The sequence below is a fragment of the Equus quagga genome, chromosome 14, assembly GCF_021613505.1.
Source record: "Equus quagga isolate Etosha38 chromosome 14, UCLA_HA_Equagga_1.0, whole genome shotgun sequence".
Taxonomy (NCBI): Eukaryota; Metazoa; Chordata; class Mammalia; order Perissodactyla; family Equidae; genus Equus; species Equus quagga.
The window spans coordinates 51,441,369-51,729,726 of record NC_060280.1 but is presented as its reverse complement, the minus strand read 5'-3'; the positions used below and the strand labels follow the sequence as shown (position 1 = coordinate 51,729,726).

At 37.5% G+C, this 288,358-nt stretch overlaps 1 protein-coding gene across 2 annotated transcripts; it reads left to right on the top strand.

Moving 5' to 3' along the window:
- Positions 1-67,910: 67,910 nt before the first annotated feature.
- On the top strand, positions 67,911-188,693 carry TRPC6 (transient receptor potential cation channel subfamily C member 6). Of its 2 annotated transcripts, XM_046638475.1 has the most exons (13): positions 67,911-68,581; positions 143,476-144,250; positions 154,927-155,112; positions 157,112-157,276; positions 162,481-162,697; positions 169,727-169,960; positions 171,894-172,158; positions 173,377-173,572; positions 174,548-174,751; positions 176,410-176,484; positions 184,306-184,389; positions 185,888-185,963; positions 186,501-188,693. In XM_046638475.1, exons 1-13 carry the CDS (start codon positions 68,412-68,414, stop codon positions 186,650-186,652), a joined length of 2,799 nt encoding a protein of 932 aa, XP_046494431.1. In that variant the 5' UTR covers positions 67,911-68,411; the 3' UTR covers positions 186,653-188,693. The 2 variants fall into 2 exon arrangements, 1 of the variants encoding a protein (XP_046494431.1); XR_006885098.1 differs by lacking the exon at positions 186,501-188,693 and having other exon boundaries at positions 176,410-176,481; positions 184,302-184,389.
- Positions 188,694-288,358: the final 99,665 nt, after the last annotated feature.

Genomic DNA, 288,358 nt, shown 5'->3' with positions numbered 1-288,358 from the left:
TATGAAGACATAATACTCCATGCTGATTTTGAAAGAGGGAATCAGATAAATTATTATATGGGTAAATTTATCCTATTTTTCCATTTTATTATGCTCCTGGATAATTAACTTTCTGTCTAGAACTGCAGTCAGTATGTACTGAAGTACAATACACCTTGTACTAAGGTGACAATTTATAAGTCTTTCAATAAACGCAGGAATTCATTTCTATGTGCGTTATAATCTACTTACTGCTCAAAGTTGTATCCAAAGCCCTAGACTAAGAATGCCCCTTACAAATCATGTTGTCTAGTACTGTTTCCAGTAATGGCAGGGTAGCTTATCTCAGGAACTTGAGAGTCACAAAAGGCTGGGCAGAAACTGTAGAGGATCTGACCCTTAAAGGAGGAAAACCTCACTGGATGGAATACACTTTAATATGCTTTTTTTCTCCAAGGGAACTCTCTAGTCTTAAAGGCATAGAGCACCTGGAAATAAGCAGAAGGCTGTTGTGTTTTTGACTTGAGATGTAAGAAGACAAAGTTGAAGGCTGCCAGAGGGGCTGGAAATTTACTAGATAAATCCTGGCAAGGAGAAAGCCACAGAAGGAGGAGCTTCAAAATCTGTACATAAAATCCCCTCAAATCTTTGGCTAACCTATAATACACATATACACAGGGGAGACTCTAAGGAGCTCAGCAGAATGCAACAGCTGAGAGGCTGAAAGAGATTTCAATTGCTGCTCTCCATAAGGGAGATAGAGTTTGAAATTTGAGTCTGGCTATGTTGGAGGGCTTAGTAAACTCAAGCTATTCATGGAAATCCTGTAAGTTTCATGCTGCAGGAGTAAAGACTATGCCCCAGATCGAAAGGGTTCACCTTAGGTCAAGCATGAACCATGAGACCCACTCCAAAAAGCATAAAACCAAGCCTTTACAAGTTCAGTGTGATCAGCCAACAATTTAACTGTCTGTTAGAACAAAAATCAACACCATCCAGAGGATAACAGAATCCAGAGTCTCTGCAATGTAGCAACCACAATATCTAGTACACATGAAAAATTAGTAGGTGTGCAAAGAAACAGGAAAATGTGACTCATAGTCAAGAGAAAAATGAGTCAAAGGAAACCAACCCTAAGATGACAAAGATGTTGGAAGTAGCAGACAAGAATTTTACAGCAGGTATTATAAGTATGTTCAAACTGGCAGTTATCAACTTATTGTTTCTCAGCTCCAAGACTACCTTTCTTTGTCCTGCTTTGTGATATGGGAGCCAGAGTCTATAATCATTTCTCTTTTGCCAGCTGGCACAATGTTAAGCTTTGTTAGTAGAAAGTACTGAAGGGTCATGGCAGGATAAAGGGGCTTCTCTTCCTGGTTCTGGTGCGCTTTTAATTTTTTTAAATTCTGGCTCCTGCAGCATGAGGCAGCCAGTAGAACATGTGACACCCAGAGGGTGGCTTTCCAATGAGTTTCAGCAGCACCTCAGCAGGTAGCTTCCACTAGTCTCACCACTGGGCTAGGCATCCCAGCAGGTGATTTTCTGCATGCCATCCCCAGGCTGAAATATATCATGTACTTTCCTGCCTTCCACTGGGCCAAAAGTACACTCTCTGCCGTGATGTATGAATCTCCTTCTTGCAGGTGGAAGTGACTTATACAATGTTTGTTTATGCCTCAGCCCTAGAGGCAGTGGCTGCTCCCTCTATCTGCTTTTATATGTCCCTTAGAGTTCTCTTTATCTCTTAGTGGTTAATCCCCTGGAACTAGTTAATAATTGTCTATATCACATTTTTCCTATTCAAATTATTAGTGTGTTTTCTACCACCTGACTGAACTCCGAACTACAAAATATGTTCAAAATGAACACAAAAGCATCAAAAACATGTTGAAATGAGTAGGAAATCTCAGTAGAGATTCTAAAGTTAGAAAAATAAGCTAGCTGAAATATAAAATAAATGTAATAAAAAGAAATTATATAAAATGTTTAAAATAAAAATTCATGGCATAGATATAACAGCAGATTGAACTTGACAAAATAACAGGACTGAAATTAAAGATTGGATAATGGCTATGTATTTCTCTGAAGAATTGAAAGAAGAGAGAATGAGAAAATGACTAAAGCTTTAGGGAGCTGTGAAATATTGTCACAAAAATATACGTGTAAGTGCAGTCTCAGAAAGAGAGGAGTAGGAGAAAATGGAACAGAAAAAATATAAGAAATAAAAATAATGGATGAAAAGTTCCCAACTTGGGAAAATATATAAATCTATATATTCAAGAAGTTCACCAAACTCTAAGGAAGATAAGTATAGAATGTCATCCTTGGGCACATTATAGTCAAATTGCTGAAAATCATTGATAGAAAATCTTGAAAGCAGACAAAGAAAAATGATACATAAAGGGTAACAATAATATAAATGGCTGCTGACTTCTTATAAGAACTCAGAGAGACCAGAATACAGGGAACAGTATCTTTAAAATACTGAAAGGAGAAAAAAAAATCAATTCTGAATTCTGTATCCAGTAAAAATATCCTTGAAAAATAAACAAAGGAAAAACAGAAGAATTTTCTCAGGTAAGTGAAAATTAAGAAAATTCCAGCAGATCTGCACTATAAGAAATGCTAAAGGGATTTCTTCAGGCAGAAGAAAGTTACACTGCATGGAAAATCATATCTACAGTTGGGAATGAAGAGTACTAGAAATTTTAAACATGCAGGTAAATATGAGACACTGATTTTTCTCTGAATTTTTGAAAAATATGTAGAATTAAGTAAAGTAAAACAAGACAAAATTTATAATATGTGCAGATATATGAAAAAAATACACAAAGGAGGGAATAGATAGAATGATAATGTTGCAAGAGTCTACATTTTATAAAAAGCACTATTTTAATTCTAAGTAGAATGTGACAAGTTAAAAGTGCGTGGTATAATCTCTAGAGCCAGAATTTAAAAAGAAGAGAGAAGTATACCCACAGCCAGAAGGAATTAAAATGCAATAATACAACTATTCAATTAATCTAAAATAAGGTGGAACAGAAGAGGAGAAGATGGAGGGACAAATAGCAAAATGATAGACTTAAGCACAAACATGTAAATAATTACATTAAATGTAAATGAACTAAGCACTCTAATTAAAAGGCAGAGTTTATCAGACCAGGTGAAAAAAAGTAATATATGACTCCATGGAGTGTACAAGGGATATGCTATCAATATAAAGATACAGTTGCATAGAAAGTAAAAGAATGGAAAAAATATATTCAAAAAATAAATATATGAAAGCTACTGTGGCTATATTAATATTAACAAAGCAGACTTCAAGACAAGGAATATTAACAAAGTGCATTTCATAATGATAAAAAAGGAAAATTATCAAGGAGATCAAATCATATAAAAAATAAAAACAAAGCTTCAAAATACATAAAGCAAAACTGACATGGATAAAAGGAGATATAGACAAATTCAAAATCATAGTCGGGGGATTTACCATCCTTCTCTCTTTAATAATAGGAAGACACAATAATAAAACAGTAAGAATGTAGAATGCATTTAACAATATTAACAACCACCTTGACCAATTGACATTTACAGAACAATTGACAGTTACAGAACAACTGAAGAATACACATCATTTTTGCCACGGCATAACTCGTGGACTCTCTGGACAGGCTGTTGATCAATGAACCCAAGAGCTGAAAGTGTGTAAATACAGGTTGCCTGGAGGAGGTATGAAATTGAATGGGAAAACTGAGCACATCCCAGCTTGGAAGGTAGGACCACGATCCAAATCCAGTGAGACTAATAAATAGCAAGACAGGTCAAGTGCAGAAGAACCTGAGGTGCCAAGCAGGTAGTGGCGCAAGGACTTGGTCTAAGAGTAGCAAGATTTTTTTAAAATGGTGCATGTTTTTTTAAAAAAGCATGCACCTGAACAGAGTAACAATTTCAGAAACATCAACAGTATGAGGACCTTGATGTTGTATCACTTGAGCAAGTGCTGGAGCTCCTTCACTCTTTCAGGCTAAGGACCAGGGTTGAGACTTAGAAAGCTCCTAAAAAGGCATTCACCAATTAGCTGATAATTGAGAGTCACATCTATGAAAATACAGTTAATTCAGGCCTGCTGGGCAATAAAACTAAAACCTGACTAGTGGCCTAGTGCCCTGTGATCTAGTCTGTATCAAGTAAATTAAGACAGCAAAATATAAATATTATCATAAGACCAAAAAGAAACTGCCAGATCTGAAGGTCATCATCATTTTATGAGTGAGATTGGTCAACTACAATTGGAAGCAGTGAGTGCTAACATGGATACTTATATTGTACGTTATTCATTGAAGTTATTAGGTGTTTAAAACTGTAATTCGTCAATTGACAGTTTGTGTCATCTATACCTTCTCAGTCTCGGAGGAATTCTCCAAGGCAGAAACGGTGCAACTGCAGGCATTCAGAAAGATGACTGTGCCCAAGCAATATTGAATAGCCTTAAACACTACCATCAAGGCTTTTACTTATGGTTAAGCACTGTACTCTTATAAATTCTTAAGAAATTAAGCATTCTTGAAGATTTTAGACAGGAAATCAATAGCACCTTAGTGTAAATATGTCTACTCACTCTATTAGTTATCTGTAGATGTGCAACAAAATACCCCAAAACTTAAGTGGCTTAAAACAATGAACCTTTATTATCTCATAGTTTCTGTTGGTCAGGAATCTTGGTGTGTTTTAACTGGGTGTCTCTGGTTCAAGTTCTCTCATGAAGTTACAGTACAGCTATTGGCCAGGGTTGCGGTCACCTCAAGATTTGACTGAAGCTGAAGAATCTACTTCCAAGATCACTTATATAGTTGTTGGCAGGCCTCAGTTCCTCACTGGGTGTTGGCCACTTCCTTGCCACGCGAACTTCTCCTTGGGTTTCTTGAGTGTCCTCATAAATGGCAGATAGCTTCCCCTAGAGTGAGTGATCCAAGTGAGAGCAAGAGAGTATGCATGACAGAGTTCCCTGGATGGAAGTCCCAGGCTTTTTATAACTGAATCTCTGGCATACCATTACTTCTGTTGTGTTCTATTAGAAGAAAATCACTAAGTTCTGCCCGAACTCAAGGGGAGTGGATCACACAAGGATGTGAATACCAGAAGGTGGGGATCACTGGAGGCCGTTTTCGAGGCTGCCCACCACACTCATCATTTTACTCAATAAGAGGCATTAATCTTTAGATGGCAGGTGGTGAGGTGGAAAACGGACACACATTTGTGTTGTAGTTAAAAATGTCACTAGCGCTGATTAAGTGCCACCTCTGAAATAAATCCTATAATATACATCACTATAGAGTCATTACAATTCAAATGTTATTATAAACCTGGAAACACACTGAAATCATGGACATAATAAAATTTGAGCCAAAAACTAACTTGTACAATCTAAATTCTTACCAAAACAGGTGTTCAAATGTTTCAGGATGTATAGAGAGATTATTTTTTAAACTTGCCATGACTATATGTTTATAAACAGGAGCTATAAAAATACTTCTCAGAATATAAACAACTTTAAGCAGAATATTTTTAATACATACATAGCTCACATACCTTATCCTAATATTAAATATTAACAGAGAGAATGCTAATTCTAATTTTTAAAGAAATCAACCTTCTAATCTAGTATCAGATTAATAGGTACTATCTCAGCGTCAGCACCTTAGGCCCTAAATAAAACCACTAAAGTAAATAGTCATGCCCCATTAATTTCACATTCAGTGTCTTGGAATACTTTTAGCAAGGAGTTAGGTTACATAAGTAATGAGACATGCTTAGTTCACAGTAAGCTGAAAAAATTTGGAGTAAATAAAGGGAAGAAGAGAGGACAGCAACAATCAGAAATCAAGCCCAAACAAGTCATCACAAATTCAGTTTCTTTCTAGATTGGTCATGGACACTCCAAGCCTGGGGTGATGAATGAACCAAGGCATGGTGTTAGAAGTATGTATGGACTATTGGCCCTGTCAGTGTCAGATATCAAGTTGGGTCATTCAGTGGGCGAAACTGGTCAGTGAGAAAAGGCAGGGCCCAGCCTTACTTTCCTACAGGCTCAGTAAGGAATCTTTCTCAGACTTATTTGCTGGCTCCTTCTCTGTGGCTTGAATGCTAAATATTGTAATGGTTCAGGGCTGGCTCAAGAGCCTTCTTTCCCTCTTTAGCTATAGCCTCTCCAGAATCAATCTTATAAATTCCATCACTTTAAATATCACTGATACCCTAATGACTTCCAATTAAATCCCCACACCAGACAACTCCCCTACATTTTTGACTTGTGTGTCTAACAGCCTATTCAACATCCCTATTTCTACATCTAGCAGGAGTTGAAATTTAAATGATCAACACAAAACTCTTTTCTAAAAAACATTCAGCTTTATTGAGACATAATTGACATATAAAATTGTAAGATATTTAAAAGGCACATCATAGTGATTTGATATACATATACATTTTGAAAGAATTTCCCCTATCTAGTTAATTAACACATCCATCACCTCATATATTCATCTTTTTTTTTTTGGTGAGAACTTTTAAGTTCTACTCTCTTAGCAAATTTCAATCATACAAATGTTGTCAACTATAGTCACCATGTCTTATATTAGCTCCTTAGACCTTCTTCATCTTATAGCTGTAAATTTGTACCCTTTTACCAACCTCTCCCTATTCCCCCCACCCCCATAAAACTCTTCATTATTCCTTTCCTTAAAATCTGTTTCTTCCCAGGCTTCCCATCTCAGTGAAAGACATCATTCATCAAATTGCTCAAGCCAAAAAACTATGAGTTTTTCTCACCTCTCATATCCAATCTACAAGTAAGTGGTATTAGTTTTATCTCCAGTACACCTTTAGACCTAGGCAAGTGGGGAGACTCCTACCCCAGGCTTTTGCCCCAGCGGACCCCACTAAAAGTATTTACCCAGGAAATTTCCCCCAAATTTCCTGGAACAAGCCTGGGTTGGCAGTGCCATCCTCACAAGGTACTCCAAGCCTAGATTCAGATGCGTATAGTCCCCATTCTCCCTTTCTCTCCTTTGGGATGCTCTCCACTCCTTTAACCCCCTAACACACATAGACTCCATTAGTTGCCCTCAGAAGCTCTGGAACTTGCACCTATGGAACTATCCCAAGGCCCCATGGACAGACTTTGATTCCAGTGGCCACTTCTGATTCCAGTCTGCTGAGCAGATCTCTCACACTGGCCTTAAGTTTGGACCATCAGAATCAAGCAGCAACATTGATTTGGAATGACTCCCACTGGTTGACACAGGACAAGTTCAGGGCTTGAACCGTAGGTTTGTGCACAGGCTCCTGTCATTTGTGTTTTGACCAAGGTACCACCTCTGGTCTATACTACCTGGAAATTCCGGTGGTGGAATCAAGCAAGCATCCTTTACCATTTGTGTCTCCACCACTGGAACCCAGGGTGATCACCCATGCCCTCTGCACGCTCTCTGGCACATGTCAGGCAGGGAATCTTTCAGAGGTGGCTATACTTACTACTTTCTAGGGCCTTCAGGACTACTGTCCTGCAATGCCGACAATTGATGTCTTCTCATGCTTCTGATTAATGTGAGGAATCTGTGCTTTCTTGGGTTGGTCTTCAGTCATGCTGGAAGAGAGATGATCATTTCTTTTATGAATAAGTCTACACTTGACCATATATATATATACGACTTGTCTTTTCACTTTATGTGATGAACTCATTATTAAATTTAATTAAATAGAATATATCAAATTTTCATTTAATTTGTTTTCTGTCCTCTCTAAGAAACACTTGCTTATCCCCAAGCTCATGAAGACATTCTTTTATTTTCCTCCAAAATCTTTATAGTTTTGCCCTTAACATTTAGATCTATAGTCCATTTGGAATTGACTTTCATGTTTAGTGTCAAGTAAGAGTCAAGATTCATATTATTTTTATATAGATATCTAATTAACTTACCCTATTTATTGATCAGAATATCCTTTTCCCATTGTTTTTCAATACCAACTATGTCATAAATCAAGTCACCAAATGTATGTGCAGGTTTGGTTTTGGCTCCTGTAATTCATTTCATTGGGCTATTTTTCTATCTTAGCATCAACACCATATTATCTTAATTACAGTAGCTTTTTAATAAGTCTTGATATATGGAAGTTTAAGTCTTCCAATTTTGGTATGCAACTTCAATGGCTACCATTGGCATTTGATATTTTCATGTAAATTTTAGAATTGGCTTGCTAATTTCTTTAAAACAAGCTTCCGGGAATTTATTATTTTTTTTGAGATTGCATCTAAGGTATATATCAGTTCAGGGAGAATTGCCATCTTAAAAATTTTGGCTCTTCTAATTCATGACAGTGTTATATCTATGCGTTCATAAACAGTATTTGTTTTTCTAATAATGTTTTTTCGTTTTGAATGTAGCAGTCTTGCACATCTTTTGTTAGATTTATTCATAAATAACTGACGTTTTAATGCTCTCTTCAATGGCCTCATTTGATTTTTAATTGTGTGTGATATTATAAAAATGTAATTATTTTTTTACATTGACATTGCATCTAGCAACCTTGCTAACATCATTTATTAAATATAACAGGCTTGGGGCTGGCCCCGTGGCCGAGTGGTTAAGTTCGCGCGCTTCGCGGCAGGTGGCCCAGTGTTTCGTTGGTTTGAATCCTGGGCGCGGACATGGTACCGCTCATCAAACCACGCTGAGGCGGCGTCCCACATATCACACCTAGAAGGACCCACAATGAAGAATATACAACTATGTACTGGGGGGCTTTGGGGAGAAAAAGGAAAAAAAATAAAATCTTTAAAAACTAATATAACAGGCTTATCTTTTGGATTTTCTACTGACAAAATTCTGTCTTCTGAGAACAATCATAGTTTATCTCTTCCTTTCCAATTTTTACAAATTTTAGTTGTTTTAATTTTTGTATAATTTTTTTGCCTATTGCAGCAGTTAGGACCTTTAGTACAGTGATGAATAGAAATGATAATAACAAGCATTTTTGTCTCATTCCTGACCTCAATGGGAAGATTTCAATATTGCATGTTAAAGATGATTTTGCTCTTGGTTTATGTGGATTAAGGATATTCCTTTACGTTCCCGGTTTCCTAAATCATGGATAGGTATTGAATATTATCATGCTTTTTCTGCATCTTTTGAGATTATTTTATCATTTTTCTCCATTATTATTCTAATGAGATCAAATACAGAGATTGCTTTTTGATTGTTAAATTATCCTTACACTGCTGGAACAAACCTAATTTGGGTGTGATGTGTTATCTTTTTATTCCCAAATTTAATTTGTTAATATTTATTTAGAAGTTTTGCATCCATGGTTTTTGAGACACTATTCTATAATTTTTATTTCCTTTTCTGTTATATTGGTGGCATTTCTTCATTTAGCGTTTGGAGGAATTAACTGTTGAAGCCATTGGGCCCAGAAGTTTTTTTTACAGCAAGATATTTTTTTTCTGCTTTGTCTCCGCATATCCCCCCAGCATGTAGTTGTATATTTTAGTTGTGGGTCCTTCTAATTGTGGCATGTGGGACACTGCCTGAACGTGGCCTGACGAGTGGTGCCACGTCCACGCTCAGGATCTGAACCAGGGAAACTTCAGGCCGCCAATGCGGAGTGTTCGAACTTAACCACTCAGCCACAGGGCGAGCTCCTATGGCAAGATTTTTAGTTACTTTGACATCTGTAACAGGTATAGACCTATTCAGATTTTTCCATGTCTTCCTGAGTCAAGTATGGCAAATTTTGTTTTCCAAAAGAATTTTCCATTTAATCTAACTTTTTACTTTTCGGCTTTATGTTCTTTAAAAAATATTCTCAAAAAATCTTCTTAAAATATGTAGGATTTGTTGGGATGGCTCTTGCTTGCAGTGCTTATATTAGAAATTTGTATTTTCTCTTTTTTTCCCCCCTGGGGATTTATCAGTTTTACTAATCTTTTTGAAGGAATAACGTTTGGCTTCAATGATGTTCATTTGTTTCCTATTTCCTTAAATTATTATTTTATCATTTTCTTCTTTCTAATTTCTTTGAGTTTATTTTATAGTTTTCCTTCTGTATTCATGAGATGAATAATTAGATTATGGATGCTTAGCTTTTCTTCTTATCTAACACATTACATGTAAGGGTACAAAATTTCCTCTTAAGGACAGCTTTAGCTGAATCTCATGAATTTTCTATTGTCTATTTTTTCTTAGTTGTCAGTCCATTCTTATATATATATATATATATATATATATTTCTTTCTTTATTTTTATTAAGATTATGATAGATTACAACCTTGTGAGATTTCAGTTGTACGTTATTGTTAGTAATGTTGTGGGTACACCACTTCCCCCTTTGTGCCCTCCCCCCACCCCCCCTTCCCTGGTAACCACCTATCAGTTCTCCATGTCTATATGTTAACTTCCACCTATAAGTGGGGTCATATAAAGTTCGTCTTTCTCTGTCTGGCTTATTTCGCTTAACATAACACCCTCAAGGTCCATCCATGTTGATGCGAATGGAACAATTTTGTCCTTTTTTATGGCTGAGTAGTATTCCATTGTGTATATATACCATATCTTCTTTATCCAGTCGTCAGGTTCTGGGCATTTAGGTTGGTTCCACGTCTTGGCTATTGTAAATAATGCCATTCTTATATTTTTAATGCCTATATATTTTGGGATCGAATGACAGCCTTTGTGTGTAAAAAAATTAGAGACTATATGAGGCTCTTGTAATAGTATATACATCCAGAGAGGATTTACTTTTTCTTCTAGCAGGCTGTTAAATTAATGGCTGACCACTTTATTTCAATCAGGAATTAAGCTAATTTGAAACTGGAATTTTGTCTTAATGAGGGCTCAGATTATTTCCATTTCACTTTTACTCCTGGGGTATGTAGTCCTTTGTGTGTCCCTGCTATAAGCAGCTCCTTACCTTGACAAGCCCCAAACTCCAATGTTTTGTTTCTTCAGCACAGTCAGACTATTGAGAGCTCTGCAAGGCTTGCTAATCTCTAGGCTGCCACTTGAGAACTGGCAAAGTGCTAGAGGAGACAATTAGCACAGAATGTTTGGTTTACTTCTCCTTGCTACGTTAGCATTTGATGTCTTGGCCACACGGTGTCGGTTGCTTTTTTAATGTTCTTTTGCCCTCAAACATACATTTTAAAATATTTTAGGACCGGCTCTGTGGCCGAGTGGTTAAGTTTGCACACTCCACTGAAGCGGCCCAGGGTTCGGATCCCGGGCGCAGACATGTCACCACTCGTCAGGCCACGTTGAGGTGGCGTCCCACATCCTACAACTAGAAGGACCTGCAACTAAGATATACAACTGTGTACAGGGGTGGGTTGGGGAGATAAAGCAGAAGAAAAAAAAAGATTGGCAACAGTTGTTAGTCCAGGTGCCAATCCTTAAAAAAAAAAAAATATTTTATTTACCTTTGTTAGTTGTTCTTATCTTTAAGGTTAGTCTGATATCAGCTGATCCTTCATAGATGAAAGCAGAATTCCCTATCACCTTCTTCTACAGAGCAACCAAAATCTTTTCAAGATCAGATCACTTGTCTAATTAAGACCTTCTGAAGGCTTTTCAGGACACTTAGGATAAAACCTTAACTCCTTATCATAATCAACAAAGCCTGACATGATCTGACCTCTGCTTACCATCCAATCGCATCTAACAATGGCTTCATCTTTTACTATGCTCCTGTTATGATGGCTATCTTTCTATTCTCAAACACACCAAACTCCTGCCTGCCTTGGAATCTTTTTCCTCTTACCTGGAATTCTTCTACCCTAGAAGGTCATACAGATGATACCTTCTTGTTATCCAGGACTCCTCAAATGTCATCTCTTCAAAAAGGCCCTTCCCTGATAACACAGAGTTACTGTATAGCACAGCTTGAGAAGACATTATTCACATTATAGTATTTTCAAATGGCACTGGAATTGGACACTGCATAGCCTGGTGCAGCTTTATGAATCCATTCTGGATCATCCTGTCTAAAATTGCTCCCTACCACTCTTGAGCAGAGAACTGTATCATTATTTGAAATTATGTCATCTATTCATTTACTTTACAGAATGTCTACTTGCATGCTGCCACTCTTATCCCAAGAAGGCAGGGATCTTGTCTTACTGTTCTGATTATTGTCTATATTCACAGAGTGTAGAACAGAAGCTGGAGCATGGTTTGGCACTTCATAGATAGCTGTATAATGAATATGGGTGTTAGGCGTGTCTCCATGCTGATCACAGGTCTTGTCCCCCAGGTCTGTTTTGCTCTGTTTCCATAGGGCTCCAGTGGATCATATTGGCTTCTTGTAGATGCCAGGTGGTTAATAAATATTTATTGAATAAAATTACATAAAGATACAGTAATTAGGATGATATGGTATTCATGCAAGGATAGATAAACAACTCAATGGAATAGAGAGAGACACCAGAAATCGAGCGCAGAAACGCAGACAATTGATTTTGAAAAAATCCCAATGTAACTAAAAAGCAAAATGAATATTTTATCAATTAATGCTACTGGAGAAATAGGAAATTCATAGACAAAAAACGTGACCCCTGAACCCCTAACTTATACAATATATAAAAATTTATTTGAGATGGGTTATAGAGCTAAATGTGAAAGCTAAACTATAAAACTTCTAGAAGAAAACAGAATAGCTTTAAAACTTGGAGTTTACAAAGATTTCTTAAACAGTAAACCAAAACACCAGCCATAAGAGAAAAGATAATAAATTAGACCCCATCAAAATTAAAAATCTGCTTGTCAAAAAACATCGTTAAGAAAATGAAAAGGCAAGTCACAGGCTGGGATAAGATATTCATCATTCATAAATCTCACAAGATTCTTGTATCCAGAATATATAAACAAAAATAAGGATAATCCTATTTTTTAAACACAAGCAAAAAACTTCAAAGTACTTCACAAAATAAAATATCCTCAAAGCTGATAAACATATAAAAAGATGCTCAACATCATTAGTCATCAGGGAAATGCAAATTGAACCTATCATAATATAGCAGCACACACATCCAAATGACTAAAATGTAAATGGCTGACAATACCAAGTGTGTTTCCAAGAATTTGGAGCAAATAGAAAAGCTTTCTCTTTTTTTTAAATAATAGTCCCAAACTGGAAACAATCCTAAATGTTCATCAACAGGAGAATAGATAATGGTGTGCAACCATGTGGAAGAATCTCAAAACATGATGATGAGTGAAAGAAGCTAAAAGAACCCACAGTATACGACTCCTTTTATATGAAGATCAAGAACAAATAAATTGATCTGTAGGATTATTGACTGGGAAGGTGCATAGAGAGTAAGGAAAATGTTCTATATAATTTTTTTAAATTGAGGTTGTGCTTACATGGAAGTACACATAAGAAAAATTCATTGAGCCTTTTACTGCACATAAATTATAATTCATTAACAGACTAAATAAAAAAGAAAATATGCTTTGAATAAAAGAATAAGGAAATTATTTAATACACACAAAAATTTTCAACAAAGGCTGTAATACATTTTTCTTTTACAATCACATTTATCTCAATTGATTTCAAGTACTTATTAATGCTGCATATTGTTTTAAAATGGTAATTATATATGCTAAAGAAATATCAATCTCTATTCAGAATTTCAAGTCAAAAGCTTAAATTCTTTTTAACTGAAGAAAAAAGAAAGCCATGATTTCTACTGTACAACAGAAATTGCGCTAATGTCAGACTACGGCAAACAGACTGTGTCATACTGTGGACAGCAGTTATGAACCTATAATAACAGCAAGCTGACCCTCCCTTCTGGCTCCCTGAGATAAATGACTTAATACCCTAAAGAATTTACACAAATGCTTCCCTCAGACAGCAGCGACAATGGAATGTATTTATAAACCATGCTTTGTACGTTTCACATTCTCTTTATGGTTTTCAAATTCTGGCATTTTCCTTCTCACTGTATCTCTCATATTTATCTCTTTCTTCTCATTTCCCAGGTTCACATCATAATTCAAGACCTCGAACATTTCTCATGGAGAGTGAAGATGCTACAATAAGGAAGCATAGTGACACTTTCCCCAAATTACATTTGATTCTACTTTCAATGATGGCATCCACAGATGGAGGGGCCCTTTGGTTGACCCAATTAAGTATATATTATGACCCATGATATGAAACCACATCCTCACCTTATTCTCCATCTTTTTCACTTCTTCATTTAAGCTCTCATAATATTATTGTCCCAATTTTTTTCTATTATTTTTCTTATGATTTCCTAAACCACACTCTACAATTCAAGGTAATGACTTCCTATTGCATTTTCTACTGGTGCCTTTTCACTCAGCCTTCCTGGATCTGTCTAGTATTCTGTTTTTGATATGCACCTTGCCTTGATAAATGGTAGATATACAGGATCACCTAATGTTCTGGATATCTCTGTTTGCTTCTCCAACTTCACTCTCCACCTTTGCCACTGGGCTCTGTGCCTTAGGCAACTGTCTCCTTTAACTGTATCGCTCACACTCCTTCACGCTCCAGCTTCTATTGGACTCTGCAGGTGACTGTTATTGGCTAGATATTGGTAAGGGGGCGCAGAGAGATGGGAGTATTGATTTGGGGCAATTGCAGTGGCTGCATTTCTCTATCCCAGACCATTGTTACTGTCAGGTGACCACTCTCCCACAACTATAAATTTTGCTGAGTTCTTTCCAAAGCTACCTGCATTTACCCCTTGAAGCCAAATGAGGGTAGAAGATTCCTGCCGTTTCTAGTCCCAGGACTCCTCACCACTCCTGTGGGTTCCTGGCGCTTGCCTCTAGCCTCTCAAATCATCTCTTCACGAAATTCTCTTTGCTTTCCTCTTTGGGTGTGCCATCTCCCAAGACCCTGATGGATACACTTGTTTAATGTAAAACAATAAAAAAGAGGCTTGATTATATGACCATCTCAGAGGACATGGATTGTTTTCCTCAATTTTAAAATAATTTGTCTTTGTTGCATTTCTAGAGGCTATGTGTCTACAGTGCAGCAGCAGCCTGGCAGCATTTTATTAAACTGGATTTACCCAACCTGTGGCATTGGGGTCCAGATTTATTCGAGATTTGAATCACAGAAGATCTGAATCAGAACCAGAAGGGACTTTAGTGATCGTCTAACATCGTAGTGGTTTTCAGCTATATTCACTGGAACCAGGTAGGGCCCTCGGCTGTGGGACTGATGGAGGAGCTGAGTAGACAAGACTCCAGTACCCCTCATAATCTCCTCTGCATGAGCTGCTTAAAGATAGAATTATGCTTTTTAAAAAACTTGAAAACTACTGAAATTATCCAATCCTTTTATTTTACAAGTGAGGAAACCAAAGATAAAATTTAAGAGTGGCCATGAAAACCAAACACAGACCAGTGCTTTCTTCACTTTTGAGCTTCATTTTTAGTAGTTTGCATGATCTCATTAGCACCTAATAATCTCTGTGAGATTGGGATTACTTGTTATTATGGGCTAAATTGTGTCCCCCTCAAATTCATATATTGAAATCCCAATCCCCAGTACCTCAGGATGTGACTGTATTTAGAGACAGGACCATTAAAGAGGTAATTAAGGTCAAATGAGATCACCAGGGTGAGCTCTAATCAAATATGACTGATGTCTTTATAAAAAGAGGAAATTAGGACGCAGACACACAAAGGGAAGACCATGTGAGGACACAGCAAGAAGGTAGTCATCAACAAGCCAAGGAAAAAGCCTCAGAAGAAACCAACGCTGAGGATACCTTGATCTTGGACTTCCAGCTTCCAAAACAATGAGGAAATAAGTTTCTGTTGTTTAAGCCATCCAGTCTTTGGGTACTTTGCTATGGCAGCCTGAGCTGACCAAGACATTTGTATCCTCATTTTGCAAAAGAGGAGGCAGACTCAGAAAGGATTGGACTAACCTAGGTCTTGTGACACTATTTCCTGTGTTCTTGCTATTCCGCAACACTCTTACCTGGACCCATGTGGTTTATGGTACCTTCCTATGGCGGGAGGCAGTGAAGGAGCCAAGTCTTTGCAGCTAAAGCAATGATGAAGAAACACTAGATCTGGAGCCAGAAGAGCTGAGTTTAAGTCCTAGCTCAGCCACTTGAGAAGTATGCACGCTTGGGCAAGACAACCGCCTCTCTGAGCACCAGTTTTCTCATCAGGAAAAGAAAGCGATAAAACAAATATTTGTGCAGTGCTTACTATGTTCCAGACACTGTTCTGCATTTTACTTATATTAATTCACATAATCCTTACAATTAGCTTCCCTGTTTTACCGATTAACAAGTCATTCAATCAGTCTAGACCTCAGCTTCCCAAGGCTGCACAGCTAGTAAATGTTAGAGCCTGGATTCAAACCCAGTCTGTCTCCAGAGTCCACATTACTAACTTCCATGTGGTGCCTTGCAGGACTGTTGTGTGATGTTAGGTCTCAGTGTTAGGTAACAACTGAAAGGGCAGGAACTGTCTCCACTCTCTTGGAGACAACAAATTGACATCTCAGCACTTCCATACTATAGTGGTCCTCTCAAATCATCCCAGATTGGAGACATTTCAATCCATTCAAGTTATAGCAACTAGGCTTGGAGGCAGAACAAAAGAAAAAAGAAAATAGCCAGGGATGGATGATTGTTTAGAGTAGTTGAAATTAGGAATGAAAACATGGAACATAGAGAATTTTTTTTAAAAATGACACTGTGTTCCCCATAAAAGTGACCTATACACTTGCCTAAAAGTTGACCTACATGTACTATGAAAGCAAGCAATTCTACCCTGAAAAAATACAATGCACTTATAGGAACACTCTTATGGATTTTGGAGTGGTGAAGTAGAAGACTAAAATCTCCAGGTCTAAGCTCCTCTCATACTTCAACTTCTTCTTAAACAAAGATCAAGCCACCCCAGAACAACCACCAATATAGAAAGAATGCATAGCCATGAAAGGAGTGGGTGTTTAGTTTTCCAGCTAGCCATCAAGATTAAGTTCATGAGATTCGCATGCTCAAATTCATGAGGTTACTTCAGTAATTCCACTAATTAGAGATGGGGAATTAATCCTGCTATCACCTAGAGATCCCTGGGATTAGCATTATTATGGAGATCCATTAGACATCCTCCTGGAAGGAATGATACGTGCAGTGAGCCATGTCATTTAAAGTCAAACTTCTGGACACAAATGTTATCGAAATAGTAAACAATAGCTGGCATTTATCAATTGCTTAATTGTACATGGGGATGACTGCTTTACATTCATTCTGTAATTTAATTACGACCCCTCCTCCCTGCCAAAAAAAAAAAAAAGAGTAATGAAAGCTCACCCCGACTCTGGGTATTTTACTGCATTTAAGTCTATAACTATGTTGTAATATTCGGCCCCTTCTGATGGCAGTTATCTTGAGGATGAGAAATTGAAAAGGGTACATACCAAGATATCTTTAAAGCTTACTCATTTAAAATATTTTGTTTCTTTAATTAAAACTGTCACTGAAACAGTATACCTACATGAATTTTCTTCTTGGTGAACTGACTTGTGATGAGGGATCATTTTCAATTAATATTCACTGAGCATTCACTGCCTATCTGCTATGTGTAAGACACTGTTCTTTCAGTGATAGAAAGGTGGGCAATGCAAACCCTGTGCCCTCAAAGAGCTCACAAACATGAACATCACAAAATGACCATGCAAATGTAAAGTGTTACCTAGGTCCCCAGATTGTAGGTCATGAAGGACCCGTGGAAACCATCTAATACGTCCTGCTCATTTTATACATTAAACCCCACTGTAAATGGCATATGCAGGTACCAGGTCTTCTGAATTCATGGACTGTTTAGTTTACTATCTTCATCACTCATATTGGGGGAATGGTGTGTCTTGCCCAAGGTAGGCAGTTGGTCAGGGATTTACATTTTTATGTTCCCGTTCCACAGTTTCATGTTTTAGGAACACTTGGTCTTATTCCATTCTTCCTTCCTGCAGCCGTTCTGTCCTCTGTTTCTGAGCTGTTCAAGACACGGAGCACAGTCCCGCATCTGTAATGTCTCAGAAGCGTCACCCACACAAAGCAGTCAGCAGTTTTGAGGATAAGAGAGAGATACACTGCAGCATACCAAATCCCATAAAACTTAATATCCTGGTTCATAAAGTCACTTGGACATTCCCTATATGAGGAATTATGTGGAAGAAATAGCATAATAAGCTGGGCCTCAGAGAACAATAGAATTTTTACAATTAGAAATTGGGGAGAAGGGCATTCAGAAAGGAAACATTAAAAGCAAAGGTAAGAATAAAGGATGGGGCATGAAGAAAGATCTTTCACGAAAATGCCTTTCCAGATAGTCCACTGCCATTCTTACATACACACTGTTCATCTAGTCACAATAGGGGCCTAAATTGGCATAGGGACAGTGGCTTGGCTAAACTGAAGATGCATAAGTGAGTACCATGGGTAAAAGTTAGAGAAGTGGTCCGGAGAGAAATAATGGAGAACTACTCAAATTTAATTTTATTGAATTTCTTAGCCAGATGGAAACCTATGAAGATTTTTGAGCAGTGGACTGTCAAGCCTGGGCTATTGGAAGATTAATATGTGAATAATATGTGTGGTGGATTACATTGTGGAGAAGGTGAAGGCAGGAAAGCCAGCTGTGGTGAACAATGGGATGTGCTCCCCAAATTGGGAGAGAGCTGCTGAGAGCATTGTTTATAGATAGCCTTCAGTTGTCAGAATTGCCATGGATTAGCTCACTTGCAGAAAGCTACCTTGGCCAAGGTCAGGCCCCTTTCAGGAGCAGCTCATAGCCAATGACTGCTCTATGTAGATCTATAAAGGCTGTGACAACTTGTTCCAATTTAGGACTACTCTGAAGGGCCATTCTGGCTTCTGAGCTTCCCATGGTGTTGGGGGGCGGAGAGTGGGCTTAGGTTGTCCTTGGACCTGACTGTAGCCTAACCTCTCTCTGTTCACTCCTGCTTTCTTTTCCTCCCTTAGCAGTATTGATCCCAAGACACTTCTTAATAAATATCTTGCATCCTAAATTGCATTCAGGGTCCGTTTTCCAGAGACTTGATTTGCGACATTAGCCAGAACATGATTACACTAGTTTAGGTGATAGTTAATAAGGACCTAAATTAGAGTGGTGTCATTTGGGATAGAAAGGTCAGACATAAAGGAGGAGTCAGCTCATCCATGGAATGGTTTTGCTGTCATGTAGGTGTTGTTGGGGATTCTGTAATTAGAATTCACTAGGACCAAGTCTATGTGGCTGCAAAAATGATTCAGCCTAGTCCATTCAAAGCATATGTGAAAACATGAATGAGTCAATAAATCAATGAATAAATCAACAAGTGAAACAGATGTGGTAAGTCCATTTATAGTTCCTTGAATAGAGTGGGTCCAGAAAAACAGATTCTAGTGTTCGTATGGCTATGGTAATAAGCCATAGAGAAGCCGACTGGCTGTCTTTGTTGTCACATCTGATTCTGCTGTACTTGTATATACAAAGACTGTGATGAGGAAAGCAGTGCAGAGGATTTTCAATGAGATATTTACTGTGCTACAGTTGCAAATCCCATGAATGCTAATCAGGGATTTGAGATACCCTAAATAGGTGCATCTTACCACAGTCCACTGCCAGCTGGGAAACCTGAAACGGCCCTTTGTTTCTCATTTAAGGCACCATTTATAAAAGGGTAAGCTGAAGCTTCACCTAACCAGAACCAAATATTTGTAACTATGAAAGAGCCAGGAATTTTTTTTTTTATTGCAGTAGCATTGGATTATAACATTATATATCTTTCAGATATACATCGTAATATATTTCAAATTCTGCGTAGATTACATCGTGTTCACCACCCCAAAACTAATTATAGTCCCTCACCACACATGTGAGCCTAATCACCTCTTTTGCCCTCCCCTATGGTAACTACCAATCCAATCTCTGTTGCTAGCTGTTCAGGAATTTTTTGTAATCAACACTTTTATTTTATGAGCTAGTAAAAATAAAACAAGATGATAACCAGAATATACAGTAAATTAGCTTGTTCTGTTACAATTTGTCTCTTTCTACTAAAGACAGAGAGCAAATAAAACCTAGATAATTTTAAATATTCTTAGTAGGGTACTGACTAATTGGCTTTTTGTTCTGTAAGAAAAGATAATTCAAGGGATGGCCTAATTTCAACACTGATCCAGGCAACTTTTTTACCTGAGTATGTCCATAGTTCAGACACAATAGTCCTTAGATACTAAAACAGACTCAATTCTCTAAGAAAATTTATTTTTGCTTAATATGTTAGCCATCTCAAGGCCATTTTCAATTGCACAAATATTTATTGAATACTAAACATCTACCAAATACCATGCTAAGCAGTGAAATTTGAGGTTATTAAAGAATAAAATCAGCCAAGGAGAAGGGGAGGGGGAGGTAGGTGGGAGGGGGGAAAAAAGAAAGAGTGTTTAAGAGGAAGGAATTCTTGACAGTGTCGATGTTTCTAAGGGTTCAAATACCATAAGAACCCAAAGCATCCATTATATTTAGTATCTTGCACCTTATAAGTAAGTTTCAAAAAGCAGTTTCTACAGGGTAGAGGCCAGAATGTGGTGGTTTCATACAAAGGAAGGAAGTAGACACAGTAAGTTCTCAGTAGCTTTCAGGGATCTTGATGTAAGCAATGGAAAATGCAGAGGGGTGACTTGGGGAAAGGAACCAAAGCAGAAGAAGGTTTTTTTCAGATATGAGAGAACTGATCTTATATGCTAAGAGGAAAGAATTATGGCGAAATAGTTCTGGAAACTAGGAAAGAAAATACAGGAGGGAGATGAGATAAATGATGAAATGAGGTCCCCCAGGAGGCAGCCTGGGATGGGACTTTGAGGACAGGTGTTGGGATCAGGTTTGGACAACAACCATCATAATAGCAGTAAGGATAACTAATGAGTATTGATCGCTACATGCTACACCTGTGTAAGTATTGCATATGTTATTTAACATTTCCCCCCAAAACATTATTAGATGTGTGTAATTATTATTCCATTTTTATAGCTGAGGAAAGTGAGACACAAAGAGGAGTAGTGTAGATGTGACAAGTTTTTTGGGTAGGGAAGGAAATTGAGGCATTTGCTACTTGTGGACCTCACTTTGGCCCTATATACCAGAAGGCAAGGAAATCTGCTGAGAATGAGGAGGAAGCTGACACAGGAAAGGACTAGAGTTGTATTTTGAAGGTTGGAGAAAGTTGTGAAGGGTTGGAGAGGGTGCTGTAACTACATATCACAGGAGGCTTCCTGAGAAGCTCTGAGGAACCAGCTTAGGTTCAAGATCGTGGATTTTCACTAATCAACTTAGCCATGCAGCACTTGACTCCGAGCAACAGAGGAAGCGAACACTTGGCACTGACACCAGAATCACCTCTAAGAACTTCCAGCCTCCTGGGGATCAATCAGCATCCACATGATGGCCCGTAGACTGCTCCATCATCAAAGTTCCTTGATCCTCTCTCTTCCAGTTTCCTTCTTTGCCACTCCATTTCATCCACTCACTCTATAGACATTTCATGAACATTTTTAGGAAACTTATTCACACCATATATGTTCTGGAACCTCATTAAGACTTCCAGTAACTTAAATCCTCCATTTTTCCCCAGGCTGTAAGATTCCTCCTATCCAGCCCTGATCTCGAGCTTAATTATTTTAATCATTCCTTGACGCTGTCCAAATTACTGCCTCCAGATGTCCTTGCACATGCTCCTCACTCTGTTTAGTATTTACTTTTCTACCTTTTTGTTCCTAGAAAGTTGTCCCATATTTCAAGGTCAGCTCAGTGTCAGCTCCTCCAGGAAGCCCTGTGACTCCCCTCATTCCTAAGCTTTTTTCAGTACATGTCTCCTATAGGCTCCCCCTCCCATAGGTCTCCGCATGACTCCTCACATCCTGCAAAATGATTATTAGTTCATTTTCTGGTCTCCTACACAGCTAAGTCACGAGGCTCTTGAAATCTAGTATTGCATTATTTTTAAGTGTCTGTATGCATGTAACCTTGCATAGTGACTTAAACAGATCAACTGCTTAATAAACATTTGAAAGATACAATCAATTTCTTTTTAACGCTAACTTGAGACTGTACAAATTTCCACTATTCAATATTTCCTAAGCTTGAAAATAAAATTCTGAAGGTAGATACACATTCATTGTGTAGGGACTTCATAGACTAGAAAAATATACTGATTTTTCATAACCTCCCCAAGCATTCAGGAGCTTGATGCTATATTCATCCTCTTATTTATGATTTCTTAGACAGTCACATCACATGCCATTCTTAAGAAAATATCTCAATATTAACATAAGCGGACTTAGCAGAGGATTGACAAAGTTACTATACTTCACAGAAAGTGTTTTTTAAAAGATAATTATCTTTAGACTCCAAAGCATTGTGCTAAGTTTTACAACCACAGAGAAATTAACTATGAGATCCGACAGGGCCCAGCTTCATTCTCTGCATTCTTCTCTCCCGGTGTTGCTCAAATCTGTCCTCGATGGAGATAAAACTGCATTTTTGCTGTTGATAGAACATTTTGCTATTTAAAAATGGTGATAAACAGTTGGTCTTTAAAAGTTAAACTTTCACTGATTGAAGAGTTCATAGCATTTCTAAGACAAAAGTAACAGAATAGAAGTAACAATCTAGTATAAAAGCTTTAAGAAGTTTATAATTGCACCATTTAAATCTGAGAGTTTATGATGAAGCCACCTGATATGTCACTGTCTCCTTCTATATCAGCTGATCTATGTACAGAGCTCATAGAATGAAGGCCCTTTTGACCCAAGAACCATCCAGTTCTAGTCACTGAGCTGCCTGCAGATGTCACTCAGAGACGTGGCTACTGGCTCTGCAACCTGTCTTTCTCTCTTCTCTCTGGGCCACTGTTTCCTCAGATCTAGAAAGAGGAAGAGAACTGGCATTCTGCTGTCTATTGTGTGTCAGGCCTTATTCTAAGTACTTTGTTTTATGTTATCTCATTTTATCCTCACACAGTACTGCAGTGTAGCTATTCCCTAAAATTTAGAGACAAAGAAATTGGAAGCTAGCCACACTAATTAGAAGTAGTGGGACCCAATGAAAGTAGCCCAGGCTTTGGACTCAAGCATTGGCCTTAATCACTTGCCAGGATATTACCTTAGACAAGCTATTGAATCTCTCTAATCCCTGCTTTTAAATATGTTAATGATGATAATAAAGAACTCCCTTAGAGCATGGTTGTGAGGGTCAAAGCTAACGTATAAAGCACCTAGAAGAGTGCTAGGAACATAGTACTAAAAAGATATATATTATTATACAAAATAATTTAGACTAACATTCTAGTCGATAGCCAAGCTAACTCCAGTGTCTGAAGCCCAGGTGCCTGCCCTCCACAACTTCGCTGACCTCTCCAAACACCACGACTAATACAGAACACGTTTCCCATTAAGGGCTATGACTATAGGGCCACTTGTGGTAGTGGAAAACAGAGAGAATTTAGAATGTGAAGACACGTGAGTCTCATCTCTGGCACTTATCAACTTAGTCTTGAGTAGGTGATTTAAGTTTTATAAGTTTCTGTTTCTTCATCTGTAAGATGGAGATAATGCAACTATTATAAAGACATAATGAGATGGCTTATGTAAAGGTATTTATAATAATACGATTTCAGTGTCTTCCACCAAGATTACCATAACTGCTTTCACTACTGTTATATCTAGTAACTGTACTTCTATAATCATGCCAACAGCTTTCTATACACTGTCTCATTTAAACTTCAGAAACCCCGTAACATAAAGATGGTTATTATCCAATATTTACAGATGAAGAAATGAAAGCTTAGGGAGTTGAAATCACTTTCTCAAGCTATTAAGTGGTAGAGTAACTTGGTACAGAAAGGCACTATACAAAGTAGTTTGCCACCAGAGACATGACATGATGACAGGAGTCACATGTATCAAGTAACAGAATGTTTAATACTCTTAAGGATGCATTTGGAAATTTTCTCAAGAATTTGTACCGAGGCTACTTCCCTCTGAATTAACAGGAGCTGCGGGTAGTTATGAGCATCTCATCATCACTCACCCTGGAAGGATAAAAGGCCCACTGCTAAGGCAGTAGGAGGGAAACTGTCACACATTCCCAGAGCAATGAGGGCTCAGACACTGAGGGAGGCAGTGTTAGGCATTTGGAAAGAGCATCTACTTTGTTTGACACACAGATGGACTAGAAACCAGCTTTGCCATCTATGGCTTTAGTAAGTTAGCATTCTGTACCTCATTTTTTCATTATCTATAAATAAGAACGACTGTATGTTAATGACTTCATTAACCTGATAGTACCAACAGTGACTCATAAACCAGAAGATTTGCAGGAAAATAATTAGAAGGCCATGGCATGTATGCGAGCCCTCACCAGGAAGATGTCATTAAAATAATCACTCATCAGGGGCCAGCCCCATGGCCTGGTGATTAAGTTCAGCCCTCTCCACCTCAGCAGCCCAGGTTCAGTTCCTGAGCGTGGATGTACACCTCTCATCGGTGGCCATCCTGTGGCAGTTACCCACACACAACATAGAGGAAGATTAGTCCAAATGTGAGCACGGTGGCAGTCTTCCTCAAGCAAAAAGAGGAAGATTGGCAACAGATGTTAGCTCAGGGTGAATCTTCCTCAGCAAAAAAAAAAAAAAAAAAAAAATCACTCATCAGTGTGGGCCACTTTGTGATCCAAATATCCAAACTGATCTGGAACTTGTTTCATGAAAGGCAGAAGAGCCAACATGAAGGGGAAAATGTAATCACATACATGTTGTAGTCTGAGGAATGTGAGCAATACAGAACAATATTGGTTACTTAAAAGCCCCACAAAGTGTGGTCTGCTTGAGATGTGTCCAATCTGTTGGGACGAGGTATTATATGACAGATTTTCTTGTTGTTCCATGTATGTGTGCGTGCACTTATCATTTTTTTGCTTCATTAATACATTAATACATATTAACCCAAATCAGTTTTTCATGACCTTACCGCTACCTCACAGAATGCAGTAGAAGAGAGAGGGCCTTTTGAGAACGAGCCTTCAGACAGTACTAGAATCAGGCTCCCTCCCCTTGTTCTGAGCCAAGGTTCACAAACGAATATCTTGATTCACCTGTAGGTCTAACTAAAGGGAAAAGTATGTTGACAAAAAGATCTTCAGATATTTTTGTTCTCTGAGGCAAAGATTTTTCATGGTTTTTCAACAGCTTCCCATGTTCCTTACTGCAGGAAGAGAATGTGCTTGCCCTAGAGCTTCTGTCATTGTGGCAGTTGTTTTCCACTGGGTAACACTAGTTTCTTGTGTATTTTAGTGAGCATGAGTCAGGTTGCCAAGGTCTGACCACCTCGAGGCACTGACCCAATGTTGTCTGTGAGCCTTCACAGCAGAAGGCTATGTCCAGTGGTATTTTCTCAGAAGGCATTGCTTCCTCACACACATCAGCATACACCCACACACAGAACATGGACATTTTGGACAAGAGAAATAAATGTACTTGGAGAACTGCTTACGTGCCATGGAAAGGAATCTTGGACACTAAAGTCAGCATGCGAATGACCAGAAAATTACAAAGAATGTGCTCTTAAAATAATCCATTTTTTTGCCCTAGGCATGCCGTGGAAAAACTGATCTCTACTAATATTTCCTATCATCCCTTCTGTGATCTTGTTCCCACTTCCTGATTCCTCAGATCTCTGTGAACCAGACTGAATCCCAGTGTTGCAATAAAACTTCATAACATAAAACTCAAAATTCACCAGAATATTTTAGCCTGACAATCATGTTCCAACTCTAGAGTTGGGTGAACACTGAACATACTCACTGCACACGTGCCCACATCACATCTCACGACAGGAGATGGCCATCTGCATGAATGAGTGAAGACTTCTATTTACGCAGCGTTCCATATATTCAAATTCAGAAGTGCACAAAGTGGAAAATATACTCGTGGAAGCTCGGTTAGACACATTTTTCTCTTAAGAGCTGTCCCCTCATTTATCAGCCTTCTCCTGTCAGCATGAATTCACTTACATACAATTCACTTTGAATTCACTTACACAAAAATGCGAGTAAAATCCACACAATTTTCTGAAGACTTCCTAGATGAGACAGAAGAGATTTACCTGACACATCCCACAGCCACTAATTTACAAGAAAAGACAGCTGACTTTTTTTCAAGTTCTTTCTTAGCCAAGGACCCTGGGGCTAGAGGGAAGGGAGTGTTTTCTCTCTTTCCTTCAAGAAGCATCACTGGCACCTCATTGTTGCTTCTTCTCTTCTTCTCAGATTTTCCCTTGGGAATTTAAAATAGCCCAGCACTTTTGGAGAATTTCATTTTCTATCTCAAGAAACTTATAAGCAGATTGCCAACAGAGGCCAACCTTGCCAAGTAAGGAATTCTTATACTACGTCCTACGAGACAAATAGCCCTGTTACTTATTATGTAGCAACATAGAGAATATTCTTATTGTGATGTGAGTGTATTATTATTATGCTATAATAATTATGCTATAGTGAGAAAGGTTTTTGTAAACATTTAGTACAATTCAAAATAAATATAAACCACAGACTTCCACTATTTATAGATTAGATATCTATTTAGAAATATTGCTTTATATTCTTCTGAGAAATGACTGGTCAATTATACTCCATAACTGAAAAATAATTTAAAAATCTAGTATGCAATGTCATAACTATTTATCATCAATAGTGATTCTAAAAAAGGGAAAAATTGTAATAGCTGTGGCTATATTTTGGAAAAATTTGGCAGTAGTTGAGTCTGTTTCTCAGAAAGAAGACATTTGATTAAGGTTGATTTACTTTGGCACTGGAATCACACATTACATGTCATCATATAAATATTTTATGTGAGATGGATGCCTTATCATTCAGGACCCAGCTGGGAAAGGAGAAATCATCTTAGCTTTTTCAAATAGAGTAAATTTAATTAAATAAATTGGTTATACAGGGATAGAAATGATAAAAAGCCAATAGGAAGAGGTGAGGCAACCCAAAGATTGGCTATAACAGGCAGATAACAAAAGAAATGATGTGAGTCTAGATGACAGGGTCTTTGTGGAAAATGCCAGAAAGATGGGAGTTGCTAGTTGAGAGCTGAGAACACAATTTTTTAAGATCTTGAGCCATGGTAAAGATGTGACTGCTGCCAGATGCCATAAGTGGCAGAAAGAAAGAGGGAGGGAAAGAAATACCCTAGTTTATCCCTTCCTCCTACCCTCCATCCTTCTACCAGTGACACTACTTACTCAAAGTTACCATGAGGGCAGAAGAAAGGTCCTAGAAAATGTAGCTGCCTATAATAAAAGACATAGGAAGGAAAGGGTAGGAAATGGTTCTGAGAGTAAATAGAATGTTGACCTGCAAAAATGATATTTTAATAACCTGGAGCTAAGCTAACAAGAGGCTAATAAGACATAAATTTGATGAAAAGCATTTAGAAGGGACCTAGTCATAAACTTTTCCCATTGCTCTTCTCCACTCTACCAAATTCTTCTTCATCACACCCACTTTCATAAATCTACTTGTACTCAGATGTCATCCTGCCATAATTGTATTTTATTAATCCACGTATCCTTCTCTAACAAACACCCTACTTCTCACTCTCTTTTTTCATCTGAGATTGTAAATATTTATTTACTCAACATCAGAGCACGTAAATATGTAAAGCAAATACTAATAGAACTGAAAGGAGAAATAAACAGCCATACAATAATTGTAGGGGACTTCAATACTCCATTTTTAACATTGGATAGATCATCCACATAGAAAATCAATAAGAAAAGTATGGACCTGAATAAAACTATAGATAAAATTGCCTAACAAACATATACAGAACATTCCATCCAACAGCACCAGAATATACATTCTTCTCAAGTGCACACACAACATTCTCCAGGATAGATCAGATGTTGGCCACAAAGCAGTCTTAACAAACTTAAAGAATACTGAAATCATATCAAGCATCTTTTTGACCACTATAGTGTGAAACTAGAAATCAATAATAGGGGGAAAACTGGAAAATTCACAACATCTGGAAATTATTTTCCTGAACAACCAATGGGTCAAAAAATAACTCAAAAGGTAAATCAGGAAGTATCTTAAAGCAGATGAAAACAACTCCACAGCACTCTGGGATGCAGCAAAGGCAGTTCTAAGAGGAAAATTTATAGCATTAAATGCCTACATTAAGAAAAAAGGAAGATCTCAGATAAACAATTTAACTTTACATCTCAAAGAACTAGAAAAAGAAGAACAAAGTAAGCCCCAGTTAGTAGAAAGAAGGCAATAATAAAGACTAGAGAAGAAATCAATCAAATAGAGAATAGTAAAGGAGTGGAAAAGATCAACAAAAATGAGTTAGTTTTTTGAAAAACTGACAAAACCTTAACCATACTTACAAAGAAAAAAAGAAAGAGGACTCAAATATATAAAATTACAAATGAAAGAGGAAACATTACAATTTGCACCACAAAAATCCAAAGGATTATAAAAGGCTACTATGAAAATTTTATGTCAACAAATTGGACAATCTAGAAGAATTTTATAAATTCCTAGAAAAATGCAATGCACCAAGTCTAAATCATGAAGAAATAGAAAATCTGAACAGATCAATCATCAGTAAGGAGATTGAATCAGTAATCAAAACCTCCCAAAAAAGAAAAGCCCAGAGTCAGATGGTTTCACTGGTGAATTCTATCAAACTTTTAAGGAAGAATTGATTCCAATCCTAAATTCTTCCAAAAAATTGAAGAAGAGGGAACACCCAAAGTCATTTTATGAAGACAGTTTACTCTGATACCAAACCCAGATAAGGACACTCCGAGAAAAGAAAACTACAGGCTAATATCTCTGATGAATATAGATGCAAAAGTTCTCAACAAAATACTAACAAACTGAATTCAACAGCACATTAAAAGGATCATACACCATGATCAAGTGGGATTTACCCCTGGGATGCAAGGATGGTTCAATATACACAAATCAATAAATATGATACATCAAATTAATAGAATAAAGGATAAAAATCATATGAGCCTCTCAATAAACATTAAAAAATTGACAAAATTCGACACCTTTTCATGATAAAAGCTGTAAACACATTGGATATAGAAGGAACACATCTCAACATAATCAAGGCCATCAAACCCACAGCTAATATCATCCTCAACAGTGAAAGACTGAAAGCTTTATCTCAAAGATCAAGAACAAGGCAAGGGTGGCCACACTCACCATTGCTATTCAACACAGTACTGGAAGTCCTAGCCAGAGCAATTAGGTAAATAAATAAATAAAAGGAAATAACAGGAAAAATAGGAAATAGGAAAGGAAGAAGTAAAATTGTCTCTGCAGATGATCGGATCATGTATATAGAAAAACCCCAAATTCTCTATCAAAAAATGTTAGAATTAATAAATGAATTCAAAGAAGTTGTAGAATACGAAATGAATATACAAAAGTTAGTTGCATTTCTATACAACTAACTATGAATTATCTGAAGAAGAAGTAAAGAAAACAATTCCATTTACAGTAGCATCAAAAAGAATAAAATACTTAGAAGTAAATTTAACCAAGGAAGTGAAATCTCCATATGATGAAAACTATAAGACACTGATGAAAAGATTGAAGAAGATACAAGTAAATAGAAAGACATTCCATGATCATGGATTGGAAGAATTAATATTGTTAAAATGTCCCTACTACCCAAAGCAATCTACAGATTCAATGTAATCTGTATCAAAATGCCAACGACATTTTTCACAGAAATAGAAAAAACAATCCTAAGATTTACGTGGAACCACAAAAGATTCCTAATAGCCAAAGCAATCCTCAGAAACAAGAACAAAGCTGGGAGCATCACGCATTCTCATCTCAAGCTATATTACAAAGCTATAGTAATTAAAATAAGTATGGTAGTGGCATACAAACAGATGCTTAGACCAATGGAACAGAATCAGAAGGCCTAAATAAATCCATGCATATGCAGTCAACTAATGTTTGACAAGAGAGCCAAGAATACCCACTGGGGAAATGATAGTCTCTTTAATAAATGGTGCTGGGAAAACTGGATACTCCTATACAAAAGACTGAAGTTGAACCCCTATCTTATATCACTCACAAAAATTAAATTCAAATGAATTAAAGACTTAAATGTAAGACCTGAAACCATAAAATTCTTAGAAGAAAACATAGGGAAGAAATTCCTTGATACTGGTCTTGGCAATGACTTTTGGATATGATACGAAAAGTACAAGCAACAAAAGCTAAAATAAACTAGGGGGACTACATCAAATTAAAAAGCTTCTTCATGGCAAAAGAAACAGCAAATTGAAAGGCAATCTATAAAATGGAAGAAAATATTTGCAAACCATATATCTGATAGGGGTTAATATCTAAAGTATGTTAGTAACACATACATCTTAATAGCAAAAATAATAATTTAATTAAAAAATGGACAAAGGACCCGATTAGACTTTTTTCCCAAAGAAGACATACAAATGGCCTACAGGTACGTACAAAGGTTGCTCAATATCAGCAATCTTCGGAGAAATGCAAATCCAAACCCCAGAGAGAGATCACCTCATACTTGTAGAACGGATATTATCAAAAAGGCAAGAGATAACAAGTATTGGTGAGTATGTGGAGAAAAGAGAATGCTTTTAAACTGTTGGTGGGAATATAAATTGGTAGTCATTATGGACAACAGTATGGGGTTTCCTCAAAAAACTAAAAATAGGACTACCATATGACCCAGCAATTTCACTTCTGTGTATATATCTGAAGGAAATGAAATCACTATTCAAAGAGATATCTGCACCCTTATGTTCATTTCAGCATTATTTATAATAGTCAAGACGTGGAAACAACGTGTCTGTTGATGGATAAATGGATAAAAAAGATGTGGTTATATATACATATATTATGTACATTATATGTATATTTGCAATGGAATATTATTCTGCCATGAGAAAGAAGGAAATCCTACCATTTGTGACATCATAGATGGACCTTGAGGGCATTATGCTAAGTGAAATAAATCAAACAGAGAAAGGCAAATACTGCATGATATTAGCTTTATGTGGAATCTAAAAAAGCCAAACACAGAGAAACAGAGAGTAGAGTGGTGGTTGCCAGGGACTGAGAGGTGGGTGAAATGGGGAGATGTTGGTCAAACAGTACAAACTTTCAGTTATGAGATGAACAAGTTCCTGGGATAAAAAGTAAAGCCTGGTAACTATAGTTAACAATACTGTATTGTATATTTGAAAGTTGCTACGAGAGTGAAGCTTAAATATTCTTACCATAACAAAAACAACAACAACAAAATGGTAATTAAGTGGAGGAAATGATGTGTTAACTGACTTTACTGTGGTAAACATTTTGCAATATATACATGCATCGAGTCATCACACTGTACAACTTACACTCACACAGTGTTATATATCGATTATATCTTAATAAGGCTGGGGAAAAATAATCACTTTTTTGCTGAATTTGAGTCTATTGATCTCTCCCTCCTTCGTATTCTTTCCTTACTTGTCTCTGTGAGACCAGTTCCTCAAAGTTTTCCTCTTTCCTCTTAAATAGGGAAGTGATAAATTTATTACCTTGGTGGGAAGGAGGTAAGAAAAGGAAAACAAGGCCAGGTGGAGGAAACAATGGACAATCTTTTTTGCAAAGAAAGGATCTGGAAGGTAGGTCCCAATATCTCCAGTAATCTGCAAGGGCAAACCTCCCATCTTGTTCTAACTAAATGGATGCTAGTAATTGTGAGATTCCTGGGGAAAGTGCCACATTTGTCTTGAAAAAGAAAGGATATTTAATAAAAGATCATGCAGTTCTGAGTAGAGTGGATGCGGTCAGCCCCCACCCTCAGACCTACCTGCAAACCAGGCACCATATGCAAGTTGTCCTCATAAAGCAGTAGAGCTGAACTGGGCATGATGTCACCCCCACCAGAGTTTGAAAAGGGTCTTATATAACTTCATATCAAAGGGCTAAAATATTGGAAGAAGTTAAATTCTTTAGCGTGAGTTCTAGCAACACTAACAATTGACCACTCCCATGGAGGACAGTCTGCCCAGTCTTTTGGGCTCCAGAATCTCTCTCTCTCTCTATGAGGCTCCATCAGGCATCTTGTAAGGTACCCAAGCCAGCTGGCTGGGACTTGCATTCCTTTCTCATTCCTGCCTGGCTCTGTGTCTTTGAACTCAGCCTTGTTTTGAGTATTCCGTGGTTCATCTCAGGAGATTATCCAGGGCATGTCTCTGCCGCCTGGCTGCCATGTCTGTCTCTTCTCCGCCCTGCTGAATCCAAACCTTTGTTTTGTTTCTTGATCTGGATGCTTTGCTACTTGATATGAACCCTGGTGGCCACCCTTTCCCAGGATCAGACATTTCAACTCCTGATGGTGTCTCCTCACTCCTGCTAATTCTGTCTTCTCTCACAAGTCTTCCTGTGTTTTACGGGATGAGAGAACATGGATGGGAACAAGCAACTGAAATAGTTAAAGCGCGCGTTTAGAAAATGGTTTCCTGGGGCTGAATGCTTCTTATACAATAACTCAATTAATCATTCAGTATTATCGAGCCTTTACCCACACTGTTCCCAATTGTGGAGGAGAAATAAAAAGATATAGGAAGGAGACATAGACCCAGACCCTAAATAGTTTATGATCTAATTGAATAGATGAATAAACAAGAGAAAAGGAGTGAAAATTAGACCTTAGTTCCGATCTGGACTCTGTCACTAACTTTGTGACTTTGAAGCTTAGAGAGATGAAGCACTTTCCTTTCCTATAGCATCTGAATATAAAACCCACCCCTTTGGATTATTGTGAGGATTAAATAAAACCATGAATATAAAAAGTGTGGTGGCTAACAGACACAGTGAAAAACTCCCTTTCTTTTGAGCGCTGCTTCAGTAAGGGTCCAACCAAGTAAACAGAAACCACTTTTTGAGTTTTTGGAACAGTAAATGTAATGCTCACAATTAGCTACCCAGGTGATAGAAAACCTGCAAAGACCACAGGGGGTTGAGGAGGCAGCCCAGGGACTAGCAGCTACAGGAAGCCACTGCCATCCTTCAGCTGGAGGGAGAAGGGAAGAGTCTGTGTTAAAATCAGGGTCACCCACTGAAAGCTGGAACCACAGTGGGCACATGGAGCAGGAGTGGAGCCACAGAGAAGTTGCCCTTGCTGCTGGAGAAGGAGGCCTTGCCACAGAGAAAGGGAAAGAAATACTCTGATTTCTCCTTTCTTCTGCCCTCAAATCTTTAGGGAATTCCTCCCCTTAGCAGAATCCATCTGGAAGCCAGCTTACAGGGAACTGAGAAATGTAGCTAGAAAGGTTTATCTCCCACTTTCCTGCTCTCCTCTGCAATACAGGCATATAAGAACAGGGAAAGAAAAAGATTTAAGGGAAACCATTCCTGGAATTGGCACAAGCACTTGCTGTGGGTATGTGTGTGTAGGGTGGGGTTGGGGATAGGGTGAGAGATATATAGCATGTGTGCTGGAGACAGAAGGTCATGTGGGGGTCCTAGGGAGAGTAAACCTAGGCTGGTAGCCAGTGATCATATTTAAGAAAACCAGATTAAAGGGATAGGCAACAGCAAGTCGTTATTGATTACTGAGCAAGAGCAATGGCAGGATATAGTGTCTAAGCCAGGGCCTTGAAGCACTCATTGTGTTTAGAGTTAATAGATTAAGTACTTAAAGTTTAAATGATGGCTGTTCTTAATAACCTACCTGCTGGTATATTTGGGTAGTAAGAAACTAAAATCCATACTTTCTTTTAAGACAATTTTTTTAGAGAAGTTTTTAGGTTCAAAAACCCATACTTCTCATGGGAATAATATAGGAATGCAAAGGAGACTCTCTCAAGAGTTTTTATGACTTAGTCATAATCAAATATACTTGACTTTACTCAGTAAATATACGACAAGATTAATTATCATTTTAATTAAAAGATTATTTACAGAACTTTTTACACAACTGCCTTGAAAATTTATACTATCATAAAGCTCAACTCTATTTCTAATGAATTTTCTTAGATGTCTCTGGGTAACATAAATCTGATTACCTCAAACGACAGATTATGAAGCAGAAAAATCTATGTGTTTCCTCCCACACAGTGAATTGGCAGTGGGGAAGTTCATACTGCAGACATTCTGTGCTGCTCTACAATGCTGTTTCCTCACCATCTGTCTTGCTCATCAGCTAGGCACTGAGCTCCTCTGGGGCAGGCTGTGTCTAGTTTATCTTCTGATGCCCAGGGCCTAACACAATGTCTGGCACATAGTAGGGCCCAAAGGCATGTCTGCCAATTTGCTATCATTAAATTAACTGCAGGATGTTCTTACCAACAAGGTCACAGGAGGATGCTGTTTCTGTCTCCTCTGTTTCTCTGAGGAATTATCCAAATGGGACTTGAAGTAGTGCTTCTGACGAAGGGCAGACTCTTGTGCTCCTCTCACGGTTTCTGACCTGTATTCAGATTTCCACTGTACCATGTGAAGTTAGCTTCTCTGCACCTCAGCTGTCGTGCTTGTAAAGTGATCTACCCATAATTACATTCAGAGAGTTGTGCAGGTGAAAGAAAATCAATAGCTGGAAGTGAAGAATAAGTAGTAAGCCCTAAGCCTAGTACTGTGTCACTCAGCCTTTAATCTGCTAAAACACTATTCAAGCTCAACGGGCTACACTTTGCCCTGCTTTCCTCATGGTCATATGGCAGTCTCACCGAATTTGAAGCTACACAGTTAGAAACTTCAAGGAAGTTGGCTAGATGTATTATGGCTGCTTAGCTAATTATGCCATCACTACATGCCTTTAACAATTCTTTTCTTCCATTCATTCCTCATGACACAAAGTCCTACTGGTTCTTCCTCTGAAATGTGCCTTACATCCCAACCACTCTTTCTGTTGCTTTTGCCACCATGTAACTATAGGCTTTTAACCCCATGCTGGATTACTGCAATAACTTGTTACCATCCCTGCAATGCCTATATTTCTGTCCTTCCTTTTCTATACATGCCTGCTAGATTTGTCTTCCTGAACCATCTACTTTCAACTTTACTTTGGTTAGAACTATGGTTACAAAACTTTAGAATTTCAACGAGTGTTTCCACCCAGCCTCAAAAACAACACAAAATAAAGCCTAAAAACTATTTTTACTTTTTTATTTAACATTTTATGCAATGATTTTGAAAATAGCAGGATAGGCATCTTTCAGGATATAGGATGTTACATTAATTTGATACTTTTAGTTTAATGTAAAATTCATTAGATAGTGTCCTTATTTTTCTCTCATAACTGGGATCATTAAAAACTTTACCATAGACCAGTTTTCAGAAACACTAAAATATACATCTCCTTTAACAAGTGTTTGGAACCAAGGGCAATCTCTAAAACTATGCCCCAGTGAGTAGTTGAGGAAGTGGGGGCTTGGGGGAGAGTAGTATAAGGAATAGAAATAATTTCTCCTATAAACCCTACTAAACTAGTCCCTTTGCCCTCCTCCTCCCTTCCCACCTCTCTAACCTAATGAAATGTCTCATTGTGTCACTTACCCACTGCCACTGGGTAGATTTCCATCCCTCACTATTTCTGATCACACACATCCTGCCTAGCCCATCACTTGTATTGGGGGAAAAAATACAGAAAGGCCGTCTATCCCAGATCATGGGCTTTGGACTCATCCAGCTTTGTGTTAGAAACCTCAGGTCTACTGCTTAACTATCTGACAGGCAAGTTTCCTAAATTATCAATGTAAAAATGTCTAGTACATACAGTTCCTGGTATATCTCAGTTGCTCAATAATCGGTAGCCCTTATATTATAACTTTATTTTAGGACATGAGAACAGGAATGCAAAAGGTGAAAATGTTGTTTCAAAGCTGTTTGTAGGTGCTTAGTCATGAACAAAATAGAATTAAAGATTCTGAGTCATCGTCTTGACTTCCTTTTTCTTGAACAATTTTGTTGCTACTTACTTTGTCTGCTATTGTACAGAGCAGAAGCTATTTGTCCTCTTACCAACACGTAGAAATTGAGTTCCCGATTTTCCTAACATCTATGTTAGCTGTCACCAGAGCTCTGACTTGTTCATGGAATATGTCACATCATTTCAGAGAGACAAAAATTAATCTAAAATTTTCCCTTAAGTATTAGCTATACGTACATGAAAAGCAAACCAAGGAGGATGGGAGCAGGTAAGTCCAGGACATAAGGATCATAGGACTAGTGGGGGGACGTCCAATAAACCCTCAGAGGGAGGCTCAAAGGAAATAGGTTCTGCTTAAGTGGAGTGGTAAAGGTCACCCTTGCTTATTTTTGCTGCTTCAAGGAGAAAATAGGCAGACTTAAATATATTTAAGGGCTTAAAACAGAATGAATTTGAGGCTGTCTGTGTTGTCTGACTCCTGGACTTTTTCGCTTCCACCGGATTTTAAACAGAGTCCATCTGTGTGAAGTATTCAAAACCCACACTGAGAAAACAGTCATAGGACACAGAACCACAAAGACTCTGTGTAAAACAAACCAAATTTAAGAGAGCTGATATGCAGGGTTTATGACCTGGCATGTGTAAATATCACTTGTAAATGTCACAAAACAAGGTACATCCTGAGCCTAGCATCATATGAAAGTTACTGTAACTCTCTTCCTGAAAAATCTGTGAATATGTGAATTTCTGATACAAAATCTAGCAAAGAAAGTTTTGATACATTGAAACATACCAGCAAATTTTCATGTTAAATCTGTTTTTAGAGTGAAGAAGATTGATCTAATATGACTGATCAAGTTCTGATTTGTCCAGGATGTAATTTGAGATATTTACAGAACAGTATATTTATTTAAATATGCGTGTGTGTCTCATACATTATCAAGGTGCTTGACAGTGAAGACTGGACGGCGAGAGAGATGTTGGTGGCTCATTCCTCCACCAGCAGGAAAGCTGCCAAGCATAAAAAAATAAGTCTCAGGGGAAGGAGCTGGAGTGAAGGCCAAGAGTGACAATCACTTAGATCAGATCATGAACTGACCTGAGATAGCTCACATTTATGCCCTTCACTCTCCTGGAACGTTAGGTCCTTTGGGTGAACCATAGGATCCTAGGTCAAACCCAGGAAGAATGAAATTGAGGGACCGCAACTAGCAGGGAACATAGAACTCTAAACAGCTTAGAACACCACACTGGAAGTAAGTGAGTTTTAAGACCCCAAGTGGGTGATGCAGAAAGGCAGGATGTGATTAGAAAACATTTGTGATGTGCTTAGAGCTGCCCTGGATACTTCCCCCTGGGGACTTAAAAGTACCCTTACATCTTCTTTGTCATCATCTTTGGTCTGTACATCCAGGTAGAGGAGTGACCTCACCAGACACCCACTCCTGCCTATGAGCCAGTGAGGGCCATCATTAGTTCTATTCCATCTTGAATCAGTGTACATCATCGTGCAAAGATTTAGTTATGAAGTGAATGGATAAGAAAAACCTAAGCTAGAGGACTACAAAATGAAAATTTGATAGAAAGTTTCTGAGGCAGTTTTGTATTACCAAAATGGGGACTTGAGGCTGTTATCAAGATAGGTTAGACCACTGAATTCCCCTCTTATGGTATCCATGTAATGAAAAACAAGATTTAAAAAAATTTTTATTTGGCAGTCGGTTAATTATCCATTTTATTTTCCTCAAAAGGGTTTAGGGTAAGGGTAGGAATAAGCTTTGGAAAGCATCCTGAGCTTAGATCATACCATGTTAGAGTTACAGGCATCTTAGAAACAAAATAATCCAACATTTTCACCTTGCAGTGGAGGGAAAGAAAGCCCAAAAAAGATGAAAGAGGCTTAGTCAGAGTCATATAACCCATTCACTTATTCCTAAGTATTTTTATGACCTACAACGTGCCAGGCATGTGTGCCAGATAGTGACAAAGCCAGGACAAGAACCCAGGTATTCCCTGCCCTAACCCAGTGGCCTTACTGCTAAAACATAGATTCTAGGTAGACCATGAGGCCCCCAAATCCTTCTGGTTACACCATCTCCTTCAGAGAAAAATGCCAAGTAGTTCTTTTACACATAAAGAGTCAAGTAATTGAAATCTGCCTCTCTGGCTGTTGAATCAAGTCAAAAGAAATCTACACCAGGTTGCCATAATTCAATATGAAATGACTTGATTCAATCAAATTTGCCCTTTGGCAAGAATAGATACTAGGAGAAAGTAGGTAGGTCACTCCAGCTTTGTTGCTCAGTTTAGAGAGCATTAGGCCCAGATTGACTATAAAGTAAATAAGGCAATTCCCTGAGCAACCTGCATCTCTGTCGTCTCTGCCATAAATCCAGGGGTGAAAAAGACAAGGCATTGCATCAGGGACTGAGGGATATGAAGGAACTGCACAGATATGTTCAGAGGGAAAGGCTGCAAACTGAAAGGAAGGTATGCAACAAGAGGTTGAAGGAGTAAAAAAGAAGCCAGAAGAGGTAACATGTAAGTTTTTCGAGCCACCCTAAGGAGTTGGTTTTATTTTGCCAAAGAATAATAAGATCAATTTACAGCTTTAAAGGATCTCTCAATAAAACCTAATGCAATATACAACTTAAGATTTAACATTGAATTTCTATAACATAGTGAGCAATTGTTATTGATTGCATGTGGAGAACGTGGAATTTCATTAAATGTACAATTAAGATGAAAAAGCAAAAATGTATTTCAAGTGACAAGACACTAGAGAGGAAAAGAGATTTTGGCAGGTCTTGTGACCTCCTCCAATCCAACAAGTTCCTTTGGGATCCAGCTTCAGATATTCGTAATAACGTACATAAAGCTTCATCAGTGATGTGATCAGCTTCATCAGTAGCAGTGAGAATTTAGAAGAAAATTTCAGAGGAAAAGCAATAAGGTTATGGCTTAAGTTCAAATATTATCAAATAAGCTTAATTTATGACACGTAATAAATCTTCTGTCTACAGCAATCAGAGGAGCTGCACTTAGCCAGAAAGCAGAGAATGAAGAAGTTCACACCTCTTGTATTAAAAACTTGGATGATTATCTTCTCAGGCTTCACTTAAATTCCCTCTCATGGAAAATGCATATAGTTAATAACTTTTGAGATTTTCTACCTTATTAGAATAGTGAGAAAACAGGTAGGTCTTCAGAGACCTAAATTTCTCACAATATTTGGGTATTATTCAAATTCTACTTGAAACCTCAGGCAGACCTGACCCTCCAGAGAGAGTTTTCTGGTGACATTAAGTAACATGGGAGGAGAAATTGGGAGAAAGGAAATTTATTTTTCCTTAGTAGATTTCACTTAATATATGGAGGTACTATCTTCTTTCTTTCTGGTGGGATTCCTGGTAGATCGGCAATCCTTTAGATTTCAGTAGGCATTCTGATAGCACTGTGGTGAATGGGGAAATGTAGGCAGGAATTAGTGTACTGAGATGGTTTCAAAACTGACTAAGAAATCATATCCAAAGAGTACCTATGAGTAAATTGATGCCAGCTTGGAAGGTGGTATCTTGTGATATATCAAAAATCAGCCTTAATAGAAATAGTATATGATCCAGTTATCCCACTACTGGATATTTATCCAAAGAAAATGAAATCTACAATTCAAAGAGATTTTTGCACCCCTATATTCATTGCAGCATTATTCACAATAGGCAAAACGTGGAAGCAACCCAAGTGCCCATCAATGGATGAATGGATAAAGAAGATATGGTATATACACAAAATAGAATACTATTCAGCCTTAAAAAAAGACAACATGGATGGAACTTGAGGGTAATATGTTAAGTAAAATAAGCCAGACAGAGAAAGAAAAACACGATATGATTTTACTCATTTGGAAGGTAAACACATGGATAAGGAGAACATATTAGTGGTTATCAGAGGGGACTGGGATTGAGGGGTTAAACGAAAGGGGTAAAGTGGCACATATGTATGGTAACGGACAAAAACTAGATTATTGGTGACGAGTACGATGTAGTCTATACAGAAACTGATATATAATAACATATATCTGAAATTACACAACGTCATAAACCAATATGACCTCGATAAATTAATTTTTTTAAAGTCAGCATAATTTCAATTGCCTTGAATCAGAGCATTGGAGTCAGTATTCCTATCAAGGTTTATTTCCTTCTAGTCCACTCCAGCATTCATAACAGGGTACTATTTCTAAAACCTAACTCTGTCACTTGCCCCCTTAAAACTTTTCAAAGATGAACATATACTTCAGGATAATGACTCAACCTCTGGGGACAGTTTGACCGTGAGTATTTCTGCAGACTTATCTTTCTTGTCTTGCCTCACTTTCACACTTTAGAGAGACCAAACTAGTTCCCTGATAATGACATTTTCTCTTATCAAGGTGGTTTTGGACATAGGCTGTCTCTGCCTGAAATACTCCTTCCTCTCACTCTTCACCTGGCTAACTCCAAGACTCTTTAAAGCTCAACTCTTCATAAGGATCATCTCTAAGCCTTTCTTCCACCAGTAGAGCAGGATTAAAGAGAGTTAAGATTTCTTAGTAATTGCATAACTTCTAATCAGAACATTTATTAAATGTATTGGTCTTTGTCCTCATCAGGCCTAACACAGTACCTGGTACCTAGATGGAATTTTCTAAATGTTTATTGAATGAAGAGAAGGATATTGAATGAAGAGAGGGATATTTGGGTAAATATCAAATATTCAAACCCTCAGAGACAGCTACAATTCAAATATTTGAAAAAGTTTGAGCTTACAAGTAAACAAACAATACAAAATTAATGGAGCCATAAGACATCATTCTTAACCAATTATGATATAGCCGTGCAATTGAATATTATCCTGCCATTAAATACATTATAATAAAATAATATTGAAGTCACATGTGGGGATATTTACCACTTGCTGTCAGGTGAAAGAAGTAGGATACAGACAGTATCTATAGAATATGCCACTTTTGTAAAAGAAAAGATAAGTATAAATGGAAAGGTAAAATTTTGGAAGAATATACATTAAATGTTAACAATGACTCTTTTGGAGTGGTAGGATTATGATTCTTATTTTTAGTGCTTTACCTATTTATGTTTTCTAACATAAATATTTGCTCTGTAATATAAAACAAAAAATATTGTAGAAAGTAGAATGAACTCCCTGGGAATTCCCTCACAAGGAAGGTTCTAGAGAGGCACTCACGCATTGCTGATCCCCTGGCTTATGAATCAGTGTAGAAGTGAATGTGCATCAGGACACTCTTCCTTTGCTCCTCACACAGAAGTAGAAGGTCCAACTTAACAAGGAAATCATAACATAGTGTGCATTTGGTGGAAAGAGGCCACAATAGTTTTTAACTTGCATACTTCACGAGATTATCTCTATAGTCCACGAGAAAAATACACCAGAAGTTAAGGATACCCTTGTGGGTATTGTTTGGAACTTAGCCATGCTAACATGCTCTTTTCTCCATGTTTCTCCCAGTGTGTGAATCCCCACCCCACGCTCACAGGAGTTGCTTGAGCTCTTGAATCTATAAGCCGCTCTCCAGCCAGGGACTTTGTCAAATAGCTTGGGGGACACAGCAATCTTTAAGGGGTTTGTTCTAGATTGAGAAAATATTATATGGGAATGTTAACAAAATACTTTAGGAGTCCAGGGTAGTTTTATCTCAAATTTCATCACCTTAGAAGTCTCCTTGTCATACATACACAAACACATGGAAATGTTTCCTCCTTTGCTTCCGGGCCAGGAAAATCTTGAAAATATATTTTAGGGTTGTTTGTCAACATTTTGTGGAAAACTGATTTTCCCAGTTTCTGAAAGACTGCTAAACTTTTAGGATCAAGAGAGTAAATGTTACCAAACTTCAGGTAGGAGGGTATGAGAAAGAAAGTTAGCAGGAAAGATTTTTGAGTTTAGACAATATTCAGAAAAAGAGAAGAATTTTCTTTTTCTTTCTTTCTTTCTTTCTTTATTTAATTTTTAATTTTTATTTTTTTCGTATGTACATCATATTTCAAATTCTGGATACATTACATCATGTTCACCACCCGAACACTAATTATAGTGCATCCCCTCACATGTGACCCTAATCACCCCTTTTGCCCTCCTCCCCTCCCCCCTTCCCCAATGCAATGATGAGAAGAATTTTCAAGAAGAGAAGGGAAATACTTTTAAAAGGAAAGTTGGATTTCCCTGAGTCAGGCAGCCTCTTCATTCTCCACTTCCTGCTTCAAATCTGTGTTCCAGTCATGCTGAATTCTCCAGGGTCCCTGAACTTTCCATGCTGCCTTTCACATTCAGGTTATTCTCTTCTCTGGAACACACCCTCCTCCTCCCCTAACTCTTGTCGATGTCAATCTCCTGATGTCAGATGCTATGATGTCTCCTCTGATGTTAAAAACAGATTAGGTCCCATCCCAGGCATCCCCATTCCATTTGTTTGCCCTTCTCACAGGTGCCATTACAGTGCATCCATCTTTCCTGCAGGACAAAAAGCAGCCTGAGGTTCTTAGAGTCGGTATCATATAAATGGTTCATCATATAAATGGTTCACCTTTGTGTTCTCAGTGCCTCCAAAGTACCAGATACCGAGTGGAACTTAACACATTTTTTACAATAGGCTTTATATTTTTGGAGCAGTTTTAGGTTCACAGCAAAATTGAGAGGAAGTTACAAAGATTTCCTATTTACTCCCTGCCCCCAGATATGCACGGCCTCCCCCATTGTCAACATCCGCAATTAGAGTGATACATTTGTTACAATCAATGAACCTACATTGATACATTATTATCACTCAGAGCTCATAGTTTACATTAGGGTTCATTCTTGGTGTTGTACATTTTATGGATTTGGACAAATGTATAACGACAAATATCCATCATTGTAGTATCATACGGAGTAGTTTCAATGCCCTAGAAATCCTGTGATCTGCCTATTCATCCCACTCTATCTCCTAACCCCTGGCAAATGCTGATCTTTTTACTGTCTCCATAGTTTCGCCTTTTCCAGAATGTCATATAGTTGGAATCATACAGTATGTAGTCTTTTCAGATTGGCTTCTTTCCCTAGTAATACGCATTTAGGTTTTCTCCATGTCTTTTCATGGCTTGACAGCTCATTTATTTTTAGCACTGAGTAACATTCTATTGTCTGCATGTACCGCAGTTTGTTTAGCCATTCACCCATGAAAGGACATCTTGGTTGTTTCTAAATTTTAGTAATTGTGAATAAAGCTACCATAAACACGTGTATGTGTTTTTGTGTAGACATAAGTTTTCAACTTCTTTCTGTAAATACCAAGGAACATGACTGCTGGATCATACGGTAAGAGTATTTTTAATTTTATAAAAAACTGTCAAACTGTCTTCCAAAGCAATTACTGTTCTGGATTCTTAGTAGCAATGAATGAGAGTTCCTGTTGCTCCACATCCTCATCAGCATTTGGTGTTGTCACTGTCTTGGATTTTGGCCATTTTAACAGGTGCATTGCAGTGGTGTTTCTTTGTTTTGGTTTTTTTTAATTTTTTCATTTCCTTGATGACATGTAGAGCATCTTTTCATATGCTTATTTTCCATCTGTTTATCTTCTTGGATAATGTGTCTGTTAAGGTCTTTGGCTCATTTTTTAATTAAGCTGTTTTGTTTTTTACTATTGAGTTTTAAGAGTTCTTTGTGTATTTTGGATAACAGTCCTTTATCAGATATGTCTTTTACAAGTATTTTCTCCTAGTCTGTGGCTTATTTTCTCATTCTCTTGACAATGTCTTTTTCAGAGCTGAAAATTTTAATTTTCACAAAGTCTAACTTATCAATTCTTTCTTTCATGGATTGCGACTTTGGTGTGGTATCTAAAAAGTCATCACCAACTCCAAGGTCATCTAGATTTTCTCCTATCATCTATGATTTTTATAATTTTGCATTTAATATTTAAGTTTGTGATCCATTTTGAGTTAATTTTCACACAGAATGAAAGGTCTGTGTCTAGATTCTTTTTTTTTTTTTTTTTGCATGTGAATATCCAGTTGTTCTAGCACCATTTGTTAAGAAGACTTTCTTTTCTCCATTGTATTTCCTTTGCCCCTTTTTCAAAGATCAGTTGACTATATTTTTATGGCTCTATTTCTAGGCCCTCTATTCTGTTCCATTGATCTATTTGTCTATTCTTTCACAAATATTACACTACCTTGATTACTGTAGCTTTATAGTAAGCTTTGAAGTTGGGTAATATCAGTCCTCCAACTTTGTTCTCCTTAAATATGGTGTTGGCTATTCTGGGTCTTTTGTCTCTCCCTATAGACTTTATAATCAGTTTGCCAATGTCCATAAAATACCTTGCTGAAATTTTGATTGGGATTGCATTGAATCTACACATCAAGTTGGAAAGAACTGGCATCTTGCCAATATTGAGTCTTCTAATCCATGAGTATGGAATGCCTCTCTATTTATTTATTCTTTGAAATTTTCATCAGACTTTTGTAGTTTTCCTCATATAGATATTGTACATATTTTGTTAGATTTATACCTAAGTATTTCAATTTTGAGGGGATGCTACTATAAATGGTATTGTGTTTTTAATTTCAAATTTTATTTGCTCATTGCTGGAACACAAGAAAGTGATTGATTTTTATATATGAACCTTGTATTCTGCAACTTTGCTATAATTGTTGATTAGTTCTAGGGGTGTTTTGGTCAATTCTTTCAAATTTTCTACCTAAATGATCATGTCATCCCCAAAAATAATGCAGCTTTGTTTCTTCCTTCCCAAACTTTATACCTTTTATTTCCTTTTCTTGTCTTATTGCATTAACTAGAATTTCAGTACAATGTAGGAAAGGAGTGGTGAGAGGGGACATCCTTGCCTTGTTCCTGATCTTAGTGGGAAAGCTTTAAGTTTCTCAACATTAAGCATGATATTAGCTGTAGGTTTCCTGTAGATATTGTTTATTAAGTAGAGGAAGCACCCCTCTATTTCTAGTTTTCTGGCAGTTTTTATCATGAATTGGAGTTAGATTTTGTCAAATGCTTTTTCTGGATCTATTGATATGATCATGTAATTTTTCTTCTCTAGCCAGTTGATGGGATGGATTACATTAATGATTTTTTCTTTCTTTCTTTTTTTTTTTGCTGAGAAAGATTTGCCCTGAAATCACATCCACTGCCAGTCTTCCTCTTTTTGTATGTGAGCTGCCACCACAGCATGGCCACTAACAGACTAGTGGTGTAGGTCCCCACCCAGGAACTGAACCTGGGCCGCCAAAGCAAAGTGTGTCAAATTTAACCACTAGGCCACTGGGGCTGGCCCACATTAATGTTCTTTGAGTGTTCAACCAGCTTTGCATACTGGGGATAAATACCACTTGATCCTAGAATATAATTCTTTTCATTCATTTTTGGATTTGATTGGCTAATATTTTGTTGAGAATTTCTGCATCTATGTTCATGAGAGATACTGGTCTGTAGTTTTCTTCTCTTGTAATGTCTTTTTCTAGTTTTGTCTACAGTATTCTGAAAGAAGTTATAGAGAACTGGTATAATTTCTTCCTTAAATTTTTGAGAGAATTCACCAATGAACCCATCTAGGTCTGGTAATTCTGTTTTGGAAGGTTATTAATTATTTACTAAATTTCTTTAATAGATACAGTCCTATTCAGATTGCCTGTTTCTTCTTGTATGAGATTTGGAAAATTGTGTCTTTCAAGGAATTGGTTCATTTCATCTAAGCTGCCCAAATTTGTGGGCATAAAGTTGTTCATGGTATTTCTTTATTATCCTTTTAATGTCCTTGGGATCTGTAGTGATGTCCCCTCTTACATTCCTGATATTATAAATTTGTGTGTTTTTCTCCTTTAATTAACTTGGTTAATTTTTCTTTGTTAGCCTAGCTAATTTTACTGGTATTTTCAAAGAAACAGCTTTTGGTTTCATTGATTTTCTCTGTTGATTTCTTGTTTTCAATTTCATTGATCCTGCTTTATCTTATATTATTTCCTTTCTTCCGCTTATTTTTGATTTAATCTGCTGTTCTTTTTTCAGTTTCCTAAGGTAGAAGCTTAGATGATTGATTTTAGATCTTTCTTCTTTCCAATATAGGCATTCAATGCTATGAATTTCCCTCTAAGCACTGCTTTCACTCCATCCAAGAAATGAAGGAGAGATAAAGCCCTTCCCAAACACTCAAAGCTGAGGGAGTTTATCACTACCAAACTTGTCTTACAAGAAATGCTAAAGAGAGTTCTTCAAGCTGAAATAAAAGCACACTAATTAACAATGTAAACACATATAAATACATAAAACTCACTGGTAAAAGCAAATACTTAGTCAAAGTCAGATTCTCTAATATTGTAATGGTGGTGCATAAATCACTTTTAACTCTAGTTTAAAAGTTAAAAAACAGATGTATTAAAAATAATTATAGCTCTAATAATTTTCTATTGGATACACAATCTAAAAAAGATGTAAATTATAAAATCAATGTCCTAAAATGTGGGAAGGGAGAAGTAAAACTATAGTGGTTTTGTATGCTATTGAAGTTAAGTTGTCATCAGCTTAAAATAGGATGTTATAACTCTAAGATATATTATTTAAGCTTTATGGTAATCACAAAGGAAAAACTTGTAGTAGATACACAAAAATTAAAAGAAAAGACTCAAAGCACATCACCACAAAAATCATCAAATCACAAAGAAACACAGCAAGAGAGGAGGAACAGAAAAAAATATCTACAAAACTCCCAGAAAATAATTTTGAAAATAACAATAGTAAGTCCTTATCTATCAATAATTACTTTAAACATAAGTAGATCAAATTCCCCAATCAAAAGGCAGAGTGGTTGAATGAATAATAAAACAGGATCCAATGATATGCTGTCTACAAGAGACTCATTTTCACTTTAAGGACACACATAGGCTAAAAGTGAAGGGAATAAAAAGATATTTCAAGCAAATGGTAACCAAATAAGAGCAGGGGTGCCTATACTTATATTATAAAAAATAGTTTTTAATTGAAAAATGCTCACAACACACAAAGAAGGCCATTAAATAATGATAAAGTGATCGATTCACCAAAAGGATATGATAACTGTAAATATATGCAACCAATATTGGAGCAGCTAAATATTTAAAGCAAATATTAACAGAATTGAATGGAGAAAAGCAGTACAATAACAGTAAGGGACTTCAATACCCCATTTCCAACATTGTATAGATCATCCAGAGAGAAAAATCAATAAGGAGACAACAGATCTGAATAACACTATAAACAAAATGGACCTAACAAACATATACAGAACGTGCTATCCAACAGAATACACATTCTTCTCAAGTACACACAGAACATTTTCAGGATAGATCACTTTAGGCAAAAAAACAAGTCTTGACAAAATTAAGTAGATTGAAATCTTATCAGATCTTATCAGTATTGCATCTTTTCTGACCACAATGGTATGATACCAGAAATCAATAACAGGAGGAAAACTAGAAAATTTACAACTATGTAGAAATTAAAAAACGTGTTTCTGAAAAACCAATAATAATAAGTAGAAATCAAAAGGGAAATAAAAAAAAAATCTTGAGGCAAATGAAAATGGAAACACAACATACCAAAACTTATGGGATGCAGAAAAAGCAGTTCTAAGAGGAAAATTTATAGTTATAGATGACTATATTAAGACAAAAAGAATATCTCAAATAATAACCTAATTTTGCATCTTAAAGAACTAGAAAAAGATGAACTAAGCCCAAAGTTAGAAGAAGGAAAGAAATAATAAAAAGTAGGACAGAAACGAAATGGAGAATAAAAAATCAATAAAATTGGAATTGGTGTTTTGAAAAGATAAACAAAATTGACAAAGCTTTAGCCAAACTAACCAAGAAAAAATGAGAGAAGACTCAAATAAAATTATAAATGAAAAAGGAGACGTTATGATTGACACCATAGAAATACAAAGGGTCATAAGAGACTACTACGAACAATTATACACCAACAAATTGGACATCTAGAAGAAAATGATAAATTCCTAGAAACATACAATGCACCAAGCCTGAGTCATGAAGAAACAGAAAATCCAAACAGATCAGTAATGAGTAAGAAGATTGGATCAGTAACAGTAATAAAAAAACTCCCAGGCAAGAAAAACCAAGGACTGAACCTCCTCACTGGAGAATTCTACCAAATATTTAAAAAAGAATTAATGCCAATCTTTCTCAAACTCTTCCAAAAATTGTAAAAGGAGGGAACATTCTCAATTTGATGAGCCCAGTATTACCCTAACAGCAAAGTCAGATAAGGACACCACAAGAAAAGAAAACTACAGGCCAATATCCCCAGTGGATATAAATGCAAAAGTTCTCAACAAAATACTAGCATACATGGAGTGGAATATTATCCAACCTTTAAAAGAAATTCTGAGACACATCACAAAATGGATGAACCCTATAGACATTATACTGAGTGAAATAAGCCAGACACAAAAGGACAAACATTGTATCATTCTGCTTATGTGAAGTACCTAGACTAGTCAAACTCATAGAGATGGAAAGTAGAACGGTGGTTACCAGGGGCTGGTGATAGAGGGAGGGGGAGTATTGTTTAATGGGCACAGAGATTCAGTTTTTCAAGATGAAAAGAGTTCTGGAGATGGATGGTGTGACAATTGCCCAACAATGTGATTGTAGTTAAAGCTACTAAACTGTACACGTAAAAATGGGCAAAAGGGTAAATTTTATGTGTGTATATTTTACCACAATAAAAAAATTGTAGCATCAAGAAAAAAGAAGTGTATTGTTTTATCTCCAAGTATTTGAGGATTTTCTAGCTATCTTTCTGTTATTGATTATTCTATTTCTGTTATTGTTATTCTAGTTTAATGACATTGTGGTCTGAAAGCAGACATTGTATGATTTAAATCATTTTAGATTTTTTGACGAGTGTTTCATGACAAAATATGTAGTCTGTCTTGGTGCATGTTTCATGTGAGCCTGAGAAGAATTTGTGTTCTGCTGTTGTTGGATGAAGTAGTCTGTAAATCTGTAAATGTCCATTATATTCAGTTGATTGTTGGTGTTGTTGAGTTCAATCATGTCCTTACTGATTATCTGTCTGCTGGATCTGTCCATTTCTGATGGAGGGATATTGAAGTCTCCAACTGTGCTAATGGAGTCATCTATTCCTCCTTAAAGTTCTATCAGATTTTACCTCAAGTATTTTCACGTTATGTTGTTAGACACACACTTATTATGGATTGTTATGTCTTCTTGGAGAATTGACCCCTTTATCATTATATAATGCCCCTCTTTATTGCTGATAACTTTCCTTACCTTGGAGTCAGCTCAGTCTGAAATTAGTATGCTCTGCTTTCTATTGATTAGTGTTAGCATGACATATCTATCTCCATCCATTTACTGTTCTTTTAGGTTTTAAAAAATATAATTATGCTTCTTTTCTTTTTTTATTGAGGTAACATTGGTTTATAACATTATGTAAATTTCAGGAGTACATCATTATATTTCAATTTCTGTGTAGATTATATCATACATTTACTTTTAATCCATATGTGTCTTTATATTTAAAATAGGTTTCTTATAGATCACATGTAATTGGATCTTGTTTTTCACCTACTCTGATAATCTCTTTCAATTCATGCATTTAGATCACTAACATTCAAAGTGATTATTGATATAGTTGGATTAGTATCCACCATATTTGTTATTGTTTTATATTTATTGTCTTTGTTCTCTGTTCCTATTTATCTTCTATTTTTCTGTCTTTTGTGGTTTTAATTGAGCATTTTATATGATTCTATTTTCTCTCTTATTTTAGCATCTTAGTTATATTTTTTAATTTTTATTTTATTTTATTTTGGAAAGAACATTTAACATGCAACCCACCCTCTTAAAAAATTTTTAACTGTACAGTATAGCATTGTTGAGTTATATTTCCTTTTTTTTTACTTTTTTTAATGGTTGCCCTAGAGCTTACAATATACATTTACAACCAATACAAGTCCACTTTCAAATTACACTATACCACATCACAGATAGCGTGAGTACCTTATAATAACAAAATAATCCTAATTTCTCCCTCTCATCCCTTGCATCATTGCTGTCACTCATTTTGCTTATACATAAGCATATATATATATATATACACATATGCACACATAATCAAATACACTATTATTATTTTGAACAAATTGTTATTGTTAGATCAATTAAGAATGAGAAAATAAAAGTTTTTATTTTACTTTCACTTATTTATCCTCTAATGATCTTTTATGTAGATCCACATTTCTGACCTATGTCATTTTCCTTCTCCCTAAAGAATTTCTTTTATCATTTCTTGCAAGGCAAGTCTACCTCAATTTTTGTTTGAGAAATTCTTCATTCCCCTCACTTTTGAAGGATAAATTCACAGGGTACAGAACTCTGGATTTGTGGTTTCCTTCTCTCAACACTTTGAATATTTAATTCCACATTCTTCTCACTTGCATAACATTTGTGAAGTTGGATATAGTTCTTATCTTTGCTTCTCTACAGGTAAAGTGTTTTTTTCCCTCTGGCTTCTTTTAGTGTTTTTTATCTTTAATTTTCTGTAATTTGAAAATGATACACCCAGGTGTAGTTTTGGGGACATTTATCCTTCTTGGTGTTCTCTGAGATTCCTGGATCTGTGGTTTGGTGTATACATTAATGTGGGGAAATTCTCAGTCATTGTTTTAAAATTTTTTTCATTTTCTTATTCTCTTTCTTTTCCTTCTAGTATTCCCACTACACCTATGTTACACCTTTGTATTTCTGTTCTGTTTTGTTCAGTCTTTTTTCTGTTTGCTTTTCAGTTTTGGAGGTTTTTGCTGAGATATCTTCAAGCACAGAGATGTCCATCAAAGGCGTTCTTCATTTCTATTACAGTGCTTTTGATCTCCAGCATTTCTCTTTGGTTCTTTCTTAGAATTTCCAACTCTCTGCTTACATTGCCACATGTTCTTGTACGCTGTCATCTCTATCCATTAGAGTCCTTAGCATATTAATCACAGTTGTTTTAAATTCCAGGTCTGATAATTCCAATACCCCTACCATGTCTGAGTCTGGTTCTGATGCTTGCTTTGTCTCTTCAAATTTTTTTTGTCTTGTATTATGTCTTGTAATTTTTTCTTGTTCGCTGGATATGATGTACTGGGTAAACGGAACTGTTGTAAATAGGTCTTCAGTAAGGTGGTGGTGAGATATTGGGGGAAGGGGAAGTGCTCTATAGTCCTGTGATTAGGTCTGTCTTACAATGAGTCTTTACCTCTGGTCTGTGAACTTCACTAAGGTTTCTTGGTCTTTTTACTCCCTCTTATGTGAGACAGGATGCTTAGAGCGGACTTGAGTTGGGTATTTCCCTTCTTCCATGTGGAAGGCTAGAAGGAACTGGAGTTGAGTGTTTTCTTTCCTCCACATGGAAAGCTAGAGATGGCTAGAATTGGGTATTTTTGGGTATTTCCCTTCCCCCAGTTCAGTTAGGTTCTGATAAAACACCAGCAGGGCTCTAGTTAACTAGTTTCTCCTGAGGACAGACCTTGTTAAGAAGAACAGAATGCTCTGGCGTATTTCACTCAGGTTCCTTTTCCGCTCTCCCTGCAAAAATCCCTGGGGGAGTTTTCTCCAGTGTTCACTGTAAGAACTTGGTACAGTTTCAGGAGGTAAAATTTGCAAAAGTGTGGGGGCCCCCTAGTGACTGGGTTTTTTGGAGTTTTTATCTCTCAGACTTGCCGACGCTGTGCCTCGAGCAATTTGTTAATTCAGTTCCGATTTTTCTATCCCAGCACTGGTTCCCATGGAGGGAGATTTCTGCTCCAGTGAGTTGTGATTCTCTGGTGGTTTGCCCTGTGACCTCCTTCTCTTATGGATCCAAGAAGACTTCTTGATTTTTCAATTTGCTCACCTTTTACTTGTTATTAGGATGAAGCAGTAACTTCTAAGCTCCTTACATGCTAGACTAGAAACTGGAAGTCTCAATACATTAAAAAATATGTATTGGATAAGTAATATTGGACTGAGAACCATCTGGACTTGGATTTGAGAGGGTGATCAGAGATATACAGACAAATAAAATTTAAAAGAATTTTCTCCAAAGTGAACAAAACCAGATTCTTTGTCTAACTTACAGATGTTTAATTTATTTACAGAATTGACGTCCCTATCTATTTCCACTGCCTATAGCAAGAGGCAGTAGTCACCCTGGAGAGGGCCCACTGGAGGAAATGTTGTATTATAAAAATAAATTTTCCACCTTTTTATTTTCTCTGTGACTAACAGAAGCTGAGTTATCTTTGGAACAGAAAGCCTTTTAAAATATATTTCAGGAATATCTTAGTATCATTCAGCTGGGAAAAAAACAAATTTTCTCTCTCCATATTTCCCTCCAATTCCCAGGGGACTTCCAGGCCAAATGACAGACTAAAAACAGCTTAGACTAATTTAGGTTCAGTTAGGCAAGCTATTTATCCTGTTGTACATAGTTTTTTGTTTCTTTTTCTTTTTAAACATTTAGTCATTCATTAACGCTACAAAAGCATCTATGTGCTTGTATAGCTATGTATGAACAAGACTGCCGTACATACTGAGTCACTTCCTTGAAAGTAATTCTCAGAATTCAGCTTTTGTTGAGTATCTATTATTTGTCTCTTCGATCACATTTTATTACACACTGTTACCATATTATAATCATATATCCTTTATCATCTGCCTAATTATGAATAACATATTCAGTATGCAAACAAGCACATTCTCGACATCTAAATATTTTGGTTGTGACTGAAAAAAATTAGATAGTTTTATACATTTTCCTTTCTTTCATTTCTGGGTTTCATAGGTTATTCTATATTGAGTATTTGAGTCTAAATGTTTCTCTTTGTTTTTTTTTCACATACACACATTTTACTTGAGCAAAGATACTTTCTTCATTTTCTTCCTTGCACACCATGATCTTCATTCATTAGTGCTTCATGCATGCTTGGGTTTCTTACTCATCATATCTTTCAAGTCCTTCCTTCAAATTTCCTTCAAGTTCTCCAAATATATCTATTCTCTCTATTTCTTCATGTGACTTTTTGTGAACGTTCAGTTTGTGATTCTCTCAGTTTTTGGGATAGCTGGAAAGATTTATAGCAAGTATGTACTTGCCATGGTTAAGTACTTTTTAGTTAAGTATACTTTTAATCACATTTTAAGTAATGATCCCATCTTTTAGCAACTTCTAACTCCCACCTCACTTCATCACTCCCACCCCCAACAACTGTCAAGTTCTGGTGCTTTATATTTTGCTAAATTAGTAAAAGTTGAAGTGACTGAATCAGTAAGACCCAAGGTATATTTTTGACGTGGCAAATAATCCTTGAACACTAACTATATGCCAGCCACTATTCTAGGCACTAAGAACTCAGTGATAAGATAGAAAAAATTTCTGCACTCTTGGATCTCATAATCCAGGCAGGGGAAAGAGACAATGAACAAATTAACACTAGGTGCTGTAAAGAAAACTGGGAAAACAGGATAGAGAGTGACATCCTGAATTTCCTTTTCATGGATACATTATTTAAACTTGGATATTGACGTAACGCTTTGCTGATGAGGTAACAAGCAGAGACATGAATGAAGGCAAGGAGTTGGCTGTGTATATATTTACAGGGAGGATCACTCCAGATGGAGGTAGCAGGAAGGACAAAGGCCCTAAGGAGGAAGCACTCTTGGCATGTTTGAGGAACAGCAAGAGGAAGTGGAAATACAATCTCTGAAAGGATCACATCCACTAATACCCAAAGCAAGTTGCACAGTCAACCTCAGAATCAAAGGGGGAGAAAATTGACTCCACCTCTTTAGGGGGAGGACCTTCAAAGTCACATGGCAAAGGGCATAGACAAAGAATAGGGTGAAAAATTGAGAATATCTTAGACAGTCTTTACCCACAACCCTAATTATTCACTTAGAATAAAAACCAAAACGGGAATTGAGACAAATGAGCTTTTGTTTTTTCCTTTAAACTATTAATACAGCAACTAATTTGTTAGAACTAGTAAGAATTCCTATTTCTTTCTTGTTAGTTTTGAGAAGATATATTTTTCTAGGATTTTTTCAGCTTTCTTACAGGTATAACATTGTTTATAATATTTTTTCCATTATTTCTTAATGTTTGTAAGATGTACATTGATATCTCCTTTTGTAATTCTGGAATTGCTTTCTTTCACCTTTTGTCTTCTTTTCTTGATCAGTCTTGCGTTAGGTTTATCAATTTCATTAATTTAAAAAAATTGGATTTTTTTCATTGTATATTTTTTACATTGAATTTTATTCCTTTATTTTCTGCTCTTACTATTTCTTTCTTCTACTTTCTTTAGATTTATTTTGCTTTCATTTTTATTACATTTTGAGGTGGATGCTTAGGTCATTAATTTTTCACCATTCTCCTTTGGTAATGTGAATTTAAGGCTAAATTCTCCTCTAAATCCTGCTTTAGCTTCGTCCCTCAAATTATGAAATGTACTTGTGTTAGGAAGATAGGATGGCTATATGAAAATGAATATCAGTGGCTCAGCACAGTTAAGATTTATTTCTCACTCATGTATGAGTCTAATGTCAGTTAAGTAGTTCTCATCAGCCAATCTCCTCCAGGTGGTTACTCAAGGATCCAGGCTAGGTCCATCTTATAATGATGCCAACCAAACCTCCTGCTCTGAGAGAGTCACTGTGGAAGGGAATTTAAGAGTAAGAGGCATTTATGGCAAGGTCTAAAAGTGGCATATATAATTCTTACCTCTATTCCATTGGTTAGTGTTCTAGTTAATACTGCTGCATAACAAACTACCCCAAAACTTAGTAGCATGAAATCCCCATTTTATTACATTTTCAGATTCTGTGGGTCAGGTATTCACACAGGGTACATTAGGGATAGCTTGCCTCTGTTCCACAATGTCTGGGGCCTCATTTGGTAAGACTTGATGACTGGGAGTCACTTTAAGATGAAGGGCTGAAATCATGAGTGTTTTATGGGTATGTCTGGCTGTTGCTGCTGGTTGTCAGTGGGATTTCAGCCAGGACTTTCAGCCAGAATACCTACATGTAGCCTTTCCAGGTGGTCTGGGTTCTTCACAGCATGAAGGCCTCAAGGTATTTGGACTTTTTAGAAGGTCATTCCAAAGACAAGTGGCTCAAGGGAGGTAAGTGGAAACAATAATTTTTTTTTTTTTTTTTACCTTGCCTTGGAAGTTACACATCATTGTTTTAGCTGCATTCTGATTGTTATAAGTGATCATTAAAGTTGATCCCAATTCAAGGGGAAAGGACATAGACCGAATACATCAATAGAAAAATGCCAATTAATGTGCAGAAGTGTTTAGAACCCCTCATAGCCATCTACATGGCCTCAATTTAACTGCAGAAGAATCTGACAAATGTTATTTTCTTACATGCTCAGGAAGAGGAAAATGAAACAGAGTTTGGTGAACGCATCACAAATAGATGCAGCAGCATTTTTATCATTTATTTAGAAACTTATTCTAATTTCCAATATGAGTTCCCCTTTGACTGATATTTTAATATTCCAGGTGTGCTTATGAACAGTGTATTCCGCAGTTTGTCTAGTGCAAAGGTCTGCAAAGTTTTTCTATGAAGAGCCAAATAGTAAATATTTTAGGTTTTATGGGTCACATGTGGTTTTTGTAGCACTTGTCTTTATTTTTATTTTTTCACAACTCTTTTAAAATGTAAAAACCATTCTGAGCTCAGATTTCATTCAAAAACAGGCCACAGGCAGAATTTGGCTCAATTTGTTGGCTACTGCTCCAGTACATTGTTCTATATATGACTGTTAGGTCAAGTTTGCCAATTGTGTTCACATCTTTTATATCTTTCAATAAAGAAAGATTTCCCATATCAAATATGAAAACAGGCATGTTAAAATCTCTGAGAATGTGAATTTATTTCTACTTGTAGATCTATTAGATTTTGCGTTAAACATTTTGAGCTTTTATTATTGAGAATTGTTATGCAAGCAATTCTGCTTAATGTCAGTAATTTGTCCATGGAAAAATGACATTATATGCAAAGCACTAATGAGCAGCCTATTTATTATTATTATTATTATTATTTTGGTGAAGAAGATTGGCTCTGAGCTAACATCTGTTGCCAATCTTCCTCTTCTTGCTTGAGGAAGATTGTCACTGAGCTAGCATTTGTGCCAGTCTTCCTCTATTTTGTATGTGGGATTCCTCCACAGCATGGCTTGATGGGTAGGTCTGTACCCAGGATCCAAACCTGTGAACCCTGGGCCATAGAAGCAGAGCATGCAAACCTAACCACTACACCAGTGGGCTGGCCCCTATTTATTATTATTTTAAATGGAAAAAAACTATAATGCATTCATGTCAATGCCAAACCCTCTACCAATTTCCTAAAATGTTACTAAGACACAGTAAAGAACTTATTGGTAACTATTTACATCGTTATAAACTAACAAGATTAAAATGTTCAAAACATCACTTTCTTATCACTCAACAATATATTTGTTAACCAATAACTGCTTTGTTTGAAGTAACATAATCTTTTTAGCATCAGGAATATCTCAGATAAACATCCCCTTTGTTGACTCTCTGAATGCTTTTCAAAACATCTACTTTTATAACCCAAAAAAGAATGTTACAGATCAATATCTCTTGTGAATATTGGTGCAAAAATCCTAAATAAAATATTAGAGAGGAAAATCCCACATCATACTTAGAAAATAATATATAATGATCATGTGAAATTTATTCTGGGACTGCAGGAATGGTTCAATATTAAGATCTCCATTAATATAATGGACCATATTAATAAATCTAAGGAGAAAAATCATGATTATGTTCATAGTTGCTTAGAAATCCTCTTTTTCAAAAAAAATTAAAAACCTCAAGAAAATAAAAATTGATCGATATTCCCTTAGCTCTCACACACACACATTTATATGTACTATTTATATATTCTATATGTATGCATTTAATATACACTACTATCCTTTGAGTTATTAGCGGTATTAATCAATGCAATTAGAAAACAGGGAAAACTACAGCCATAGGAATTTGAAAAAATAGAAAAGGTATTTCTAGTTCAAATGACATAATGCTATTCCTAAGAAACTGTAAAGAATCAATTGTAAAGTGAAACAATACAAGAATTCAGTAAGGTATCAGGATATAAAATTAACGTAAAAATTAATGGACTTCTTGTAACTAAAAATAAATATTTAGATAATATAATGGAAGATAAACTATATTTAAAACAAGATGGTAAAATTTTAAAACTTAGGAATATGCTTAGCAAAAAATGTGTAAAAACTACACAAAGAAAACTTTAAAACAATTCTGCAAGATGCAAAAATAGATATGAGCAAATTAAAACGGCATCCCCTGTATTTGGATAAGATAACTCAGAGTCATAAAGATATCAGTTTTACTTAAACTAATTTACAAATTTAATATGATCCCAGTAAAAAACACCAACAAGCTTTTTTTTTGAGTTAGGAAGATTGCTACCAAAGTTCATATGGAAAAATAAACATACAAGAATAGCTAGGAAAATACAGAAAAGAAAAGCTGAGAGAACAGACTAGTCTTACAACATATTGAAATATATTATGAATCCTCTATAATTAAAGTGTTTTGGAATTCACATAAGAATAAACAAACATTAATGAAATAGAATAGCAAGTCTGTGATTAGACCCAAGTACACGTGTAAATTTAATATATAATAAAGATGGTATCTAAAAACACTGGGAAAAAAGTGAAGTTTTTAATAAATGGTGGTGGGGTAAATGGACAGCCAAATGGAAGAAGATAAAAGTGAATCTATATCTCACACCATACACAGGAATAAACCCCAAAATGGACCAGATATATAGATATGAAAATAAAGTCATTCAGGTACTAGGAAGGGTAACTTCATCTACACTGGTACAATCTAACTATGGCTCCAAATCCATCTGATAAGACTTAAAGAAGTTGTATTTCTGTCTTCTGACCCTCTAGGGAGAAATCACTGGCTAATTGAACTCTTGTTTCCCCATATATAATGCGCTGTTTTCCACTGGCTTCTTTCAAGAATATCTCCTTGTCTTTGTTTTTCAGCTGTTAAACTATGATGTGCCTACTTCTATATCACCAATTAAATTCCTATATGACTCAAACCTGCCACATGTAACAACTAATAACCCTGGACAAAATACAAAAGAAAAAAAAAGGTACTTCACAGTGAATGAATATTCACTCAAGATTTCTTGAGGAGACTGAAAACTTAGAAGAAGAGGACCACATGGAGTGACTTTTTCCCTTGTATAGCTTTTATTTCAGGATAGGCCAGAACAACCACCAAGTAGGGTGGGTAACCTCCAATAAAATATCGATAGTGTTTATAGCCTGTAGAACTGAGGACAGAATTCAGGGCAATCTCAGCTGCCGGGAAGTCAGGGGAGATTCCTGAAATAAGAGAGCCAGGGTGGGGTAATTCTCAAATTATGTGAGTAAACTCTGGCCAAGTCTTTGGCTGATCCTTGAAACACGCATATGTAGAGAATACTCAAAGTAACAACTAAATATAAAAGAACTGAACAGAAATTTGAGCTGACTCCTAGAAGAAATGGTTTTCAATTTAATTTCAATCAAATAAATTGTTTTCAAAAAAAAAAATCAGACTTTTTCCAGAGTCTCCAAAACCTAATACAGGCAAACCTCACAGATATTGCAGGTTTGGTTCCAGACCACCACAATAAAGCAAATATCAAAATAAAGCAAGCCACATGAATTTTTTTGTTTCCCAGTGCATGTAAAAGTTATGTTTACACTATATGGTAGTCTGTTAAGTGTGAAAGAGCATTACGTCTAAAAAAATGTACAAAAATACTTTATTGCTAAAAAATGCTAACCATCATCTGAGTCTTCACCGAGACATAATCTTTTTGCCGGTAGAGGTTCTTGCCTTGATATTAATGGCTGCTGACTGATCATGGTGGCAGTTGCTGAAGGTTTGGGTGGCTGTGACAATTTCCTAAAATAAGACAAAATGAAGTTTGCTGCATTGATTGACTCTTCCTTTCACAAGTGATTTCTCTGTAGCATGGGATGCTGTTTGACAGCATTTTACGTACATTAGAACTTCTTTCAAAATTAGAGTCAATCCTCTCAAACCCTGTCACTGCTTTATTGACTAAGTTGATGTCATATTCTAAATCCTTAATTGTCGTTTCTACAATCTTCACAGCATCTTCACCAGGAATTGCAGCAATTCAATCACATCTTTGGGCTACACATATAATTCTAGTTCTCTTGCTATTTCCACCACATCTGCAGTTACTTCCTTTACTGAAGTCTCGAACCTAAGTCATCCACGAGGGTTGAAATCAACTTCTTCCAAACTTTTGCTAATGTTGATATTTTGACCTCTTCCCATGAATCACAAATGTTCTCAATGGCAGGTAGAACGTTGAATCCTTACCAGAAGGTTCTCAACTTATTTTGTCAAGATCCATCAGAGGGATCACTATCTATGACTGCTATAGCCATACAAAATATATTCCATAAATAATAAGACCTGAAAGTCAAAATTACTCCTCGATCCATGAACTGCAGAATGGATGTTGTGTTAGCAGGCATGAAAACAACATTCATCTGATTGTACATCTCCATCAGAGCTCTTGCATGACCAGACGCATAGTCAATAAGCAGTAATATTTTGAAAAGAATGTTTTTTTCTGAGCAGTAGGTCTCAACAGTGGGCTTAAAATATTCAGTAAACCATGTTGTGAACAGATGTGCCGTCATCCAGGCTTTTTATTTGAGAGGCACAGGAAGAACAGATTTAGCATAATTCTTAAGGGCCTTAGGATTTTCAGAATGGCAAATGAGCATTGGCTTCAACTTAAAGTCACCAGCTGCATTAGGTCCTAACAAGAGAGTCAGTCTGTCCTTTGAAACTTTGAAGCCGGGTGTTGACTTCTCCTCTCTAGCTATGAAAGTCCAAGATGGCATCTTTTTCCACTATAAGGCTGTCTCATCTACATTGAAAAGCTGTTGTTTAGTGTTGCCACCTTCGTTAATTATCTGAGTCAGATCTTCTGGACTCACTGCAGCTTCTACGTCAGCACTTGCTGCTTCCCCATGCACTTTTATGTCATAGAGATGGTATCTTCCCTTAAACCTCAAGAACCAACCTTTGGTAGCTTCAAAATTTTCTTCTATAGCTTCCCGGCCTCTTCATAGAATTGAAGAGAGTTAGGGCTTTACTCTGGATTAGGTTTTGGCTTAAGGCTCTCGGGTCACTGGTGGCGACATCTCTTATCCTCTCAGTGACCTTCTCCAATAGAAGTGGTCCTTTTTATCTCTGTCACAGAAATTAGTAACTAGAAGTGGGATGGTTCTATAAACAAAACAAACAAGACTAAAATATGTGGCATTTTCTCAGATTCCAGGTGGTGATTGACAAGGAATCTGTTATCAATGCTGGAAAGAGGGCAGTTCATTTTATATGTGTTATGTGGTAGAAAAAAATGGCAAAAACTGTCACCTTCACTTACTTGGAAGACAGACAATGTATCTAATGAGATTTTAATTGTAAGGACGGATTGAATAAACAAATGTTCATAGAAAATGTTGGTTGCTGTTGGCTGTATTTAGCAATTTAATACAAGAAAGAGATGAACTCTGAGTAGTATTAGAAAATTTGCAAGTGAAATTGAGAGAGAGTAGAGAGTCCTCAAATTCAGAGACGTGTGAGGGTCTAAGAGGCTGCTGCTTTTCACCTCCAAGCAATAAAATATAAGATTGTGAAATTATTTAAGCCACAAAGACTTATAAACCTCAGTCTTACATCAAGGGCCAAAGCAAAGACGTGGTCATGAGGATCACTGTTACAATCCTGATGGATTTAGGTGGCACAGAATAAATCCTTTGAAGTGAAGGAAATGGCTAAGACTGTGGAGCTCCCACAGCCGCCTGATGTGTGCAAGGTGTCTGCACTTGCAAGAGAGAGTGAGACAGTAAGAAAGAGTCAAGGGGATGAGGATGTAATGAATTATGGCAAATCTAAGAAATGTGACTAGAAAAAATTGTGTGTAGTCACTGATGATGAGGATTTTTAGGCTGCTTAATTTTAAAACGGTTTATGACGAGGATTTTTAGGCTGGTTACTTTTAAAACTACAGATAAGAAGTAGGCTCCGAGGAGTGGAATTTGCTTGCCCTTTGATCAGAGACAGTTGCATTTGTGAAGGAAATAGCCATGCCTCCCTCTCTGCGCCCGGAGGAAGGGGAGATGGCCTTATCTCTGGAAACTCTTAATGGGGAAGGCAAGAACTTAAGTTGTTTACTGTCTGGCAACCTCATGTAACTGACACCCCACCCCAAAATCCTCCTTTGTCTTTAGTTGAAGATAATATTTGAGCGGTGACTTCTGCCATTTACTCAATCCGGTTTGATTCTTATCTACAAGTTGTGGGACCGCCCAATGGCCGGACCCTACCTGCTCTGGTACCATTTTAACTTTTTTTTTGTCTTGTAAAGAGATAATTCACATACCTATGCCTTAAATTTAGCCTTACTCTCCACCCAACTTGGCAGCAGAAGCAGCAGCAGTGGCTCCTCCTGCCCGTGGGCCGTGTCCCCATACAGCAGCCTGACTGCCCATGGGTCCTCTCCCCATGCTATTCTATACTATTCTCTAAATAAAAGAGCACTACTACCAGATCTTAAGAGTCTAAGAAATCTTTCTTTCGACTCCTCGGCTCACCGACCCCGTATCAACTGGCACATGAAGCTGACTGGAATCAAAAAGAAATTTCTAAATTTCTGTTCAACCAAAGGAGCCATGAGCTCCAGTAAAGCTCAAATTTTCAGTTGTTTCCTCTTTGGAAACCCCCAGGGATAAAGTGGCTTGGGAGGGTGGCGTTAGTTCAACTCTCTAAACTATATATATTGACATTGTAGGGGTGAAGACATTTCCTCTACCTTATGTGGGTTCGTCTGACTAGAGAACAAATTAAATTAGCAAAAAAACTCACCACTCTTGCTTCCATTGGACCCTGTAGGCAGAGATCCTGGAGAGTGACGTGGTAAGGACTCTTACCTCTTGCTGGCTCTCGTCAGGGATCCAGGATCTCTCGGCCACAGCAGTCCAGAAGCAAGTGGTGTCCAGCCAGGGAAATTTCATCCCATCCAAGTGGCCAAACTGTAGGGGAGGAAGACATTTCCTCTATCCAAAGTGGGTTCGTCTGGCCGGAGAACAAATTAAATTCACATGAGACAGAATAGCAGGAGAAAATTAAGCAAAGCTTTATAACATGTATACATGGGAGAGGTCAGGCAAGCTGAGCAACTCGTCAAAATGGCTGAAGCCCCCACCTTAAATATCTAAAGACAAAGGAGGATGTTGGGGTTGGGGGAGTCAGTTACTGGAGGTTACCAGAAACAGGAATAAGATTATTATGCAGACTTAAGTCCTTGCATTCTGTATTGATAGGAGTTTCTAGAGACAAGGCCATTCCCCCTTCTTCCTGGTAGAGAGGGAGATATCTTTACAGATGGAGAGTTCCTTTACAATGTAAATGTCTCTTACAAAGGGTAAGTAAATTCCACTTTTCAGTTGCTTTCCTGTCTGCAAAGGAACCAGCCTCAAATAATCATCATGCCAAAGAGACATATTGGGGTGGCCAATTCCAGGTCCCCACAACATATATAAGTTTTTGCTTTTATTAGTCAATTCTATAAATTTTTCCTTTATTATTTCAGCTTTTGGGGAATGCTTAGGATGGTGTTATCCACCTTAAGATTATATATGTTTATTTTAAAATTCTGTCTGTATCTCTTTCTAGTAGGTTTTATGGTTTTTAAAATTATATTCAACTTCTTAATGCATTCCATTTATTTTGGCAAAGGTGGAGACAGAAATCTCTTACTCAATTCCATTTATTCAATATTCCTCATTTTTCCTATTGAATTAAGATGTATTCTTTATCATATTATAAAATCTTTTATATACTGAAGTATTTGACTGAACTTTCTATTATATTCTTTTAACAATTCTATTTTGTGGATACTAATCTATTTATTGTGGTTTTTCTAAATCATTTAATATTTTACAGAGCAAGTTCCACTCGTTTTTTAAAAATGAATTTTCTTGCTTTTGTCACATTTGTTCTGAGAAAAAATAAATAGTAGAGAAAACCTGTCCCTAAAGGGGAAGACAATATTGAAAATACTACATTCTACCCAAACTAGTCTATAAGTTTAATACCAGTTTCATCAAACATCAATAAAATGCATTGTATAATTTGATGTAGGCCTTTGCTCATTTTAAAATTAGATCTTAGTAAAGCTTTATAATTTTCTTTGGATAGGTTTTACAATTCTTGGTTAAATATATTTCTATTTATTTGATATTTTATAGCTTTTATAATATTTTGACTGGCTATTGCTGGTATATAAGAAAACGATAATCTAACACCATTAGAAACACATTTCCTACTTCTCAATCTAATAATTTTCAGTTAAAAATCCTGTATTTTTTTACAGTAGATAATTAAATCATCTGTAAACTAACAGGTTTATATTCTTTTTTGAATTTCTTTGTCTTATTTACCATGATTTATTAAGCTTATCATGGAAGTTCTTAGCCAATGAATAATAGTAATGATAGTAACATCTTTATTTTACTCTTTACATTGATGGAAGCATTTCTGCTATTTCTCCATGTTGGTTTTATCTGAAATAGGTCTTCTTTGCTATGTTAAAGATGTAGCTGTTATTCTCAGTTTACTAAGCTTTTTATAAAAAAATAAATCAGGAATTGATGTTGAGTTTTATCAACTGTGCATTTTGGATCCGTGGAGATGATGATTAATTTTTTACTTTTAGCCTTTTTCTTAAAGGATCTTCGTGTTCATTTAATTTACCATAGATACGTTCATTCGCTTTATAGCATATGTGGAAAATTTGGGTCCAGGCTGCATTGGAACATGTCCAGTGATAGGAAACTAACTACCTATAAGGCAGCTCCGTCCATTCTGTTAGGTCTCTGATTACTGACCCTGAGTGACACTGATCTATACATCAGCAGTCTTCTCAACAGTCTTTTGACTAATTACGAAACACCCCTCTGTCATCCAGTCCATATTTTTCAATCTTGCTGACAAATATATTTCATGATGCCTTTGGCCAATAGTTTACTGGAAGCATTCTAATAATTCCATCAAAAGAGAAGTTAATTTAGTCCAGCAGGACTTGTTCTAAGTGAAACCATGGTAATCCCAAGTGCTTACAAAATACTCACATGATAATATTAGAATTTTGGACATCTAGGTTAGGCATAAATCAAAGCAAAAATTAAAATAGTAATCTATCTGTTTCTAATGTTTAATATAATAGAGTTTTAGCTGCAGCAGACATATTAAATATAACTATTATAATCCCTTTACTTTAAAAATTAAGAAATTGAGATTCAAAGATCTGGTAGCACCCACACTGTTTCAATCAAATCAGAATTTACAGAGTATCTTCATTCATAGAAGATCAGGCCTTCTGAAGCTTCTAGGGTGTCCCCCCCATTCCCTACCCCACCTCCACTCCCTACCCCCACATACCATCCTCGCCCCCTGCTGTGGATTCTACATGTGTTAGGAATCAGGACTCAGTGTCTCCATGCTTTAAATTATCCAGATGAATTCCTGACTAAACTATTATTTGTAGCTGTCAGCCAACTAGCCCAAACTGCTTTTCCCAGAAAAGCTCTTGTGTCAGTGGTTTTGCCACCAGCAACAGCATCTTGTAATCTGCAGCTGCCCTGAGCCTCACATGTAATGCCTTCTTAGCTGCTTCTTGAATCATTAAGCATCTAATAATGTTTTCTCAACCTTTTTTCCCTGATGCCAGTGGCAATTTTGTTCTCTTTCCCTTTGAACTCCTAGCCTGAGACCTTCTAGAGGGCAACCCTTTTTCTTTACTCGTTTTTCCCCAATTGACTTTTCAAAATACTGTGTTGTAATAATTATACCAGTTTTTGCAAAAATCAGTGAATCAAACAAACAGTGCAGATATGTATGAGATGAACGTCTTCTCCTTAATGGCATCCCCTCTACCCCCACCCAGACACACAGCTTACCTTCATCCCCACGTCTCAGAGTCACAACCGAGCATTCTTTATTATTTTAATTACCATAAACATACTATGCAAACATACATAGCATAAAATTGTCTAGCAATCTTAAACTCTGTGAGAACTATACTTTCTTCACTCATCCAACAATTTTTTACTTTTTCACTTTTTCACTTTCTTCATTCACCTTTCATCATTACTCCAGATCTCCTCAACACTGCCATACTTGATTAAAAAATAATTGGTTGAGAAGTTGTTTTTGTCTTGCTGCATATTTTTATTTAATTAATTAATTAATTTATTTATTTGAGGAAGGTTAGCCCTGAGGTAACATCTGTGACCAATCCTCCTTTTTTTGCTGAGGAAGACTGGCCCTGAGTTAACATCTGTGGCCATCTTCCTCTACTTTATATGTAGGACGCCTGCCACAGCATGGCTTGACAAGCGATGGGTAGGTCTGCACCTGGGATCTGAACTGGTGAATCCCAGGCCACCGAAGCGAAAAGTGCGAACTTAACTGCTGTGCCAGGGGGCTGGCCCTCACTGTGTTTTTTAATGTAATTGAAGAGATAAAATTGCATAGATAAGCATAAAATGCAGAAAGTTAGGGATTGAGGGGTCCTCAGTAACTATATATACTTGCTTACTGATTAATAAATGAGGCAGAAACATTAAATGTCTTCTCTGAAATCACAGTTTCAGTTAGAGGAATGGTTAGAACAAGAATCTAGGCTTTCAGACTTCCAACCTAATGCTCTTTCCACTCCAGCATATCATAAGCTCTTTCAGAGTCTTCTAATCCTTTGTACACTACCTTCCCCCTCCTGGGGAAATGTCCTGGGGATTTATTGGTCCAGTACTAATTATATTTTTAATAATAAAGAAAAGCATGTTTTATCTTGCAAAATGATAAATTGATGTCACATTATAAGCAATAATTTTTTCAGTGTGAAAATTGCTACCTGAGAATGAAAAACAGTGTTAGGAGAAAAGGCACAAACAGCTTAACTAACTATAACAACAACAAAATAAATTCTGTCTCAATTTTTGTTTTTTAAGTTAAAGACTAACACTTCAACTAACACCATCAGTCTTTTCGAACTTTGATTTAGCTCATAGAATCAGAGGCAGGTCAAAAAAATTTGAATATTATTTTCCCCACTAAATTGTTTCCTATACTTGATGTTCTCAATAGATTACCTTGACACTACTTAAACTAAACATTTATTAACTAATTCACTCAAGCATCAGAGCTGTTGAGTTCTTACAGATAGCAACTGCCTCAAACAAATGAATTTCAAGCAGAATACCTTATTGCTCTGTGTAATTACTAGGGAATAAGAAGAATTTTAAATCATGGCTCTACATGTTGAGAGACCAAAAAAGGAGATTCTTAAAGCAGGAATAATATACTTCAGAATGATTGAGGCTGGTTTTTCAGGGTAAATGTCCTTTTCGTGGCCAAGAATGTTTTCTTACGTTTTTTCTAGACTTCATCTACCCATCTATTCATTCATTCCACATTCCTGGGCCAAATACAGAACTATGCCCTCAGGATACAATGGTTCCCATCCTCTGGGCTTTAGTTCTTAGTGTACTGGCAAAGTAAAGAGCTCTAAATTTATAACCTGTTTCCCACTCTATCAAGTTGATTGCTTTTGCTCACACTCCCAATGTTCATTTCATTGTCCACCTGTTCATGGGAAGCAAAGGTACCTTTACTGATAGAATCTCAGACAGTCTGGCTTTCTTCCGCTCAATTACAGTGGGCTTCTGACCTTTTCACATCTGGCTCCTTGCCGTACACATCTCCACTTAACTAGCACCTCCTTGAAAAGGCCTCTCATATCTACCTAATCTTAACAGTCAGTCTGCCAGTTACTATCACATCAATCTCTTATTTTCACTGTTGCCTCTGTCTCTGATACTCTCACATTTACTTGTTTAATCTCTGTCTCCCTCTCTTCCATGAAAGCTCTGTGAAGGCAGATGGGAGCCCTATCTGGCTAGTTTGCCTCTAAATCCTAAAATAGTGCTTGGCACACAGTCGGTATTGATTAAATATTTGTTGAATGAATGAATGGATTCCTAATTGACTACTGCTTGAACTGCTACAGAGACTGATTCATCCTTGTGGAGAAGTTTTCACGTCTCACGTGTGTGAAGATTAAATCGGAATTTAAAACTAAGTCTTAAAATTAAAAACAGTTTGGAAACGTGGGAAACATCTGGCAGAGAAATAATTCCGGTATTTGCAGCGATGGAAGGAAAGTTTTTCTCTAAAGTAAGCAGGTTGTTGGCCTCTATCGGTATCATCAGAAAATGCTTGCCTATTTTTGTTGGTTTGCTCAGGAATTGGGAACATCTGGCAATGGGAACATAGAACGCTATTCATTTTAAAGTCAAGAGTTGTAATAAATTTAGGGGCTGGGAATGGGAGAAAAAAATGCCCTAAGAAAATGAAGGCAGTCTGCAGAGAGGCTCTTGTCTCCTTTAAAGAACACCTTTCCTTGGTTCTTCAAGAGTGTTACTTAAGGGACGCTTCCTAGAAAGTTCTTAATTTGTATGGTTTCTAAATAAGAGACTCTTAGGGCTAAAAAAAAGAAGAAGAAGAAGAAGAAGAAGTGCGTGTGCGGCTCCGCCTAGTTTAGGTTCATCCTGGCCTTGAAAGTTGTGGCTGCAGGACAGACTTTGGCTGCTGCCTCCTAGAACGTCGTTCCGATCCCTTTAAAGGTGGGATCATGACGAGGATGCGGGGGAAGAAGGCGGGAGCCGAGGGCTAGAGAGTGTCGGTTGACATAGTAACTCTTCAGCTCCGTCTCCCTTGCTCTCCGCTCTCAGGCTCCGCTGCCACCCGCCGCCCCGCCTGTGCTCGCTCGGCCAGGGAGCCCCGGCCACCTCTTCGCGGGGTCCCCTCGGCCGGACGCGCTAAAGTCAAGGTTCCTTTGGTGACCTCCCTAAGTGGTTACTTCTCCCCGGGACAGGGTGGGAGCCACTCGCGGAGCTCAAACGGCCGGGCGCCCGCAACCCCTGCCTCACCCTCGTTCCCTGGGCACTAGTCTGCCCCGGGCCAGTCCAGCGGGTGACGGGGACCCCTCCGCACCGGGTCCCCACTGGAACTGCCAACGCACCTCCCCCAGGAGCAGGACCTTGGCCAGTCGGGCGTTCCCGCCATGAACCAGAGTCCAGCGTTCGGGCCCCGGAGAGGCGGCTCTCCCCGGGTCGCGGCCGGGGCCGGCGCGCGACGCAACGAGAGCCAGGACTATCTGCTCATGGACTCGGAGCTGGGAGACGACGGCTGCCCGCAGCCTCCGCTGCCTCCCTACGGCTACTACCCGTCCTTGTAAGTGCGGGCGCCGCGGGCAGGCTGGGCGCAGGCTGCGCGGCGGGAAGCTGTGCGCCTGCAGGAGGGTATGAGCCAGGTCCGCGCGCGCGTCTGAACACGCGTGTGTCCCTCCAAGGGCCGCGCGAGCCTAGGCTGGGGCCCGAGTTTGCGGAGGGGCGCGCGTGGGTCTAGGTTTGCTCCTGATGAGCACACACAGGGATGTTTGTCCACCAGAGTGAGACCGCAGGGTACCAACATTACTACAGGTGATCAGGTGTCTGGTCAATTTCTTCACTTCGGATGTCCCCCGCGCCCTCAAAGAGACCCAGTGTTGCTGCGCCAAAGGCATGGTCTGGGCAGGGGATTGATTCAAATTTGTGACTCCGTGGCTCGGCCTACGTGGGAGAGATGACTAGAGCTCCAAGGGTCCGTGATGCTGCCTCGGTGGGCCCGGAGAACTGGAGAACCCTCGCGCCCAGGCCGTCTTACATGCTTTGCCTGCCTTAGCCCTTCAGGTGGCGCGCACAGGTCCCCCGGCTGCCAGACAGCGGGAAAGTTCGAAGGTGTGCGTGGGAGGGGGTGGACTTGCCCCCGGGACATCCTCTGCCTCGCCTCCGGGTCACCTGGTTAAGTCAGGGAAATAGAACCTCTAGGCTTCCCCCACCCGCAGCGCGAAGCTTTTTACCAAGGGGGTCCAGCGGAGATGAGCCTGTTAAGTGTGAGAGCTGGGAGACTGCATGAATCCAGGAGCAAGGGGGGTCGAGGTCGTTTGTAGTGGACTCCGAGTAACCACAGAGATTTTATTTAAGAATCTGGAGTTTGGGTGTGAGAGCGGGCAGAAGGCGGAATAAGGGAGAAGTCTCCTCTCCCCTACACGTCTGGGACCACACATGCAGCTGGCAGATAGCATTTCTGCCACTTAGCCCCTTTACTTGATTAGGCAGTCTGGTTTCCTGACACGTCACATCCATCTACATGCTGTTTCCTCAGTAGCAGTTCTGTAAGCAGCTTTAGAGGTGGGGGGGTTTCCGCCCCCACTGGCTACTGGCAGACGTTCATGATGGATGGGTGCACCCTCTGATCCCTGATCAGGGCTGCCCAGCGTCAAGGCCTGCTGTGGTTCTCTTTCACAGTGAGAGGCGAGCCCTAGGAAATGGTGCATCTTTCCCCAAGATAAGAGGAAAAAGTTGGGACTGGTTCAATTAGTCTATATTCTGTACATTTGGAAGGCATTTACTATTACTTATCTTTTTTTAAAAAAATTAAAGTGTATTTTACATACCATAAAATTTACCCATTTAAGTTGTACAGTTCAGTGGTGTTTAATATATCCACAAAGTTGTAAAACCATCACCACTATCTAATTCCCTGACATTTTAATTACCCCCAAAAGAAATCTTGTACTTGACCTTAAATTAGAAAATATTTCTATATCTTATGGTACAGAGCTTCTCAGACTTTAATGGGCATGTGAATTACCTGGGGATCTTGTTAAAATGCAGATTCTGATTCAGTAGGGCCTAGGTACAGCCTAAGATTCTGCATTTCTAACAATCTCTGAGACGGTTTTTTGAGGCTGCTAGTCCATAGACCACATTCTGAGTAGCAAAGAGATATATGCCAAGAAAAAAAAAAGAAAAATAAATGGATCCTGAATATTCTGAATACAGCTATTTTTGAATTTGGTTTGAGGGTCTATATGTAAGCCATAGATGGACTTTTTATTGGCATAGACTTGAGATCTACTAAGCTCGAGGGTTATATGTGTGTTAATGGTACCTGCAGCTAAATTCAGCAACTTAAGAAAGCTGTACTGCTTTTCTAAAATTAGGCCCTCCCATACACAGAATATCTTCTTTTTTATTTTTATCACCTGATCACTTGTTACTGTGTCTGTGGGAGAAATAATTTGGTTTTTAAAACTTGTGGTTATATATTAGAGGTGAGAGAGACTAAATAAATGAATAATTCCAAGTTGTCCTGAAAATTTTCCCCAATGCTTTCTTCCAATGTGGTTTACTATCTTATTGATTTGTCTAGCTCTTTACATTATCTATTATTTAGAGAATATATATTTTTTCTCTTAGGTCAGGAATCTCAGACCATTCTTTCTAGATAGACCTGAGCCGCAGAGAGATGAACAGAAATATTTTAATGTGCTTCAATTCATAATGAGCACCCCCAGTGTCATGTCAGAGGTACTATAATAAATTTAAGAGTGAGCCATGTTTCAGAATGAGAGTTTGGTCTTGTCTGAATCTATTATTTCAAAAAGGTTCTGTAGTTACTTACCATCACTGTTTATTCTAGCAAGATTTCTATTTTTTCCAGTTGAATAATCAAGTAACTGAAAAATTTTAACCAATAAATAACAGTACTTCACACCTATGATGTCTGAGAAGGAGCTCAAGAAACTACTTCCTGCTGATGGGGAGTACAAATAAGCTCTTTTCTATGCTTTTGACTTGTGGTTTAAATTATTTCATGTATTTTCCCAGGTGTATTATTTGTTAAAGTGGCAATCACTAGTACACTCTAGCTATGAGTATTGCCATTTTCTCAAATCATTGAAATGTTTCCCTTTTGTAAGATTGCAAATTTTTGCAACTTGTCGTTTCTGTGGGATAAATTCTATGACTCTTGCTAAAAAATTCAATTTCATGGTTCACTTATGTAGAAAGGTTTTTACATATATTTGTGAGATTTTTACTACTGAAAATTATGGCAAATTATTTTGTTTGAGAGCAGGTACGTATTCTCAGGCCTTACTAGTGTAAGCAGTAACACTTTGAAAGGGTGTTTAGAAGAAAAAGACTCAAATTCTCTCTTTTTCCAATTTTTAAATGGAAATCAATTAATATGCTCAATTGTGGTCAGTTTGTAATGGTGATTAGCAAGAAATGGTTCATGTTCTGCCAGGATCCTAGGAGATATATCAGAGAGTTTCTTCATTTAGAACTTAAAAATATGTCTCCAGTTTATCACTTCTGAACATGAGGAAGAATTCAGGACACAAAAAAACACTGTTGAGGGTTTCTGAATTCTCAAGATCTGATACATAGTCCAACAAAACTTTCTCCTTGGGAAGGCCTAATTGATTAAATAATTTTGAGTAATGAAACAGTAAACCATAAACTAAATCTTTGGCAATATATAGACTGAGATAATCTAAAAAATTTATGATTGCAAACACCTAGCAATACCAGATAAAATATTTAAGGTGATTATAAAACATTATCCAATTCTGCAAAAAATAAAAGGAATTACCATGTGCCCAATGCAAAGAAGTTAAAAGCCAGAGTATAGCCTGTGAACTGATGCTTTGGTTGCCCGGGATTATGGATCTGAGAGACCAAGGAGGTTGGAGTCTGACATCCATGTGAGAGAGAGAAGCTAAGACCTTGGCCCCAGATAAGGCAGAGAGTTGAAACTGAGACATCCTTGCCCCTGCATAAAACCAGGATCCTTATTTTAATGAAAAGTTAGGCTAGAAAAATATGCTACCAGCACAGAGTGAGAACGAGAAACTTTGTTAGTAAGAGGAAAAGAAGTCTCCCTCTAAGAATTTCATTCGTTGAGCCTGCATGTCATGTGTGTTTTTGTTTTTGCTTTAGCTTTTTGACACTACCTAGCTGACCTAGAAATCATCAAGGTGAAAAATACCTCTGAGCTCCCTTGTGTTTATAAGAATGAAACACATAACTGTTCTGAAAGGATAATATCAACCAACTAGACTGCCGTGGATTTTCAAGAAAACTGTAAGCCCTGCTAAAGAAATGCTCACAATAATACATAAAAAAACACACAAGGAAACAATCCACCAAGAATGAGAGTCAGCAGATGATGTAATCCATGAGAGAGAGTCAGCATAAGACATAACAGTAGTATTAGGTCCTTAAGAGGTTGAGATAATATAACAACATGAAAGAGAAAATAAAATGAGTATGTATAAAATCTTGGCAATATATCAGAAGAAATCAAACCCTAAGAAAAGAATATGACATAAAAAAAAACAAATAGAAAATATGTAAATGACAATATAATTTTGAAATAAAAACTCAGTTGAAGGGTTAAATGCAGATTAGCCATAGCATAATTGATGATAATACTCAGAATGCAGAGACATAAAGAAAAAGAAAATGTCAACATTATTGAGTCATGGAGCAAGAAAGTAGGAGTTCCAGAAGGAAAATGTACAGAGAACTGGGGAGAGGCAACGTTTGAATAGTAAGGGGTGATGATTTTCCAGAAATGATGAATTCTCATGTTTATGAAGTGCAGCAATAGTGGTGTAATACAGAAAAATAAGCCCATTTAAATATATCGTATTGAAATTGCAGAACCCTATAGATGAGAGGAAATATTAAAAATGAACCAAAATACAAGGGATTTGAATAAGTAAGATTTAAAATTCAAAGCATATGCACTCAAAATCTATCTTGATACCTAGGTGATGCAATGTGTGGCTTGTGAAAACTGTGATTCTTGTTTTGCATAAAGGCATTGTTCACTGCCTAGTTAGTAATGTAATGTTTTATACAGAGCTGGTGCTCTACTGCTCATAGCAACTCTTTAAACAAAGATGGACAAGAAGGGAGTCCTGTTTAAAGGGTGACTTATCATTGAATCACACGCTTGGGAGAAACTCAAAGAGATTCTTAGTTCTATCCTTTATTTCACATGACACAAACAAAAATGACTTTTTTGTTATGGGTCATGGATCCTTTAAAAGTTTTTATTGACTTCAGGATGGTTTTGGATAAAACCCATCTCTGAACCCTAGGACCCAGACATTGAATCCTGATTTAAGAGAGGTAATCTAGTGTCAGAGAACACAGATAAATAAAACTCCCCAAATACAGCCTTCTTTTCTCCAGGCAAAATAAAATGTGTCTTCAACACATTTATGTATAGATAAGGGAATGAAAAATTTAGACTGCAGTCCAGGAAAGTGTTTTCTGACATTAATTGCTGATAGGGCACACCACACTCTTGAAGAAATTTAAGACTAAAGTTAGAGTACAGACTCAGGCATATGAATCATATTAAATTTTTATATACTTGTTATCTCTCCCTCATTTTTGCCTCCATGTGTCTGATAAATAGGTGTAGTCAAACATCTGTTATGCTTTTACACTTATTTGTTCACATATCTCTTTCCCTTTGCTAGACTACAAGCCTATAGAAGTCTGGCTATCCTTCATCCCTCTGCACTTAGCGTAGTGTCTAGCAAAGAGAAAGTACTAATTAATTTATTCCTTAACAAAAACATGATCATCTCCTCAAAATTTGTTCTAATAAGGGATAAACTGATTCCAGCCCCTTTCATGAAATAGCTTTTGAGTCTTCTGAGTTAGGCAAAAGGGTGGATGTCCTCATAGAAGGAGATACCCATATCTTATAGTCCAGCTGCCTGTGCACTGAGATTCACCTTCTTCAGGGAACCTCACTAATCACTGCTGCCACTACCAGGCTGCTCTCCTTTTAGCTCTCTAGCCCCAGGCTCTTTACTTCAAGTTCCCTCTGCTCACCTGGAATGAAGATATGTTTATCAACACCTATCAAATGCTCAGGGATAGCCAAAGAGAATTAACATACAGAGAAAAATTCCTGGCTGGCTATTACTGCTCTTCCAGCTCATTCATGGAGTTTCCTAAGGACTGACCCCTGTCTAGCCCCAGGGTTCATCCAACTTTCAGAAAGTATTCTTCCCTCCCCTCCTCAGACTGCCCTCAAACATCTAGCCCTGAATAGTCAGTTCTAGCCCAGACAGGTGAAGGAAAACCCTTCCTCCACTTTATCCAGTGTAAGATATGCCTTTCGAACTCCATCTCTTTTTCTAGGATCTCCTTCTTTCCTGGATCATTGACATCAGGTATATCCACTCCTTTAAGCAAAGACCCCACCACTTACCCAGAGAGGTGTGGCTTCACTCTCCCGCCCTAAAGGGGGAGTCACATCAGAATACGACCATCCAGCAGCAGCATATAAGGGATTTCCAAATAAAATCAAGGGGCTCATTTCCTTATAAGAACATATTTATCAAATGATAAAATCAATCAAAGCAAGCAAGTGTGATATCATGATTTCTTATACATACATAGTAGTTTATAATTCAGAGAGAATCCTAGTATCTATTATGTTCTTTGAAATAACATCTGCAACTATAAAGCAAGGACCTGGACTTTGGTTAAGGGTTTGCAGTTCTGAAGCTGCCTCCAGGAGAAAAACAAGTGTGAAAATCTCTGCTTCCCCTTTCTCTTTAAGGAACCAACATCTCCCCCAGCCACTGGGATTAATGGTAGTTCTCTTTTAATTGACCACTTTGGAGGTTTGTGTTCTGCATGACGGAATCACCTATTTTGTTTCCCAAACTCCTCTGACTTGAAGTAATCACCATCAGCTGATAACAAATTATTATCATGAAACATTTTTCTTAGGAGGTCGACATTGTAGGTTGTGGAGTTCTTGCCAGATGTGCTGAAATGCCTACATTTATTCTGTAACAGAATATTTGTTTACCTCTAGGAAGACATTCTATAATTTTTTTTCTCTAGACAGTTATGTTCCTTGAGTTACAAGAAGTAACTTCGTAAGGCAATTCATCTTTGCCTCTTAGAAAGTAAATTATAAAAGGAAAACATTTTCTTGAGTCCATTCTTGTTTTTCTCCCTCTTTCATAAAAAATGCTAAATATAATTGGATGCAGTTGGATAAAATTACCATTTGTGATTGCTCTTTGTTTAGGAATCTTCTGCTTGCTTTTAGTACATGAAGAAGTGCTCATCTATATGCCAAATCTCAATTAAACTTTGACATCTAAAATGTGGTATGCTATTCAAAACTCTTAAGCCATTGGAATTGTTTGCATCACATTTCTTATGGAATTTCTGTTTGGAGCAGCATATAGAAGCGAATGTTACAGATACCCAAGCAACATATATGATTGCAACATAACTGTTCTCTACCTAATTCAGGTACTCAGCCAGGACAGAGAGGAGAAATGATGTTAACTGGAGTTATTTACAGTTCAGTGCAAGTTGCTGTTTCTGTAGAGGACTAATCTAAAATATTTACATATATTTGAGGAGACTCACATTTTTTGAATACCTATGCTGTAGCAGGTTCTTTTCCAGTTGTCATACAAATGTAATTTGCTCGTCAGAGCAGCCACTTGGCTATTTTTAATGTCCATTTTATAAATGACGATGCTGAAATTTAGAGATGTTAAGCAACGTTCAGACAATTACACAGCTGGTAAGTTGTCAAGTGGACAAAAACCAATGCGTCTTATATAGTGCAGGCTGAAACAACTGGACAGAAGGATTGGCAGGTCACACAAAGTCCGCTGCTCTCTCAGCACCCTATAGAATCATGCTTGTACCCAGCACAGCTGGTTACACGGTGGGGTGTGCTCTTGGAGAGCACACTTATCATTCCTTCTCTTCTCCTTTCATAGGTATTTGAGAAGACATGGTTGGCTCTGACCTCCTGAACCAAGATTCCTTGTGCCTTGCTCATTATATCTAAGTTATACTCTGGGTGTGAGGAACAGACAGGAAGAAGGATTATAAATAGCAGTAATCAATGTGTTTAACCTCCGTCTTCTCTTTCTATTGGACTCTTAACCACCTTTGAAGGTCAAGCTTTATACTCCTCTTCTTCTTTCACTAATTCACTAATCTATTTATTCATTTTTCTTTTATGTGATTATGTCCAGTAATAATAAAAATAATAGCTAGGTTTATTAGGGACTTCTATGTGCCAGGCCCTCCCCTGTAAGTATTTATAGGTGTTATAAATACCTATAAATATGCTTTATAGGTAGTAACTCATTTAACACTTATAACAAACCTATGATGTATCATGTTTATAATCCTCATTTTACTGATAAGAAAGAAAAAAATGCCACAGCAAAGAGAGGTTAAGGGGCCACCCATTGGCGCAGCGGTTAAGTGCGCACGTTCTGCTTTGGCAGCGTGGGGTTTGCTGGTTCGGATCCCGGGTGTAGACATGGCACCACTTGGCACGCCATGCTGTGGTAGGCGTCCCACATATAAAGTAGAGGAAGATGGGCACGGATGTTAGCTCAGGGCCAGTCTTCCTCAGCAAAAAGAGGAGGATTGGCAGCAGTTAGCTCAGGGCTAATCTTTCCCCCTCCCCCAAGAAAAGAGAGGTTAAGTGACTTGGCAAAGATAACACAGCTAGTAGTTGACAGAAATGAGAAGAAAGAAAGGAAGCAGCAGAAGATTCTGTTTTATCATCTATCTCGATAAATAATGAAACTTGGTTTGGAAAACCTGCCAATTTTTGTTGCCAAAGAAAGATTATGAATGTACCAAACTAAATAATTGGTAGATTACTTACTAATTTTACCAAGTGGTCTACAAACTGATCCTAAATCTTTCAAGATTCCAAAAGATGAGGCTTTCTTTTGCTCTTCATTTCTCTCTATCATGCGGATGAAATTGCCTCGATGCTACAATGCTGTTTGTATCAGAAACACTGACCTGACTCAAATGGTAGTGTGAAACCAAAGATTTCATTGCAGGATATGCATAATCTTAAAAAGCATTTTACATGATATTTATCTGAAGGTGTATATTGCCAGAAGTCAATTACAGTGTGGATAGTCATGGTGAGATTGATTGCCTATTCAAGGGAGATTTCATGTTTCAGTTACAGCAGCTCTGGTTTACAGCACAAAGAGCATTTTGTCCGGACATGTAGTGGGTCAGCACAAAACCTTTGCACAAAACTTGGAAGAGTTCTCTTCATGGGAATTGCTAACAAAATTATCTTGAGAGTTATAATAAGAATTGGAAATAACATGATTTCTAAAGCTCTTTTTAAAATTCTTTTAGGCAGTTAAACTAATATAGATAAAACTAATTTTTATTGTTACTATATTAACCTCCTTGAAACAGAATTTTGCACTGAATAGGTTGAAGGTGGCAGTGATAGCTCTGAGAAGCCCATCCTTGGGCAGTGCAATCCTACCACGCAGGAAAATGTTTTCTGCAGGACTCCTTTTCTTGGAGGGGCATTCAGGGCCAGACACTGTAGTCCATCTTGAAGGATGCATTGATTTCTTTCAACAAATGTTTGTTTAAGCTCCTTTGATGTGACAGACATCATATTTGGGAAGCATGAACACCATATTTCATTGAGTCTAAGGTTCTATCAATTGTAACCTGCCCTGATATTTTATATACCTTCAAAAAACAAGCAAAAAAAAAAGTGTTAGCAATTAAACTATACCTTAGATTTTTATTTTACACCTTTTGAAGCAGTTCTTTGTATTTAATTAGACATGGATTTGGGTCATATATAACTGTTATGCACATATGAAAAAAGAAAATCTAAACAAGATAAATTTGGCAAAGGTATTCCTAACGCTTCTTTACATTCAGAGATGAACTTTTCTGAGTCACTTTTCCACTCAGAATTTTCAGTGCCCATGTTTTTCCACACAACATTGTCCTGTGTGTGAAAAAAAACATTGGTGGTGCAGCATTTCCTTAAAGAATCCAAAGAAAGTGTGATAGACCCGAAGCTTTTGGCGCTAGCCAGTTAAACTGACTTTGCAACTATATAGAGCTAGCCTATTTGGTCTAACGTTTCTGAATGTTGCTAAACAAATCCGATTTACCACTGTTCATCATGTGTACCGTCCCCTCCCCAAGACACACCTACATGTACATACACACACGTATTTATTTCTCAGGCTTGAAAGCAATGCTTCGCTATGGTTTCCAAGATTTATTTTTGAGCCACTGTCATCCATTCTGAAACTCTGGATGCCACCTCTTTTAATGCTTGTACAGGCACTGGCAATGAAAACCATGTCATGATAATGACTGACACTTGACTGGCAGCAATTGCAAGAAGACTTAGGTGATAAGACATGTTCTATTCCAGAGAAGTTAAAAGGGGAGAAATATGTGCCTTAGAATCAGTGAAATATGGTGCTTGGTGTGCTAGAGTTAGGGTAAATGCGACAGAAGATGAGACATGAAAGGTTACAAGGCAGACGATATCCTTTACGATCTGTCCAGAATTTAGGAGGTTGGTTTGAATTTTATTCTCTAGTTGACTTTAAAACACAGATAAAACCATGTCAGTCTTTTGCTTTGTTTATATTAGCTTATTTGATCCTCACAGCAAACTCTCAGGTGTGATAGGTTAAATTATTTCCACTTGTAAATGAGTAAACAGAAGATCAGAAAGATAAAGTAACTTGCCTAAGAATTTATGGCTCTCAAGCAGCTGGGCCAGTGCTTGAGCTCATAGCTGGCTGTTTTCTTGAGCTTCTGTTTGTTTGCTTTTGACCCTCACTGTCTGTACCTCTTCCCCTCCAGTGGAATGGCAGCTCCATGAGGGCAGGGATCTAGTCTGTAAACAGTGACTAGCATTTGGTAGGGACTCAGTAAATGTTTGCTGGGTGAATGAATCAACGTCTGTCTTACACAAAGTAATTTCAGTGGATTGGCCTTATCTCTAAAATTGTTTTCTCTCGGGACCTCATATGGTTTTGCTAAACTTTGCCTTTAGGGTACCATGTTTTCGTCTTAGCCTTTTCAGAAATACTACAATATTCTTGCAGCTTAGGTTAGTTAATGGATTCTGAGAGCTTTGTGGTATATACTTGATTCCTAAAATGGTGCTTGTTAAATATTTTTAAATAACCCTACAAACAAGAAAATATGAACATAAGCTATTTCATTTTTTACATCATGTTGATAGAACACCCATGAGGATTTATCTTTTTTTTTATGTTACTAGAATGACAAGAGGAAGGCGCTTGAATCTTTATTTAAGTTGAAAGAATTTGTGAAAACTGAACTTCCTGAGATCAAAGCTCATTACATCCAGGAAAGTCTTAAATGCTTAAATGAAATAATCCAATTTAAAATCAAGAAAGTGAGAAAAGAATGGTTAAGTGAAAATGGTCTAAAAGTTACATATTATTGATAATGTAACTTTGATTTGGACCAAGTTGTGCTTGGGCAAACTTTACAGCCAAAGTTATTTAGTTGATTTTCATTGTAATCTATCTCCTAGAAATTAGATAAATTATTATCAGATTTTATTACAATCCCCCTTAATCCCGGAGAGGCTTAGAAATTATCTTCATCCTCCATCTTTTTTTTTTTTTTCGAGGAAGATTAGCCCTCAGCTCGCATCCACCACCAATCCTCCTCTATTTTTGCTGAGGAAGATTGACCCTGTGCTAACATCTGTGCCCATCTTCCTCTACTTTATATGCGGGATTCCTGCCACAGCATGGCTTGACAAGCAGTGCATAGGTGCACGCCTATATCCAAACCAGCGAACCCCAGGCCACCAAAGTGTAGCGTATGAACTTAGCCACTGGGCTACTGGGCAGGCTCCTTCCTCCCTATTCTTATGTGCAAGAGTCTGTTATACCCTCACTAGAAAACTATAGTGAGAGATATTACTAAAGGAAAAGTGCTGCACATTAGTGATGTAAATACAGAAAATATTAGCAGCCTCTTGTCTAAATGTGTACACCAGATAATGGGGATTAAAACATGTTTTAATCAGTTCTTTGCAAATCTAGCTATATATCAGAATCATGAGTTTTAAAAATATAGTTTCCCTAAGAATTATCAGAGTCCACATAAATCAGAATTTCTGGGAGTATGGCCTGGGAATAATATTAAAAAAAATGATTCTAATATATGGCCAGTTTAGGAAATCTGTTTCAGCTACTTTAGATTGACTATGAAAACCAGAGTAAGGAACTAAACCCAATTTCAATCAAGAAAACCATTACCATGTATTCATCCAGGAACAAAAACATGAGATGAAAAAATTCATTTTTCTACCTAGGACCCAATGATAAGATGTTTTCAGTTAAATTGGGAAATAGTGTATGTAATTCACCAAATTCTCGTCAAATACCTGTTATATACGTGATGCTATTCCGGGTATAGTTTATCAAGAATATGATGGGTCTATATGTTATGCTTGTTAAGATGTCAGGATTGTAATGTGTTGTTTTATGAGGAAGTATATGAGAAAAACTACCTTCTGGTTTATTTCTTAAGTAAAAACACAAGGCAATGGGGCGGGCCCAGTGGCACAACGGTTAAGTTTGCACGCTCTGTTTTGGTGGCCTGGGGTTCGCCGGTTTGGATCCTGGATGTGGACCTACATACTGCTTGGCAAGCCATGCTGTGGCAGGCGTCTTACATATAAAGTAGAGGAAGATGGCCACAGATGTTAGCTCAGGGCCAATTTCCCTCAAAATAACAACAACAAAAACCCACAGTGCAATAATTTTATATTTAAGCTAGAGGATAAAGCAATTTGTTTGAGTTTTATTTTTATCTTAATGTTGACCTCCTTTCTGATTTGGATTATCCCTAATTTCATAAAATATGGAGGAAGCTTGTCCTTTTTCAAATCACCCAAGATTTTATGGGGTAAAATTTTCTCAAAGCATGAAAATTTTGCTATTAAATGAGCTTATTATTACTTAACTGTGTTTCTTTTTCTGAATATTATGAGGTTTTGAAAAATTTTTTTGAAATTCTGCCTGCAATGATACAGTGGAATAGATAACCTTGGCACTCATCCTATTACAAAATAACTAGATTGTGCATAAAACATATTTCTGTGTTTGTAGGAAGTAAGAGAAATCACCAATCCAACCCCTGTGTGTACACATGCAAACACAAACATACAAATCATAGGCTGCTATCAGAGCAACAGTGAACAGCGAGCTTTCTTGAAAGGCAAATTTCCTTAACTCAAGTGCTGATATCAGCATTGTCGTCAGGACATTCTGCCTTGGACCTAAGACTCCTCGATTAATTTTGATCTCCTAGGTTCTCTAGAAACTGGTAATCTTTGATTGTGAGTGTGTATTTAATTTATCTTTAATATATAAGAAAACAGCCATCATGAGTGGGAGTCAGCAGAAATAACAAGCAAGATATAAAACCCCTAAGGTCTTCAACATAAGGATTAAAGATAAGAACATAAAATGACTTTGTACGAATTATATAAAGATGGAATCTCAAAAGTGAACAAGCAAAAGTAAACTATGAAAAATAAGCAAGCACATTGAAAAAAATAACAAACAACAATACAACTTTCAGAAATAGAAAAATTACTGTTGAAATAAAAAGATCAATGGATCAGAGTTATTTTTGGAAAATTAAGTACAGATAGAAATAAAATTAGTCATCTGCAAGATAGATACTAAGAAGTTTCTCAAAATGCAACACAGAAAAATAAGGAATGTAAAATATGAGACAGGTTAAGAGATGTGGAGGCCGGAATTGGAAAGACCAGATTACATATATTAAAAGTCTCATTAGCGAAGAATAAAGAGAAAGCAATTGAGGAAATAAGTGGAAAACTAATGGCTAAGTCTTTTTCAGAGTTGATAAAAGATATGAAGCTACAGAAAGAGGAGCCAAAACACAGGATAAATAAGAGAAATAAAGAGAAATCCACACCTATATAAAAGGAACGGAAACTACATTGCACCAAATTCATTAAAAAGATCTTATAAGTAGCCAGAGAGAAAAATACAGATCACCTACCAAGGAAAGAAAATTTTCTTTCAGCAAACTTCTCAACAGCAACAATGAAAGACAGAAGATAGCAGAATAATATGTTTAAAGTCATATTAATATTTTGTATTCAGGAACACTCTCTTTCAAGAAAGAGTTTGAAATAAAGACGTTTTCAGGGGGAAAAAATCAAGAGTTTATTACCAACATACCTACATGAAAAGCATTTGTAAAGGATATACCGATGGAAACATATCCTAGGAGGATGATCTGAGATATGAAAGGAATAGGAGCAAGGAGATTGATAAATATGTGGGTAACATCAAATAACTATTCTCCAATAATATAATAATAATGTCTAATTTGTGAATTTAAAAAAGAGGACAGAAATAAAATTCTGAACAATTTCAAAAGGAAAAATAGATGGTAGAAACAAGCCCATATATATCAGTTAAAATAATAAATATAAGCTGACTAAATTTCCTGGGGGAAAAAAACAGAGATTTACAGGATAGATTTTTCTTAATCCAGCTATTTTTTTAACCCAGCTATTTTTTATTTAAATATAAGACATACCTAAAATGCAAGAACATGAAAAAACTGGACATCAAGAGAGGGAAAAAGATAACACACAGAGACAATGCAAACACTAAGAGAAACTGAGTAGGTATAACAACACCAAATCAAAAAAATTCTTTAAAATAAAAATCATTAGTGGGGAAATAGAAGACCCCTACAAAATAATAAAAGGTATAACTCATCTTGAAGGCATAAAAGCTAAAAATGTGCATATTCATAAAAAAGCCTTAAAAATATAAAGCAAAGATAAAAGGAACTGTACAAGCAATATTGACAAATCTATCATTATAGTGGTAAATCTCAATTTTTGATAGGTTGAGCAAGTAAAAAAATTTTTAAATAAGGAAAACTTAACAGTTAAGTTATCTTTATTGGACACGATTTATTGGACATATAGAGCATCTGGCTATTTAAAGAATATCCACTTTATTCATGCACATGTGAAACATTAAAATTTGTGGAGATTTGTTTCATGGTCTAGCAGACACAAATTTTAGTAAAAGAATATGTGCCTGTGGGTCACTTCATGGCTGAGCGGCCACTTTGGTGGCCCAGGGTTTTGCTGGTTTGGATCCTGGGTGTGGACATGACACCACTCACCAAGCCATGCTGAGGCAGCATCCCACATAGCACAACCAGAGGCACTCACAACTAGAACATACTACTATGTGCCAGGGGGCTTTGAGAAGAAGAAGAAGAAGAAAAAAAGAAGATTGGCAACAGATATTAGCTCAGGTGCCAATCTTTAAAAAAAAAAGTAATAAAATGTGCCTAATAGATTATCTGATCACAGTATGATTGAACTAGAGATGAATAACAAAAATAAACAGTTTTCATAAATTTAAAAATTATATGTATACATATACATTTCATGGATCAAAGAAGAAATCATAGAAATTTTAAAATATTTAAAATTAAATTACTATGAAAATATTACATAACAAATTGTGATAGTGGCACTGAGATTGACACTTAGCCATAAATGCTTAAGTTAGAGAAAACAAGTGTTAGAAAATAATTTTTTATTTTTGCAATGTCATTTCTTTCTTTGTGTTTATTTTTTTCTCTGCTTTCTCTTTTCATAAGCTGTACACTTAGCTAATGAATAAAGTTAACACAATACAATAGTGGAGATCAACCAATACAAAAGTTTATTCTTTTCAAAAACTGAATAAGTAGAAAAGACTGGTAAGACTCATCCAGAAAAGAGAATTCACCAATTACTAACATTAAACATGAAAAATAGATATATTTACAGGCATCTTAATTATTAAAAAAGTAATAATAAATAATGATACAGAGAACATAACAGGTATCAGACATTGGAAAGTTATGGTAATATGACCAAATTTATGCCGAAAATTTGAAAATTCAAGACACAGTGGTCAATTTTTAGAATAATAGAACTTATTGAAATTGGCTCAAAAAGATATAGAAAGTCTCAATAGTCTTATAACTATTAGAGAAATTTAATCAGTATATAAAAATCCTCTCATAAAGAAAAGACAGGCCCAGAGAGTTTTATAAATAACTTTTAACAAATTTCCTAAAGAAAGATCACTTTAATCTCACAGAAACTCTTACAAGGAAACCATTGTAACCACAATACACAGTCTAAAATAGGAGTCTAAAGAGGGAAATTTATAAGACAGTGTCATCCACCAACATAAATGCAAAAATTTCAGGACAAAATATTAGTTAACCAAATCAACTCTTAGGCTATGAAATTCGTCATATCAATAACTTAAAAGAGAAAAGATAGATGATCATCTTGAAAGATATAGAAAAGCATTTGATGAATTTCAATATTAATTCACTACAAAACTCAATGAAATAGGAATCTCCTCAAATCTATGAGGAAATATTTTTAATAGTGAAATATTGGACACATTCTATTTAAATTCAAAAAGAAGAGTGCCCACATCACTGCTTCTATAATCATGTCCTAGAGCCTTAAATCACAGAAGGAAAGAAGAAGAAATAAAAATGATGTTTGTAAAGGAAGAAATTGTTATTAGTATAAGATTGTCTACATAGTAAAGCCTCAAAATTCTGTAGACAAATTATTAGAAATAATGAGAGTTTAGCAACTTGTGAATAAGATCAATATATAAAATTAAGTAAAATTCATTTATATCAGCAATTAATTGCTAGAAATCACCATACAAATAATAGTTGCAGAAAAAACAAAATTTAAGATCATTGGGAATAAATCTTGCAAAAACGTGCATGACTCTGAAGGAATAAAATTTCAAATTCTATTGAAAGACATTAAAGAATGTTCGTATAAATGCAAATATTAAAACTCGATATTTTAAAGATGTCAGTTTTCAGGGCTTTTTTCCTAATTGATCTATAAATTCAACCCCAATTTCAATAAAAATTGCAAGACTTTTTCTTTCTCGAAGGTTGGTAATTGATCCTAATAGTTACACAGATGAGCAAAGAAGTAAATTACAGCCAATGCACTAATGAAGAATCATCTGGAGGGACTTGTCTTATCAAATATCAGAATACATTGTAGGGTTATAACAGTTAAGCCAGCGTGATATTGTTGTGATAGTAGACTAATTGATTGAATCAAATTTATATGAAAGAGGTGGCTGATTGATTTTTCATTAAGTGGTACTGGGGAAATTGGATATCCATATGGAGGAAAAAAAGCAGAAATTGGATCTCTACCTTATGTTTTACACAAAAATCCATTCCAGATGAATTTTAATTTAAAAGGCAAAACATCTGCTTTTATTTTCTTCTAAATAGTTTAATGACTTTGGGATAGAAATGGATTCTTAGGACAAAAAATCACAAAACACAAATTATAAAATTGATAAATTTACTACATAAAAATTAAGAAACTCTATTTATCAAAAGATATCATAAATAGAAAAGACTAGAGACTGGAAGAAGATGCTGACAACATCTAAAATACTGACAATTTATAAATTCCTGAAAAATGGGCAAAGACACAGCTTTCTCACAGCAGCAGAAGCAGAAACAACCAATAATTACCTATCATGTTAATAATCTAGAAAATGCCAAAACAATCACAAAGAGATATCATTTGATAACCACCAAAATGACAAAAATAAATGAGCTTGGTAATCAAGTATCTGTGATGATGTAGATCAGTGGAAAACCTTATACCCAGCTGGTGGGAGTATACACCGAAGGGGTACAATTTCATTAGGAAAAAATTTGGCAAAACTTAGTAACGGTGAAGATAAGACTGTCTTATAACCCAATAGTTTCACTTCTTGGCATATACCTAAGGCAGTGGTCTTGATGACAGTCAAGTTACCCTAGAAGAATATTAAAAAATATATACCACCACACATCTTTAAGTTAACATCTGAAGTTTTTCATCATGAGTTTAAATCGTTTCAATATATGGTGAAAATTAACATCGCTTTTTAGATTATATTTCATTAAATCTAAATGCTAGCGATGTAATATTCATTACTATTAATTTAAAAACACACAAGCTCTTCTTTAATTAACATATTTTCTTACTTCTTTTTACTGAAAATCTCCATGTAACTTAACCATCATGTTACACATATTTTTTCTTGAAATCTTTTTATTGATGACCCTGTGAAAGTTTCCTGAAACAAAAGAAAACTTATATAAAATTTAAAAATTAAGAAACATTCTTCTGAATTATTATTGCAATTAATAATTACAACAGCAACAACAATAATAGGTAACACACAGAGCATTTCCTGTGTGCCAGGTACAATTCTAAGCACTTCACATGTATTAACTCATTTAATGTTTACAATAATCCTAAGAGTAACTTATATGATTATCTGCATTTCACAGATGAGGAATTTGAGGCACGGGGAGATTAAGTTCCTCTCTCGGGACTTCATGCCTAGTAAGTAGTGTGTTCAGGATTGGATCCTAGACATTTTGGCTCCAGATTTCAGACTTTTTTGGATCAAAACCACATACATTTTGGTCAGTAATTGTTTATTTACTAATTATTAGAAACGCACCTCTTTAAAAGATGGATGGGGAGACTGTTGGTGCTTTGATTAAAAGAGGCTTAGTTTGAAATTTGGGGCATTTATTTAATGTTCAAGAGGCTCTACATATTAGGACAATGCTACGAATGGCTGAGGGTCATGTTTTTTCTTTGTAAAGTGAGACTGTGAAATGGGAGGTGGGAAAGGAGAGCCAGTGATACTACGTGACTACAGGAGTATTCTAAGGGGAGATTTAGGAAAGAATACTCATGGATACGGAGGACTTGAAAATAGATTTCAGTAAACTATTTCTGTCCTTGTACGTCTTGCAGAGACTTGCTGTGCTCCACGGGACGGGTTCTCCGGTTTAAAGACTGTTGCCCTAGAGAAGGGCTTCTCAGAGTGTGTGCCCCAGTGTCACCTGAGAACTTGCTAGGAATCCAGATCATCAGGTCCTACCCCAGACCTACTGAATCAGAAACTCTGAGGGTGGAGTCCAGCAAACTGTTTTAACAGGCTCTCCAGGTGATTATAATACATGCTAAAATGTGAGAGCCACTGCCCAAGAGAAATTCTTACCCATGTGCCCAGGGTGTACATACAGGAATGTTCAAAATAGCATTATTTCTAATATTGAACACTCATGAAACATTCCTAATAAGAAATTTTAGGCTACCTGTAAGTGTGCCCAGGTCAGAAAACAGATTCACAGCAGAGGATATTAGCATAGCCTGAACCACTAAATTAGCCTCACGTTAGATTCTTTATGGGGTTAGGGTAGGACAAGTTTGTCAGAATCTTGCAGAGTGTGTGTGGACATTCTCCATTTCTGTAGCTCTGCGTGGTAAACATATAACCCTGTTTTCTCCCAGGCCATCTTTTCCTCACTTTAGATGTACAAGTGGAAAATGGAGCAATAAAGGAAAAGCATTAATATGAAACTAGCTGGACCATTCCCAGGCAAAAGGTTGAAGGGGTCCAATCTGCCCTAGCCTTCGCTTTATGTGCTTTTCACACTCACCTGCCCCTCATGCTGTGCTCCACTTACCCGGTTTTGCCAGAAGCCTCAGTCTCCTCCTATCCTGTAATGTTTTCCTATGTAAAATCTACTCACCCTTTGAATCTCCTTAAAATTCATTTTCCTGATGCATCAGTCCCACCTCCACCCTTGTAGGCACACGGGGACAAACACATGCACATATGCAGTAGTATCCTTGGCACTTTATACAGCATCTGGTGCAGAGGGAGCCCTCAATTGACTGCCTGACTCAACACATTCTTGTTCTTATTCTGTTCTCTTGGGTCTCTGTTATTGTTATTATTATTTTCATAATTATCAGTTTCTAATACAGTCCTATGCACTAGAACTTTCTGCAATGGTGCAAGTGTTCTCTATCTGCTCTGTCCAATATGACAGACACAGGTTTTAAGCATTTGACACGTGATTAGTACAACTGAGGAACTGAAATCTTAGTTTAATTTAATTTTAATTTTTAATTAAAATGTAAATTGCTACATGTGGCTAGGGGCTACTGTATTGGACAGTGCTGTTCTAACACTTTTACACAGATTGATTTTCCAGATTCCTGGCAAAGGAAACATTAATAAAGAACATATTGTGTGCCAGGCAATATCCTAAGCATTTTACACATATAACCCACTTAAGTCTCACTCAAATAACTCTGTGAGGAAAGGTAACAGACATGCTTGCAGTTTAAGATGACACTTTTAAAATAAAATTCTCTCCTAATGATGACTTGATGGGAAAATCAGCAGAACCTATAGGATCTTATTTGGAATTTACATTCTCTATTTAATTTGTTCCTGTTTATGTTTAAGTTTTTTTTTTTGTTTCTTTAAGTGGAAAGGAAAGATGATGGTCAATTTTAAACGTTAAAAGTTCAAAATTTGCTTTGTTAAAATAAAACTAAATGTTTATGCATAAAAAGTGGGGGGTTTTTGTTTATATAGATTTTTTATGAAGTTGTCTATGTGACCTTTCACAACCACTCAAATGGAGTATTCTGTATTTTACCATAAATATCCGGAAGGCACAGCCTATCTTTATTTTTATTATTTTTTCCCTCTGAGCCACTGCTAACGCTCAGTGCATCCCAGCGCATCCTCTTCTGCCTCTCCCTCAGGCCCTGCACCTACTGCCCCCTCCCCCCCACCACCGATGTCACATATTCGTTCTCTGCAGGCTCCAACTACGCCCTGTTTGCTTTCCCCGGAAACTACACACTCCACTCACGTGGACTGTTACATGCATTTTACAGATTAGGAAATGTAAGCCAAGACATCTAAAGTAACTTTCCCGAAGTCGCATAGGTAATTGGCAGAGGCAGGATTCAAACCCAAACCATACCAATTGACTCCAGAGTCGATATTCTAAATCCTTACTCTACACCTTCTTAGATAAGGTATTTTTAATATCCACTTCCTATATCAAATTCCAAAGGGTCAGAAACAAGGACAAAGGCACTTTCCCTATTATATTTCAACTCACAACAGTGATTGGCTACCTACATATGAGTATGAATTGCATTATTTTATTATGCAAACCAGGTAGGATTTTTGGTAGGAATGTCTGCGACAAAATTTACGTCACTTATTCTAATATTTCATGTTGTACAGAAAGAAGCGTCTTCATATAACGAAAGAGTGAAAAGGAAAGACAATAGAGAAGGAATTTTAAAACATCTGATTTGCAAAGGGGTTTACCCTGGCAACATTCTGGAACTCAGGATGAAGTCATAAGCTTCTTGAATTTAGGGACTACCCCAAATTGATAGATACTAAATATATATCTGCTCATTCAAATCCTTGCAAGTTCCATTGAAATTGGGTGATTTCCCCCAGTTTCTTATCTTCCTCTTTGCACCTCTTTGTTTCTTCAGTTACAATCTTTGTTTTTCAATTCTTATTTTTATTTTTCTTCCCTTCTCTAACTGGCATATCCATTTTTAGGAGGATTAGAGGAGGAAGATAAATCAGAATTAGGAGCCACTCACAGTCAAAGCAGGTTTGGATTTTTAGTATTTCAAGATATTTATTTTAACACAGGTTCATTTCACTCATCCTGACAACCAAGCCCATCTTTTTGTGATGCTACAGTGTATTTTATGAGGTGTGCCCCAGGCAGTTCATTCATAACAAGAGTTAAAGGATTAAAATCTCAAAGGAATTTGCTGTTTTAAAAATTAAATTTTAGGGTCTGGCCCCGTGGCCGAGTGGTTACGTTTGCGCGCTCCGCTGCAGGCGGCCCAGTGTTTCATTGGTTCGAATCCTGGGCGCGGACATGGAACTGCTCATCAAACCACGCTGAGGCAGCGTCCCACATGCCACAACTAGAATGACCCACAACGGAGAATATACAACGATGTACCAGGGGGCTTTGGGGAGAAAAAGGAAAATAAAATCTTTAAATTTTAGGGGATATAAGGTAATCTCTAGACTTCCCCGATATTGACTTGCTTTTTCATATGTTTTCCTGAGTGGAAGAAAGAGAAGAGTGGGGCTTGTGTATAACCCAGCGTATACTATCTATATCCAGCCTAAGGGAGCTTCTCTCCCTTTTGATGTCCACCAGATCCCATGTACAGCAGAAAGATAAAAAGGATGAGAGCTGCTGTTCTCAAATGTACTCAAGAGTCTATATGAAAGTTACAAAAAAAGTTGGAGGGTGCTTCTGAGTAAATAAAAGAGTTGACATGAAGTTCATGCATACAATTTATAACAGTGATCATCCCAACCTAAATAAAAGACTTACTCTATATGCTGCTAATGAATTTGATCCTTTACCTTTAGCTTATGGTTATCAGAAGCAACAAATTGGAAGGGGGAGACAGTACTTAAGACTTCTTAATTTTCTGTCAATTACTGTCAATTTGCCTAACTGCTTTACATCAGAAAAAGATGTAACTCGAACAGAATATTACTAGTGTAGAAGGAAAAGTCCCATAACCCTCAAACCCACTTATATCATTGATATTTTATTGGCAGTATGGTATAATGATTGATGTCTATAATGATACCCTTGACTCTTCAAAAGAAACTTAAATTGAGCATTCTGAACATAATTTAAGAAAGGAGGGACGTATGCAATGCATTTTAGAAAGATTTTAAATCCAATAATGGCTAACAAAATGTTCATGCAATAAGGCATGATAGTAAACTGTAATGTTTCTTTATGTGGGTTAGCTCGTTGACAACAATCAGATATAGTTTGAGGCCCTATTGTGGGACAGCTCAGTATACCAGCTTCTACAAACTGACTTCTTCCTTCCTTCTCCAACATCACCTCTCCTCACCCTCTTCCTGGTCTTTGTGTTCTCACAATAAACATAGCAAGGCTTTCACTGCTGTGCCTTTCTTTAAACCATTCACTCTGCCTAGATTTCCCTTGCCTCCTTTTTGTCAGGCATACCCCTTCAGAGACTCCTTCTCTGAACCCTCCTCTCCACTCCGGGCTGGCGTTGCTTCGCTCAGAGCTCTCATTGTGTTCTGAGCTGATCTCTTTCATTGCTCTTACAATACTGTATTTCAAGGGTTCGTTTCTATGTCTGGTATATAGGACTTTCCGGTATTCAATGGCAGAGACTAGGGCTTGGTAATACACATGGTAGTTGTAGAACAGTATATCATACACAGTATCTAAAAATGTCTGATGTGTGGAAAGATGGTTGAATAAGTCAATCTTGCCAACTGAAACGCCTAGGCAAGTGAAGAAAACAAGTAAAGCCAGTTCGATGTAAAGGCAGGGGATGTTGGGGATGTAGTGACCTTAAGAGGATGCCTTATATAAAAACGACAGTCTCGGGGCTGGCCCCGTGGCCGAGTGGTTAAGTTTGCACACTCCGCTGCGGTGGCCCAGGGTTTCGCTGGTTCGGATCCTGGGCGCGGACATGGCACCGCTCATCAGGCCACGTTGAGGCGGCATCCCACATGCCACAACTAGAAGGACCTGCAACTAAAATATACAACTATGTACCATAGGGGATTAGGGGAGATAAAGCAGAAAAAAAAAAAAAAAAGATTTGCCACAGTTGTTAGCTCAGGTGGCAATCTTTAAGAAGAAAAAAAAAAAAAGGATTGGCCACAGTTGTTAGCTCAGGTGCCAATCTTAAAAAGAAAAGGCAGTCTCCACTTAGCCCTGGTCAGTTGTTACCACTAGGCATTAGAGGCCTAAATCCTCTGATTTTTAAAGAGAAGCCAGAAGTAAGATTTTATATGTGAAATGTTCTGATTTTTAAAACACCAAATGTCCAAAAGGACGGCAGACCAGATATAACTCCCAGACTGACAATTTTTAAAGACTTAGGAAGAGTAAAGTTCAGTTTCTATGAAATCCTAAGTAGTGGTTGAGTAAAGTTTGCACACTAATATACCACTGTAATGAAATCTACCACTCTATTGATCAAAAAAAAAATGTTTTCACATTTGTGTCATTCAGGTTTTAATTTTATTTTTCAACTTGTGTTGACAGATGTTACTTTTCCATGAGATGGCCAGCTGTGGCTTTAAAAAGGAACTGTATAAAGAGACAGATTGAATTGATAGTGAATGCTGTCATGCTTATGGAGAAATAAATCCCGAAAAATCACTGAATAAAAATTCTTTCAAATTATTAAGAAATTCTGTTAACTCCCTGTTAAAAAACTGTTCACCTTTACTTAGAGGCATGTCCATGATGTGCCATGATATTTAAGTTTAAAGTACTTACTCTGTTAAAATCTATAGAGATAACTTCATGGAAAACCACCCCCTATGGAATAGTTGGGATAGTGCTCCTCAAAGTTTTATAAATAAACTTTTACTTATATAAAATTTTCAACATGTTTTTTTTTTGAGGAAGATTAGCCCTGCGCTAACATCTGCTCCCAATCCTCCTCTTTTTGCTGAGGAAGACTGTCCCTGAGCTAACATCCATGCCCATCTTCCTCTACTTTATATGTGGGACGCCTACCACAGCATGGCTGGACAAGTGTTTCGTAGGTCCGCACCTGGGATCTGAACCAGTGAACCTGGGGCCGCCGAAGTGGAACGTGTGAATTTAACTGCTGTGCTACCAGGTTGGCCCCTAAAGTTTTCAACATTTTATATCCCTAACCACAGAGAAAAAAAAAAAAAGACTGATTCTCATAGAACTCTGTTACAGCCTACTGTAAGCATAAGTGTTCTTTGACATCTGTTTTACATTAAAAGTTTGTGTCCTATTCCATAGTGTTCCTGTGTTTATGTGAAAAGAAATAGTTTCCCACCATTCCTTCTTCCAAAAAGTTGTGATATATTTATCCATAACTTTGTATGCAGTTAGGTCTTGCCACATGCTCGGGGGTGGTCATACCAGGACGGGGAAAAGCCAATGATTCACATCAACGACTATGAGCAGAAAATATCAATCCAGCCATTCCCCAAAGTCAGACCATGAGCAAATACACTGAGCCCGTGGGACCCTTCCTAGACAGGAAAATGTAGTTAGGGGAGCCAAGAGGAAGCTTTTTCAAAGTAATAGAATAAAAGGAAGGTCCATTTCAGCATGGTGAAAGAGCAGGACGCCATGTGACAATGTTGAAAACAGAGGTGTTTGGAACGGAAGAAATAAGGTGGAGCCCCTATATGTTCCATGACCAGTTGACACCCAGCCTAAAGCATCCTGCCTTTGCAGAATAGGCGAAGAAGGCTGATTTCACCAAGAGTCAGTGTATCAACAAGTGAATGCACACTCCACATCCATAACAAGTTGCAGACAATGAGCTCCAAAGCCTGAACTCCCATGTTCTCTGCGCTCTCTCTGTGGCCTAGCATAGAGTTGGCCTATTGAGGGCTTAGTGAATATCATGCTGCACAGTCCTAGCACTGAAAATCATAAACTGTAGGAAACAAGAGGAAATAAACACTCATACAGCTGGAGCAATATGAACCTGTGGAATAGAATCTTTGCGGCCTGTTTTAAGACTCCAAAATACAGAAAGCAAGACAAGCTTAGGGAGGACAGTGAGGGGAGAGAGTAGGGCGCTGGTGCCCACACCCAGGAGAGGCAAAAGGGTTGGGATCTATTGAGGAAGCATCTAGCTCTGAGAGCTGGATCAGCTGCTATATCTCTGAGCCTGCAGATTAAAATAACTTTTTCTCTTTTTTTTTGAGGAAGATTAGCCTTAGGCTAACATCCACCACCAATCCTCCACTTTTTGCTAAGGAAGATTGGCCTGAGCTAACATCTGTGCCTATCTTTCTCTATTTTATATGTGGGATGCCTGACATAGCATGGCTCAGTAAGCAGTGTGTATGTCCACACCCGGGATGTGAATCGGCGAACCCCAGGCCACCAAAGTGAAGTGGGCAAACTTAACTGCTGTGCCACCAGGCCAGGCCCTAAAATAACTTTCTTTAATTTTTACTTAATAAAGACTTTTTTTGATTGGTTATATTTCATTTTTGTTTGTTTTTAATTTTTGCTCACTGTCTGGGTGAAGCAAAAAGGGATGAAGTGAGATGGATAGTTCGTCCCTTCTTGTTGCCTGGCCCTGGGCAGCCACCAGCCGAAACTGGCCAGGGCAAAAATACCTGGAGTTGTATTGTGAAGGTCAGTGTCTCTCCTTGGAGCCAGGAAGTCCACCATATTCCCAATCCGTATACATTTTATATGAAGAGTCCTGCAGGCATGGGAAACATGAAGGATTCCAGCATACTCAGGCTATTGCCTCTCTCTTAATGGGTTAATTTTCCACTGTTGTTTGACTTTTGAATAAGCTTAGATGCCTAGTTAATACACTAAGTATAGCATAAATGCAAATAAAAGTTTAAAAATATGAATATATGCAAATCAAAATTTTTTGTATAGCTTATTGAAACTGGTCTTGTAATAAAAAAAGCAGAAGTAAAAAGGGACAATTTCCACTTTCAGTTCTTCCTGTTGAAATGACACGACATACAGTCTCAACCACCCTTTCCATTGCATCTCCTGGTCTGTCTGCCTGGGATGCGGGTTCTTCCTTCCTCTTCACTTATAAAACCTCTTTGCGGCCTACCAATGTACTTTCAAATCGCCTCCCTGTATCTCGGCTCCAACTCAGACTGAGTTCAGTGTGCCTATTTCTGTATTTTCATGTGCATTCTACATACTTCTAGTATAGCATTTAAACCAAATATGAAAAGTGCTCATGTGAACGTTTCTTTCGCCGAACTCTAAACACTTACATCAGCATCTAGCACAGAGCATGTATTTCCAAAATGCTGCTTTTTTGCAAGTGTCATTTTCCTTTGTATACTTCCTATTGCTATGGGCTTGGCATCTGGAACATGATAAATGTTAAGTAAGTTTTTGTGGAGAGAATGATGTATGGGTGCATTTACTCTTCTAGAACTAACCATGGAAGCCAAAGGAGACATGGTTATAATAAAGGAGATTTCTCATGCCTATGTGGCAGAATATTTTATAATTCTTAGTGTACCTGACACAGTGTATGCTGAGCTCTCAGCAGGTGAGCTGGTTTAGTAGGGAAGAAAGCTGGAAATTATTAGGAACATGATCTAAGTGGATTCTAAGGTATTGATCAGCAGTCTAGATTAAGATGTCCAAGGGCACGGGACTAATATTACTTGGTTCAGGCTAACATCAGCATCTGAGAGCTCTGATGTGATGAGTGGGCAATGCAGTGCAGGTTAACTAGTAGTGAGATATTTGGATTCATCCTATGGTGTCATTTGAAGTATTTTTTAATTCATCCAATTTGAAATAGGATACCTACTATAATAAATATTCAGGGAGGGGATTACAAACCTAGTCAGGGAGAAACAAAAGCAAAAAAAAAAAAAAAAGGCTGGCAGGTGTAGGATAGGTTATAGGAAAGAGTACAGCCCAGGGGAGATTTGGTTTCTGCACCAGGCGTGTTTCAATTCTAAACTTCACAGGCTAGAGTAACTGCATTTGTCAAGACTAGCTCAGGTTCATGGTCTCGAGCACAGCTGCTGAGTCTGGCATGGAAAGAAGGGACTGACTGCCTCTTGTCGATTATGCTTCACCCTGTAGCCCTTATCTTACTTCCTGTTAATACCCTACTTCCTGAATTTCTGCTAACCCAGACTTAAGGAAGCTTCTCTTTTCACATTAACTGATGTAGTTTAGTTTCTTCTCCATTTTCAGAGAAAAGAACCATTTCCCAGCCTAACACTTTCATTTCATTTCTGCCACTCAAAATAGAAAAACCACACTGGATACAGTTGGACAATATTTGTCGCTATCATTCATGTTCATGCCATAGCATTTACCCATATGTTGTTCTAGGCACTGCCCAGAACCCAGAATTAGACCTGATCTTCATTCATTAGGGTAAGATAAATACTCAATACTAATAGAAAAATAATAATGTACAAATTTTAGAGGAAATACGCAGAGTTTGAGACATTTATAATTTTAATTAGACAAATGTTTTTAAAAATTAAGTAATCTGAAAGCTAAGACTGAATTTCTTTTAGAATTTGTTGTTGGAGTATCAACCATTGATCTCTTTTTGGAGAGAAGAGGAGATATTTCAAAAGGAAAACTTGAAGTTTCTGGCTCACCTCCTTAGTTTCTGTTTTGTGCCAGAATGGATTGACTACAGTTTTATTATTTGGTCCAAATGCTTCCTGGATCATTTTGGTTCTTGATATATAAACCACTGAGACAGAAGGTGATAGAAATATTTAGAGCCAAGTAATTTTGGATGATTAGGAAATTCTGCCTCATGTGACTTTTTCATTAGTTTTTCAAATATAGGTCATTTTGTGTTTCAAATATGGGTTATGTTGATTTCTCTTTGTCGTCTATTTCCCTTGTCTCTTATAGCTGGGGGTGGCCTGCTGCACAATGGGAAATGTGCACTGAATGGCCCTGGCTTCACTTAGTTAAAGAAAATCATAACCTTCTAGGTCCTGCAAGTAATTTGTAAATTGTGTGATCTTGTTGATGTCCAGAACTATAAAGAGTCTGAGATTTTACTTTGCTGGGAAACTTACAAGATAGCCTGTCACAGTTTCATGGATACTGGTGGAAGACACAAACCTCCTGGGTCAGAGATAAAGGACAGTATATTATCTTAGCAATAACAGTAGCCAGTGTATTCTCATTTTTGGCTCAGTTCCCCAAGCCCTAATTTCTACAAGGAGACATGAATGGATGAGGTGGCACTGCCCTCAAAGCGAGTCCTCTTACAGGAGAGGAGCTCTGCGTTTAGGGAGCTTAAATCGTTTGTAATGGACAATAACCATGACTGTCTTTATGCTCTGGAGGGAGACACTATCTCTTCTTCCAAGGCTGTTTGCTATAACGTCCTTGAAATTATAGTTTGGAACAAAGGATCATTGCCTTGCATACAAGATGTGTAGAAATTCTAGACCTGTCTGTGAATAATAGGATTTTAGGAGTCTTTTGGAGTCAGTAATTGGTAGAGACAGTTAGTGGAAAAGTTGATTTAAAAATTATAACTAAAGAAAAAAGTTGCAGACTTATGACTGTGGAAGTAACAAAAACCAATTTGACAAGTTTAAAAATGGTAAATCAGGTTTTTCTAAATGTTATTTCTTGGAAGAGTAATTTAGATAACATTATTTTTTAAAAAGAGAAGTCATGCCAAAAGAGAAAAATAGTTTAAATGGTTAAATCTAACATATTTTTGGCTTTCTTTTTGAGAAACTGTTTATAAAAGTATTTTTTATTAAGATTGTCACCCTAAATTGACCACAGATACAGTTTACTCTTTAATGCTTTAAAGCATGTCACGCTTAATGAATGCCAATTCATGATATTCATTTAGTCCTTTTAATTCATTTAGTAGTTTCACTGAATGTATTTACTGATTAAATGTTAAATACTCATTTCCAGGAAGTTTGAAGTTGAACATGTTTTTTGCAGAAGTATGTTGACTTGAAAATATGCTCTTATATGGAGAAAATATTTTCTGATTAATAAAGTGCAGAAGCATTTTCTCCAAGCAAACTAAACAACAGATATTGACGGCTCTGTCCTCAATACTTATGTGTTTGTAGTAATATAACTCTTCTCAATGGAAATGATCATTTTAACTTTGGTTAATGCAGCATCAAAACTAAATGTTGCGTTCTTAAATCACATGGTTCAATTTCTGCTAAATATAACAACCCAATGAAATATAGGAATCATCTCTTAACCCACAACAATATTGAGTGAACTTAATGAACATGTAATTAAGCACTTATATTATTTTTTAAATAAAAATGAAATATATCAATTTGGAATATTAAAAAGTACTGCATTTGATATGAACATGTTTTTACAAATGTAGAAAGGTTATACCACCTGCTCTGCATGTGTCACTTTTTTTACTTAATCTGCTTGTGTTTAAGATGTATCACCTTACAAAGCCTCCAAAAAACATTTATATGTAACCAATAATAGTTATTCAATTGCCCTTTGTCTGTATTTAATAGTGCTTATGACAAATATCATAAATTTTGCAATTGAAATCAATTTTATTTTTCCTTTTAGTTGTTTAAAAATGCTACACTGTTTTAGGATTATGAAAATTATTATTATCAGTTGCACAAATATTTTCATAACAGCATTAACATAAATAAAATTAAAATTAACAAAAAATGTCAATACATCTGAACTCTAACAAATCAAGTTGTATTCCTTTCTCTTCCCTTCTTGTACTTATCCATATATATGCATGATTTTACATCATAGCATATATCTGTGGACTTTTTGAATGTAATGTAATATCATATCTGTTTTTTCACGTGTGATATGTATTCCACATAATAATTATGTTAAAAGCCACATAAAAGTCTATTGAGGAACTTTTTTATTGAGGAAGTAATTGTTACATGATTAATAATTTCCTTATCGTTGGACATGTGTAAGTTGATTCTAAATATTTGTTCTTGTACAGTGTGGCCAAAAACATCTTACACATCTGTTTTTTTCCTTTAGGCTCATTTTTAGACTAAATTCTGACAACGGGACTTTCTAAAGCACAAGAACTGAATATACTTTCATGAGTCTTAGACCATATTATTAAATTACTTTCCAAAAAGACTGTTCCAGTTTCTGTGTCATCGGTAAAAAGAGAGGATATAAATTTCACTTCAGTCTCGAATACCTTTGGTGATATTCTTTATACTGCTAATTTAGTATATGAAAAATGATACCTCGTATTAGTTTTTATTTGCATTTAATTATTAGTTGATTGACTATTTTTCCAAATGTTGCTTTGCTAATTATATTTTATTTTGTGTGAATTATACTTCCACGAACTTTGACTATTTACCTATGAGGGTCATAATATTTTCCTCAAAATTTTATATAAGCTCATTTCAAAATATAGTAACTAATTCTTTGCTACCTTATTCAATGTACTGTTTTTCCCTCTGCCACTTTCTTTTTATTGAAATTATTTTATTATAAACATTTAACACTTTCTTTTCATTTTGGTCTCTTCTAGCTCATCAAAGTTTATGTTTACTAATACAAGATCAGATAAATATTGAGTGCCTTTCTATTGCCTTTTTTTTTTTGCCATTTTGGGGTGTTTGTTTTTATTTAGTTAACTAAATAAAACACATATAAATATTTTTTTCACATAAGTTTGCTTAGCTATATGGTATAATATGAGGTGCAAATAATATAAATAATTATTTTTCCATATAGCTGACTTATCCTCTCACAATTTTTTTTTTAAATTTTTATGTTTTCTTTTATGGTAAAATACATATAGCATAAAACTTACTGTCTTAAACATTTATATATATATTCAGTGGTGTTAAGTACATTCATGTTGTGCAACCATCACCACCATCCATCTCCAAAACTCTTTTCATCTGGCAAAGTGAATCCCTGAATCTTTTAAACAATAATTTCCATGACCCTCTCCCCCAGTCCCTAGCAACCACATTTTACTTTCTTTTTTGTGTGTGTGAGGAAGATTCGCTCTGAGTCAACATCTGTTGCCAATCTTCCTCGTTTTTTTGCTTGAGAAAGGTTAGCTCCAAACTAACATCTGTGCCAGTGTTCCTGTATTTTGTATGTGGGTTGCTGCCACAGCATGGCTTGACGAGTGGTGTAGGTCCACACTCGGGATCCGAGCCTATGAACCTGGCCCACCAAAGTAGAGTGCGCTGGACTTAACCACTATGCCCCGGGGCCAGCCCCCTTCTCTTCTTCTAAATCTCTCTTTCCTCGCATGCTCTAGCCTCTAGTAAACCACCACTCTACTCTCTGTTGCTATGAGCTCAGCAGTTTTTTAAAAATATATTCTACATATAAGTGATATCATACATTTGGTCTTTCTGTGTCTGACTTATTTCACTTAGCATATTGCCCTTAGGGTTTATCCACAGTGCTGCTAAGGGCAGGATTTTGTTCTTTTTTAAGGCCAAATAATATTCCATTATATATATATGGAATAATACTCCATATTATATATATATATTTCTTTTTCCATTCATCTGTCGATTGACATTTAGGTTGTTTACACATTTTGACTGTTGTGAATAATGCTCCAATGAACACAGGAGTGCAGATATCTATTTAAGATACTGATTTTATTTCCTTTGGATATGTACCCAGAGGTGGGATTGCTGGATCATATGGTAGCTCTTGTTTTAATTTTTTAAGGAAACTCCATACTGATTTCCATAATGGCTGCACCAATTTTCATTCCCATCAACAATGTACAAGGATTCCATTTTCTTCATGTCCTTGAGAACTCTTAACTTTAGATTTTTTGATAGTAGCCATCTGACAGGTGTGAGGTGATATCTTATTACAGTTTTGATTTGCGTTTCTCTGATGATTAATGATGTTGAGCATCTTTTCATATATCTGTGGCCATTTGTATGTTTTCTTTGGAAAAATGACTATTCAGGTCCTTTGCCAATTTTTAAATCAGGTTTTTTTTTGTCATTGAGTTGTAAATTTCCTTACATATTTTGGATATTAACCCCTTATCAGATACATGGTTAGTAAATATTTTCTTCCATTCCATAAGTTGCCTTTTTATTTTGTTGGTTGTTTCCTTTACTGTACAGAAAGATTTTAGTTTGATGTAGTCTCACTTGTTTATTTTTGCTTTGCTGCCTGTATTTTTGGTGTCAGATCCAAACAGATTATTGCCAAGAACAATGTCAGGGAGATTTTCCCTTCTGTTTTCTTCTAGGAATTTTATGGTTTCAGGTCTTATGTTTAAGTCTTTAATCCATTTTTAGTTGATTTTTGTGTATCATGTAAGATAAGAGTCCAATCTCATTCTTTTGCGTGTGAGTATCCAATTTTCTCAGCACCGTTTATTGAAGAGACTATCCATTTTCCATTGTGGGTTCTTGGCACTTTTGTCAAAAATTAGATGACTATATATCATGGGTTTATTTCTGGGGCCTCTATTCTGTTCCTTTGATTTATGTGTCTTTTTTTTTTCTAATACCATACTGTTTTGATTGCTATAGCTCTATAATATAGGTTCAAAGCAGGAAGTGTGATGCCATCAGCTTTGTTATTCTTTCACAAGATTGCTTTGGCAATTTGGGATCTTTTACGGTTCCACACAAATTTTAGGATTTTTTTTATTTCTGAGAAAAACTGAAATTTTGATAGATTGCACTGAATCTGTAGATTACTTTGGGTAGTATGGACATTTTAACAATATTAACTCTTCTAATTCATGAACATGGGATATATTTTCATTTATTTTTGTCACCTTCAATTTCTTTGATCAATGTTTTATAGTTTTCAGTGTACAGCTCTTTTTCCTCCTTGGTTAAATTTATTCCTAAGTATTTTATTGCTTTTGGTGCTATTGCAAACAAGCTTGTTTTCTTAATTTCTTTTTCAGATAGTTTGTTGTTACTGTTTAGAAATACAACTGATTTTTGTATATTAACTTTGTATCCTGCAACTTTACTGAATTCATTTATTAGTTCTAACCAGTTTTTGGTGGAGTATTTAGAGTTTTCTATATATAAGATCATGTTTAGCTTGGATAACTAAGAAAAAAAGAGAGAAGACTCAAATAAAACCGAAAATGGAAGAGGAGATATTACAACTGATACCATAGAAATACAAAGGATCATAAGACACTACCATAAACAATTATATGCCAGCAAATTGGATAACTAGAAGAAATGGATAAATTCCTAGAACCATACAACCTACCAAGTCTAAGTCATGAAGACATAGAAAATCTGAGCTTACCAATGACAAGTAAGGGGATTGATTCAATAGTCAAAAATCTCTCAACAAAGAAAAGTACAGGACTAGATGGCTTCACTCGTGAATTCAATGGAACATTTAAAGAAGAATTGATACCAATTTTTCTCAAACTATTCCAAAAAATTAAAGATTAAAGAGCACTTCCAAACTCATATTTCGAGGCTGAATTACCCTGATACTAAAACCAGACAAAGAAAGCAAATTACTGCCCAATATCCCTGATGAACATTGATGCAAAAATCCTCAGCAAAATATTAGCAAACTGAATTCAACAGCACATTAAAAAGATCATATACCACAACAAGTGGTATTTATTCCTGGGATTCAAAGATGGTTCAGTATATGCAAATCAATAAATGTGATACATTCCATTAAAAAATGAAGGATAAAAATTATATGATCATCTTAATAGATGCAGAGAAAGCATTTGACAAAAGTCAACATGCATTCATGATAAAGCTCTCAACAAATTAGGTATTGAACAAATGTACCTCAACATAATAAGGGCCATATATGACAAGTCCGCAGTAACATCATACTCAGTGGTATAAAGCTGAAAGCTTTTTCTTTAAGATCAAGAACAAGACAAGGGTGCCCACTCTTGCCACTTCTATTCTACATAGTCTGGAAGTTCTAGCCAGAACAATCAGGCAAGAAAAAGAAATAAAAGACATTCAAATTGGAAAGGAAGAAGTAAAATACCCTGGCATAATGTCAAATAAATAATTTCTTTATCTTATTATATATCCTTTTTTATCAAACTGTTTAATAAATCAGATGTATTTCTAGGCTTTGAGTTCTGTTCATCTAACATAGGTGTTTAATTTGGTGTCTTACTTGCTCTTTAATCACTTCAGGTTATTAAAGTGCACATATGTAACATTCAGTTCCTCCTAGTGGTAGGCCTTTCTCCTGGTCTGAACATCACACCATCTTTTTTTAAAGGCAACTAGGTTGTCCTATAATAAAAAAATGATATTTGAGCATGAAACCAATCAGAAAATATGGAAAGGAAATAAGGGAAGATTTCAATCTCCCTGCGTAAGTCCTACCCTCAGTACTACTCCCCAGAGTTACCCCTGATATTTCCTTGCACCTCTTTTCAGAAAATGTTTATCCATGTGCAACCCTATGTATATATGTTCTTTTTACAAAGCAAAATTGGATTATTTCTTCATACTTTCCTACACCATGATTTTTTTCACTCAGTAGTATGTATATTTTATATAATCTTGCATTTTAGCAACTGTAGATTTATTCCATTCTTTCCAGTAGCTGCGTTGCATTCCATTATTTGGAAATAATTTCAAAAAAGCTTTTAATAGTTACTTATTCTCAGTCTTCCTTTTATAAGTAATCATGATTGTTGCTGGATGCAGCATCTCCTTCAATGGAAAGAGTATGGACTTTGCCATCACACAGAATTGGAATCTCACCTTGGTTAAATGAATGTTAAATCCTTGGAAAAATGACTTAATCTTTTAAAATCTCATCTCCTCATCTGTGATATAAGGCTACTACCTATTTTCTTAGGCTGTTGGGAAGATTAAAGGAGGCAGTAAATTTTAAATACCTGGTATATAGTGCAGAAGGGAAGGGAGAAGAGAACCATATTTCAGAGAGCCTACTTTGTTGAACTTCACTTGAATTGTGGTTGGTTTCATAGAAATCCTATTTTTTTGCCCCATTACTGAAATAATAGCTTCAATGTATATGGCAAGATTTCCATGTTCTGAACAGCCTTCAGGAATCTTAAAGTTGTAATTGGCATCTCTTAAAGACAGTTTATATGTGAGAAGGATGCATAAATATACTTGAGTGTGGCATATTTATTGACATAATAGTTACATTTTGGTGTCAGAATTGTCCAGTAGTTTCATTTTCTTGTCTCTTAGTTTGCTGTGTAATCTTGAATATTGGAAATTAATGAGTAGGAAGAGAGAGGCAGCAGGCTATGAGCATATGGTGCCTACTGAGACCAAAGGAAATATGACTGTGTATACCTGTTCCATTCTCCATGTCCCCTCGTTAGTTTATGTCTGGCCTTCGAGCAGTCTCTTTGCACACAAGTCTGAAACACTCACAGAAAGATTACCACCTGGACGTGTTAGGATTGTCTGTCTTCTGTACCAGGTTTCTGATAACTCACTGCTTTCTAAATTACAGATAGGAAGAGACATTCATAAGACTGAGCTAAAATAGAGCTTGATAGTCCCCTGGGCGTATGCTTGGCACAACCTGTAGGGATCATAAGTTCTCCTAAGTTTGAAATGAGGAAGTTTTGGGGATTTATAAATCAGGTACTAGAATCCTAAAAAATGTTCTTGGCAGCAGAGCTTTGGTTCCATGCCATTCATCTTAGGCACACTTTGGAGAACTTGAGCTGCTTTGTTATTTCCCATATCAAAAAGGAAAATTTTACAATGTTAATGTTTATGAGCAATTGGGAATCTTAGGGCCCACCTAGCTCCTACGTATAAAGATACTTTGGGCATATTGAGAACACTGGATATAGAAGGGCTTTGTGAATCTGTTTCCTTGGTGTCTTTCCACCTGGGACCACAGCCTTGAGACTCTGTCTTATTTCTCTTCTCTTATTTACTCATTCAATCACTTATTTGTTTACTTAGCATTACTTTTCTGCTCACAATTATAAACCAGTTTTTAGATCCAAGTTCCTGCTTTGAAGCCTACATTTTAAAGGGGGAAATCTGACAAATACCTAAGTTAAGCAACAAAAGTAATTTTAGAGAATGTGTTTAAGTATTACTTTAGGAAAATAAAATTGTGCAGTGGGACATAATACGCTAGAATGGAGAGGTACTTGAGCTAGGCTGTGCGAGGAAGTGCTGTCTGAGGAGCAGAGAGCTAATGATGGGATTGAGGCAACTATACGTAGGTCTGGAAGGAAGTTCATTCTGGGGAAAAGAGAAAGATCCAGAAACAGCCATAGGGCTGGCATACTCCATGAACAGCAATGACAACAAACCCAGTGTCTCCAGAGCAGAGTAGAGGATAAGGAGAAGTGTGAGCCATATATCACCAGACTGCTGCTTACGTATTTCATTTTCTTTCCTGATCTGCCTTGGAAAGAATTTGACACTATTTGATTGCAATGAGAAACTATTCAAATGTGTTTGTTTGTCTTTTACCAAAATAAATATGCAGACTGATTGTATGTTGTACAAAAATACTTTGACCTCTGCAAGGGGGGCAAGAATGGATGCAGAGACCAGTTAGGGAGTTATTGTAGGAGATCAGGGAAGTGGTGATGGAGGCTTAGACCAGGAATTTTGAAGCAGACTTGATAACTATTTGATTCCAAATATATTTTGGAAGTAGAATTCGTGAAAAACTTAGTGGTATATAGATATTAGATGTAGGATAAAATCGAGATTAAGGACTACTCCAAGTTTTCTGGCCTAAGGTGGATGGAGGGGCCATTTGCTGAGTTAAGGAAGACTGAGATACAGGAAAAAATGGAATATAAGAACACTATTTTGGTCATATTAAATTTCAGATGCCTATTAAGCATCAGAAAGTAGGATCAATAAGTCTGAAACTCAAGGATGAGGCCAGATCTGGGATATTGATTTGAATTTTAAAGCCAGGTACTGGATGCGCTCTTCTAAGAAGAGAGTGGAAATAGAGAAGAGAAGGAAACAGGACAAGAGCCCGTGGCATTCTAACATTTAGAGTCAGGTAGTGGAGAAGGGACTGAAAAGGAGAAGCTAGTAAGATAGAAGAAGAACAGGGGAATTTGGCGTCTCAAGAGCCAAGAGACAATAAATATTTCTAGAAGGAGGAAATGCGTGTTTGTGTCATTGATGCTGGGACAAAAGTGCGATGGGAATAGATGGATTGACTGTTGAATTTCAAGATGCTAAGAGCATCAGCAAGTTTCCCAAGAGGAAAACATTGATTAATATAGGGGTTAGATAAGAGGAGGTCAGTTAAGGGAGTATCTTGTATGTGGTCATTGGATTGTGCCTTTAAATTGAAGAATTTGGATATATTAAAGAATGTAAGGATTTGTATTTCTACTAAAAATCTTTGACTATGGTTTCATATACTCAGATTTCATGTGTTTGTGAAAGAAAAGCACCATTAATGAAAAACAATTAATGTCTAAGAGTAACGATAACTGCATTTTGTTCTTATTTTTCATTGAGAACATGTCACATATATAGAAAAATAAATAAAACATAACATTTACAGTTTAAATGATAATTGTAAAATGAACTCCATGTAACCAATGCCAAGGTCAAGAAACACAACATTGCCAAAACCCACAAGACTCCCATGAACTTCTTTGCAATCTGACTTTTGTAATAACCATTTGTTTGTTTGCCACCTGCGTATTTATCCTTAAACAATGTACTGTGTTTGAACTTGATGTAAATGGATCATGCCATTTGTATTCTTTTATTTCTTGCTTAATTTGCTCACATTATAATTTTGAGTCATTAATTTGGTGTGTAGCTCTAGTTCAGTCATTTTCATTACCGTACGGTATCTCATTGTATAAATATACCATAGCTTATTTGTCCATTCTATTATTGATAGATATTTGTGTTATTTCTAGGTTTAGACTATTATAATCATGCTGCTATAAACATTCTTATATGTTTATCTTGGTGCATGTTTATTTGAGTTGCTGTAAGACTGCACTGTCAACTATAGAAAGCACTAGACAGTGGATTATTTAAATTTAAGATTAAATAAAGTTAAAAATTAAGTCCCTCAATTTTGTTAGCCATATTTAAAGCGTTTACTTGCTACATCTGATAGTATTGGACAGCACCAATTGTAGAACATTTCCATAACTCCAGAAAGTTCTATCGTACAGCCCTACTCTATGGTACATCCCTCGGAGTGGAATTGTTAGGACCTGAGATGGACATATCTTCAACCTCATCAGGTAACGCCAAACTGTTTTTCAAAGTGGTTGTAATGGTTTATATTCCATGCAACAGTACGTGAGAATCTTGCTTCTAACTCTTACACTTCCTCAGCAACACATGGCTTAGATATTATATTAGCAGTAGGGCTGCTGTAACAAAGTACCACAAACTGGGTGGCTTATACAATAGAAATTTATTGTCTCACAGTTCTGGAGGCCAGAAGTCTGAGATTAAATTGTCAGCAGGTTTGGTTCCTTTCAAGAGCTGTGAGGGAAGAATCTGTTCCAGGCTTCTCTCCTTGATTTGTGGATGGCCGCCTTCTGCCGGTATCTTTACATTGTCTTCCCTCTGTATGGGTCTGTGGGTCCAAATTTTCCTTTTTTATAAGGATACCAGTCATTTAAGATTAGAGTCCACGCTAATGACCTTATTTTAACTTGATTACCTTTTTAAAGACTATCTCCAAATAAGGCTACATTATGAGGTCCTGGGGGTTAGAACTTCAACATCTGAATTTGGAGGAGAGGGGCACAATTCAACCCACAACAGATATTTTAGATGCCTTAATACTTGCTTTGTCGATTATAGATTTCGAATTACGTTCACTTATTCTGTGGTTTGCCTTTTACTTATTTTTTTAATAAAAATAAGTTCTTAAATTTAATGTATCTTATTTAACAAACATTTCCTTTATGACTGGTGCTTTTGTGTCTGGTTAATGAATCCTGAGATTATGAACATTTTTTTTTCTATATTGTCTTCCAAAAGCCTTATAGCTTTGTTTTTCTCATTTAGGTCATTTTTCTACCTGAGATTGTTTTTTGTTTATGTTAGGGAGGGGTAAAATTTTTTTTTCAGTAAAGAAAAACAATTTTCTCAGCATCATTTATTGAAAATTCTATTCTTTCTCCAAAAATCTGTAATTTCATCCCCGATATATAAAAAGCATCCATAAGTCTGTTTATACTACTTTATTTTGTCCTTTTGGTCTGTTTTTATACCGTTATATCAGTATTATACTTTCTTTATTACCAAAGCCTTGCAATAAGTATTATCTGATAGGGCAAGTGTTTCTAACTCGTTCTTTTTCTTCAAGAGTTTCTCAGCTATGATTGGTTCTTTGCATTTCCTAGTTTTTTATAGCTATGTTTTGTCACACTAAGTTCCCTTCTATTCCTGGTTTGATAAGAGGCTTCTTCTTTTTTTTAAAATCATAAATAGAAGTCGAATTTTATCAACAATTTTCCTGCAGCTGCACTTTACTTTTTTGAAAATCCCAAATGATGTGCTAGATGCTTTATAAACATCACATCTGATCTTAAGATCAGTTTTACAAAGTAAGTATTATTACTCCCATCTTGTAAGTGAAAAAACCTAAGCTCAGAAAGGCTAAAGTAGCTTGCCCAAAATTCTAGGTACTAAGCAGAAAAGCAGGGATTCAAACTCAGGTTTCTCTGGCCACTTCATTCAGTCATTCATTAATTCATGCTTGTATTAATTCAAAAAGTTGTTATTGAGGAACCTCTCTGTTTCCTTGAATTCTTCGTAGCTGCTACTTTTATCTCCTTATCACTGGAGGCTGAGTGTAAAGAGTTCTAAAATGTGATGCTAATTCCACTACTTTTCTATTTCTTGTGTGAAGACTAGATGGCACTAGGGATGCTACAAGGACAAATGGGTTAGATAAAATTGATGCCTATGTTTAGTAGCTGATATAAAAAATAAAGTCCATCTCAGTAGAATAATGCAAATGGAGAGAGGTAGTAGTTAAGGGAAGAAAAAAATGATAAAGCCTTCCATCATCTGCTTAAACATTATTTTAAGTAATGGTGAAAAACTTCAAACATGTTAGCTAAAGTATACGAAGTGTGTTGAGACTGAATGAGGGCTGAATGAATAAAGCCAGACGAATGCTTTATCCAACTGCTTGGTTTTCATCAGGAGACTCCATGATGTGGTTAACAGAGTATTGGATTAGCACTCAAAAGGCCCAGGCACACTATTAGACACTGTCTCAAGAAAGGTGTTGTATGGATTGTAAAACAGAGGCCAATATGCCTTGCAAACATATCAATTTTGTTTTTTTTCAAAAATGGTGACAATATTATGGGTACATATAGATGACATGGGTGTCTATAAAGACTAGTACAGGCCTATGTCTCATTAGGAAGCATAACTCTTATAGGAGTCACATAGTTAAAGCGGTAGGTGATCTTCATGAATCAAACCCAACAACTTCCTAAGATGTTATTTGATAAGGCAGAGTTTTTATATAGCAGATTACTAGAGCCCCCACTCCATTCCTTGAAAAGTTCAAAAACTATCAAGTAATTTGGAGACCACTAGGCAAATATCTGCTTTCTATATTATTTTATGGCACTAAACATTGATGTGCGGAGTCTAGACAACCTAATAATTTGACTTTCCTTCAAACATTTCTCTTCTTAAATCTAAACATGTCCTTTATTGGGAATAACTGTGTATGGTTCATTGGGTGAGTTAATTTACAGCATTATTTGAACAAGGTGAATTCCCACAGCATTTTAAAGGAGCTCAGTGATTTAGTTGGCATCAAATCTAATTTTTGAAACACTTGTTGAGTTATAAATTGCATACAGTAAAATTCGCTCTTCTTAAGCATACAGTTCAATGAGTTTTGGCAAATATATACAGTCACAAAACCACGACCAAAATTAAGGTATTGAACATTTTGCCACCCCTAAATTTCTCGCTTATCTCTGAGCAGTCACTTCCCTCTCTTGATCCCACTCCCTGTAATCACTGACCTATTTTTTGGCCCTATAATTTTGCCTTTTCTAGAATGTCATACAAGTGGAATCACATGGGTAAGGTTTATGGCGTCTTTAGCTCAGCAGAATGTTTTTTATGTAGATCCATATTATTGCATGTCTCAATAGCTCATTTTTTTTAAGTGATGAGCGGTATTTCATTGGGTGGATATACCATAATTTGTTTGTTCATTTGACAATTAATGGACATTTGAATTATTCCAGGCTTTTTGGATTGTCAGTCAAGTTGCTATGAATATTTGCATATAGATATTTGTGTAAACATACTCTGTCGTTTATCTTGGATTAGGGTTGCTGGGTCATAGGGTACATGTAAGTTTAACTTTATAAGAAACTGCCAAAGTGCTTTTGAAAGTGACTGTACTATTTTGCATTCCTAACAGCAACGTATGAATTCCAGATGCTCCACACCCTTGACAAACTTGATATTGTCAGTCCCTTTAATTATCCATTTGATGATTAATTAGGTTGAGCGTCTTTTCATGTGCTTACTGGCCATTTGTACATTTAATTTATTGAAGTATCTTTTAAATCTTTTGCCCATTTTTTTTTGGATTGCTTGTCTGATTGAGTCGTAAGAGTTCTTTATATAGTCTGGATACAAGGTCTTTATCACATACGTGTTTCGTAAATAGTTTCTCCCTGTCTGTAGTTTGTCTTTCCATTTTCTGAGTGTCTGTCAAAGAGCAGAAGTTTTTAACTTTGATGAAGTATAGTCTGTCAATTTTTTTTAATGGTTTCATGCTATCTAAGAAATCTTTGTCTAATCTGAAGTCACAAAGATTTTCTCATATGTTTTCTTCTAAAGTTTTACTTCATGTTGATGTCTAATGTTCATAGCATGCCAGTCTATTTAGGATCATCTTTCATTTCCCATTTTTAATCATTTATAATTGTGCATATGTCACATTCACTAAGCATAAAGTTAGTTTATATACATCTAGCTGTAGAGACTTGTTCAAAATTTGTTAAGTACTTTATTTACTGGCCTCAATGGCAAAATATTTTTACTTTTTAGTAGACACTATTCTCTCTTTAGTTTTGTGTTTTTCTGTGTGGTGCAGTTTCTTAGGACTCATAATAAAGGGTTTAAATTTTAGATAATGAAGCACTCACTCAAGCACTCAAGGTAAAACTCATGATGCAGGCATCATTTGGTTTCTGAATATCAGCTAGTTTTCATTGCTGACTTTAGTAGTGATTATCAGCCAGTTGAAATCAGTATTTACACAAGACAAACTTGCAAAACTACCCAACAGACTAGATCTGTCCCAGTAAGAAGAGTTTTTAGATGTCATTTAAGAGCACTGTCTTCGTCAGTGGGACTGAATACAGTGACCAGTTTACAGTTTTTCAGTCATGAGGAGTTCTTTGGCACCCTATTTATGATCGATTCCAGTCTTAATTTATTACCTATTTAGATGAATGTCCAAGGCAGGGGCCCAACAGACTCTGCCCTTCTGTTTGACTTTGTCTCCCAGCTGATTGTGTCCTTGAATTACAATAGCCAAGACACTAGAGACCAAGATATTAGACACTAGAGACAATCAATAAACTAAATACAATAATGGTTCCAATTTCAATTCTTTTCAGAGTTTATCTAGGGATCTGTCTTCTTTTCCAACAGATCATCTACCAATCAGTCTACTAGTAACATTTTAGACCTGACAATTGCTGATCACAATCTGAATTTTCCAAGAATTGCCTGATATTTCCAGACAGTCCAGTCTTCCAGACACAGTATATTTTTCAAGATAATAGAAACTACATGGGTTCATAGTTGGAGGAATTCTGCTTAAGGTCCTCCCTGTAGGCCACTTGAGAACATATTGTCATTAACAATGCTAAACATAAATGTATGTTCACACACTCTGAATTTTAGTTCTTAAGTTACTCAGAATACTAATAGGATAATGCTAGTTTTTCTCCAGCACTGAGTGGCAGTTGGAAAAGGCATCCTCCAGCCTAACATCCTCCAAGGTGTTTCACAGTCTTTGGCAAAAGTAGGCATACGGGGAGCCCCTAATCAGAAATTGCTTGCACATGAAGAATTCTCTCCTCATATTCCATCCATTCAGCCTGCCCCTGGCCTAAGCTTTCTGTCTTATATAGATTACAAAAAATGTATTCACTTTTACATATGGCAACGCAGTTAAACAAAAATGAATTTAAATATTCTCCAAACATATGTGTTAAATGTGGACATTTAATACTACATAAACCTGGGGAAAAACGCATATATTAAAAAATTTTAAATATATGTATACTGTGAAGAATATCACATCTTGACTTTCTTTTGTGTCTTTAAAAATAATAAAAATTAAGAAGATAACTGCTTTGAGTACGTAAATCGACTTAGTTCTCAAACTAGTCTTTAGACCCTGCATTGTTGTCTGTTTCCTCATCTGCTCTTGATCTGCTGATACCCTTTCCAGCGCAGCTGGAGAGCAGAGGCCTGAGGCAGTCTTCTATGTGTGTGCCCCATGGTGTTGCCTCATTTCCACTGCTGATAATTGTTTCAGCATTCCGTAGAAAATAGAAAGTTTTACACATATGCATAGTTCAGTGCTAAGAGGAACTAAAGAAGTTTTGAATAACTTTTTCATCTTCTTATGTAACTCACTCAATTCTTTGCTATATTTTGACATAACTGGAGGCTTAAAAATGATTTAGCATTTCAAATCTATAATTAATCACAGAACAAAAATAAATGATCCCATTGAAACTTCCATGATTGACTCCAAATGACTGTTGCCTTCATCACCTGCCAATTTCTCAGTGTTGGTGCACCTAGTCTGTAATATAAAGGTGGACCTCACTTCGCAAACACCCCAAATTCATAAAATGGATAGCCTAGGACATGATTAAATATATTTTTAAGTGACTCTTTCTACAGAGAAACTTCTTACTAAATTTCTTTACAAGAGGAGCTGCCATGGGGTAATTGAAATATGGCCTAATTTTTAAGAATAATACGTACAAGCAATTTTTCAAAAGTATGTCTAGATTAGCCACAGGATTCTGGGAAGATGGTGACATCAAAAGGAGCATAGTTTAATTTTTTTTTTATTGAGATAACATTGGTGTATAACATTATATAAATTTCAGGTGTACATCATTGTATTTTGATTTCTGTGAAAACTATATCGTGTTCACCACCCAAAGTCTAATTTCCAACTCTCACCATACACATGTGCCCTTTTACCCCTTTGCCTTCCCCCTCCTCCCTTCACCTCTGGTAACCACCAGTCTAATCTCTGGCTTTGTGTTTCTTTGTTTTTGCTGTTGCTGTTGTTGTTTTACCTTCCACACATGAGTAAAATCATACTGTATTTGGCTTTCTCCATTTCTTATTTTGCTTAGCATAATGCCCTCAAGGTCCATCCATATTGTCACAAATGGCAAGATTTCATTATTTTTTTTTTTTAAAGATTTTATTTTTTTTCCTTTTTCTCCCCAAAGCCCCCTGATACATAGTTGTATATTCTTCGATGTGGGTCCTTCTAGTTGTGGCATGTGGGATGCTGCCTCAGCGTGGTTTGATGAGCAGTGTCATGTCCGCGCCCAGGATTCGAACCAACGAAACACTGGGCCGCCTGCAGCAGAACGCACGAACTTAACCGCTCGGCCACGGGGCGAGCCCCAAGATTTCATCATTTTTATGGCTGAGTAGTATTCCATTGTGTATATATATATCACATCTTCTTTATCCATTCATCCGTTGATGGGCACTTAGGTTGTTTCCAAGTCTTAGCTGTTGTGAATAATGCTGCAATGAACATAGGGGTGCATATTTTTTGAATAGTGTTTTCGTGTTCTTTGGATAAATACTCAAATCCAGTGGAATAGCTGGACAATATGGTGGTTCTATTTTTAATTTTTTGAGGAATCTCCATACTGTTTTCCATGGTGGCTGCACCAATTTACATTCCCACCAGCTATATACAAGTGTTCCCTTTTCTCCACATCTTCTCTAACACTGCTATTTCTTGTCTTTTTAAGATTAGACATTCTGATGGGCTTGAGGTGATATCTTATTGTGCTTTTTATTTTTCATTTCTCTAATAATTAGTCATGTTGAACATCTTTTCATGTGTCTGTTAGCCATCTATATATTGTGTTTGGAAAAATGTCTGTTCAGATCATCTGTCCATTTTTTAATTGGTTTTTTTCTTGTTGAGAAGTATGAGTTCTTTATACATTTTGGATATTAACCCCTTATTGAATAAATTATTTGCAAATATCTTCTCCCAATTGTTAAGTTGTCTGTTTTGTTGATGGTTTCTTTTGCTGTTCAGAAACTTTTTAGTTTGATGTATTTCCCTATGTTCATTTTTGTTTTTGTTTCCATTGCCTGAAGAGACATGATATTCAAAGAGATACTACTGAGGGGGATGTTGAGGAACATACTGCCTATTTTTTCTTTTAGGAGTTTTATGGTTTCAGGTCTTATATTCAAGTCTTTAATTTATTTTGAGTTAATTTTTGTGTATGATAATAGTCTACTTTCACTTTTTTTTGGGGGGGGGTGGTAGTGTGGCTGTCTTGTTTTCCCGACAACATTTATTGGAGACTTTCCTTTCTCCATTGTATAGTCTTGGCTCCTTTGTCGAAAGTTTGCTGTCCATAGACGTGTGGGTTTATTTCTGGGCTCTCAGTTCTGTTCCATTGATCTGTGTTTCTGTTTTTGTGCCAGTGCCATGCTGTTTTGATTACCATAGCTTTGCAGTCTATTGTAAAATCAAGAGTGTGATACTTCCAGCTTTGTTCTTTCTTCTCAGGATGGCTTTGGCTACTCTGGGACTTTGTCGTTTTATATATTAGGATTTATATTAGGATTCATTGTTCTATTTCTGTGAAAAATGTCATTGGGACTTTGATAGGGATTTCCTTGAAACTGTAGATTGTTTTAGGTAATATGGACATTTTAACTATGTTAATTCTTCCTATCCATGAACACAGAATATCTTTCCATTTCTTTGTGTTGTCTTCTATTTCTTTCAACAATGTTTTATAGTCTACAGGTCCTTCACCTCTTTGGTTGAATTTATTCCTAGGTATTTGAAGCATAGTTTTTAAATGTCTTCAAATTCCCTCATGTAAACAACCAAGGCAGCTATTTATCAAAACCATAAACAAATGGACAACTTTCACAAAAAAATTTGTGACAAAAGTATCTCCACATATCTCAGGAATGCAGGCTGAAGGGATAAACCAGCAATAGCCACAAGGCCTGTTTGGTATCAGTGTCTGTACTGCAGAAAGCAGAGGGACACTCAGGATGGCATCTGAGAGGCAGAGAATAAGTTAGCTCACATCAGCCAATAGGTGTTTACTAGAAGGTCCATGACAATTTGAGAATCGCAGCTGAAACTGGATGGGTTTTGCTTATTCCAACAGCAGAGTGCAAGGAGCGTAAGGTAAATCCTAAACACAAAAGCAGTCTAGCTCCTATAAAATCTTAAAACTGAGCCTTTGGAGCTCATTTTTGGGACAAGATCTCACAATGAAGAGTGGAGTCAAAATTGGGCATGGTAAGGATGACAGAGGGAAAGTAAAAAGAAGGTTCAAATAAAAGTGGGTGAGCCATGAAAAGACATGGAGGAAACTTAATGCACATTATCAGGTGAAAGAAGCAAATCTGAAAAGGCTGCATACTGTGTGATTCCAGCTATATGACATTCTGGAAAAGCAAAACTATGAAGACAGTAAAAAAGATCAGTGGTTGCCAAGGTCTAGGGGCTAGAGAGAGTTGAACAGGCAGAGCACAGAGGATTTTAAGGGCCGTGAAACTACTCTGTGTGATATTATAATGATGGATACATGTCATTGTATGTTTGTCTAAACTCGTGGAATGTACAACATCAACAGTGAATCCTAATGTAAATTATGATCTTTGGGTGATAATGACGTATCAGTATAGGTTCATCTATTGTAAGAAATGTGCCACTCAGATGGGGAATGTTGATAATAGAGGAGGCTATGCTTGAGTTGGGGCAGGGAGTATGTGGGAAATCTCTGTACCTTCCACTCAATTTTTCTGTGCAACTGAAATTTTTCCGCTCAAGCCTAGCCTTCCACTTAATTTTTCTGTGCTCTAAAATATAATGTTTATTTTAAAAAGTGGACTTGTTTGTTTTCAATTACCTCTGTAAAACATTGCCACATATTTAGTAACTTAAAACAACATAAATATATTATCTCACAGTTCTGCAGGTCAGAATTCTGGATGGTCTCAGCTGGTTCTCTGTTCTGAGTCTGAAACCAAAGTATCAGCTGTCTGGGCTCTTATTGGGAGAGTCTAGGAAGAATCCACTTCCACTTTCATTCAGGTTGATGGCAGAGGTCAGTGCTATGTGATTGTAGGACTGAGGTCTCCATTTCCTTGCCAGCTGTTCTGAGGATCATTCCCAGCTTCTAGAGTCTGCCAGCATTCTCTGGTTCATGGCCCTCTTCACCTTCAAGGCCAGCAACAGTGGCCTTCTCATGTGGGTTGAGTCTTTCTCATGTCTCAAATCTCTTTGATTTACAGTTCTGCTTCATCTCTCCTCCCTCCAGCTAGAAAAAGTACTCTGCTTTTAAGGTCTCATGTGATTAGATTGGGTTTATACAGATAATCCAGAATATCTCCCTGAATCTTAGTTTAAGGCCCAATAACCTGGATTACATCTGCAGAGTCCCTTTGGCCATATAGCGTTCATATTCACAGGTTCCAGGGATCAGGCTGCAGAAATCTTTGGGGGACATTTAGCCTACCCCACTGGGGGAGGGGCACAGAACCTGGAAATCTTGGGAAGCAAGCTGGTGTAAAAAAAGACACGAGGGAGTTCCGCGACATTAGAAAAGTTACCCTGAACTGTGCCTCCTTCTGAAAGTTCAAAAAAACTAATTTCACATAGAAACAGAAAGAGAAAAGCATGGATATAACTTTTTATTTCAAAAACAAGCTAAAAGATAAAAATATGATACAAGATGTGAAAGAACAATGTTCATCAGAATGAGAAAAATTCAGAAGAGGTAACATAACTGAGATATTAGGAATAAAAGGAAAAATTCAACAAGAGAAAGAATCAATATAACAGAGAGTGTTTTAAGAGAAATAAAGAAGGAAAAGAACAACATAGTAAATATTAAAAAATGAAGAAAAATTTAAAGGAGGATTAGAGAGAAAGTTAAAAACATTGAGAGTAGGCAATTAAGATTCAACATAAGGATAACTGAGGTCTCTGGAAAAAATTAAAAACAAAGCAAGGAAACAGGAAAAAACCCCACTAACATCAGTAACCCAAGAAAACTTTTCTAAGAATATGTATATGTTTGAAATTATATATTGAGGGCACACTGAGCTACCTAAGAATATCAATGCAGAATGACAGACATCAAGCTATAGGCTTGTAAAATTACTGTACTTTAAAGAAAAAACTAATTTGGCATCTAAGCAAAACAAGCAAGTGATTTATAAGGGAAAAAAAGTTAGATTATCATCAGATTTTTTTTTTTTACACAGCAATATTTTATGCTAGCAGAAAAGTGTATTTAAGATACTCAAGGAAAAAAATGTTAGCCTGGGATTTTATTTTCAGCAAATTGACCCTCAGATATAAAGAGTGTAGAGAAACTGTGAACAATATACAGGAACTCAGGGAAATAGTTCCCAAGTTTTTCCTGAAGAAGCTTCTAGAGAATGTTCTCCTGACTACCAATATTACTAGAGAAACATCAACATAAAGCAACGTGGTGGCATTAAATGTATAGTTACTTATAGAATGCAGACTAAATGATGTTGAAGAAAAGAGAGTACAGTATGCAATGGCTATATGCTCAGAAAGAATATAGTTCAACTACCAAAAAATAGAGAGAATGAAAAGCATATATGCAAAAAAATATTAACTAATTCCTAGTAATTATACAGATGACAGTAGTTTTGTTATTCTGACACTGTTATGTGTGTAATGTGGGATATAGTAAATACCTATATATGGGATATTCTGTCATCCCTTGTTATCCTTGAGACACAGGATTGTTGGTGTAGATGAAAAGAGATATAAGTATAATATGAGAGGTTAAGTGAAAAGCTCTATAGTCCTGAATTTGGATTTGAATTGGAAGTATCAGTATGGTTTTATCTTAAAATATAAAATTATCTTAAAAGATTTCCTAAAGGAAGTGACACTCAATGACTGCATTATTTTATCCCAAAGTCCTTTTTCTCCAAGTGTAGAAGGCACCACTATAACTCTGGATGTTCAGTACAGAGGCTTTATCCTTTAAAATTCTGAACTTCCTCTTTATCCTTACTTAACAGTCAATCAGTCTGCAAATCCTATCAATTCTGCCTTCAAGTATTTCTCAAATCCGTCCGTTCCTCTCCATCCTAATAGCTCCATTGTCTCTCACCAGGAGTACTGCAATAGTCTCCCAACTGGTCTCCTTGCATCTATCCTTGCCACCTGCCAATCCATTCCTCACATTACAAAGTAATCTCTATAAAACAAATATGATCATACCACTCCATGTTTTAAACTCATCAACAGCTTTCCAGGGTCCTAAGAATGGCTACAAAGTCCTGATGGATATAGCCCCTGATTAACGCTTCGGCCCAAAGGGCACCATTCCTTTTCTAGCTCTGATTCTCCAGCCCTCCTGGGCTTCTTTTGGCTTCTTAGCCATGCCAGGGTCTTGAGGGCCATCGCATTAATTGTTTTCTCTTCCTATAATGCATTGTCCTCCTACTACTGCATCTTATTCTTCCTTTGGGTTTCAGCTTAAATATTACCTTCACCAGGAAGATTTTCCTGATTCCTACCCTAGACTAGAGAATATCCCCACCAAGTGCATAGCACCTTGCACTTCATAGTGACACTCTGGGCACTTGTAACTACATTTTCAGTGCCGACTTTTCCCATCAACGTGGACGTTCCATGAAGAGAGAAACTTATTTCCCATATTATCCTCAGCTCCTAGCACTTAGCAAATACTGATTAAATATTTATTGAATGGACAAGAGAATGACTGTCTAAATATACAGGAATAGGACATAAAAAAAAGTCTGCCATCTTCCTTGCTCTAATCTTTGTATTTATTAAACCCAAATGTGATATCATCTATTTTTTATTCATAGGATATTTTCATATTTCACAATCATTAATCTGGCTATGAGCTTTTTTTTTTTTTTTTTGAGGAAGACTATCCCTGAGCTAACATCTGCTGCCAATCCTCCTCTTTTTTGCTGAGGAAGACTGGGCCTGAGCTAACATCCGTGCCCATCTTCCTCTACTTTATATGTGGGACGCCTGCCACAGCATGGCGTGCCAAGTGGTGCCACGTCTGCACCCAGGATCCGAACTGCGAACCCCAGGCAGCCAAGAAGCAGAATGTGCGAACTTAACCGCTGCACCAGTGGGCCAGCCTATGAACTTTTTTTAACTAAAAGTTTTTCAGGCAGCTCATTTAATTTATCTGCAAAATATTACATTCTTTCCATCCTAACTTCTAAATACAATAAAACCTGATTAACTAGTACTCCCAGTTAGTAATGCTTTTAAAAGACTAGTCAAACACAATGGGGAAAAAGTCTATTATCGAGGATTTTAATAAAATGTAAGCAAAACTACTAAGTCTTATCCCAGAGTCAGCCCAGTCTTCTACATTTTCAATACCTGAGGTGAACACAAATATTCAGAATACTGACCCTGTAGTCCTCTGAAGTCCCAAGTCTTGGGAAAAAAATGCGTTTAATTATCTTGGCGCAAAAGTGGGTAAACATCTTTTATGAAGACTTTCAATAACATAGGTCAAAGAAAAAAACAAAATAAAACAATGAATTATTTGGCTAGTAACTAAGTTAACCACAAAAATAAATTACCCAGAACATGTTACTTCTGAGCATTCTGGAGACTTTTGAACTCCTCTTTTGTGTTACTATACATTTCTTAATTGCTTTGGCACCCTACATGATTTATATGTGTTTATTTTCTCACATAAATCTTATAGCAATGTAATAATAACTTGAGCAAGGGCAATAGCACAGATTACATAAGAAGTGACGGGGAGTTGGGGCTGAGTGCAGAATCCAGACACTAGGGGGGACAGGAACTGAGGGAACTTCCTGACCGCAGAGACTTAGTACAGAAGAGCAGCCTCATGGGCTAGGTGGAATGGAAGCTCCCTGATAGCATCAGGGAATCTAGCAAGAGAGATCTATGGCAAACTCAGGTTAGCCTCAATAGTTTAGGAAACAAAGTCAGAATTCCTCAAAGGTGGTGGGCGGTAGCCTGTGGGACACAAAAATGCGTTTCATCTGATTTCCAATTTTCCAAATAGCTTAACCAAATTCCACCTCGAAGGTATGATTAAAACCATAGTTTCAACCAGGACATCTAGGCTTGGCTGGGCCTGATGCTTATATAATTTTAAGGGCCCTGTTAAAAAAAACCAGAATGCAAAATTATGAATACAAACTTACTAGAGTCCCTTGGAAGGCACCTTGGAAGGCCTTGGAAGGGACCTGTGCAAGTGAAAGGCTCTGGAGCTTGAGCTTCGTAGCTTCAGGATCAATGCGCCCTGGGTTCAACTGTACAGTGTGGTTGCTTGATCTGACCTCTGACCTTGCTTTTGCTTAGCACCATAGTGATTGGTCTGATTTTGGTCGCTATCCATCCAGCTCTGCCTGTATCTTAGGGTACAGCTTGCCTCACGTCCAACCTGCAGAGCCATCTCCCTCCCAGGTCTCCCTGACCAGCCCGTCTCCACTACGGCTAAAATAGGCAGAGGGGAGATGGAGAGAACACCTAGGACATTTCTGCAATAATCTGGGTGAGAAGAGTTTGAACTGCAGTGGAACAGATGGAATGGGGAGAAGAGGAAATGAACTTGATAGATATAGGGGAGGAGAAAAGGAAAACAATAAAAACGTCAATACCAAATGACTGGAAGTAGGGGAACAGATGTGGAAAATTTGCTGATTTGGGCCTGCATATTTAGATTAGTTGAAAATGTGGCAGACAGTAAAATTGTGTTAAATACAAAAAGCCTCAAGTTGTGTTCACTTCATTCATCATACTCATGGGATTCAGGAGAAGTTATTGGCAAATAATCTTCCTTTGATACAACCAAACAGATATTCTTAGAACCAAACTTGTGAATAGAAGTATTTCTTAAAATATAGACTCTGCATATTGCCCATACACGTTGTCACAGCCTTTTGTATCTAGAAAAAGGAACGCTGAGTGCCTACCTAGATAAAAGGCAATGCATTACAGAGGTGAAGGGTGCATGCGCTGGGCCCAGACTTCCTGGTGTCAAATCCCTGCTCCACCACTTAGGAGCTGTGTGACCAAGAACGAGTCACTTATGTTCTTGTTCCTCAGTTTTCCCGTCTGTACAGTGGAGATACTAATAGTATGTACCTCATAAGGTTGTTATGAGGATTGAGTTATTATTTATAAAATAATGTTTAGAATTGCACCTGGCATGTACAGAGTAAGTGGTATCTAAGTATTTCATAAATAAATATGTTTTCTAAGATCTCTCCTAATTCTGAGATTATCCAGTTCTTTAGAACAATCTATTCTGCCCAACCTTCAGCATTGTTTCACTTCGCCTTCAGATGATTGTGCATTAAGACAAAGAATTTTTTAAGCACCGAGTATGTCAGAGGACCTAGTTAAAGAGGAAAGACTGCTCGGTGCACACTCATGCTTTTACCCAGGCCATTAATGCCTTTAATGAAGCAGCAGCATCTGCCATTCCCTTAGGAGAGTGCTCCAAAGGCAGGGATCTCATGGCCAGGATGCCGCCCTGGTATTCAGCCTAGAGTTCCATTTCCTCTCTGTGGCTCCATCCTTCCTGGTAAATAGACTGCTTGTGCATTATCCTACTCCCATCATCAGAAGTATGTGGACTCCTTTAATCTTTCCTGATCTTTCTTGACTTTTTGTGAAGTTTGAAGCTTTTTCTAACCTTTTGATCTATAAACCTTTGTGTCACAAAATGAAGTCTTGTGGATCCACAAGTCTGCCATTTATAGTACACGGCCATTCCTTAGAGAATGTGCTTATTATTCCTTACTTTCCACTGAAATTCAGTTTATTTAGTAATTAAAAGGGAGAAAACAATGCCTGTCCACGGTTCATGCCTCCTGCTTGCTAATAGGGCTGTTCACTCATTAGTTGGAATTTTCTAGGATGTGTGGCTTGGACAGAATCATTAATATTTTTGTGATTCCTAATACCAATTGGCCTGTGGTATTATTTTTATAAATCATTCTTTCGTATACACTCTTAGGTCAACGTTTCAGAAAACATCTAAGAACTTTTTCAGTCTCTCAAAATTCTGTTTGGCTCAAATAATTTTTATTGGCACATTTACTTATGAGCTCACACTCCTAAGTGTGTTTATTTTTATATTTTTATATTTATTGTATATTTTTCTAATACGCACAGGCTAAAAAAGCACCCTATTGCAGATCCTGCATCCCCATAGATTTCTATGATAACAGAAACAGGCTACATATGAAAGTTAATAGCGAAAACAAAAATAATAAAATAATGATAATAGCATTTATTGAGTGTTTAATCTGTGCCAAGTGCCAAGCTAAGCAGCTCTTTATAGTGTGTTCCTCATGTAATATGGAGGCCAACAATACTCTGAGGTAATATCTGCATTTTAAAGACAATTTTTAACCAAAGCTTTTCATAATAAGTTCATATTAGTAAATAAGATCATATTGAGTATACTGCTTTATGATCTGCATTGTGTTTGCTGGTCATATGTGGCAGACATCTTTCCATGTCAGTATCTCAGGATCTAATAGTTTGATAATACTCTGTTAGTCTGACTTTTACCTTTTCCATCACACGTACTTAAAATAATAAAAAATATAAATGTAACACAAATTTATTTATTTAAGTAGGTAAATATACATGTGGCTATAGATATGGATATACAGACAGACATAGATAAAAATATTTTATACTCCATTGCATTCCAGAAAGGATTTGGAGTGGCAGTAATTTGAACAAAGAACTGAAAACAACTTAAAGGGAGTAACTATTTAGTTACTTCATTTAAACATATATACATTTGTAAATAATTTCGTGAAGTTGGTCAACTAATAAATTTCAAGTTGTGCACTATTGTTCTTACGAAAGCTGTAAAGTGTCTGTGAAAATAGGTAAGATATCACACACACATGTACTTATCCTATACACACCCCACTTCACAAATGCATGTGGTCTCCTGTTAAGCTAATATACAGTATTGAGACTCTGTCATGAAAAAATGTGAATTGTGAAATCCATGCTTTCCCTCAATATTATAGAAGAACACTTGCTCGCAGTCCAATCATTATGGGCATAAAATGATGAAGCAAAGCCCAAAGACTTTGCTTTATAAATTTTTTAAGTGTCTTAGAGGCTTCTATCTTAATCGAATATAGTGGTTTCAGGTGTTGCTTTTCAAACTTGAGAGTAATTGGTGAAAACATATTTAACCAAAACCTAGAGGCGGTAATTCAGCGGAGCCTTGCAAAACCCAAAAACCCATTTGGCATTATCAGAGGAAGTGCAAATTTCAGAGCAAAACAAATATGTTGCATGAAGTGAAGAAAAAAAAAGAAATTATTTTTATTCCTGAAAAATTATAAATAAGTAAAATTGCTCTTATATTGCCAGCCATATTTCCTTCTCTAGTGTCAGTACTATGCTTTATAACATACTGCACAACCTGTACCTATATAATATGTTCTGAGATTGTAGCCTTTGTCATCCCTTTGGCATTTATGTGTATAGTGAATAGTATAACTCATTAGAAACATGGCCTATGGCCTAACCAGTTATACGTTTAAAAATACATTCCCTATATGGGGAGCTGAACCTATTTAGTTAAATCATCTTTTGATATTCAGAAAGTTCTAGAAAAGTTACATATAAGAACAAAGATACAATTTAGGAATAACACACCTAGATACTCAGTAAAAAATGCTAGATATTGATCTTGATTTTAAAATGGGAAAGAGAAACTAAAATACAAGAAGTTTATTTTTTATCAGTTAAAAAATATATCTTACATATAAGCTTCTAAGAGCAGAAAATATACCATAGTTAACTTAATGTTCAGTGTTTAATACGATTTCATATGGAAATTAGCAGCCAAAACTTTTATGGGGATAATGGCAGTTCTCTCTCCATTGGAGGAAACAATTCCGTTATTTAGAGATGTCTGCGTTATCTCTGAGTGGTCATTATTAAAAGGAGAGGCTCATAGCAGGATAGAGAGATTCATATTTATACACTTTTATTAATGCATATATATTGAATACTCTCCACGTGCCAGAAATTGTATGAGGGACTGGAAATTAGACACAATTCTTGTCCTCTTGGGACTAAAATCTACTGTGTGATGAAAATATGCCCTGCCATGAGGGTAGTGAGCACAAAGGGCTATGGAGCATAGAAGAAAAGGAGCTGCCCCCATCCTAGGGAGTCAGGGAAGTCTCTCCTGATGTGTTCCTTAGTCCCTGTTCTTGCTACCTTACTTTAGGCTGCCTTTGTCTGGAGTTCAGCTTTTCCCATAGTATGCTAACTGGTTGTCCTGCCTTCTGTCCTTTGCTCCTCCTCACTTCAAATCTGATTTAGAAGATTTCAGTGTCTCCACATCACCCTCAGGATTAAGTCCAGACCTTTCATTATAACTTAAAAGGTCATTTATGACTGTGCTTCTATTTTCCTCACATCCTAATCTCTAGTTACCTTGCTACGTTTAAGCCATGAGGCATACTAAACTACCTTGACTTCCAAGAACATGTTATGTTTCTGCTCACCTTCTGCCCTTCATTCATGTACTCCTTTCTAGAACATTCTCTTCCTCCTTACTGCACCTTTACCTGGTTAATTCCTACTCATCTTTTAAGTCTCAGAAATACAAATGTCATCCTAGTCTCTTCCCTTTTCCTTCTTTCCATTAAATCGATCATCGAATCCTGAATATTCTGACTATACATCTTGGCTGTGTGTATTTAAAATGTTTCTCCTACTTATTAAAACAAACCTGCAAAGTTGATATGCTTGTTCTTCTTTCACAGGTGGTGAAACTGAAGCTAAGAGAGATTAAGCTATTGCTCAGGAGTGCACATTTAATAAGTCACAAATCTGGGATTCAAACCAAATTCCGTCTGACTCCCAAACCAAAATGCTCTACCACACTGCCCTTCCAAGGCAAGGGAGATGCTAACGATCATTACGTGCTTGTTCCGAAAATGTTATTACTTTAAGGTGTTTAACTTCATTTTGTTTAATTGTTTCTTCCATGGTTATGCAAAAATCAGAGGCTAACGTAATTGGACACTAGTCTTTTACACATTTGCATCTCTTTAACAGCTGCTTTAGGATTTCTGCTTAAAGCAGTGGCTACTTTAAGTGAGATAATGGGACCTAATAGTTGCATATATATTTCTAAGGGATAGAAAGTGAGAAATAGTTGGAAAGTGAATGAAGTAAGTGTTTTCATTTCATATCAAAGAAAATTATTTAAAAAGTATCACCGGCTGATCTCACTTATAAGTGGAATCTAAAAATTTGAATATGTAGAAGCAGAGAGTAGAAAGGTGGTTACCAGGGACAGGGAGGTGGGCGAAATGGGGAGATGTTGGTCAAAGAGTAGAAAGTTCCAGTTACATAGAATGAATAAGTCTAGAGAGCTAAGGTACAGCGTGATGACTATACCTACTAATACTGTACTGAATACTGGAAACTTGCTAGGGGTGTAGATTTGTAAGTTGTTCTTACCTCACAAGAAAAGAAGTACCTCTGTGGGTAAATAGATATGTTAATTAACTTGACTGTAGTAATCATTTCATTATGCGTATGTATATCAAATCATCATGCCATGCACCTTAAATATATACAATTTATATTAAAAAGTAAAATAAATTCTTATCAGCCAAAAATGTCATTAAAATTCTCAATCTCTTACTTAAAAACTTAAAAATTAAATAAAAAGTATTGCAGACACACTGTAGGAAATCCTACCACCCACCCATAGATAACCATTGCTATCAAATTTTCTTGATTTTGTAGATAAAGATTGTATATATAACACTGTATACACACATATCATACTACCTGATACTCACTGTTTCGAGAAATGGGGAATATCGAAATGGAACACCCTGTCTTGAAACAAAAACTCTTGCAGTATTGTAGAATTACGCTTGATGGTAGAATTACATTTTTACTTAAATACATTTAGATTTAAGGGATAAAAAAGGCCTAACATATATTAAAGCCCCTGTCTCTCCATATCTTGGTAAATTTACCTGAGTGGCTATGATGGGCCTGTAATCCCAAATTTGTAAAACTAAGACTACAGTGAAGACAAAAACCGATATGGATGAGAGGCTACTTTTAGATTGGAGGAATGCTAAATGAACCAATGGGAGGTAGGTAGCTGGCTATCATTGAGTAATCTTGTGTTGACTTTGGCAAAGACAAAACCTGTCCATCTTGGAGAGATACCTCCCAAATTAACAGCCATTATAATTTTAAAACTTCAAGGAAATACATGGATGAGAGAAGTAAGAGAGGAAAGAATATTTTCCTCAAATGTTGACAAAAGAGGTGCAGAAAATTTCACATGGAATATCCATTCTTGATCTTTTAATGCAACATTAGGAAAGTTTAAACAACTTTATTTTCTATTCTCATGTACATGTCTTTAATGATCATTGCAAATAGAGCAGAGTATTTGAGTTGTGATTAGGTACATTTTTATCTCAAATGTAGAACCACTGAAATGGTTTAGTCTTTTTCAATTTGTTCTCTTCAATTTCAGCCAACCATAAATATCTGTGAAATGAAATCCTGTTCAACCTAAGGGAAAATATAGAATTTTTCTTTTTTACTCTCCACTGAAGATTGAAATTGTTTTCATCACAGCGTTAGTCACCAAAGTTTAGTGTAATCCGTGTTTTATTTCTGCTGCTATTGACTTAAAATGTTTCATGAGAAAGACAAATGGACAGAAAATTCCAGGTTGTGGAAGATGGTGGCAATAGCTTCCACTCTTCTAATGCATCTTAGAAACGAAACAGAACAAGACAAGGTAAATAAAACTTCTCAGAAAGCATGCCCGTGGCATAACTTGAGTCAAAGAATGGCCAAACTTCAAAATGTAAGAAGAAAAAGAAAAAACCTACCAAATTCTGATGCAGGATCTCTCATCTTCCTGCCCTCCCCACCTTCTTCACCCTGGCCTGCTTTGGAGCAAGCAAAGACACGAAGAAAAACTACAAGGAAGAGAGAGGAAAGCTAGAGAATAGCCTCAGGTTGATCTAAAACTATTGTCAGAAGGATCAAGCCGACTCTAAGTCTGAAAAGTACTTAAAAACTTGTCCTGGTAGATCTGAGCATAAACTACACGGAAAGGATTTAAAAGGTGTATGTGGTTTCAAAGAACATTCTTCAAAATGTGTCCCCTTCTAGGAGGGAAAGGCAAAAATGCTGTGAAAATGCCTTTTGGCTAGTAGATAGTGAAAGAGAAAAAGAAGCACAAAGGAAAAAGTCTTTGTCCTGGAAGACAATAGATAACCAAAAAATTGGAAGATAAACAACCCCATCTCCTATGACCAAAATAACCAACAATCCTCTAAAGTATCTGAATTTTGCAAACTGACAGAAGAGGATGCCATTGAACTAGGAATTTTGTACAAGGAAAAAAGGAAAAGAAAAATGTTCCAGTTGTCCTGCATCCTCACCAAAGCATGGTGTAATCAGTCTTTTTAATTTAACCATTCTATGTAGTAGTATCTTACAGAGGTTATCATTTGCATTTCTTTACCGGCTAATAATATTTAGCATCTTTTCCTATGTTTGTCATCTGTATTAACTTTTGGGGAAGTATCTTTCAGATCTTTGCTTATTTTTAATTAGATTCTTTGTTTTGGGGGGGTTCCTTTTTGCTCTCTTTTTTTGGATTCTTATTATTGAGTTCTGAAAGTTCTTTATATATTCTAGAAATAAGTCCTTTATTAGGTGGATGAATTGCAAACATTTTCTCCCAGTGTATGGCTTATCTTTTAATTCTCTTAACAAAGTCTTTCAAAAAGTGGAACTTTTTCATTTTGATGCAGCCCAATTTACCACTTTTTAAAATTCATAGGTCGTGCTACTGGTGTCATATCTAAAAATCTTTTGCTATCATCTTGTCAAATTTATAGGCATAAACTAGTCCATAATATTCTCCTATTATCACTTTAACCTCTGTAGAATCCATAATGATTTTACCTCTTTCATTCGTGGCATTGGTAATTGTGTTTTCTATTTTTTTTATTCTAATCTGATAAAGCTTTATGGATTTTATTGGTCTCCTCAAAAAACTCTATTATATAATGTTGGCACTGAAGCTACACCTAACAATTCCTTATAAACAGTTAATCTGGGTTATATCTATGCATTCTGTCATCCAGTCAACATTTACTGAGAACTTACTGGGTACACTGGCCATACATTGGGAAAAAGCCCTATGGCTTCATGGAATCTATTTTCTTCTGAGAAAGACAGACAATTAACAAGACAAATAAGTAAAACATAAATGTTAGTGATATGTGGTAAGATGAAAAAAAGAAGCAGGAATGGAGACTTTTTAAATTAGGTTATTCAGCTTAGTTTCCATCCTGAAAGCTGTTGAAAATGAAGGTAAATAGTCCACTTATTTAAAACAAACAGAATCAAATATTGTATTAACTGGAATGGCCCTTAGAGATTGCTTTAAAAGCAAGGAAACTGAGGACCAGAGAAGGTAAATGATGCTTTTCTTTGAATTGAACTGGTGATAAACAGCTGGCTGATCCAACTGGCTAAGTGCCATAATAACTTCCATGGGTGGACACACTCATGGTTTGTATTACTGCTCTGGGCTTCAGCTAAGAGCTAAGGAATAGAGACACAGTCAGTCTTTAGATCTAGGCCAATTCTACTTTTCTCCGGCCATAGTCTAACAGGAATCCATTTAACACCAGCTATGGGAATACTAGAGAACAATATGTTGTTTGTTAAATTTGATCTTCATCTAAAGAAAATCCCTCTGAATAGAATCAGAAACTCATTTCCTTTAAATAACTAATTTATTTTAAGGTAATAGCATCTTGGAATGAAAATGAGTCAACAGTTCAGGGTTATAAGCAGCTATTTAACATTGGATAAGTTACTTTGGGCCTCAGTTTCCTCATGTAGAAATAGCTATATAATTAAAAGATGTTTTTTATACATTCCTTCTTCTAGAGAAACTTAAGGCAGGTACTTGAAAAGTGAGAAAGTTGAAAGAGCCAATTTCTGAGTGCCATGCTGACATTTCTAGTCTGTGGTTCTATCATTATTGCCTTGGTGGATAAAGTGGAAGTGATGCAGAAATGTATCCCATGCCTTCAGACATTTAAGTAACTCACATTCACTCAGTGACCAATGGCATTAACAAAGAATCACAGAGGAGGATGCGTGGAGGAAATATGAGCCTTGGGCAGAGTTCTCAATGTTAGACTTACTAGTACAGCAGTTTAATGCAGTTCATAAAAAATGGTTTGAGTTACACATCTAAAGGGGTTGAGTTCACTTTTACCGTGAAAAAAGAAGGATAAGATAAGAATGACATCTCTGTGGAAAAATAGAACCTTGTTAAAAAACAAGGTTCATGTGATACAAGAGCCTCAAGGAGTTAGTCAACTAGTTTGATTCATGTGTATCAAAGCAATGGTTTCACTCATTTACGTTTTCCTTTTCACATTACTTTAGGGAAGTCATGTGACTTTCATAGCTCAAGCTGCCTTACAAATCCCCTTTTAGGGGGCCGGCCCCATGGCCGAGTGGTTAAAGTTCCACTCACTCCGCTTTGGCAGCTGGGTTCACAGGTTCGGATCCCAGGAAGGATTGGCAATGGATGTTAGCTCAGGGCAGGTCTTCCTCACACACACACACACATACACAAAATCCCATTTTAAATAGAAACTCACTGGCTGTGCCCCCGACGTTGAATATAGCTGCAGAGGGAAGTAGACACATCCATCCTCAGCTCAACATTTGGCAGCTTTCCAGCTACTATGGCTAGTCACACTAGGTAGATTTCAGTGTAATTCAGTGTTTTGCTTTTGTGAAATTGGTTTTTAAAAATACAGACAAATGAGAAAATGAAGCAAAAGACCTTGGCTGATAACCTTACTTCTAAAGGCATTATGGAATGGTAGAAAAAGAATGAGTCCTCTCTCCCCTCTGAGATGATTTGCCTTGATCTACTTTGTAGCAGAGTCAAGAGCAGCAGAAGCCTGGCCAGATGCTGCAGCTCTGGTGAGCCCTGGGTTTCCCAGGACTCACTCACGGTCAGCCTCTGCCTAACCCACAGGGATCCTTGTAAACTCCCAGGGAAGCTGGAGCCAGACAATGAACCACAGACTCCGCTCTGCCTATCTTATTCTAGGAGCTTTCCTCCAATAGTGTAACAGTGGCAATAGTTGCCTTTACTTATTCTGCGGTGTTGGTACTCAATACTTTTTCCAAACTAGTCTATATTGTTTAAGATGTACAAAGAAGGAAAAGCTATAAAAATAAAGTTAGGGGAATGTTTGACACAAAAGCCAGGTAGTGTTGTTGTGGTCACTTGTTGGAGGGCAAAGGAGATAATAATTCAGAATGGGCGCAAAAAAGTCTTCAAAGTTATCAGTGATCTGAGCCTTCGATGAGGGGAGTAAATGGGGGAAGGTAAATCGTGTTAATTTTATTATTAAACTTAAAATTGTAGCTCTCCAGCATGTATGTTTCACAATAATAAAAATAGCATTTAAAAATGAACCATGACGTCTGCAAACCTAAGTTTACAATCTTGCTTTACTATTTATTATAAGTGCAAACTTAAAGAGTTTTTTATATATCATAACTAGTCCTAGGTATTGTAAAGTGTTCCTTTTTTTTTAGGGTATTCAATCTTAGCTTTTTTCAGCTGTATTAAAATATAATAGCAACAATGACACTTTTCCTTATGTATACCATCCCTGTTTTGGATCAATCCCCAAAACATTTCTTCATGAGTCAAGTGGAAGTAACGAAGTGAACTTCACCAACTGCGGTGAAAATGAAATAAAATGACATCGATAAAGCGACTGGCACATAGTAAAACTTTAGTAAATGTCAGTCCCCACCCTCCCACTTCTAGTCACATTAAGTTAATGTATCTGTTCATAAGAGTTTATCCAATAGTTTTATTTCTAAAGCTAGAAAAATAAGGGTAAGTGTATAGTGAACTTACAATTTACCTGACACACTCAGTATGCTCAAAATCAAACTATACCAAATGGCCATATTTCATTTTTACTGAGGGTAGATAAGTATATTTGAGTTTTTGACAAGTAAAAATGCCTTACAATACTGTAGAATAATAAAAATTAAGACTAGTTATTGAACACTCACTATTATCAAGTAGTGAATGCTTTACATTATCTTTACCTCAATGAGAAGAAGAGCACCTACCGTATAAGGTTGTCAAGAAGAGAAAATTTAGTTAAGATTTGTAAGCACTTACTATTATGCCAGAGCTGTAAGTAATATTTTCCAAATAAAATACACACAATATTATAACTCTCCCACCAACACTGTGAAATGGGAATACTATAATCCTTATTTTGGAGAAAGCCGAAGAGTCGACACGTGGCCAGGCCAGAACTTGAATCCATGTCTGGTTCTTCCAGCATCTGTGCTTTTAACAACTGTGAATCTGAAGTATTTAATAAAAACTTATGAATTTGGGCACAGGGTGAGGAAAAAAATTGTGTAGCTTAATAATTTCTGATAGTGTGATGCTAGGACTGGTATAAGGACAAAGTTATAGAACAGAGGTGAGTTTTGAAAGTCATTGAGCAACATTTATAACTTCTGATGCTGTCTAACCCTTCACGCTACATTTTGAAGGCATCGACACATTTAAAAGAGGGCATTGTGGATTATTGGGAGGTCTTAGTTATATCAAGTTAGTGTGTAAAAGTTGGTTGATTTAGTCTTGTGACTGTTTTCATATTCAGGTGTAAAATTCTTTTATTCTCACAGATCCTGATCTAAAACTGGTGTGTTATTAATTAGATTACATCACTCTGGTAGGAGAAATCCTAAATGAATAAACTGTCACTCTGTGGCAAGTGAAGCAAATGTGGTTCATCTACAGAGTGTTCTGTCTGCCTTCTCCTTAGCTGCCTGAATGACGTAGGAACATTATGAAGAGTCACCCTCGATATATACAGGATACACTTCTTTTCAAAATTTAACACTTTGATAGCAGAGATAGTTTGTGTAGTATGGCTGTTACACATTTGGTTATTGATGATAAGTAACATTCTAACTGTATAGTAAAAAATATGTTCTTGATATGGAATAAAATAGTTTGGGAAACTCCTAAAAAGCATGACAAAACAGGATGCTCTCATTCATTTTTCTTTTCATACTCTTTTCTTTCTATTAAGTAATAGGTTCATTTGCAGGTTCATAAGACATTTTGTGCCTGGCCTTTACTTGGCACTGAAGTATGAAGACGAGTTCAGCATAGAGACAGGGTAAGGGAAATGCACCACGAAGGGAGGAAGAGTAAAGAGTGGAACAGTGCTAGCAAGGCTGAAGCACAGAAGATGCTGAAGATTAAAAAAAAAATACTAAGGCAACAGCAATGCCCTTTTAGCTATGTTGATGTACAGAGCAAGAAAAAAAACAAGGATGGTGGGGCTGACCCTGAGGCCGAGCGGTTAAGTTTGCATGCTCTGCTTCGCCAGCCCAGGGTTTCACCTGTTCAGATCCTGGGCACGGACATGGCACCGCTCATCAAGCCATGCTGAGGCAGCATCCCACATAACACAACCAGAAGGACCTACAATGAGAATATACAACTATGTACTGGTGGGCTTTGGGGAGAAGAAGAAGAAGAAGGAGAAGAAGGCTCCACATGCCTCAGAACAAAATCTCTTGAGCTGGAAACCCAACTAGAATTCTGAAACTTGAATCTCCTAAATTAGAATCCTTAGCTCTTAGGGAGTTATCTAAATTTTCACCTTTCCTCCCTCAGGTGTAAGTCCTAAGTGCTGAACTGAGAACAGCAATGGAACCCAGACCCCAGCATCTAACCCTGAGCTCTCAACCTTCAGTTGAACTGAGGCAGGAATCAGAAATCCCTTGGCGGGGGGGGTGCGCCTGTGCATTCCAGCTGTAGTGGACGTCTTTCTGTTTTCTTTGGACTACTGACTTGTGCAAGTGTTGTTCTCTCTGCCTGGGGGGCTTCTCCTCCTTCCTCCCCTCTGCCAACTTCTTTCTCATTCTTAGAATAAGTGATATCGCTTCAGAAAAGATCTCTTTCCCAGCCTCATGAACTGAGTTGGAAACTACTTGTTATTCATTTATATAGTACATTGCACTTTCCCTTTGATAACATTCGTTGCCCTGTAATCTTTTATTCATTTCTTTCTTTTCTGCCATACCTGAAGCGTCTTTCCATGCTGTGTGCCCCATGTGCTTAGCATGGTGCCTGGATCTGTAAATATTTGAACTGGTGAATGAAGGAATGAACTGTTAAGATCATGATGGTGGATGTGAGGTTTGATAATGGTATCTAAAATCATACTCCATCGGCAAAGAAAGGCATCTCACAATTTTTATTTCTAAATAAATTACGCACTGCACCATCCAACCGTCTCTTTCTCTACATTTTTACTCTCTTATGTATGCTAGGCTCATAGAGACTTCAACCTGCTCTGGGAGCAGTTGGATGTAGCCCCTATGGGAGAGGTTGAAAGCATGCCTTAGCGGTTGTAGAAGTCCACTTCTTTAGCACTGTTATTTCAGGCAGTCAGCAGCTTCACCTTGTGCTGAACACACAATTTCAACAATCCCGAATGTTTCTATGACATCACATTACCCTCCTTCTCACCCTCAGAATCAGAGTTCTTCATTCTAAGCCTCGTATGAACAACAACTTAAAATGCAGATGGATGAATCTTAATTAAAGGCTCATTTGTTAAGATAATGGACTGCCTGAGATTGAATGTGGGTGTCCTTCCTGACAGATAGCTTATAGAAGGGAAAAATAAGCTCAGAAAGGTGAGAACTGATGATGCATCAGTGACTCATAACAAAAAAATTATCCACTTACCATTTTCTCTGTGCATATGTTTTCTTCAGTGATTTCTGAAGGAGCTCATCATGGCAAAGTCAAATCCACTTATAGAGTGTGTGCTGGGTGTTGTGGCTTGGGTATTCTGGTTCACTCTCCACCCTTTGCACACTCTTCTCTGCCTCGGGGGGATGGCATCAATGCAGATCTGTGTGGACTGCATCAATGGGGCTCCTTTGTCCCCAGGCTTTGGGTTGAGTGCAGCCCATCGAAGGCTGCTCTAGGATATCAGAGGGCAGGAGAGTGAAGTCGGGACATCAGTTCCTCTGGCACTCTCCTTTGGCTGTTACTCTCTACCAAAGGTCAGAAACTCTGTCAAGAGGCCCTTATCTTACAGTTAACTTGTTTACCTTGTGGTAACTGCTTCCTCCTCATGCACCTTCAGGCCTAACCCTACAGTGTCCTAGATCTGGGTACTTCACAGTGCCATGTTGGATTTCCCTAACTCCTGCCCACAAATTCCTAGAATCTCTTCATTAAACTCCTCAGATTACCCAACCTAAGTATGCTATCTTTTCCTGCTTGGAATCTCTTATACAGAGGTTATTTGCAGAATGGGAAAATGAGTTTTTGTAATACACAGGACTGTGATGGCTTTTGATAACAGAAACAAAGGGTTTAAACTTTTTTCTTTGATGAGATAATTGGTATATATTTTGATTATATGATACACAAATTTTTAATATTTCCAAGAGTACTCTATCAAAATAGATCAAGATAAATGCATGTGCCCAGAGCTCTACCAAAGAACATTTTAAAGAGGGAGGACATGACACATCAGATAAATTAAACCGCGAACTGGAGGCTGAAAAGAAACAATGACATTTCAGACATAGTTGTTTTATAAAAAGCCAAGTTTCTATAACTGTTCCATTATTTACTCATGTTTTCATTCTCTCACATAGTTAGGTCTTTAAATTATACAAACAAGATGTCAATTGGTAATAAAAATAAACAAAAAATAGATAACAGGGACAAGACATTTTTCAGTCACACTTTTGCTGGTTCCCAACTAAGTGACAAGTAGTTCATGCTTCTATCATTTTGCTCACTGATTAATAAGGCAGTGGTGTGATGTAGTGTGACTGATCAAACAGAAAAGTTAGTATTTGATGAAACGAGGGGAGTCCATGGGGAAAATCAAAGCTAATTGAATCAAAATAAAGAATTGCTATCTTGAAAACTATCTGGAAGTTAAAGGGACTTGGTAACGCATTCTAAAGATAGGGGGTTATGCTCTGTGTGTGGTGTCAGGAGAGGCAGAGAGCAGGAGTGATGAGAAAATATTAGTCCTGCCTTTCAGGACAAGAAAATCTCCAGTTCTGGATCAACGAGAAGTCATAAGGATGCCGTTAAAACATATGCCTTTGAACTTTTTTCATTCCCTATTGATTTTGCTGCTTATTTGAAGTGAATATAAAATATTGCATATACAGCAGGGCACACTGTGGTTTAACTTTTATTTTTCTTCCTTTTTTATTTGTAGGGTTGTACATCCTAGTGCTTTGCTGTTGGTTTAACAGGGAACAAACAGGCTTTGAACTTTATTCCTTTGACAAGAGAGATTCGTGCATTCGACAGTTATTTACAAAGTGCTTGCAATGTCCCTTTCTGCTAAGTAGTGGCATCCAGTGGTGAATGAGGCAAAATAGTCCTTGCTCTCATGGGACGAAAGAAAACCACTCTGATTGTTTACTGCTCCCTCTACCCTAGAGGAAGGACCAGGGGCGTGTGGACAGAGATTAGGTAGACAGAGTAAAAACAGTCTCACTGTTATAAAATTAGAATAACACTACTTTTATCATTCATCCTCCGAAAGTAGTCTGCAAAATTGCTAGTTGTGTTCATTGTTAATCTCTAAATATCCAAGTCCAATTTTTCCCATGGAAAATGTGCATGTCATAAACATACATTTTGGAATTTCCTGTTTTCACCTTCTAAAAGTCTGCTCTGTGGCTCTTCCATGCTGCCTGGAATAGTTACATGCTATTTACGTTTTTAATACTTCTGCTTTAATAGAATAGATACATTTAGATACTTAATATGGAGCTTAGTTTGTATAGGAGCAGTTCCATCTGCTAAAAGTGCATCATAGTTGAACAGGAAGTAGAGGAAATTACTGCACGTGCTCTGGACTCAAGCAGACAGTCCATTCAACTGAGAAGCTAATTTGTGTTGCTGGCATTTTCAATAGAGATGGATTATTCCATCTCTCACTATCTAGGGCAAAAGACACTATTTCACCAACAAAAAGAATCAGGAAAATGAGGTATGTGAAAACTCCTGAACCTAATTTTCATGACCTAATCAATATTTGAGTCCCATGGGGGCAGTGGCTAGTTACACTCTTTCCTAGAACTGGTATTTATATATTGTGATAAAACAAATTTTAAAAATACAGACATGCAAATATAGGTTACTAAACACTCAACCATGCTAAATATGGCTAAGTGGATGAAGAAAAATTCTTAGTAAATATTTTTCTTAAATAGAAGAGCTGTCTTTGCAAAAGCGTGCCCTTTAGCTGGAATGAAAATATCACTTCTCTTGCCATCGTGCTTTGGGATGTTCCTCTTTCTAGTAGATGGTTTTTCCAGTTTACGTTTGCAATTAATGTGTGATTCTACAATATAGCCTTATAAAATCCATTCTCAGAGAGGTAATATAATCCAGCAACATCTAGTATCTTTCTTGAAAGGCTTCAAATGTTCGTTACTTAAAAAGTCGTTTTACACCTTTTGCTTTTGCATTTGAAAGTCAGCAATTAAGCAACACCACTTGTGACAAAATAATATCCATAGAGCCTTTTGTTGCTTCTGTAGACAGTAGTTAGGGGAGTCAAGGAGGCAGCAAAGGGTGCATTTTATTCTGTCAACAGGCAAGCCACTTTCCCTTTATCTCACTACCCAGCAAGAAGTGCTGCCTTCATTGTGCATGCAATAGTTGTCTTCCAAAAGCAATCTCAAAAGGCTCTCTGAACATTTTGTATCTGGCTTTTCTGTTGACAGACTGCTAAAGAGATGATGATAATCCAGGTTTTTTTAATAAAAACATACCTGAAATTTATATCACTGCATATGATTAATATTTGTGATCACAATGACGGAGACAGGTCACAATTTAAAACTGAAGATAACACTTTCTATGGAAATGTCTTTGCTGTTTCTTCAAAAGGATGGAAGTTATAGTTATGAAAACCATGATAGGTTAGAAGGAAACAGGACATATCTTTAGGATTAGTGGCTTGCTAAAACAGAACTTACCATTATTCAAATAAGTAGGCATTAAAATCCTAAATCATGATTTTAAAATTTTACAATTTAAGATGTCACAGCTTAGGCTTATTCTACCTCAATGTAAATTTAGAGGTGTTATATGAACAAATACAACTTTGGAAACCAGATTAAAAATTGAGATATGAGTAAAGTTATTGAATATATTTTTTTCTTTTTTTAAAGACAAAAATCATTTATATCAATTACCATTGCAATCCTTGCCTTTTAATGGGTCTTCTAATTGAATAACAGCTGAGAAATGATAAAGTTAGCATCCTTCTTGTTCATATAAACGCATGTTCCCGTGGCTGTAAAAAACAATGAAACCCAAATTTAAGCACTTTCCACGTTCATAATTTCAGTTGACCCTGGAAATAATACTGTGACATAGGCTGGAATAATTATTTCTCCCATTCTTATGGAAGAAAACAAAAAAGAAGCTTTATTCATGGTCTTTTGGTACTTGATAGTATTTTGTGTCTTTTTTTTACACATGAGAACTTTTCTTGAAAGTTCTCACTCCCAGTACTTTCATCTCATTTTTATAAATCCCCGATCCTAGTTCTTTTCTCCTTTTTCTGCTTTAATTTTACAGGTTTTCTTTTCCAAAGCGTTATCCATGTTCAGCAGCCACCTCCTCTTTCCCTAATCATTGAACTTTCTCTTGTCTATGACAGAAACCAAAGAAAGTAATATATACAGTAGACAAGAGAGGAAGTGAAAGGCTAAGAGGTTATTAGAAGCCAGAAGCGTGACAGAGAGAAGGGAAGAAGGCTCAGAATTTTGGAAGGAAGATGATGGATGATTGTTCATGTAACAAATCTTGGTGACCTCTTATCTCTTCTACCTCATCCATCTTGTTAACTCAGAACTAATGCTGCTCTCCTAAAAACTCACTTCTAAGAATCACCTTTGGCCAAAACCAACATCAGATTCTGGCTAATTCTTATGAGGGGAAATCACACTCTCTTAGAAAGGACATTAGAATTAATATTTATTAAAAAAAAAAAAAGGAAGTTCTAACCAGAGCCATCAAGCAAGAAAAAGAAATAAAAGGGATCCATATTGGACAAGAATAAGCGAAACTGTCACTCTTTGCAGGCGACATTATTTTATATATAGAAAATCCTAAAGAATCCACTAAAGCACTTTGATAAATAATAAATGAATACAGTCAAGTCAGGGATACAAAATCAACATATAAAAATCGGTTGCGTTTCTATACACTAACAATGAAGTAGCACAAAGAGAAATTAAGAAAACAATCCCGTTTACAATTGCAACAAAAAGAATAAAATACCTAGGAATAAACATAACTAAAGAGGTGAAAGATCTGTACACCGAAAACTATAAAACATTGTTGAAAGAAATCAAAGAAGACACAAAGAAATGGAAAGATATTCCATGCTCTTGGACTGGAAGAATTAACATCATTAAAATGTCCATACTTCCTAAAGCAATCTATAGATTCAACACAATCCCTATCAAAGTTCCAACAAAATTTTTCACAGATATAGAACAAGTAATCCTAAAATTTATGTGGAACAACAAAGGACCCCAAATAGCCAAAGGATTCTTGAGGAAAAAGTACAAAGCTGGAGGTATCACACTCCGTGATTTCAAAATATACTACAAAGTCATAGTCACCAAAACAGCATGGTACTGGCATAAAAACAGAGACACAGATCAATGGAACAGAATTGAGAGCCCAGAAGTAAACCCACACATCTATGGACAGCTAATATTCAACAAGGGAGCCAAGAGCATACGATGGAGAAAGGAGAGTCTCTTCAATAAACGGTGTTGGGAAAACTGGACAGCCACATGCAAAAGGATGAAAGTAGACCATTCCCTTACACCATGCACAAAAATCAACTCAAAATGGATTAAAGACTTGAGTGTAAGACCCGAAACCATGAAACTTCCAGAAGACAACCTAGGCAATACGCTCTTTGACATTGGTCTTAGCAGCATATTTTCAAGTCCCATGTCTGACTGGGCAAGGGAAACAAAAGAAAAAATGAACAAATGGGACTACATCAAACTAAAAAGCTTCTGCACAGCAAAGGAAACCATCAACAAAAAGAAAAGACAACCTAACAATTGGGAGAAGATATTTGCAAACCATAGATCAAATAAGGGGGTTAATATCCAAAATATACAAAGAATTCATACATCTCAACAACAAAAAAACCAAGAACCCAATTAGAAAATGGGCAAAAGATCTGAACAGAGATTTCTCCAAAGAAGATATACAGATGGCCAACACGCATCCGAAAAGATGGTCAACATCATTAGCTATCAGGGCAATGCGAATCAAAACTACAATGAGGTATCACCTGACTCTGGTCAGAATGGCTATAATTAACAAGACAGGAAACAACAAATGTTGGAGAGGATGTGGATAGAAGGGAACCCTTGTACACTGCTGATGGGAGTGCAAACTGGTGCAGCCACTATAGAAATCAGTATGGAATATCCTCAGAAAATTAAGAATAGATCTACCATATGATCCAGCTATCCCACTGCTGGGTATTTATCCAAAGAACTTGAAAACACAAAGGCATAAAGATACATGCACCCCTATGTTCATTGCAGCATTATACACAATAGCCAAGACTTGGAAGCAACCTAAGATCCCATCAAGGGATGAATGGATAAAGAAGACGTGGTATTTATACACGATGGACTACTACTCAGCCATAAGAAATTATGAAATCCAGCCATTTGTGACAACATGGATGGTCCTTGAGGTTATTATGCTGAGTGAAATTAGTCAGAGGGAGAAAGTCAAATACCATATGATCTCACTCATAAGTAGAAGATAAAAACAACGACAAACAAACACATAGCAATGGAGGTTGGATTGGTGGTTACCATAGGGGAAAGAGGGGAGGGCAAAAGGCGTGATTAGGCTCACATGTGAGGGGATGAGCTATAATTAGTTTTTGGGTGGTGAACATGATGTAATCTACACAGAATTCAAAATATATTATGATGTGCATCTGAAAGCTATATAATGTTATAATCCAATATTACTGCAATTTAATTAATTAATTAATTTTAAAAAAGGAAAATAATATCTATTAAGGGTTACTAGCCATTTGAGGAAAAACTCTAATGTAAAATTTAGAGAACAAAGCAAAAAACACAAAAAAGCAACTTGAGTAAATTTTCTGAAGTGTTCTGATATGTTTAGAGTCATTATCACTAATGTCTCCAAAATTAGATAAGGGAAGATAGTGTGTCTTTGAAAGCAGAAAAGGAGTTATAAAAAGAAACATTTTACAAACAAAAAGATGTTCTTGAAAATTAAAAACATAAAGCAGAAAAAAATTCCAAAGATATATTAGAGGATAAAGCTAAAGACATATCCCAGAGTATAATGCAAAATGATAAATAGCTGGAAAATAGGGAAGACAAGATAAGAAAATTAAAGGCTAATTTCAGAATGTTCAACATCCAAAAAAGAGTTCCAGAAACAACACAGAAGGAAGGAAAACAAGATTATCAGAGAAGTCAAAAATAGTTCTCAGAAAATGACACATTTTTCCTGATTAAAAGTTTACTGAGTACCCAGAACTATGGAGGAAAAGAGATTCCTTCTAATAAAAAAAATCATGTAATTTTAAGGCACCAGAGACAAAGTGAATATCCAGAACTGTATTTTTCAATAGCAACTATAAAAACTAGAATGTAACAGAACAAGGCTTTCGAAATTATTGTCAGCCTAGAATTCTCCACCCAGCCAAACTACCAGTTAAGGTTGGAGATAGCACAAAATCATTTTTAGATTTGCAAAATCTCAAGAAATTTACCTTCCATGCATGCCTTCTCAGTCAGCCAGTGGAGGATATGCAGTGCCAGAACACGAGAGTAAACCAAGAAAAACGAGGATCTAGGATACAGAAGACAGGAACCAAACACAAAAGCAAGGCAAAGCAAATCCATGGGATGACGCTAAAAGGAAGATTCAAAGACAATATATTTCATCAAGTCTAGACAGTAACCATTTCAGATGAACTCAGAAGATATTCTTCAAGAAGCTAAAATTGGAAAAGCATATAATGTGTTGAATGTATTACAAGAAGATTTACATTAAAAGAGAGGAGAGTTTTGTTGAATTGGTTGTAAGTACATAGAGCATTAAACATAGGAATAAAGAAAGAGAATTTTTTAAATTTTATTTTTTTATTGAGGTAACATTTGTTTATAGCATTATATAAATTTCAGGTGCACATCATTATATTTCAATTTGTATGTAGACTACATCATGTTCACCACCCAAAAGACTAAGTATCATCCATCACCGTAGACATGCGCCTTTGTACTCCAGAAAGAGAATTTTTAACCACCAGGTTTCAGGATATAGAGAAGCTGTACCAAGACACCACGGCATACTTCTTGTCATTGCTATGACTAGCACTTGCATTGTCATAATGTAAATAGTTATCTAACAAAAGTTGTGATACAATTATATTGGACTGATAAGGGACCATGAAGCATATTTGTGTGTGTCCATGTGTGTTCAGATGTGTGTGAGAATGGTGTGAAGGTATGGTGGGAGATTGTGAAAGTGAGGTTAATCTTCAACTTAGGTAATGGGAAGTCCATAGATAATGCCAACCCTGGACAATCAGGAAATAGCAATGTTACTAAGTTATATGGATATAAGGATTTAAATTATAAAATAATCAGCTAAAATAGTTGAAATTTATTGCCTCTGAGGATCAGAAAATGGGGAAAATGAAGAATAAGGGACTGCTGAGTTCTGTAACAAGCTTATAGAGTCCTAAAATATGTACATGTATAACTTTGATAAACAAAAATGGAGTTGAAAACAAAATGATAGCTACAGAAAACAAAATGGTTATAGAAACTATTCCCTTACTGCTTAATAAAAGTTACATAGACATTATCTAAAGATCCATCTTAGAAATTATTAGTATTATAATGTATGTTTGGCCCTTGGCCTTTGACATCATTTTTTAAATTTATAAAGTTGTCTTTTTAATGAAACATCAGCCTGGTTGGTTTTGAAGAGGGCTTGGATGGCTAACGGATTCACTGTTGAAGCAAAGTCAATGAAAAACATTTGTGAATACGTCAGCATGCTCTTCAAGCTTCGTGGAGAAGCATAATCTATTTCTGAGTTGCTGACATTTTGCTAGCTCCTTTGGGCATCACATTGCCATAGGCAACACTGCTCGGAAATTTAGTAACAAGACAGATAAGGCCTGGTAGGGAAAGAAATCTAAGTTCTTTAGGCTTAGTCACGTTGGAGGGGAAGATGGCTTATGGGATCTTTGGATCTATTTAAATTCTCTTCATAATGGGAAGTTTGTGACAGTCTTTAAAGAAGGATGGCTCTTAGAACATTTAGTGATAGTGGTAAGGTTTGAGCTCTTCAAGCTCAGAAAGACCTTAAGACGTAAAGTTATGAATCAATAAGGCAAAACATCCCCGTTGTAGCATTTTGATCAGAGGATGAATCACTTTCTCTTCTTATTACGGATTGAAAGCCTACATTGAAGGCTGGCCTCTTTGACCACTGTCTCCATAACAGAAGCATTTCTTCCCATTTGCCACCTTGATCACAATTTTCTCAAGTCTCCAATGATTTTTTAGAACAACACCTGGCAGAGTCCAAGCATTAATTGTTCCTGATAATGAAATCTATGCTGTGGCATCTAGTTGATCCCTCTACCAGAGAAAGCTTTCTACCTGCACCCAACCCCTGTCCCACTCTCCCAAAACACACTCTCACCTGGCTCCCATTCATCTTTCCATTTTTAGCATGTAACTTTCTCCCAGAACCTAGGTTAGATACCCTTGACATGGGTTTATCATGACGAACAGCTGATAACAAGACAATGTGCTAATGCTCAATTTCTCTCTTTAGACTATAAGATTTATAAGGGCAGAAAAATTTCTACGGTTTTTCACCATTGGTTTCTCTGGACCTTATACAGTGCCTGGCCCTGGCATAGGAGGGACTCAATAAATATGTTTTGACTTGAATGATTTTCTATTTTCTCTCCGTTTTTTTTTTTATATTTTCACACTCTATATGGTGTGGGGGCCTGATTATAGGTCTTTCTTATGTCTATACCATCTGTGATTGAAACACATATATTAATCTCTGTGTGAGTGGCACAGAGACATTATGGGAGTTGCCAGAATTTCCACTCCAAATTGAATGGAAATCTGTGAAGTGCTTGGCTTTCTTAAAGGAAGAGTTCTTGGAATCCATTAACAAATAAATACATATTCATTTTATTTTATAATTGGTCTAGAGACAATGAGACAACATCTAATACGCTTGAGGATGCATTAGATGAATGGCAGATCATTTGGGACACTAAAATCCTCCTAATATAATTTGTTCACAATCTCTCTATTTTATTATAGCCGGGGTACAGACAACAGACTGGCCCACCGGCGGCAGACAATTCTCCGTGAGAAGGGAAGAAGGTTGGCTAATCGAGGACCAGCATACATGTTTAATGATCACTCAACAAGCTTATCTATTGAGGAGGAACGCTTTTTAGATGCAGCTGAATATGGCAACATCCCAGTGGTGAGGAAGATGTTAGAAGAATGTCTCTCACTCAACGTTAACTGTGTGGATTACATGGGCCAGAATGCCCTGCAGTTGGCAGTGGCCAATGAGCATCTGGAAATTACAGAACTTCTTCTCAAGAAAGAAAACCTCTCTCGTGTTGGGGATGCCTTGCTTCTAGCTATCAGTAAAGGTTATGTTCGGATTGTGGAAGCCATTCTCAGTCATCCAGCTTTTGCAGAAGGCAAGAGGTTAGCAACCAGCCCCAGCCAGTCTGAACTCCAGCAAGATGATTTTTATGCCTATGATGAAGATGGGACACGATTCTCCCATGATGTGACTCCAATTATTCTGGCTGCCCACTGCCAGGAATATGAAATTGTGCATACCCTCTTGCGGAAGGGTGCTCGGATTGAACGGCCCCATGATTATTTCTGCAAGTGCAGCGAATGCAACCAGAAACAGAAGCATGACTCCTTTAGTCACTCCAGATCTAGGATTAATGCCTATAAAGGCCTGGCAAGTCCCGCTTACCTGTCGTTGTCTAGTGAAGATCCAGTCATGACAGCTTTAGAACTTAGCAATGAGCTGGCAGTGCTGGCCAACATCGAGAAAGAGTTCAAGGTAGGTCTTTAACAATAAGGACTTCACCCTCCACAGGTCAAAGTCAAGGTTTATTTATAAGCTTCCAATATGTGCTCAGCACCGTGCTAGTTACTGTGGACAGGAGATAATGTTATATGGTTTTTCAACAAGCTCTTTGTTATAATTGTACGTAGCAACAGTCATGATCACTGCCATTTCTCTAAATGATGTTCTACCATATACTAGACATTTTATATTTATTATGCCTAATCCTTATCCCAACATTGTGAAGATATTAGTTCCTTTTCAGATGGAGAGATGGAGGGATAGAAAGGTTAAGTGAGGCCCAAGATCAACAACTGGTAAATGACAGAGCTGGGATCAGAATCCAGGTAGGCTGCACTCAAAAAGCCAGATTCTTTCTCCTACAAAACACTGTTTCTATATTCAGAGCATGGTGACAGAGGCTGTTGAGAATAGAAAGATGAATAAGCTAAAGGAAGTCAGTTTAACTTGAGAGACAGATGCATACATAAATAAATATGAGATAAAGAGGAATTCAGTTACTAGATAGAGCTATAAGCCATGTGCTGTTGAAGTTCAGAGAAAGCAATATTTATTTCAGATTAGGTTTCAGGGAAGTAACTTGTAAAGTGGCATTTCAGCTGTATATGGCAGAATGAATAGGATTTGGGGGGGGGCAGGAAATGAGGGAAAGGATATTTTAGGCCAAGATAACAGCAAAAGCAAACTCTTTGGATATGTAAGAAGTAGTCACTTAGAGGGAACTGTGAGCAGTCTTTCCATAAAAGGTATGGGGAGCCATATGTCAGATGCTGCCATTGCCTACATGGTTTGTGCTGCATTTGGAAAAGATGAAAGCTCAGATTCCTAGCCCAAGGTCATCCATACATATACCTCTAAACTCCCCCCAAAGGTTGCCCAACTTATCTTATACTGCTCATCACGGTTGCCCTGCATTATTATTGTTTATGATGTACTTTTCTCCCTCACTCAGCTATATGCTGCTTGCAATCAGGTCTGATTCATCAAGTACAGTGTTTTGCAAAGATAAATATTAGTTTTGTTTTTTCTATTCTATATGCCATGAGAGAGCTTGCCTTTACACTTCTTGGAGGTTTTAGCCCACTTTCCTGTGCAGTTTCTTGGTGCCACTGTCACTGAAAAAACACTGTTACAACCCAGTACGACACGTCATGTATCCATCTATCCTCGGTTCCTATCTATCCAGTCACGGAGGAAAAGGTAAATGGTGACTGGGACCCTCTGACTGCTCATAGGATGGAGGAAGGTACTTTTCCTCCAGCTGCCTGGCAGCTGTGAGCCCAGGACAAGCAATGAATTTTTTACAACCTTGTCTCATTCTTTCCTACTTTTTCACTTAACTCCTGGAACTCAGTGATCCAGAGAACTTTGCCATATTCAAATTAAAGCAGTCTCTTTGAAAACTGATTGTTTTTCAATTTATATTTAATTTTTATGGAATTTCACTGCTTAAGTTTCAACATTTCTGTTCCCGTTATTGAATCTTTGTTTACACACTTTTTCTAAACCACTGAAGAATTCATTCATTCACTTGTCTACATCTTTTGAGACCATGTTTTGCACCCAATACTGTAGTGAGGTTGGAGGTATAGGACAAAATACAAAGACAATTCATCAGTAATCCTGCCCTCAGTTAGTTTATAACCTAATGAGTGATGAAAGACCTCTGTGCAGTAATATAATCCACGACAGGACATAACGGAGGGAGGGACTGGGCAAGTGGTTCAAAGGTGGGGAGAATCGCATCTAACCAGAATGTGAACTATTCGTTGTCCGTAAATGCATTGCAAAATGTGGAGGACCCCTTAGGATTATGAGGATTTAGAGACCGGGACGTTCCTTTGTTTGTTCACTACACATTTTTTCTGCTCACGTGGGTGTGAAGTACATGGATTGGGCGCCTTCCCTCCATTCATGCTTTCTCTACACGTTTCCACTGTCTTTAGCAGATACCTAGATCCTCAAAATGAACCTACTTTCTCATAATGCCTTCCCTCTGTGAAGGTTTAAAGGCAAAGAAAAGTCTCTCTGAAAACATAAATCTCTTTAATAGTATGTAATTCTTAATATTTTAAAAAATCATTTTCAAAAATTAGTTTACTGTTGAAAGAAGGTAGCAGTTAAAAAAAGTTTTAAAAAATATATCCTAGAACTTAAAAATCAGCAGTTTTTGTAATTAGAAACCAGACTCAGAAAGTTCTTGTGTTGTACAAGGAGAAAGGGCAGTCCATGGGTTTTTTTTTTTTTTTTAAGTCTTTAGCAAACACAAAACAAAAAAGCATTACACTTTCTTTCTCTCCAGACATCAAGCATTCAAACAAATATTCTATGGTTGGTCCACAGAGGCAAGAACAGCCTCCTGTGAGGGTGAGTCACCATAGCCTGTGTGTATAAACTCTTAGGGAAAGCGCGTTCTCCCACCGTCCGTGGGTCCTGTGACACTCAAGCGGTTCCCAGCGTCCCAGCCTCAGTTTACAAGAGGACGGGACCTGGTAGGGCTAGAGAGCTTAACGTCTCTGGTGAGCTTTCTTGCTAGATCAGCTGCTTCTACCTTTCAAAATAGCTTCTTTTGCCTTATTTTAAAAGAATATATAGTCATTTTAGAAAATAAGAGTATAAAAATAAAGAAAATGTTAAAAATCATTCCTAGTTTTGCCACCAAGAAGTAAGCATCAATACACTGCAAACACGCCAGCACATATCTTCTAGTCCTGCTTTTAGTAGTCAAGCCCCTCAGCGTCTCAGGGAACAAAGATCACAGAGGCTGGACCAGGTCAGGCCTGCGCTGCCTCACAGGGACCTGAGAGATTGTACTGGCCGCAAGGAATCCTCTCTGCTCATGGTCTTCAAATCCTTTTGCTCCCTTTCCACCTAGAGGACATTTGAAAGATTCTGTGTTCATTTGCACATTTTAAAAATGGTATCTAAAATTTTACTTTTGTAAGTTTAAATATTTTTGAGAGATCTAATTTCCCCGCAGTGTAAATATTCACATTTAAAAATAGAATTCTTAAATTGTTCCTTCAAATGTATCTAGGGGCCTCTAAGTGCTATGATTTGATGCCTACCATCACCTATTTTAAAAGTAAGTGAACAACTTCTTTTTTTTTCTTTTTCTGGTAAGGAAGACTGGCCCTGAGCTAACATCTGTTGACAAGCTTCCTCTTTTTGCTTAAGGAAGATTGCCACTGAGCTAACATCTGTGCCAATCTCCCTCTATTTTGTATGTGAGATGCCACCACAGCATGGCTTCATGAATGGTGTGTGGATCCGCACCCAGAATCCAAACCCATGAACCCCAGGCCACCAAAGCAGAGAGTGCAAACTTAACCACTGTGCCACCAGGCCAGTCCCACCCACCTCTTTAAGATTCAGAATAGCTACATCTTTCCCTTTTCTCCTTGAGCTTCTATTTCCAGTCCAATTTCCTCCACACATGTGATTCCTAAGGTAATAGCTTTTTATTGTAAAGTCTCTTATAAATCACTCTATTATATGTATTATATACAACAAATATGTGTAATATGTATATGTATATATGAAAATTTAGAATTTGTTTTACTTCCTGTCATCATAAGGCTCTAAGTATCCAAAATATTCTGCAAAGAGTTACCATTATATTTATTAGTAGGACATTTGATCAAAACTACATAAATTGAGCACCCTTGTTCAAAATAACAAAATATATGCAAATTTTAAAACAAATTTTAAATATATGTCATACAATTCCTATTGGAAATGCCTTTTTAGTGCAATCAATCATGTTCTCACTTTTGCTAGATGTTTTTTTTTTTGGTGTTATTCATTCTTTACTTTTTATTTTATGTTAACCAGATTGAGTGATGTAGGAAAATATTTACGTACTGAATAAATTGAAGAAAGTTAAAACTGAAGTAATCCTAGGTTCTTTCTCAGGTGGTACATCTTTTTTTGGTTTTTTTTTTTTTGTATCCTGCTAAAAACATTTTGGTATGGTATGTCAGCATGTTGTTTTAGTTTTTGTTAACAAGATATATATATTATTAAAGATTTTACGGAATAAAATTGAAAGAGGGTTGACTATAGTTGGAATAAGTATTTCTTGATAGGATTTGATAACTACCTTACTGAATTAACCACGCCGAATGTGAAAGAAATCACATAAAAGTTTTATCCATGTGTTTTAGCCAATATTCTGTGAAAATTTTGAGTCCTGGAAACCATTCCAAGTCATATTGAAAAGAATCATCCTTTCTAACCTTTTGTGACCTGCTCATTTGAGATGCCTTTCTTTCTAACTAATGATGAGTATTAAGAATAGTTTAAAATAACCACTTACATTTTAAATACATAAAAAAAATTATTTTTGTATTCAGTGTTCCCTACTGACACCTTCTTTGCCATTTTCTCACTGGACTCTTGTTCAAGAAGGGTGCATTCTTTGACAATTGTTGGAGAATGAAGAGGCAAAGTATATTAAACAAAAATTATCATTATTCTTATCATCACACTACACCATACACCTAAATTCGGAACATCCCAACATGAACCAGCATGTTGTATTGCTATCACTGAGCTTCATCTTCATCAGAAATACGTATTAAGACAGGGAAATTCAGGAACTCCTCAGGGTCTATGGTACCCACATTAATCATTAAAAATGGGTTCCCTATTGTCTCCTACACAAGGTAGGTGACAGTGGGGAATTGTTTTGCAAAGGGGTCAAAGATCTGTTTTCAAAGAAATCAGTTTTAGGAAAGTTGAGGATCTGGCAATTGATCCCCTTAAAGTTATCAATGTTCTAAGGCCCCTTGGAAAATCTTCACATATTTCTGTTTGAAAGCAGCTAATCTATTTTATGTCAGAAAATGAGAGCTTTCACAAAGATTTTGTGAAATCTCTTTCACAAAGAGCTCCCATATATCGTTGCTCTAAGCTCCTCCCAAATTCTCCCCTCCCATAAAATAGCCCATAGTCCACTAACAAGAGGCAGAGGAGTTGCTTATGAGTTCCTCAGGCAATTTTGGTCTTGTGCCTTCATTCTTCTACACCAAACAAATTGCATTTATTACCCATGTCACCAGGTCTGTAGTTGGTTCCATGCAGAGGTGACAACCAGACCATAGCAGAGAAATCTAACAATTAGATGGAGCCACAGGAGCAAAAAGAAAACCAGTAGCCCTGAGGAATTTCAGGTCTACAAAGAGAATGGGTAGAAACCAGATTCAAAAATTTTTCACCCATTCAAATTAAATTTTTATATTGAATTATACTCCATAATTTTTTGCTTTGATAGCATAAGACCTCAGCCACCTTAAACCTGGGCTAAGCCTAATTTTGGCAACATACACTAAATCAATTAAAAAAAAAAACCCTGAAAACCCAGAACTTTGACTGTTTTTGATACTGAGGAAGGAGAGAATAATTCCTGGCTTCTCTCCTTGACTCAAGACTAAATTAAGATAAGAAAGAAAAATCCTAAAGACTAGGAGATCAACAAGTAGATGGTTTTGTCAGCAAATGCATTCTCTTAAATTTCACATTTCTTTTTAGTATCTCAGTATGTACCTATGTCTTACATCTCTAAAGGCTTTTTTGTTAACTTACTTATATTTTAGATTGTTTGTGGTAACAAACAATGTTTCCTTTAATTAGCCGAAATCATCTCTTTTATACATTAAGGATTGTCTTCTTCTCTGTCATTCTGGATAAGTAGCTTTTCTAGAGCTTTTTTAGATCTTTCATGTCTTCCTAGGGATCTGTGCTTAGACATGCACATGGCCCTCAGATGCCTCTGCCATTGAGTTTGAGAAAGCAGAAGGTAGAGAAACTACGCCATGCTGTTTTTAAACCATTGCTATGTTCTGGTGTTCAGAATGTTAAAAAATGTCTGCCATTGTTTGAAAGAGAAATATTCTCTAAGAAATGACTGAGTTGAAAAGTAGTTTTTGTCAGCAGTAACTGTCGTCAGACCTTAGCAGGGTGACAAAGAGTACAAGCTACATACTCTGCAAGATTGAATCACCGCATCGGAAGCACAGGGCTGGGGTCGAGACCAAAGAGGAAGGAGGAAATGTACCTTTATTGAGCTTTACAAATTATTCTAAAAGCGATTTATGCTATAATTCTATGATACAGCATCATTTAAGTTCTCTATAACTAGGAGAAATTAGCTGAAGGCCAGAAAATAAAGTGACCTTTCCAAGATCATATAGTTATTAAATAGCAGAGCAAGAATTAAAATCCAGGTATGTTTCATACTGAGACATGTTCATTTCTTTACATCACTCAACAATTTTTTCTCTTTTTTGAGGAAGAATAGCCATGAGCTAACATCTGCTGCCAATCTTCCTCTTTTTTTTAATACTTTTTTTTATAGATTTTATTTATTTTTTTCCTTTTTCTCCCCAAAGCCCCCCGGTACATAGTTGTATATTCTTCGTTGTGGATTCTTCTAGTTGTGGCATGTGGGACGCCGCCTCAGCATGGTTTCATGAGCAGTGCCATGTCCGCGCCAGGATTCGAACCAACGAAACACTGGGCCGCCTGCAGCAGAGCACGCAAACTTAACCACTCGGCCACGGGGCCAGCCCCCCAGTCTTCCTGCTTTTGCTGAGGAAGACTGGCCATGAGCCAGCATCCGTGTCCATCTTCTGCTACTTTATATGTGGGATGCCTGCCACAGCATGGCTTGACAATGGTGCATAGGTTCATACCCGGGATCCAAACTGGTGGATCCCGGAGCCGCCGAAGTGGAAACTTAACCACTGCACCACCAGGCCGGCCCTCACTCAACAAAACTTTTGATTAGCTAACATGTGCTATGCACTGAGGACTCAAAGATGAGTAAGATACAGTGCTTGTTCTGAAGGACATTTGAGTCTGTTCAAGAGAGGCAGATATGTAAACAAATAAATGCAGTCAAATGTATGATTGAGTGTGTTCTTGCCTTTGAATTTCCCATCTTAGTTTGAAATATATGGGCACAGAAAATCTCATTATGGCAGAATTTTAGGTGGAAGGCTAGTCAACAGTTAAGGAGGGAAGTTCAGTACAGCAACTGCTGACCAGTGTAGTCACTGCAGATGACAACAATCAACAGAAAAGTCAGTAGCATCTGACATATCTAGGAAAATGTTTTTCTTCAATTCTTGTTTGAAATTGTGTCTTAACTCATTTTCCCTTTTCTCTAGAGTAGTGTCCGATTAACTTTTATGTCCCTCACAACCCCACATAGTGGATGCTGTATAAATGCTTGCTAATCATCACCACATCAGCTCTGACAGAGCTCAATGATCAATGTGCCATTTGGTGACAATTATTGTGAAGAAAAGGAAGGCCTATGTGGTCCCAAGAAGCACAGATGGCTAATTCATCACTATATAGATAATAACTCTCTATACTTAACCTTAATCTTCGACTACATAATCCCATTTTACATAACTCCCATCTTAGTAAGACTATGGTATCTATCACAGAATTGGTGCACAGGATATTTTTTGAAAGAATGCACAAATGAATAACTGTTTTATTTCCAATATCTGTTCAGATGATACCCGGGAATCCCAACGTCCCTTTCTATTTGTTAGCACAACTTTGTGATGAGGGACTGAGAACATTTGGATATTGTTTATGAAATAATGAAAATAATAATAATAATTACTATTGATTCAACACTACCTTCTGCCAGGAACTTGGCATTTGTTATCTCATACAGGTAATCTTCACAGCAACCCTAAAAAGTAGATCCTTATATTATCCCCATTTTACACATGAGGATTTTGAGGCTTTAAGAGATTAAGTCATTTGCCCAAAATCATGCAGCTAGTAAAATGGTTGTGCCTCATTTCAAACCGAGGTCTGCCCTTCTCTAAAGCCACACAGTTGATTGGTGAGAATTAAGGCATGTATTTTCCCCATCCGTGTTAATTTCTTTGAAGCAAATTTCATTCATTATATAGAAAGAAGAGCCAGACATTACTATTACAGGCCATAACATCTCTTCTACTATGTAAAATCCAACTAAGATAACTCTTTGAAAGAATAATTTTAACAGAGACTCTTTTCTGTCTTATAACCTCTAAACTCTGTTCTATTAGCTCACTATCAGTCATCTCTTTTCAACTGAAAGGTTAATAGGTGAGCACCCACTTCTAATTTATAATGTATGGTGTGGGTGTGTGACCCAAAGACACGACCCAGAATTAAATCAACCCACCAGCTTCAGCTTCGCTTTTCCTTTCAAGAAACCAAAATCACAGTGCTGTGTCTGGCTAATGAACTATACTGCCAACATTTCATTTTAAGTGAATTTACTAGTGAATTTGAAAGAACTATGAAAGCATTTGTAAATGGACTCCAAGGTGAAAAAAAAGCACGTATTTCTGAAAGCAGAGTCTTATTCTTTCTTTTTTTTAAAAAATGTTTTGTTTTCCTTTCTACTTAAGAATATATCTTGATAATCAGCAGTGAATTGGAAACAAGGTATTAAACAGCACAAAGCTCCTGCACTTTACTTTTTCGATCCATGTAGTTTCTAGTAAAAAGCGCCACCCTACTCTTGAAGGATCGTATTCTCTTTTCAAATGTCTAATTTCACCACGAGCATTTTAGAATTCTAGGGAGCATTGACAATTACATATTTGTCTTTAAAAGGACTAAAGATACATCTAGAATTGAGTGCTACATACAAGAGAGGCTAGGTGCATTAAATTTTGTCATAGCTCCATGGGTTCTTATGAATGTCAACAAATAGACTTTTCAGATCTTGCTTTTGATGATATAAAATAAAATAATTATGTTTTATGGAATTCTTGCTATATGCTCAGCACCATGCTATGTACTTTGCATGTGTGATCTGTTTAACACTTATTTAATTTCACTAAGCCTCAGTTTTCTCCTCTGTAAAATTAGGGTAATAATAACACTGACCTCATAGAATGGTTTCAACCTATTTAAGATCACATGGCTGAAAAATGGAAGATATGGGATTTGCTGACAGGTATTTCTGGCTCTAAGAGCCCAGGCTCCTAACACCGTGCTCTAGTATAGTGGACCTGCACAACACATGCACTTCCACATCTCAGGGTTTGTCCCCACGACCGTAAATGACTATTTCATGAAAGGAGTAAAGCTCTTTCCTTGTGACTCCGCTTATGCTCTCTGACCAGATACCAATTTAGAAGTAGATTGAGCCCTTCTCAGCTAAGACATAATTTGTCTTATCAATTTGCTTTTATACAATCTGTTTGGACCTGCAGTTCGCAAAGTGTATCCTGTTTAGAAGTTACTAAACTGTACTGAAAGGTCATGTGGCATGACTTACAGAGAAGGAGCCAAATAGAGGCTTTATACATACCCAGTGTGAAGCTGTTTTCTGTATACAGTTCTCCCAAATTTTACCTTATTGACTGCCATCGAGAGCCAATCATATTTCTCTAACATCTTCCTCTCTTGATCTTTCCAAGGAATCTTTTCATCCTATCACACATCGGCGGCTTCAGGATGGAGGAGACAACTGACTATGAATCTATAAAGCTGGCTTTATGAGTAAACTCTACCACTGAAGCTGTGCGACCTCAGGGAGCCTTAGTTTTTTCCTATGCAAAATGGGAATAGTATTTGCCCTGCTTGCCTCCAAGTTCTTCAAGATCAAAATAGAAAAGCGTTCTACAAAGAAAGACACAAAGTGGCATAATTCTTAAAGGCAAAGGGTTTCAGGCCAAACAGAATTAGGTTTAAAATCTGACTTTGACACTTAGTAGCTGCGTAATCTTGGACACATCATTTAACCTAACAGAGTAAGAGGACTGTGAGGATTAAATGGGATAATATAATCCACTTGCAATGTGACAAACTCTGACTAATAGGTTTTCTTGATTCACGTTGGGTTATAAATAGTCTTTTTCAATGTGAGAGAAAAGAATAAGGAAATATTAGAAAGACCTGAACGGAGATGTGAATACATGCTGTCTATAAGTTTGACATGATTTTGGTATTTGAGTATGATCTGCACTCGCTAAATCTTCCCAGCATGATACTAGGTCATCAGCGATAAGTTACAATGAAAGCATTCTCATTGAATTTCTTTTCTCCAAAGAAAAGGATCTCAATTTGCAGACTTTGCATTAGCTCTCGCCTTTTGACCCTGTGCTTGGCACATAAAGTTCCTCAATAACAATTTATTAAATAGATCAGTGATATGTGTTTGCTTTTCTCTGGAACTGCTCCAAATGTCCTGTTTCTCAAACCAACACAGTTTACAAAGTCTTCTGAAGATCTATCGAATGTACATTTTGTGCCTAGCTGATGAAGTTATGAACATAAGAGAGATGCTGTACCCAAAGTAGTGGGAAAAGTTGCTTTCTTTATATTTCTCTTGAATCAATAGATGAGTTCGGCAAGAACACTACTTTTTAATAACTATGATTATGCTTTAGACAAATTTCCTTTTTTAGGATATGAAGAAAATCTTTATGGTGGTAAGATATTTCAGAGATCGCTGAGCAGAACAGCAATAAAAGCATGTTAAGAGAACTGTAAACCTAAAAATAGAATTTTTCTCTGTTTTCTCTAGAAACTATCAAGTCCCTGATAAATTCCGATGAGCAGCATAGTAAAATGAGTTACTTCTACATTATTGTTTTTTTGTTTTGCTTTGTCTTTCCTAGAATGACTACAAAAAACTGTCAGTGCAGTGCAAAGATTTTGTTGTTGGACTCCTTGATCTGTGCAGAAACACTGAAGAAGTGGAGGCCATTCTGAATGGGGATGTTGAGATACGCCACAGTGGTGGAGATCGCGGTCGTCCAAATCTCAGCCGTTTAAAACTTGCCATTAAATATGAAGTAAAAAAAGTAAGGTCAGGCGTGAAGCCCCGTTTACATTATTTCAGTTTTTATTGGTGCTAAATAAGGATGAAGGGTTAGCATAGTTAGATTAAGCTGGGTTTTCCTAATTAGCAGTTGCACTAAGCAGATTGTCTAATGAATCATAAGAGCGTAGTTGTGAGGCATTTAACCTACCCTGAACACCAGTCTTTGACTTGTTTATGCATTGATTGTCACTTTCCTTTACTTAACTAATGACATAAGGACTACACTCATCCAGATTATAAAGCATTTGTTATGTGACAGAAACATCATTATTTAAGACCCAACTCCATTTTCCCATCTGTTGATGTATTTCAGGTCCTTCTGCAGTACATTTGAATGTCTTCCGACTATATGTTTATTTGTGGAATATTTTTAATCTCTGTCTCCATATGATACCCATCCCCCTATCCCCACAACCATGACTCCTTTCTTAGGTTATATATCTTTAAAAAACACAGTTTTTAAAACTAGGTCTTATAATAAAAGTAATACATGCTTATGGTAAGTCTTCAAACAGTATAGACATACCCCCTTTCTATCGTCTCAATTCTTATGGAGAGTAGTTAATCACTGTTATATTTCTCTCCAAAAATTTATATCTTGGACATCTTCACATATCAGTAAATAAACATCCACTTGTTATATCATTATGTTTATTTAATGTTTACTATTTAAGGGTGTTTATTATTTTCTTTGTTTTGTTAATACAAGATGCTACAGTAAACATAGTTATTTATATAGCTTGCTTACTTGCATGAGTTTTATCTGAAGACAAAATTCCTAGGTGTGGAATTAATATGTCAAATTTTTATTTTTTAACTTCAAAACATTTACCAAGTTCCCCTTCGAAAGAGATTTGCCAGTTTACACACACACGAGCAGTGCATGGGAGGGCTTATTTCTTCTACTCACAATGGGGATCATTAAGCTTTACCATTTTGAGAAGATAACTATTGTATGCTGTTGAGTTCAACCATCCTTAAGACTCATTTGTAATTCTTTTATGTAAACTGTCCTTTATCTAACCTTTTAACATTCTTTACCAATTTTGATTTTAGGTTGTCACTTTTTATATATTAAATAAGGTTGCCCTCTGTCATATGTAGGGTTCATTTGTAAAAAGTAAATATGTGAGAATAAAAAATATTCTGAAAAGTAAAAAGGAAATTTTAATTGTAAAGTTTTCTTAATTGAAAGAGTTTGTGACACAGGAATAAAAAGAGATTTCAGTGGATTAGAATAGGCAGTCCAGAAATAAACCCATATACAAACATGGATTTAGTATAAAATAAGTTTAGCATGTTAGGTCAGTAGAGGAAAGATGATATACTTTTTTAAAAAAGTATTTAGAGGGGCCAGCCTGGTGGCGCAGTGGTTAAGTTCGCACGTTGTGCTTCGGCGGCCCGGGGTTCACCGGTTCAGATCCCAGGTATGACATGGCACCACTTGCCAAGTCATGCTGTGGTAGGCGTCCCATATATAAAGTAGAGGAAGATGGGCACGGATATTAGCTCAGGGCCAGTCTTCCTTGGCAAAAAGAGGAGGATTGGCAGCGGATGTTAGCTCAGAGCTAATCTTCCTCAAAAAAAAAAAAAAAAGAAAGTATTTAGACATCTGGGCTAGCGGGATCTTTACATCTCTCTTGCAAGATGGAAAAACCATATAACCATCAAAGTCCTTGTATAAAACATTGATGAATATTTTTATAACATTAAACTTCAAAAATGTTTCTATGCTTCAAAAGAAAGCCCATTACTCATAAAGGAAAACTTTGATAAATTGGAACCTCTGATTTATATAATACATATTAGAACCTCCTGCCCTCTTTCTTGATGCCTATGACTAGGTGTTTTATGTTTGTTCTTTAATTCTGACAATATTTTTCATGGGAAAGCACAGAACAGAATATCAGAACACAAGAAAATAGTTTATGCTGAACCTTTCTTTAATCAAGCTGTTAAACGTTTCACTTCCCTGCTAGTTTGTAGCTCATCCAAACTGTCAACAGCAGCTTCTCTCCATCTGGTACGAGAATCTCTCTGGTTTGCGGCAGCAGACGATGGCAGTCAAGTTTCTCGTGGTCCTCGCCGTTGCCATTGGACTGCCCTTCTTGGCTCTCGTTTACTGGCTTGCTCCATGCAGCAAGGTATGTCTGTGAAGGCTGGACCTCTCTTATTTCCTAAAAGTATGGCTGGTTGTATTTATCAGGGTCAGCGAAGGAGGAAAAATTCTATTTCCAAAATGAAAATTTCAGGGAAGTCAGATTTGGGTTTAAATAATATTATTGTTTCAATATTACAAAAATAACATATATTTGCTATAGGAAATGAGAAAAAAATGGAAAGAAGAGAAAATTCAAATGTAATATCACCACTATTAATAGGTAAAAGAAAACCTAGTTACTGTGTTAGTGTATTTCCTTTTCATCTTCTCTCTAGGCATGTCCACACATATATTTTTATATATTTTAATGAAGCCATAGTATGCACTGAGCAGATATTTCAAATATCATCCTAAAAGATGAACATTTTTCTCTTCTGTTCCTCCTCGGGCGAAGTTTGAGATCAAAGTTTTCGTTTTGTATTTATTTTAGCTAATATGACCGGATAAATCTTAATTTAAATAAAGGACAATCATGGAAATACTAATGAATGCTTGTTTCGGTGAAGAATATTTATGTCAGGAACAGAGTGCGTTGTAATAGGACATCAAAGCCTGTTTTTGTAGCAAAGTCTATCTGGCCAGGCTTTGTGAAAATGATATGTTCAAATAGACCTAGCCTTTTATGAGTGTGACAGAGCAAGTGTGAAAAATATTGACCTGTCATTCTATTAACAGGCTCAGAAACTTGTCTATCCTGCATTGCCAACAATGTTTTTCTTCATTTTTCAAGCCACATTTCTGGAACTAAGTTTCAACTCTGAGAGCCAGACTGAAATAATTGTAAAGCTACGTGGCTAAAATGTCTGCTGGACCATCTATTTATGTGCTATGTAGAAATGTCAGTTGAATCACTTGCTGCTCTTAACCATGGGCTTGACTCATTTGTGAATATGTGGGTGCAAACACATATATCGCCATTACCAACATGCTGTCTTCTTATTACTGAGACACACATTTGGTACTTTAGCCTTATAGGGACATTTCTATGTGGCTTATGGTAGAAAGCTGCTGCAAAGCCTTTCATATGGTGGAAACTTCATAATTACTTGTAGTGATGATGATAGGAACTGGAAACTGGGCATTTTCTCATGAGGGTAAACCTATCATCATACATTTTTTTTCCTTTAGAATATATGAGGCCAAAAATTGATCTCCTATCAATGAAAGTAGTGAGATTCACTAGAATTAGAAATTTATAGCACAGATTTTCTTCTAGAAAGTTACAATTTTTATTTTTACCTTTTTCATAGGAATGACAGATTTCATTTTGAAAAATATTCTAAATTGTCCTTCCTGGAGCCTAGGCTACATCTGTGTGTGTAGTCTCTATTCTGCTTCCACTCACATTTTCTGACTCTTCAGAGATTTAAGCTGAATTAAAGGTGGGAGGGGGAGTTTCTGAATTATCCTTGTTGCCACTCTGTGATCAGTTAAATTATAATATCTTTCCTAAACTGAATAATTGTCCTTTCCCGTATCCAGTGAGTTCAAAAGCATAATGCCTTGCAGTGTTCGGTGTTTTGACAGAGACTATTTTTGGCAGTCCCTTAGAGTTACACATTTCTTAAATTTTGATTGAATCCTAATTAACCTGATTTCCTTCACTATTTCTTCTTCCCTGGCCATGTTTCTTTCTGGCATCCATTTCTTTCCATCCTTGTTTATGAACACTGAGGCAAATAATGAAATTAAAAGGACTCTGTCAAGATATTTTTTTTTCATATCTAAAATCTATTTTATTGTTATTTAGCTTTTGAAGCATGGTGATAAATCTATTTTATAATTTTTCTCTGTAGCAGTGAATATAAACATTATTTACAGGTTACAGAAATAATCTTTTTTATGGGGGGAGATTGATCTAGCTATATTAATGCTTTTATTTAAAACACTATTTTAAATATTTAAAATTTTCCAACACATCCATGAAAATTGTCAGATCACCTTGCAGGCTTACACACCTTGACAGAGTCTCTGTTTCTGTTTAAGGTTGGTTTTCTCTCCTCAAGTCTGCTCTCTTCTCCTTTCAGAAACGTTTTTGTCCTTACTTGTGCTCTTTTTCCACCATAACCCAAATATATTTTATGCTCATTACAATAGAAATAGGCCATGCTATGACTTCAAATTGTTTTAGTTTAAGCTACTTTCAACTTTTTCTATTTCCATTGATTTGGTAGCTTTTTGATTATCAGTAAATACTTGAAAAGAGTATGATATATAATGTTTAAAGGTATTTCTTTCAATGCTTACCCTCAATAATTTACCAAGTACATCAGTTGTTCACCATTTTCAATTAATAGGTCTTCTTTATGGTTATTTTTTAGTAATTTGTTTACATCCCAGAATATATAGGTAACAAATTTTATTAAAACGGATAGCTCCTTTTAATTTCTAAAGTCCATTGAATGGTGCCAAAATCTCCTTTAGTTTAAAGAGAAACACAACTCTCAATGATTTGTAATAAGAAATAGAGGCTATGAATATCCAAAGACACCATTTTGGTTTCCTGCCAACCAACTTTTTGTTTGTTTTTTGTTTATTTGTTTGTTTGCATGCTTTTTTTCTTTACACTAGAATGTCTAATAAGCAGCAAAACTGCCTGGTTTGATTCTCCTCTCTCCCTTCTAAATAAAATAAAATTGCAATATTACATAAGAGCCAGTAACCTACTGAAGAAGAAAGGCAAGCAGGTCAGGAGTGAGGCACAGACCAGACACCCTGCCCTGGATCACTAAACATTGATTTTAGATGTGTCCAGCTAACCACAGCCAAACTCCAGGTCCAGAGTTCTCGGACCTGTGGCCCACTCTAATGTGGGTAGCATTATTCTAACCCCGTTCTATATGCCCAAGTTTTTCTCTTCTTTTTCTCCTTCTCCATCTCCTATTTTAATCTGTGCTCTCTTGTTTTTTGGCAATTTTGTATTTTGAAGGCTGCCTCTGATTCTTTCTGGACCAAGGCAGGAAATAAAAAAGTTTTCCACGGATTTCACTACTAACAGCCATTGCCCCAATCCCAGTTTTCTACAACAGTCAAATAAATTAAGAATTTGTAAAAGGTGTTTTAAGATTTATAATAGCTTTTTCCACAAGGAAGATATTGAATCTTGTAATAAATTTTCATTAGCTGTAATACATGATTAAAATAAATAATATTTAAAACATTGTAGAATTAAAATTGTATGTGTCATACCATGAAAAAATTAAAGACTCATTAATGTTCCTTTTCTAACAGTCCATATTTTTTAAAAAACATAGCTAAGGATAACAGGCAAAAGAAAAATCAAACTTACTTTTTCTACCATATGTTTTAACTTTACTCCATTTGATTATTTGAGAGTTCTACTGAAACAGGATCTAAAGAAACACAAACAAAAAATACCCTTTGATTCAATCTAATAAGCATTCTTATGGAAGTCTGGTTTTTAGACATCATTTTTACAGCAGATTTAGTTCTATTTAAACAACATCTAAAAAAGCACAAACAAAAAATACTCTCTGATTCAATCTAATGAGCATCTAATGAGCATTCTTACGGAAATGTGGTTTTTAGACATCATTTTTGCAGCAGGTTTTTCCAAAGTAACTTGGGATTAGCTCTGCAATATATCTAACTACATGGATCCATTGGCTTAAAACTGGATAGATATAGATAGATAGATAGATAGATAGATAGATAGATAGATAGATGGATGATAGATGGATCTAGACAGATAGATACACACACACATATCCAGATATTCTGCTTAGCCTAAGTTTCTAAATATCAAGAGAGAAGAGACTAAACTATATGATTCATTCCAGCTCTGATGTTTAAGATTTTGAAAACCACATAGACAACCATGTAGGAACAGAGAACATTGATCCATTAGAACATTTAACTTTTTTAAATCATGGAAGAACTTTCTTTGTTTGTTAGAAGAATTTATGTACATATGTACTTTAATGAAAAAATATGAAATTGTTTTGTAAACTAAATAGAAGCATTAACTCTGAACCAGGAACACCTGGGTTCAAATTCCAGCTCTACCACTTATGAGCTGTGTAACCTTTAAGCAAGTTTCTGGACCTCACTTCCTCAGTTTCTTCATCTGTAAAAAGGGCATTTTAGTAGTACCCACCCCTTTGGATCATTGTAATGATTACATGAGTTAACAGAGTAAAGCACTTAAAGTTCTTGGCACATATAAGTACAGGCTAAGTATCAGTGGTATTATTAATTTATGTTTTTCTATAATAAAAAACTCACTTGAAAAGCTGTTGAAAGCTATAGACCCTTTCCTAAGAAGAAATCCTGCACACAGGTACTGAGTTTTGTTTAACATTTCAGGGGATGCACAGAACCCTTTAGACACATCCTGGACACATACCATCCTCCTGCCCCAGCTAGGATTCATGTTCCTCAGACAGAAATGAATCCTGTCCTATAGATGCATGAGAGCTTTAGTTGTCTCCTTATTTCATATGAAGAATCTGATTTTCACATAATTTAGGAAATTCACTCCTTGCCACTCAGTTAATGAGGGAATGGAACTGGAACTCAAACCTAAAATATGAGACTTTAAATCCACTGTCATTCCAGGACATTGTTGAAATACATTATGGGAATGGCCTACTGTCCTAACCTTAGCTGGGAGTTTTCTTCTTGGTACTCATGACATTTACTCCATTTACAACATCAGCAACATAGCAACATCACTTGAGGCCTGACTTGTACTCGTGTCAATGAAATATACATGAGGACAAAAAACAAGGCAAATATCAACAAAGGATCTGTACGTTGCAAAGTAAATTCAGTTTAGTATTATCACTACTGCTTCCTCAGTACTTCACGCCGGCTAAATTAGTTTGCTTTTTATGAATAATGTTGATACTGTGCTCTGCCTTTTGTCGTTATTAACAAAATGTTTTTTTTGTCAGTTATATCATGTGTAGGGACTTAAATGTCATTTAATAGAAAAATTAATTTATTTAATCATCAATCAAGAACATCAGCTTATGTAGATGAGGAATGTGACAAAAATTTTTTAACAGCATAAATCGTTATTACTCCATCATTAATTATGTCAGTATACATAATTATCTTAGGAGCACACTGGAGTACACAGATGGTTATTCTTGTGTGTATGCCTGTGTTTTGCAAAGCGGACGAAATAAAGTTATGATTTTCTTTTGGTGTGTGTTGTGGCAGATGGGGAAGATCATGCGTGGACCATTCATGAAGTTCGTAGCACACGCAGCCTCCTTCACCATTTTTCTGGGACTGCTAGTCATGAACGCAGCTGACAGATTTGAAGGCACCAAGCTCCTTCCTAATGAAACCAGCACAGATAATGCAAAACAGCTGTTCAGGATGAAAACATCCTGCTTCTCGTGGATGGAGATGCTCATTATATCCTGGGTAATAGGTAAAGACTGATTTTCCGTCATCGTTTATTTTTGCAGCCTTAGCAGTTGGACTAAATGACACTGATTCCTTCAGACATCAGTTATACAAATGTATATGGCATGATACATTGCACCTCACATCATGATTTTTTTGTGTTTTTAAAGCACAGTTATCTTGGGTTCATTACTGGTGCCATAGTTTTCTCACCTGCCATGTGCTTTTTGAATTTCCAAGAAACACCCAGGAAGAAAATGAACAGGATAGTATTAATCAAACTCCGCCAGTGACAAAAAACTGCCTTTCATATTTTGGGAGGGCTGTGACTTTAGGCTTACAAACAACCACATGATTTTATGTTGAGATTTAATAGGAACTGAAGCTAATAGCCACTCATGTTTATTGAACATTTATTGTGTACTAGGACCTGTTCAAAGAACTTTACATTCATCAAATCACACAATCTCTCTGTGCTTGTTTTCTAATCTGTGACATAATAATAAATCTGCCTTGCAGCGTTATGTGAGGATTACATAATTTGCTTTAGATTTCCCAGATGGTGAGTGAAACAGAGAGAATGCAGTCTTAACTACCACACTACTTGTCTTCAGAATCAATCATACGTATGGCTTGTCATTAAATATAATGCACATGAGAAAGATATTTCAACTGGATATTTATGAAGGAGTAAATATAATAGCTATTAAGTACCTTTGTTAGGTAATGAGGATACTGAGGTGAATGAGACCCAGGTCCTGCAGTCAAGGAAGTTAAGTCCAGTGAGTAGGTCAATGAGTAAATCAATAATTAAAGCCTATGTGACAAATACTGTAACTGAGGAGCTGTTAGGATGTTATGAATGTACACAGATTGAGACCCAAATCTGCGTGAAGTGGGATGGCAAGGGGCAGAGAAGGGCTTTCTGGAATGTATTTTCAATCTGAGACTTCAAAGATAAGGAAATGCTAATCAGAACGAGTGTTTATGGGGCAGTAAGGACACTACAAGGCATGGAAACACTAAATGCAAAGGTGTGGAATTAAGACAACACTTGGCACACTTGCATGCTATGCGTTGGGCCCAGCTGGAGTGCAGGTGCATTTGTGGGTGTGAGTACAGGGAGACAAGGGTGGTGAGATGGCCAGAGGATGGTTTTCAGCTGTTGGTGATGTGATCTGGTCACATTTTAGAAACGTCACAGGGTTGTGAGGTAAAGGGTGGCTTAGAGGAGAGGTGAGTTTGGAGACTGAGAGACAATTGAAGTGATCCCTGTGAGGAGGATGAGGACCAAAGCTCAGAGGGTGGGGAAAGGACTTGAGAGCTTCTGAAAAGATACACTTCAAAGAACTTGGTGACTTACTGTACATGGAAAGGGAGACATGTGGATTCCGCCCTGGATGACTAGGTGATGTCTTCAATCTCTAAGAGGGACAAGGGAGGAAGATCACGCTTGGGTCTGAGAATGAAAATCTGATAATGAAGTGTGGATTGTGATTGACTTTGAAGTACTTACGAGATTTCCAGTGGTAGCTGTCTAACAAACAATAGGCAATACAACCCCTGAAAGAAGCCTAGGATGTGGATAAAACTTCAGCAATCTTCATTTCCCAGATGGTACTTACGGCCCTCACTATGCCTGAAATCACGTAAGGTGGATATGTGAAGACTGTAAAGAGAAAAGGGCTCAAGGAATCTTTACACACAAACTTTAGTAGTCCCTAAGCTTGGTTCGCCACCAGTGATCTGAAGAATCAGCTACAGTCAGTTTTATACAGTCACTGATATACTTTTAAGACAGGGATGTCTTCTTGGCCTCTTCACACTGGGGCCCGATAGAGTGATCAAAGGAAATCTTATGAAGCCCTACACAAATTACCATATGATCATTTTCAATGCATACAAGGTAAATCAACAGCATTGAGAGTTATTTACAACTTCTGAATCACTTCATTTCTTGGATATGTTTCAAGGAGAAATATGGATAGTGGCTTAACATGTGAATAGCATCATTAAAGTAATGATAAGCCTTAGATAAAGAAGACAATTTTGTTTCTACTATTTATTTTCTAATTTAATTGATATTTATCTTACACTGTAAAACTATAAGAAATAAATTATATTTCACTTAGGATATTTTATTTAAAATAAGAACGAACAATCATTTGGACATTGTATTTATCTGTTTAAATTAAGTGCCTATGTGCTGTAGTGTTTTTATGTATTAGTGTATCTAAAGTACATACTACAGAGCTTGGCATGTAGGAAATGTTCAATAAATTTCATATAATTATGATTATTATTAACCTTGTCACTGAGTTCATATCTTACTTTTATATAGACATGATATTTCCTACTGAAACATATTAAGCAAGATATGACACTTTAGTTCAAAGATTCTATTCCTGAGTTCTCTGAACTGCCTCTCTGAGTTTCTTTTAGCTCATTGAGTTTCTTCATGACAAAAATTTTGAATTCTCTATCAGTGAGATCACAATCTTCCATGACTTTATGTTTGGTTTCTGGAGAATTGTTAGTTTCTTTTTGTGATGTCGTGTTACCATGGTGCTTGGTGAGTTGTTCCTCTGCTGGCGCATTTGTCATAGCAAACACTTTTCTTATTTAGATATAGCTTCGTTTGGTTCTAACTGTTCAACCTATTGGAGATTAGAAGCCTTTCTTTTGTTTTTCAGTAGGTGGTCTAAAACACTAGTTTTTGTTTCTCTTACCTGAGTTGCCTCTGGCTATATTTGAGGATCCCCACGTTCCACCGTCCACCACCTCTGTTGGGGTGTCACAGGGTACTCTCATCCCCTCTGCCTGTGCCTCTGGATGTCACTGATGCGTTATTGTTACTGGTGTAGCTGCCGTCGCTGGCTTTGCTGCCTGAGGTACAAAGATGGCTAATGCCTCTGCAGCATCCAGGATCACCTGGGTTAGAAGCCTCACCCTCATGGTGTGGGCAGGGAATGGGATTGAGGGGAACTGCCTCTGCTGTTGCCCCTTTCCTTGTGGCCACCAGTGCCACTGTGGTTGGGAGGTCCAAGTTGTATGTGCCCTTCCACTGCTGCTACCTAGGATTGTGGGGCTCTGTCTCCGCTGCAGCTCCTCTCCCCGTGGCCGTGGGTGCTGCCAGGCTGTGAGGCTAGAGTCATGTGGGCACCTCGGCTGCTGCCCACCAGGTTCTGTGGGGCTGAGGGTGGCTGGCTCATCTGCCGCAGTTGGGAGGCCAGTATACTAGGAACCACCTTCACTGTTGCCCCAGTTCACCTGCTCTATGTGCTCTGATCCATCCACTTTCGTGTGTACCTATGTGTGGATCTCTCTGGCATCCTGGTGCATTGGGCAATGTAGTCTTCGTTGGGTTATGGATGTTTTACTCACTGTAGATTGAAGGAGAGAGACAAAGAGATCCTCACATGCCATCACAATGATGACATCACCTCTCTTTAGTTCAAAATGAAACTTTGAAAATATTAAATTTTATATAAGGAAATTAGATATAATGAATGTTCACTTTATTCTTTATCAAACAGAAGTTTTCCTTTTTCACTTAGAAAGCTAAGCCAAGAATATTATATGTTAGCATATGTTAGACTCCTGGTTCAGCTTCTGACACTGGTATTTATTTTTCTTTTTGAAGTTATTCTTGAAAGAAAGTTGCTGTACCTTCTGGAAATATTAACAAGGAGTGGCGTACTTAGGTCAGATGCTGGCTGGCTTGAGGAAAAAGACTCACAATATTGGTCACAGAAAGAAAATTATCTAATTTTTAGTTGACAAAAAGTTGAAAGGCTCAGTGGTGGAATTGACATTGCAGGAGATCTTGACAAGGCTGAATGGTGAGCTCAAACCAATGAAAGCAGGTGTCGCAGGAACACAGGGAAGGGAGGCACGCTTGATGACACTTCACATGAAGAGGTCCTAAGGAGCACTTTTAACTTAATATCCAGTGTGAGCTGCTGAGGAAGCAAACACAGCTCTGAGTTGACTCATCCACAAAAGCAGTCAAGGGCTGTAATTACCCCACTGTTCTGTGCTCTGGCTAGCCCACATCTGCAGGACTGTGTGTGGCTCTGGGTGCCACATACAGGCAATGGGCAACCTAGGGAGCAGCTCAAGGAAAGCAGCCAGAAGACTGAGTGGCCCTCCGCAGGACAGCACTGGAGGGCACTGGGGAAGCTTCCTCTGGATGGTGGGGGGTGGAGTAGAACACAGGGATTGTGGAGCCTGAAGTTTACTTATTTGTAGGACCCCATTTAGAGAAAAAGAAGATGAAACAGGGCCCTTGAAGGAGCCTGGGCAAATAAGGCATCTTGAAGCTGAAGTTTCATTAGCTTCATGGTTAACCTACCTCTGCTGGAGAAGAGTAGATTTAATGAGCACACAGATGTTTTTGTTTTGTTTTGTTTTGTTTTAAGAAATTTGAAGGCAGAAGGAACAGACTCATGCACTACCGCTCTAGAGGGCAGAATTAGCACCAGCGGATCCACACTGAAGGGCTACTTCCCGACAATTCAACAACGGGATGAGCAGCCTTCAGAAGCAACGGGTGCCTCATCTCCAGACGTATTCAGGGTCCTCAGGGAAATGAGGCAGGAACTCTTCCTTCAGGCAGAACAGTTCACTGTATCTCTTTTGTTTTTTAAGCTTTGGTAAGATATCGTTTTTACAAGAATTCTACTTCTTGGAGAGAGAGAGAGAGAAAGGAGGTGGAGGAGAAGTGGGAGGAAGGAGAGGAAGCTTTGGAAATAACTGGACTATACGACATGAGTTTAAATATCCCTTTCACCCCACGCTTCAGTTACTCCACGCCATCCTTGTCTCCTGTTGAGGAGGCTGGCAGGAGCCCAGGGATCACAAAAAGAAGGCTGCTTTCAGATTTTTTCACCCTTGCTCGAGTTTGTGTGTGCATGTGTGAGTGTACACATGCAGGATTTCCTGTTTTAAATTTGATCCACTAAAGTGTATGTGAATTCAGTCCTAGTCTCCTCTTAACTTGGGATAATTCAAAATAAGTAATGAGGTTGTCTTTTCATAAGACCACATCCTCTGTGCTGCATTGAATGCCTGTTTTGAGAAAAGCACATAGTAAACTGTTGGAGAGAAAGGACCATGGCATTTTCTTAATCCCTGCAGGGCTCCACAGCCATTCACATGGCAGATTCTGTCACAGAGGTTCATGACAAATGTGAGAATTCTAGGCAAGTGGTTGCTGGAGGAAGGGGGAAAGATTAATGTCAACTAGGGGACTATGAAAGGTTTCTTGGTGGAGGTAGGTTTTGGTTGGAGTTTGCTTTGTATTTCGCCAGATGGCTCTAAGGGGAGGCAGGATACCAAAGAGTAGCGTATCTTAAAGGTAATAGGGGTAAAGTAACTTCTCTTTAATAAAGTAAGATTCTTCAAATTAAGAAAGAAACTATGTGCCAATCATAGAAAATTTAAAATAGTAAGTCCTCAATAAATGTTAGTCATTATTTTTTTCCAGGCACTGGACACAGTGCTGTGCATTTTACATGTATTATTTATTAAGTCTCATAACAATCCTATGAAGCAGGTACAAACTGTCATCCCCATTTTACAAGATGATCTTTAGAAAGTTTAAATAACTTGCCAAAGATTACATAGCTAGTAAGTGGAGGAAGAAGTTCCCAAATCCGTTGCAGTCTGATTCCAAAACCTATGCTCCTAAATATTCCACTAAATTTTAGAGAGAATATGCAATATTATTAATAATTCCACCAAGAGACAATTACTATTAATAGGCTCCTGTAATTCCTTCTAGTCTTTTATTATGCTTATTTTAAACATAAAGTCATAGAATACATAACAGCTTTAACTTTTTTACTTAGCATGTTTAAATGTTTATGACAAACATTTTCCAATGTGTCCAGCTCCTCCAAGAAGCACATTTAAAGACAGGATTAAATGTGCAACAATTTTATTAGGGGAAATTGAAATTTTATTAAGGGAAATTTCACAGGAGAAGAAATCAATAGGGAGCTGAGGAAGCTTGCAAGGGCTGTCAGACTGGGATGCAAGTCTGATCCTGAAGGAAGGAGGGAGGGAGGGAAAGTTGGGTAGAAGCATCCTAGCTCCCCATGCAGTCTAAGGAAAGTTCTGCAAGGCTGTCAGGAAAACCTTGAGCCAAAGTCAGCCATCAGAGAAGTCCCATGTCTCCCAAGAAAGTATGCCCTCAGTCATCGGCTGGGAGCAGCCCATGGCAAGCATGGTCTTGGGGCAAAAGTGGAAATAATTTTCAGAATGTGGTAGCTAAGGCCCATAGCTAATTAAATTCCTGTTGTTGGAAGTCTGTGAGGTACATACTCCTGGCCACTACCCCATGGTAATTAAAATATCATATTAAATGGCTGCATTGGGGCCTGCCCGGTGGTGCAGTGGTTAAGTTCATATGTTCTGCTTTGGCTTCCCAGGGTTCACTGGTTTGGATCCCGGGTGTGGACATGGCACCTCTTGGCATGCCATGCCGTGGCAGGTGTCCCACATCTAAAGTGGATGAAGATGGGTGCAGATGTTAGCTCAGGGCCAGTCTTCCTCAGCAAAAAGAGGAGGATTGGCAGCAGATGTTAGCTCAGGGCTAATCTTCCTCTAAAAAAAAAAAGATTAATAAAAAAATAAAAATTGAAAAAAATTTTAAAATGGCTGCATAATACTCCATCTGTGGAAGTCCCATGGTTACTTCTATTTTGAGTGTGTGAGTGTGGGTGAATTTGTGTGTGTAGGTTATTATAAAGAATCCTACAATGAACATCTTTTAAATATATTTTTTATGTGTAGAATTAATGGATCAAAGAATGTTTGTTGTTTGAAGGTTTTTGATGAACTTTGTCAGATTGTTTTCAGATAATGCACTGATACTGCTGGACTGTGGGATTTGTGGAGACATGGGAATTATGGCTAGATGAGTGGGATGGGGCTAAATTTTGAAGAGTTTTTAATGTTAGACTGACAACTTTCAAATTTATTTTGTCTTATTTGAAGAGCTAAGGATGGAATGAAATTGAATTGATATTTTAACCTTTTTCCAATGCAGGCATGATATGGGCTGAATGTAAAGAAATTTGGACTCAAGGCCCCAAGGAATACTTGTTTGAGTTGTGGAATATGCTTGATTTTGGTATGTTAGCAATCTTTGCAGCATCATTCATTGCAAGATTCATGGCATTTTGGCATGCTTCCAAAGCCCAGAGCATCATTGATGCAAATGATACTTTGAAGGACTTGACCAAAGTCACATTGGGAGACAATGTGAAATACTACAATTTGGGTGAGTTTACAGTACACAGTCAATATAAGTTAATAAAAATGCAGAATTTTCTTATAAAAGTACATGTCAGTAGCAGTTTGGTTACTACTCAATTCTCTTAGAATTGTTGTTTAGTTTCTAGCTTCTTCAGAGTGTATGTATTTGAAGAGGCATGCTTTCTACCTCTTCCTTTGTTTTTTTTTTTTTTTTACTGGCTAGAAACCTCTCTTAATCACAAGAATCATCTCACTTTATCTCCTGGATCAACTGGCTAACTACCAAACTCCATGGAGAATGCCTGTCTTATGTCTTGGATTGAGTTTTTTCTTCTGGTCTGTTAAAAATAGTATACATTTGAGTATCAATTCCATTTAAGACATATAAACTATTTGAAATCCAGGGAATTGCTGGAGTCTCTGGCGGGCCTCTGATAAATAACACCACTATTTCCCATCCAGGCTTTGAACTTGATGAGAAATAAAACAAAAAGTTAATGTGGAAGCCAGATCATCACCTCTATTGATAAAGTTCAGGGTGGATAAGATAGTTCTGAATCTATTAGCTGATGGGCTCTGTAATATTGAACCCCAGAATTAGGCAGATGTATCCTCCAATTTTCAGAAGGCAATGGACAGGGCAGTCCTCCCAAAAGAGGGGTATGGCAGCAAGTGCCTGATCCTATGAGATTCCTCCATGGAGGACCAGAGGAGAATTCTCAGAAGAAAGAGGGCAGAGCCTAACCAAGTGTGCTCAGTTATGCATCCCAATTTTGCAATCAGGTAAGCCATCCCACCTCCTCAGGAGGACAGTGACTAAAGGATGGAAAAGGTTCAGTTCCTTGCTTAGGGAAAATCCCTCCTTGCAGAATCCTGGAGTGGAGAAAATAGATTCCCTTTGAATACTTATTTCAAACCCTCTGATAAGAAATCAGTTAACATTCAATTGACATCTCTATGAGTTTACTGGCTCTATCACATAGGCATTTCTGTTTTATTATTAATTTTTAATATTTATTTTAATGTTTAATTAAAAAATTTTTAATATGCAGAATTTTAAATGGTCAAATCTATATACATGTATTTTGTACTTATATTCAAAGCACTATACAAAAGGAAATTACTTTTATCAGTTTCTTGTATCCTTTCCTAATTCCACTTCTCAGCAAATAAGCAAATACAAATTTATAATCATATTTTTCTTCTTTCTTACACATTGTTTTGCACTTTTCTTCATTAATGCTTTCTTAATTGGGTTTTTGATGACCTGATATAATTATGCCAGAAAAATTCATAAATGAGTAATTGCTACATTTTTATGGTAAACATAGACTTGAGTGACCAATAAAAATTACTTCAGTCAGCTTGAATAACTACAAGCATTCCACAAGCCCCAGGCTACATTACAGTGTAATTATAGTTTAAGTTTAAATAATAAATGTCATCATTTATTAAGTGCCTTATTTTCTTTTATTATAGTTTAAGGTTGAATAATAAATGCTATAATTTATTTAGTGCCAAGCACTTTCTAAACTAGATGCACGTTGACTTCTTGAATTCTCACAATGGATGAAAGAGGCAGGAGCAGTATTAGCTCATTTTTAAAAATAAGAAAATAAAAAGCCAAGAGAAGTTAAGTAATTTGTACCAGTTTTTCCAGTTGAACACACACACACACACATACTGGAATTTTTGCATATACTGAGTCCACAGTTTAAGCTCCTAACCATTATGCTATACCCTTGCACCCTTATGGAAAATTACCAGCAAACCAGGAGGCTCATTTTCTTGATAAATTCCGAAGTTCAAACATATCTGAAGCTTAAAGAAGCCCTTTAAGATCAGAGACTTCCATTGGGAACTGGATTGCTAATGTAATTATATTTCTTTCCTAGAAAAGAAGTTACCTAAATAAACAACTTAAACTCACCATAACTCTTGTCTTTCCTTTTTCCTAGCCAGGATAAAGTGGGACCCTTCTGATCCTCAAATTATATCTGAAGGTCTTTATGCAATTGCTGTAGTTCTAAGTTTCTCTAGAATAGCTTATATTTTACCAGCAAATGAAAGCTTTGGGCCTCTGCAGATATCACTGGGAAGAACAGTGAAAGACATCTTCAAGTTCATGGTCATATTCATCATGGTGTTTGTGGCCTTTATGATCGGAATGTTCAACCTCTACTCCTACTACATTGGTGCAAAACAAAATGAAGCCTTCACCACGTATGTGCTCTCGGATGTTTTGATCATGGAGACTGTAGATTAAATAAATGTTAGCTTAACAATATTCGTATATGTCCCTGGGGTAAATCATGTTTGGGTAAAGACTTCATCTCCAGTTCCCCTTCAGCAAAATGAGAGGATTTTAAAATGAGTAGGAAGAACTCAAAAATGGAGGCATCTTCCTAATATTAAGCAATAATAGCTAACATTTTTAGAGACAAGTATTGCAGTAAATACCTCACGCACATCATTTTATTATCTCTATTTCACAAAAAGAGGAAATTGAAGTTCAGAAAAGTGAAATAACTTGCCAAATGTTGCATAGCTGCTACTACATGAAAAAGCCAGGATGTAACCCCTTGTCCACTGACTTCAGCACCTGTGCCCTCTGCTTCCTAGAAACTTCTGGAGCACTGGCCATGAGAACAGCTGCTTTCCTAATTCACTTCATTGGATCTTATCATTGAGAAGATCTGAGTTATAAATAGTGACAAGAGTTTTGACTTATGTTCTTCATGGACACGTTTTTTATAAAGGATGTTTGGAATAGATTACTCAAATATTAGGTCTTTAGTGTTACAATGAGAAGCATCGACTGAAGTATAACCTATTGCTATCCATATTCCTGTGATGTTCAGCATGTTAAAGAAATGAAACCATCTGAGTTAAGCAGAGGGGCTTAGCTTTAGTCAATAATTATGCCTAAAGCATTGAAATTCCTATCTAAGGCATATCACTGGTTTTGGTAACATTGACTGTGTTTATATTTTCATATTTTCCTTAAGACATGTACTATTATTATCTGTTTATTGCATATGAGTGGAAGTATAGATGGGCAGGAAACCCAAAGGATTCTAACAAAGTATATTATTTTTACTAAGTAAAATATTTAACACTTCCATTGCCAAAGCTATGAATTATTTAAATACTAACATCTGCAGTTGTCATGTTCATAGCATTTATTGAGTGCTTATTATGTCCCACATGTTGAGTTACGTGCTTCATATGCACATTATTACCTTATCCTTGCAACAATCCTGGAAATAAGTAGTTATTATACCCATATTACAGAAAAGAAAACTGAGGTTCAGGGAAGTAAAGAATTTTCTCATGAATATCTAATAATATGCAAAGACACTAAGTCAACTCAGCTCTATTATGGTACCATTGTCATTTATTTATGCACTTTATTATTTCCTTCTCTTTGTTTTTCCCCAGGGTGGAGGAGAGTTTTAAGACACTATTCTGGGCTATCTTCGGACTTTCTGAAGTGAAATCAGTGGTCATCAACTATAATCACAAATTCATTGAAAACATTGGTTATGTTCTTTATGGAGTCTATAATGTTACAATGGTCATTGTTTTGCTAAATATGTTAATTGCAATGATCAACAGTTCATTCCAGGAAATTGAGGTATAATGTCTATACATTTATATACTTTGTACCCAAAAGTTTTACCTATTCCAGGGATCAACTCAGCGATAGTGGTGAAAATATAGACTGCTTTCCTTCTGTTGTCTCACTGTTTTATATACTTGCTTGACTAGTAATCTAGAAAATTTTAATGCTTTGCTTCCAAATGCAACATCAATGAGCGAGATGGGATAGTAAGGCCTGAGGAGGAGAAATGTTGTCTGACTCATTACTGTTTTAAAAAAAACGTTATAGGGGGCCAGCCCGGTAGTGCAACAGTTAAGTTCACACGTTCCGCTTCGGCAGCCCGGGGTTCACTGATTCGGATCCCAGGTGTGGACATGGCACTGCTTGGCAACCATGCTGTGGCAGGCATCCCACGTGTAAACTAGAGGAAGATGGGCACGGATGTTAGCTTAGGGCCTGTCTTCCTCAGCAAACAGAGAAAGATTGGCAGCAGATGTTAGCTTAGGGCTATCTTCCTCGAAAAAAAAAAAAAAAACACTTTAGAATACTCTATCAGCATGAATTTATTCAAAAAAATTATTGCTTATGAATACCACTATTCTCCAAATCTTTTTTGAGTGATGTTCAAAATTGACACTTTCTCAAATTCAGAGTGATAGTATAAATTTTTATTCCAGAAATCTTGGTCTGAATTAATCAAATTAGTGTTCTGCTGCAGAAAAAAGAGTGTTTTTCAGAACGTAGGAAAATACATTTGAATCTTTCAGTGTATTTATAAACACATGCAGGTTTTGAGATCTGTAGTTCTGTAAGCCTGAGAAAATTTTAGACAGATTTAGGAGAGAGTGTGTGAATAGAACCTTAACATTTTGAAAACATCTTGGAGTGGTCTTTGGGGTCTGAGAGTGTTTGCAGGCATTATTACTTCCAACTAGCCACACAGCGTTAGAAGCACCCCAGTAATTCTGTTTATGCACTTCCCTGCTGAGCTGTCATGTGTTTGTATAGGATGATGCTGATGTGGAATGGAAATTCGCAAGGGCCAAACTTTGGTTTTCCTACTTTGAAGAGGGAAGAACTCTTCCTGTTCCCTTCAACCTGGTGCCAAGTCCAAAGTCCTTGTTTTATCTCTTACTGAGGCTTAAAAAGTGGATTTCTGAGCTCTTCCAGAGTCATAAAAAAGGTTTCCAGGAAGACCCAGAAATGAACAAGGTAATTTGACGTGATACTTAGAATTACTTTTTTTTTTTTTTTAAAGATTTTATTTTTTCCTTTTTCTCCCCAAAGCCCCCCAGTACATAGTTGTGTATTCTTCGTTGTGGGTCCTTCTAGTTGTGGCATGTGGGACGCTGCCTCAGCGTGGTTTGATGAGCAGTGCCATGTCCGCGCCCAGGATTCGAACTAACGAAACACTGGGCCGCCTGCAGCGGACCGCGCGAACTTAACCACTCGGCCACAGGGCCAGCCCCTTAGAATTACATTTTTAAATGCCATGGCCATTATAACCACTGTACCATATGCCTTTAGAAAGCAGTCCAGGGGCCAGCCCGGTGGCGCAGGGGTTAAGTGTGCACATTCCGCTTCGGCAGCCTGGGGTTCGCAGGTTCAGATCCCAGGTGCGGCATGGCACCGCTTGGCACGCCATGCTGTGGTAGGTGTCCCATGTATAAAATAGAGGAAGATGGGCACAGATGTTAGCTCAGGGCCAGGCTTCCTCAAAAAATAAATAAATAAATAAAAAGAAGCAGTCCATGACGACATGTCCATCCATTCTGTGTCCATGCAGTCACTTAGCTGAACGCAGTCCTTTGACTTGTGTCTGTTTAACAAGAGCACTTTGGACATTTACTACTTAAAAGAATATAAGAAAAACTCACAAAATATAACTAAAATGATGTATTACATTATCTGGAGTGGGTACTGAAAGGGATGTGATAGTGAATTGAGAAAGCTGGCTGTTTCGTCTGAAGAGGAGGATTAAAGAGGAATAAGATGAATATCTTTAGAATTCCCACTTTTGGCTAGGGAGCACACTTGTTCTTTGCCTCTTCAAAAAAAGAAGAGAGGCAATGGGCAAAAGTTGCAAATAGTTCAATTTTGGTTCTATATAAAAATAAATTTGTAACAAGATCTGCCCAAGAAAGTGGTGAGCTGTCTTATGGAGTGAGCACCCCATCATTGCAAGTAATCAATAAACACTGGATGACCAACTTTAGAAATTTATAGAAGATCTTCTTACTCTGAGTGGGCAGTTGAGCCTAATGATTGTAAAGTTTCCTTGAACTGTATAATTCTGTTATTGAATAAACGGGAGGTATTCTAAGGGAAATATTCTAATTCCTACTGTGTTTGCCAGTTACTACTTGGGGTTCTCAAGTAAGTAATAAACTCTCTGAGCTCTAATTTCCTCAACTGTAATATGGAATAAAAAGTATATCTATATCATGAAGATAAAATCGAATAAATAGATAAATGTACTTTGAGAATTTTAAAGCCCTCTTTAAATGTAGTTATTATGATTATTTTGTGTATGAATTTTTAAAAAATATGCCATCTACAACATTCTTTCAGATGTTTAACTTACAGAACTCCAGGGGTTGAGTGGAAAATATTTCCCTCACTTTACTTAATGTTAAGTGTGTAGTTTACAGGTCTAATTAGAAGTGCAACTCGGGACAATTCAGTGGGCAAAGGAAATGTCTAAGAGCTTACTGACAGCAAGAACCAAATAAGACTCTCTTTCTCTTATTGAAACTTGCTGGAGAATTAGACCAGATGGCCAATGTGGAATAAAGGAAGAGCAAAATTGTTTTTATAATTCCAAATGTACAATTAGCAATGGTACTCATTTTGCTCTCTATCTTTAAAAGAGAAATGAAGAAAAGAAATTTGGAATTTTGGGAAGTCATGAAAATCTCTCAAAATTATCACTTGACAAAAAACAGGTAAGATCATATTTGAAAATATGAAGTCATGCATATAATCAGGCTTTTCAGAGAAGACAACAACTGTTTAGAAGCAATTTCAAGAAACAGGTAATACACACATTAAAGAACTTAACTATTTTAGCAATGCTCAAAGAATCTGTTACTGAGGGGTGGAAATAAGCCTGTGTCCAATTAATCAGCGAAAAGAAATACATGTATATTTAAGCTATATATTAAACATATTTTTGAGTGCTTATGGAATAGAGGAATAGTGCTGTAGAGAAGGAAAAATTAAAATGATAGAGGAATTCATCAGGGACCTGATGGAGTTATGATTACCTTAACTCTCAGCAGTTCAGGTGGAGAGTAGGCACATCCAGCAGAGCTCCTCATTGGTAATCAAGAAGCTGTCAAAAAAGGCACCTTGAAAATTCAATGGCTGTTGTAGTTGGCACAGTTCATTATGAGCAGTGTGCCCTGGAGATCCACCAGCTCCATAATTTGGAGTGGCAAAATCCCCACTGAGAAAGTGTAGCTTGCACATAGTAGGGATGCAATAAATGCTGGTTGCTAAATGAATTAATCAGGAGAAAGTCAATGTGTAGGACTTGCATTCGGTTGCAGATAATAAAAAAAAACAAATCATGGTGTTTTAAACAAAACAGCTGTTTTTTCCCCTCTCATTTATCTCTCCAGAATTAGGCAGGCCAGGACTGTTGTCAGGAGTGAGTCTCTGTGATTCTTCTGGATTTTTTGTCATAGTCAGATGCAAGAAGACAGCTTTACTGCTAGCCATCGCACCCAGCTGTCAGTCATGAAGAAAGAAGGAGGGCACAGGAAAAGTGGGGCATGCTGGCTGAATCTGCCACCACTCTCAGAAGTCCTCCCAGCAACTTCTGTTATTAGATCTCATTAGCCAGAACTATGCTACAGGGCCACCCCAGGAGACACAAATACCAAGGAAGGATGCTATTTTGTTTTGTTTTTAAACTAAGTATGTTACTTCCACCAATAAAATGGGAATGCTCTTAAGTATTGATATGGTATTGATACAGTAAGAGCATCAAATTAAGTACTCAGAAGACTGGGATCTCATCTGATCTCTGCCCCTTCAGCAATTCGTTAAACTTCTTTGAACCTCAATTTCCTCCTCTGTAAAACAGGGACGATCAAATTGTACAACCCATCACACGAGATTGTTGGGAGGATTAAACTGATGCTTTGTAAATTATAAACACTAGACAAATGTGAAGTACTTGTTATAGAGAACAGGCTTTTTTTGTTATTTGGTTCTAAATAATTCAATAAAAATTTGTCAGTGTAAGCTGAATTTTATAGTTTTCCAGTAAAAAACTTCCTGTGCTGAAAGTATGATAAATGCATAATAACAATAAATATTGGACAAGTAGAAAAATTCAAGGGGAATCAAAATGCCTTTTTTCTTTATGATAGATACTATAGTATCTGTCAAATCAAATAATTTTATTGTCTTTGTAGTTTCTCCAAAAATGTAGAAAATTAAAATTTGTTTTAATTATCTGAAAAATGCATTTTATTTATATCTTTTAAACAAGGCCTGATCACCTTACAGTTTTCCAATAGCACATATTTTAATCCTTGATTAAAACAAACTCTTTCTAAAAAATTTTTGGTGACGAAGATTGGCCCTGAGTAACAGCTGTTGGCAATCTTCCTCTTTTTGCTTGAGGAAGATTGTTACTGAGCTAACATCTGTGCCAATCTTCCTCTATTTTATGTGAGATGCCGCCACAACATGGCTTGACGAGCAGTGTTAGGTCCAAACCCTGGGCTGCTGAAGCAAGAGTGGGTGAACTTAACTACTACGCCACCAGGCCGGCCCATAAAACAAACTCTTTAAGCACAATACTAAGCCTGTAGTATATGACTCTAGTTGTGTATCAATAAAATGTCTATTCCAATGTCAGTTTAATCATCTAGAGACCCTTCTGTGTAATGGTTTATTGTGGCAGCCATGCAGATGTGCCACTTGTTTCTGCTTTCAAGGGATGGCCTGCAGCTTCCAGCCGCAGCACCTTTGGGATTCCCCTCAGCTTTGCCGCCATGCCCATGCTCTTTCGGTCCTGGACGTTTCTTACCAGCGCAGGACCCCTCTTTGGGCAGTCTTTGCACTGGAGCTCCCCATGGGGCTGGTTGACTTTCTCAGACAATCAATCATCTTACCTTTCCCTCTTTGACAGGTGAACCAAGCCTTACAATTTGGAAGCTTTTTCTGCCTTCTCCTGATTCCACAGCTTGTTATCTTTCACAGGCATAATGCTGCATACATCTCATCTGACTTTGTCTTGGCATTTGAGTCCTAGAGGACCAAATCAACACAGTGTCTATTTTCCTTGCCATGCAGGCTTGTGATGAACAAAAATTGAGGCATATTTCACATAGCTTGCTTTTGCTTAATATATTAACTATATTCCTGAGAAAATGCTTTTTTTTTTTTTTTTTTGGTGAGGAGGACTAGCCCTCAGCTAACATCTGCTACCAATCTTCCCCTTTTTGCTTGAGGAAGATTTCACCTGAGCTAATATCTATGCCAATCTTCCTCTCTTTTGTATGTGGGATGCCACCACAGCATGGCTTGATGCACAATGCATAGGTCTATGCCCGGGATCCAAACCTGTGAACCCCAGGTCACCAAAGCGGAGCACACAAAATTAACCACTACACCACTGGGCCAGCCCCAGAGAAAATGCTTTTGAAAGAAACCATTTATATTTCCAATCATTTCTGCCTGCTGTTACTGAGATGGACTCCTACTGGGACATGATTGACCCTGATACATAGAGAAAAACTCTCATGGTTCCTTCTTCCTTACTCAGTTCACATGGCTTTTGCTCACTCTTTTTCATAAAGTCTGTGTCGAAAACAACACAGGTAAATTTCTATTTCACTCAAGGCTTCTCTCTGACTCCTTGAAGGTTAAAGTGATTAGGTTGCACAAACCTTCCTTCTCATCTGCTTCCTTCACATCTGCGCCAGGTACCACAGAAATTGGTGGGATGAGCCATATAAAAATACTTTTCAAAACAAAGTAAGCAGGCCTATTTATTATCTTAGATCATAGCCTTCAACTCTGAAGGTCACTGACTTTGAAGGTTGCTAGGATTAGCTTTTCAGCTTTACAGTCTGAAAAGATAGCATAAATTAAAAGTCGATCTGCCGTACTGTATTACATGTGTAGATCTGAAAATGCCAAATAACTTCTTGAATAACTGGCCTCTTCCAGCTCCAGAACAGATCACTTTCAAGTTGATAGTTTTAGAGCAGATTTTTACACTCTATACACCAAACCAATATAGAGCACGGACATGTGATTTTATTATTTGTGGTCTCATCTGCACTGCATTGAGTGAGATGTGGAGACTTTTTTTAATCAATTACGTATCCAGGAACCATGTCTTTTCGGTTTTAATTATGTCAGAGGCTTTCTTGTAATCATCTGATGAAACAGTTACATAGAGTAGTGGTCCCAATTTGTCGCTATCCCCAAGGCCATTTCTCCAGGTGATTTTGTACAAATTCTTAATCCTCTTCTCCAGGTCTATTGAGTTAAAACTTCTGGCAATGGGGCCAGGAAATGTGTATTTTAATAAGACCTTAGGAGAGTATAATGCTCATCTGGGTGTGGGAATCATTGAATATTTCCTTCCCTGAATGACTTAGTCATAAGCTTGGACACATCAGTAAAAAGCAATATTTGGCAAAGTATCTCCAGATAACTAGACTAGATTAAAACTAGCCATGAAGTAAACCTAAAGCCACATGGTAGATATTTATCCTTCTGTACAACAATAGCAGTTATTGGCGCTTGTAGAACACCTGCTGTATGTCACGCTCTGTATTCTACACACCTTATCTCTTTAACCCTCACATGAGCTCCAGGAGGTAGGTAATTTTATTTTCCCTATTTTGTACATGAGGAGCCTGAGGATAATAGAGGTGAAATGACTTGCTCAAAGTTCCATTTCAGACAAGTGACAGATCCAGATTTCAAATCCACATCTACTTGATTCCAAAGCAGGCAGTTTACAAGCACTGTACCACATGGCTTCATTTCACATCTGCATTTCCTGCTGACTGAATATATTGTCTATATGTTCTCAGTTCATTGCTTGGTTCCTGGCCTCAGGCCATGTAATGCCTGTGGGGAATGGGAAGCTCCCAGCACCATTGCTATGTCCAACAACACAATAAATTCCAAAGACTGAGGCTTACTTGTTCCTCTTAATGAATAACAAACAAGTTATTTAGTACTCCTCACTCTAACCCTACAATGAGCTATAATGAGGTAAGAAATGCTAATAAACTAATTATTAGGAAATGAAAAAGAGAAAAGATAAAGACGGCAGGAAATGTGGTAGAAGGTATTAAAACAAAAAGGCTAAGCAATGGTTCATTCAGGATTGGAGAGTGGATATTAGCACATTAGTCAGGAACAAAGCTGATACCCAGTCCTTCCTGCCTCCACCCAATCAGCTCCCCCTTCCCACTCCCATCACATTATACACGTCAGGACGATCTATAAATACCCAAATCCCTACGGTTTAAATACTATTCATATTGCAAATTGAATTCCCTTGACTTCCCAGTCTATTTTGGTAGCTGCACATGGAAACAATTATACATTAGAATTTTCTGCCACCAAGTGGTAATAATGCTTCTTTGCAGCATCAGGTGGGTTTCTCCTTATGTACTATTCCTTTGTATTCTTCAATTTTTAGCATATATTTATTGAATATCTACTGTGCATTGATTTGAAATTTTTTCTGAAAAAAGTGTTATATTTGCATACAAATTCATATTTCAGATTTAGAGCAGAACTAGTCACATAAAAATGATCCAAATGAATTTACAACGGTTTAGTCATATATCATTTAACTATACCAGGGGTTCCTAACCAGGGGTGATTTTGCTCCCCTCTCCCAAGGTCCCCAGGGTGCAAGTATAATACCTAGAGACATTTTTGGTTGTCACACCAGAGAGAGGAACTGTTATTGGCATCTAATGGGTAGAGGCCACGGATGCTGCTCAATATTCTACAATGCACAGAAAGCTCCCCACAATAAAGAACTATCTAGCCCAAAGTGTCAAAAATGTCGTGACTGAGAAACGCTGAACTCTCTCCACTGAGTGCATGCAGGGGAGAGCTGCGTGTTGTGCTGAAGCTGTATGAACACACTATAGCTGTGGTCATTGACGCTTCAAGATCTACTCTGGAAAATTCACAATCATACGCATTCTCAGATGGACAGAATACTATTTTCTGGCTTTCGTGGCACTGTTCCCTCTTCCGTGTCATTCAGCGTGTTACTTTGCCTCATGCCTCAAAACCAATTCCCCATGTTTCAGATCTATCTTTACCATGCAGTTGAGCTGCTACAATCGGTTCATGAACCTAGACTGTACATGTCTTGTATAACGAGGTGTCCAGAAACCAAGTGCAGTCCATGAGTGACCCAGAAGCTCTTATTCCTTCACTCATTTCACCAACCAACAATTTTTGAGCAATTGTCATATGCCAGGCAATGTTGGCACTAGGGACACTGAGATGAATTAAATAGAGTCCCTCATTCTGTAGAGCCTAGAAAATGTAGACAGTAAACATGTAACCAACCAGTGAATAAAATAATTGTCAATAGTGAAGCATATTATGAAGGAAACAGAAGGCCTAGCTTGCTCAAGATCTATTTTTCATGGGATGGGCAGAGAAAGCTTCTCTGAGGAGCTTATGTTTTAAGCTAAAATCCAAAGGATGAAAGAGAACAAGTCAGGCAAAGTGCCAGGAAAAGAGGGTTTCAGGAATTGGGAGCCCCAAACAGAAAGGCCTTAAATTAGAGAACAGTGAATGAAAGAAGGCCTGTGTGACATTAATATAGTATTAAGCTTCAGTTAAAAAAGGGTTATCTCTATAGGTACGATGTGTTGTGGAGCTGCCTTAATTGGGGATGACTGGCATATTGAGTATTAGAGACCACTTATTTGCTTTCAAAAGAATCCCAAAGAAGCATAAATTTCTACTTCCCTATTTCCATGAACACCATAGGATGTACTAGTGGCCTCTAATGAAAGAAGGAGACATGAAATTAATGATTTGCAACCATGACGTTGTGAGTTCATGAACAGAGAGTTAATAAATCAAAGGCATGATGCACAAAGGGAAAGCGTGATGGATCCTTTCCCTCTGATTATGGACCTGTCCTCACCCTCCATGCTGTAGCATAAACCTGGGGGATGAAAGCGAGTTTGAACCTGGTCATCACATGTAATGATGCCTTAAGGTGTAAATCATAATTTGAAAGCCAGGAATAATTATATTATAAAAATAAGTGAATAATTATATTTAAAAATTAAATACTAAAATTGTATTGTTAAAAATATATTGAAGTTTGCGTTCGTTTCATGAATTCATAAGTTAGTAGGACTTGAAGGACTATAGAGGTCAGCTAGACCACTCCCTTCATCGTCAGACGAGATTATACAAAGTTTCAGCTTCTCGCCTCGTGTTCCACAGCTAACTTGTGGCAGAGCCAGAAAGTCTTCAGGTTTCCATCGAGTGCTCTTCTTTGGTTTTTAAGGTCTATATAAATTAAAATAAAATAGACATTTTACTGACCTTTTTAGACAAGGTGAAAGAAAAAGGAAAGTAGCCACATGAAGAAGGATGCTGTCTGAACAATATTTTTAAAACTGTACATTGTTTCTATGGATATCAGCCTTGCCACATTTTTCCTATTATGACTCAGCTAGATCACAATTGTTTGAGTTCTCATTGAATCTAGCACAGCACCTTACATATAGAGGACACTCAGTACATACTTGTTCAATAGATGAATGTGTACATAGCTGTTATAATTCAGCATGTGGTCATTTAAAGTGTCAAAGCATTAAAGAATTAATTTTTGAGTTAAGGATTTTAATTGAATCTCATTGAGCTTTACTTATAGCAACTTAGATGTCATTGAGAAATATAAATCATGGCTGTCTTTGAAGACAGTCTCAAAGTTTCTCATCCACTGGAAAACAGTTGTGCACCAAAAACACAAATTTAGAGTTGCTCTGTTTCACTCAGGTTCTCCTACTTATTTCTTTGTAAAATGATTTTTTCCCTTTAGAAAATTTCTTAAAGAACTTTTTAATCATTCTCTTAGCATAGTAGTGTGGTATGTTACCACCTTTACTGCAGATTGCTCTAATTTTTTGTTATTTGCCTGTTCAAGCAAATATATTATTTGAAAGGTGCTGCCCAAATGTAATACTATACAGATCCTGAAATTTAAATGGATTAATTAGTGCTTTCTTGGCACCTGAATTTTGTCCCACAGCCAAGTCTCATGTTGGCATTTCTTCAGGATCCTCATCAGGCCTCCACAGGCATGGATGCTGTAGTTAATCATGCTGGCCTGTTGACCCATCCTCAGTGGACTTCTGAAATCACCACCGTTATTTTCTCAACATGTTTGCAGATCACATATCACAGATGTATCTGTGGGAAGGTTAAAGCATGACTCTCATGACAAGGTGATTGATAGCCACAGAGTCTAAGAGACTCTCAGACAACCTCCAATAGCCATTGAGAGACAGAGCACACCTAAAGTGCCTATGATTTGTCTTGGAAGGCAGAATATTAAGCAAATTGAGTTACAATGACACTATACACATAGATAAGATAATTCATGTATATCTGAGACTATCTATATAGTAACTAATAAATTTATGTTACTAATAAAGAATGTAACTAATAAACCTCATCAATTATTTAAAAGAAAAATTAAATAAGAATTTCTAATTTTTTTCAAATTACAGCTTGGGCACAGTAAACAGTCAAGTATAAGGAGTTCAGAAGATTTCCAGTTAAATAGTTTCAATAATCCTCCAAGACAGTATCAGGTAAGCAGGAACTTTTAAAGAAATAAGGTTAGCTATCTGCAACGTTTAAAATCTCAAACTATGCAATTCTTTAAATGAAAATGAACTATTATATTTTTCTCAGCATCAAAATAATGCATTAATCCAACAGATATTTATTGGGCAGTTACCATGTGCCAGGCACTTTCTTTTTTTTTTTTTTGAGGAAGATTAGCCCTGAGTTAACATCCGCTGCCAATCCTTCCCTTTCTACTGAGAAATACTGGCCCTGAGTTACCATCTGTGCCCATTTTACTCCATTTTATATGTGGGACGCCTGCCACAGCATGGCTTGACAAGCGGTGCATAGGTCCGTGCTTGGAGTCCAAACCAGTGAACCCCGGGCCACCCAGGCAGAGTGCATGAATTAACCACTGAGCCACCAGGTCAGCCCCAACCAGGCACATTCTAAGTGCTGGAGACACTTAAGTAAAGAAAATAGATGAAGTCTCAGCATCATAAAGCTTTAGAGTCTACATGTTCATTTTTAAAGTCTATCCTTACAAAATATATAAAAAAGAGAGCAAATTCACCTAAAATCCCATCACTGAGAAATAAAGACTACTTACATTGGGTGAATATTCTGCCAGATGTATGTGTATAATTTTACACATATTTTAATATTATTATACAAATATATATGTTATATGATGAGTTAGTACTTATATAACGAGTAATAGTTTTTCCACAGAACATATATTCATATTAATTTTAATGGATGTATAGTATTCCTTTGTACACATATATAATTTGTTAAAATAATCCCCTAAGGATGGACATTTATGAGTTTGTTTTTTCTATTACAGGTAGTACTACTATGAATATACTTGTCCATATATCCAATTACATCCTTAGAATGAGTACTTGAAAGTGGAATTTTACTGTCCACCATTTATCTTTGGGCTTAGTATGCTTTGGTTTAGCTGTATATCTACCCAGGGCCTCCTCCACACGTGCTGTTCCTCCTACTTTTCATGAACAGTATGCAGTAGAAGCAACATCCTCATGGTAGAAACCCAGGCACAGGAGAAGCTAGCCATTCCTAAATTACTGGCAGGTATAAAATGAAAACTGGCTACATTCTTTAGTAAGAGGGGAAAAACATAAACGAGTGTACGTTTGCTTAATTTTCCATTTCCACATGCAGTACTGCACACCTCCAGCCTGCCCAACTGAAAGGCTGGGCCTGGTCTAATACTTTTCAAATAAAACACAAGCAATGAACATCAAGGATTAAATGTTTGTTCTAAATTTATTCTTTTCTCAAGAATTAACTTTTGAGTCATTAGCCCCAGTGGTGAGAAAATGGCTTTTAAAATCTGGAGATAGCATGCATTCCCGACCAGATGAATCATCCTAATCTTTGATAGCCATCACTTCTAAAGTGCTTACTGAAGGAAGAAAGACTCAAAAACTTCTTCCAAATGAGAGACCTGTCTTGACCATAAAACTGAGATGAATTTCTCCTTTCTCTGTCCAGAAAATAATGAAGAGGCTCATTAAAAGATATGTACTAAAAGCCCAGATAGATAAGGAGAGTGATGAAGTGAACGAAGGTGAGTCAAACACAGGGACAAGTCGGTCCCTGAGCGTGAGCTGGGACGTGGGGCCTGATGCAGAGCTGAGGGAGAGCAGGAGAGATGGGCATGGGAAGGGTGAGCAGCAAGGGGAAGAGAAGACAGGGTCTCACGACCATCAAAACTGTTAAATACTCAGGAAATGGGCTATTTCTCCACAGCTAGGGGCGTGTGCCACTTGTGAGATAGGTAACTATTGTTTTTGTGGGGGGCTTAGAGGGAGGAGTAAGCGGTTGAGAAGAGTGAGGGGCTGTTGCCCCCAACCCCTGCAACATTTGCCACCAACGCGTCCCTTTAACTTCCTTTAGGAAGACTTCTGTTATAATTTTCTCTTTTCATTAACCAAAATATTTAGCTGAGAAAGTAGAAACCTCTTCCAAGGAAGTTATTTCCTTTGAAAGGATTCAAAATACAGATGTGTGTGGAATTAGGACACATTGCAGTCTATCCCTGAATCACTAGTTTCTGTGCATTACGTATTCATAGTTAACTGCTTCTCACTCTTGTTTTTCAAAGGGGAACTGAAGGAAATTAAGCAGGACATCTCAAGTCTCCGCTATGAACTCCTTGAAGAAAAAACTCAGAATTCAGAAGACCTAGCAGAACTTATTAGAAAACTTGGGGAGAAATTATCAATGGAACCAAATCAGGAGGAAAGCAATAGATAATGCAAAGACTTCCTTTAAAATCCATATTTATTTGTCCACTTGAAGCCATATTATTTTTTGATTTATTTTTTTAAGTGCCAATACGACCACCTTTTACACAAGAAAAAGTTCAAAGATGATTGGGTCATCCTATCATCTGGAACCCTAATATTTAATATTTTTGGTGATTAAATTTCATTGTTCAGCTAAAGATTTCAGATTATGATGAACATTATGCCCAGTTGTTGGTGCTTGTTTTATAAACTGCTTTCTTGAGCATAACTATTGTCATGATGTGGTTGTCATGTAATGTCTGCCTGGAAATCATCTCAGTTGGCAGGGGCAGACGCACCATACTATGGTATTTCTCCTGATGTGATTTCAGGGACCTTCTTGCCTGCTCTGTGGATCCCCTGATGGTGACTTCCAGCCCTAAAATCTAGAGAAAAATAATCTATGGCCATTTATAGAATGCTGTTTAATCATTTACCCTGCTAAGCTCCCTCCTCTCCCACCTGCCCCAGGATACAATTGGTAATGTCTGTGCAAAGTGGAATTAAATCTTTCCTAAATTTTCTGGTTCATCTCTTTGAAAATGCTACACTTAACAGTGAAAAAGTGCTTCCTCCACTGAATCCTGGAAACATGGTTCAGTTGTGTGTGGGGGTGTGTGTGTGCACACGCACCTGCACATAGGAGCGTGAAATGCTTTCCCTGTTTTCTTTTGAAGCCAGTATTGACACTCAGAAGCTCTTTGTTATATTTTTTTTTTATTGTGACTGAAAAATCGTTGACCAAATAAGAACCCTTTCTTGGAGAAGTATCAAAGCCACAAATAATTGTGGCTGTTTGGTTCAGTTATAGCATAATTTTATGCCATCTCTGAAGGCATTTACAGGTGAATTCCCACATTTGGCATCGAATGTAAAGGAAAAAAAGTGCTGAGGGAACTTGCAACTACTTCTCCGTTATTCTCAGTATGTTCTACCACCCTCTCAAAATACATATAACAAGAATTTGCATGATGAGCATTCGTCAGGAGGTTGTCATGACTTACTGATGATGTGAGGCACGACCCGAAACAGCTAAAACAGAGAAATGAAGGCTCATCTGTTCAACTACTCAAAGACTATGAACATTTCAATGATACTGGCTGTTAAGTGGAAGTGCCACTTTAAGTTCAATAAAGAGAGGCTTCAAAAGCAAATTTTAAACTTCATCCTAAAGATAAAATGGTCACAGAAAATCTGGTTAGCCCCAGCTTTGATGTAATTTAAATCCGAGGACTTTTATGTAACCAGATCAGAAAATATAGCTGAAATTGTATATTCAGTGATTTCATATTCGTGGGTATTATTTATTGAGAAGTTAGTTAGTGATACGGAAAAGGTCTGTTTTCAAGTGTTTTGTGACATTTGAATGAAAAGTTGTAAAAATCAACCTCATACCAAATGCACCATCACAAATTAAAATAACTAACATCCACATAGTTTGTGTGCTGTGCCGTGCAAGAGGTTGGCCTCTGTGCCATGGAGGGCTCTATGACAGCCAAAGGGCTTGACTCCAGAAGACTCTAGAAAAGATATTCAGATTCCTCAGTGTCTTTTAAGGTGGGTTGACTTGACAAGACATAAGTTCTGGGAAATGCAACAGGCACGACTGGGTTCCTCAGTAAAAGGCATTACTATCAAGTGCCACCTGTTATTGTTCAAAGTTAATATGTCTTGAAGTGCGCAGATTTTCCTTAAAGTGCAGGTGAATTAGCACCTCTTCTAATTTCCTTTAAATTGGAAGATGAAAAGAGAAATCAACTGTACTTTAAGAAAGGTTTACAAAATTCCAACAAGAGCTTAAAGGTATATTGTCAGAGGATGGTCATAAGCATGACCATCTTTCATAAGGTTCAAGGCCACTGGCTTTAAATCCTGTATTCATGTCAGCTTAACTTTTTAAAATAAAGTGACTAATAAGTTGAAATGTATATCCAAACTGCACTCTCCCTCTCTCTCTCTCTGTCATATTTCCCCTCTCAGATTTGGTGCTTTCTGGAGGTTTGGGTACCATAAAGACAACACAATGGTGACGTCTGACACTGACCACACAGCTGCTCCCCGGGGGCCAAGCCCTGTCCACTCCTCATGGCAGACCCACCACTAGTGAACATAAGCAAGTCCCTGTTTTTATACATCAACGCCTAGTTTTGCTCTCTGCTGTTCTCATTACTCTGAAACTGAGAAATAGCACAAATTCAATATGATTTTACTGGACATATAAATGAATCACCAGAAAATACTATCTGCTCAGAACTCTGCCAGGGATTGAAAGGAATAGCAAATGGGTGTCTGACCTCCAGGAGCTTGCAATCAAGTAAAGAAATGGGATTTAATACAAGTTTGAGAAGCATTTGCTGAGCACCTGCTGTGTGCCAGGCACTGTGATAAATGCTTTCCATGAGTTATCGAATTTAACCTAGCTTAATGCTTACAACAACTGTATGAGGTAGATACTATTATTATCATCATTTTAGAAATGAGATAATTGAGGCTTTTAGAGGCTAAATAACTTGCACATAGAGTGTCTGAGCCAGGAACAAAACCAGGGCCTTCCTCCCAGCAAAGGCCTCACACTTACGCATGGGCTAGACCCACTATACCAGAGTGTGGTTGTCTCAAAGTGAAACTTACATTTCAGTCTCTAGGTGAGGAGAGATGGGCTGTACCTGAAAACCCTCAGTTCCATTACATACCCAGTCCAGAGGCAGGCAATAGCCCTCATCAATAAAGAGATTTGGCTTCAAAAGTTTTGTAGATTTAAAAAAGAATAAAAGATGGGGCTGAATATTAAGAAGTGGGGACAGTGTGAGAAGGCCAAGAGCTGAGCATGAGTACAGGACACCATAGGAGGTCTTCAGAGAGAAATACTAAATTCAAGGGCTGTGACTTTGGTGACTTTATTTGGGCAGTCCATCCCATCCATCCAGGACTATTTCACTATGAAAGAATCTTATCACCATGTGAATAATAAAAACAAGCCAAACGTTCAATTAAAATGGAGAGAGTATAAGGCAGTATTTGCCAACCCGGCTAACTGACCAACGAGTCCCCTAAGAAAATCACTGTCAAGACCAATTTCCCACTTCAGGCCAAGGAAGAGATGTTTCTCCAAGTGGCACATTTAAGTATGGGCTGCGTCTGATCTGATTCTAACAAGCAGATCCAGCCTCCTTCTTCACTCTGAAATCTTCTCTCATCACGGTGAGCCAGGCAGGATTCATAAGAGTCATGCCCATCACCCCTGTAGCTCTGTTGAATGGTGCTGGATACAAGTTCCTATGCTGTAGTCAGAATCTCTGCCCTTGCATGCAGCATGTGCAGGTTGAGTCACTGGAGAACCAGAAAAGGATATAAATTCCTGACTCAGACCTCCGTGTTGCACTCAGGACACTTATCTAATTAGCTTTCCAAGTGAGGAAGTTAATCAAAGGCTGTGTAGGAGTTCAGCCTAGCATCCTATCACAGATGGTAGTTGAAAATTCAGCTAAACATCTGTTAGTGTACAAAACATTGACTCCACGTAGCCTGTGTCTTGACTTTTATATGTGATTAGCTGAGGTGAGAGATACACCGTGAACTCTCTAAAAGATGTGGGTAATTAAGGCAAATAAATATTTTTCTTGAATCATTAGAACAATTGCTTGAATTTTCTTCTTTACTCTGTGTTTACGGCTGCAGTCATAAAAATTCCTGTAGACACTTTTTAAAACGTTTCCCCAGGATAAATTTGATAACACCTATTCACAAGTCACAAAAGTTTTCATTTTGCGGTAAATTTTTTTTTGTACATCTGAGTAAATAGCTAGAGACACTTACCAACTATGACAGTTTTTTAGAAATATATCAGTGCCATTTAATGGATAATCAATTTATCCAGTATAAGTGGATCATAGGATATTGATTCATGTTTTTCAAACTCTCAGGAAAATGGCATATCAAATAGCCATCTTATCCAATGATATGGAGATCACATATTCATAATAGTCATAATACTCCGTAAGTATAATGTTATCTAAGACTTTGAAGTAAAAAACAGGAGACAAATTGGTATGCACAGAATCTAAGAATTTTTCAACTTTGTTTATTTTTCTAATGCCCACCCTGCAAGCCATAGGTTTTTGTCATTGTCCACTGATAAACTGCAGGAACAGTCTGTAAAAGGTAGAAGATAGGCATGTCTGCTAGGAAATGCAACAGAACATTATGAATTTTTGTCTAAATCATCAGAGAAAACCTTGGTGATGACGTTCAGGAAGCGAGTCTTGAACTTCACTGCCCTGAGTTTTTGTCCTCATCATTGTCCATGAAAATGGACTCTCATATCACCATAAGAGCACTCTCAGAATCAGGTAAGTTTCCTTATTATCATGTCTCAGACTAAAAGAACTCTGGCAATCCTCTCCTTTTGCCTTAACCTTTTCAGTATTCTGTGACTCAGCCATCTGACATTTACCCTTCACTCTTTTTCAAAAAATGGACTTTCCCTCGGAATAATTGGAAAAGGTCAAATTTTACTGTTACTTTATACAGGTTTCCTCCGATATATGAAAGTAGAGTGTTCCTAGGACATTTTTCATAAGACGAAATGGCGTACAGGGAAGAAACAATTAGCATTAATTTATGTGGGGAATTTTTTTGAGCATTCCTACACCCAAAAAATAACTTAACAAAATAAATGGAGATGAAGCACAGATATTCACAGACACAGTTCAAGGCTGTGGCGGCTTGATGCTGGCGTGCTGAGTGTAGGTCTCGGGGAAGGAGCTCGCTGGGTGGCGCCACTCTCGCTGTGCTGGGCGCTCACTGTCTCTGTAGAGGCTCGCCAGGGAACAAACGCGGAACGCTATTTTTGCTTTTTACCTTTTTTTCTGTAAAAGTGAAAATCCTCTTTAGATTTCTTTTGGTTAGCAAAAACAGGTAGTAATGTAGGTCTTTCATAAAAGCGAAGTGGAGTAAAGAGAACTTTTGGATAGGGAAAATCTGTATTCAAAAGATACTAACGTCATAACGTTGCTACTATTTGTTAATATGTGGGAGAATATATACACACATATATACATATACATAGTTTGTCATGATATATAATGTATAACCGTATAACACATATATAGTGTGTGAATGTAATATATATATGATCAGACATTTTTCAAAGCATGGTTAGGATCCCAGAAAAAAAATTTTGCTTACAAATATGAATTTTGTTTTTATTTCTTTTCTCGTTTGTAATTTTTTTCTTTCTGTCTTTTGATTACAACTTTTTTCTAGTCTCTATACATTATCTACCTCTTCTACTGAGTTCTTTTCAGTCTAGTTGTTCAGAGTATAGGATCTGGAGCCAGAATATGCGGGTTTGAATCCCAACTCTGACAATTACCACCTGTGCATGCTTCACTAAGTTTCTTAACCTTTCTGGGCCTCATTATCCCGGTTCTACAGATAAAAAAAACTAACATCATTTCCTGCATAGAGTTTTTGTGAGGATGAAATGAATTAATACATCATAGGCTCAGAAAATATTACTTGGCACATATAAGCATCGGGTTAATGTTAGCAATTGTAGAGAAAGGATGTGGTTCTCAAACTGCCTTTTCTACCCTGTCTGAAACCACCTCCTCTTAAGCCTCATAAAATCCAATGAAATTTAGGTTTCAACTCATGTTTCTCTGATCAGCTGATACATAGTGTCTGGAGCCTTGTGCTAAGAAGGATTCTGAGGCCCCTTAGGATACCCTACAGGAAAAAATGACAAAGACAATTAACTATGCTTGCCATGGACATAGAAAGTTGGCCCTCTTGCCGCATATTTGTCATCCTTGATAAAAATGAATCATGTTGGAACAATACTTGGGAAAATTTCAAGGCGCATTGCTTTTGATTGTAATAATTTTGTATCATTTTATAGTAGTATCATAAGATGGCTTAGGGCAGGTACCATATTACGTCACAGTCATACAACTTTTATTTAAAGTCTATTATATTTGTTGCGATGTACGGGGTGCTATTGCCAGTAGCAGTACTAAAAACAGAATACAAATAGTCATTTATAAGCAACAGACCTAATTAATGCAAGCTAGTTCCATGAGGCCTATTTTAATTTATGCATCCTAGAGAGCCATGCAGTGTTTGAGAAGAAATTCTTCAACATCCACAAAAGGGAAGATGAAGCCTGGACTCGTTCGTTTTAGGTTTAGTTTACCTGCTATGGTTCGTGGTTTCACTGTAATTCTCAGAGGACATACCAAACCCAGGTAAGAAAATCTTGGCATTGTCCAGTCATTGGGTAGTTCCTGACTGATTTCCATTTCCCTCTTGGAGGGTTAGCAACTTGATTCATGCACTTCATACTTTTGTTTAATAAGAAAGTTACCCTTTGGCTCAAGATGAAATAGGAAGGAAGGAATTAATTGCACGCCAACTTTTTCTTGTTAATTCCTTTACGGGTCTAGCCTATCTTGTTGCCTCACAGACATGATCCGTTTATCTTTCATGACTGACTAATAGGATACAGTTAACCCTTGGCTGGTGTCATTAGTTCATTCGGCACTTAGCCTCACTAATGAGGAGGAGGCAAACAGACCATCTCAGTGTGTGCCTCTGACCGATATTGCCCATTCTGGACCTCATTACTTTTCCTCACAGATCCCCAGTTCAGTCAGGGCTGACCCTGGGGTACATTTCAGCTTTTCTCTCTTAAACCAATGACATCTGGCTGATGGTTTAAGAGCTCAGGGAGACTTTATAAAGAAAACTTTGGTGTGAGGAGCAGTTAAGGCCCTTTATAGCCTTTTGAATGGCCATCCCTCAGGACGAATCAGGAAGTCCTGAAATATTGTCTGTGGTTGATAAAAGCATTTAATAAGTCGCAGGATCTGTACATTTTTAAAAAACTTTCTCCTCTGAGCAATCTGGGCTGAGGTTGTGACATTAAGGGAGAATAATGATTTTTGCCGCAATTCACTAATGCCCAGTGTCAGAGAGAGAATCTAGGCATTCACTGTAACCCCTCTGCAGCTGACTGGAACCGAGGAGACAATCGGCATCGCCCCAGTCATCCTGCTCCTCCAAGCAGGGGCCAGGCCTGCAGCCTGCTAGGATTTTACAATATGTCATGAAAATTGCAAAAATATTAATGCCAAAAGCAGTATCAGAAAATTAAAATAATGCAGTATTTGGTGTGTTTTGACCTGTGCTTTACAAGAGATATCAATATCACTTTTATTCCAATGACTTTTATGGATCTGCGTGCCCGGTGGAGCTCCTGGGACTTTGTGGGTGCTCAGCAATATGTGGTTTATTCAATCATTTCACTTAAAATTCAAACAATAATAAAGACACAGTTTCTGCCATCAAAGAGTTCTTTAGTCAGACAAGGAGCCTGTTAAATGCTGTGAAAATCCCCAGGAAGAGCATTAAAGTAGGGGGGAGGGGCACGTGTACTTCAGGCCAACGAGGCTTCTGATTGGAAGTAACACACATTCCGAAGAAGCCTGTGCTTAGGCTGAAGCATTGCTACTTTCATCCCCTGGGGACAAGGGTGTGAGAAAAATATCTGCTGCTTGGCATGTTGCTTGTCTTCATGTACCCTGTCTTAAATAGAATTCTCCAGAAGGAGCCCTGGAATGAGAATGTGCAAGTGATTTATGAAGAAAGTGCTCCCGGTCCTAGGAGAAACTGCTGAATAGCTGGAGGAAGCAGGACAGGGAAAGAGAAAGCCCAACAACTGTGCAAAATCCTGCTAAGGACACTTCAGGATGATCCAGCGGAGGAATTCTGAAGTGCCACCTCTGAGCTGGACTTTCATGCCCTTTGCCCATCAGTCCTTGGCCGAGGGCTGACCCAGGGGAATGCAAACCCCCAGTCACTTTCAGCAAAGGCTCCTGTAGCCTGAAGGCAGCCGGTGCAGCACTTAGAAGCAAAAGCACATTGACATTGGGGAGGGATGTGCTGTAAAGGGGTCGGCTGGCGTCTGGAGAAGCACCGACAGTACCTACTCCACACCCAGTGGACAGTGCCAAGGACAATGTTCCTTGTCACCACAGGTTACATCAGAATTCTAAAATACTATTTGCTTTTTCACGTAATTTGGAAATTTGAGAAATAGTATCTGTTTTTGAGTCTGCAGAGGAGATGAATGGGATCCTTTGCAAATCAAGGAGCTTCTGGGTCATTTGGGGTTAAGCCAGGTGATGTCTGTGCCCTCCAGAAACAGGGCTATTTCCACAGGTGGCTGCGCACTCCATTAAACCAAATGATGTATTTTGAGAATTACACATACATCCTGGACCAACATACCTCATGCAGCAGCAGGCCCTTCAAATTGCCCACCTATTGCCATTCTTTTTAGTGGAGGTGTAATGTGTTCCTTTGAAATGTAACTTTAATAAGGGTAATACATTAACCAATTATGAACATTAACCTGAATGAATTTATCCAGACCTCTAAAGAATGAGACCCAGAAGTGGTAACTTTAGATGAGGGTGGGTCTAAGAAAAAACCCAGAATATGAGACCACTCAATTAGGCCACTTCACAACCAATAACACCATAGCAGTATCCCTGGCCTAAGGCACAGCATAAATGTAATAGATAGCTGTGGGGCATGCGAGAGCCAATGGCAGCCTTAATAAAATGCATTGAGGAACGCCAATGACTAATTTTCCCTCCCATGGCCTAGTTCCCAAGACTCATGATCCTATCGCCACCAAAAAAAGACTTCCCACGACCCTTAGAGACCCATAAGCCAAGGATTTATTTCACAGGCCCTTTCAGAGTTCCTAGCATGTACTGGATGCTCAAAAAATATTTGCTGAATGAGTATATTTGTTGGATGAATTCTGTATTTGGTGCCACTTGCTCCCCCAGTAGGACTTCCGACCACATCCTCAGTGAAGAAAAACAGAACAGGCCACAGGCAGAGAAAACTCCTGAGGGAGACTATTTCAAGACTTGCTGGCCAGATGGGTGTCTCAGTAACCTCCAGACTCAGTCAGCATGGAAGCCTAGTGAAGGACATGATCTCTGATGCCTGGAGGAGCCATCTCTGCCTGCCTACTGTAGGATCCACCCACAGACTGACAGAGAGAACACACAAATCTGACTTGACTTGGGCTCTTTTTTTTTCCTACTTTGTGAGGACTTTATTCTGGTCCCAGCCTTCTGGGTATCACCTTTCATCCACACTGGAAGAGAGATTAGAGATGAGAAGAGGTCTGCCTGGGTGACACTGGGTAATTGGAATTGCTAGGGAGAAAGAAGCAGCAGGAAGCAGCCTTTATTTCTGCTACCTCAGTTTCCTTTATTATAAGTGGGTGGGGGGAGTAATCTTTGCTGTACACTTGACATCCTGACATTATGGGGAGGTGCAAAAAAATGGTATCTCTAAAGTTTTTTAAAATTGCTCCACACAAACCCATATAACATTGACATATAACATTACATTAGTTTCAGGCTTATAATATAATGATTTGATATATGTATATATTGTGAACTGATCACCACCCATCACCATACAGAGTTACACATTTTTTTTCTTGTGATAAGAATTTTTAAGATCTACTCTTTTAGCAACTTTCAAATATACAATACAGTATTGTTAACTATAGTCACCAGGCTGTACATTACATCCGACTGGGCTCTTTCTGTTCCCATTATGTCTGGCTGCCAGCCAAACTACATGGTGTTCTATCTGGACCTGGGAGGTCACACTGACACAGTTCAGGCAGGCTGGTGATGGCGCCTGCGAGGAACCAGGTGAGAAGGGCCCCAGCCTGCTGGCGCTGATGCTATGTGGCAATGTGGTTCAGAGAAATGTACACAGCTTCAGACATAGAACCCAAGGGAACGCCCCCGCTGCCAATTACCACCTCCCGTGTGAGTTTGGACAAACTGAATCTTTCTGAGTTTCATTTTCCTCTGTTGTTTAAAATTGCCTCTCTGAGGGGGTCAATGTGAGGATGAAATAAGAACACGTACAAGAAGCACTCGGCCTTTGAGGGTCTTATAATTGAGCATCTCTTTCAGAAATTGGGTGACACAATCCTTGGACATCTTCTGCCTCGCGTCTGCCCCAGACACTCAGTTTTGAGATGCCATCTGTGCCTGTAAGGTAATCCCAGGACAAGCCTGAGGATGTCCATGTGGGCCAATAAAGACCAGGCTGAAACGTGAGCTGACGTTTGCCAGGGAGTTGCCAGAAGGGAGTGGTCCAGAGCCACATCAAGGTACACACACCCTAATCTTGTCTATAGCCCTTGGTAAACTGTATCCTAAGCTTTGCCTCCAAACTTCACACATATGTTGCCTTTAAGATATGGCTGCTATCTCCAATGGGGACACAGCTTCATCCGGGACTTTATTTTTGATGTCCTCAGGGTCTCGATGGCATGGCTTCATCATTGGCACCCTCGCTCTTATGCCTATTCCTCAAAGTCAGCTGGGTTACCACCTTACAGACTGGAAGGGCTCTATTGCTGAGTCTGAAATACATTGGCACTCCCAACCCCACTGGGTTAGAACCCCACCTTGACACGTCTGAGTGAGCCCTTGTGCTCAGGATTTATGACTCCAGGAGTTTCTGTGCCCCACCAGTGACTAATGCTGAGAACAGAAAGTCCAACATTTTTTGTTTGTTATGTAACAACTATGCCCTAAGTCTTAATGTGTGCCAGGCATTGTTCTGGGTGATGAAGACCACAGAGAAAACCTTGCCCCCTCATGGAACTTGCATTCAGGAGGAAGAAATTAGACTATAAACAAAATAAATAAGTAAAGGATATAGTGTGTTAAAAGGTGAGATGTGCTATGAAGAAAAATCAAGAAGAGGTGAGGGAGCAGTCATTTTAAATTGAGTGGCCAGAAAAGGCCTCATGAGAAAAGAACTGAAGGAGGTAAGGGAGGGGGAGCTATGCACATCTGTGAGGAGAACACTCTAGGCAGAGAGAATCTGCGTACAAAGATGCTGGGGCAGGGGCATGCCTGGTGTGTCTGAGAAAGAGCATGGAGGAGAGTGGGATTGGAGTGGAGCGAGGGACGGGGAAAGCAAGAGGAAATGAGATCAGACAAGAAACAAGCTGGCCACTCCTGGGGGGGCCTTGCAGGCCACCGAAGGCCAGAGCTTTGACTCTGAGTGGAATCAGAAGCCATAGCAGGACGTTGAAGTCAGTGAAAGCAGCACTGTTCTCTAGTTATCTGTCTGGGGCCTGCATCATATCCTCATTTCTAGAAGCTGAGCTCTGTCTTTCTTCATCTCCTGTTGCTATCATCACCTGAATGGCAGTTTGGTGTGGAGATGAGGGGAGCATCAGAACTGAGTGGGTCAAAGACCCACATGCTGATGCTCTATGCAGACCTTTGCTCTTGACTTACCTGCAGGAACTGAACTGGATCAAACACGCCCCTGTTTACCCTCTGACCACAGCCCCTCCTCATCCCTGCAAGCTTCTAGCTGACTCTTTCTTTCTCCTCTTTCCCTGCATCCTTTCCCCATAATTTCCTTGACATGGACTGTTTTGCCCCTAACATGACATGAAACTGGCACCAGCCCCAAGGTTCTCTACTAGATGCTACTAGATGCTAGTGACAGACATTAAGCTGCCTGATGATTAGCAGGAAGATTCTGTGCCTCTGTCTCTGCCCATTTCCATCAAGAAATGATAATAAAAGCAGCATAGTGCTTGCCTCAGGAATTAAGAGCCGAGTAGAATTGATTCAAAAAAAAGAGAGAGAGAAAAATAAAAAATCTCGTCTTTTTTCTTCTTGAAATTGACTGACCTGAGCCAACATTTCAGGGCAAACCAAATACGCTTTGAAGCAAGCCAGGGCCAGTATAAGTGGTATTCCCAGAGTCATTCTCTAATGCGGAGAAGGGGCGATGTGTGTGGTCCTTCCGTTGGCTGGCTGGCTCCAAGGAGCACTGTGTGTTCCAGCTTCTAGAGCAGACTGCCAGGCTTCCCAGCACGCTGTGACACAGGCCAGCTCGCAGGCTTTTATGTGGTCACTGGTAGGCTCTAATAACCCTGCTTATCACCTTAGCGTTTGAGATGGGGTGCTGAAGACTGTCTGAAGAGTGCCTGCTGTTACGGCCTTGACTTGTGCAAGGGCCACACACAAGCTTTTCCATCACATTATCTTCCTGAAAAATGAGTGGAACCATGCTGTGATATCTGGGTTTTGCAAATAAATCGTGTTCAAATATAACCTGAAGCACATCGAAAATTATGAAGATTTCTTAAGGATAATATCTTCATTTTATCATTTTAAATTTTTAACATTTAAAAATCCTTATTACCTGCAGAAGATTTAGCAATATTGCTCAGCAATAGTTGTCATCTATAAAACACACGCAAATGCAGATGTCGTGCTAGGTCTCTATCTGCATTATCACGTAATCTTCACAACAGCCCTATGAAATTGATATTATTGGTTTATCAGAGATGAGAACATTCAAGCTCAGTCAGATCAAATAGTTTGCCCAAAGCCAGACAGCTAAGATGTGGCAGAATCAGGAATTAAATACAAGTCTGTTTGAAAACCACCATGCAGTGGAAGGTGTTGGAGTTAAATGCCATTGCTGCGGTCGCTTTTGTGGACGGAGGGTGGTTTGTACATGTTGAATGGTGTTGCACAGGATATCGAATAGTGTTGCGCAAATGGAAGAACATACTTTCAGCTCCCACCCCACACACTATCACAGCCTGTTGAGAACACTGGCTCCTCATGGGAGTTGTGACGGCAGAGGTCTGCAGAATCCCAGGTCACCGAGAGAGCCCCCGCTGTGCACTGCCATGTGCAGAGTTAACAAAGACCACATACTTATTTTGGTTGGTTCCAAAGCTCCCAAAACATGAAGCTAACATATAAAGCATGGTCTGTTCAGATGAGACTCCTAGTTTTGCTGCCAGTCCAATCTGAATTGTCTTCCATTCCCCTATCATATGGGTTAAAACAAACCCCAGCTCCTCAATTAGAAGAACTTGGAGCCTGAGATCTACAACTGATCAAAGATAGACACACAAAGTTCTGATAAGTGTATAGAGTGAGTTTTGTTTAATTCTCCATACAGAGCATTTGATTCAATACTTGATAAGGATGGCTAAAAGATTTGTTAAGAACCACTGTGCCCCTCTGGTTATTTTCATGTTTTGGATCCATTTAACTATTAAAGTAGAATTTCTGATTCCCAGATTAAGAAAAAATAGGTGAGCAGTCCCCTGGGAGAACACTTTGCTTAAGGTGTACCATCTTTCTCTAGGTATATTTCATGTGATATCTTACATGTGCTTATTTTAATCCTCACAGCAGTCCCCATATTGAGGTTTAGAGAAAAGAGGGAGCAACCAATATTCTTGCTAGAGACCAGGATTCTAATCCCAGCTCTTTTAATGCCAAGGCCAGTACTTTATGCATGCATTTTACATGATAAAAGAAGAGACTATCTCTAAGAGGAAAGGTGTTGAAGCAATCATCAGAGTCAGATCAAGTTGATCTTGTCCATCCGTAGTGAAGTTAGGTAAAGAACAAATTGTCTTTCAAGGATAGCAACCTAGAGCATCTTGACAAAAGTCAGCCACTAGAGGGTACCATTGCCCCTCTCTGCACATGAGGTAATACAATCCTAGGATGCTTGCCCAGCTTGCCTAAAGGAAGAGGTCCAGGAGAGAGTTCCCCAAATTTCTGAGGAGAGATATATACATTTGGATATACGGCCTCTGCATCTGCTTTCCATGAAATCCAGGAGATTAGTAAGAAAATGTCCCTTTAAGCAAACAGGGAGCTGAGCTTTATGGATACAGATAACTTGACATTTTTTTTTTTAAAGATTTTATTTTTTTTCCTTTTTCTCCCCAAAGCCCCCCAGTACATAGTTGTATATTCTTCATTGTGGGTCCTTCTAGTTGTGGCATGTAGGATGCTGCCTCAGCGTGGTTTGATGAGCAGTGCCACGTCTGCACCCAGGATTCGAACCAATGAAACACTGGGCCACCTGCAGCGGAGCACGCAAACTTAACCACTCAGCCACGGGGCCAGGCCCGAGAACTTGACATTTTTGAAATTGTCTTTGAAGGACTTTTTTTAACTCACTAGAAAATATTTTTAAATGACTAAATGAGACCCAGGAGGAAAATAATAGCTTATTTTGTCTTTCCTGGAATAACTGTAATTTCCTCTTTCAGGCAGAAAGGATTAGTCTGTGAATAATCAGCTTTTTCCAGTACTGTCAGGAGAGTCCTAGAGCTTAAACTTTGCTAGAGAATGATCTCTAACCCCATTGTCCAACTACCACCACCACCAGTTCTAAATTCTCATTCAGCCACCGTAGGAGTGAAAGAGTGGACAATACATGGACTTCTGTCCACAGTGAGCCTTTGATAACTGCTGGTTGAATGAATGAATGAATGAGTGAAATCTCTGCTTAAATACCCCCAACAGTCACAAGGTGATCACCACCTTCCCCAGCATCCCTTCTGGCCACGGTCCTAAGCTGTCCCGCCTCTATGTATCGGTAGAGATCACGGTGAAGATCAAGCATAGATGACGTTTGGATTAGTTCTTTTCCTGGCAGTGGTTACAGACACAGCCTTACGCTCATGGTAGATGCTTCATAAATACCTGATGAATTGAGTAAGTAGGAGCTGGCTCTAATTAAGAGTAATAGATGAAACTGAGCCCTGGAAAATTGAGCATGGAACTGTTTAAGTGGGAGAGATTAATGATAAAATCTGCTCGTGTGTGTAATCGCCTCCCATCAGTAGCAGTGGCTGTCCCCCACCTTAATTAACTTTGAAAAAGAAATAGTTAGGCCCAGAGGCCTTCTTCAGGGATGCAATGAGAGGATGAGAGAGGCAGGGGAGCAAAGCAAAGATGCCCTAATGGGTTTTCCACATCTAGGTTGATTGACTGTTGAGAAAAGAAAGAACAGCTTGTTCTAGTCTGGGGAGCATGAGCGCTGTAATTTGTGACAGCTATAGGTCATGTATCTATTTTTCTGTCTGACAAGGATGAGGAGCAGCTGGTGGCTGGTACAAACCCAGACTGGCTTGTTCAGGCTGTGAACTATGGAGACAGAGCCTCAGTTTACAGTCTGAGCTGCAAAGGCAGTAGGGTGTGTGGTTAATGCTTGTATGTCTGCACAAACTTAACTAAAGTTAACAGATATCTGGCTGCAGGTGGGAAAATGAAGCTTAATTATTCTAAGAACTCTGTCCTTAATTTCCTTCTGAGTATGAAAAGAAAGTAGGTTTTACACCTCTCTCTCTCTCTCCTCTCCACTCCCACTGCGGACACCTTCAATTCAATTAAGTCTAAAGAACGTCAATGGAGCTTTTATGAAACCCCGGGCTCTGTGCTAGGCACTGAGGAAGTGAGAGCCGTACAGCCTGCCACCTGTGCCTCCAGGAGTAGTTCAATACAGAGGCAGAAAAGTCACCAAATGGGGTGGTAATTGTGATAATAGATCTACAAGATGCAGTACAGAGAAGGGAGTAACTTACTCTATTGCTGTAGAACAAGGAGAATTGTAGAAAACTCCACAGTTCGTGGAAATGAGAACACCATACTAAGGAATGCAAATGGCTTTCCAGCACATCATCCTAATTTTTCCCTCCTGTAAATTAATTAGAAAAGGGCTGATGGGTGAAAGGACTGTCTCATCTACATAGGTATAGATTCCTTCCTGCATGCCCCCTGTGATGCCAAGGGCTAAGCCTCCTTGTTCTGGCTGTCTGCCTTGGAGCTGCTCTACTCTTGTCCCCGGGGAGGGTGCCAATAGGGTCTGTGTTCCCAACTTCATTTCACTATTATTCTCTCCTACAAAATTGTCCGTGATCTTCATTTTATTTCCTTTTGACATAAAAAAGATCCTGGAAAATGTATTCAGCTAGTGTTCCTGTCTTTTGAAGGCCAGAAGTGCCAGTGTCTCCCTTAGGAAAAGGGCATTGTCAAAGCTCCACGTAGTTAAGCAACAAGGTGAATGCATGTCATTCATTTGGATACTTAGGATGGTCAAATACACAGGGTTTCCTGACATCTTCCAGTTGTTCTTAACATGCTCGTTAAATCTGTCCTCATTTTCCCCTAATCCCTTCTTAACTACACTTTCCACAACCCTCATTTTACAGGCCCTCCGCTGCCTGTTATTCCTCAACAAACAGGCCTCCTCGTATAAACTGTCAAATGACAAAACTAAAACAATTTAGTAACAAGTATGATGTCTGTTATTCAAGGGAAAACAGTCCATGGACTGGGGGAGTAAGAATCTCATGGCGGGGGAGGAAAGCAGCGAGCACTCCTCCTAAGGGGTTTTGGGCAAGAGCGAGTTTTATGCACTGTTGAAAGAGGCAACGCCAAAACAGGGCACAATCGGCCAGGAGGTGGAGGATTTCCTGACAAGGCAGCAGGTCCTGTTTTCCACAGTCAAGTGAGCCAGCTACAGCTGAGTTGCAGGACTGTGATTGGCGTTGGTTAGGCTTCCTTGACAGCTGTTTCCCGTAAGTGCAGTCTCTTAGGTTTAGATTTGGGATGTGGGCTGGGCCACTGGGGCAGCCTCCATTTTGTGGGTCCTGATATATGAATTAACTTTATCAACACCTGGCACTTCTCCAGAAAAAAAGAAAAACTGGCAAGGGGAAAGAGGAAAGTCCTAATGTCCTATCACTGTAGGAGTGGCAACGTCGTGCACTTCTAGGTCACTGATGCAGAATGAGCAATGTAGGGATTGAAAAGAAGTCTGTGTCTGCAAAAATCTCACATTCTTGGAATAAATCCATGCCCTCAAATCTTTAGTGGAAGGAAGTGAGTAATAAATACTTAAATATAAACAAACATTGAAATAAATCCTCAATATTACATGAAGAAAATTTACGGGCGATTTTTTTAAGGAATTGCATGCAACAACTGAATATTCCACTGTGCGGCAGCAATTCCCTTTACATTCCTGGACCGTCCCCTGAGGCCAGTCTCCTTGAGCCAGCCATGGGGTATTTAAAAAATGAATTATGGCCAACTGTCAGATTGAGCCTCAAGACTGTAGGAAAACCAACAACAAATTCTCCTACAAGGGTACTCCTCTCAAATCCTAGATCCCTAGGATTTGCTGTGAGTATCTGCCAAGCAGTCTTTTCCATTTGATTTAGGCTGTCATGCTCATCTATGTGGAAGTGAGTCCCTAACTCCAGAAGAGAATTGGCAGAGACATTCACTCTAAGGCAGTCCAAGTGATGTTTAGACCACAGCACATGCCAGGAAGCCTCTGAACGTATGTGCCTCCTGGAGCGGTTTGCTAAACATCGGATGGAGCTGTGCAATAGGTTTGAATATGAGCCACAGCTTAAGAGGCCTGCAAACAGAAGGGCAGTGTGGACTCATGGCTGTTACAAGGTGTCACATAAACAGGGGCAGTTTATTTAGCAAAAGCTTGGAAGTTTTAGTGTTGCCAAAAGAGATATTCAGGGGCACACAGTAATCCATTACCCTTCACTGCCAAATGAATTCAAACTGTGATCTGTTTTTCTCAGCTACCATGAGCTTTGTTTTCTGATGGGATCCAGTTGAGTCTGGGAACAAAAGAAACTAAAATAATTGACTGTACCTCACAGTCTGGATGTGGCAATGTTTAAAGTTGAAGGCAACGACTAGAGTTAAACATCCTCATGTTACCAGAGAAGCTTCCAGGACTTTAAAATCAAATTGTCCCCAGTCTTGATAGCTTTGGTTGTAGGAAGCTCCATGGAGATGGGAGAAGGGAACAGTCTTATTCCAATTGAGACTGGAACCTCATGTTGTCACTTCTCAGACAGGGAACCTCCTTTTCGCCGCTCAGCCTTGAATTGTGCACATGCCAGTCCCTGACGCAGTACTTGTGGACAGTTACCCTGCAGTAATCAGGATGAACTCCATGGCTTTTGTGGTAAATAGTTTTGACAAATGTTATATACTCTATCTCCCTCGTGAATATTCATAGTGTTCTTAGGCATCTTAAAGACTCTAAGTCCTGAAGCCAAAATGTTTTTATTTTTTTGTATTCCTTTACATATTTTCTTTTTAGTCCAGCATTTTCAAAATTTATTTAACCATTGTTGAAAGACAAACTGAGGCATATTAGAAATTTTGAGAGTTTGAGGAAAACTCCATTTGAATTGGGCAGTGCCAAACGGAAGTGGTTAGGAGTGCTCCAACAGAAGCTAGGAGAAAGACATACAGAGAAAGTGAGGAAGCAAAAAAAAGAAATTATTTAATTGGCTGTAGCTTAAAGCCTAGTTGGCTGTTGTAATTGGTTGTCTTTGAGGCATTTATGTGTGGGCTTAGATTTTGGTTGGCTTACATGGGCACCATGGCCTTAGAGCCACCTCAGTCTAATGGCCTCCTTGTTTAATTAAGTTAATACCATGGAATCATTTTTGCAGAACAATTATTGACATTTCAAGGAATTAGTGTTTGACAATACACATTTTGGGGAAGGCAGACAAAAGGAACGTGCACCTCACACAGCATATAAACGTGGTACACAACTACTTGTAAGTAGGGTGGGGTGCTGAAGAATATGGTATAAATCTGTGCTCTCGGAGCCTCAGGGATGAAGACAGTCAATGCCGACGGCAAAGTGATTCCTTGCTTACAAGTGAGAGTGTACTTGGTCGAAGTGATTGCTACTTTCAGCTCAAATGGAAGTTGATTGGCACAGCGGGGGTTCTCACTTCTAGATATTTCCATCAAACCTCAAGTGGACTCTTCCTACCAGATCACAAAAGCCCTGGGCAGGGTGGATCCTGAAACCTTATCGGAACCACACAGCGATTCGTCCAGGGTGGGCCATATATGGGAACAGGCCTTGTGGCTCCCTGATGGACCACCTACAACGCTATTAAGAACAGAACTAAAGGGAGGGGAGACCACACAGGACTGAGATCAGCAAGCATCCTTTCGTTTTAATGATCATCAGTTAAAGCTGATTGAATGGCAACCCTGAGGATAAAAGGAGAGCCCTCTGGCCAGGAGGCCTGATTTGGAGCTCACATTCTTCAATCCCTGCTGTAGTCAGCTATAATTTATAACACTGCTGTGGAGGGGAGTAGCCTTGGGAAATAGAATTCTTAGTCTAAAAGTATAGGGGTAGCTTGGGGACAAACAACGCATTACTTGAAGTTGTTTACCAGAAGTTTGGGGAAAATATCCAGGGGAGAAAAAATCCTCAAGAGAAACAAGTCCTTATGGAGTTTTTTACTCTCTCTGGCTTTTTCTTCATGACTAACAACAAAACACTCCTCTATGTTAGTTTGAACCATCCTAAAAGCAGACTCTAGTCAGAACTAGATGCACAAGAGATATATTGGGGGAAATATCTGTAAGAATAAAGGAAATGGAAGGTGAGATGTTACCTGTGAAGAAAAGGAAAACACCGCAGTGGGTGGGAGAAGACTCCCCCTGCAACAGACTACCGCGAAGCTCTATGGAATGTTCCAGCCAGGCCATGCAGAGTTCCAGTGAAAGCTGCTTATGGAAGGGGTCCCGTTTCTCAGAAGAATGAGCCTACAGTTAGCCCCACTGTGCTCAGTCATTGGCTGGGACAGCCTCAGCACGTGTCGCCTGTCCAACTTTATTATTGGTGGCTCTGATAGAACTCAACTCACAGCAGGCAATTTGGGACACCTGGTCACTCAGCATCCCACGGTCAAGTGTTTCATATCGAGAGCTTATTCTCAAAAGCTGTGTGATTAATTCTCTGCTGTAGAAGCCACAGCCTTGCTCCAGAATGCCAAGGGCCTGAACTGTGATTCTCCCACTGGGGTTTACCACAAACTCCACACTTGTGCATCTTTTCCCACCACTAGCCAGATTGCATGGCCCCCAGAGCCAGCTGGATTCTATTGCCCAGTGGGCAGAGCTGCTTGCACTGTAGCCTGGACCTGCTGCTCTGAGGCTCTCTCAGAGCTGGTAGTCTTCTACATCACCTAGCCCATAGGCTACATCACATAGCACACCTACTGTAGAATGTGTTGCCTCTAGACCCCAAAAGGTCTACCAGGCACTGTGATTCCTTCTTTGGAGTAGGAGATGCAATATACAGCAATTTGTCTTATACCTTGGAAGGGATATCCCAGTATACTCCTGGACCTGGACTCCCAAAAACGTCACTGAAATGGCAGGTCCCTGAATCTTCGTAGAGTTTATCTCCCACCCTCTTGAGTACATGTGTCTCCACTGTACCAACCACCTCTTTCTTGTCCTGTCTGGCCAACCTGTTGTCATCAATGTAATGGATCAATGTGATCAGGTCTACTGGTCAGCTGAGCTTGTGACACTCTGCAGTCTATCTCCAGGATCCATCTTGTTTGTGTAGAGGCCAGACTGGAGAATTAAATGGAGATATAATAGGAACTACTACCCTTGCATCCTGTAGGTATTTAATGGTGGCACCATCCCTCCGAGGATGAGCGATGTCAATCAGCTCCACGTCTGAAATTTGTCTTAGGCCTGGGAACTGAGAAAAGAATCTTTTTTTTTTTTTGGAGTAACTGTTCTCAGCCTGCTCTTTCTCCATTCTTCCCTTTTCTGGCTGTAGATTTTTTGTTTTATTTTGTTTTTAAAGATTGGCACCTGAGTTAACAACTTGTCAATCTTTTTTTTTCTTTTTCTCCCCAACCCCCCGCCCCCAGTAGATAGTTGTACATTTTTAGTTGTGGGTCCTTCTAAATGTGGCATGTGGGACGCTGCCTCAGCATGGCTTGATGAGTGGTGCCATGGCCACACCCAGGATTCGAACCAACAAAACCCTGGGCCACTGCAGCAGAGCACATGAAATTAACCACTCAGCCATGGGGCCGGCCCCCGGCTGTAAATTTTTATAGCACTCCTTTTGGCTGCCTTCTCATAGGAATGATATGTTCAACTAACCGTCTCTAAAACTCCCTGCAGATCAAGCCCCCTTCGTTGCCCTCTGTCCCTGCCAGTTATCATGGTAATTATGGTCTTCTGGCTTCTGGCAGTTAAGTGCTGCCACCTATCGTTTAATACTTCAGGACTCCATCATCCCCATGGATACTAATAAGGCCAGCTCTGTCAGCTCTATGACTGCCTCTCCCACTGTCAGCCCTGGCCTGCAGAAGACAGCAAACACTAAACATTTTAGTGATTCTGCTGCACCTAAGTGCATTATTGATGGCCTTGGTGAATGGTGTGTCCTCTGGACCTTCCTGTGAAACAGAATCCTCTGCTGGGTCTTCTCACCTCATGTGATATAGCCATGCTGGCATGCACACATCCCTCAGCCTCTTTATTCCTTCCTCTACTGTCTTCCAGGGTAACTTGCGTATTTGCACTTGACTCACACCGAGCCATTACTTTCTCCAGGCTTCTAACAACCACTCTAGTAGTGAGCCTGCCCCATCTTCTAGGCTAAATTCGGTGTCTTGAGAAAGTTCCCCCAAGTCAATGAATTCTTGCTTATCCACTCTTACATTCCAGCGCCATTGATCAAACACCCTCAAAATCCAATACAGGTATAGACTAGCTAGTTTTTGTAACTACTCCCTGTGTATAAGCTCTTCCTTCCCTTATCAGGCCCAGCATACCTTCAGCTGGTTATCAGTGCAGAATCCAGGAGACAATGTAAGGGTAGCTCTTGAGGGGGGTACCTCTTGCCTTGTTAGGAAGACATTTCTGCTGCATCTTCCAGCATGGGGGAAGTGTTAGCTCTTCCTAGGGAAGGGAGCTGACTGCTACTAATTATCAGGTTTGTAGACAGGGTTAGTGTGTGTGTGCAGAGCCAATATTCTCAGGATATCCATCCAGATGCCCTCATCCCACTTTTCAGGGCCCCAAGTTTTCTCAACCTTTTCCAAGCTCTCTCAACATTTAAACATCTTGGGAGCTGTAATTTTTTTTTTTTAAAGATTGGCACCTCAGCTAACAACTGTTCCCAATCGTTTTTTTTCTTTTTCTCCCCAAATCCCCCCAGTACATAGTTGTATATTTTAGTTGTGGGTCCTTCTAGCCGTAGCATGTGGGACGCCACCTCAGCGTGGTCTGATGAGCGGTGCCATGTCTGCGCCCAGGATCCAAACCAGTGAAACCCTGGGCCACGGAAGCAGAGCGCCCACTCGGCCACGGGGTCGGCCCCATGGGAGCTCTGACTTTAGCCTTCAGATCTCCGGTTAGCTACTCAGCTGTGTCAGCTTTTACACTCCAGGAGATAAGCTCTAAAGAAGGCTTCTGGCTCTCATACTTAGCCTTTAAATGCTTGTTAAAGGCCCTCAGTCTTTGTATTATCCCTCTGCAGGGCATCAATATAGCTTAGCAGTCTCTGACCAACTCTGCTGTCCTATAGGCACTGCACTTCCATGTCTTTCAGAATCTTCAATCATTGTACCTTTAATGATGTTCTCATCCACTGGGGAGTTTCTCCAGGTTGCTACTTATGAAATCTTGAACATTTGAGATGCCATCTTATGTCCGAGACCACCCATTCACCATATACCACACAGGATGACATTCTCATTCATCACTGGACAATGAGTAAGCCAATCCCAAATTGCCGTTTTATTGCCTTTTTCTTAAATCACCCCAGGCTCCACTTGTGTTAGTTCAATTCCTGTGAGAAGCATATGTCAAGACAGGATTCAATTTACTGGGGGAGACATCAATTAAAAGTTAAAGGGAAGACACCAGAGAAGGCAGGGAGAGACTTTAGTCCATGATACAGGTCTTAAACCTGTGAAGGCAAGGAGAAAGTAAAGGGGATTGAGTAGTAAGAGTCTCAGACTGCCACAAGATTCTAAGAAAACTTCAGCCAATTGGAAATTTTCAAGCAAATACAGCTATTAAAGGAGTCATGTGTTTTGCAGGAATAGTCCTGCATTAGCTCCCTGACTGTGCTTGTTTGTTAGCTGGGAGGAACCCATGGGAAGCATGGTCCTAGTATGCTGTGCAGAAGGGCAGCAGCTGAGGCCTCCAGTCAATTATGCTTCCTGAGCAGGAGATCTGAGTGGCACATTTTCATGGCATCACATCCTCCCTGGTACTGCGTAGCTGCCCTTAAGACCTGCTTGACATTGAAGTGGCATTCGGTAGAAGTCTGCGCACACCTTAAAGAGACCGATTCTGTAGACAACAGATTATCCCTATGACTGACTCCTACCAACTACTCTCCAAATAAAAGATGAGGGAGAGTCAAGAGGAAGAGAATGTAGGATAAAGTGGTGAAAGAAGAAGGAAACCCAAACTGACGGATGGAGTGGTGCCTCAAAAGGACAAATGCTGCCTGCCCCTACTGTGCCTTGGCATAGTTTGGGAGTTAGCACTTTAAAAAGAGAGGAAAAGGAAATGTTCCAGAGGCAGGTGGTGCTTCTTCCAGTCCCACCTAAGCTGAAAGGGCAAGAAAGAGGCCCCCTCCCTCTACTCCTCTCACCTGACTAACAAGAGGAACCGAGGAGGAGGTTAGATTAAACCCTACCAGGAGATTGGAGTTTTAAACTCAGTAGACTTTTCACAGACAAAAATGACCTGATTGATAAAGCATCTGCCCAAAATGTCATGAAGAACTCTCTTCTGAGCAGGGTAAGGAGAATCAATATTGACCACCAGCAGTGAACAGGGAAATTAAAACCATTTCAGTGTTGTATGCCACCAAACTGAGACATTCAAAGTAGCTAGTTATAAGAGTTTTAAATTTTCCTCAGGGCAATGAGGAGACATGGAATTCTTTCAAGGAAAAGGGTGGTTTGATCATAATCACATTTACAGAGATCACTGGTACAATATGGAGAACGGGTTGTGGGTGAGTATGTCTGTGTGTGTGCACGTGGCAGGAGGAGAGGGGTTTGGAAATCAAGATTTAGGGAGGCAGACCAGTCAGAGGGTGGACTAGTGTCCATGGAAATAGAGACAAGTAGATGAATTTTGAAAAGCGAATTGAAGTAAAAGTCCTCTGAAGTTAACTGGATGTTGGGAGTAGTGGGAGGGAGAGTGGTCAGAATAACTTCCACGTTTCCAGCTTGAGCAACTGAGTGGATGGCAGTGCCATCCACCTAGATGAGGAAAATCAGAAATAGTATGTTTGAGGACAAGATAATGATTTTAGTTGTAAATATACTGAATTGTGGTATTTGTGGGAAAGTCAAATGAAAGATGATGTTTGTTAAGCAGCCGTATATACTGATCTGGACTTCAGGAGAGAAGAGCAGGAGTTTGGTGGGAGATAGAGACTTTAGGATCATTAGGTTATATATAATATTTAAAACTATTGACATGGATAAGAATAACCAGGAAGAGTGAGAAAGTAAGATGTACCTGGACAGAACCCTAATGAATACCAATATTGAAAGAGTGGACAGTGAAAAAGAAGCTGGCGAGGAAACTCTAACAAGGAGTGTGAAAGAGGAAGAACATCAGGGGATGCTCTTCCTGAGAGAAGAGATGGTTTCAAGAGGACAGAGTGAGTGCTCCGCACTTTCAGTATATGGTCACGTAGCGTCTGAATGTAAAAGCGACTTTCGACTTAACAAAAAGAAAATCATTGATGACCTTGAAAATTATAGTTTCAATGGAGCTGAAAAAGCTGGAGCCAGATTGCAGAGGGTTGATGAGTGAACGGTAAGAGAAGAACAAGAGGTAATAGCGGTAGAAAACCACAGTATAGTAGCTAGAAGGGTATTATTTTGGAGAGAGGTTATTATTCTTAACATCGGAACCACTCAAGCATATTTAAATGCTGATGAGCACAAGTTGAAGACATGGAGAGATAGGTAAAGCAGGAAAGCAGGTTACCTGTGGGAATAAGAGGATGTGCAGAAGTACAGATGGAGACTTTATCCTTAGGGAGGAAGGTGGTACCTCTTTATTTAATGGTCAAGAAAGAGGCAGGATACACATCTAGATTCCATAACTGTCTGAGTCCAATGGAAGAGTATTTAAGAAGTGACCGTCACGTGGCTTTAATTTTCACTTTAAAATTCTAGACAAGGGAAAGTTCTTATTCCCAAACCATACTGTGCCTCCTATCCTTTGACCATTATTTCCATCTTTCTCCTTTTCACAATATTTACATTGAATCCTTTATGATTTTGTATGGATTTCAAAAACACTATCCCTTTTTTCTAAGGTGACCATGTAATTTATTTTCCAAACTAAGACACTTCGAAGAGTAAAAAGAAAAAATAATTAAACCAGGCAACAGAATTTGAACTGGGTCTGTCCTGGACAAACAGGGATGTAGGGTCAATCTTACCTATATACTCACTATTTTTAAAGAACTTTTCCTAAACCTCCTGAACCAATTAAAGCATAGCTGTTCCCAGTGGATACAATTTCCTCTGAAGACCTCTTCCATGAGGGCTGCTTATTCTCTTACATTTTTTGTAAAAGAAGGTCAGAGGTGTAGCCAGCATCCTCCTAATTCCTCAGTGATGTTTTCCTGGTGTAATTCCATTACTACTGGAGGCTCATGCATCTGACTTTAGTACCTTCTCATCATCTCATCCATCACTAACCACTCCCGTGGTTAGACATTAGAACTTGGTCTTGTCTGAAATTGTTCCAACCAGAAATTTTAAGCTGAATATCCCTCTGAGACATCATTTTCACGATCTGCTCATAACCTTACAACTACTACAGCTTCTCTTCAGTACCATGGCTTGAAGTCTCAACAACAGCCCTCTCTCCATCAGACTGAGGGTTAAGAGCCCATGCAACATTCCATGAAAACTGACTAAAACCAAGGCACCAGAAAACCCACAAATTTACCAAACTAGAAATTACCTGACCCAAATGCAATACAATAAAAAATAATTCCAAAGAAAAGTGGAAAGACAAACAAAAAATTCCAGTCAATTCAATTTAAAAAATACTCTTTTAAATAGCTGTTTAAAAGAAATAAAAAACAAAATTTCAGAATATCTAAAAGATACTAATAATTAATATACTATATGTAAAAATCTACTAAGTATAACTAAACCTATGACCAGAAGAAAATTTAAAAATTGATTGTTTACATAATTTTTAGTGATGTACGTATTCAACTAAAGAAGCCAGAAAAGAGCAACAAATGAATCTATCTAATAAGAATAAAGGAAGTAATGACAACATCTTAGAAACTAATGAGTTAGAAAAGAGAAAAACAGTAGGATCCCTAATACAAGTGTGATGTGCTTTAAAGGTACACACAATAAAATAGGACACTAGCTAACCCAATCAAGATAAAAAGAAAGAAGGCACAAAGACAAAAAATTGAACACTAAAAGAAAAAATGGATTCTATCAGAAATTATTGAGTACCTTGAAAAATATACAAACAGTTTTGAATAGGTAAATGAGATGGATGAATTCATAAAGAAATATAAACTATCTCATGTTAGGTTATTTTGATAACTTTTTGATTTCTTGCAAGGCTATCGATCTGTTTAGGATTTCTAAGACTTAATTTCTCATAAAAGGCCTACATAGCCACTAGAGGGTTTTACGTAAAGGAGTGAAGTGATTAGAATCTCATTTAGAAGATCACTCCCACCCAGCATCCAGGCCATTCCTTACTCTGTAGCCAAGGAGAATGTTGGCAGATAGTTAAGAAGCTATTGCAAGACACCAAAGAAGGATGTTGGTGGCTTTGACTGCAGTAGTGACAGTGAAGTCAAAGAGATGTGCACAGATTCAAAAGATGCTGAGCAGAATCACTATGATTGATGATTCAGTAGGTGAAGGGAAGGATGGGAATTGAACACAGCAAACTGATCATATTCTTTCCTTCACTTGTCTCTTCCCCTTAATTGTCTTCATAGCCCCAGTACCTAGCACAATATTTGCTACATAATAGGTATTCTGTGAACTGTTCATTGGTTCACTCAACACGTATTTACCCTCAACACTGAAGAGGTGCTGATTTATTTTCTGGGTGCTGCTACTTAGACGGTAAAGGTTATAAAAAATTATCTAGATGTAAAACTTGCTAAGGAAATAAAAAGATTTGAATAAACAGATCATAACTCTTGATTTTCATTCAAAGGCCTATGGTGAATGCATTATCAGAATTCTAAGAACTTTCATGTTGTGGGTGATGTTGGGTTGGCCATTTGCCACAGAGAAACACTATAAACTCAGACTTATGACCCTGCTCACAAAGACAGTAAAGAATATCTTTTAGTTTATCTGTACTTGATAAAAGCATAAGCCCATAGGAATGAATTTGAAATGAATTTGGGATTTTAAAAGCATATTAGAAAGTACTTAATGACTAAGCACATTAAAAATCCAATAGACTGAGATTCTACCAGCGTACGATAAAATCTCAAGTCCAATTTTGTAGGCAAAATTCCTAAATATTCAAAATGGTTTTTTTTTTTAATTTTCATAACTGAAAACCTTCTCTGCTGCCCAGAGTTCCTTGACCTTCCGTGTGAGACTCCACCACAGCGCTTACACAGTACATAAAAATGATCGGATTTTCAGTCAGCCTCTCTTCATTTGAAATTAAACTTCTAAGGACAGCAAGCATGTCTTATTTATTTTTACATCCTCATGGATAGTGTTTGGCACACAACCCATGTTTATAAATATTGAATAAATGGAACTCTGTGTTCACTGCTCTACCCCCAAAATATCTTTGGATTGCCAAAAGAATGGATGAGTTGAAAAAGATATGCAGTTTGAAAATGCTTCTGTTCTTTTTACCATGAGCTACTGCTAATTTAAGACTTACTCTTTCATGATTCAGCCACCTAATTTTTTCCTTTTGTCCAGGGTTTCTCAGTCTCAGCACCATAAACACTTTGGGCTGGACAGTTCTTTGTTGTGGGGGTCTTCCCTCTGCATTATAGCTTGTTTAGCAGCATCCTTGGCCTTACCCACTAGATGCCGGTAGCATCCTCCTTGTTGTGACAATCAAAAATTTCTCCAGACATTGCCAAATGGCCCCCTTGGGGTAAAATCACCCCGGATGGAGAACCACTGCTTATGTCTGCACGAGATTTTACAGTACAAAGGGGTAAGGAAAACAAAATAAAGCAAAACAAAGCAAAATCCTTGTCTAAGACAAGCCAATCGGCATGTATAAGGTTACATGACTCAAAGTGAGAGAGCCAGAACCCAATCCTCAGTTGGGTTACGATGGGAATAAAGCCTTTTCTAAAGGTTTGTGGGGAGAATTACATGTGACAAAATATGTAAGCTTGCCTGATATAGTTCTCGGCCCATATAGGCCTTGGGAAGCCCTTGTTGAATCTGAATGCTGACGTAGGGTGGCTTTGGAAAGATGTATAATTTAGGAAAAACTAACTGGTAACATAAGACATGCTGTCAGCATGTTCAGCTGCTTTAGTGGTGGTTTTCATGTTCCAGTATTTCTAATTTCCATCCTCTGGATCTTTTCTCAGATGTCCCACTCTACTTGCTTCATCAGTAACCCATACAGAAATCAGAGCTTGTCTGTCAGCGTGCCCAGGTAAACTTCCTGCATACAGTGAGGGAGAGATGCCCATGAGCGATGTAAGCATTAGCTCACAATGTCTGTGATAACATGGCGACATCAGCAGGTGAATAATGTTTTGAAAGTTCCTCTTGGAAAGAAAGACTGTCATGATAGACTTCATCTTTAGGACAATTTCCAAAGGAAGGATTATATTATTTATATCAATACAGAACATTGTTGGCAATGCAGAATGAAAGAATGAAATAGTCTATCTTTAGTGCTTGGGATTCCCTCTCTTCGTTATCTTGTGTTACCGTTTATTAACAAATAGAGGGCCGGCCAGTGGTGCAGCGGTTAAGTTTGCACATCCTGCCTATTGGCAGCCTGGGGTTCACCAGTTTGGATCCCAGGAGCAGACATAGCACCACTTGGCAAAAGCCGTGCTGTGGTAGGCATCCCACGTATAAAATAGAGGAAGATGGGCATGGATGTTAGCTCAGGGCCAGTCTTCCTCAGCAAAAAGAGGAAGATTGGCAGCAGTTAGCTCAGGGCTAATTTTCCTCAAAAAACAAACAAACAAACAAACAAATAGAATGATAGCCTAATTATTTTTAATGTAATTGTTCAAATTTTAAATTAGGCATTGTCCTATTAAATTTCATTTTGACATAAATGGAGTCACTACTACCAGAGTCAACATTTGACAAAAGTCATTACATGAAGCTGAATACATTATATCTTCTAGAATGCTTTAGCCACCTTCAGTTTTGACTTAGACTTACAAATGCAACTAGGGAGAGGAATTAAACCTAATTCTATGTACGTCTGATGACAAATCATTGAAGAAAATACTACATTATTAAACAAAAGAAAACTGTCCTTTAAATTACGTCTTTCAAAATCTCTCTGTCTCATATCCAAATGTTTGCATTCATCAAATCCTAAACAAGGAAAAACTTTTTAAAAACCACACAAGTGTGCAACTCAGGATTTTCTAGAAATTTGCATGCAAAATCATTTCCCAAACTGGACATATAGCTTAAGTGGCAGATTCTTCCCCATTTCCTGGCCCAGGATTGAACATGAAAGGTCACCTCGTCCTGCAGAACAGGTCTCCATGGCCTTGGGTGCACTTTCATTTTGCTGAGGGTGAAAGGAAGAATAAAGAACTGTTCTCTCCTGCTTTCAGGCAGGGGCAGGTCATCTCCTGGCAGGCCTGTCGCATTCCTCCTGGTCTGGGAAGCAGCCCTCACAGAGCCCTGGAAGTCTTACCACTCTCGGACTTCTCTGTGAGCCTGAGAAGCGTTTGAGATCATATTTGAGACAGGAGCCATACATAGGCTAAAAGGCAGCTACCACTCCTGCACAAGTATCATTTGAGTGTTTAGGTCTTAACTTTCCACCACAACCCCAGCCTCCCTTTCCCCCAGCCCACCCCCTCTCGCCTTGGTCCAGGTGCCTTAAAAATGTCTCCTTCCTTCTTCAGGGCTCCCTCAGAGAACTTCCACAAGCTCGTGCTCTTGCCAGACCCACCACTGCTCCAGACACTGCTTCAGATCTGGTCCTTGCTATCTGCCAGTCCCCTTATTGCTTCTCATGGCAGCCTTGAAAAAGAAGCCAATTTCCTTTTCCTGTATGCACAAGGACCACAGTTGCCTGTGGTTGAACATTTACCCCTTTGGAAAGAAGTATTTATAAGAATCGTGGTACATACAGGGGGCTTTGCATGCTTAAGGACTATACGTTTCTTAGCAGTCGGTGAGGACTTAGTACCTTGCTTTTCTAGTCATCGGTACTGTAAGTTGTGTTTGCATTGATCTAAGTTTAAAGACAGAACCAGATACCATTCTCATTTTGAGATGTAGTTCTGGAGAAAGGCTGCTGTTCCTCGTCCATGTTTTCTGCGGTAACAATAAAGATGTCTGTACCAGGCACCCTGGGAAACGGTAAGATGTTCTCTTGCTGGCAGCCAGACTGAAGCTACCTACTGCTGCAAGACTATTCACATGCAGCTGAAAGGAACTGGGAAGAACGATGAACTTGGTGACAGATTAGTAGTAATAATTAATAATCCCATAGATAATAGCTTTTTTAATCCTCGCGTAATCCTTTAAAGTAGGTATAATTATTATCCCTATTTCAGCCAAACCATGAGGTGGTTAAGAAACGTGCCTTCTGTCTGACATCTAATAAATAATGGAGGCATGATTCAAATGTGGTTCTGTCTGATTCCAATGTCTGTGTTTTCCATTCCTGGGCTCTCCTGCTCCAGATTACCTAGATTCATATAAGTCCTTCTTCTGGATCTTAGTTGTTACTTCCTCTTGCTTTGCCTCAGTCACTTCGCTTGTTTAAAAGGTGTGGCAATACCTACCTCAGAGGACCTTTGTGAAAAGAGAAAGATAAAGGATGCGGAAATGAAAATACTTAGATTTTAGGATATGACACTGTTATTACAGGATGTAGTGCATTTTGAACTTAAGGTAACGCTGGAGGGGAGTGACTTCTAAGAGAGGTTTTTCAAAACTAAATTTAAAAGAGAGTGTCTATTTTTGTGCTCTGATCTTTTTAGAAAATCAATTTGGCTTACATATTATTTTGGGACAGAGTTGAGTTTCAAACAAAACACCTTGACATGGGCTTTACCAGTCTGGATTAATAGTGAGTTTGTCACTCTGAACCTCGAAGAGGAAACAACAAATGTTGGGACAACATCTGGCATGCTTATCCTGGGCAGTGATACGGTAAAAACAAACTTGGAGATTTAGTCAAGGTTTGTGTTTGCAGAAAGAACTCAAACTAATGCTATTTAATAACATTTCAAGAAATTGGATACTAATGCTTTTTGAATGCTGCAGTGACTCTGCAAAACCACCAGACACTGGAAATATCAGATGACCAACTTCTAAGGGAAATGAGATGCAAAATAAAGAGTGGTCCAAAAGAAATGATGAACTCAAAGGCTGGCCGACGTGAAGATCATGTGAGTGCCATTTTATAGACACAGAAGGATTCGCCTCCCCAAAATCTGTCCTGGGCAGTTATTACAATGTTTGAGACTCTAATATTAGAGAGCGCTTCTTTGGCCTAACTATCATTTTCTTCCTGCCATTCCCTTTTAAAAGGGAAACCATCAGGGAAGGGGACCCCAGGGTGCTACCAGCATGTGAGTGATTTCTTCAGTTTCTCAGATTATTTCACTAATGGTGTCTTGTAATGGAAATAGAAGTTGTTTCTAAGTCAAATATACCTGATTTCATTTCAAATTTCAGCCTTGCCACTTTCTAGCTTTGTGATTATAAGCAAGTTACATAAGCACCTTGTATCTCAATTTATTCCTCTATGCAACAGTAAAAATAATAACTCCATTGTAGACGATTTCATGTAATTCGTACAACATACTCAAGGGAAGGCATGTAGATCTGGGTTTGCTATATAAGAAGCACTTGGTAAATTGTTATACGCTCCACGATTATTCAATTTCAATGTCAGGAGACCAAAGAAAAATGAAAGTAGGGAGCTAGAAATGGCTATCACCTTAGGAACAGTCATGTCAGTTATACCTAAATTTAACCAACATCTGCCCCCTTGGGTTATAACTCCAGCTATGGAGAGTATTCTTGGCAGCCTTCTCACAATGGAGGGAACAGTTAGTACTTAATTAATTTCAGTACTTAGTTAATTTAGTAGTAGCAGTTAGTATTTCTAAATAATAGATCACTTTTTTTTCTGTCTAGGGCTTTATGCTATAGAGATGAATGAGGCAGAGTACCTTCCTCCAAGATTACAGTCTTGAGATAGCAATCCGTAACATTTCAGGTTTCAGACAGGCTCTACAATGTTCTTGTTGGCTTCTTTCTTCTGGACATAATAATCAGTAGGTAACATCTGATCAAACCATGTTTTCCTCCATTTTTCAGACTGAAGTCTCTCACTCAACACAGCACAAAATTCTCGAGCCTCAACAAAGGGCTTGTGCAAATGTTGAAGAGATAATGCTCTCTCCTGAAGAACATGCTGGTGACCCCTGCTGACAGCACTGCCTCCAGCTTCCCTCTACCTCCTGCTGTGATGAGGCATCCGGCCCATCCCTCTGTCAAGACAAGTCTACCAATCCTGCTCTCAATGTTCCACAGCATAGTGGCAGCCTGGCCCTTTCCAGAGCTGAGAACGGCACCACTTAACTCTCACTAAAACCAGCACAGCCTCTGTGCTTTAAGAAATTCAATCATGTTGTAGGTATGACAGAAGTAGTAGTAAACAAGACATAGCCTGTTGCACAGGTAGCTCACATTCCAGTGAAAGAAGGCCAGAGAATAAACCAGAAATCATTAGAACTTGGAACAATTTCCTTTAAGGCATTTAAATAATTAAAAGGTAGCTGAGAAAGAAAATAAAGAGAAGACATTTTCTAAATAGGGCAGTCAGGGAAAAATGACATTTCAGTCTAGAATGAGCAAGTTCTTCAAAGGGCTGGAGAAAGAGCAGTCCAGGTGGAGGAGCCAATGGGTTCAAGGCCCTGAGGAAGAAAAGAGCTTGGTGCATTTAAAGGAAACCCAAAGGGACTGTGGGTAGTCTGAGAGAATAGCATTTGGGGAAGGAGGCTGAGAGGCGGTTTGGAAATGGAAGCTAGGGGAGAGAAAAAGGCGCCGCCTAGCCTTCTTCCTCTTCTTCCTTGAACAGACTAGGTGAGGATGTCTTCACGTGAACCTCAGGTCGGGACATCTGGCTCTTGTCTCAAGGTTGGGTTTCAGAGGGGAAAGGTCTCCAGTGCCATCTGCCACATGAGTGTCCCCTGAAGATGCCAGAGGGAAGGTAGGATGAGATAAGCTGCACTGACTCCTCGCTCAATTCCCTGAAGGAGCCCCTGCATCTCCAAGACCTGGCCTGAGCCCTTGAAGATGCTTCTGTTCAGCCCACTAGGGCTTTCACACAGCTGATACTTAACCTAGGGAAATGAGTGTTGATACTGGAAGGTTTTGGTGTTGGTCAACCATTTACCAGTATGGCTTAGAAGGAATATTGGAGTCTACTCTATTAGAGTGAGGGGATTAAGGACCATTTATGTAAACTTGTAAAGGAGACCAAGCTGCCCCTTTCCTCCTCCTGAAGTTCTTTCCTTGTGTCCATGTACCCCCAATTGCCCTATCTACTCTGCAATTGCTCTCAGCTACTGGCCCAATCTGACATTACTGGGAAATTTTCAATAATCTACAATCATCCGTCCCTAATGGCCACATTACTATCAAATCTATTTCCCCAAAAGAAAATTTTAGCTTATGGTTGATGTTGGGGTGGGAGTGGGGAAATGGATCATTCAAATACATCACACTAAGATATAACTAAATAACAATGATTCCGCTTAATACCTCCGCAAAATATTTCAGTTTTTGGAGAATAGTCCAATATCTCACAAAATAATAATTCTCTGATGGTAGAATCCTAGAAAAGGTAAGTTTAATTTTGTGTATATTAAACTTAGCTGGGTTCCATCAAAGATTAAGAACTACTGATGAGATTTCAAGAACTCACCTAAGTTTCGATCCTATTTTCTCATTTCAAAATCACTGATCCAAATTTAGATAAAACATTCCTTTTGGGTAAAGATGAACTTAATGAAATAAAGTTAGTTCTTAATCTAAATGCCTAGCTTACTTCTAGGAAATAATCAGACATGCTTGTATAGCCAATGTAAAACTTCATTTTGGAAAGGTTTTTAAGCATTAGAGAATGCAGGCCTTTGATTCATTCAGGATCTGTATGATACTGCTTGAGTATTTATTCTCTGAGTCTTTTTCCTTGTTAGTAAAATGATGGAGTTGAAGTGGATATACAATTTTGTGGATTACAGTAATGTCTGATCTGCATTACTTAAGATTGCTGATATACCTATATTTTACAAGTACATTAGCTAAATCATATAGGCCTCTTTTGATACAGCGTCATTCAACAGATACTCATCTTAATCACAGCATCCTTCTTACAGTCAGTTGAAAAAGCTGCTAATCTAAAATGTATAATCGTTCTACTAAAGGATGTCTGAACTTTATGCCAACAAGGAAACTATTATTTTTAACAGTATAGCAGGAAAAAAAATACCCCATAATATAATCATTAAATTGTTTACCAAATACAGATTTTCCAATTCTTTTATTTTTATATTTGCTTCCTATTTGAAAGACAAAACACCAGACTGGTTTCTTCCATTTTCCACAATGAGATTTTTTTATGCTACAGAGAAAAGTTGAAAACACACCCAGCAGAAGCTGGAGAGAGTTTATGCAGTGCCATGCCCACAGCCACACAGTGGCAGGGCTCCGAGGACAGTGCTAATGTAATTGGAGAATTTTTATAGAGCTGGCTGAGTAGCATGACCCAGGAGTTAAATTGAGTCAGGATTTTGACCAGATTAGATTTCTGATGACAATGAAAAAGAAGGTTGGGAACAACCCTGAAAGGAAGCAGCTCATTTCTTATATCTGCTACGTTCACCGTTTCCTTTTAACAGTTCATCAATCCAGACTTTCCTTTTAACAGTCCATCACTCCAGACTTTTCTGCTCAAGAAACTTTGCTTCATGTTGATTTGGAGCTCAATTACATCCCTTCCTGAAAGATCTATCATCCAGCCTAATCCCTAAGTAATAGTACTTGCATCTAAACACTTTTTCTTACTCCAAAGAGTATTCTTATTTTATATTTCTTTTGATTATCTGCACTAACATCCTTCCAAATTGTAGTTTTGCCATTTATCCTAAGGAAAATTATGTTCCATTTTCCCAGGGAAATCTTATCTTTCTATCTCTGAATTCTCAGAGCCTGAACATCTTTTAAGCACGTGGGACATTAATCACTATAAGGTAACTCCTTAATTCCTGAAATTTAGGCTGCTAGTCTAAGAGGCCAAAAATCAAGCTAAAAGGTAATCATTCATGCATTTTGAGTATGTACCAAATTTTTCCTGCATGAAGTTATGACACTGCTTACTGCAATTTCTGTTTTTTATATAAAGAGTGGAATTCTCAAGCTCCCTGTAGAAATTCTACACTGAATAAAGAGGTGCTCCTAACTTAAGCTACTTACAATATTTTTAAAAAAGAAAAGACAGCTCATGCTTCCTATCATCTCTTCTGGGAACTGAGTCTGGTTAGACAGAGTTCTGGGCACTAATTTTAATCTGAAACAGCCCTAGTAGAGCCACCACTGCCTCTTTCTCCATTTAAGTACTCAAAAAGTGGATATTCCCCACCAATGCTGTTGTCGTCGTTGTTATTATTATTATTATGTACCATGTACTGTACTAAGTGCTTTATAATACTTCATTTAATATCCACAGCAGACTCTTTGAGGGAGGTAGTATTTTCTTTGTGTTACAGTTAAGGAAAATGAGGCTCAGAGAGGTTAAGTAACCTGTCAGATGTCACACAGTTAAAAAGCAAGAGGGTCAAACTAAGTCAGTGATCCCCCAAAACGTATGCTTTGCATTATGTCATATGATTTCCCTCAAGGATGGTATTCCAAGGATACCTAGAAACACAGAAAAGTAAAGCCCTATTGGCTCCAGGGAACTAGAATTAAATGGATTTCACAGTTTCCCCCACGTGTCCTTAATGCCCTATTATAGTCCTGGAGCTTCTCCCATCTAACTGGAATCAATTTTCTAGTCTTAGTAAGTTTAAATCAGAGTCAAGGCAAACTTCTCAGGTCTGTTTTCATTCAGTGCAAACTGTTTGAACTCAAGATAAAATTAAGTCTGCTTTCAACAAGTTGAGTATTTGCTTCATGAATACTCTTATTTTTTGATGCACAGTTTGCTCATCTTTTTGCTGCAAGAAGCCCTATTCAAATTGGCAAAACAGTAAGGGGTATTATCTCACATAACAATAAACCCAGAAGCAACGTGGACTCCGGAGTTGGTCCCTTCACCCTCAGCTCTGTCTTCAAGTACACAGCCTCTTTACACCTTTTCCTCTCAGTAGAAAAATGGCCATAGCAGTTCCAGGAGTCACCTTCAGAAATAACAAGGTCTAGTGGAAGAAAAGAAACAATCTCTCTATACCGACCTCTCTTAAGAGCATTAAAACTTATAGAAGGAGGGTGGAAATCTCATGACTGGCTGGGCTGTAATGGGTGTTAGACAATCAAGAACATTATCAACGTCAGCTCGTAGACTGCTTCGACCCAGGAAATGATTCACACTTAACTATCACTCTCACATATATGATTTCATAACAATGCTGTTAGATGGATATTACTAGATTCCCATTTCTACAGATATAGAAACTGAAGCCAGAAAGAGTAAGTGTCCATAGTGAAATTGCTAACACAGTGAACCAGGCCTGAAGTGCATGCTCTTTCCACTAAAAAGAAATGGACATGGGTTACTAGCTGATCATAGAGATGTTCCCCTTATTTTCAGCCATGACCCCTGAATTCAAATTCTCTCTTCAACTCTAGGGCCAGAACGAACTGTCAAGGATTCAGGTGTAAGTCTCTATTTTCCTACCCTTTATTGATTAGCCAATTTCTAAAGCAGTGGGTCTCAATCTTATCTGCTCATTAAAACAAAAGCAAAACAAACAAATAAACAAAAACACTGGGGAGCTTTTAAAAAATACTGGTGCCCATGCCCTATCTCATACAAACTAAGTGAAAATCTTTGGAAATGGGATATATAATTTTTTAAAATCTCCCCCAGGTGATAAATATGCAGCCAAGATTTGAATCATAGTCCTCAAAATAAAATTTAAGCTTCTATCATGAAACGTAAGTCGCATCATGACCTGATCTCTCTTGTCAGTGTCACCAATGAGTCTCTTACCCTTCAACCTGGTCCCCTTGAGGGTCTATACTCTAATGGTATCAACCTGTTTCTAAACTCCTGGGGGCCCCCTGCAATTTCATGATTCTGAACTTTTGCACATATCTATCTTTTTGCCTGAAATCCTCGATCAACCAATACATATGCCCCACGATAGCAACTTGATGAACTTCCATTCAGTCTTTCAGTTGTAGCTCAGATATAACATCTTCTGGAACATCTTTCTGGACCCATCTCAACAAATAAAGGTGAACTCTCTACTGTGTTTCCTCATTTTTCATTTACATGTCTGAGTGCAACACCAGAATCAGGTACTGAGTGAAAAGAAATTGAGCATCACGTCGTCTCTAAGAGGCCATGAGCTTTTTGAGGACAGAGACTGGATTTTATTATTTTGGTATGCTCAGTACTTAGTGTGATGCCTAGCACTTGGAAAACATTTAATAAATGTTTGTTGAATTAATTTCTTTTATTTTTTTCTCAATTTAAAGAAAATATTTCCTTTTAGTTATTTTATTTTCAAGAAGTATCTTCTCCTCTAGGTATTCCTCTTTTTTAAAAAGTCAGAGCAAGAGTATGTTTTTTATTTTACAATACATCTGTGTATAGTCCAAATGTTTTTCTTACCATTTATCACTCAATCTTAGCAAGAGAATGTTGTGCTAACTTACTCTCTGATAGTTTCACTAAAGCAAATGGAAAAAGTATCATTCTTTCTCTTGGAAGAAAACTCATTGTTATCACCAGTATAGTAATTTGAAAAAAGTCCCCTGCATTCCTGTCTATCACATTTCAAGTTTGGGCAGGCTAGAAATTCTGAGGTCATTTTGTATTTAATCAGTACAAGAGGGAAACAGGGCTGTGAGAGTACTGTGCAATGGTTCTGTGACAGCATAGCATTGAAAGTAACAACTGATTTGTGGCTAGTCTGAAAAGACAAGTGATTATTGCCACAGATATACATAGATTCAAAGTTTACATGGACAGCAAGTGGACTTTTTGTATTATTCTAGCCTAGCTTTCAAAAGAAGACCCTACCACACAGGGAGAAAAATCAGTATGCAATCCCAAATTGAGAGGACTTGTAAAACTGTGAATCCAGAGGGAAGAAAAATCATCCAGAATGGCAAAGGGATTAATGACAGAGAATGCATTCCTGTGAAACATAGATTTAATTATTTATAAAAGAAGATTGAAGACTTCCTTTTTGGTCACGGCAGCAATTTTTGGCTATGACACCAAAAGCATAGGCGACAAAAGCAAAAATAAACAATTAGGACTGCATCAAAATAAAAAGCTTCTACACAGCCAAAGAAACAGTGAACAAAATGAAAAGGCAACCTACAGAATGAAAATATATGCAAATCATATATCTAATGAGGAGGTAATATCTAAAACATATAAGGAATTCATACAATAGCAAAAAAACAAATAATCCAATTTAAAAATGGGCAAAGCACTTGAATAGACATTTTTCCAAAGAAGATATACAAATGACCACAGTTACATGAAAAGGTGTTCAAATTACCACTCATCAGGGAAAGGCAAATCAAAACTACAATGAGATATCACCTAACATCTGTTAGAATGGCTATTATCAAAAAGAAAAGAGATAAAAAGTGTTGGCAAAGAGTGGAGAAAAGGGAGCTCTTGTACACTATTGGTGGGAATGTAATGCTGTGCAGCTACTATGGAGAATAGTATGGAGTTTCCTCAGAAAATTAAAAGTAGAACTACCGTATGATCCAGCAATCCCACTTCTGGGTACACATCTGAAGGGAATGAAATTAGTATCTCTAAGAAATATCTGCACTCCCATATTCTTTGCAGAAGTATTTACAACAACCAAGATATAGGAACAATATGTCTGTCAATAAATGAATGGATAAAGAAAATGTGATACACACACATACACAAACACAATGGAATAATATTCAGCCATAATAAGACGGAAATCTTACCATTTGCAACAACATGGAAGAACCTTAATCACTAATCTGAGTGAAATAAGCCAGACACAAAAAGACAAATTCTGTATGATCTCATTCATATATGGAATCTAAAAATGTCAAACTCACAGAACCAGAAAGTACAACAGTGGTTGCCAGGGGCTGGGAGGTGGGGAAAATGAGGAGATATTGGTAATAGGGCATGAACTTTGAGTTGTAACATGAATAAGTTCTGGGGGTCTAATATAGAGCATGGTTACTATAGTTAATAATACTTTATTTTATACTTAAAATTTGCTAAGAGAGTATATCTTGAACATTCTCACCACACACACACACAAAAGATAGCTATGCGAGGTAATGGATGTGTTAGTTAACTTAGTTATGGTAATCATTTTGCAATGTATACGTATATCAAATCATCACATTATACACTTCAAATATATACAATTTTGTCAGTAAAAAAAAGAAAAGAATAAAACTATAACAAATGTATAAAACAAGAAAGGATGCCACCAAGTGGGATGATGTATTATTAGTCAGGTTTCTCTAGAGAAACATGACCAATAGGATGTATGATGTATGTATGTACATACACACACACACACACACACACCCCAAAAACACACATTTAAGTACACAGAGAGAGATTTTTTATAAGGAATTGCCTCATGTGGCTGTAGAGCCTGGCAAGCCCAACACCTGAAGAGTAGACCAATAGGCTGGAGACCCAGGAAGAGGTGATGTTGCAGTTCAAGTTCAAAGGCAGTTTGTTGGCAGAATTCCCTCTTCTTTGGAGAATGTCAGTCTTTTCCCATCAAGGCCTTCAACTGATTGCATGAGGTCCACTCATATAATGAGGGTAATCTTTACTCATAATCTTACCTGAAAAATACCTTCACAGAAACTTCTAGAAGAATATTTAACCAAATACCTGGGTACTGTGGTGTAGCCAAGTTGACACATAAAATTAACCATCACAGATGATATTTGAGGAATTCCGAAAAAATAGTAATAATAAAAGCAATCATATTTACTCAGAAAACAGGGAATGATAGTCCAAAACATATGTGGGGAAAGAGTAAGACTGGGTTTTTTTCCAGAATCCACTTTCTTCTCCACAACAGCACCAAGAGATACAGTGAACAGAACGAAGCCCTCGGGCAATGGTTACGATGATTAACATGGTCACTATGTTCAAAGTAGTTGGACCAGTTGGCTCCTTGCCCTTCCTGACTTGAGCTGAGCAATGAGGAGCAGCAACATATAGCTCACGGGTTGCAGCTCTGCATGGACACCGGGGTGGGAGGGGCACAGAACCCCTAGATAGGTTCTGACTCTTGGAAAAGTAGGGATCACACACTCCTAGAAGTCAAGCTCAGGGACACCACGCTTAGCGGCACATCCCATTCTTTACCACAATCACATAACTAGCCCCTACCAAAAGGGAAACAGAAATTCTTAAACACAGAGATAAAATTACAATCAAAATGACCAACCATTTGAGCAAGGCATGCAAAGATCTGTAAAAGAACAGTTTCACTAAAGAACAGAATGTCAAGGGATAACATGGCATGAGATGACACTGGAGCATCAGGAAAGTAGATCATGCAGGGCTTTGTAAGCCAAGTAAACATTTTAGCTTGATCCTAAGGGAAACAGAAATCCATTAAAAGGCTTCAGCTTTGATGTAAGGTAACAAATTAAAAAACAAAACAAAGCAAACCGTATGGCTGCCTGTAGAAACTAGTTTGGCAGGACTTTCCATTTTGTTATGATAGGCTTAATAGCCAAACTAAACTTCCCACTAAAAACAACTAAAAGTGCTAGATAAAATATAAAAGTCGTCAATGAATCTGAAGGAATACATGGAACATTGAGGTCAGGAACCCAGGTAGGTAAACAACTCAAAAACCAGCTTTTGGCCCAAGTTCAGCTAAACCTGCAGAACTTGAGCTTCATTTTTCGTTCTTTTTGGATACAGGAAAAATAAAACATAGTGCAGAGCCAACCAAAGTCATGAAGATAACAAGAGACCCTACCTTCATAAAGCTGGGACCTCAAAAGTCACAGTCTCAGTATTAGAGTGAATTAGAAATAAATTCATCACCTCCTAATCCCACTCTAGTCAAGGAAAACTTGCCTGTTTCAACCATGGCACTGAGCAAAAGGGCAGAACATCCCTGTGAAGTGTGACATAAGCTGGCTCTCTCATGGATTTGCACCTCAAATTCACATTGCCTGGGCAAAGCAAAATAGATTATGCGGTGATTTCAGTTAATGTGATCCCACATAAGTAGTGCCTCTAGCTGCCAGAGAAGTAAAGCAAATCCATAGTGAAGAAAATTGCCTTTATCCTAGGCATCAAAGAATCCAATTCTGGAATTAATCCAAATTCTTTTCCACTGGAAATTGATAAACAACTTGGCCAAGTGTAGAAAATGGAAATGAAGGGAACTACTATTTCTTGAATGCGAACGTAGCCAGCACTGTGCCATTCTACATATTGGCTCTTTTTAATTCTCATGACAGCCCTTTGAGCTGCATCTGTTAATATTCTTATTTGAGCTAAGGTTTCAAATCTACTAACTAACTCAAAGCTGGCTTATGTATAAATGAACTGAGATTTCAACTTGGGTGTTGCATCTAAAAGTGCATATTTTTTCCAGATCTTGTTTCCGACATGTTAAATTTGAGTTGTCAGAAAAACACCTAAGAAATCTGGCAAAGTGCATTATGATTTGACTATTCAAAAAAATCATCAAATAAGAGTGAAGATATATTCCAAATGAGCAACTTCATCAGCACGTTACTGAACTGCATCTGTAATCTTTTTCTCATAATTCACTTTATTTTCCATGATAAGATAGGTGTGTTTCCTTGCCCAACAATAACTATAATGCAGGTAAAAAGCAGGAACTTTGGAAATGCCATTATCACAACCTACAAGCCCTGGTTTCAATGTGTTCTGCTTGTTGATTTATGAATCACTTGTAGAAATGATTACAACTCCATGGAAGCTGAAATAAATGAATTAAATCCAATGTCCTTAAAAGTATCCCCAAATCAAAATGGCTGGTAGTCTTTTGATTATATGTTAGAGTGCTTTATCTGAGCTAACAAAAGGCTCAACAAAGAACAGTCTTTATTCTCTTAATCAAATAATCTTGAAAGATAAACCTTAGAAGAGAAAAATAAAAATTGTTCAAGAGAATTTCCTATGGATAATAACTCTACATGAATAATTGTTTCTTCCATGGACTCTTTTATGCCTGTCTAATCATACACAATGAAGAAATAAGTAAATAGAAACACATTATTCTGACATGTTAATTTTGGACAGCAAAATTGCCTAGTGTTTCCTGAAGAATATTTATCCACACATGGCTGCTTCTTCCTGGTGAAATCAGAAATATTAGGAGAGTAAAACTGAAAATGCAAAAGAGCTCAGGAAGAAGATGATTTTAAAAAGTCACTTGTAGAAAAATAAGTCAATTTTGAGAATATACAAGGTAAAGCTAAAGACATAGAAACTTCACTTCTCACAGACAACTTACAAATATTCATGGATTAAAAAAAAGTTAGTTCTGGTCCAAGATGGTGACGTAGGAGGATCCTCAACTCACCCATTCCCATGGACACACCAAATCTACAGCTACTTATGGAACAATTTACTCTAAAAAACCCAAAAACCAGCTGAGTGACCCCTACACGTAGGACAAACAAAAAAAAAACCCACATGGAAGGGGGTAGGAGAGGCTGAGATAAAATCTCACCATAAGATCCCCACCTGGCTCAGGGACCCATAACTGGGAGGTAACTCACAACCTTGAACTGCTCCCTGAGCAGCAAAAGATTTGACTCCACATCTGGCACCCTAACTTTTAAGACCTGCACCTGAGAGACGAGTCTCCAAAACATCTAGCATTGAAAGCCAAAAGGGCCTGAATCCACGAGACCCACAAGGCTATAGTGAACTGAGAAACTTCCTTACGGACTCACCCACAGGGCCCACCGTGGAGGCAGCTAACTGAAAAGTGCCCAGACTTCCTGGGAAACAGGCTTATTTGCATATCTTAAAACATCAGTCTAAGGGGCAGGCATCAAATTTAGCACACACCTAGGGACCTACTGAAATACTCTAAACTCGGAGGCTGGAGGGTGCCATCTTTGCACTCTCCCTCTGTCCCACTTCAGGTCTCCAGTATCTTCTGGAAAGGAGCTTGCACACTCATCTGGCACCCTGAGTTTTTCAGCTGTGCCCAGGGGACACCTCTAGATCACCTGGCTCTGGTGTCCAGCAAGGTTTATGCTCATGGGTCCCACAGGACCGTAACAAATGGAGAAAGATTTCTAAACTGGCTACTGCCTCCAGGGCACAGCAAAAAAGCAACAGACTGAAGTACCCTGTGTTTTAGTGGTTTATTAGCTTAGCTTCACAGCTGTAGACAGGGGTACAGGCTTCTAATTAAACACACATCTAAGGGATGATTGTAATCCTCTCCAGAGAACTTGGAGGGTGGGTGCTATTTCTCACTCTCTCTCTGCCACTCTCCATAGAGCTGAGGGGCAGGCTTCTGGTTTAGCACACATCTAGAGTCCTACTAAGGTGTTCTGCAGGAACAGAGGCTGGTGGGCACCATCTTTGCACTCTTCCTCTGCCTTGCTCCAGGTTGCTGTATCTCCTAGGGGGGAGCTTGTGCACTCATCTGACTCCCTAATTTTTCTGGTTGCTACTCAGAGAAACGCCTCTTGGTCGTCTGACTCTGGTGGCCAGTGGGATTTGCACTTGTGGGTATCACGGAACTATTATAAATGGAGAAGCTGTTCCTAATTGGCAATCCCCCTAAGCATAAAGACAGCAGACTGAAATGCACCCCTAGTCTTACTGTGAAAGAGGCCTATTAGCTTATCTTCATACCTATGGCTTAAGGGGTAAGCTTCTAATTGAACACACACCTAGGGGCTGACTACAATCTTCTCTACAGACCGAGGAGGCTGGCAGATGCCATTTTCACGCTCTGCCTCTTCCCCACTGAGGTTGTCAGTGTCTCTGAGAAAGGAGGTTGTGTACATGTCTGTTGCTGTGGCTTTTATTTTTATTTTTTGCCACCCAGAGGACACATCCCTTGATTGCCTGGCTCTGGTGGCCAGTAGGGCTTGTGTTCATGGCTTCAGTGAAATGGTAATAAGCAAAGAAACAGTCTTTAACTGGCTATCACCCTGGGGCTCAATGAAGAGGGAGCAGACAGAAATGTGCACATCTCAGTCTTCCCTTACTAGAGGTATATGTAAATACTTTCAAAGTTGCTGCTTCAGGATCTAGCTTCCAATCAGCCTGAAAGTAGGTGCTGACTGAGATTCTCCCCTTTGGAACACTGACAGGTCTTGGCACATCCTCAACTACTGGGAGTCACTAAGAATAAAGTAGCCTGCTTGGGTGATCACAAGTGTTTGAAAGACAACCAAGAGCTGGGACAGGGTTGAATGATAAGTTTCATCTCCTACATGAGGCCACTCCTTCAAGACTGGGAGAGGAGGCTGCTTTATCTAATGCATAAAAACCAACATGGAGGGGGCCAGCCCTGTGGCATAGTGCACTCCACTTTGGTGGCTGTGTTCAGATCCCAGGCACAGACCTACACTGCTGATCAGCCATGTTGTGGAGGCAACCACATACAAAGTAGAGGAAGATTGGTACAGATGTTAGCTCAGGGCTAATCTTCCTCAAGCAAAAAAGAAGAGGAAGATTGGCAATAGATATTAGCTCAGGGTGAATCTTCCTCAGGGTTAAAAGAAAAAACCCAACATAGAGAGGCAAGGAAAATGAAGAAACAAAAGAATATGTTCCAAACAAAATGACAAGATAAAACCTCAGAAAAGGATTATTGTGAAGTAAAGATAAGTGATTTACCTGATACAGAGTTCAAAATAATGGTCATAAAGGTGTTCACCGAGGTCAGGAGAAGAATGGATGAACAAAGTGAGAATTTCAACAAAGAGATAGAAATTATAAGAAAGTACAAACAGAAATCACAGAGCTGAATAACACAGTAACTAAATTGAAAAATACAATAGAGGGGTTTAACAGTAGACTAGATGAAGCAGAAGAAAAATCAGGGAACTCGAAGAGAGGGCAGTAGAACATATCCAATCACAGCAACAAAAAGACAAAAGAATAAAAATTGAAAAATAGTGAGGCTAGCTTAAGGGCCTTATGGGACATCAAGCAGACCAACATTAGCATTATAGGGGTCTCAGAAGGAGAAGGGGGAGAGAAAACATATTTGAAGTAATAATGGCTGAAAACTTCTTTAACCTAGGGAAGGAAACAACATTCACATCCAGGAAACCCAAAGAATTCCAAACAAGATGAACTCAAGGAGACCCACATCAAGACACATTATAATTAAAGTGTCAAAAGTTAAAGACAAGGAGAGAATCTTAAAAGAAGCCAGAGAAAAACAACTTTTTATGTACAAGGAAACTCCCATAAGACTATAAGCAGACTTTTCAGCAGAAACTTTGCAGGCCAGAAGGGAGTGGCAGGAGGTACTCCATTTGCTGAAAGCAAAAAACTGTCAACCAAAAATACTCTACTTGGCAAAGTTATCCTTCAGAATTGAAGGAGAGATAGAGACTTTTCCAGACAAGTAGAAGCTAAAAGAGTTCATCACTAGTACACCAGCCTTATGAGAAATGTTAAAGGGACTTTTTAAGCTGAAATTAGAGGACACTAATTTGTAACAGGAAAACATATAAAAATATAAATTTCACTGGTAATGGCAAATATATAGAAAAATTCAGAATAATCTAATGTTGGAAAGATGGGGGATTAAGCACTTATAAAGCTAGCATGAAGGTTAAAAGATACAAGTAGTAAAAATAACTATAACTACAATAATGTGTGAATGGGTACACAAGATAAAAGATATAAATTGTGACATCAAAAACATAAAGCATGGGTAGGGGAGTAAAATTGTAGAGCTTTATAATGCATCTGAATTTCCATTATCAATTTAAAATAGATTTCTATAAATATAAGTTGTTTTATGTAAACCTCATGGTAAACACAAAGCAAACTCCTATAGCAGATACACAAAAGAGAAAGAAATATAACCATATCACTATGGAAAATCATCAAATCACAAAGGAAGAGAATAAGAGAAGAAGAAAGGAAGAGAGGAACTACAAAACAGTCATAAAACAATTAACAAAATGGAAATAAGTACATATTTATCAATAATTACTTATTTAATGTAAATGGACTAAATTTTCCAATCAAAATACATAGAGTGGCTGAAGGGGGAAAAAAAAAAGACATACATGCACTTCCTACAAGAGACTTACTTCAGGTGTAAGGACACACACAGACTAAAATGAAGGGATGAAAAAAGATATTCCATACAAATAGAAATCTAAAGAAAGCTGTGGTAGCTATACTTCTATCATCAAAAAATTGATTTTAAGACAAAGACTTGTCATAAGAGACAGAGAAAGTCATAATATAGTGATAAAGGGGTCAATCCAAGAATAAGATATAACATCTGTAATTAATGCACCCAACATAGGACCACCTAAATACATAAAGGAAAGATTAAAAGACCTAAAAGGGGAAATAGATAGCAATACAATAACAATAGGAGACTTTAATACCCCATTTTCACCAATGGATAGATCATCCACAGAAAAGCAATAAGGAAACTTTGACCTTAAATGAGATGTTAGATCAGATGGACTTAACAGACATACAGAACATCCCATCCAAAAGCAACAAAATATACATTCTTCTCAAGCAAACATGGAACATTCTCCAAGATAGATCATGTTACACATGTCACACCACAAAACAAATTTTAATAAATTTAAGAAGACTGAAATCATATCCAGCAACTTTTCCAACCACAATGATATAAAACTAGAAATCAATTATAAGAAAATTGGAAAAACCATAAACACGTGGAGATTAAACAACATGCTACTCAACAACTAATGGGTCAAAGAGAAAATCCAAAGAGAAATAAAAAAAAAAAAACCTGATAAAAATGAAAAAGAAATACAACATGCCAAAACTTATGAGATATAGCAAAAGTAGTTCTAAGAGAGAACTCCATAGTGATAAATACCTATAGCAAGAAACAAGAAAGATCTCAAAAAAACAACCTAAATTTACACCTGGAGGAACTAGAAAAATAAGAACAATAAATCCAAAAGTAACTAGAAGGAAGGAATTAACAAAGATCAGAGCAGAAATAAACAAAATAGAGACTAAAAAGAATAGAAAAAAATCAATGAAATTAAGAGCTGTTTTTTTGAAAAGATAAACAAAATTGACAAACTTTTAGCTAGATTCTCCAATAAAAAAAGAGAGAGGACTCAAATAAATAAAATTAGAAACGGAAAGGAGATGTTATGACTGATACCACAGAAATACAAAGTATCATGAAATTATTATGAAAAATTATACACCAACAAATTGGACAGCCTAGAAGAAACAGATAAATTCCTACAAACATATAACCTTTGCAAGACTGAATCATGAAGAAACAGAATATCTGAACAGACCAATTACTAGTAAGGAGATTGAATCAGTAATCAAAAACATCCCAACAAACAAAAATTTAGGACCAGATGGTTTCACTGGAGAATTCTATCAAACATTTAAAGAATTAATACCAATCCTTCTCAAACTCTTCCAAAAAATAGAAGAGGAGAAATACTTCCAAACTCACTTTACAAGGCTAGCATTACCCTTATACTAAAACCAGACAAGGACACCACAAGAAAAGAAAATTACAGGCCAATATCCCTGATAAACACAGATGTAAATATCTTCAACAAAATATTATCAAGTAAAATTCAACAATACACTAAAAGGGTCATATACCATAATCAAGTAGGATTTATTTCTGAGATGCCAGTGTAGTTTAACATTTGTGAATCAATCAATGTGATCCACCACATTAACAAAATGAAGGATAAAAATCACATGGTCATCTCAATAGATACAGAAAAGGCACTTGAGAAAATTCAACATCCAAAAACTCACAACAAAGTGAATATAGAGGGAATACAACTCAACATAATAAAGGCCATATATGACAAGCCCACAGCTAACATCATAGTCAATGGTGAAAAGCTGAAAGCTTTTCCCCTAAGATTAGGAACAAGTCAAGGGTGCCCACTCTTGCCACTTTTATTCAACATAGTGATGGAAGTCCTAGCTACACCAATTAGGCAAGAAAAAGACATAAAAGGCATCCAAATCATAAAGAAAGAAGTTTGACTCTCATTATTTGTAGATCACATGATAATCTATATAGAAAATCCCAAAGACTCCATCAAAAAGTCCTTAGAACCAATAAACAAATTCAGTAAAGTTGGAGGAAACCAAATCAATACACAAAATCTGTTGTTTCTTTACACTAATAACAAACTATCAGAAAGAGAAATTAAGAAAACAATCCCATTTACAATTGCATTCAAAGAATAAAATACCAAGGAATAAATTTAACTGAGGAGATGAAAGACCTGTACCTAGAAAATTATAATACATGGAGGAAAGAAATTGAAAACACAAATAAATGAAAACGTAGCCCATGTTCATGAATGGGAAGAATTACTATTGTTAAAATGTTCATACTATCCAAAGCAATCTACAGATTCAATGCAATCCTTATCAAAATACCAACAGCATTTTTCACAGAAATAGAACACATCATCCTAAAATTTGTAGAGTACAACAAAAGACCCCAAATAGCCAAAGCAATCTTGAGAAAGAAGAACAAAGCTGAAGGCATCACGCTTCTTGATTTCAAATATATTACAAAGCTATAGTAATCAAAACGGTATGGTATTGGCATAAAAACAGACACATAGACCAATGAAATTTAAGAGAGATCCAAGAAACAAATCCATGCATATATAGTCAATTAATTTAAGACAAAAGAGCCAGGATAGTCAATGAGGAAAGGACAGTCTCTTTAATAAATGATGATGGAGAAACTGGATAGCCACATGCAAAAGAATGAAACTGGACCACTATCTTACACCCTATACAAAAATTAACTCAAAATAGAGTAAAGAGCTGAAACCAGAGGATTCCTAGAAGAAAATACAGGCAGCAAGCTCCTTGACATCAGTCTTGGTGATGACTTTTTGGATTTGACCCCCAAAGCAAAGGCAATAAAAGCAAAAATAAACAAATGGGACTAAATCAAACTAAAAGGCTTCTGTACAACAAAAGAAACAATCAAAAAAATGAAAAGACAACCTATTGAATGGGAGAAAATATTTGCAAATCACGTATCTGATAAGGGGTTAATATCCAAAAGACATGAAAAACTTGCAACTCAATAACAAAAAATAAAAACAAATAATCTGATTAAAAAATTAGCAGAGGATCTGAATAGACATTTTTCCAAGGAAGACATACACATGGCCAACAGGTACATGACAAGATGCTCAACATACCTAATCATCAAGGAAATGCAAATCAAAACCACAATGAGATATCACCTCATATCTGTTAGAATGGCTATTACCAAAAAGACAAGAAATAACAAGTGTTGGCAAAGATGTGGAGAAAAGGGAACCCTTGTGCACTGTTAGTGAGAATGTAAATTGGTGTAGCCACTATGGAAAATAGTATGGAGGTTCCTAAAAACTTAAAAATAGAACTAAGTTGACCCAGCAACTCCACTTCTTCTGGGTATTTATCTGAAGGAAATGAAAACATTAACTTGAAAAAATACATGCACCCCCTATGTTCATTGCAGCATTATTTACAATAGCCAAGACATGGAAGCAACCTAAGCGTCCATCATATATACACATATATATACAATGGATTATTATTCAGCCATAAAAAAGGAAATTTTGCCATTTGAGACAACATGGATGGACCATGAGGGCATTATACACACACATAGACACATCAATTTTGCTTCACCTGCAACATTTCCATCTCAGCTGCTGTGACCCCATAATTTTAGTTGCTGAGGTCATAAACTTTGGAAGTATCATTGGCTCATGTCCCACAGAAAATTTAACAAGGAAACCTAGTTGACTCTACCTTCAAAATACATCCAGAATTTGACCACTTCTCACCATGTTTCCTGCCACCACCCTAGTCCGAGCTCCTATCATCCTTCACTTGAATTTTTGCAATAGCCTCCAAACATAACAGACAGAGTGAGCCTTTTAAAAAGTAAGCCAAATCATGTCATTTCCAGGCTTAAAACCTTCCAAATGCTCTCCAAACCCATCTATAATCTATCCATCAGCGTGCCTGTGCCCCACAGGGCAGACTTTGGAAAGTAAGAAATATTAAATGACTTGCCTAAAGTCACAGAGCCTATAGTTATAAAGATGAGACTGGAACCCAACTCAATGCAATAAGATGAGAATGGTAAGTTTCAGCTTCTCCAGTCACATTTAAACACTGACAATTTATTCAATTTAAGTTATAGTGGAGAAAATGTGGGAGAGGACTGTTTTCCCTACGAAAATAAAAGTTGGTCAAAGGTAATGATTAGCTCTCATAATTCTAGAATCTTTCCAGAATCTTTCTTAAATGAATGAACTGTTCCTCCTCAAAATGACCAACTGTGTAGTACAATGAGTGACTTTCAGAGTGTATCCTCTATTCTGGGTAATGGATGCTATCCACTAATATCCATCACCATCAGGACTCTATTTCCACTGTGCCGTACCCAGCAAGTTATTAAGAAAATCTTCTGATGGTACATACATTTTATAAACAAGATGTACTTAATAATTATATATATAATGAAAGATGAAAGTATTAGTTCAATAATATCTTTATACTCCTCAGGCCCTATTTGTACCTTTTCCCACAAATTGAGGAGGTAAGTACAAATTGAGTAGGTGAGTTTGTAAGGTAAATATCTGTTGCCCTTGGCATTATTCCAACTCTGCTCATCAGTCTGCTTGATTCTGGAGAGGGGGATTCAGTTGATATTCATTATTCTTATACGCAATTTTTTTCTTTTTTTTTTTTTTTTTTTGCTGAGGAACATTGGACCTGAGCTAATGTCTGTTGCCAATCTTCCTCTTTTTGCTTGAGGATGATTCACCTGAGCCAACATTTGTGCCAATCTTCCTCTATTTTGTATGTGCGTCATCACCACAGCACGGCCACCAGTGAGCGGGGTAGCTTCGTGCCTGGGAACCAAACCCAGGCTGCTGAAGTATAGTGGACCAAACTTAACCACTAGGTAACAAGGCCAACCCTAGGCAATATTTTTATTAGCACCCCTTACCAACATGATACCCTAGTAGCGGCAAAAGATAGATGTTAATAGACCAAAATAATAAATATTGCGTTATATATTTACATGTTAACCCCAAGAACTCTATATCAAAAAATAACGCTCTTTTCAAACAATCATTTTTTAAAGGTATTTTAAAAAGTAATATAATAAGTACTATTTTGAGTTAAATTCTCTGAGTTAAAAGTCTCTTGAATGCTTTGTGTCATGTCATGCCAGAAAGCTACGTTTATAAATCACTCATTCTTTCTCATTTCCTAGATGGGTCAAAAAGGGAATCAAACAATTGTCTCTAAGACATGGAACAATGCTGGCACCAAGCCCCATGATTCCACTCCCCAGCATAGAGATGCATGAGGCCATTTGTGAAATTTTGTCAAACAACCCAGGAATGGAGAGAGGTGGAACCAGAGTCCCTAAAAGCTTTCCCGGCTCTAATTTCCTTGATTGGAAGTAGCATCAAAATTGCTCCCCATTTCCCACAGTGAAAAATACTACTTTGAAATAGTTCTTAAAAGGTTATACTATGGGACAGTGTCTGTGAAACAAAGATATCCCAGGTTGTCTCCATTCCTGACAACCACTTTCATTCAAGAGAGTAGTTTGTTTTTCATTTTGCTTAAGAAATTTGGTCAGAAATTGGAAAATGGAATATTCTCAACTGAGACCTCCTTTCATCTTCTGAAATGTAAGACAGAAAACAAAATCAACAAAAAACTTTCAATAACATGGGGACAGTGCCTGGGGAGATTACTTAAATGCAGGGCACACTGTTTCCTGGTAGCTTGAATGAGACCTGCCTCAGAGAAAAGGGCCTGAGGAACAAACTTAGTCACTGTTGATCCACTCCTCTTATGGTCTTTTAAGGACATAGAGGAAGAACCAAAATAGCTATGGACTAAGATCCAAAGGACTTGACGTTTATCACCAAATCTGCCACCCACTAGCTGTGGGACTTTGAGTAAGTCATTTGACCTCTCTAAGCCTCAGTTTACTTGTATGTTAAATGAGAATGTTAAAGTCAAATGATCATATAGGGTTCTTTTTCGTTTTAAAATTAGAAAACTCTACTCCTGCACTCCAAGAAAGTGTTTACTCTGAACATCATGTCATCGCTTACCCACAACCAGCACACACATCCAAGTGTTCTCCACACTGAAAATCCTCACACTATTAGATAAACTGTAAAACCATTTCCCCTTCTGAGGCCAGAGTGATCATTTCACAGCAGAAGTCTGATCATGTCACTCTCTTGCTTAAAATGTGTCATAATTCAAATAGCTAACACTTATTGAGCGCTTACTATGTTGCAGACACTTTTCTAAGTGCTTTCTGTGGTTTAAGTTGTTCAATTCTTTCAAAAACCTTATAAGGGAGGTTTTATTATTATTATTATCCCATTTTACAGATAAGGAAACTGAGGAACGGAGTTCACAATCCTAAACACTCTACTTTGCTCCCTCTTCTCATAGGATAATAGAAAATGCATTGATCCATTACCCTTAGGATAAAGCTCAATTCCTAACAAAGCTGGAAGAGCCCTTCAGGGACTGAGTCCAAGCTTAATAGCCTTATTGCTGGCCATGTCTCTTTCCCAATGCTCTGCTGCAACTGTAGCAAACTCCGGGCAGCTCTTCTAAAATGCAGCCTGGAGCTGACGGGGAGAGCTTGCTGTTTCCTCTGCCTCTACCATTCCTCTCTGCCTGGATAACAAAAATGCCATAGTTTCCTCCAGGAAACTGACGAGATTAGATGCCCCTCCTCTCATGCTTCTATATATTCCTGTACTCCTTCTATTGCAGCATGCCTTACAGGACAGTAAAATCACCCATTTACCTTTATGTTTTCCCCTATTGTAAGCTTTTTGAGGATGAAAACTATGCATTCCTAGAGCCGAACACGTTTATACTCATTTATACTTAATATTTATTGAATTAATGAAAGAAGGAAGCATGGTTTGCTTTTTTCCTATTCCCATCTCATATTCTTAATACTGTCATGTTAATTCTGAGAAAATATAGTGAATTCCACAGTGCTCTGAATCAGTTTTTTTCTCTTTTTCCCCTCATTAAAACTTATCCATTCTACAATCTCTTCTATCAGCATCTGGATCTACTTGATCATTTGTCTAACAGTGGCTCACATTTCTCTGCCAGCTTCCCAAAGTAGTGACTTCAGGCAGTCTAGGAATTCAGGTAGATGAGCTATTTCTGACCAAGTCATACCACCAAAGAGCCTGCCTGCTTTATCAGCACATGAGCCCCTGTTGCAGCATTATGACACTTTTGACTTTCAGAAATGTATGGACTGTGATGTTCTGCCAATTAGTGTGATCACTGTTAGTCCTGGAGAGAATGTAAGAAAATATCTCTAATTCAGAAAAAGGTTACTTTACTAATTATAAATATTTACCTGATATTTCCAGATTTTGGAAAATACTTCCAAGATTAGTATGTTTTGCTTAACTCTCAAATTTGTACATGGGTGTTTTTATAAAGACATTAACTTTGACAATTCCATCCAGAGCAAACTACGTGAAAAAGACTTGGTATCAGAAAACTAAATTCTTTCTCCCCATGGGAGAAAGTATAAAAACTGTTGGACGGAAAATTCTTCACTTCACAGTTGGTATGATGCCCGTTTAAAAGCCAGGGCTTCTTGACACTTCACACCTCTACTGCTGACTGCCTTACACAGTTTCTTGGATTTAAGGTTTGAGGTTTCTGGATTGTAAACATAGGAAGAGAAAAGAATGTGACTTCAGTAGCCAATAATGTTTGTTGTAAATTTGAATCATTTTAAGGCCCCCAAGCCTTCAAATATAGTTTGCAAGGGACTGAAGAAACCAGGTTACCAATAAAGGAACAGGAAGCAGCATATTGCTAGTCTGGAGAATTCTCTGCACGCCAGGCAAGCACAGATTGATTCTGTGTGGAGCAATAATATAAGCAAATCCTTGTGGACTGGGTGGCATTAAATCTGCTTCTAAGATATCTAGCTTTGGCCTGGGCATCCAAAGTTTAGTCCTGCAGGGAATGGTAATTAATTTGGCAGCATCAAGAGTATAAGAATTATTGTAGAAACTATTGCTTGCAACAAACAAACAAGCTTTTTTGCCCATGCCACATTAACACAGACAAGATCAACCTGTAAATTCTGTGAAATTATCGCCTTTGGCATTTAGATGACTTTGACTTTTAGGACTTTGCAAGCAACTTAACTCTAAAAGCTATGAGGGGAAGTCTGAATAAGAGTCTCCTGCCTGGTCAGATCTCATCTGATCCTTCTTAGAAGTGAATTCTTAGTGCACTGACGAATTTCCTCTCTTGTGTTCCTTCATCCTGGGAAATAGTAGTAAACTGTTATCAATAATAACACTTGGCACTTTACATTGAACATTTACATGCATTGTCTTGGTCCTATCAATACCCCTGATGTCAAGTAGGGTGGTTGTTACCACCCCAGTTGAGGAAATAAGGAGACTGACTACCAAAAAAGTCAAATGACTTATCTAAATTCATAAAGCTAAAGGATAGTGAAGCTAAAATGATAATCCTGGCTTTCTGTCTCTAGAACTAGAGATTGTTCCACTAGCCCTTATTGTCTCTCTTTTTTCACTTATGAGAACCTAACGTATGTAATTATCTATGGTAACAAGCACATGTTGGGTTTTCAACAGATATTTGTGAAATGAACCACTTACTATTATAAGGAGGGAGGAAGAAACTTCCTATATATCTGGAAAAGAGAAAGATACCTAACACAGAGAACCTCATTTAATCCTCATAGCTACTCCATGAAGCAGTATTATTACCACCTCCAACTTACAGGTGAGAAAACTTAATTTTTTAGATGCTTAAGTATGTAACTTACCAAGATATTATTATGAGCCAGGAGTAGTGTAAATTGCTTTACATAATTGTCCCATTTAATCTTCACAACAATTTTACATGGCAGGTAGTATCACAATTTTTCCCATTTTACAGAAAACTGAAGCTTAGAGAAGTTAAGCAATTTGCCCTGGGTCAGCCGGAGAACTGAGTTAGATTCAAACTCCAGGATTCTGGTGCTTTCCCATTCCCAGGCCTGGGTCTCCTCTGCTGATCAAGCCCAGGCTCACAAGGCCTGCAAGGAGAGCTGCAGTAAGGACTGAAGCTCAGACTCCATGCCTGTTTCATCTCCAGCATCCTGCCTCCTGGGGAGCTAGGTACACCTTGAAGGATTGAAGTATAACCATTGAACATTGTTAAAATCTTTGTTCTTCTATTAAATGTTCTATAGGAATGTTCTAGGTACTCAATATAAATTAGAAAAAATTGGTCCTGTAGTAATTCTCTAGATAAAAAGAAACGAAAAGTTCTGCTTTTTTGGAGTTGTGTTTGTTTGCTTATTTTACTGTGGTCAATATCACAAACTTGCAGAGACTCTAAATTCCCAACTAACATCAAAGTAGCTGCTGATAGACATTAAATTAATTTTTATACGTAAGCAAGAATCACCCAGACTGTGTTACTTTGTAGAGAAGACTGAGAGTGAAATTCCTACAAATGAGATTATGATCTCAAGATCCATTGGTAAATTACAAACTTGTCCCTTCCTCTAGCAGGCAGGAACACCTAAAACCGTGAGACACAAACATTTTGGAGTTGTGAAATTCTGTAGTGCAATTTTCTAGATTTCAAAACATCTGTGCCACTCTCCTCTCAAAAACGAAATGGAAATGTGTGCAAGTTCTCTAAGCTTAGAGTGAATTTTATGTGAAGATCTTTTTGAAAATTTAAGGACAGTACCTGAGATAGTTGTACCATGTTGCAAAACAAGAATTTGGAATTCTTTTTGGTTGAGTGCTGCCCAAAAACCCCAACCATATCATTTCAATAAGAAATGAGTCATGAGAAAATTGACTTGGGGAAGTAAAGTGCCAAAAATATCATTTCTCAAGCAGACTATTCCATCAGCATTATTCAAGTAGAAGAGATGGGATATATTCATGAAAAGTATAATTTAATTCAATTCTGCAAGTATTTATTGAGTCTATTTTATGCCCAGAATATGTAGGGTCCTGTCTTTGATACAATGATGAATAATGTATGGTTTCTGTCATCTTGAAATTTACATTCTAGTGGAGAAAATGAAATACACATATACCGGAAAAGGTGGAGTGTAATATAACGGTTTAAATAACATGCTGTGAGAGTTAGGACTGAAAGAGATCAATTCCAGGGAGGAAAATCTAGAATAGATCCTTGGAGAAGAAGATATTAGAGATGTGCTTCCTATTCATTTACAAAACAAGGGGGAAAATCTCAGTACACATCCGTCAGGATGCCAACTCAGTGGAATGCTTATCAGCCTTAATCTTACTTTACCATTCTGGACCATTTGCCACTTTAAGCCACTCTGTCCTTTTTCCCTAGTTTATCTCCTAGTTGTCCCTTTCTCTCTCTCTCTCTACATATATACACACAATATATATATATACAATATATTATGTATACATAATATATAATATAGTTATATATATTAATATAAATATAATATAAATATAAAATAATATATTTTATATACATATATAATGTTTCCTACTAGTGTTCCTATGAGCTTCTCTCTTATGCCATATACTCCCCCTGGTAACAACGTTCTTCAAACTTCCACCCTAAGCTGATTCCAAACCTGTATGTCTAACCATCTATTGTATGTCTCCACTTGGTTATCTCATTGACATTTAATCTCAATATGTTCAAAACTATATTTGGTTTCTCTCAAATGCGCTCTCCTCCCAAAGTCCCTACCCCATGAATGACACTGCAGTCCACTGAGGTAGTGGGATATCCTAATCTTATCTCATGTATTCCTCTTTTCAGAAGGTCGGCAAGGCCTTCATCAGTATATTCTTTGGTTCACTCTCTTTCTGACCTCAATAACAGCTTCAATTCAGGCCTCATCGCCTGTGTCCGGCAGGAGCCTTCTTTTCGTATCCAGTTTGTCCTCATCTATCCTCTTACTGCAGGGTAAGCCTTCTAAATTTCAAATCCAACTGTCTTTACTCAGTAATTGTCCTGATGTCGTGTGAAGTAACAGAAAGATTTCTAACTCTGGTCTCCTTTCACATAAGGCTCCTGCCTATTTCTCTAGTTCAATACCCAATCAAGCCTCTTCCTTCAAAACCTGCTTCTTCAACCACTCGCCCTTACCCCCCAGATATACCAAATTACTTTCAGGGACCCAAAAAACATTGTGCTTTTTAGTTTCCTTGTGCCTACCAGCACAATTTTGCCTAGGATTTTCTTCTGTCCTTTTGCGTAGTTATTTAGTTTTCAAAATTCAGCTCAGTTATAATCGGTTCCTACTGCCCACAATTTCATTTATATGACCTTTCTCTGTTTCCATAGAAAAATGCACACTTCTTTCAAAATTATTTTTCATTTACATGCCTTCCCCTCTCACGAGACCAATTTTTTTCAACATTTTTGGGGCGCCATTTACACTTACATCTTTGAGATTCTACTAAACACTTTTGACCTACTTTCTCCAAAAATGTAGAGTCACACAAATTTTGCCTACAATTTCAAGTGACATGCAGCTATCTACCCAAGGATTCACTAATGAACCCCCAGGGATTCCAGACCAAGTGCCCCAGCTTAGACAGTAAGCACCTTGAGGATTAAAGCCATACTTTTTCCTTTAATTGACTTTCTCTTCCCAGTATCTGACACAACACCTCACATAAAGTAGTCTCTTATTATTAATAAATAAATGTTTATTAAATGAGTGAAGAGTAGGTCTTTGCCATTTCGATGTGGCAGGGGGTCGAAGGAAGGAAGGTGATCTCAAGACAGATGAAACAGCTTGATGGGTTGCAAATTCCATAAAGGAAGGGACTGGTTTTAACTGTATAGACAACGTGTAGTTAGTTCTCTTTGTCAATGGTTAAAACAGTGGTGGTAAAATTTAGGGCTCAGTTAATGATTCTAATAATGTTGAAAATATAAACTGGAGGCCTCACAAGCCTAACCATTTACCTGAAAATTATTAAAAAATTATTAAAAGGATAAGTCTAAGAATATCTCATTTTTGGCCACTCGCCCCCAACCTGCCTGCTTTCAGTGCCTCCAAAAGATAAGTGGACTAGTCTGTGTAATTAAATAATAATGGGATTAGGGATTTATCACAGTTTAAACATCATGTATAGCATGTTGCTTCATCCTAAATCTGATTCCGGGAGTGTGTGAGATTTCGTGTGGTTCACCAGGCATCGATAATTGTGGACTTGCTCTGAAAATTCATTCTTACTTCTCCAATAGATGAAGAAAACATTAGATTACAAAAACTACTATAATAGCATGTGTCAAAACAACCGAATATAGTGACATAAGAATTCAGTAAAAGAAATGCACCAAACTAGTTTTTCTCCTACCTCTAGCCCTTAGAAGATTGTTCTAAAGCTGTTCCTGCTCAGGAACAGTAAGAAATCAACATGACTTATTCCTAATCTTGAATATAAATAAACACTTCCTTTCCTTTGATAGCCTAAAATGCACTTAATAACATATACTCAAGCACACAATATTGATAGGTTGACAATCTAGACTTTAGAGTCATACAGATTGGGATTCAAACCTGTGCTCCAATAATTTTGGCTGTGGTATTTTGGACAAGGTACTTTACAGATGAGGAAATTTGGGTTTTGAGAGGTTAAATAAGGAAAATTTAATTTTAAAAAATGGTACAAAAAGAGGTCTCTACTCACAGCAACGTCCTCCTGACCACTCCCTGGAGTCAGGCTTTGATCTCCCTCAGGATAATTTATCACAACCTGTGGCTGGAGCCCTTAACACTCACAAGGCACACATCAATCAGGAGAGATTTTAGGCCTGTTCCCTTTGGCTCACCTACTAGACAAACCAGGAAAACACATCATGCAGGTCAGCTCAGCCATCTACATGATTTTAAATTTAATCCTTACATATTCTGAATACTGCCACATATCCATCCATTTTTTTACAGAATAAGGAACTTATAGCCACTAATAGTAGTTTGTCAGGGAGAGAGAGCCAGGTACACAAATCCGAAGATATCTCATGCACCTTTCGATGACAGCTTTATAGATCTAAGTGACCCGTCCATGGTAAAAACAAACAAACAAAAATTAGTAACTAGTGAATCTTAGATCAAACCCAGATTTCTCTAATTCCATGGTGGCATTTTGTATGAGTCCAATGGATAGATTGGATAACCTCATTTCATCTCATAATACTGGGAAGAGCTTCCCTCTAAAGATTAAAATGAACATCCCTCATCTAGCTCTCAGAACGGAAAGATGTATCAGCAACCTCTTAAGTACTACCTGAAACCTTTAGTCTTCTCCTGTGCCTTGGTCCAGCTGCTATCATAGCGATCAGGTCTTTATGGACCCTAAGGCATCCTGAGAGCACCTTGTCTCAGGCTGGTGCAGGTACAATGTACCTCTCACCTCTTCCCTGGGGTGGGATGCAGTGGAACCCCACATAATGTTTACATAGGCATGACCCAGAAAAACAGGGGTGTTAATGCCCTTTAAAACAAATTTTTAACCAATTAAAAATATTGTGGATAATGCTTTACCTTTCTTCCCCACCAATGGATTATTTTGAGGTACAGCTTATCTAGCTTCTTAAAGACTGTCTTTTAGGATCAAGCATTGTCATCTTGGCTCTTCTTCCCTGCTTCACTGTGTATAGTGTAAAGGGAAGCATGCATGTTACTGATAAGATTAAAGTACTTCCATATAGGTCATTCAGAAGCCACTATCACAAAGTACAGTTAGCATAAATCATGCTGTAGCGTGTCATGATGTCTATTAAATGTGAAAAAGCATGGTATTTTAATGACAAAGTCATGATAAGCAGAAATTCAGAATAAAAAAAGGGTAAAAATCCAGACTACATTGCCAGAATCATCCTTATAAATAGCCTTATTCAAACCCCTCATTTTAGAAATGAGGAGACTATAGCCAGAGAAGTTAAGCAACCCCTCTCAAGTCACACAGCCAGTGGATGGCAAAGCCTGGCTGGCCCCCAAGTCTCAACACTGTGTTTCTTACATTACATGACAATACTGATCTTGACCAGTGACATCAACATTCTGTCCATTTGGCAGTTTGGGCACATAGAACAAAAAGTGAATCATCAGCCTCCCACAGCTTAATGAAAACTATCCACTAACTGCTCCAAATTGGTATCCTCTGTTCTCCCACATCTTTTTGGTTGTTCATCAGTTTACACAGCTGCTTTCATTCTAGAAAGAGGCAGCCATGATTATTGTACATATATATTCAATTTACCTAATAGTTACATATCCAAATGTAAATTATTTTGAATCAGTTCCCCAGAGCACAATACCTCTAAGTAAATGAACAAATAAAATTTTGTTTCTTGAATTGGAGAGTCAGAGGACAAGACTTCAGGCCATGTAACTACAGCAGCATTTGAACATCTGCCCAAAACAGAAGCCAGACTCCAATCCATATGGCTTTCTCCTCCTCTTTGGATTGGAATGAAAGGTTTGCTCCAAACTCATGTCAGTTTAATTCAACACACATCTGTTGAGGATCCACCATAGGCAAGGAGCTGAGCAAACGGAAACCCGGCCATCTCTTTGAGAATCTGCTCAAGTCCTTTCTCTCCCACAGAAATCTTCCCCAGATACTGCAGATCTCTCTCCCTTAGTGCCAATAGCACTTAATCAAACCACATAGAGTAACGGGAAAAATGGTGTAGCATAATCAGTATTACTCTTTTATTCTTTCAAATGAAGACTTTGAACTCTTTATTCACTGCTGTAATCCCTAGCGTCTAGCACACTGCACAGCATGTACTAGGCATTTATTAAATACTTGTTGAATTATGTGTTGAATCAATTAGTCTTGTTCCTCTCCCTGTAGGGTAACCAACTTGTCCCAGTTTGCTGTAGACTTTCTTGGTTTTGCACTAAATGTCCTAAAATATCCCTAGGTCCTGGGCAAATGGGGAAGGTTGGTAACCCTCCTGTAAGGGTTCCCAATCTGGCCAACTTGTGAAAACCACGACTTCTAAAAGTAAGTACCCTGAGACTCTGCTGGGTATGTAATCAATAGTAAATATATATTTATCCTGATTTTTCTTCCTAGACACTATCTAACTAGGACTCTTTCAAAAGAGATTGTTTTCCCAGACTATTCCCCTAAATCTACTAATACTGCCATCATATGACTAGAATTATCTTGGAGAATCTTTTCTCTGGCAAGAAGTAAACTCCTCTATCATTAAAATCTGACTCACAGAGATGCTTAAGTGACCAAGGATCAGGGCAGTTCAGAAGCAAGAGAAGAGCATAGTGACCCAGCAAGTCCCTGTGAAGGGCCATGAAGGTCTCACAAAATATCAAAGTGAAAAGAGGCAATTTCCCTTAGTTATTAGTAAGTGACTGTATCTTGTAACCCTTCTTTGATGGAGCAGAACTGGCAGTCCCATTTGTGTCCCACATCCTGAAGGTGTGGTAATAAAAACTGCAGAAGGCATTCTTTATTAGCTCAAGATTTTATATTAACTTGTTTGATTCAACTTCCCTTTTATCTTATGTCTCATAAGAAAAGTAATACAATGCATACATTCTAATTGAATTAAAAATAGGAAAGTATATAATGTAAACAATTTCAAGTACAGTCCCCACTCCACACTCAATCCTGCCTAAATCCTGCCCTCCCCAGAGGGAACCGCTGTAAATGGTTTAGTGTGTGCCATTCTTGGATTTTTCTTGTGGAATTCATGCATATATTACATATAAACATATAATTTCTTTAGAAACAGAATCATATCTGCATTTGTTATTTCACAAAAATCTTTCAGAGAATATTTTATTATTATTAATACAGATTTACCCTATTATTGTAATAGCTTCATGACATACCATCATATGGTTGTAGTAATTTAACCTTTTCCCGTTGCTACACATGGTTTGCCTCTAAGTTTTTGCTGTTGCAATTACTGCTACATAAACACATCTGTGCATGCTTTATTGCTATATTGAAAGGTATGTGGATTTTAAATTTGATATATTCAATTAAAGGGCTTATATTGGTGTCATTTTTGGAGGGAAATTTGGCAGTATCTAGGAGAACCTAGTTCACCATATCCTTACCAACTGTAGATATTATTAATCTTAAAAAATTGCCAATATGGGAAGGAAAATATATCACATTGCCACTTTAATATTACTTTCCTTGATTATTGGTTAGATAAGTTTTACTCGTTAAGTCAACAATTCTTTTTGGAGTACTTTGAACATGCAAGGCCTCTTCTAGGTGCTCTTGTTAGGCTAACTTATGAGACGGGGATATCATGGTAAGTAAAACAGACAGGGTCCCCATTCTCATGGAACTTACGTTCTACTCCAGGGAAGCAGAAAATACACAAGTAAACAAACATATGTGTCAGGTATTTATAAATTATCTGAGTTAAAACAAAGTAAGGAAGGGAGGATAGAGAGTGACTTGAGTGGGTGATGTTTTATATAGGGTGGGTATGGAAGGATCTCTGACAAGAAGACATTAAAATAGAGATCTGAAGGAAGTGAGAGGATGAGTCATGCTGATGTCTGCAGGCGCTGGGGTTTCAAGCAGAGCAAACAGCAAGTGAAAAACAATTAGGCAGAAACAAGCTTGGCATGTTCAATTTCTTGACCATTTGTTATTTCTTCTGTGAGTTACTTGTTCAACTCATTCTGTGTTCCCACAGAGTTATTACTTTTCTCATTAATTATTAGGAACTGAATATATTATGGATAGCCATCCTTCATCTTTTATTTATGGTCCAAATATTTTTCTCCCAGTTTGCTTCTTGCAAGAATTCCATGCATGGTGCTTCTTTTACTGTTCTTGTGAACAGGAGTTTCAAAGAGTTGTGTCTTGTGGAACAAGATTTTCCTGAACAAGTTACTTTCATTTTTCCCATGAAAACAGAGGTCAAAATCATTCCTATCAATTACCTTCAACTACTTTGTTTCTAACTGATTCTCTAGCTTTTTGGTATTCTTGAAGGAGCTCTTTGACTTACAGCCACGTCCTAGGGAAGCTGCAGGACTCAGGAATCACCGCCAGCTGCTGTCAGCCCTTCCAAGACATGGGTATGCTCCATGAATCTCAAAGCTATATACCAGATACAAGTTGGGTTTTTTTTTTCCCCTCAGGTAATGAAGAAATGAGATTTGGATTGATTAACTGAGGTTCAAAGATAACCTCAGAGTGGATGTATTTCTAGGCTATCCTCTGGGTGGTTCTGGAAATGGTTTACTGAATGGGTTAGTCATAAATTCCTCCCCACTTACATATTCCTAATATTCCAAGAAAGTATATGACAAGGAAATGCAGAGTATAATGAGAAACTGATCCCTCAAACCTCTGGAGGACAGATAGTTCAGAAGCTTGGGTTTATCACAAACTTCCTAGGTGTATTCTAGATCCGGCATACATCAGCTTTGAAGTAAACTCCTAGGGCATGTTTCTCAGATCCAGCCGAGCATCAGAATCACCTGTATAGCTTTTTGAAAATGCAAACTTCAAACCAAGAAATTGTACAGTCATGCACTGCATAGTGAAATTTTGGTCAATGAAAGACCAGATGTACAACAATGGTCCCATAAGATTAGCATCATATAGCCTAGGTGTGTAGGCTGTACCATCTAGGTTTGTGTAAGTATTGTAGAGGAAGAAGAAATTTTCTTCTACCCTTCTAGGTTCTTCTGGATGGTCTAAAAATTAAATTGACATGAGACAGATTAACAGGAGAAAAACAAACAAAAATTAATTACATGTATACATGGGAGAAATCCAGGAAATCCGAGAAACTCACTAATATGGCCAAAGCCCTCACCCTAAATACCATCCTCAGCTAAAGACAAAAGAGGATGTTGGGGGTGAGGAAAGTCAGGGACTTCAAAGGAAAGGAAGGCAATTCACATGTAGGTGAAAAGGAGCAAATGTTGTTCGGAAAACAAGTGTTTGGCCACACAGAAACAGAACACAGAAGGGAGCTCAATGAAGAGGCTTTTCTAGGTTCCTTTCTATCTGCCACCTAGTTCATGTGTTGCTAAGGTGATAGCTTGCTTTCTGAGACAGTTTTTTTTATCTGAATTCTTTTAGGTAGTTAAGGGGGGGATAGTAACAAGAAAAACTGAGTCTTTTCTTTCTTAAAAAAAATCAGCCTAGGAGCAGGCCCATGGCTGAGTGGTTAAGATCATGTGCTCTGCTTTGGAGGCTCAGGGTTTCACTGGTTCAGATCCTGGGCATGCACATGGCACCACTCATCAGGCCACGCTGAGGCAGCATCCCACATACCACAACCAGAGGCACTCACAACTAGAATCTACAACTATGTACTGGGCTTTGGGGAGAAGAATTTAAAAAAAGAAGAAGATTGGCAACAGTTGCTAGCTCAGGTACCAATCAAAAATAATAATAATAATAATCAGCCTAAAATAATCCTCATGTTAAAGAGACATTTTGGGGTGGCAAATTTCGTTCCCATTCAGTACACTCTATGATGTTGCACAATGATGAAATCGCCTAAGGACTCATTTCTCAAAACATATCCCCTCGTTAAGCGACACATGACTGTAATTCACTAGGTCTGGGGTGAGCCTGGAAAACTATTTTTAAAGCCAAATGGGCAATGCTTGTGCCCATCCATGCTCGGGAAGCCTAAATGCACAGATCAAGCTCATAACCCACTGACCATTTTGCCAATTGTCTATACACGTCCACCACATCTGTTCTATTTCCAAAACAACTTCAGAGCACTTGAATATTATGGGCTATTAAATCACCTTTGGTAAAAACATTGAGTGGTATGTTTTATAAAATCAAGTATACAGGCTTTTAGTCATTGAGTTTTGTGAAATGAAACACTAAGATTTGCCTCTCAAAGAATTAAGGGCCTCTTGTGGCAACACACCTCAAATGTGTAAGTTTCTGTGGTTTGTTCTTAAATATAGAGTATTCCAACTTGCTTTTGTTCAATTTCTTCCCACTTGTTTGTTATTTCGTCAGAAGTAGGAACTATTTCAATTTTTTTCCATCGTAACAACCAAAAGGGTCAAGAACAATATTGAAAGCAGAATGGTGCTTTATAAACATATACTATCTGACCACATGCTCCGGAAACCAGGAAACTGAGTAAATCACTATTGCTTTTTAAGAGTTGGTTGTCTAAACAGCATAATTAGGTTCTCTATGTACTATCCATAAAGGAAGATGTCTTATTAATTAACAATCATCATAAAAAGTAGTACATCACCTCTAAGGACAAATGAAAGAACTTCCTTATCTTGAGTAAAATTCTAAACCATAAAGAGGCTATCCAACTGGTGTGGTTAGAAAATAAAACACATATGGAAATTAAAATATCAGAATACATTAAAAAAGAGATTTCTTTCTGAAAGATTAAATTTGAAGGGTTGGGGGAGACATGTAGAGGATGCAGTTCCAGGCAGCTTTTTCTATTTTTATGACCCTACAAAATCATTGTAGGAGTATGTCATTCCAACCCAAAACACAAGACAGAAAAATACTCTCCTTTGCCCTAACATCCAGACAACTGTAAAACTAAGTTTATGACTCCCTCAGGAATCCATGATTCACTTTGGAAGAATCAGAGGCCAACACAAACCGTCACGTCTTCTGAGCCACACTGGGACAGAGCAGTCCACATATTCGGACCTCCATCTGAGAAACTCTGTTTTACTAAATTCATCCTGAGTCCAGTTGGATGGTTTTCTATGTTCTCCATCACCCAGCTTCTTACTTACCTCTCCAGTCTTAGTTTCTCCCCAGGCCCCACCCCTCATACTCTGCACTCCAACAAGACTGACAGAAACATCACAGCATAAACATCTTTGTTTCCTTCCCCTCTCAACTTTCTAAGAAGGAGTCTGTATTTGTATTACTGAGCTTTTGTATTACTTAGCTCTGGATACCATAGTGTGGTCAAGATAATGGAGACAAAGGAAGAAGCTAAGAAGGACTAAAATGGAAAATATGTTGGGTGGTACTGTTTATTAAGTGATAACTAGAATAAGTTTGGGCGTGATATAGGCTTGGGTCAATTTTTCTCACCGGATGGACAACTGCACTTTCCTCTTTATCTAGTCTGCTCCAAGTCCTTCTCTACCCCTTTTCAAAATAGTGTTGTAGTGGGGGGAGGGTGCTCCATGTTGCATTTGGAAAGAACTTGAATTATGTTTACTGCTTAATGGAAAGGACTGTGTCTCAGTTACCTCTTTATTCCAAAACTCTACCGTAGTGCTTGGCAAACAGAAGATGCTCAAGAAATACTGAATACGCAAATGAGTTTTGTTTTCTGGAGCATAGTCTAGTGCCATATAAATTCATTAAAAATAAGCTTCTGAAACTGAATTTCCTGCCTATCTTTTTCATTGATAATTAATAATACTCTACCTACTTTCCTCTAGAATCAACTTACTCTCTTCTTCTATGGTGAGTCACATCCAGATGCCTCCATAGATGATGTTCGCTTTATATAGAACATCTTTCCTATCTCCTCTGTGCAGCCAAATCCCCGAGTGCATTGAAGTCCTCAGCTGATTCATGAGGCTTTCTTTCCCAGACTCTTCCAGCTCTGCTAACCCTCTTCTTCACTGGATTTCATAAAACCAAAAACCACAGAAATGTTGTCATCTCCTCTAGAGTAGAAGCTCTATCTTAGATATTGGGAAGGCAGAGACAAGTAACACAGTACCCAGAGCATAAATGGCATTCAATAAATGTTTTAAGATTTTTTAATAAGTCATTATAGTGGAGGGTAGGTGAACTAAAACTTCTTTCATCACTTCCTGTAGTCTGGAGCTAAGTTTAAGATTAGAGTAAAACAGTTTGGGCCCCAGGGCATTCACTGGCAGTTAAGGTAAGGAAATTTACAAATATTCCTAGTGCAGCGAGAAGATTAATGTATTCTTAACACTATAAGGCCAGAGTTATTTTATCCTAAGAAGGGGTCTCAACATCATGTTAATTTGAAAAATATGAGTTCCTCATATAGAATCGATGAGAATTTCAGAAGGGAAATAATTAATAGCAGTGAAGTATGTTTGATTTTAGATATTGAAGAAAAAGTACAGTTGTTGCCCCAAGTTGAAGCCATCCTACAATTTCATGCTGCTCTCTACTAGCTACAGGACTCCCTATTTCTCCTTAAAATAGCAAGCACTGAAACTAGAACCCTGCTTCTCCTCAAAAGCATTTACATTCTGTAGTTGGCTGAAGCCCTATTTTCAGAATCTAATAGAGAAAGGAAGTAGCACATAGTACGATGAGAAATGAATGGTGCTTGCTGGGAAAAGTGGATGAGGATAGGAAAGCTGAAACGGAAGGTTAAATTAAGAAAGGCTGCATGTGAAGGAGAGTGTCTGGAGATGAAGACGTGTCCATGTGGAACACCTTTGAAGTTCTGTGTCAGGGATCACAACTCTTCAAGACTTCAAGAGGCAGAAAGGTAGGGAGTCTCCATCAGATCAATGAAGGCTTGCAGAACCCACAGACATTTAAATTTAAAAAAAGAAATTTCTGACCACAAGTTTGCAACTCACAGCCCAGGCAGTGAAACCTTGTTCTTTGTGTAACTCAGGAAAATACACTTAACCCACAAACGTGCCTCAAACCTTAAATTTCTGTGCAGCTTCAAGAAAATTGCCTAAACCCCTCAGGGAATACCATTGGAGTCCAGGTCATGTTTTGGCTGGGAAGATAGGCAAGGTGGTGCCTGGAGTAAGAACATATAACCTCACTACCTCTGCCATATGGTCAGTCAATGGGCATTAACAGCACCTTGATTGTGTATGACTGAGTGGTAAGGAAATAGCCCCCTAGAGGGAGAAACAAATATGATCTATACCTTAACTTTCCTCTTACCAGAGGGTAGCTTGAAACACACTTGGCACCAACAAAGATATTTGTTCAAGTCTCGGCTCTGCTACACACTAGCTGTGTGCCTTTGGTCAATTCATTGGACTTCTCTTACCCTCAAATTTTTAGCTACAGTGTGAACATTTGGACTGGAAGGTTTTTTCAGCTTACTTTCGGCTCTAAAAAATAACAATTTTAGAGAAATTTTAATTATTATAAAGTTGTTTTTAATGAGCAAAAATCTTGACTGGAACTTCTTTCAGTATTCTGTATAGTTTTTAAGGGTAGAAAGCATACTAACACATTTGCCTCATTATTATTATATTCTCGTAGTTAAACGTCTCTCACAAATGGATGACATCATTCTCCTTAAGAAGAGAACAGTACAGACTTTGTCAAAGGGCTTTACTACCTTCCAAACATATCTATGAAATGTCCTTGAATAAGCAATCTAAAAATCTTTTCAAAAAAATTGAAAATGGGCTTGTAAAATATGATTTATTCTTATTGGAGATACTCTCTGGTGATAATCACTTCCTTTTTAAGTGTTAGTAATAATAATAATAATTAAAAAATAATAATACCCAATCTCATAGAATACTTAGTATGTGGCTGCAATCTTCGACATGCCTTAAGAGATTTTAATCTTTACAGCATCCTTATAAAATACCTTATAAGATACTAAGAGTATTCCAATTTTACAGCTGAAGAAATTGAGACATAGAGACGTCGTATAACTTACTGAAAGCCATACAGCTCGAAAGTGGTAAAGCCAGCATGCAACCAAGTGAGTCTGGCTTTGCCTAATAATCCATTCTAAACTTCTGGAAAAATCTTCCAGTTTGGTATCTAGACTATAATGTCTACTAGCACTCATGTCTTCCCAGTAACTGTTTAGTGTTTTCACAGCTCCAGAAGTCCAGCACTTCTGTTTTCTGTGATTCTTCAAGCACTTCAACCACCTTTTCCAAGATCTCTCCAGTAAGTGAAGTGTTCTCTTTTTGGGTCTCCTCTCACATGTGATCATTTTATCCTTTCCAATTAGAAGGTCCTTGATGGGGATTCATGAAGCAAGAGGGAGAGGCAATCATGATTCTGTCTGTCATCTGAGAACACAGGCATGGTCTTCCCCTCTCTACCCTTCCCTGAGCTCCAAGTACTTTACAAGTCTTTCTCATTTTCATTAGAAATTCTATAAACTCCAGTTCCATCTGGTCCCTGTCACGTTTTTGTATTTAGTGTCACTTACTTGCTTTGGATCATTCAACAAATACTTATTAAGTATCTATTACGCACCAGCCATTATAATATTCCTTGAAGGATCAAAGATGAAATGGTATAGTCCCTGCCTTTGCAGAGCTTACAGTTTCAGGAAAAAGTCACTGAGAAAATAATGGGAAGACTGCAGATAGCTTGTTTCCTATTTTACAGAGTGAATAGAGGTCCTTCTTGTCCTACTTCACACTCTCACATCCAAATTCATCCAATCCATCCTAACTTTCAGAAGAGTGCTTAACTCTCCTACCCTCTAAGCCTCATCCTTCCAACACTGGAAAGTAATATTTATATTTTTAGTGCTGTGGAGTCAATTCCAACTCCTAGAGACCCTGTGTACAGCAGAGCAGAACCCTGCCTGGTCTTTTGGCGCCATCCTTTCACCTTCAGCATTATATCAGACAACGCTCTGCTGCTATCCACAGGGTTTTCAGGGGCATTTTTTTTTTTTTTTCTGAAGTGGGTGGCCAGATCTTTCTTCCTAGTCTGTCTCAGTCTGGAAGCTCCACCGAACCTTGCCCACCATGGGTGACTCTGCTAGTATTTGAAATACTGGTGGCATAGCTTTCAGCATCACAGTCACATGCAGCCACCACAGTATGACAACAGACAGATGGGTGGTGTGGTTCCCTGACCAGGAGACAAAGCAGGACCACGATGGTGAGAGTGCCAAATCTTAACCACTAGACCATCAGGGCTGGCTCCAGGGCTGGATAGAAAAGTAATATACCAAAATATTAACAGAAGTTAGCTCTCTAGATGTGACATTACAGAAGATTTTCACCATCTTCTTAATAATTTTATACACTTTATTTTATTTTATTTTTACAATAAGTAGATACTCTTTAAAATGTCTAGAGCTTGTCCTGGATTAGCTAACAGTTTCTTTGTCATGCACAATTTGATGTCAAGAAGCAATGCTGAGAGAGTTGTCTCTCTTAGGGGTACATAATTCTGCCTGAGGCCAAGCTCATGCAATTCAAGTTCTCCTTGGGCTGAAATCATATCATATTGAGGATGTTTTCCAACTGGTTTAGAGCTTATTCTGCCACTTGCTGACATCTTTCCATTGGATCATTTTCTTTTATTAGTTCATATTTGTTCACATGTTTTGTGGGAACATAGCTCATAGCTTTCTTTAGAATAGATTGTATTCATAGTATCACTGACATTTTGGCCACAACAGATATGTTTCCCCTTAATTTATTTGTTTTCCTTATTACAGTCCTTTGAAAATTCTAAATTTTAGAGATGGTAGCCAAATGTTTCTAGGGTCAATGATACAGAAACAGCAAAAGGAAATCAATAAAGACACGTCAACTGCATTTTAAAGCTTAGCAATGTGACATCAGAAGTCGGGTGTTCATCTGGCCTTTCCTAGGCTAAATTTATTCCTTGATCTTTCTTTATGAGCCCTAGGGTTTGAAGGTGTGAAACCATTCTTAGGTCTACTGGTTTACCATTGGGCAATTTATACTAAAGCAACTATATTATTCTATGGTAAATTATATTAATTTATATATAAATCCCCTGGGTGATGAAATGCATTCCTATCCATCTCTCAGTCTCAATTATTATCTTTTAATGTGAGAAAGCAACATAATATTACAAAAATGTTAATTATTTCTTTTGGCTTCCACGTGCTTTTGTTGTGAAAAAGCTGACATTCCTCCCCCCGCCCCCACCCCAATCTGCTTTATCTCACACCCTCATTTTGGCAGTCTTTTCTGGGAAAATCTTCAAAGAGTTTACACCCTTATAAAAGTTGATTTTTCTATTTTAATTTTGTAATAAACCAGTATTTTTACTCAGAAAAAGAATCATAAAATACTAGAGTTAGAAGGGATTTTGCAGATCTTCTTGTCTAAACTCCTGAGGAGCTGGAGGTCCAAGAAGTTACCTGATAGAATCAAAAGTAGAAATGACTCCTTGCACAGTCCTGCGGCCACTTCACAAAACAGAGCACGCATGCAAGACTCTGAGAATCTGCCCTCAGATTCCATGTTGATTAGAAAAATAGAGCTCATTAAATGAAAGGAAAGCTAGTTTGTCTATTTTCATTTTTTATAAGTAAATTTGTGATACAGAGTCACGTATACATACATTTGCACTATATATATACACACACACCACTATTTTTTTTTTACATAGATTTCTTCAGCTTCAATGCCAGTAAAAATGTCACACATCTACTAATGGATCAGGAGGAGAAAATAAAAAGGAAGCTTGGGGCAGGATGTAGGAAAAGCCAAAATTATTGGAAGATATAGAAAAGCAGGAGGGAATACACTGAAGAGCAGGTTATAAAGTGAGTAGACTGTGAGATTGAAGGAGGAATGACAACTTCCAAAGCTTTCACTCTTTTCTCAGAAAATGCTATTAGATGCCATATTGCAAGGAAACAGCTTATCACAAAGTAGATTTAGGTGGAATTACTTTTTCTAGGATCCACTCATTTGATGCTCCATTTCATAGCCCGGCATGGTGAAAAATATGACCTAAATTGCTCTTCAGTATGGAATCCGGCCCTGTAAAAGCATACCTCACAAGTACACGCATGTTAAATATGTGTGTTGAAAAATGCATCACTCTTCTGTAGATCTTGACTTTAGGAGGAAGCTTTGAGAGAGGACTCAGCGAATTGTGCTAGGGATTGTGTTCCTCAGAGGTTCAAAGTAAGGATGAAATGAAGGTCTTTTACAGCTTTGTTAAAATATTTGGAAACTAAGAATATAAGCTGCCAATAATTTCTGCCATTAAAAGACCACAAAATGATGACTAGTAATCTTTTGGTCATCACCTTGCCTCTCTCCAGCCTCATTTCCTCCTACATATTTTCTTCTTCACCAATTATACAGAGGTAGCATAAACACCCCCATACTATCATCTGTATAAAATCTCTATGGTCTCACAACTCTGCCTTTTATGAACTGTATCATTACATCTGTACTTCTTAAATATTGTCTTATACTTCTTTGTATCTATATAAGAGTCAAAGAAACAAAGAAACAAGCAAACTGAAAGTTTAATAAATAAATGTCAACTTCCAAATTAATATATATCTTTCTCAGAACTTTCCTTGAGTTTATTCTCGCAAATCCAAATATTTTCTCTACATTTACACATAAATACGAACTTCAAATTCATTATAGCTGAAACAAAATTTATGGTTTTCCTCTGTCCCCACTACCTAAATATGCTTCTTTACCTGTGTCCCCTAACCTAGTAAATGGTCCTGGATCTAACTATTTATTTATGACAGAAACGTGAAAAATCATCCTTGACTTTTTCCTCCCACTACCACAGACCAGTCTATTCTATCTCCAAGTCCTATCCCTTCAGTTCCTGAAACAGTTCTTGTATCCACACACCTCTGTGCATTGCCAGCACCTTCGCACTACCGTCTCCCTCCTGGGGTCCTGCAATGTCTTCCTAACTTATTTTCTCACCCATTATTGCCAGCATCCCTACTTCTCAGTCTCATTCTTCATGCATCGATCAGAGAGATCTAGTCAAACTAAAAATTCGATGAAGGCATTCCTTTACTTAAAATCACTCTATAAATTCCTATTGCTCTTAGGACAAAATTTTTAATATTTCAAATGGCTTCTCAGTTCTTCAAATGATATGTTCCCTGCTCTCATTATAAAACTCTGTCTCTTAGTTTCCACATCTATAAAATGGGAATAATAATGGCACCTACCTTGTAGGGCTATTATAAGGGTTAAATGAATAACTATTTGTAACGCACTTAAAGCTGTTCCTGGCACAGAATAAATGCTATATAAATGTTTATTAAACAAACACATCAATAAATCTCATCTTGAGCTATCCTTCTCTTATTAGATTTTCTCCACCACTTTGACTCCCTTTTAATTCTTGACTACTTCAAGCTAGTTCTCACCTTAGCAACTCTGCCCAATTCAATTTCTTTACCAGGAATTCCCATCTCCCACCTCATCCTTGTTACCTCCACTCATTCTTTAGGCTCAGTTTAAAAAGGGTAGCTTTCATTGACACCCAACCCTCCAGACTCAATTAAGTCTACCTACTGCATATTCTTATAGCACCCTCTACTTTTCCTTTATAGAACTTATCACAGTTCTAATTATTTGTATAGTTTTCTGCTTAATGTCCATGTGTGCAAGTAAACTAGAAACCACAGAATGCCAGCACTAGAACTGTGTTTGTGTTGTTTATATTCTAACCCTAGCATTTATCACAGTATCTAGCACATGGTGGTTCCCAATAAATATTTAGTAAATGAACAAATGAATGAGTGAAGGAAGAAATAATATCCCAACTCTCTATCTATGTACACAGTTTTGTTCCCCTTGAGTTTCAGACATACCTTGGAGCAAAATGGCAGTATAGTCTTGTCAGTTTATGAAATATAGATGTACTAAAGCTGACCTTTACGCACTCAGTTTGCGTAGCTTTGTACAGTGTGACTATCTATTTAATGATGTCTAAGCATGAATATTAACATTCATTTTTACTTTCCTTAAAGCTCTGTCTCAAAATATGTAGCAAAAGTAGCAAATTTCCAACCCAGTGATAAATTATTTGCTTAGTCATACAGAAGAAGTTCAAATAAGGTTATTCTTTTCATAAGATGCTCTCTTGTTATCAGTCCTTTTACAATGAGTTGAATAACTCTTTCTAAAGAGGCAGGTTTGTCCCAGGATCTTCAATTGGCCAAACCCCCTTTTCACATGTCTGGTCTCAGAAAAGGAAGCAGAGGAAGTCAGCTCCACAGCCTCTAGCTGTGAGGTATGTATAAGACTGAATTCCTACAGACCAATGAGAGAAGTGTACTTTCTTTTTAACCATTTTAGAATGAAAAGAAAAATCTCTGTTTCCAAGGGAACAGTGTAGTAAAATCACAACCACTGGAGGAGTAAAACCATGCCTCTGCCTGTACCCGAAAACAAGCATCTATTCATTCTCGCTTGCTCTTATGCTCAGAACCATTTCAGCCTTCATTGGGTTGGATGGATTGGGTGACTCATGAAGGAACCAGGTGATTTACGATGGGATCAGCTTGACCGTGAGCCAAGCACTCTTCTTGTAGCAAGCTAAGGATGTAACCACTCTCATGGTAGCAGGGTGTCTTGACATTATGAGTAAATTACCTCCTCTTGGATACCAAGTGGTACCAGGAAAAAGTAATTTACCTTCTTCAGGTTACACACCCCCAGAGGATAAAGCACTCACCTAGATGAGCAAATTGCTTCCTCCTTATCATTATGACATGCCATCGTGACACTGTGCTCTTTGCCCTGGTCCGTCAGAGGGCTGGCTTTTATCATTCCTTCTTATGCTCTTCTCCCCTTCCAATGTACAATTATGGAAAGAACTCAGTGACAAAATGAAAGGTGCTGTTTCCACTGAAAATCAAAGGCCACAACTCAATGGAATAACACTGGTTTGGTTGTTCCTCAGATTTGTGTCCCTAAAACACAGATGGGACCTACACTAAAGATAAAAGTGCATTTCCAAAAGTGAAGCAGAACTGCAAGATACAAGCATGTTCAGCTAGGCTGGTTTGCAGCCACATAGAAGTGGCCTGAGAGTAAACATTCTGGAGAGTTTTTTACAACTGCTGATTCCAGCTACTTACAACTACTTTACTGAATGCTACAGCACTAACTCTAAAGTTTAATTTGGCATTTAATGGCTCTGCAGCCCCTTAGTGAGAACGAAGAAATGATCTCTTTCAGGAGATGCAGGAGTTCTTTTTAGTCATGAGGGCTTCATGTTATGTCCTCAAAAACTCAATTTCATAAATTATCCTTTGTGTCTTCCAAGAGTTAATGTGACCGCCCTCCTCCCAAATGACTCACTCTCTTTTTATCCACAGAGACAGGTGTGCCATGGATTTGATTGCATCAAAAATAAGCACTAACTAAGGATAGAATATTTACAGAATTAAAGGCAGGAGAGATCAAGGTAGCTGGAGTTGGCAGAACAGAGTACTGGAGAGGAGAAAGCTACACACAGAGAACTCTAGATGTCTGCATAGCGTCCCCTTGAGCATACATCAGAGTATTAATAACCTCATGTATGTTAGACAACTACCCAAAATGTGGGGGAAACACCCCCAAAGACTTAGAAGTTACAGTGCTGAGCGCTCACACAAGGACAGCAATAATGCCTATTCCTGCAAGTCAGACTGGAAAGAAAACTTCCTAATTCATGGGGAATTGGGTAGAGTACTAGAAGTGTCTTGCCCCAGTAGAGGAGAATACTTAGGCTAGATAAATCACTGCTCTGATCCTACCTAACACATTTTGAAAGCAAGACCAAAAAGGATCAGTTTCCAAGTAACTTAACTGCATCCCAGAGTGATGGTCAAGAATATTTATAGCAATATGAAAATATCCAGTGCCCAGAAAGGTAAAAATCACACAGGCATCCAATTAAAATGAACAGGAATGCAAAGAAATAAGATGATACAAATCATGAAGAAGGGAAAAATCAATCCATCAAGGCAACAAAGAACTGAAACAGATGTTAAAAGTTGCAGACAAGGACATTAAAAGGATCATTATAAATGTATTTCATATATTCAAGAAGTTAAGTAGCAACATGAAAAATATAAAAATGACAAACAAATTTCTAGAGATGAAAACTACAGTGTCTGAAATAAAAAATATACTGAATGAGAATATTGGCAGATTGGAAATTTGCAGAGGAAGAGATGACTAATTTTGAAGATGTAGAAGTAGAAATTATCAAAAATTAAACACAAAGATAAAAAAGAATTTAAAAAATAAAATAATTATCAATGAGCTATGGGGAAAGTTCAAGCAGCCTAACATCATGTAATTGCTAGCCCTGAAAGGGAGAGAGGAGGATAAAAAATATTCAAAGAAACAATGGTCAAAAGTTTTCCATATCAGATGTAAACTATAAGAAGCTCAATGAACCCCAAGAACAAGAAATACAATAAAAACTAAACCAAGGCATATCATAATCAAATTTCTCAAAACTAGCGATAAAGAGAAAAATCTTAAAAGCAGCCAGAGATGAAAAGATTTGTTATGTACAAGGAATAGAAATATGGATGACAGTATATTTCTTGTTGGAAACAATGCAAATGAGAAGACACTGGAACAATATATCTGCAGTACAATCATGTGTCTCAAAACAATGTTTCAGTCAATGATGTACTGCATAAATGATGGTGGTCCCTTAAGTTTAGTAATTATAGCCTGGATATGTAGTAGGCTATACCATCTAGGTTTGTGTAAGTACACTCTATGCTGTTCACACAGCAATGAAATTGCCTAGTGATGCATTTTATAGAACATATCTCCATTGTTAAGCGACACATGACTGTAATGAAAGAAAAATTTTCAGATTAGAATTCTATACCCATCAGAAAATATCTTTCAAAAATAGAGGTAAAATAGACTCTTATTGGCATGGAAAGCCAAAACAATTTATCTACATCAGATCTACACTACAAGAAATGTTAAAGGAGACCCTTTAGGGAGAAGAAAAATGACATCAAATGAAAATATGGATCTACAGACAGAAAGGAAATACAAAGGCATGGTCAGTGAAGAAGTAAATATATACTTATTTCTTAGCATTTGAATCTTTTTAAAAGATAATTGAGTGGGACTTCTACTTCTGGAAAAATGGAACAGACATTCTTTTCATAATTCCTCCCACTAATTTCAACTGAAACCCCTGGTTATTATATATAAAGCAAACATAAAAAAAACTCTGAAAGGTGGAGAAAAGGTGGCATACTGAGACCCTGAAACCCATGGAATGACATGGTGATGATTTCCTTGGCTTTTCTTTCTGCCCAATACATCCCAGACTAGGTGCTGAAGAAGCCAGCAACCTATAAATGCCAACAGGTACAGACAATAAGAGCCCCAAGAAAATCCTAGTCTTTCTAGCCAAAGGACTAGGAAAGAGTCAATACAGGAAATTAAAAACCTTAATGATGAAAGACTGAATGCTATTCCCCTAAGATCAGGAACAGACAAGAATGTCTGTTCTCACCACTCTATTCAGCATTACACTAGAGTCTACAGCCAGTGCAATAAACCAAAAAAATAAAAAAGAAAACAAAGAAAATGCATCATCAAGAATCCATCCAGAAAAGCTGAGAGACATTAAAGGAGAGATATATTGCACTCGTGGGTTGAACTTGATATTGTTCATATGTCAATTCTCCCCAAATTATGTATAGATTCAATACAATCCCAACCAAAATCTCAATAGATATTTTTTTAGAAATTAGTAATCTGATTCTAAAATTCGTATGAAAATGCCCAGGACGTATTATAGTCAAAATAACTTTAAGAAAGAAGAACACTACCTGTTTTCAAGATTGATTATAAAACTTCAGTAACCAAGACACTGTGGTATTGACATAAAAATAGAGAAACAGACTTATGTAATAGAATAGAGAATCCAGAAATATACTCACACACAAAAAATGGTACTGGAACAATTGGATATCCATACATTAAAAAAATGAACTTTGATTCATAACTTCCATCAAATACAAAACTAACTCAAAATGAGGATCATAGTCCTAAATGTAAAACAAAAAACTACAAAATGTTTAGAAGAAAACATAGCAGAAAATCTTTGTGACCTTGAATTAAGCAACTATTTCTTAGGTAAGTATAATTGATAAAAGAAAAAAAGGATAAATCGAACTTTAACAAAATTAAAAATCTCTATTCTTCAAAAAATATGAAGAGAAACCCCAGACTGGGAGAAACTATTTGAAAATCTTATATCTGATAAAGGACTGGGTTTAGAATACATAAAGAACCCTAAAAAGCCAAAAATAAACAACCAAATAAAGAAATGGGCAAAGATTTGAACACTTTACAAGATGTAGTAATGAAGACATAGCAATGGCAAATAAGTACACAAAAGATGTTCAATATTATTATTCATGAAATCCAAATCACAATGAGATACTCCTACAGACCTATTAGAATGGCGATAATTAAAAAGAATGATTATATACCCGCCATATGGTCTAACCTTTCCACTCCTAGGTATTTTACCCAACAGAAATGAAAACATATTTCCATGCAAATATTTGTTTATGAATGTTCACAGCAGCTTTATCTGTAGCAGCCAAACACTGGAAACAAACCAAATGTCCATCAACAGGCAAATGGATAAACCAATTGTGGTGTATCCATAAAGTAGAATGTTACTCAGCAATAAAAAAGAATAAAATATCAATACAAAGAACAACACTGAAGAATTTCAAGATAATTATGCTGAGCGAAGGAAAGCAGGAAAGAAAGAATACATACGTATGATTCCATTTACATAAAACTAAAAATGCAAACTAGTCACAGAAAGTAAAACAGTGGCTGCCTGGGGATGGAGAAGCAAGAAAGAATGAGCAAGAGGGATTGCTAAGGGTCCTTTGCGATGATGGCTCTGTGAATTATCTTGACTGTCATAGTTTCACAGATCTATATAAATGTCAAAATTCATCAAACTTGACACTTGAAATATATGCAGTTTTTTCTTTGTCCATTATTCCTCAATAAAGCTGTAAAGAATAGGTTAAGAAACAGAAAGATGATTCACGTTAATGTTGAAATGGTTGGAGGTGGATGTTAAAAGATCTGAGTTACACAAGCAATCAACATTTTGCTTACTATTTTGAGGGTTTTTGGACCTCGTGTAGCCCATCCCAATTAGAGTCCACAAACCTCAGGAGGTAAAGACCTCAGTATTAAAACGTTGCATAGGAAGTATGCCCAAAGACCATCTAAACTAACTTCCTCCCCAGTGAAGAACTCTCCTCTACAACACTTCAACTAGAGGCCTCCTGGCTTCTGTATGACCTCCAGTGCCGGGAAATCTGGGCGTGCTATGTAATCTGAAGAGCTGATAACTCTTAAGAAATGAATGCTCTTAGGAAGACCACATTATCAAGAAAACAATTGGACAGAGTAGCTAAGAAGGCAGGCTGTGGAATCCGACTGCCTGGGTTAAAATCCTCATCTCTACCTTGTTAAACTTTCCTAAACCCTAAATCACCGCAGTGAACTCTGAATGCCATCAACAAAGATTACTCAGGTCATCTAACATTTTGTTCAAAAAAAGTATGTGAAGCAGAAGGGATGAAAATAGGAACAGATATATTAAGTTTATCAGATACCATTGTTTTGAAATTAAAAAAAAAATTTCCTATACTTACTCACCGCCTCATTCTCCAACAGCGATGTAGAGTGGTTTTCCCCTCCTCTGAAAACCTGGAGACAGCCCAGCCAGACACTGGGAGGAGTTCTGCTTCTACTCCTTTGAGATTTTCCAGGCCATATAACCTTTAAAAGAAAATACTGCATTCTCTCAAAGAAAGATTGTCATGGGTAAAATGTTCTCCATATTCTTATATTTATGAATACAAAACTTTTTTTAATAAACAATGGATAAACAGGACATTATAGACCATCTGTTCAGTGAACACAGGCTCCCATTTTATTAGGGCATGGCTGGCACGAATGCTGCAATCCTGGTGCCCTGCATACGGGGATTTCGAGCTTCGAAGGCACATAGACCTGTGTTTGAATCTCTAACTTGAAACTAGCAGTTCAATCCGGAGCAATTTAATAATCTTTTCTTCAAATGTAGAGTAGGAATAATAAAATGCCTACCCTGCACTGTTTTTATGATGATCAATTGAGAATATAAATGTAAAATACTTGTCACAGAATGCATCCCCAATAAGAGGTAGGTAGGGGCATAATAGGACCTATTAAAGACAACGGAAGCCCAGTTTTTTCCAAAGGTGGTTTTGTATTTTTTTTTTTTTTTGAGGAAGATTAGCCCTGAGCTAACTGCTGCCAATCCTCCTCTTTTTTCTGAGGAAGACTGGCCCTAAGCTAACATCCATGCTCATCTTCCTCTACTTTATACGTGGGACGCCTACTACAGCATGACTTGCCAAGTGGTGCCATGTCCGCACCAGGGATGTGAACCGGGAACCCCGGGCCGCCAAAGGGGAATGTGTGCACTTAACCACTGCACCACCAGGCTGGCCCCCCAAAGGTCACTTTTAATTTAATAACCTGAAGTAAATAACATTGAATATTTTAGTGAATGAGTTTTGAAGGGACTTGAAGTGTAAATTGTCTCCAAGGATGCGGTAAGAAAATTACTTTCAATGTTTGACTCAAATTCTAGATTAAGTATCTTTGAACTGTTTTATAAAACTTGAGTAAACTTTTCTTCACAAGATCTCAGGGGGTACTGATATGTTGCTTTGTGAAACCAGGCTAACTGGTTTGTGTGCCAATCTTAGATTTGCTTTTCTAGCTTTTTAAATTTTGAAGAGCATCTATAATTTCAAGATGAGTGCAAAGACGTAACTAACACCATTTGAAATTACTTATCTGTGAGAATCAGGATCATTCTAAACTTTGAGCCAAGTGAAATACAGAAATAAACAGGTTGCTGAGACTGATATAAAATTGCAAAACTGGCATCATAATTCCCAACTCCAAATATTTGTGTTCATCAAAGAAAGTCTTGTCTTATTGATGATTCTGTAACAAGCTAAACATGATTTTAAATTATATTTATAATTCTGATCTTGGAAAAATATCATTGTGTTTAGGATTTAATTGTGGGCAAAGGAAAGTATTTTTTATGAAACAAAGTTTAGAATCACTGTTCTAAGGTATAGAAATGGGCATTACTTACTCAACAATTCACCCCTTAAGGAATTCAGCTGCTATGATAAAATGAAACGGATATATATAAATCTTAAGCCATATAACATCGTTTACAAAGTATCATTCTTTTGGATGATTTGTCAAAAGTGAGGAACTATAAAAAGAAAAAATTTAGGCTGAGAAAAAGAATCTAATGATTGAGTATAGATATATGACAGATTAGAAGCACCAGTAGGGAAATAGGTTTCATTAAAGGGAAGAATTACCTTGTTCCAAAGAGGCAGAGACGCTTACGTTAATTTTCCTGGGTTAGTGGCAGTGAAGTCAAAGTCTGATGGAGATGGGGGCTAACAGCCCAATGTCCAGCAGATTAGAGCCTCAGCTACTACTTATGCTGTTACTGTTGATGATGATGATGACTATCTGTTGTCTGTCAATCAACAGTGGGACACTATGCCTATTGTCATAAAAAAGAAATAAACTTACCGATTATGGATACTCACTGAGTAGTGAAATATGGGAGAAAAGAGAAAAGGGAGGGAGGAAATTACCATCTATTGAGTGCCTGCACTTTTGGGGTTTGTCAGACTTATTTATGTGCAGAGTTTCACTAAATCCTCTTAGCAGCAGCTGATATTATCACTTCATACTGATAGGAAAGCTAAAGTTCTGAAATGTTAAAATATGTGCATTGGTACCACATATATTGCATGCCAAGTATGTAGCATTATTGTGCTTTTCTCTGAGGATATAAAGATGAAAACAAAGAAACATGATCCCTTCCTTCAAAGAATCTGCTGTCCAAATGTGAGAACCATAAATAAGTGACTTACCCAAGGTCACATAACTAGTGAGTAGAAAGAGATTTGAGTGCTGGTTTTTCTGATGGCAGCACCCATACTCTGTATTTTCTTACCACTGGGAAGCAAGGAGCTGCTTCTCCCATTAAATTCTTTCACAATGTCCAGACTGAGGATGTAGCCAAGTCCAGCAGCACATTTCTCTATATTTTCTGAGCCTGGTTTTGCAGGCCTTGGCTAGGTACCTATCAGGCTGCTAAGTACAACAATAGGAAATGCTTCGAGATCTGCCATAACAAATAATTACATGGGCCGAAAATTGTAACTGGAATATATTTGGAGATAGTGACTTCCACGTTATTTTCATTTCTCTGAGCCTTCCCTTTCCTCTTCCTATATTTAAGTTTGTGGCTGTCTCTGTGATCACTGCGTTAGGGAAGGTATGTGTCAGAGAGAAAATAGAAAAACCTATAAGTTTTGTGGCTTTTATTTCTCTAAAGTGCAAAGAAAGGTGAATGCATAGGCAAAATATTTTGGAAGAGGAATGTTGCTCCCCAGCCCAACCCTTTTTGTTGACTAGAATGACACCCTCATGGGCTAGAAGATGTAGGAGGAGAGAAAGGAGCCTGCTGTGTGTCCATCCATTACCTGGCTTTCTAGCAGTATTATTGAGAGAAGATAAGACTCCAAAAAGGAAGATTTGTGCATTTGGACACACATGAAATAGGCAGCATTGCAAAAGATTTCTATTCCCCAAATGCAGTGCCGAAGCAATGGAGACTGAAGAGCCTCACGAATCAGCACGATGAAACAAGAACCAGTTTTATACACACACCCCACCTAGAGGAGGTAGCCCGGGAAACTGTAGCACAGCTTTGGGAAGGGGCAAAGAGAACAAGCTGTTTCCTGTGAGCTCAGCAGGATACAGAACTCAAAGACAAACGAGTTGAGTTGTAGAGCTACGTTTCTTATACTCTTAGTTTGTACACTAATACTTATAACTCCAGGGAGTTGGGAGAATGAAGAGGAGTAGACAGAGATAGGAAGAGGACATTCCATTTATCATGGCTTCAGGAAGCATACCACAAATTGGTTCACTGATGGAGAGAAAGGTCTAACCTGCAAACCCTACCTCCCCCCACATCCACGCACATCAGGTAAAGGCCTTCTAAACCACATCTGGCTTGCCTGGTCTAAATAACAAAATCTTTACTTCCATAAAGGATGCCTACCAGATGCAAATATCTATCTAAATAAAACTTGGGGAGGTTGGTCTCTTTGTTAGAGGAATTTATAAATGTAGTAGAAAGTACTGGCTGAGCCAGACTGAATAATATAAATATACACGACTTACTATATTAGTTTTAGCATAATCAATCTTATGTAGCAGCACTCTAAACCTCATACCATCTCAGTGAGTAACTGGTGAAAACCCTTTTTGCCTAGCGTGGCTAAAGAAATGTTTTCTTTTCTTCCTGTGTCACTCACATTGCTGATCTTTGTGTTCTCCTAAGCAGGGCTTTTCTGGGATGCTGATTCCTCATATTCATGGGCTTACAGCTATTGGATGAAAAGCCTTAGTTGTTCTGCAAGAAGGATTAACTCCCTCAACCACAGCTCCAAAACGTCTTATGATAATTATTACCCAATAATCACCAATAATCATTGCCTCTCTGACATGGAGGTGCTATTGCTCATATTTACCTCTCTGCTTTGAGAGGTCTGTGTTCAGCCAGTTTTCCTTATCCTGTCTCACTGGGAGAGTGGAAAGAGCATTCCACTGTCTACAAATATTGCAACAGAAAGAAAACTTTATGTTGGATCCAACTGAAAATGCATAGCAAGTCACATACAAACAACTAGAATGCTGGGGCAGGCCTGGTGGCGTAGTGGTTAAGTTTGTGTGTTTGGCTTCAGCGGCCCAGGTTTTGCAGGTTCGGATCCCAGGCGTCAACCTAGCACCACTCATCAAGCCATGCTGAGGCAGCATCCCACGTAAAATAGAGGAAGATTGGCACAGATGTTAGCTCAGTGACAATCTTCTTCAAGCAAAAAGAGGAACATTGGCAACGGATGTCAGCTCAAGGCTGATCTTCCTCACACACACACACAAAAATTAGAATGCCACAGTTTTGTCATAATTTTGATAAACATTCTTGCTGGCTGCAGTGCCCCAATTAGGAGATTTTACAATTTAACCATGTAGTACCCAGTATATGGACTCCAGAGTGTTAGGTAGATCATTGTTTACCATTAATTAGGTACTTACAGTTGGTGACTCAAGTAGAAAATATGCTCCAAGAAATCAATATTTATAGAGCCAAGGGCAATAAAATAGAGATATTATTATATTTTTAAATATAATATTAAATAGAAAAAAAACCCCAACCCTTGATGTCCAGCTTGTTGACAAGAAAATGGCTCTGATTCAAAGCATTTCCCAAAGGGGAACAAGCTCATAATCCAGCTGATCAGCTACAGTCTCACATACATCTATCCTATTCTACTCCTGTGACAACTCCAATTTGTCCACATGTGCTTCTTGCAAAGCCGTTTGGAGGTGCCCTTTAGCTACCACTGCCTGTTAGGAAAACACCAATATCCTCACCAGGATGCTGTCTCCAGATGCATCCATTACTTCCTACCTCATGCCATAGGTATATAATTGAGTTGTGGCAGATTGAGTGGCTGCCTGCTTCAGGGAGAGCCTTCTTCACCTGGCTCCAAAGAGCTCTGCTTGTTTCCAAAGTCATATGAAGTTGCTCTGGCTTGGTTGCATCATACTTCACCATGAGGCGATTGCATCAATGCCACCCATTCCATCTTTCAGTCTTTCTCCTCCAGCCTGTTTTTCCCACATCAAGCCTTTACTCTTTCTCCATTTATAACAACAACAAAAAGTATATGCGACAGATTCTAGGGCAGTGATAGAGATATTAGAAGGGAAGTGCCTATTACTTGTATAGGTTTGCTGCAAATACTGAATAAAGGAAAGCTACATTTTATAAGAAGCCTCTGGTTTCTTTTCATATCTATTTACCTTAGTGGGTCTCACAGGTAAAGAACTCAAGATTTCACTATTAGTTTGGAAATTATTTATTATATTGAAAGCTTGGGGGAATAAAATACTCATATCTCTGGGTCATGGGATTATGTTGATTTCTACTTTCTATTTTGTACTTTAGATTTTTGTCTGTATTTTTATAGTAACCACATGTTAACTTTTATGATCTAAAAATGTCATAATAAGAAACTGAAACTTCTCAGTCAACTATTTCTTGGAACACTGTCTTTGTAACGTGGGCAAGGACGACAATATCTGTTCTTCCTGATATAACACCCCATGGAGCTCTGAGCCATGTGTATTCCCAGTAAATATATGCACTGATTGAGTTCGAGACTTTTTCCAAAGAGAACTGCTCCTGTCCTGGGCTGTGCATACTGAGTTGTTCTATATTAGCCACTAGCATTTTCCAGAAGTCTAGAGCAGTTCCCTATCTGAAATAAGTTTTAGTAGGCATTTCTAGTATTTCTTCTGCTTGTTCTTTTCATGTTGCCTAATTTCAACTCTCCGTGCAAGAATTTTTTAAATTACTTGTCATCTCTCCTCTACATATGCTCTACTGCTGATTGTAAACTGGCACTTCTTAGAAGGACATTAGGTGAAAAGTCTCTTAACATTCCCCATGATGTATGCTAACAATTATACATGTGCAAAATGATTTTACATTTTGTTTTTCAAGTTCAAAGTGACTTCACATTCTGTCTTTGGTTGAAGTCAGTGGTTTGAGTTACAGCAGTGATGACCCACATCTCCAATAGACTAATATCATACAGATTTCATCTCTTTAATGAAAGCAATTTGTTAAATGTATAATAAATTATGGCTTAAAATCTATGCGTTTTCTGAATTTTCTAGTAAATAAATTCACAAATCAAAAAGCATCTGTTATCTGATCACATTCTCAATTTGAGGTTTGGAAGACCTGGCTGCTGTAAACCATACCTGGGTTGAGTGCCCCTAGGCCTGCCTCCCACCTGTTCTCCACATGATTCCCAGGCTCAAGTCATTGACAGCTCCCTGAAACACCATTTTTCTCTCACTTTCCTTGTTCTTCTCTTTTCTTGGAACACTCTCTCTTCTTTCCTCATCTGCCTGTTGAAACTTCAAGACTGAGTTCTTTCCATTACTCTCCCCTCAAATTTCATATAGTCCCCCATTATAAAATCTACCACACTTTTCGAATTTTCACATATGCCCAAACACTTGACCAGATTTTTACATAAATTAATCCTTAGAAGAGAAAGGGTCAGTTTGTATTTAAGTCCTTAAAAAAGTGTTTCATTTCTGGGTAACACTCAGTTCTTTATTTTAAATGACAAAGTATTCTTTGGTGAGGACACACTAGTTTGAAACACCTCAAATGATTCCAATTTAGAGTATTTCTAGATCATTTGATTGGGGGAAAAAGAAGAGAAAGAAATTTTACTCAGAATTAATAATGATTCCTGGGGGTAACACATTGCAATTGAAAATATTTGAAGTTACAAAAAGCCTTAAATTTACCCTTTTAAAAAAAAAACTACCTTTTAATACCACTAGAATAGGTGGTTGTATGAAGATCTCAAATATATATCTATATAGTAAATGGGGGTGAATTGTCCCTGTCTTATATGAAAGGTTAAAATTTATATCACAGGTATAAATTACCCCCAAAATGATGTATCTCATTAATTTATAGGTACGCTTTGAAAAATTATGTTAGATGACTGAAAAAACCTCCAATGAAGATAAAAGTACAAATGTTAAATACCTATGTGGATAGTTTAAACAAAACTTGATTAATGAAATGTGAAAATCGATAAAATTCTAAATTAGCACATTATATATACATAATCTTAAACATGAATTCATAATTCATTAATAAAGTCAAATATTGTGGGCAGATATTTTGACTATTTCAATTACATTGTTAAAAGTTTATATATTCAAGTTTCATTTAGAAAATAGTCAGGGTTGTTTAAGTTCAAATATAATAGATGACTACATAACTTATTGTCCAAACAAGGATACTTCTAAGAGTATAAGGGGAACTGTAAATAAGTAGATGAGGAAACAGGTATAAACTGCCAGTGACTCAAGCAAAACAAGACATCTGGTCATTCATAGTATATACCTTATTATTTATGCATTCTTCTACTTGAGGGTCAAGACTGTGTGTATGCATTTTTGTATCCTCTGCCTAGTAAGATATTTGCTTGTAGTAGATGGTTAAATGCTTAAACTAATGAAGGAATAACTCATACCAGTTCTATCAAAGTAGCCAAACTACCAATAGAAATGTGTTATACTGATATTTTGTCCTTTGAAGGATAAATATTTATAAATTTAAGTAGCTATTGAGAAAGGATTGATTAAAAATAACAACCAATGAGATAACAAAGTACAGGAGACTATCAGCAAATTGCCTTTTTAAGATTACATGAAACATATTTAAGGATTTAAAAAAATTACATAGTAAGACTTACAAGGAATAAAGAGCCATTCGTGCTTGGTAGGTTGATTTGGAATAGCTAAGCAAAATAACCCATGTTACTTACCTCCTCGAGCCCTATAGAATATAGATTGAAGATGTCATGGTTTCTTCAAATGATAGGAAGGATAGCGTAGACTGGAAAAAGGTAAGGGCTGGAAACATCTACAGTTCAGAATAATATGAAAATATAAGTAAGATAATTAAAACTCAGAAAATAGGAGATAGGGCCTGTAGCTACAAAAAGGGCAGAGGGTGGTTGACAAAAGAAAGATAAATAAGACAATGTTTGGAAAAGCAAAGCTTAAGTTAATGGAATGGTACTTAGTCGGCAGTTAGGAGTCATCGTTTCTTTTCAGTTTTGCTCTAAATTATATGTCTTTCTCTAGAAGCAGAAAATAGAAAGTATACTAAACATATACATATATTATATATACACGTATAATATATATGTAAAAAACAGAACATAGGTAAGTATGCTAAACAACAATTCTCTACTCCTTTAATTTCCATTCTTACAGTAAGTAAATCCACAGAGTTTCTGGTAAATCACTTTGGCATCATTACTAATCTGGTATCTCTAAAGGATCTAGGAGGAATTTAGTTTCTCTGTGGGAGTTTTCAGCAAGTTCAATTCTTTATAAGTAATACAAATGTCAGGGCACTATTCTTGGTTTCGGCAAGTCAATATAAGAACAGGGTGCTAACTGGACTCATTGACAATCAATACAGAAACATTTGAGCTCCTAATAAAAGGGCAAAAAAATCATCAGAGGCTTGGGGCCGGCCCTGTGGTGGAGTGATTAAGTTCACACGTTCAGCTTCTGCAGCCTGTGGTTCGCCCGGTTTGGATTCTGGGTGCAGACCTACACATCACTCATCAAACCATGCTGCGGCAGGCGTCCCACATATAAAAAGTAGAGGAAGATGGACATGGATGTTAGCTCAGGGCCAGTCTTCCTCAGCAAAAAGAGCAGGATTGGCAGCAGATGTTAGCTCAGAGCTAATCTTTCTGAAAAAAAAAAAATCATCAGAAGCTTAAATTAACTGTAAGTTCAACTGAATTAATAAAAGTTTAGTTCAATTACTAAAATTCCTTGCAGTCAACATAATAGGTCTTTTAAAAAAATTCTACCAACTATCTTAAAATGTACAAATATAGCTTTAAAATAGAATTGAAAAACTTTTTTCTGCATTTTTGTCTTAAGAAAGCTATTGAAATTTCTTAATCCTTACCCGGGATTCTTAATATTTTTAGGTTGTGGACTCCTAGAAAGTCCTAATGCTTTTTATGGAACACTATAAAACATTGATATATTAAAAATAAAATCCTTAAACGTGAAATTTTGCAATATCTTAAATTAGATTCAACTGTGTATAGGTAAGAGCTGATTCCAAAGTAAAAAGAAAATGAAATAGTTTTAATGTAAAACGTTTGAAATTCTATATATGGTATTTTTTTCCAAATTTTGATGAGATATTATTCTCTTTTACATGATAAAAATTAGTGTGCCTCCTTAAACAGCAGAGGTTGGCATTATGGTGTTGGTGTTATGCATTCTAGTTAACAAGCAATCCTATTAATTAGAATTGTTAACAGGCATCTGCGAAGAAATGGGTACCCTCCATCTGAGGAGGACGGACACCAGATTAAGTTATAGTATCTGCAGTTCAGAGCAGTTGTTGGAGTACAGTAGAGTCTGGTGGCTAGCAAATAAGCAGCAGGGAGAGGTGGGTGGAGGGTGTGCCAGATAAGACACGAGCAGGGAAGACCCAATTCGCATCAAGGAAGAGTAAAATAAAAAAAATTTAATGGTGCTAGGATACCTGGCCAGAGAGACAAAGTCAAAGGATGAGATCAATAAATTTATGAGGCTGTGAGCCGAGACTAAGATTCTTTAGTTCAATCTCTTCTTTTTATAGAAAAGTAAACTGAGGTACAAATATCTTATCTTGACAAAGTTCTTAGAGCTAGTTAATTGCAGATGCAACCATAGAATCCAGATTTCCAGAATCCTAAACCACTATATTTCCAAGAAATTACCATGGGATAGAATATTTGCATAGATAGACATGTTTTATGGCCCAAAGGAACAAATAATTTTATCAATCAAAATTTGGGACAAATCTTCTTAACAATATATTGTTACTTTTCTTTCTTTCTGAACTTTCTTTTACCTCTCAGGAGACACATTTTCAAATCCACAAATTCATACACACAAAATTTAAGTTTATAATATAGAGATAAGAGTATTCAGCTATTTTGGAGAAAAAAATGAACGGGAGATTACGAAGATTTCCTACAAATAGTCACCTCAATGCTGAAGAATTATTCTTAAACTTTGTAGTTTAAAAGTCAGTCAGACACTGGGTTCCACTTCCAGTAATGACAGAGTAGCATGTAGGAGACTAACTCACACACATTTAACAATTATAAACTGTGGACAATATATAAAAAGACAAGTGTTTAAAGGCACTAGAGGGTCACCAAAAGCAAGAAAAAAAATGGAAGGGGGTTAAATCTTGAAAGAGGAAATGCGCTGGGTAAGAAATGCTTTTATTTATCTTTTCACCTGAAAGTACTATCCAGTCTGCCTGGTGTGGAACAGCAGGAACTTAAGCAGAAAGATGCAGTCTTAACATGTTGGGAAGTAAGAGAGGATATATTTCAGGTTTGCCAGAGAGATTTGAAATGGGGGGATCACAGAAAGAAGGTTACTATAGAGGGAGAGCTCTAAAATATGAGCAAAAATTTTGCCAAACATTTTGGCTGACCCCTGATCTTTGCATTCACAATGTCCAAGAAGAAGTCAACAAATAAAAGATTGAAAGGACTGAGCAGAGATGTCAGCACTAAATGAGAGATAGAATTTAGATTGTAAGTCCAGGCAAGTAAGTTTACTGCCAGAACAAAACTGGCAATCTTTAGATGAAGGTAACAGAACCTAGAATTTCTACAATGTATCATTTACAAAGTCAAGGAGTCGATGACAAATTATTAGACATGCAAAGAAGCAGGAATATGGGACGCTTAGTCAAAAAAAAGAATCAGCTGATAAAAACTGAAGTCAAGGTGACCAAGCATTTGAATTAGCAAAGGAAAGACTTTAAAATTGTCATATATATGTTCAAGAAATAGAGGAAATATGCTTATAGGAATAAACAAATGATGTATCAATACAGAAATGGAAAACATATAAAAGAACCAAATGGAAATTATAAAAATAAAAATTACAGCATCTGAAATAAAAACTAGATGGAATTAATAGATGATTGTAGGTGTAATAAAAACTGGGAGAGGGCCATCCCCAGTGGCCTAGCGGTTAAGTTTGGCATGCTCCACTTTGGCAGCCCACGTTCAGTTCCCAGGCACGGAGCTACACCGCTTGTCTGTCAGTGGCCATGCTGTGGTGGCAGCTCACATACAAAAAAAGAGGAAGATTGGCAGCGGATATTTGCTCAGGCTGAATCTTCCTCAGCAAAAACACCCTAAAACACTAGGAGAAAATGTGAAAAACTTATTAATGGAAATTATCCAATCTAATGAATAGAAAAAGAATTTAAAACAACAAGTAGAGCTTCAATGACCTGAGGGATAATACAAGCCATTCTAACATATACACAATTATATTCCCAATAAGAAGAAAAAATATTTGAGGAAATAATGGCCAATTATTTCCCCAATTTTGGTAAAGAAAGATAAACTTACGGAGATAAAAAGTCAGCAAACCACTCTTAGTAAAATTACAAAGAAGGCAAATCAAACTCCCCCAAAACAAAAAGAGAAAATCTTGACTCCAGCTAGGAAAAAAGGACATTTTAAGGCGAATAAAATGCATTTTCAGATAAACTAGAAGTGAATTTGTCAGCAGCAGACCTGGCATATAAGAAATGTTAAAGGAAGAAAATCTACAAGAAGGAAAATGGAACACTGAATTGATAAATAAGTAAATATAAACGATTTTTTTCTTCTCATAATTATTTTAAAAGTTGTATGATTTATAAGGAAAAAGTTATCACTGTGTTCTAGAGTTGATTGTGACTACAGATATACAGTCATGCACTGCATCATGACCTTTTGGTCAACAACAGATCACATATTTGAAGGTCTTCCTGTAAGATTAGTTCCATATTGCCTAGGTGTGTAGTAGGCTATACCATCCAGGTTTGTGTAGGTACACTCTAGGATGTTCACACAATGACAAAATAGCCTAACCTAACAATGCATTTCTCAGAATGTATCCCTGTCATTAAGTGATGCATGACCGTATTATATACAACAAAAATACTAACAAGAATGGGGTAAAGGGTAAAAGGATCTATGTTGTTACAAGTTTCTTACATTTTGAGAGAAGTAGTACAATATTAATCTTAAGTAGAATGTGATGAGCTAAAAGTGCATATTGTAATCCCTAGGGCAACCATTAAAAAAGTAATACAAAGAAGCACAGCTCAAAAGTCATTGGAAAAGTAAAAATGTAGTTGTTCTTGTTACATGCCATCAAGTTGGCTCCAACTCCTGGTGACCCCATGAATGAGTGATGTCCACAATGTCCTGTCCTCAACAGCACCAATGAGCTCCTGTAGATTCATGCCTATGGCTTCAGTTATGGAGTCAATCCATCTCATATTTAGTCTTCCTTGTTTCCTGCAGCCTTCTACTTTTGCCAGTATTATTGTCTTTTCCAAAAAATTCTGCATTCTCATGATGTGTCCAAAGTGGCACAACCTCAGTTTTATCATTTTTGCCTCCAGTAAGAGTTCAGGCTTAATTTGCTCTAGGACCCACTTGTAAATGTAATACCAAAACCTAAAAAAAAAAGAAAAGAAATACTTGATTAACCCAAAGAAAGAAGGAAAAGAGGAATAGAGGAAAGACAAACATTGAAAAATGGAATACAAATGGCAACATATCAGGCAGAGGTTGTCATAATGGATGAAAAAACAAAAGCCAGATATATGTTATCTAAAAGAAACTTGAAATATAAGATAAAGTAAGAGGCAGAAAATAGATATATCATGCAACCAGTAAGCATAAGAAAGCTGGAGTGAGTGGCTGTATTAATACAAGCAATTTTTCAAGACAAAGAATAACATAAGAGATAAAGAGGCTGATTCATAAAGAAGACTTGACAATCCTAAATAAGTATGTCCCCAAATAATTGAGCTTCAAATGCATGAAACAAAGCCTGAAAGAATTATAATAAGAAATAAACAAATCTCCAATCCTAGCTGGAGATTTTAACACCAGGCAAAAATGTCAATAAGAATATAGTAAATCTGAACACTTAAAGCCTCCTTGGCCTAATAGACATTTATAGGACGTTACATCCAACAACTCCAGAATGCACACTCTTCAAGTACAGATGGTATGCTCGTCGTGATAGACCATATAATGATCCATACTACGTCTTAATGATCAAGTCAAAATATTGAAATCCTATAGACTATATTCTCTGATCAAAACAAAATTAAATTAGAAATAAAAAGCAAAAGGAAATACAGAAAAGCGAAAAGCTCCCTAAATAACACACTTTTTAAAATAACCCACAAGGCAAAGATGAAATCACAAGAGAAAATCAAATAGACATATTTATATATATATATAAATAGCCAGCCCTGATGGTCTAGTGGTTAAGATTCGGCGCTCTCACCACCAAAGCCCAGGTTCATTTCCCGGTCAAGGAGCCACACTACCCAACTGTTGATTGTCATACTGTGGGGGTTGTGTTGTTGTGATGCTGAAAGCTATGCCACCAGCGTTTCAAATACCAGGAGGGTCTCCCACAATGGACAGGTTTCAGCAGAGCTTCCAGACTAAGACAGACTGGAAGAGGACCTGGCTACCCACTTCTGAAAAAACTAGCCGTGAAAACCCTATGAATAGCAGAGGAGCATTGTCTGATATAGCGCCAGAAGGTGAGAGGACAGGGCAAAAGGACCAGGCAGGGTTCTACTCTGCTCTACACAGGGTTGCTAGGAGTCAGAATTGACTTGATGGCAACAAAATATATATACATACACATACGTACACATCCTGGGGATTAAATATGTATGTCATATATATAAAAATATATGACATATCATGTATAATGTCAAAGGAAATAATGAAAACACATCATAGAAATATTTGTTGGTTGAAGCTAAAGCAGTGATAATTAAAGGGATGCTTATACCTTAAAATGTTTGTATTATAAAATGAAAATATATTTTTTATTCAATGTTTCTGAGTTACCACGAATTAAGCTAGAAAATATGAGAAAACTAAACACAAACTAAATAGGAGAAAGGAGCAGAAATCAACAATACAGATAATGGAGAAAACAAAGGCAAAAATTGGTTCTTTTAAAAAAATTGATAACGCTGACAAATTACTAGCAAAGTTGATCAACAAAAAAAGGAGAGAAAATAAAAATTATCAATCTTAAGAATAAAAAGTTGGCTATTACCAGAGACCCTATAGATATTAAAGAATAATGAAGGAACATTATTAAGAGCTTTATGCCAACAAATTCATCTTGTGTCAAATTCCTTTAAAAATAAAACTTACCAAAAGATTAAACATAGGCTTTGCATGTGCTATATCTATTAAAGACAGAAATTAAATTTCTATCAAGAACACTCCTATTCATAAATTTGCTGGCCTAGATGATTTTACAGGAAATTAAATCAATGATTTAAGGAACAAATAAAACAAATATTATGCAAAATGTTCCTTTCAAAAAGTCTTCCTGACTCATTTTATGAGGGCTGCATAACCCTAATACCAAATCGTGATAAAGACATTACAAGACAAAAAAGTTGCAGACTTTCATGAATATAAAATCTCTCTCATGAATATAAATGGAAAAAACTCCTTAACTTATCATCAGATAGAATCCAATACCATGTAAAAAATATAATACACTGTCATCAGAAAGGTAAGTTTGTTTTAACATTCAAAAATCAATTTAATTCACCATTTTAGTAGAAATAAGACAAAACCTATGATCTCAAAAGATGCTCAAAAGCTTTTGACCAAATTCAAAAACCATTCACGATGAGAATTCTCAGAAAACTAAAGATAGAAGGTAAATTCTTCAAACTAATCAAGGGAATTTTTGAAACTTCTACAGAGATTATCATACTTGATAATGAAATATTTAATGTGACCTCCCTCAGATCAGGGACCATAACACATGCCACTCTCACCACTTTTATTCCATATTTTTCTGAAAGCTTTAGGCATTGCAATAAAAAGAAACAAAGGACATCAAAAATTAGAAAGGAGAATTAGTAAAACTTTTCATTTATAGATGACTTGATTGTTTTTATAAAAAATTCTAAGGGAAACACAAAGAAATAACTTAAAGTAATAAATAAAATAAAAAATGTGTTAAAATAAAAGAAAATGTGTTCAGCAAGAACACAGGCTACAAGGTTAATACACAAGAATTAACTGTATATTTGCATACTAGCATCAAATAATTGAAAATGAAATTAATAAAGTGATTACATTTACAATAGTGGCAACATAACAATAGGAATAAATTTCACAAAAGACATGCAAAACATCTGCGTTGAATACCGCAAAAATTTGCTGTGATAAATTTAAAAAGATCTAAGGAAATGGAGATATATATATAATGTTTATAGACTGGAAGACTCAATATGTAATGATGTCAATGTCAATTCTCACCAAATTGATATTATGTTCAATGCAATCCCAATCAAAACTGAAGCAGGGCTTTTTCTTTTAGAAATTAGCAAGCTAATTTAAAAATTTTATAGAAGTTCAAAGTACTTATACTATTCCAAACCATTTTGAAAATGTTGGCTGACTTATGCTCCTGACTTGCTGTGAAGCCACAATAGTCAAACAATGCGATAACTGGCATGAGCATCAACAAATGCCCCAACGGAACAGAAGGGAGAGTCCGAAAGTAAACCTGCACTTATACAATCAGCTGATTCCTAACAAAAGCATCAAAGTCACAATCCAATGAGGAAAGAAAAGTCTTTTCAACAAATTGTGTCAGTACAACTGGACAGTCATGTAGAAAATGATAAATCTCGACACCCTAACTCACAGTATACAAAGATTAATTTGAGATGATTCGTAGATCCAAACATAAATGCTAAAACTCTAAAACTTTTAGAAGAAAATATACGAAAATGTTTTTTGTGACACAGAAAGCAATAACTGTGAGAAAATATTGATAAATTAGATGTCATCAAAACATAAAACTCCTGTTCATCAAAGGATACTGTAAGAAAGTGAAAAATCAAACCACAGAGTTGGAAGATACATTTACAATACATATATTTGATAAAGGTGACAAAATACTGGAGTCCAGAATATACAGAGAGCTCCTATAACTCAATCATAAAAATACAAACAACGCAATAAAAAGAACAAGCCAAAAAATTTAAGAAACTCTTCAGAAAAGAAGCTATACAGATGGCCAAAAACACACATGAAAAAGTTCCCAAAATAATTAGTCATCAGGGAACTGAAAATTAAGACCACAATGAGAATCCACTACACACCCCCCAGAATGGGTGAAACTAAAAAGAATAACAGCAGCAAATATGATGAACAGGAAGAGAAACCAGACCCTTCATGTGTGTTGGTAGGGATGTAAAATGTTACCGTTGAAAAGAGTCTGTTAGATTCTTATAAAACGAAACCTACACTTACCTTATGATCTATTCCCAAATTATTCACCCAAGAGAAAGAAAACGTATGTCAAAAAAAAAAAAAAACTTATGCAAGAATGACCATAGCAACTTTACTAATAATAGCCACAATTTGTGAATAAGTTAGGCATCCATCAATAGGAGAATGGATAAACTACATATATTTATGCAAAGGAATATTACCCTGCAGCTAAAAATGCAAAAAACTATGGATACATGTAACTGTATAGGTGAATCTCAAAAGCATCCACTGAGTCAAAGAAGCCTTACACCAAAAGTCCATATTGTATGATTCCTCATATGACGTTCCAGAACGGGCAAACTAATCTATGGTGGCTGCTTCAGGGGTTGAGGGCAGTGTTTGAGAAAGGGTATGAGGAAACTTTCTGGGTTGATGGAAATGTTCTATATCTAAACAGATGTTTGTGTTTTAAAGGTGTATGCATTTGTCAAAACTCAGCTTATTGTCACTTAAGGTTTGTGCTTTTGATTGTATATTTATTTTACTCCAAAAGAAAAAACTGTGAACAAATGCTATACTAAGTAATAGGGGCAAGTCTCCTGATGGCAATTTTCTTTGAAATACATCCAAAAAGAAGATGGACTAATGGATGGTTAGAGGAATGGAGAGATGAATAGACATGATATAGGACAAACAAAGTAAAATATTGATGGTGGAATTTGTGTGGTGGTTATATTGGTGTTCACCATAAAATTTTTTCAAATTTTCTGTATTTTAGCACATTTCTATAGTAAAATGTCAAGAAAGAAAGTACTCATGCATCTGTATACTTAAAATGTGTGCATTTCACTGTATATTTATCTTCATTGCAATGAGACTCCACACCACTTATTCCTTGCACATTTGACTCTGCATCTTTATACTCCTTTGTATGTCTTTCTTCTCTCTTTTTCCTTTCCTCCTTTCCTCTCTTCGCCTCCTCTTCCTTCCTACACTTTCTTCTCTCTCTCTCCATTCTCTCTCTTACCACTTTTTCTCCTCTATGTCACACCATCACACCACCCTCTCTCTTTAACTCCCCACCCACTCACATCCTCAAGTGAAAAATGGGACGGGGGGCATGATCCACAAATACATTTGTCAAGTATCTTCTTTGTGATGAAAACCATGGAAAATGAATGGCCATTCTTCTTAATAAATGAACAATCTAACTGTTAAACATATATAGATAGATAGATAGAAACATACAATTAATTTTAAATTAAAAGAATAAATCCATCAGCTGGCCCACAGACCACATTCTGAGTTCTGCTGGTTCAGTGGGCAGATGCTGTTGAGATTTCTTTCTTTATTAACTGATAAATCTTACTTCGCTAGAACAAGGACCAACACATTATAGTAAGTACTCAGTAAATATTTTTTAACCTGCACGAGTGGCAATGTACATACGTGTGTGTGTGTGCACACGTGCGTATATGTGTATCTACATGCAGACTGTTAAACTAGTTAAGCAAGGAGGCCATTAGAGCGAGGTGGCTCTAATGCTATGGTGGCTGATGTAAGAAAACAAAAATCTAAGCCTGTAAATACCTCGAAGTTATGAAATCAAAACACTAAGGATAACCAATCACAAACAGCCAACCAGGCTTTAACTTCTAATTAATCGACTAATTTTCTTTCTTTGCTTCCCCACTTTCTCTAGATGTCGTTCCTGTGGCTCCTGTCTGCCCAACACTCCTAACCACTTCCAGTTTGGTGCTGCCCAACTGGAAAGGATTTTTGCTCAAATAAACTCTTAAAATTTTTAATATGCTTCAGTTTATCTTTTAACAGATTATATATATGTATATATGCATACGTAGAGATAGAAAGAAAGAGAGAGGGAAAAGAGAGAGAGGAAGTGAGAGAATGTGTGGAGAGGGAGAGGAGAAGGGGGAGAGGGAGGGGGGAAAGAGAGGGGCTGGAGGCCCCCCAAATAATTTTCTTCATGACTTTGCCCCAAGTCAGCTCTATCATTAACAAGTAAACAACGTTGGAAAGGATAAAAATCATTCTACCCACAGCCCTGAGTATGAGGCCGAGCCTACAATTGTGGAGGGCTCTACTCCCCTCAATGACTCTATACCCTCCCCTCCTACTTTGAAAGATTTGCTCACTGTAAACGAGGTTGTGTTATGACTTTTGTGGGCCCTGGGCACCTTTGCCTTCCTCCATAAAACATATTAAAAGTTATATTTTAAGACCATGTTGGTATAAAGACAAATATATTCCTGACTGGATTTATTATTATATGCTTATTATTTTAATTTTTTCTTCAGATTGAAAAGATATTAAAATTTCTTTCACTTTCATGGGCCACTGTAAGTATCATGGGCCCTAGGCACTGTTCCTTCTCTGCTCTATGGATAAATTGGCCTTGACTGTAAGTGTTCCCTTTAGAAGCTGTTTTGCCTTTTAAGATTTTCCTTCCCCTCCTCAACTTCCCAACCACCTCAAGTCATCTTTTCAGTGGTGACAATGTGTACTTTGGGCTCTACACCAGATTCCAAACTTTTTTTTTCATAATTTCCTAAGAAATTTTCCTTTCTTCAGCAGGCAACCGTTTAATTTCTCTCTCTGAGAGTAGAGAAGTCAGCCTGTTATACATTTTTCGTCTTCTCAAGCAAAGCCTGGCTTGATCAGAGAGCTTCTATTGAGTTGAGAGAGTGCAGTTTAATATGCTCTGGGCTTTTGAATGAGAGCAGTGCTAATATGCTCCTCATACTGTTATCTAATACAAATGAAAAGCCTGTTCTTTCTCCTGCAGTCCTGAAATGAATTTAAAAATAAATATGAGTAGTAATCTTTTCTTACATTAAAAAAGGCACATCAGGGAGTCTAGTAATTTTGGAAAATATTAACTCGTATTACCTTTTTCTAGTTGTAAGACCAAAGAACATGGAAGATGATCATTATTCCAGGAGAAGCATAGACTAAAACCGTTCAGTAATACATACCTATTTTGAGAACCTATATGTGCTGTGCTCTGTCCCGGCTACTAGGGATATATAAAATGTAAGTAAAGCATAATTTCTGCCCTTGAGGAACTTGAATTCTTCATGAAGAAATAATTATAACATAAGTAATATCAATAAAATTTGTTAATTTCTATGATAGGAAACACATAGGGAATGAGTATCATGTAAGCAAAGAATGCTTCAGGGATTATTCCCAACTATCTTTTTACTTCCTATGAGGATTATCATATATCCATATCCACAGCAATGTAACTTGAGTTACATATCTGTAGGTAGAGTATATTTCCCTATCAAGCTTGGCTCTCTGACTTGCCAGGGCCAATGGAATATGCGCAGAAGTGATATTGTGCCAATCACAGGCAGAAGCTTTAAAATGAACTGCTCATTTTGGCTTGGTCTCCTGCAGTTCTTCCCTTTGCAACACAAATTGCACATCCTAGACAGGGATAAGTCCTTCTTCCTGGATCTGAGAATGAGAATATATGTGCATCCAAACACAGCGTAACCAGACAGAGCTTCCCAAAAACTGCTCTACATACCCCTGAGCAAGAAACAAATGCTTGCTGTTGTAAGCTATTGAGTTTTATTATTATTATTATCGTAGCAAAGGCTGACAATACAAATAAGTTTGGTCATCATAGTTTATCACAGATTTTGTATATGACCATCCATACATTTGAATCTTAGAAGCAGAAAATGTACTACTTGACTGGCATTAACACAGTTTACTCAGAAAGAACAAAAAAACCATAATGGTTACCATAGTTCTTTGAAAAGATCTAGAAGATCATATCATAAAAATACATGAATAAAATCTGACTTCGTGAACTTCTTGTGAAGTTTGTACACTCATTCTTTTCTGATGGGATTGTAATTGGCCCCAAGTCCTCAGGAAACTAATTACATGAACTGTAAAAATGTTTCTGTTTTGACACAACAACACCATTCCTGAAAATATGTTTTAAGGAAAAATTTTTTTTAATGAGAAAAAACGTCTCATTGAAGGGTTTCTTCCCCAAAATTATACATAATGGTAGAAAATTATAAAATCATGCACAACTATACAGAGTAATATGGATATATTAGGTAAATTATGACAAACTAGTTTTATGGAATGTTATGAAAGATTGAAGTACTTAGGAACACCATATAGGAACGGGGCAAAGGATTATGAAATAATGTTAATTGAAAAGAACAGACTAAGTTGGAATATGCAACATAATTATCACTACATAAAACATGTAAGTGTATGGACTAAAATGAAGAAGATGGGAAGACGTCCTTGTTATTCCATCACCCTAATCCAACTAATTTCAATGCTTTCTTTGTCTGAGATTGGACTAAAAAGGACAAAACCAGCCTACGACAGCAAAGAGGCAACACTCTTATGCCTGCAGTCTTCCTACAATCATTTTTGGTCTCTCATTGCCACAAAATTCTCTAAAGTTTTGGTGGCAAATCCATGTCTAATCTACAAAATTATCTTTGCTCATTCTAATCAGAAGCCTAGTCCAGAGTATTTTTGAACAACTGGAATATATATTTTAAAAGATGGAGAATCAAACTAGAAAATGATGACATATTAGACACAATTGAAGCAATTAAGAATATTTAGCCTGAAGAAGAGGATATTTAAGAAGGCAGAAGATTTTCCTTTCAGTACATGGAGATTTTAATTATTCTATGTGGAAGAACAGACCCAAATGTGAACAATGAGTAGAAATTAGAAGAAACAATCAAACTCACAAAAGGGAAAGGCTGAGGAACCGTTCCAGATTGAAATAAAACTCAGGGAAATGCAATGTTTTCTCCTGAAATGGATCCTGAACCAGCAAAAAAAAAAAAAAAAAGGCTATTGATACAAGTAGCAAAATTTCAGTGAGGTCTGTGGATTAGACGGTATTGTTGCATCAGTGGTTATTTCTTTTTGGACAGTTGTATGATGGCAATGTTGGAGAGGGCCCTTGTTCTTGGGAAGTACACACTGAATAATTCATGAGTGATGGCACAACATGTCTGAAACTTGTTTCCAAATGGTTCTGAAAATGGTTAATAAGATAGAGAGATGATAGCGAGAGAACAAATGCAGAAAAATGTTAAAAATTCAGGAAACCTTGGTGAAAGACACACAGATCTTGCAACTTTCATATAATTTTGAAATTATTTTAACATACATATATAAAAAATTAAACTGCAGAAAGACTCAAGAAAAATTCAATATGAGAAGCTAAACTTAAGTTCTCCCAGTTTGATAGGTGCCCCTTGCCTCTGACAGGAATAAATCAAACCTTCTCTAAAGAATAGAATCTTCATCCAGTCTCCTCAAGATCCCTAAAGATCAAG

Coding starts and splice junctions, on each gene's coding strand:
- TRPC6 (XM_046638475.1), top strand. CDS start 68,412: ATGAACCAGAGTCCAGCGTTCGGGCCCCGGAGAGGCGGCTCTCCCCGG. Junction 174,752..176,409: donor AAGACCCAGAAATGAACAAG/GTAATTTGACGT, acceptor TATCTTTAAAAG/AGAAATGAAGAAAAGAAATT. Junction 184,390..185,887: donor ATCCTCCAAGACAGTATCAG/GTAAGCAGGAAC, acceptor TTCTCTGTCCAG/AAAATAATGAAGAGGCTCAT.